This window comes from Mustela lutreola, chromosome 6, assembly GCF_030435805.1.
Source record: "Mustela lutreola isolate mMusLut2 chromosome 6, mMusLut2.pri, whole genome shotgun sequence".
Lineage (NCBI taxonomy): Eukaryota > Metazoa > Chordata > Mammalia > Carnivora > Mustelidae > Mustela > Mustela lutreola.
Window position 1 is genome coordinate 37,268,874 of NC_081295.1, and position 288,358 is coordinate 37,557,231.

General features: G+C 35.3%; 1 protein-coding gene across 6 annotated transcripts; it reads left to right on the plus strand.

Moving 5' to 3' along the window:
- Nucleotides 1–45,559: 45,559 nt before the first annotated feature.
- On the plus strand, nt 45,560–216,699 carry EPHA7 (EPH receptor A7). Of its 6 annotated transcripts, none has more exons than XM_059177055.1 (17): nt 45,560–45,893; nt 50,328–50,392; nt 54,063–54,732; nt 105,892–106,047; nt 106,903–107,238; nt 185,427–185,551; nt 188,167–188,350; nt 193,221–193,329; nt 194,031–194,086; nt 197,966–198,091; nt 198,952–199,137; nt 199,741–199,802; nt 201,410–201,619; nt 202,332–202,481; nt 209,656–209,849; nt 210,901–211,056; nt 213,106–216,699. In XM_059177055.1, exons 1-17 carry the CDS (start codon nt 45,797–45,799, stop codon nt 213,218–213,220), a joined length of 2,997 nt encoding a protein of 998 aa, XP_059033038.1. In that variant the 5' UTR covers nt 45,560–45,796; the 3' UTR covers nt 213,221–216,699. The 6 variants fall into 6 exon arrangements, with proteins under 6 accessions (XP_059033038.1, XP_059033039.1, XP_059033040.1 ...); XM_059177056.1 differs by having other exon boundaries at nt 197,978–198,091; XM_059177057.1 differs by having other exon boundaries at nt 188,167–188,335.
- The last annotated feature ends 71,659 nt before the right edge of the window (nt 216,700–288,358 follow it).

Genomic DNA, 288,358 nt, shown 5'->3' on the forward strand with positions numbered 1-288,358 from the left:
CATACTAAATATAAAACACTAATAAAATCAAGGAGGGAGGGACAAGAGTCTCCAGTAAAATTGCTATAATTTTTAATGCCTTTGGAAGTTCTATCCAATACAACTAATCAAAACTAGTAGTCATAAATCCATCAGAGAAAGACTAATTTCATATAATTTCACTCACATGTGGAATTTAAGAAACAAAACAAATGAACAAAGGGAAAAAGAGAGAGAGAGAGAAAAACCAAGAAAGAGACTCAACTATAAAGAACAAACTGATGGTGATCAGAGGAATGGTAGGGGGAGGATGGGTAAAACAGGTGACAGGGATTAAGGAGGGCACTTGTGATGAGTACTAGCTGGTATGTAGAATTGTTGAATGACCATATCATACATCTGAAATTAACATAACACTATATGTTAACTACCTGGAATTAAAATAAAAGCTTTAAAAATAGTACTTAAAAAAGAATAAAAGTGAAAATATGGGGAGAGAAACAAAATTATCATTTTTATGGGCAATATGATTATTTAGCAAGGAAATTCAAAAGAATGAAAAAGAACATTATAAAACTAAAAGAATTCAATAGGTAGCTGAAAACAAAATAAACAAAATGACATAGCTTCTTTTATATCAGTATTAAATAATTAAAAGTATAATTAAAAAATATATGCTACTATTAAGTATAAGGTACTCAGTAAGAAATGGACAAGAAATACCTGAGATTTATATCAAATAAACTACAAAGTTCCTGAAAACTATAAAATAATATTTGAATAAATTAAAAGTCATGAGTTACTTGTGGATATAAATGCAAAATCTATAAATATCTAATTGTTTCCAAACTACTTCAAACTGGTAAGACTATTTTAATTAAAACTCCAAAGAGATTGGGCACCTGGGTGGCTCAGTGGGTTAAGCCTCTGCCGCCTTCTCAGGTCATGATCTCAGGGTCCTGGGATCGAGTCCCGAATCAGGCTATTTGCTCATCAGAGAGCCTGCTTCCTCCCCTCTCTCTGCCTACTTGTGATTTCTCTCTCTGTCTGTCAAATAAATAAATAAAATCTTTAAAAAAAAATGCATGTATTTAAAAAAACAAAACATGACATGGGGCGCCTGGGTGGCTCAGTGGGTTAAGCCGCTGCCTTCGGCTCAGGTCATGATCTCGGAGTCCTGGGATCGAGTCCCGCATCGGGCTCTCTGCTCAGCGGGGAGCCTGCTTCCTCCTCTCTCTCTGCCTGCCTCTCTGCCTACTTGTGATCTCTCTCTCTCTGTCAAATAAATAAATAAATAAATAAATAAATAAATAAACATAACAAAAAACTCCAAAGAGATCTTACCTTAATTTAAAAAAATATATAAACATTCATGAACAGACAAGCAGAAATCAAACAATTTTTTGGAAATTTACATAAAGTGATTGGTTTACATAAAGGAATACCTGAGAAAGAAAACATGGAAAACAATTAGAGAAGAATAGATTAATTAACCAGTTGTCTTGAATAAATGGTCAGGTAAGAGAAAAATATCAACTAAAATCCCTTATTTATATGGCTTACCAAATATATTATAGATTAATTAAAAATTTAAATATAAAATATCAAGACATATAAAACAAAAAATATATAAATAAAACTTCATATGTTTAAAGTTATTGGAAAAAAACAGGGAGGATAAAATGAATATATTGGCAATATGAAATATAAAACTGAAAGTTGATGGTATCATAAACATTATTAAAAGATAAATTAAAGTTTGAGACAATATTGAGACAAAATATAAAGAATATAACAGATAATCTATTGAAAAAGAATTTCATGTAAATGTATAAAATGTATAACTGTATAAAAAAGTTTACTATCAAGAGTAATAAAAGACATTTTTTTAAAATTTTTTATTTTTTATAAACATCTATTTTTATCCCCAGGGGTACAGGTCTGTGAATCACCAGGTTTACACACTTCACAGCACTCACCAAAACATATACCCTCCCCAATGTCCATAATCCCACCCCCTTCTCCCAAACCCCCTCCCCCCAGCAACCCTCAGTTTGTTTTGTGAGATTAAGAGTCACTTATGGTTTGTCTCCTTCCCAATCCCATCTTGTTTCATTGATTCTTCTTCTACCCACTTAAGCCCCCATGTTGCATCACCACTTCCTCATATCAGGGAGATCATATGATAGTTGTCTTTCTCTGCTTGACTTATTTCGCTAAGGAAACAGTTAACAAAATCAAAAGACAATAAAAGACATTTTAATTAAGATAAAAATCAATTCTTCAATAAATAGTTATGCAAAAAAAAATTTAAGTTATAATTTTGCCAAAATAATTTTGTGAAGAGAAAAAGTCTCAGTCATAGGTGGAAGTTGTGTCCACAGTACAATGCTTATGGAAAGTGATATGAAAAATGTATTGATATACCTAGTAATTTCATTCTTATTAATCCAAAGCATAACAAAGACATAATCTGAAACACAATATTTATACACTAAATTCTTCCACACTGCATTAGAATAAAAACAGGATTAAATTGCATATGTAATATGATATTAACTATGTTCAACCAGACAGGAAAATAGTAGGAAGTTTTGTCAATTGTACTTCATGTTAATCGATTCTTATATTAATCAAAGTATCTGTAATAATTTGCATTTCCCTAATGATTAATGGTGCTGAGCATCATTTCATATGCTTATTTGGCACCAGTATATTTTCTTTAATGAAACATCTATTCAAACTTTTTCCATAATTTTTTTTTCCTTTTCCATAATTTTAAATATCTTTTCTACATATTTTTGGTTGCCTTTTTATTACTGAAGTTTGAATGTTTTATATATAATAAATAATAACTAAAATAAATGTTCAATAATTTTGAATAATAACTACAGAGTGATATACTACTCTTCATCTATTAGGATAATTGACTATACCAACTATTGGAATGTTGTGAAGGAAATGGAACTCTCATACCCTGCTGCTGCTAAAATGGTACAATCACTTTGGAAAACAGTTTGACAATTTCTTAAAATATTTACTACATGATCCAGCCATACCACTGCTAGTATTTACCCAAAATAAATTAAAGAATATGTCCGAACAAAGACTTGAATACAAATGTTCATAGCAACTTTATTTGTTATAGCCCAAAACGGGAAAAAAAAAAAATGTGTTCAATAGATCAACAGAAATACTAATAGTGGTACTTTCATTTAACAGAATACTATCCTGTCAATACCAGGAGTGAACTTACAGATACATGCAACAATATGGATAAAGTAAAAAAACAATATGCTGAGTGAAAAAAAGCTACACAAAATGCATTCTTATTCTATTTTTCCACTTATATGGGATTATAGAAAATGCAAGATAATCTATAGAGAAAGGTACCTAAGGACTGGGAGAAAGTGGGAGGAGTGTGGAGAGGGTGGAAAACAGGAATTATAAAGGGTTATGAGATTAGTTTAGGGAAGGAAAGGTAAGTTATCATGTCCTATTGATGGAATCACAGGTGTAGACACAAATTAAAACTTATTGAAATGTACATTTTATATATGTAAATTTGGTGTATGTCATTTATATCACAATAAAGCTGTTAAAAATTCACAATGACCATGTGTTATCTTTTACATTTAACTTATCTTCATTATTCTGTGATTACATAATTTTGTGGCCCGATTCAGACCTAGTGGGTGAAGAATTTCCCTCAAGGGGAAGGTTTATGGAGGGAAGGAAGTCACACAGGACTTTTGGGCAGAGAATGTTACACAGAAGTCTCTCCATAGAATCTACACATAGGAGAGAAGAGAGAGAAGCAATAGGAAGGAAAGACCAGAGGAATAAGAAAGGTGAACATGGGTTAGTGGGAGGAAATGGGTTTTGAAAGATCCAGGGGCATACGTAGGCCAGGGTCAATAGTTAAAGACACAAGAAATTTGCTCAGGCTGGTTGCCTAACAGGTATAGTCCAAAATGTCTAATTAGATTTGGAGAGCATAGCATACTTCACTGGACTAGAGAAAGAGAAGTGACACATTTATTCTAAGATCAGTAATGAATTTGCTAATTAAATGAAGAAGAGATCTCTCAGTGATGCCCCTTCGAAGGAACAGAAATCCCCATATTTGAGTAGGAAGAATATTATGCACATTGTGTTTAAAAAAACTCTGTTGATGAAGTTCAATTGTGGCTGGAAAGGAAGTTGGTGAGCACTTTCTTTTCCTTCTGTGTATATAAAATAATTGCTCTTTGAAAAAGTAAAATCTCAATTTAGTCATAATGCTTAGGGATTAAGATGTTCTTGTTAATTGAATTTTTTATTTATACAATCATCGATGACAATCATAGAATTTCACAGCTGGAAAGGACCTTGGGGATCATTTAGTCCAACCTCATTTTATAGATTAGGCAACAGAGGACCAAGAGGTTAAGTAAATGGCCCAAGGTGGCAGTCAATTAGTGACAGACCTGGGATTATAAGAGAAATTTAACTGGAACATGCTTTTTTTGTTTCAGTCGTTGCGATTCAAAAATTTTCTACTCCGGGATGTGTTCATCTAATTAAATGTTTTAATAAGAAAATATAGGAAATCTGAACCTATAAAGAGGTTGTGCCCACAATTTCTTCTTTTATTAATTTATTTAAAAAATATTTATTGAATGCTTACTGGGCACTGCTTAAGTTCTGAGAATTTACAAAAAAAAAAAAAAAAAAAAAAGGACAAGGAGCTCAGAGGCTAAGGAACTGACAGAAAGTAAATGTGATAAATGTTATGAGAGATGAAAGCATAGGTCTCTGAAACCATAACCAAGGGGTGTCTGCTGGATGGGAAAAAGTGGTGACAAACATTGCATTAATACACACAATATATTAATTAGGGACACTCACACACATACACACAAAACCATAAAGAAAAACAAAGACATGGTTATCACAAAATTTAGGATAGCAATTACCTTTAAGATGAAATGAAAGGAGGCAATTACCAGAAGCCTGTTCAGCTGTATTAGTATGAGTATTTCTCAGCTGGACGGGTATGTGTGTGCTCATTGTACCATTTTTAAAAATAATTATATGTACCTCTTTGTAAATAAAATATAAAATACTGTAAGCAACTGAGAGATAAAGAGAATAAGAGTAAGTGAAAACTGCAGTCCTTCCCATGGTAAAAGGAAGAAAGGAGATCTGGAAAAGTTCAAGAAGTATCAGGGACAAAGAAAGGAAATATTTCAAGTTTTCTGGTGACCAAGGTGAAATAGATTGAAAATTAAGAGCATAGGACTATATTAATAGATGTAATTATGGAAATTGGAGAATGTTAAAGAAGCTGTGTTAAAGAATGGTGGCAGGCATTTCTTTCTGTTAGACAAAAGAAAAATGGCAAAGAGTTCATGGTGAGAAGTATTAGGAGCAAAGACATTGTAGGGAGTACCCCTAGGGTGCCCACGGTTCTCTTCACAAAGAAGCTTGTTCTTTATTTTCTCTGAGAGTAAGGGCAAGAGGTGGCAAGCGAGGGATGGGGGGTGGAAGTGATGGGGATGGCAGAAATGTTCTTAGGAGCTGGAAGGAAATGAGTGAGCGTAAAACAGCTTCTAAGGGATACAGAAATTGCCAGTAAAGTTTATCTGAGGCATAACAGTAAGTCTGCAGTTGATTATATTGGTAGTCTTAGGACCTTTTTCTTTTTTTAAGCAATGATAAACAAGCTGGCTGCTGCAGTAGAGAGCTCAGAAAGCTGAGAATACCATAGAATATGCCGTGGAATTGACTGAGGGAGTGGGGAAGCACAGGGTGTTGGGACATGTCATACATTGGTCTGGGGGATGAGATGTGGAGCTCCAATCAGGCAAACAAAAGAGTGGAAAGGATGAAGCCATTTGGACCTTAATCTAAATCCACTGGGACAGAACAGGTGTGGAGATTATGCTTAGGATTCAATAGTTAGATTTACTGTGAGACTAACTACAAAGTGCAATTGAAAAGGGAAGGGGTGTAGGAGGTAGTATGAACCATGAACAATGTAAAAAGAATGTAATAAACTCAATTTGGATTCAGACAAAAGTCAAAAAGGGTTTTGCAAGAGCAGGTGTTAGATCCCAGCAGGAAGGCAGAGCAGGGCTATAATCTGGTTGATGGCCCAGGAAATTTAGTGAGAAGAAAAAAAAAAAAGTCATTATTCAGAAACAGGACTGTAGGTGGAAAATAAGGGCCCAATTAGTAGGTGGGTATTTAGAAGCAACAATTTTTTACATCTAGAAGGGGCAGAAAAGGAAGCTGGTTTATTTATTAGTCTTTTTTTCTGGGAACTGGATCCCCTAGGGATAAGAGTGAGAGTGACTTTAAGGTTTACATTCCAGAGCCTCTGGCTAGAAGAGTCAGTAAGTCACTAATTCTCTTCAGATTGGTGCTTTAAGCTGTTCACCAGTTCAGTAGTAGAGTCAAGAGACTCCACTGAACCAATAGAGTCAAGAAAACTGACTTGTTAAAAAAAAAAAAATGGTTTAAGTGAAAAAAAAAAAAAAAAGAAAATGAAAAAGATTAACATCAGGTCTCGGAGACTGGCAGAATTTGGGTCCAGCAGCCAATGAAATTCTCTAGTTGTGACTAATTCAATATGTTGGTTGTCTTCAGTTTTTCTATTTGTTCATATCTCTACCCAGACTATATCAAATGATTTATAGTCACCTTTGTTCCTTCTTATAGATGGACTTCAAGATCACATTCATCAGAATGTCAGATCAAGGGTTAGTGTTTTCAGACTCATGTTATTCTTAGGAAGGTTGAAGTATTACCCAAAACACATGAGTACCAGTGCTGTCAAAACTTCTATAGTATATGAAAGTGTCACAAAAACAAACAACCAAACAAAAAAACCCCACAAAAACAAATAACAACAACAAAAAAACCAGCAAAAACAAAAACAAAACAAAACAAAAAGCACACACCTGACTTCATGAACAGCTCAATCAATTTCACCTATTGGCCACATTTTGAAAAATAACAAGTCAGAGTCACCAACCTTGATTATGGAATGTGGTCTCTTGTTTCGGAAGGTTCAAAAAAGGGGGCAGGGGAGGAGTACAAGTTCTGAAAAAAGATATGATGTGTGAAAAATAGAAGAAATAAGGCTACAGAAACACAGGGACAATATTCATATAAAATAGAGAGTTTGAAGGTGTATTTTCACTTAAGAAAATTTTCCTTGTTAAAAGGTATTTTAAAGTTATCTTTTTAAGTATGAAGGATTTAGGATTTTTAAGTATGAAGTATGAAGGATTGACTCTTAAACAGCTGTGTGTGCAAACTCTGTGGTAGAAGCAACGTTCTTCACTATACAACACATAGAAGAAGCAAGTCTATTTGGTCATCACCTGGAGGAAGGGTATTCATTAAAATACCAGGAAGAGGGATGCCTGGGTGGCTAAGTCATGAAACGTCCACCTTTGGCTCAGGTCATGATCCTTGGGTGCTGGGATCAAGCCCCACACTGGGCTCCCAGCTCTATGGGAAGCCTGCTTCTCCCTCTCCCACTCCCCCTGCTTGTGTTCCCTCTCTTGCTGTATCTCTCTCTGTCAAATAAATAAGTAAAATATTTTTAAAAGACCAAATAAAATAATAAAATAACATACCAGGAAGATCTTATAATGCTTTCTCTAAAGACAGTTTCATAACAAGAGCCCTGAGTACAGTGTTTTAGCAAAGTCCAGGATATTTTTGTATTTTAACACTTTAGAATAAAAACTACAATTTGCTTAGAAATTAAAACAAACTATACTAAGAATCTATGACAAGAATGTTAAAAATTTTCCATTTCATTGTCTTAAAATTAATTTATTAATACCTTATAATTATGCTATTGGTGACATCTTTAATTTTCACCTTTTAAAATATATTAAAATGTTTGAAAATTATTTAAATTATGACTTATCTTCCTTGATTTTAATTATTATCTACAGAAAGTTAAAAATTAGGTTTTATTTGTTCTAAGCACAACACTTTCATGAAGGCTTTTCTTAACCTTACTTACCCTGAGAAATAATTTAAAGTATCTTAATTTGATTTATGCTCTTTAATAAATAATTCTGCCTGGTCAGAAATTTTCTTAAAATGCACATGCTATTCAACTTCAATCTGTATAATTTTGAACCATTGTTCTGTAATAAGGATACATTTTGCTAAAACATGCCATTGTTCGTTTTTAAGTTAGTCTTGCACACAGGTACAGCTGCCTAACGGTGATCAAAATTTATGGCTGTATAAAGTAGTAAAATAAAACACACACACACACACACAGAAAAAAAACATCCTTATTCGTTTTGAATTTTGTCTACGGAAAAAGCAATCATGAAACTAGAAGAGAATTATATCAGTCAGGTTCCCAATAAGAAACAGATGTCACACTCAAATCAGGATAACTCAACAAACTACCCAAATATGGACCTGTTTGCAGAGATGGGGGTGCAAGGCAACACAAAGAGCAATGTGGACTTTGCAGTAACTGCGTAGCTGCTGCACCTTGACCCAAGGGACAGGAGAGGGAGCAGGTACTGGGCCACCGGAGAAAGAGAGCCAAAAGAATAAATATCTGAGTTCATTCTCTTTCCTTCTTTCAGATCTTCCACAAGGCTCCGCAAAGGCCAGACCCAATCTAGAAGCTTCTGGGCACAAGAAGCCTGTAGGCCAAGTTGTTTAGTTTCCTCAGAGAACAGGATAGAGAAAGGTGAACAGAGGATCTAGAAGAGCAATCCAGCAATCTCAAAGCCAAAGATCACAGCCAGAGCAAAAGATTTTCTCCTAAATTAATATGTAAGGTGTTTAAATTATAACAATTGTTCAACAGAATTAGTAATTACAACCAAGAAGTATTTGAATTACTTTTGATTTCTATTACTGTTATTGATAGAGTTCAAAATCTGGCCTAACACAAATCTCATTACTAAATGAATTAGAGGAAACCACGTTCTGAGATTTTGTTCAAACACACACACACACACACACACACACATATTCAACAGCAAAGTTCATCATCCATTCTTTCTATCATTATCGTGCACTATGCTAGGCACTAGGGATTAAAAAGGAGATCTCTGGGGCGCCTGGGTGGCTCAGTGGGTTGGGCCGCTGCCTTCGGCTCAGGTCATGATCTCAGAGTCCTGGGATCGAGTCCCGCATCGGGCTCTCTGCTCGGCGGAGAGCCTGCTTCCCTCTCTCTCTCTGCCTGCCTCTCTATCTACTTGTGATTTCTCTCTGTCAAATAAATAAATAAAATCTTAAAAAAAAGAAAAGGAGATCTCTGTTTTCCAGAAAATCACACTGTAGTGAAAGAGACGAATTTAGCAAGCAATTAAAAGACAAAGTAAGTTTAAGTGGTTAAAGACCTCAGAATAGGAAAGCCTTCAGAAAAAGCTAACTTTTGACCTAAGACTTGAAGAGATACTGACTCTAGACAGAGAATAGAGTTTATACAAAAGCATGAGAGGATCTGGTATGTTTTCAGAATCACAAAAATTCAATGACATGAAGAATGAGTGAGGGTGAAAAATACAGATAAGATGAATTTAAAAAGATGAATTAGAACCAAACTATTGGTTCTATGCTATGCTATGAAAATAGCTTAAATTGTGTCCTTAAGATAAGTTTTTCAAACTTTTTGTCATAATAATACAGATAGAAAGCACTGAACTTATACACTCACAGGTCTGTTGGCAACATCTATAGGAGTTTTCTACTACAAGCAAAAATAATACTAATAATAAGTCTTATAACTTACTGTGAAAACTAATCACAATTTTGCATTCTACTCTTTTGCTTGTAATAACATGAAAGGGATATTTTGACCTACTTACAAATACATAAAATTGGTACTACAATAAGCACAACCATGGTCAGTTTGGGGAGGGCCTCTAAAATTCCATGCATAAAATCTGAAAAAGCACCCTCTCTGGGAGTTTAAAAAGCAGATTTGGAAAACCTCACAAGGCAGTGGAAAGGCAATGGAGGTATGTATGTATATATGTACACATACATATACATGTATGTATGTATGTACACACATATATATATGTATGTGTGTGTGTGTATACCAGAAGAGGAAGTACTTTGATGTTAGAGTGGATTTGTAAATGGTGTTGAAAATGTACAGAGTCATAATAGAGTGATAACAGAGAAAAGAGAACTAATTTGAGAAATGCAGAACTAGTGTCTAGGAAAATTGAGAGATAAAGAAGAAGATAAGGTTTCCTTTTTGGGTAGTTGGTCTCAGTGGGGATGATATTTTTGAGAATCACTTATAAAGAGAGGAACATTTGTGAATAAACATAGTTGACCAGAGCTTGGGAACATATTGCCTGAGTTTCAAGAGGAAGCCATGTAGATAGGTAGAGCTTTCCAGAGGAATGATGTAAAATCAGGTCTAGAGTTCTAAAAATAAAATTGGGATCAAACATCAAAAATTAGCCACCCTTAAATCAAATCTAGTCTATACAAGGATTTTGCTTGTCTATACAAGGATAGTGTTGAAATATGTTTCTGAAATAACATGAAAACATTTAGAGACTAATTTCAGCTCTTAAAATACTACAAGTTCAGGGATCCCTGATCTAAACTACCACATGACAATTCTCCCACTTACTAAATCAAGTCTGGCCCTTCAGAAGGGGTACACAATATCCTCTACTTCATTACTCTTTAAGGAAGCACAAACACTTACCTCCATCTGCCTCACTAATTATGAGACCATGAAGATGTTTGTGGTCTCTCATCTAGGTCAAAGCTAAAGCTGATAGCTTTAATGAAATCACTTATAAGAGAAAGGAGGAGAGTAAAAGACATGAGAGAGAGAGAGAGAGAGAAAGAGAGAAAAGGGGGGAAGAAGAGAGGAGAGATGCGGGGGAAAGGAGAAGAAAGTTTTCCTTGAGAAACAATTGATAATTTGGCAAAAGAAGCACCAAGAAAACAACTGTCAGAATGGCCAAACCAGTAAGAAAACTGAGATTTGCTGTCATGAAATTCAAAAGAGGAACAGTTTCCAATGAAGAGATGGGAATCCCATGCAGTGAAGAAGTTCAGTCCAAATGAATTTGGAATTTTGTAGATTATTGTTTCAACAGGGGTCAGATTGCAGTACCTTTTAACAGAATAGGAAGAGATATAAGAGATACAAGTAGTCTAAAACAGTATTTTAGTAAGTAATTTTTTGGTGTGTGTTCTGGGAAAAATTTAATACATTTCATAGAGCATAAATGTATTCTAAAATGAGTTTTTGAATTATATTTAAAAGTTTGTGAGACAGATTAGAAATTATAAATTTTTCTTAAACTTAAATTTAAATAAATTTATTTTCAGGATACACTGATCACAAAAGAGATCAGTAAGGAGAACAATGATTCCTATTTTATTCTAGAACACTGCTTGATGAGGAGGACTTAAAATAATTTGACTTCAAGATAAAGCTGTGGTGATTTTTTTGAATTGAACTTGATACTGATTCATCCTTATTTTTTAGAGGATGAAAGAATACTAATAAAAGCATGTATTATGCCCAAGATTTATACAGATTATTCTTTCACCCAAATAGTAACAACACATTTCCAGAGCAGAGTAAGTCCATTCACAGCTCATAATATATCCCATAGCTCACCTGTCTCAGCCAGGTTTGGAAGGAAACCAGACATACCCAAAAGGAGTATGCGATTGAAGAGAATTCACAGAAGGGAGTATTCTACCGAGTTTTCAAACCAGTGAAAGGAAAACAATAAAGAATGATATAGCATCCTTGGATATTCAAGATAGGGGGAAGGGGGCTTAGCCCCAGACCTGAATACAGAGAGAATACTTTTACTAGAACCCAAGTAAACATGTAACTGTAGGAAAAGGAGAACAGGAACTGCGGCCTTCAACAGAGCAAAAGCTACAGCCCACTTGAATTCAGTCTGACAGGAAAGGAGCTGGGGAATGAATATCTCAAGCTCATTGTCCTCCTGATTTCTGGCTTTGTCTACCATTCTAAACCTAATCAGAAGGTAAGGGAGACCAGTTGATATGTCCATAAAAGCTAGCCTTTACTAGAGCAGAATAGAGAAGTAACCCCCCATCCATTCATCCATCCTTCCTTCCTTCTTTCTTTCTCTCTTACTCTCTCTTTCTTTTTCTCTATCATCTATTTATCTGTCTATCTGATATCTATCAATCACATGCTACAGGATAAATAGATAAATATATATATATATATATATTTTTTTTTTCCTTCAGGAAGTTGCCCAGACCCTGTATTATATCATTTTCTTCAAGCAAAAATGAAATGGAACTCCCTTTCCAAGAGTAGCGAAGTTTCAATTTCTCTCCCATTGTTTGGAAGACTCACACATATGGAAGGTACTATACTGTACTGTTTTTTTCTTTGTTTACTTTCAACAACATCCAACCCCATTTCTTATTTTGAGGGAATTTGTCACTGTTCATTGTTTCCATGGGCAAGTTGGGAAAAGTGCTCCTGCCTTGGACTGTGAAAGCTACACAGACAGTTCTTTCCTCTTGCCCACAAAGGTGAGTCTTTGGAGATAAGAGCATTGGATAAGATGCATCCTCCCAAGATTCTAAATTTGAAGGAAGTAAAAAGTATTACCCAAGGAATTAGGTTATATTCCAAGCAGAAGAAGATCTGTTCATTTCCTTAGCAGCAGCTGTAGCAGCCTGGCCAAGTCATTCCTCCTAATTAACACTTGTAGTACCTTCTGTACATTACTACTGGAAGCACTTAGTTCAATCCATTCTACTAACCTAGCCTTCCAACTTCTCTGCAACTTTATAAACTCCAAAAATTCTTCCTATAAATGCTTTTATAAATCTTTTTATTCTGTTTTTGTTGTTGTTGTTGTTGTTGTTTTAAGGTTTTGCTTGAGAGAGAGAGGGAGGAAGATAAAATGAGAGGGAGAAGCAGACTCCCCACTGAGGGGAGAGCCCAGTGTGGGACTCGATCCCAGGACCCTGAGATCGTGACCTGAGCTGAAGGCAGATCCCCCTCAACAACTGCTTTTGTTGGCTTCTGTTATGAGTGCCCAAGATCATTTAAGATGTATGATTCCTCTTTGTAGTGTTGAGTCGCCTCTTGGATGACACCAGTTTTCCCATGGAACCAGTGGAGTTTATCCTTTGCATCTGTAACCGAATCTGACCATATTTGTCCCATCATCTGTATTCAGTCAGAGTCCCCTTCTTAGTGTCTTACCAAGTCCTCTCTTCATGTTGACTCTGTCCTCATCTGGGCCCTTTCTCTTCCCATCTCTACCTATCGTATTAAATTTTTGGTATTTTTTCATCTCAATATCATCTTTGGACATGCTGTAATTCCAATATTTGAATTCACTTAGGTGTGTATCACTGATAGAAGCTTGATAAGATAGCCAGTAAATTGTTAGGTGTCAGAGGCACACAGTTGAGATGTTGGGAGAACAGGAAGATCATCCTATTAGTCTTAAGAAATTTCAGCATTTAGAATGCTGACCTCTCTGCCTAGAAACCTAGATGCAAGGACATGAGGGAAAATACCATTTTGTACTTGCCCCTGTCAGCCAACCACACTGTACTTTTAAAAATCATTACCTCCTTTAATTTTACCATAAGGAAGTTTAAGTAACTTCCCGACTCACAGCTCTTGAGTGGCACTGCTGGGCTTGGAACCTATAACGCCCACCCTTAGCTCTTGCTACACTACCGCTCTGCCGAAAAATGACAGCTCCCTCTTGGAAGATCCTGGCACTCAAATAGGAGTGTGAGAAAATCAGTGGCAGCAGTCAGTTTAGTGATAAAGGTGCAATAGCCTATATAGTACCTTAAATTTTGAGAAGAATTTTTGACAGCACGGGAGGCATTTTATTAAGAAGTCATGAATTTGATTGGGTTATACGTAAACCATCTACTGGAAAACCATTTTTTAAATTGACATTTTATTTTTTTTATAATACTGACAGAAAGGAAACTGTATAATTTGCTCATGTGTCAGAGATAGTCTGCTTGTTTACTGTTAATGATAATCAAAGTATCTGACATGTAATAATGTTCTGGTAACACTTAAATCAACCTGATTATCCTGGAAACCTAGTAAACAGTAACTACAGAGTTTTTAATATGCTTCTGGCTGCTGAAGTACTGCCAACCTGTAAAATATTTGAATTCCAAACCGCAAATGGATGTGTATTCAATAGCATAATCAAAATAGAGGAAATAAAAACAAAGCTTTGATCGACTAGCCTTTTAACATTAATTTTTAAAGAATAACTGAAAATCATAAAAAATAGACTTCATTTTGAATGTTAATTTTAGGGAGTTAATATTATTTTGTGGCCAAGATGAGTTTCTTCAGTGTATTTGAATTCATTTTGGTAATTGGGTTTCATAGGTGTGACCGGAAGCAGCTGCAAAAGCAAATCAAGTTTGCTCAGAAAGAATATTAATGGCACTCTGAAATTCCTGATTCCCAAGAGAAGAGTAAAACTTTAAGCTGAATACTTGAAAGAATACACATTTTACATGTTTCTTTTATTAGTGATGAGAGTTGCTTATTAATCAATGTTTAACAATGTAATTACAGCTGTTTTAGTCCCACCAGATAACACAGATTAATAAATGACCTGCAACTAGTGAAGTGTGCAGAAAGGGTAATGAATTGTTTCCATCAGCACACTAATTTATTAGTAATAAACAAAGACCATGATGAATTAGGAGAATTGTAGAGTTTCTGAATATTGAAATCAAATTTCCAGATGAAAGCATTTAATCATTCAGTTTTCCTTCATTTATTTCTCTTCATGTCTGATAATGGTTTGGGATTTTCCTTTCTGGACTGCATTAAATAGTTCATTTAAAGCTCATCTCTTATACTGTTTGCAAGTTTACACTGATTCAACTCTTATTATATATTTAATTTCACCTAACACGAAAAGTAGGATAATTTTAATTTCAATTGGATTATTACGTTTAGAAGAGCAACTTGCTCCAGCTCAGCAAAGCACTACTGGATCAGCCTTCCTTCTCCAAACCTGTCTTTTACTATGCAGAATTACATGTGAAACTTTCTGTTAACTCATAGGAGATAGATACAAATGCATGTCACAAGCACATCAAAAACTAGCATTGTACAATGTTTAAGACTCATAAATATATTTTTTTAATTTTAAATCTAACCTTCTTTGGAACCTGGGGCATACAGTTGTTCAGATATGAACTTTAGTTGGTGGCACATATTACAGTAAATGTTCTTTCAATTACCACCAATTGGGAGAGTGAGAGAATGGGAAGAGGGCAATCTAAATCTGAATTTAAAATGTAATGCTGTTTTGAAGAAAAAGAATTAGAAGTATGAGATACCTACTTAAGGTTTAAATAAGATATTATTTAAGAAAATTATGATATTATTGTCCTTAAAATCTCTATAACTCTCAGATGGCAGTTACATTTGTGGTGAGCATAGCATAGCAATAGACATAACAACAGTCAAATCACTGTGTTGTATGCTTGAAACTAATGTAACATAGTGTGTTAACTATATCTTAATTTAAAAACTATATATATCAGGGCGCCTGGGTGGCTCAGTGGGTTAAGCCGCTGCCTTTGGCTCAGGTCATGATCTCAGGGTCCTGGGATCGAGTCCCGCATCGGGCTCTCTGCTCAGCGGGGATCCTGCTTCCTCCTCTCTCTCTCTGCCTGCCTCTCTGCCTACTTGTAATCTCTCTCTGTCAAATAAATAAATAAAATCTTAAAAAAAAAACTATATATATCATTTATTGAAGAGACTGTCTTTTTTTCCACTGGGTATTTTTTCCTGCTTCGTTGAAGATTAGTTGACCATAGAGTTGAGGGTCCATATCTGGGCTCTCTACTCTGATCCCCTGGTCTATGTATCTGTTTTTGTGCCAGTACCATGCTGTCTTGGTGATCACAGCTTTGTGGTAAAGCTTGAAATCAGGCAGCGTGATGCCCTCAGTTTTGTTTTTCTTTCTCAACATTTCCTTTGCAATTCTCTTCTGGTTCCATACAAATTTCAGGATTGTTTGTTCCAGCTCTTTGAAAAATACTGGTGGAATTTTGATCAGAATGGCATTGAAAATATAGATGGCTCTAGGGAGTACAGACATTTTAACAATGTTTATTCTTCCGATCCATGAGCATGGGATGCTCTTCCATCTTTTTGTGTCTTCTTCAATTTCTTTCATGAGTGTCCTGTAGTTTCTCAGGTAGAGATCCTTTATCTCTTTGGTTAGGTTTATTCCCAGGTATCTTATGGTTCTCGGTGCTTATAGTAAGTGGAATCAATTCTCTAACTGCCCTTTCTGTATTTTCATTGTTAGTGTATAAGAAAGCAACTGATTTCTGTACATTGATTTTGTATCCTGCTAAATTACTGAATTGCTATATGAGTTCTAGTAGTTTAGGGGTGGAGTCTTTTGGGTTTTCCATATAAAGTATCATCTCATCTGTGAAGAGAGTTTGACTTCTTCTTTGCCAATCTGAATACCTCTTATTTCTTTTTGTTGTCTGATTGCTATTCTAGGGCTTCTAGGACTATGTTGAACAACAGTGGTGAGAGTGGACATCCTTGTCATGTTCCTGATCTCAAAGGGAAGGATTCAGCTTTTCTCCATTGAGGATGATATTCACTGTGGGTTTTTTAAAGATAGATTTTATGAACTTGAGGAATGTTCCCTCTATCTCTATACTTATATTGAACTGTTTTAATCAGGAATGGATGCTGTACCTTGTCAAATGCTTTTGCTGCATCAATTGAGAGGACCATGTGATTCTTCTCTCTTCTCCTATTGATTTGTTTTATCACATTGATTGATTTGCAAATATTGAACCACCCTTGCATCCCATGGATAAATCCCACCTGGTCATGGTGATTAATCTTTTTATTGTACTGATGGATCCTATTAGCTAGGATCTTGTTGAGAATCTTGGCATCCATATTCATCAGGGATATTGGTCTGAAATTCTCCTTTTTGGTGGGTTCTTTGCCTGGTTTGGGGATCAGGGTGATGCTGGCTTCATAAAAAGGGTCTGGAGGTTTTCCTTTCTGTTTCTATCTTTTGAAACAGCTTCAAGCGAATAGGTATTATTTCTTCTTTGAATGTTTGGTAGAATTCTCCAAGGAATCTGTCAGGTCCTGGGCTCTTGTTTTTTGGGAGGTTTTTGATCACTGCTTCAATCTCATTACTAGATATTGGTCTATTCAGGTTGTCAATTTTTCCTGATTCAGTTTTGGAAGTTTATAGGTTTCTAGGAATGCATCTATTTCATCTAGGTTGCTTAACTTACTGGCATATAACTGTTGAAAATAATTTCTAATAATTATTTCTATTTCCTTAGTGTTAGTATGATCTCTCCCCTTTCATTCGTATTTTATTAATTTGGGTCGTCTCTCTTTTCTTTTGGATTAGTTTCGCCAATGGTTTATTGAGCTTATTGATTCTTTCAAAAAACCAGCTTCTAGTTTTGTTGATGTGTTCTACTGTATCCCTAGTTTCTATCTCATTGATCTCTGCTCTAATCTTGATTACTTCTCTTCTTATGTGTGAGGTTGGCTTAAGTTGTTGTTGATTTGTTGATTTTCCTGTTCTTTAAGGTGTAAACAGAGCTGATGCATTTTATACTTTTTTTTTTTTTTTTTGAGGGATGCTTGGATGGCTATGTGTTTCCCCCCTCAGAACCGCCTTTGCCATATCCCATACGTTTTGGATTGAAGTGTCCTCATTCTCATTGGTATCCATGAATTGTTTAAGTTCTTCTTTGATTTCCTGGTTGATCCAAACATTCTTAAGCTAAACATTCTTTAGCTTCCAAGTGTTTCAATTCCTTCCAAACTTTTTCTTGTAGTTGAGTTCCAGTTTCAAAGAATTTTGGTCTGAGAATATGCAGGGAATAATCTCAATCTTTTGGTATCAGTTGAGTCCTGATTTGTGACCCAGTTTGTGGTCTATTCCAGAGAAAGTTCCATGTGCACTCAAAAAGAATGAGTATTCTGTTGTTTTAGGGTAGAATGTTCTGTATAGATATATGAGGTCCATCTGGTCCAATTTGTCATTCAATGCTCTTTTTTTTAAATTGATTTTCTGCTTGGATGACCCGTCTATTACTGAAAGTAGTGTGTTGAGATCCCCAACTATTATTGTATTCATATCAATATGACTCTTTATCTTGATTAACAGTTGTCTAGTGTAGTTGGCTGCTCCCATATTGGGGGCTTCTATGTGTAGAAGAATGAAACTCAAACATTCTCTTACACCACACACAAAGATAAACGGTGTATTTTATCAAAATGCATAAACAAGGGAGGAGTCAAGATGGCGGAGAAGTAGCAGACTGAGACTACTTCAGCTAGCAGGAGATCAGCTGGATAGCTTATCTAAAGATTGCAAACACCTGCAAATCCATCAGCAGATCGAAGAGAAGAAGAACAGCAATTCTGGAAACAGAGAAACAACCACTTTCTGAAAGGTAGAACTGGCGGAAACGTGAATCCAAAGCGATGGGAAGATAGACCCTGGGGGGGAGGGGCCGGCTCCCGGCAGTGGCGGAGCAACGGAGCACAAAATCAGGACTTTTAAAAGTCTGTTCTGCTGGGGCGCCTGGGTGGCTCCGTGGTTAAGCCTCTGCCTTTGGCTCAGGTCATGATCTCAGTGTCCTGGGATTGAGCCCCGCATTGGGCTCTCTGCTCGGTGGGGAGCCTGCTTCCTCCCTTCTCTCTGCCTGCCTCTCTGCCTACTTGTGATCTCTGTCTGTCAAATAAATAAATAAAATCTTTAAAAAAAAAAAGTCTGTTCCGCTGAGGGACATCGCTCCAGAGGCTAAATCGGAAGGAAGCCTACACAGGGTCAGCATGGTCTCAGGTCCCGCAGGGTCACAGAAGGATCGGGGGTGTCTGAGTCTCGCAGAGTTTGCGGATCGGGGGTGTCTGAGTCTCCGCAGAGCTTGCGGCTACAGAGACAGTAAGCTCACAGCTCGGTGTTATCTTGAACCAGCCACAGGCTCGGTGAGCTTGGAGCGCGGCCGGAGGTCAGGCAGACGGGAGTAACTGGGCACTGTTCTCTGAGGGTGCACTGAAGAGTGGGGCCCCGGGCTCTCGGCTCCTCCGGGCCGGAGACCAGGAGGCCGCCATTTGTATTCCCATCCTCCAGAACTCTACGGAAAGCGCTCAGGGAACAAAAGCTCCTGAAAGCAATCCCGAGCGGATTACTCAGCCCGGCCCCTGGTAAAGGCGGTGCAATTCCGCCTGGGGCAAAGACACTTGAGAATCATTACACCAGGACCCTCCCCCAGAAGATAAACAAGAAATCCAGCCAAGACCAAGTTCACCTACCAAGGAATGCGGTTTCAATACCAAGGAGAGCAGCAGAATTCCAGAGGAGGAGAAAGCAAAGCACGGAACTCATGGCTTTCTCCCTGTGATTTTTTTTAGTCTTGCAGTTAATTTACTTTTTTTCTTTTTCATTTTTTTTTTCTCGCCTTCTGGTAAATTTTTTTTTTAACTTTTAGCCTTTTCTTTTTTAACGTTTTTTAACTAGTTTATCTAATATATATATTTTTTCTTTTTTATATTTTTCTTTATTTGTTTTCTTTTTTAAAATTCTTTTTTTTTTCTTTCTTCCTTTTTGAACCTCTTTTTCTCCCCTTTCTCTCCCCTCACGATTTGGGATCCCTTATGATTTGGTTAAAGCATATTTTCCTGGGGTTGTTGCCACCCTTTTAGTATTTTACTTGCTCCTTCATATACTCTTATCTGGACAAAATGACAAGACGGAAAAATTCACCACAAAAAAAAGAACAAGAAGCAGTACCGAAGGCTAGGGACCTAATCAATACAGACATTGGTAATATGTCAGATCTAGAGTTCAGAATGACAATTCTCAAAGTTCTAGCTGGGCTCGAAAAAGGCATGGAAGATATGAGAGAAACCCTCTTGGGAGATATAAAAGCCCTTTCTGGAGAAATAAAAGAACTAAAAGCTAACCAAGTTGAAATTAAAAAAGCTATTAATGAGGTGCAATCAAAAATGGAGGCTCTCACTGCTAGGATAAATGAGGAAGAAGAAAGAATTAGTGATATAGAAGACCAAATGACAGAGAATAAAGAAGCTGAGCAAAAGAGGAACAAACAGCTACTGGACCATGAGGGGAGAATTTGAGAGATAATTGACACCATAAGATGAAACAACATTGGAATAATTGGGATTCCAGAAGAAGAAGAGAGAGGGGAGCAGAAGGTATACTGGAGAGAATTATTGGGGAGAATTTCCCCAATATGGCAAAGGGAGCGAGCATCAAAATTCAGGAGGTTCAGAGAATGCCCCTCAAAATCAATAAGAATAGGCCCACACCCTGTCACCTAATAGTAAAATTTACAAGTCTCAGGAACAAAGAGAAAATCCTGAAAGCAGCCCGGGAAAAGAAGTCTGTAACATACAATGGTAAAAATATTAGATTGACAGCTGACTTATCCACAGAGACCTGGCAGGCCAGAAAGAGCTGGCATGATATTTTCAGAGCACTAAACGAGAAAATCATGCAGCCAAAAATACTATATCCAGCTAGGCTATCATTGAAAATAGAAGGAGAGATTAAAAGCTTCCAGGACAAACAAAAACTGAAAGAATTTTCAAACACCGAATCAGCTCTACAGGAAATATTGAAAGGGGTCCTCTAAGCAAAGAGAGAGCCTACAAGTGGTAGATCAGAAAGGAACAGAGACCATATACAGTAACAGTCATCTTACAGGCAATACAATGGCACTAAATTCATATCTCTCAATAATTACCCTGAATGTTAATGGGCTAAATGCCCCTGTGAAAAGATACAGGGTATCAGAATGGATAAAAAAATGAAACCCATCTATATGTTGCCTCCAAGAAACTCATTTTAAGCCTGAAGACACCTCCAGATTTAAAGTGAGGGGGTGGAAAAGAATTTACCATGCTAATGGACATCAGAAGAAAGCAGGAGTGGCAATCCTTATATCAGATCAATTAGAGTTTAAGCCAAAGACTATAATAAGAGATGAGGAAGGACACTATATCATACTCAAAGGATCTGTCCAACAAGAAGATCTAACAATTTTAAATATCTATGCCCCCAACATGGGAGCAGTCAACTATATAAACCAATTAATAACAAAATCAAAGAAACACATCAACAATAATATAATAATAGTAGGGGACTTTAACACTCCCCTCACTGAAATGGACAGATCATCCAAGCAAAAGATCAGCAAGGAAATAAAGGCCTTAAACAACACACTGGACCAGATGGACATCACAGATATATTCAGAACATTTCATCCCAAAGCAACAGAATACACATTCTTCTCTAGTGCACATGGAACATTCTCCAGAATAGATCACATCCTCGGTCCTAAATCAGGACTCAACCGGTATCAAAAGATTGGGATCATTCCCTGCATATTTTCAGACCACAATGCTCTAAAGCTAGAACTCAACCACAAGTGGAAGTTTGGAAAGAACCCAAATACATGGAGACTAAACAGCATCCTTCTAAAGAATGAATGTGCGAAAGGAATCCATCAAAATCCTTGAGGAGAACACAGGCAGCAACCTCTTTGACCTCTGCCGCAGCAACATCTTCCTAGGAACATCGCCAAAGGCAAGGGAAGCAAGGGCAAAAATGAACTCTTGGGATTTCATCAAGATCAAAAGCTTTTGCACAGCAAAGGAAACAGTTAACAAAATCAAAAGACAACTGACAGAATGGGAGAAGATATTTGCAAATGACATATCAGGTAAAGGACTAGTGTCCAAAATCTATAAAGAACTTAGCAAACTTAACACCCAAAGAACAAATAATCCAATCAAGAAATGGGCAGAGGACATGAACAGACATTTCTGCAAAGAAGACATCCAGATGGCCAACAGACACATGAAAAAGTGCTCCATATCACTCGGCATCAGGGAAATACAAATCAAAACCACAATGAGATATCACCTCACACCAGTCAGAATGGCTAAAATCAACAAGTCAGGAAATGACAGATGCTGGCGAGGATGCGGAGAAAGGGGAACCCTCCTCCACTGTTGGTGGGAATGCAAGCTGGTGCAGCCACTTTGGAAAACAGCATGGAGGTTCCTCAAAATGTTGAAAATAGAACTGCCCTATGACCCAGCAATTGCACTACTAGGTATTTACCCTAAAGATACAAACGTAGTGATCCAAAGGGTCACGTGCACCCGAATGTTTATAGCAGCAATGTCCACAATAGCCAAACTATGGAAAGAACCTAGATGTCCATCAACAGATGAATGGATCAAGAAGATGTGGTATATATACACAATGGAATACTATGCAGCCATCAAAAGAAATGAAATCTTGCCATTTGCAACAACATGGATGGAACTAGAGCGTATCATGCTTAGCGAAATAAGTCAAGCAGAGAAAGACAACTATCATATGATCTCCCTGATATGAGGAAGTGGTGATGCAACATGGGGGCTTAAGTGGGTAGAAGAAGAATCAATGAAACAAGATGGAATTGGGAGGGAGACAAACCATAAGTGACTCTTTTTTTTTTTTTTTTTTTTTTTAAAGATTTATTTATTTATTTATTTGACAGAGAGAAATCACAAGCAGATGGAGAGGCAGGCAGAGAGAGAGAGAGAGGGAAGCAGGCTCCCTGCCGAGCAGAGAGCCCGATGCGGGACTTGATCCCAGGACCCTGAGATCATGACCCGAGCCGAAGGCAGCGGCTTAACCCACTGAGCCACCCAGGCGCCCCCATAAGTGACTCTTAATCTCACAAAACAAACTGAGGGTTGCTGGGGGGAGGGGGGTTGGGAGAATGGTGTCGGATTATGGACATTGGGGAGGGTGTGTGCTTTGGTGAGTGCTGTGAAATGTGTAAACCTGGTGATTCACAGACCTGTACCCCTGGGGATAAAAATATATCTTTATAAAAAGTAAAAAATTAAAAAAAAATGCATAAACAACCTCAACGTGAGGCAGGAATCTCAGAAATCCTAGAGGAGAACATAGGCAGTAACCTCTTCAACATCGGCCACAGAAACTTCTTTCAAGATGTGACTCCAAAGGCAAAAAAATAAAAATAAAAAAATAAAGCAAAAATGAACTTTAGGGACTTCATCAAGATCAAAAGCTTCTGCATAGCAAAGGAAACAGTCAACAAAACAGAGGCAACTCATGGAATGGGAGAAGATATTAGCAAATGACACTACAGACAAAGGTCTGATATCCAAGATCTATAAAGAACTCCTCAAACTCAACACACACAAAACGATAATCATGTCAAAACCTGGGCAAAAGACAGGAACAGACACTTCTCCAACGACAAAGAAATGGCAACAGACACATGAAAAAATATTCATCATCATTAGCCATCAGGGAGATTCAAATCAAAACCACATTAAGATACCAGTTTATACCAGTTATAATGGCCAAAATTAACAAGACAGTAGACAACAAGTGTTGGAGAGGATGTGGAGAAAGGGGAACCCTCTTACACTATTGGTGGGAATGCAAGTTTGTGCAGCCATTTTGGAAAACAGTGTGGAGATCCTTAAGAAATTAAAAGTAGAGCTATCCTATGGCTCTGCAATTGCACTACTGGGTATTTAACCCAAAGATACTGATGTAGTAAAAGGAAGGGCCATCTGTACCCCAATGTTCATAGCAGCAATGATCACAGTCGCCAAACTGGAAAGAACCAAGATGCCCTTCAGCAGACAAATGGATAAAGAAGATATGGTCCATATATATAATGGAGTATTATGACTCCATCAGAAAGGATGAATATCCAACCTTTTTATCAACATGGATGGTTACTAGAAGAGATTATGCTGAGTGAAATAAGTCAAGCAGAGAGAGTCAATTATTATATGGTTTCACTTACTTGTGGAGCATAAGAAATAACACGGAAGACATTGGGAGATGGAAAAGAGAAGTAAGTTGGAAATTGGAAGGGAAGAGAAACCATGAGAAACTGTGGACTCTGAGAAACAAACTGAGGATTTTGGAGGGGGGTGGGGTGAGCCTGGTGTTGGGTATTATGGAGGGCATATATTGCATGGAGCACTGGGTGTGATGCATAAATAATGAATCTTGAAACAATGAAAAAAAATTAAATTAAATTAAATTTTAAAAAATTTAAAAAAGAAAATAAAATCACAAAAAGTAAAAAAAAAGTAAAAACTATATACCTACATATACATATACAAATACATATATATTCAGTTGAACTGCATTTTAAGATGTGAATTCTGAAAGGAAGAAATAAATACCTTTAAGAAACAGGATAAAAGGGGCACCTGGGTGGCTCAGTGGATAAAGCCGCTGCCTTCGGCTCAGGTCATGATCTCAGGGTCCTGGGATCAAGTCCCGCATCAGGCTCTCTGCTCAGCGGGGAGCCTGCTTCCTTCTCTCTCTCTCTTTCTCTCTCTGCCTGCCTCTCTGCTTACTTGTGATCTCTGTCTGTCAAATAAAATAAATAAAATCTTAAAAAAAAAAAAAAAGAAACAGGATAAAAGTAAGCTAGAAGTGGGAAGAGTCAAAGAACAAGGATTTGAAGCAAAATAAATTTTTGTACTAACTTCCCGACCATAATGAAAATAAGTATAGCATGAAAATTACTCTTCTGATGAGAAAGGGTAAATCATAGAATTTTTCAAGGACCCTCAGGGGTAACATCTCCTTCTGTCTGTATTCACATACAATTGGAGGTATCCTCTCTTCTTCTAGTCAAGTCTTGCCTCATGGAGCAGGACGTTTTTTCCTTCATGCAAAAGAGGCAATTAAGCAGAGGGAGAATTACTCATGCAGAAGTGGGAGGTAACTTAGTGTTTTTAATTTGCAGTACCAGGTTGCCAGGAGACTGGGACAGAGTGGCACAGATCAACACTGTGTCCATTCTGCAGAAGCGCTCAGGGATTGGGGCTCTTCAAACCTACTCCAGATACATGACGGCTCCACTATGGCAGAGATCTGTAACTTGTTCCAAGTAAGAGACAGAGTAGACTGGAGAGAATGAAGCATTCAGTAGGAATGTTGGGATGGAGTCAGAATGTGCAAAGGAACCAGGGCCATTTAGCAACTTTCTCCATGTCATTTAGGCAGCTAAGTAGTCCACAATAAATTATATATATAGTTAAAAACTAGTAATAGTGTCTTTGCTTAAAAGGTAGCTTTTGTAAAATTTGACTGCAAAGCACTGTGTTAAGTGAGTTACATTCCTAATTTTGAGTTCTTAAAATTGCTCTGGGTTATATGTATTTTCATCTCTGTTAGACAGATGAGAAAATTGATATGCAACAGCTTGAAGAGACCTACCCTAAATCACTAAACAAATAAGAATAGGGACTTGGTGGGGAGGGGCACTTAGGTAGCTCAGTCCTTAAGCCTCTGCCTTTGGCTCAGGTCATGATTCCAGGGTCCTGGGATCCAGCCCAAGCCTGCTTCTCCCTCTTCCACTTCCCCTGCTTGTGTTCCCTCTCTGGCTGTATCTCTGTCAAATAAATAAATAAAATCTTAAAAAAAAATAAATAATACGGACTGGGATTTGACCCTAGATGTACATGTGTGTATCATTATGTATAATTTAACAATGCACCCCAGAGTAAGACCGTAATAGCCTTTTTGATAGTGTTCTCTGGATAGTATTTATTTCCAAGATATATGTCTGGAACTAAGAGCTGGACTTATTACAAAAATCACATTCAATTAGTGAATAGGTACCATCAATTCTTTTCCTTTCATACAATTTTTCTAACAGTGCAGTCTTAGAACTTAGTCAGGCCTGAGTTATTGAAGCTATAGTTATTGAAAAACCTTTGAGAAAAATGGATGAAAGCAAATGGTGAGATGGAATAGAGAATTCATTATCAACTTTTGTATGATGGAAACACAGGGAATAGAGCAGGTGCTCAGAAAATTTAATGAGCACTATTTGAGGTTATGTGATGCTAGAGCTTATACCTCAAGAAGAGACAAAAAGAGAGCTCTTATATGGAAACCTTTGAATTGAGAAAACCATCACACATAATACCAAGAAATTTACACTGATAACGTATTTGTTTCTCCAGTCTATCCCTATATAGCACACCTGGTAGATCATAAGTTGCTTTAATAATTCCTCTTCTCCCAAATAAAAGTAGTTTTGTCTTTGAAAGACAATGATATATGGATAGATTTTGCAACTATATTTCCTCTTCCCAACTGAGTTGATGATGTCATTAAAAATGACTAATCAATTGTAGGATCTGCAAGGTGCAGAGGGAATTTGTTTATGGGCAGCTCTTTGGATATAAAGAACAAGTTAACCTGTTACAGGCATGTAGAGTATGTTTCTCCGATCAACTGATACACACACACACACGTGTGTGTGTGTGCATATACATGTGTACACACACACACACACACACACACACACACACGGCTTCTGTCAGGGCATAAGCCTCTGTACTAAGCTAAAAGGATCTTATTCCATCAAGCTCTGACAGGGAACTCTGTTGGGAACTCCAGTTTCATATTCTTCCTTTTAAGATGTTTTCCTTGCAAGGAACTTCTGCCTTGTTACAGCGGATGCAAAGGAAGTGTGCCAGTGACATTGATCATTTTACATCTCAAGAATGGCTGAAATAGGACCTAGGAGTTGGGCTTAATGCAATTTAAAGTAATAATATGTTTTCCCTTTTTAATCTACTTTTCTTTTAGAGGGTTATCTTTTGACGTCTTTTGTTTTTTAATTTGTTCTATATATTGAAAATAGTGATCAAGTACATGCTATACATAATACAGTCTATTTGAGGTTAGTTTGAGCATTAAAGATTAAAGCAAGATTTATATCACAAAGATATGCACTCTCCTTAAACAGGTCCAGATTATGGACTTGGATATATGTCCATAATTACTTCATATTAAAAAAAAAAATCATTGCCCAGTCCTTTTCAGAGGCAGTACGGGAAACTACTGGAACAATATGACTACCTGCTTTTCAGAAACACCATATTTCAATTAAAAAAAAAAGGGGAAAACATAAGTCATTTATTTGTGTGTGCATGTATATAAATATGTATTATACACACATACACACACAGAGATATGTATTCATATGTCACAAATAATGTGTGAACCTACATATGAACGTTTTTATGTACATGATAAGGATACAGTCAACTCCTCAAAACACTTTTTCATAGATGGAAGTGGGGAAATAGTTGAAAACATGTGTTTGTTGAATTAATTGCAACCTACATAATCCTAACTAGTGTCCCCATCTACGCCTCCTAGAGAGCACCTACTTCCCTGCAGTGTCCTCTCCCAATCCTATGTCCTAGAACCTCCAGAGAATGTACCCCTCTCAGAAACAGCTTCATCCAATAAAGCCGGGGGTGGCGGGGGGGAGGGGGGGCAGTGGGTAGTGGAGAATTAAAGGCACAGGCAGAAAGAGATCCTGGGAAATTATTGATTCCCTGGCTTTGGTTAGTCCTAAAACCAGCCTGAACTCTTCAATTCCTTATATGAATCAGTAAGTTTTCAGCTAGTTCATTTTGCTAACCCTTTTCAATCCTGTATGTGCCACAATATTGCAAAAACTTACCATGTCTTAAACTTTGCTTCTATCCTTTCTTTAGACTGTAGGACCAGAGAAATAGAAAGTTCTGCCATCATATTTCCATCACCATAAAGAACATATGCATACAGCCTATGATCACTTCTCTGTCTTATTCAAATCCTCATTATGCTTGACCTCTTGTCAGTATTTGGCAGAGCTGACCATTCCTTGGAAAACATTTCCATATTGTGTTCTAATTTAGACACTTTCCTTTGCTTTCTTTGATGAGGGATAGAAGCAGAAAATGGTTCACCTTTAGCTCATAAGGCTGACCCATAGCCTGCATAGTTTCAATAAGGATTAAATAGGTGCAGTTGTTACTTTCTTGAAGGATCTCATGACTGCCTGTAAATCTCACTGATAGTTAATATCAAACTGAATAAGCATCATAGAAATCTCGTAGTTTTAGGAGTAGAAATTAGAAGAAAACATTTATGATTTAATACTTCCTGCTTGTTCCCTCCCCCTCGAACACTAAGCATATAACCACCAGCTTCATAAAGCAAAAATGCAGCTCTTTCTGCACAGGGGTCTTGTCCCTGTGCTATTTAAATAAACTTACTAAGTTGCACTGTAAAACATCTCAAGAATTCCTTCTTCACCAATGCACTTAACTACAACAGTCCTCACTTTCTCTTCTACTCCTTGACAAGCCCTATATGTTGGGATCGTTGTATGTCCTCTTGTCTATTTACATTCTCACTTTGTGTGATTTCAAAAGATCTAAGGCTTTAATCACTGTATGACAAATGCATGTGTTTGTATGTGACCTTTCCCTTGATCTCCAAATTTGTATGTCCATTTTACTACTTAACATCTCAACTTGGATATATTGTAATCATTTCAGAACTAACCAAGTACAAAACAGACCCAGGATATTTACCAATTCACAAATCCATTTTCTGCTAGTTTTATCCATGTAGGTAAATTATAACATTATTTCATCTTTCATATCAGTGAATTTATCTTTGACTCCTCCCTTATGTTCACTCCGTACATCTACTACATGTACAAGTCCAAAATGTAGTTGGAATCCAAGTACTCCACGTCCACTGGTATTACTCTGGTCCACAACACCACCATCTCTCACTGAGAATTCTCCAAGAGTCTTCTAACTATTTTGGCCCGTTTTGTTTTGGTTTTCCCAATAACGACTTTTTGCACATATAAGTCAAGATGATCATTTTAAAATGTAAATCACATTACTTCCTTTTTTAGAACACACCAACACTGAACCATGGAATGACAATAAATTAAAAACTTCTTACCTCTGCCTAGAAGGACACATAAGATCTACCAACCAACTCCAAAAAAGAATGAAACCATCCTCTCCAACTTGAGCCACACTGACCTGCTGTGTCTTTAAAAGGGATCGATCTCAATGACAATTTAAGGCCTTTGCTACAACTGTTCCTTCAACCTGAAAAATCCTTTCCCCAGATTTTAGCCCAACTGCCTTCTTTCATGTCATTAATTCAAGATTCGGCTTAAATATCACTTATTGAAAAAGGATTTTGCTTACATCTTGATTTACAGTAGTCTTTTCTTCTAATAAACTTTATTATATTACTAACATTTACTAGTCTCTAAATACTTAGAGAGTACTCTGAAATTGCATTCTTTTTACTTGTTCACATTTCGTCTCCTTGGTGGACAGTATAAGTTCCATAAAGACAAATATGATCTGTTCATGGCTAAATCCCTGGTATCTGCAACCTAATTTTCTACAAGAAGGAGAAAGAGGAGGAAAAATGGAGGCAGAATAAAAAGGAAGGGCAGAGGAAGAGTATAAGAGGGATGGGGGAAGAAGTGGAGGAGAAAGTGAAGAAACGTATTAATAAAACTGAACCTCAACTAAGCTGAGGTTCAGTTTTATTAATTTCTTAGTACATTGTATTAATAAAACTGAACCTCAACTAGGAATTAGCCAAACTCAAGATGTATTTGTAAATTTGGAACCTGAGACACTTGAAACATACTTCTAAATAACTTACTGGATGCACCAGAACAGGAGTGAGAGATGCAGGGGTATTAATCTGCCAGTTTACAGTAGTTTTCAGACTTTGTTGGGCAAGTGTTATCAACAAATGGTGTTGCAGCAATTGGAGCATAGGCCCCTAAAATGAACATTTACCTAAACCTTACACCTTAAAAAGGAGCATTAAGTCCAAAGGATCACAGTTTTAAACATAATAGGTAAAACTATCAAATTTTTAGTTAAAAAAAATAGGGGAAAGTCTTAAGTCTCTAGGGCAAGCAAAGAGAATTTAGCCTTGAAAACAAACACACAATTCATAAAAGAACAAAAATCAATAGATTAGACCTCACCAAATTTAAAACCTTTTCCCTATTAAAGACCTTGTAAAGAGGATGGAAAAACAAGCCACAGACTGAGAGATAATAGTGGTAAAGCACATATCCATAAAAAGTTTGGCATCTAGAATATATAAAAAAAAAACTCTAAAAACCTAACAATATAAAGATGAAAACAAAAACAAACAAAAAAAAACAGTATAATTGTAAAATAAGCAAAAGACATAAAGTCACTTCACCAAAGAGGTTATACAGATGGCAAAAAAGCACATGGGAGAATATTCAGTGTCATTATCTGTTAGTGAAATGCAAATTAAAACCACAGTCAGCTAACACTACATATCTCAATGAATAACTATTTTTTTGAAATGATAATACCAAATGCTGGCAGTGATATAGAAAATCTGACCATTCACACATGTTAATCAAAATGTAAAATGTAGAACTACTCTGAAAAGGATCATAGCAGTTCAGTTTCTTAGGAAACTTGTGCTCACCATATGATCCAGTAGTTGTACTTTTGGGTATTTATTCCAGAGAAATGGAAACTTATGATCATACAAAAGCCTACACATGAACATTCATAGCCTTATTTGTAGTGATCCAAACCTGGAAATAATCCAAATGTCCTCTAGTAGATGAATGGGTAAATAAACTGTGGTACCTTCATATAATTGAAAGATACTCATCAAAAAGAGAATGAACCATTGAGACATTAGACAACTTGAATGAACCTCACACATGCTAAGTGAAAAGAGCCAATTTCAGAATGTCCCAGACTGTAAGATTCCATTTGTACAGTTATTGATATAACAAAATGATAGAGATGGGGGAGATATCTGTGCTTGCCGGGGTTAGAAATGCTGCGGGGAGGGGATGATTATGAATATAAAAGGGGATCATACAGAATTGTATGTGGATTATAGTGGTGGCTATGGGAAATCTACACATGAGCTAAAACTGCATACAACCACACACATACACATACACACATACATACACACATAAATGAGTATGTGTACCATGGGTGATGCCTGAATATGCTCCATGTATTGTACTAGTGTCAACTTCATGGCTTTGATCTTATACAGTAGTTGTGCAAAGTGTTATTACTGAAGGAAACTGGATGAATGAAATACATCTGTGAAGTTACAGTCATTAAAAAATAAAAAGTTTAAGAAAATCACCTAAGAATCTTTTTAGAACCCAAGACCAGGCCTTATCTCAGATCGACTAAGTCAGAATCTCTAGGTGTGGAATCCAGTAGTACATTAAAATAGCCTAAGGGATTGCAATAAACAGCTAACATTAAAAACCACCATTTCAAAGCAGTGGCTTTCAAGGTGTGATCCCAAAGTCAGAAGCAAAACCTTACTTGAAAATTTGTTAGTCATTTAAATTCTCAGGTCCAGGCCTACACCTACTGGTTCAGAAATTCTGCCCAAGCTATTTTAACAAAACTTCTAGGCCATTCTGACTTACACTGTACCCAATAGGATACCCACAAGCCACATACAGCTATCAAACACTTGAAATGTGGTTAGTGACACATGTTGAAATGATAATATTTTTGATACATTACATGAAATAAAAGGTATTAATAAAATAAATTTCAGTATTTAAAATTCTTTCCAGCTCTATTGAGGTGTATCTGACATATAACATTGTATAAGTTTAAGGTATAAAGATGATTTGATATACTTATTGCAAAAGGATTACCATAGGTTTAGTTAACATATTCATCACTTCACAAAATTATTATTATTATTATTATTTTGCTTTGTGTTGAGATCACTTAAGATGTACTCTCTTGGGGCACCTCGGTGGCTCAGTGGGTTAAGCCTCTGCCTTCTACTCAGGTCATGATCTCAGGGTCCTCTGATTAAGTCCCACGTTGGGCTCTCTGCTCAGCAGGGAGCCTGCTTCCCCCTCTCTCTCTGCCTGCCTCTCTGCATACTTGTGATCTCGCTCTGTCAAATAAATAAAATCTTAAAAAAAAAAAAGTATCTTATAAGATGTACTTTCTTAACAACTTCCAGGTATACAGTATAGTATTGTTAACTATAGTCATTATGCTATACATTAGCTCCCCAGAACATATTCATCTTATAACTGGAACTTTATTAACCTTTGAGCAACATCTTCGCTAGCCTATTTCCTTTTAATACTTTTAATGTGGCTACTACAAAATTTTAAATTACATATGGCTTACATTATATGTCTATTCAATAGCACTGCTCTAGAACAATTATTTTTTAGCTCCAGATATATAATAGAATCACCCAAAAAGCTTAAAAAAATACTAGTGTCTATACCTTACACTAAATTAGATCAAATTTCTTACAATAGGGCCCTGGTGTTGATGATTTTGGGGGAAAAAAAAAAACAAAACCTTCCTAGATGAAGCTTTTTGGATGAAGGTATAAAAATCATTGATCTAAATTTGGCTTCTGATTTTTTTTCAGTTTGGATTCCTTCAACAATTAGATTTGGGAAGCTAACCACCCTCTCCCACCCCAAGAAAATAAATATTTACACACAGTTTGCATACATCTTCAAGGTATTTCTGGTCATCACACACAGAATTGCTTTATAGCTCTTATATAACTTCCTTTTAAGAAACTTGTGTTTTAGGGAATAATGCTTTTTGATGTTCTTTGTCATCATATTTCATTTCTAAGTAGGTAAACCGGAGGATTTTTTAGATCTTCCTGAACTCTCAGAGATGATTTTTTTTTATATACTAAGCATGTATAAAGAAAGTTTATTTTGCCTAATTCTGCCTTATTTTCCTAATAATGGTTTGCTGTAGTTTAATAGTTATAGCTCTCTTTAAAAATGAATATATATCCTCTGATATGTTGTTCCCTCTCTTGAATTTTATATATAAGCTACTCTAATGCTCTTCACAGATTTGAATTGTTACTTCCAGTGGCATTGCCAAATATCTTGTCTCCAAGTAATCTAAACTGTAAGAAATGTCCTCATAAAATACATAGCTTTATAAAGCTAATTATAAAACACATGGTCAAACTAACTGAAAACCATTCATTTATTGGACAATTAAATGCCTGGCATAAATGTATAGGCACTGTTCTAGGCACCAGGGAAATGGAATTTTAAAATCCACTCTCTTTATGAATCCTTATTCTAGTTTAGAGAGAAGGACAATGTACAAGGTAAGTAAAGCTATGATATATTGAGACATGATAAAATCTGGAGATAGGAGTAAAGGGATAGAGAAACCCAAGGGAAATCTTTGTGAGAAGAGACAATGGAGTAAAACTGTAGGAAGTGAAGGAATGATTTAAGTAAATGTCTGGAGATATTACATACATTCCAGGAAGAGGACATAGGGAATTTGAATGTCCAGATGTTGAAGACTGTCTGACCTATTAGAAAAGCAAAAATTCAGTGTCATGGAAAAAATGAGAAGAGGGGAAAAGGGCAAGACAGGGGAATCAGATGGGTCCTAGTTTGGTGGGACCGTTAAGGCCATTAATGAACTTGATTTTTACCACTAAGTGACATGGGAGCCAGTGGAGAGTTTCCAGTGGAGGAGTGGTTTGTTCTGATACATGTTTTTAAGAGGATCCCACAGGGCACCTGGGTAGTTCAGTGGTTAAGCCTCCCACTCTTAGATTTCAGCTGAGGTCATAAGCTCAGAGTCGTGAGATAGAGCCCCACCGGCATGATCTGTGTGGAGTCTGCTTCAGATTCTCTCTCTCCCTCTGTCCCTTCCCTGCTCATGCTCTCTGTCTCTCAAAATAAAATGAATAGAATAGAATAGGATAGAATAGAATAGGATAAAATAAAATAAAAATTTTAAATAAATAAACAAAAGGATCCACAAACAGTTTTGGAACAGTGGGTTGATTACTTGCCCACCAAAAACAGTCCTGGCGCCAACTCCTGGAGTTCTCCTTGGCCTCTCCTTGCCATCCTAGAATCTGCCTGAAAGGAGTGCAGTCCTGAGGAGAGTGGCAGGGTTTGGGGGACTATGCTAAGTCTACCCCCCAAAACATACACAGAAGACTTTGATCTCATTAAAGAGCAATAGTAAACAAATAGACAGACAAATAAATAATAAAGTAAAAGGATCCTCTGGCAGGTGTTCTTTCAGTGAACGGACTGAGGGTATGAGCAAAATCAGAAGCACAGAGCTCAGTTAAAAGAATAATACAAAATTATAGGGGACAGGTAATGCATTTTAAACTTAAATGCTGTATTTTATATCTAAATTTCCAAGTTACCTTAATCACTTCATTTATAATCACTTTACACCTGTGCTATGTCCCAGGCTGGCTAACACAGGAAAGGGAAGAACTAAAAGCAGATGGAGTGCATGGCTCCTGGATCCTTTTTCTTTTGGAAAAAGCTGATGGACATGCCTTTAAAAGGTTTTCAATCTTTCTCATGATTCATAATATCATTCATGGCACTGCTTGCTACTTCTTAGCCAGTGAAATAGGAAGAAGAGTTTGGGCAGAAGAAACATTTGTGGGCTTGTCCAAAATGAGCAATATATTTTCCAAGAGTCAGAGTAAACTTAAAATGGATAATAACTATTGTCTCAAAATATAGAGAGAGTAAGATTTTTGAATTCCTATTAATAAAATTGGGATCTTCATAGAGCTATATGTGATGGCATCAGATTTTAAATAGCACATTTCCTTTCTTGCACAAAAACAGATAAATATGCAGATTCCGTACTAGCATGATTTCTTCGACAATACAATTTCCTTTAAAACTTAACAGGATCTTCTACACATATAGTTATAGACCGGATTTATGACCAAAGCTCTACTGCAATGCAATGCAGAAAAGTGGGTCTTCCGAAAAATGATGCTGGGTTCACTGGACAGTTTACTGGGGGAACAAAAAAAAATGCATCCTGATCCTTACCTCCCACCATAAACAAAATCAATTCCAGATGGATTGAAGATGCAAATGTAAAAAGTAAAACAATAGTTATTTTAGAGGAAAACAGAAATAAATCTTTGTGACCTTGGATTAGGCAAAGAGTTCTTGAACAGAATGTAAGATTACCAATCACAGAAGAAAATAATGAGTAATTAGACCATTAAAATAAAGAATTTCGGGGGATGCGTATTTGGCTCAGTTGGTAGATTATGTGACTCTTGGAATTGGGGTTATGAGTTCAAGCCCAACGTTGGGTGTAGAGCTAACTTAAAAAAAAAAAAAAGTATTCTTCCTTTCTGATTGCTGAATAATATACCATTGTATGTATGAACCACATCTTCTTTATTCATTCATCTGTTGAAGGCCATGTCATCTCCTTCCACAGTTTGGCTGTTGTGGACATTGCTGCCATGAATATTGGGGTGCAGGTGCCCCTTCTTTTCACTACATCTGTATCTTGGGGATAAATACCTAGTAGTGTAATTGTTCATATATACAATGGAATATTACTCAGCCATCAGAAAGGATGAATACCTACCATTTGCACTGACAAGAATGGAACTGGAGGGGATTATGATAAGTGAAATAAGTCAAGCAGAGACAGACAATTATCATATGATCTCACTCATATGTGGAACATAAGGAATAGCACAGAGGACCACAGGGGAAAGGAGGGAAAACTGAATGGGAAGAAATCAGAGAGGGAGACAATCCATGAGAGACTCTGGACTCTGGGAAAGAGACTGAGGGTTTCAGAAGGGAGGGTGGGGTAACCAGGTGATGGGTATTGAGGAGGGCACATATTGTGATGAGCATTGGGTATTATATGTAACTAATGAATTGCTGAACACATAAAAAACTAATGGTGTACTTTACGTTGGCTAACCGAACATAATTTTAAAAAAAAAAGTAAAATGAAAAACATTTTATCAAAAGATATCCTGAACTGAATGGAAGGCAAACCACAAAGTGTGACAAGGCTTATATATCTGACAAAGGAGGCCTATCTATATATGTGAAAAATTCCTACAATCTCTTACAAAAAGATAACTCAGAATAAAAGGACAGTTTTTAACAGACCCTTCACTAATTACGATATTCTGAAGGGCACTGAACATATAAAGGTGTACTCAACTTCATTAGTCATCAGATAAATTAATATTAAAAGCACAGATGATATCACTACATAGAAAATATGGAGGGAGGCCTGGGTGGCTCAGTCAGCTAAGCTACTGCCTTCAGTCCAGGTCATGATCCCAGGGTCCTAGGATCAAGTCCCACATCGGGCTCCTTACTCAGCAGGGAGCCTGCTTCTTTCTCTGCCTCTGTCTGCCACTCTGCCTGCTTGTGCACTCGCTCGCTCTCTCTCGCTCTCTCTCTCTCTCTGACAAATAAATAAATAAATAAATAAAATCTTTAAAAAATAAAAAAATAAAAATAAAAATAAAAATCTGGAAAATATTAAGTGTAGGTAATTACGTGGAGCAACTGAACCCTATTCCCTAGGTGATCTGATAGATGTACTGTAGAAAGAGAAATTACCCTAAGCATTTTAAGTTGAAGAAAATTAATTTGGAAATTAGGTGCCTACCACAATTTGTGAAAGTTCTTGCATTAGTTTTATATAATTGCATAATAAGTTAGCGTGAAAGTCATATGCTTACCACAACCAATATTTATTACCCCAGTTCCTATGGGTTAGGAATCCAGTGCCACTTGTTTAGATCCTCTGGCTGGGGTCTCTCATGGGCTGCAGCCCAAGTGTCAGCTGGGACTCTGGTCATCTTAAGTCACAATTAGGAAGAATGCGTTGCCTAACTCACACACAAGGCTATTTTTTGGCATCATGAGATCTATCTTCAAGATCATTTAAATCAAATTTCTTCAGCTTAAAATGTTTAGAGTAGTTTCTGTTTCCTCAGTAAACTATAACTTATACACATCCTGCTCTTTACATATCTCCACTGTGTGAAATTTCCTTTCCCATATCACCTTTGTTTATCTGACCAGGTCTTCTGTGCAACCTCAAATCAATCTAAAATGCCAGTCCCTTCTAGAATGCTCTGCCAGTCTGATTTACTGCTCTGCATACATCTCACAGACCACTTCTGTCATTAAAATGCACTATCTGTTAATAGTGTATATTTCTGTCATGTACCACCAGGGATACCATTTCCTATTTATTTTGCATACCAGTAACTAGCCAAAGGCTGACGGATAGAATGTGCTTTGTAAAGTGTGATGAATGAAGGGAAGAGACAAATTAAAGAAGGAAGGAGCTAAGGAGGGGTTAAGAAAAGACAAAAGGAGGAGATAGCAAAAGGAAGAGGTAACTCTAAAAACCAGGCCTTATTCTTCTAAATATAGTCGTTACAATATGATGTTTTATAATCTGAGGGATAGCACATTCTGTGGTATCTCATGATGTGGCAAAGACATTGCTGGCTAAATGTGGAAGAAAATAGTAGACTAGGTCAGGGTTAGGATAAGGTACACCCAGGCTTGCTAATGAAAATACCCAGATCTGCATGTGATGAAGAGGTCTAAAAAATACTTAGATCCGCATGTGATCAAGGGGTCTAGAAAGGCAGGTGGTATTTATTGGACAATCAATAAATATTTCATTTGATGGGAAAAATCTACATATAAATAGTTGAGATCAGGCAGATTCAGAAAACTATAGCAGATGGCAGGCAAAAACAAAACACACACACACATGCACACACAAAAACACACTAAAAAGTGGTCAGTATAGAGGCAAATAGCAGGTAGTTCACATTATGATAATTAAGGAAAAGGCCTAAGGTATAGCGCTAGGTTCCAGAATAGGAATCCCATTAGAAGGGTAGATAGTGGGAGCTTTACTTAAGAGACTCACATTTATGGGCCAAGACAGGGATTTGAATACCAGATTTAGAAAACCAGATATAGGCCTTGATTCAAGAATGAAACACTGGTTCTCTGAGTATATAATTCATTCTCCTTGAATTCTGCCTTCCTAAGGCTAGACTTAGTTTGAATAGAGACTAAGGTGAAAGCCTACTGGCTTCTTCTAGGTATAGAGAAATATACAAAGTCTATGAGCCAAGTAGATCTTAGAAATGATACATCATATGTATGTCTTAATAGGTAAGTATTTCTGAATCTGTGTTCATATTCCCATCAGTTATCTTTAAATAAGTAAATGTGATAGGAAAAGCATTTACTTTTAACAATAGGGATATATGCCTTATAAAAATAAACTTTGGAAGCATTTTAATTTGAATAACAGATACTGCTAGAGAATATATGTCATGCTAAAGTATAAAATATGAGATAATCAAAATTACATATTTTCACAATTGTACAAAAATATATACCATCGTAGTCAGATTTCATATATAACTTTGAAGATATTTATATACATATCTCTAACAGTAAAATTTATATAAAATTTATTCTTTCATTATCTGGTCAAAAATAGATCTTATTTTTTTAAGCCTTAAACTTTATTAAAGACATTTAAATGAATGGGGCACCTGGGTGGTTCAGTCAGTTAAGCATCCAACTCTTGATTTCTGCTTAGGTCATGATCTCAGGGTTGTGAGATCCAGCCCTGTGGTGGGCTCTGTGCTGAGCGTAGAGCCTGCTTAAGATTCTCTCTCTCTTCTCCATTCACCACCCCCCATAATAACAAATAAAATTAAATTAAAAAAATTTAAATGGGTGAATTTAAAAATATTCATTATATTTTGAGATATTTGAATACATAGAACTCTAACATCAATCCTAAGTTCGTAACTGCATTTTTTTTTTTTCTTTTTCATTCAGTATCTTTACCATCTTGTTGTATAGCCTTGGGAACAAGTATAACCAATTGAGTCATAGCTGTTATTTTGTAAAATGGATACAACTACTTTTTATCTAAAAGGTGATGATCTACTGGACAGTTTCCCAAAAGTACCTGGGGACATGCCTACTAATGTAGTATATCTTTATTCAAATTTAGAAGGTAATTATTTCCTCAAAAGTTTAATTCAAAAATGTTAGTAAATATAAATTGTTAAAATAAAGACAGAGATGTGTTAGTATAGAAACATTAAATCCAAGTTGAGATCTGAAAGTACTCTCATAAGGAGTCCTGTCCTTTTTATTGGAATGCAGGATAATTTATTCTGTGTTTGTACTTGTGAGGTAGATAAAGGAGGTTTTGTCTTTTGTGGTTCTAATCTAACCTTAAATGAGGGAACCTTCTGACATATTTTTCACATACTTAGTTTTACAGACTTTGCCACCAGAGCCTGACTGTTAAAAGACTGACAAGAGAGTGACTATCAGATATTAAAATACTTAATTAAACTGAGATTGACCTCAGTCATTTCATCAATCTAAAATCAACTGGAGAATGTGCCAGGTTAACTCTATAGCTTTAGCTAAAGCAATGCATCTATAAAACCAAACAGTGATAATCATAACCCCACAGAATCTGAGATGGAGTGTAAATTTTCATGAAAATTTTCTATCTAATCTGAGTGCAGAGAGGGGAAAATGAAACAACCTTGGTAAGTCAGATGATAATATTGTACTGTACATTGAATCATCTTACAGTTTATGGCCAATAATGTGATTATGAAGACATCATCACTGTTGACATGGCTGAAATAAACACTGAGAAAAACTGGCTAGTTATCTATTTCTCTAAACATATTTTCTTGATTCTAAAAGGAAATATCAGTCACAAAGGAATCCTGCTGATGATACTTGGTCTCTTCAGTACAGGACTAAGCCTTATTCACCTGCATGTGCTCCTTTGTGCTTTTCTAAATATTTAATAAATATTTGAAAATCCTATTATTTAAGCAAGCAAGAGGCCCAATGTGGAGCTTGAATTCACAACCCCAAGATCAGGAGTTCCATGCTCCACCAACAGGCCAGCCAGGTGCCCCCAAATCCCATTTTTTTTAATTGAGGTTTTTTGTTAGTATTCTCTTTCTGAGATATTATGCTACTTAGATTATGAATCTGTAATCAGTTCAATCCACGTCGTTAGGAAGAAATATAGTCACATATCCCTTTTAAGTTGGCTTATCCAACTGAAGAGGAAATCTAGCACCTCTTTCTTGAGGCTTTCTCATCTCCAGAACTGTCTAAGAACCCCTAGAGGTGCACTCAGTTCAAAGGGATCGGATTTTTTCTAAATGAATAGTATGTTCGGTACATTTTGTTTTTTATTTTCATCACTGCTATACTGTATAACTTTTGAAATCTGACTTTACAGAGAATAGCTAGTGATACCTTACTCTATAGATCCCTTCTCAGCTTGTTATCCCACATTTGAGCTACAGTGATATAGTAATTTTAGTTCATACTTACATAATTAGAACAAACACCGTATCTGGGTTACTGGGTTCAGAGGGCTTTTGAGCATCAGGAATATGTCTTCACCTAGCAAATATTAAGCCTAGAATTCTCTTTCCCTCACAATAAGTGCTTGTTTGAGGTACTCAGATCATTTCGTTTTTAGTTAGAACCATCCCAATATTTAAGAGCTTCTAATATTGTTGAAACTCAACAATTGGGATTGGGTTAGGGACTTATGATACCTCTCCTCCTAGGAGGATCATTGTCTCATACAAATCTGTCCACTTTCTCCACAGAACAAAATTGCATTTCAAGTCAAGGGGTTAGTATAAGGCACCACATTTGGCAGACTACAGAATTTCAACTTTAGTGTAAGAGTCCCACAGTTGCATGATTTAATAGGTTGGGGATACTATTCGTGTATTTTTTCTCTCTTAACATAAAAACTCCTATTTCTAAATTACTTTGATACATAAAAATTCCTACTGTTTGGACCTTTTCTTAGACCTCCTTGAGAGTAGCCAGGCAAATTTTGATAGAATTTCATTTTAGTATTAACCATGGCAGAAGGCTAAGGTAAGAAGTAGTCTCTAAAATTCTCCTCAAGATAGAGAGTTCTAAAAACTTCAGTACCATCAAGTTTGAGAGGATACTCAATCCCGGCCTGGTCCTATTTCCTAGGTAAAGAACTCTGGGGAGTTAAGTGGATGGAATATAAGAAAGAATATCTGAGGTTGATCTAGAGACTCAGAGTTCCTCAGATATTTAAAAAAACTGGGCAGAACCTTCCTGCAATATAATTCACTTTCTAAGGTACTTTTGGAGCCCCTTCAGTTAACTTGGTCTCTATAGACTGAAATAGGTCAGACCATCTCACAAATTTTTACGAAGGCCTTTAGTAGGCTGGCACAGGTACAAAGAGAGTAAGGAACTTAAAAGCGCCAGTGGGGCAAATATATATTAATTATATACTTCTATATAGTTATAGAAATAAAAGTACATATAATTATATTTTTAATTTCATAATTACCTCATCTTTATTCAGTGTAGACTTGATTGGCCCAACACCCAGAGATCCTGGTGCCCCCTGGTGGTCACTGAATCATCACAGCGCTCCTTGACATCTAAAATCCAAGGGTTTTAAGAGCTAAAACACTGCAAGATAAGAAACAATGAAAGCATGCAGAAGTACTTTGCATAATTTAAGCTAGTTCTTCCTATCAGTGCTAGTGACTTATGGCAAAATGAAATATAACTAATGGACAGGAAGAACCTCTGCAGGCAAAATCAAATTTAAAAATAATAAATTCTTCTTGAGAGTATTGTACAAGTGTTATGTGATTATGAGGATAATGTGCCATTTTCTCTGCTATATTTAGCAGTTCTTTCAATATTAGTCACATAATAAAAGTTATTTGACTCAACACTTTTGAATATTATAAATGATTAGAAAATTTCCATGACACTTTAGCAACATTCAACTGGACTCTTACAATTTTGATATAATTTTTTTCTATTTGTTAAGAGGTCTTAAATTAACTCAGTAATTGCAATTAGAGAATTAATTTGTTGTTTTCATAACAGTATCAATTTATCTGCTTACAAAAATAGGTAAACTTTCATAGTCACAAAATACAATCTTGACTTATAATTTGATTCTTGACCTTTGACTTCCTATATACTGTCGACTAAATCTGAGACTTAGAATAGGTGAAATTATAACTATGTATTTTATGAGCCTAGTTTATGTACATTTTTTACACTGGACTGCAAATAAATATTTTATGTACACCACATAAACCATGCTAATGTAAATATGTAAATGATTTTCTTGCACAGTGGAAAGATTGTTTACATTTTGACTGAAATCACAAATAGAGAACCCAATTTTCTGTAATATCTATTAACTGAGACATAATGTTTCTTTTCTGTTTATAATCAGTTTCTTTTGCACAGTACCTTTTCTAATTCAGTTTAAATTACCCCTTTTTCTGTGATGAACTTGCATTTTCACATTTACCAGCTGTGAATGCATTTAGACAGTAAGTGCAAAAGTAGTAGGTTCAGAAACGCCCTTTGATTTCATTGTTGTTAACTAGTTTGGCAGCCTTGGATTGGTAACATACTGCAGTCTCAGATTGTACTTTATCCTCTGAAGGCCTGTTTGCTATACGCGTGTACGCATGCACACACGCACACACACACATAATGGAACTTGAAAATTCATGGAATTTATTCCCTGAAGTCATAATTTACTCCTCAGTTACTATTTCTTCCTTAAAATTATAGAATATCTCCCAAAGATAAACAGTGAGGTGAATATTATTATTGAAGGATGTTAACGGGAGATGACAGCTGTACCCTCATTTGGAATGTGTCTTGAATTTTTACATTTATTTTCATATATGTAAAGTTATGTGTGATTATTAATAATTAAATAAAAATAACATGGTGCAGGAAAGTTGGGTATATCTTCTTTTCATCTGATCCTAGGTATTTTCCATCTTTCTACTATACCTTTATAAAAGATGTTTCAAAAGAGGGGATTTGAGCCTAGTTGGAAATGTTAAAGTTTATCTCTATTATTTTCATTTATTTAAAATTAGCTAAATATATGTAGGTTACTCTATCAACTGCACTGCACAATGAATACATAACAATTAAAAATAGTTTTCAGAATTTCTGCTTTGGCTCACACATGTCGGTTGTATACACCATTTGATATAGCTCTGGAAAATCATTTCTTTTCTAACTAATTTTATACACACACACACACGCACACACTTTACTTTTCTAGAAATTGTTATACCGATAATCATATATATGATTCAAAAATCATAGATATAAAAATGGAGACATGAAGCTAAAATAAACTATTTTTAAGGTGATAGAATGAAATTCATTATTAAATGTTATTTTAAAATATGAAAGTTTTGTGAACTGGTTATTCTTTTTAATTTCAAGGGCTTCATGTAAATAGGTTTATGTGTTTGTCTGTTAGCCAAATACCTTAACAATTTATATACTAAAATACGTGCCATATAATACTGCACAATGAATGTTCTTTTGTTGACTAAATCATTCACTTTGATTTAAATGTTGACTTCTTTACCAATATACCTAGATACAAAAGAAAGAAGGTTGGTAAATCTAAAAATGAGTATCACTATGCAGTTCTGCTGGGAAAACTGTCAGCAGCCTGGCACATGTGCATTTAATGTGAAGCCTCTTGTCTCTAAAAATAAAAGCAAGGCTGCACATGCCCCTGTGTCTGACAGACAGAAGGGACACAATAAGGGGACTCCCTATACCACCTACACTCATCAGAGTGAAGGATGTTACTTCTTTGGTTTCCTGGTTTAATGGAAAGTTATTCCTATTCACATCACTGAGTATTAGTCATTCAATAGATGAAAGGAATATTTTAAACTTTAAAGGCTAACTTGGTGTCATTGTAAGTAGTGGGGATGAGACCCTGGAGAAAGTGCTGAAATCCTGTAGAATTATTTTAACTATTAGAAGTGGTTTAATATTTGTGAGTTTGTGGTTCTGAGATTAATAGTTTTATAGTATATGTGTGGAGATTTATGTTTTTAATTATGTTTTACCTTACAATTTTTACTCTAAAACATCTGTTTGTGTAAATACCACTAGCTTTTCTCTGAACAAGTGCTCTCTACATTTTTTTGTTTCTTTTCAAGGTTAATCTATTAAGCAGTTTACATTTTCTATGCATGCTGTAAAGGGCACTTAAAATGCTTTTAGATATAATTTCTAAAATATTTAATAGGCATAATGTCTAGGAACAAGTAACATTAAAAAAAATAAACTACAGAAGCAAAGAGAGATTAGAGAAAGATTCCATTTCTTTCTTCTTTGTAATTGTGTTAAGCAAGTTAAAACTACAAGAGACAATTTATCATAAAATAAAACTTAAATATCTCGGAATCTGTCATCTCTGAGAAGTCTTTACTACAAATACCAGAAGCAACTCAATTTTTATTTCTATACAGAAATGATAGGAAAAAAGTTTGGAGTTTCAGGTGAGATCAAACTTTGTGCCTATTATAAATAAAGACAAATCAAATGACAGATTTTATTTTTTTAAGGGAGAAATATAGGACAAGAAGAACACGGAGCTCATCTTAAACATGTGATTAAGTTACTCTGCCCTAACCTTTGAAATTGGTGATTTCGCAATTAAGGTTTTAAAGTTCTTCCTCTTATTACATTACCCTCCTCTTGAATTGCAAAGTGTCCAAAACTGCCTAACGGTAAACGGATTTCTCTACGTTCTTGCTATTTTAGTTGGATGAATTCAACTGGAGATATTAGTTATACTTTTTATTCTCCGTTTCCTTTAAAAGCCTGAATAATAATAATTATACAATTGAGTAATTATTGGAATATATCAGTTTGCGAAAAAGGTCTTGCTTTATGAATTTAAGGCGCGGTAACATTCTTTAAAATTAAGTGTAATTCATGCAGCGAAATGGGAAACGTTCAAATTGGGGCAATCCAAGGAAAACCTCAAAAAATATTAAAACATATAATAAAAGTGATACGGAACCTTCTAAACGTTCTTTCTTCGTGTCCTACTTCACCCAACAAACTATTGTGAGATGATAGGGCGGGGGTGAGGAGGGCACCTAAAACAAAAGACTTCCTTTCTCCACTCCCTTTTCCTCTGTTTCTTTTGCCAGAGCTTGTTGCAAACTCTTGGAAACATTGTTTGAACATAATACATTTGGATACTTTTATTCTTCCAGAGACTGCGCTGGGTGGTGCCTAGAGCTGACTTCTGTTGAGTAATAGAAAAAAAAGAAAAGTAGAAATCTTTCAAGAAATGAAAAGAACAAAGTTACCCGACCCGCGGAGGTTTTGAGTAACAAAAAAGTAAAAGGCACTTTACTTAAAGATAGCTTATTTCACTTTCCTGGCTCCGTGTTCGGTAGCTGAGAGATGGCTTGCATTGCCTCTGGTTTCTAAAAGACCACGAGGAGTACCACTATATATACACAATACTCTAAGTTGGGAGCGTTATTCTCGGATTGATTCTGCTCCACGAAAGCTGCGGTTGCTAAAAGCCGAGTGTCCACAGCAGCACGCACCTCGGCTACCATCCGCGTCCTGCCTTTCCGAGCATCTAGCGAAAGCTGGGAGCTCGGAACCTGGAGGGAATCCTGGACCCGCAACCTGACTCCGCTCGCCGCCGATTGGCCCGCGCCCCGAAGCCCGCCCCCGCGGCCGGGGCGGCCTTTTCACCGGGACCCGCCCCTTGGCCCTGGGAATCGCCGCCTGGCAGGCCGGCTGTGCCTGCCAGTCAGCTCGAGTGGCGGAGGCTCTCTGCTCGGAGCCCCGCCCCTTCCACCCTAATTGATATTATTGGAGTGTGGAGCAAGCGGCCGGTCTGCAGTCGGAGACTTGCAGGCAGCAAACACGGTGCGAACGAACAGGAGGGGGAAAAAATAAAAAAGCTAAACGTGGAGCAGCCGGCCGGAGGTCGAGCAGGGGAATCGATGCGAAAAGCGCAATAAAAAAGAACCCACTTCGGAGCAAACAGCATTTAAAAAGCTACGACTCCACTGAAACCTAAAATAAAACCTGCTCATGCACCATGGTTTTTCAAACTCGGCACCCTTCATGGATTATTTTATGCTACATCTGGCTGCTCCGCTTTGCACACACCGGGGAGGCACAGGCTGCAAAGGAAGGTAAGGTGATGGGAACGCAAAGTTTGTTCTGAGTTATTTATTTAGCGGTCTACCTGCACAAGCCGGCTCGTCCGCGGGGCTGCCGGCCGCGCCTCCGGCGCGGGGCGACCCTCCCCCGTCGGCTCCCCGCCCCCTCACCGCTCTCGCTGCTCCCGGCAGGCTGGCGGCAAGCTGGGCTACTCCGAACCGCCTTCAGCCTGGTGCCCGGGGCCGTCCGCCCGACGGGAGCGGGGTTTCTGGCGCGGCCAGTCCGGAGGGCGTGAGCAGCAACGGAGAGCGGCGGGGCGGAGTGGGGTGGTGGGCGGGGGGGGTGATGACCAGCGAGCTCTTTCTCTAGGATAGCAGGCGGGTCAGATCTCTTCCTCCAGCCCTCTCCTCCTCCTCTCGGTGTTCGCCTCTGGTGGGGTAAGCTGCGGCCGGAGTTAGTCCGAGACTGGGGAGTGCAGCTTCTAGTGTCCTGGCCAGCCCGTCGGCGAGCGGCTGGTGTCCCGAGCCTTCCCAGAGGGGCCGTGACATGTGTGAGCTCCAAACGCTCGGGTTACTAATGAAGTGCTCACTGCGTCGGAGGAGGAGGCGCGGGCCTGCGGCTGGCGCTCGGCCGCGGGCGCGGAACAATAACGCCGCGGAGGTGAAGCGAGGAAGCGGTGCGCGCCCCGCGGCGGGGACATCTCCATTCAGCGCGCGCCGCGCGTGGGTCCCGCGGGCCGCGCGTGGGTCCCGCGGGCCGCGCGGACAGCGGGAGTCCAGCTGGCTTGGCCGGCCGGAGAGGCAGGGGGCGGGCTGGGGCTGTGGAAGTGGTAACGAGACGCCGCCTGGGCGAGTACAAGTCCCCAAACATCTGCCCGGCAGTTGAGTCCGAGTGGTCAGACCTTGCGAAAGGACCTGGATCCGGAAGGCTACCTCTGGATGAAGAGAAGAGGTTTCATTTGGGCGGCCAGATACGCCTGTATATGGTTATCATTATTATTATTTCTTCTCCTTTGAACCACTGACAAGGTAAAATACCTTTCGGTGCCTGTAGTTGGAGCTGGGGAAAAATAAATCCTCTCAATGGAAATGTCCTGCTTCTTGAGCAATGTCACAATCTCTCTTCCCACGTTGTCTTCCAGACTGTAAATCTAACGTTGATTTCCCGATACTTAAAAGCAGAATACCAATAATTAATTGTTCCTGAAGTATGGAGAACGGAGGAATCTGTTATCAGATTTAGGTCATGATGGTGATGTGGGGCGGGGGGGAGGGGTTGTGTTCGATACTGATTCTCGCTTCATGTCGCCCTGAAAACTTAAGTGATTTAGTATTTTGTTTTGTTTTTTTTCCATTCTCTTCGTGCACCCTTTGAGTCTTTCACTCAAACCACACCCCCCTACCCCAACGCCACGTCCTACTTCTTGAGCCAGCCTGACCTTCTGACCCCAGTTTCCACATCTGCAACCCGTATTGACGCTGAACCCATTCAGAGAAATTTTCAGAGAAAACCATGACTCCGAGCTGTCGGTTACGCGTTAGCATATGAACCAACGTCGGCCAGAAACACACATCCATACACACCAAAATGCACGTTTCTACGCGCATGACACTAGCGATTAGGAACATTCAATCCTGGAACCTTGTACTGATTGCTCCGGAATAGCGGGACCCGAGGAAAAGTTTGCACTGCTGCGGAGAAGCCGGGCGCGCAAGCTCACGCAGACCCGGCAGGAGTTTGAGCTATAAATAACTGCATCACTAGGGGGAGAGGTTCCTGCAGCCAGAATGTCTCGCTCGCTTGCTTTTCTCTTCTGGGTGCAAGATACGTGAAGAGGATTCTGATTCTAGGAGGCTGAATTCTATAAATGCAGAAGTGAGATGTTTAAAAGGTGGGCGGGAGGGCGAATGAGCCCCGCTTCTCAGCGGCGACGCTCCCAGCGCGCAGCGGCGATCAAGAGCTCGGTTCTAGGAGCTAGCAAGCCCCGAGGGGCACCCCGGCACCCAGGAGCGAGCGCTGGGTACCACCTTTCGCAGGTGCCAGGCCTCCCGGGGTGGCCGGGAGTGGATGGAGGGAAATGAGGGACCTTCTTCCCCCACTTTCCTCATACGTGTTCTCTCGGGAGGCCAGTTCCCGCTGCGGGGAGCGCCTGTATAAGTCAGAGTCTGACGCTTGGAGGCGAAGTACAGCTGCTGTTTTTCCTCTTCCTAAATGCCGCCACCGCCTCTCCCTCAAAGGAGACGCTTCCCGAAAGCCTCTCTCCTCCTCCCGGCTCCTTCTGAAGCTAGGGCGCCACTGGCTCCCTAGAGTGTCCAGGTCTGGCGGAGTGCGTAATGGATGCTCCGCGCGGCGGGCGCGCCCGTCTGGCAGCCCCTGCCCCGCCCCTCCCCGCCGAGGGCCCCGCCCCGGCCCCCGCCGCTGCCGCTGCTCCTGCGGCCTTTGGCTGGCTTGGCCCGGGAGCGCCCGGCATCTTGCCCCTGGCCTTTACCCCCGCGCGGCAGGGCGCGGAGTCCCGGAACCCCGGCCTGTGCGCCCCAGGTCCTAGTTGGCCTCGGGCTACGCCTCGGTGGTTGTGAAGGGAGGATGGCGCTCCGCGCTCTGAGCGGGAAGGCAAAAGCGCGCACTTGGGGGTTTATCCGGAGAGCGGACAAGGAGACACAGTGATCACTTTAGAGCTGCTTCTGATTAAAGCCCAGGAACTGGTTACTGTTTTTTTGTTAGTTTGTTTCTCTCTTAACTTGTTTGCCATCACCACCCCTCCGCGATACCCGGTTCCCACCGTAGGCAGTGCTAAGGGGTAACATGGCAGTAAACAATCATCACATTGCTTGTTTCACTCTCCAAAATGATTCGCAGGTCACCTAGATTTAAAATCTACTTGTCTCTTGTCAGTGCAGAAGACAAAAATGATAGTAATAATAAATCATCTCAAAAGGAACCTGGAACTCATCTTGTTTCTTTGTGCTTACTTTCTATTGTTGAGGACAAAACCAAAACAAACTTTAAACATTACTTTATATAAATTCACTAGTCCAACGATTTAGTGATGTTCCCAGTGCGAAATACAACTTGGTATTTTGAAAGTGTGCATTCCCCACCCCCCATAAGTCTGCAAGAGAATCAAGTGTTTGTGACCGAGGTTTGTGCTTTCATGGTCTTCCCAAGAGTCTTAAGTGTAAAACACTTCTGCAAAAAAGTGTCTCTTTATCTATGTGTTTTCAGTTGCAGGGAATAACCTTGACTAGAGCGAAGGAGTTGAACACATAATAAATGTGTTCCTTTGTTTTCTTAGCGTAACAAAATTTCATTACCTTTTAAATACACCTTTTTTTCTCTAGTGATTATTTTAACGTTCATATAAGCATATATTTTATTTAAGTCCAAATTTCAACATTTTGCTGAGGTTGATGTTATGCATATTTACAAGCTTGGAAATATATTCAGTATTATTTCTGGACAAACAGATGCATTTGTTAAAATGCTATAGAGTCAGACATATTTTTAAAGAATAAAAACTCGTAACTGAATCAGTTCTAGCAGGGTAAATGCTTTAGGAGAGCAATTGTCTTAAAAAGCAATACTATATATTGAATTGGAGGTATGATATATATTAATGTATAACATTTGAATACATTGTCTTATATTAATACTATCAAGAGCATTTGGTACATTTATATACATGTAAATGAATTGTTTATGCTTTTTGATAATATCAAAGTGGAATACAACTGTTTTTAAAAGTCAAGTCAGGAACAAAGTCAAGTCAGAGTTTAAATATATTATTTTGAGAATTAGCTAATGCCTTGAAATATTTGGAAATTTAAAAAAAATAGAAATATTGAAAACAGATGTTTGACTAACCCAGAAATATATCTTGGAAATAATGGGCAATTTATTTTTCTCATGATGACATTGCTTGATATAGTTTTCTACTGTATTCATTTTGGCTTAAGAGAAGACACTCTATGAAAAAGTTTTTTAAAAAATAAACTCCGATTCTCAAAAGAATCTAGGAGATACTTTTGGTGCAATATTACAAATTAATGACTAGAGGAAGATGAATATGGAATTATATTTTATTATGTTCATGCTATTATATCTGACAAAATTTGGAGTGCTCAATGGCTTATAAAATTCTTTAAAATATAAGCTACTATAGAATTAAGATACCACATACAATTTTTACCCTTTCATGATATTTTTAAGTTTTTAAATCTATTTAATGTTTCAATTAAATAATACCAAATATAATATGGTATTTTAGCATCTTTTCTCCTTAAGAAAGGGGAATATGCTTGTATCAGGTAGGTGCTTATTTCATCATCCATATACATAAATAACTTTATATATCTTAGATCATATCTTAGATCATGATAATTACATAGAAATTCGATCCATATTAATAACTTTTACAGATGTGGTTACATTTTTCATGTAAGATTTGAAAATGAAACTTTGTTTTTCAGTACTACTGCTGGATTCTAAAGCACAACAAACAGAGTTGGAATGGATTTCCTCTCCACCCAATGGGGTAAGTACTTCTCCTCATAAAATATCACCTTTTATTTTTTAAAGTAAGAAGCACAACCTTCCCCAAATCCCTGGAATTATTCACATTCTTCATATTTAAACTATTTTAATTCCAAATGTCTCATTCAAAATTTTGTTGTGTTATAATGAGACATTGAGTTCTTTGAGTAAGAGAAGGTATACTTTAGAACTTGGAAAAATGGATTTAAAAAAAAAAAACAAAACTCTATAACCATAATCTTTTGAGTTCTTATTGTGAGAGGAATCATACCTCAGGTTTCAGGCTATAAATGCTAACTAATTACAGGGAACATTTCCTTCACAAACTCACTTAAACCTCTTTAGTTGCTTTATACTGCTTAGTATAATCACTAGGTAGGTTGAATGTAGTTCTTTAAAACAGTATGTGATGTGTTTCTTCTTTTAAAAACAGTTTTAGCATCATTCAAAATACGCTTTAAAAGGTAGTTAAAAATATAATATACTCCATATTTTAGCATGGAATTTGCTATAAAATATTATTTGGATTCTCCAAATTTTGGTCATGTGCTATCTGCTGTTATTAATCAGAAACCATGGCAGAGCATGTATATATTATACTAAAAATCTGCTATAATAAATATGAGTAAAAGCTGTCCAATAAAAACCGATGAATATAAGTAAACCCTAAAAATAGTCTAACCATTACATTTCACATGTCTGAAAGGTATATTATTTACTTTGATTTAGTTAATTTAGTTCAACATCTTTGTCTTTAGGTCTTACTTTAATTGTGAGAGAGGGCACATACTTCATCCCTTATGAAGAAAGGGGCTCCAAGAAGGGAGAATATATCTCTCATTGTTATTTAAGTTAATCTTCCTTACAGTAAGAAGCCTAAGTGAGATTATAAAAAGTGTAACAAATTTAACAAAGAGAAGAATAAAAATCTGAAAAGGACTTCTGAGTTTAAGAACAGCATAAAATCAATATGTCATGAACTGAAAGTCAGCTTAATAATGCAGAATGTGAACAATGCAAATCTCCTTTAAATAGTCAGATTTTTTATTCAATTAATATTTGAAAGATTGTTTAAGATCATATTGTAGTTATCTGTATAGGTCAGATTAAATTATGAAAAAATGACAAGTATTTTACAGATTATAAAAAGTGCACTGAATTTAAATGCACTTAAGGTAAGAATGTCCTACTTTTCTCGTAAATGAAATAGTTTCCATGAGTAGAAATATACATTTTAGGAAGTCATTTACAATTAAAAAGAAACCTTTCTTACCAATGACAGATATAGCCCATTTTCTACCATCCATCAATTAAAACAAATAGAGATGGAGGATAGTTTTTATCTTTAAGGAGAAGTAAACTGATACAGGATTGTAGTGATTACAGTATTTCATCAATGTAATACACAAAAGGATAAATTATGCCTGTCTATGTTACCCTTGACTCAAATGGGCATTTTATCAGTCCAGATATCATGAGTTAACCTTAAGAATCTTGAGGAATCAACAGATAATGTTAGGAAATGGTGATTGACAATATTTTTTTAATATATGAAATGGATTGGCTTGCATGTGATTAAATATCTTACAGGAAATAAAGTGTTATTAAGATATATTTTTAGAAAATATTTTTATAAGTATAGTATAAAAGCTCAGTATCTGAATTAAGACTTCTTTCCTAATGGTGTCATTTGTAGAAATGATCATGATCTCTTGAGAAAGTGAAATAAAACAAGATTTGTGTTAAATGCATTTATGTAGTCTCACTATTTGTGATCTATACAATCGTTGTCTTGAAATTTTCCCCACAGGAATGAATTTTTAAATAAAAATTAAAATTAACTGGGTTTCATAAGTAGTGAAATTGATTTTTCGTACATAAAACAAATGTGATTTTTCTTAAAGTTAGAAAAAAGAAATATTGAGATATACCTTTATAATAATTAGCGTTGGTTTCTTCACGCTGGGGAATTGTTAAAAAGAGCACATTTATCTTTAGATCTTTTGATTTCTTGGTGTAGATATCATTAATAGTTTTACTTCTTTTAGTAATTTCAATCTAATTAAGAGACTAAAATATCCTTATCCAAATGGATGAATTTGGGTATATTTGGTTAAATGCCATTCAGACAGATGATAAACAGCTAACTGAAACAAAGAGAAATATACATACCATTAACTAGTCACAAACTCAAGTTGTGTTGAATAAAACCTGCACATGATAATGGGTTCTTTGCTGCATTGAGGAGTTTTCGTATGTCTGATAAAATTACAGCAAAAATATAAAGTCACACAAGAAATTTCTGAATAAGAGTATTTTGCTAATTTGTCAATTTTCTGAAAAATAGTTTTAAAAGTAGATATTAATGTTTTAAAATATTTTAACAAATTAATTCTCTAATCAAGTTTTACAAATAGGACTCTTTAACCACATGCTTATTAGTTTACTTTCTTTTCTGCTTTTATTGAAACAGTGGTTTAAATATTGCATGCTGTAAGATTTTGGATTTGAATACTAACATATTTTCATATTCGGCACTTTGGGGAAATTGAGAAATACTAACATATTTTCATATTCGGCACTATTGGGGAAATAAAAACACATAGATGATGATTTCACTATTAAGGCAGCCTAAATATAAAGTGGGAAATTTTGTTATAATAGTAAAAAAAGGACATAATCAACTGTTACATTAGACTTCAAGGATTATTTCAGGTGAATTGAAATTATTTGCTAATGGGCAATGTAGATATTATCATACATGGCTTAATAGTCCTTAAGATGTCACAAATTCTGCTAGACTTATTATTTTCCCTTTTCATGAAAATGTGTTTGCTGTAATATGTATTGCATCAGCATATGAATAGACATTTTTAAACATGTGATATTTTTCAAGTAAAAAAGCTTATTACTGAAATATGATCCAGCGTGCTGATTTGCCATGTACATTTGATTGTCTATTGAAAGCAATTTATTTATAAAGATGAATCATGCTTTTATAACTACTTATTTATAGTTATGTGGCTTATGTACAGTATTATATATATAATGCTGCAAGAAATAAATTGCTCTGTAAAATGTTACTCTCTTATATCTTATTTTGGAAAGAATATAAAAGATTTCGTATTGTGAATATCAACATGTTGTGGACTGCTTTTACATTTCAGAGCACTCTTGGCATTTTCTTCCCTGTGTTTTTTAGGTGCTCCAAGTTTAACATCAACACTTAAAATGTCAACCGAGTTATCAGAAATTCTGCCATATATCCATATGCATATGCATTAAATGGTAATTTAAGTGATTGTGTTGTGCGCTCAGTCTATAAAAATTACAGTCTCAGTGGAGACTATAGACATAAGCAAACATGTAAAAAGAAACACTAATACCCTAGCAAACAGACATTAAACAAAATGAAATATTTATTGTATGTACAAACGATGCAGGCAACATGAATGATGTTGCGTTACCAGGACGAAGCTGAACTAAGAGTCCTAAATTCTTAGATTACAGAGTTTTTGCCAGGGTAGGAATCTACCCAGCTCTTTCACAGATCATCATTTGTACTACGCTAAAGATGCCTCATGCACTTTCAAAGTAAAAATGTTATTTATTTATTTATTTATTTATTTATTTTTGCTGTATGACTGATAGCCTTTTAAAACATTTTACAGTGGGAAGAGATCAGTGGTTTGGATGAGAACTACACCCCGATCCGAACCTACCAGGTGTGCCAGGTCATGGAGCCCAACCAAAACAACTGGCTGCGGACTAACTGGATTTCGAAAGGCAATGCACAAAGGATTTTTGTAGAATTGAAATTTACCCTGAGGGATTGTAACAGTCTTCCTGGAGTACTGGGAACTTGCAAGGAAACCTTTAATTTGTACTATTATGAAACAGACTACGACACTGGCAGGAATATAAGAGAAAACCTCTATGTAAAAATAGACACCATTGCTGCAGATGAAAGTTTTACCCAAGGTGACCTTGGTGAAAGAAAGATGAAGCTTAACACTGAGGTGAGAGAGATTGGACCTTTGTCCAAAAAGGGATTCTATCTTGCCTTTCAGGATGTAGGGGCTTGCATAGCTTTGGTTTCTGTCAAAGTATACTACAAGAAGTGCTGGTCCATTATTGAGAATTTAGCTATCTTTCCAGATACAGTGACTGGTTCAGAATTTTCCTCTTTAGTCGAGGTTCGAGGGACATGTGTCAGCAGTGCAGAGGAAGAGGCGGAAAACTCCCCCAGGATGCACTGCAGTGCAGAAGGAGAATGGTTAGTGCCCATTGGAAAGTGTATCTGCAAAGCAGGCTACCAGCAAAAAGGGGACACTTGTGAACGTAAGTAATATGTGCTCTTAAAATTCCACTTTGTATTTCTTTTCTATTTCAGTATCAGAGATTTTGTGTGGTAATAGTTATTAAACAAGTGAGTCTGTGCTACACCAGCATTTCTGATTCGGCCGATCTTAAGTGAAGTCACTGTTGAGCTATCAATGATTCCCCACAGTGGTATCTACACTAATGGTAGGTAATAAATATTGGCCAATGACATTTGTTACTAAGATTTAATTTGCCCTCTGTTTGACCTAGAAGTCAACAGTTGCACATTGGTCTATGAGATTTAAGAGAGGAGAGTGAGCAGAGTGAGGTGTGACATTAACCAAGATTCCATGACAGGGGATTCTTCCGACTGTGAAATCTGTATTGTTTGGACTTATAAGTAGTGGAAAAAAGGAGGTTAAAGGGGCTGCTAACAAGAACTCAACTGACAGGACACATAAAAATATATTTCTAAACTTTTAGAATTGTTTTTTACAAATAATAAAACTTCGATATGAAAATCATCAAATGTTACTTGATAAATCTCTGAAGTGACTTCTACCAAAGCCATATTTCTTTTCTGGACTAAATAATAAAACAAATGCTTTTCTGATAAGCCATATTATTATAGTGGACCACGTTTTTTGTGGAAGTGGGCCAAAGCAAAGCTTTAGTTATTGTAATACATCAGTTAGATGTTGTCTATTTTTTGAAACAATAATAGCATACAAATTAGTGAACCTTTTCCTCTGTTTTGTAAAACGGATTTTCTCTTATATAGTGTTTTGTAGTCATTATAATTGGCCATTATTTTTCTGTTTAAAGCTATGTCACATGGATCTTCAAAACTGTAGATATTTTTCTATTTGTGCATATCCCAAAAATTCTATAATAAGGTTATATTATTTATATATTTTTAATTTAATTTATAACACATAATGCATTCTGAAAAATAACTTTTATATATTCTTTGTACTTTAAAGCCAGCAATGTAATTTTAATAACTGCAAATCCTAATTACTTTAGAAGGGACTGGAGTTAACAGTAGTAACTTACTATATGCAGATACTCTTCCATATGTTTTATATATACTAGTTCATTTAATGAAATTATCATGTCTCTTGTACAGAAAAAAAAAATTGGTGCTATCAAGGTTAAACTGCTTGCTTGTAGTTACTTTAGGGAGGTAATATCTGTCTTAGCTTAGAATCAGATTCGGGGCACTTTGACTCCTGAGCCTGGGCTTTTAGCAACAATATTGGCCTGGTTTCTGCACAAAGCAAGGAGAATCTTAGCAAATATCGTTCTGTTTCATTGCTGAATTCAAATGTCTTGCTCTTAGTAATTTGGTGTATAAGTAATGTTACTTCCCCATAAAATTCTCATTTTTAAAGTAATAATAGCTTAAAAGATATTTAGATCTGTGTTGTCGCACACAGTAACCAGGAGCCACATGTGTTTCTTAGGATATAAAAATTGGCTATTCTAAATTGATATGTGCTATAAGTATATTTTGTATATTGGATTTCAACGGATTCACCCACACAAAAATATGTAATATATCGTCAATAGTGTTTTTATGCTGCTTACATATTGAGAGAATCATACTTTAGTTATATTGACTTAAATAAAGTATAATGTTAAAATTAATTTTTATTGTTTCTCTTTTAATGTGGTTACTGGAAATTTAAAAATTATATAGCTTGTTCTATATTTCTATTGGAAAAACTATTTAGATGAAGTAATTGAGCAAATATATTTTTCTATCCCGATTAAAGAGTTAAATACTTCATGTGGATGGGTACTAGCATATAAAATACCAAGGACCCAGCACTCAGTTGACAGCCATGCTACAGCGAATGTTGTGAGTTCAACTCTGGGCAAAACAGATGCTATCGGTTTGGGTTCTATAGAGCAGTTTAGCAGCTTTCTTTGACACTCTCCTGAAGGAGTCAAACCTGTCTTACCCCTGTCCTCCTTCCCTATCCCTTCCACTGGTAGAATTTCTTACTAGGTGAATCATCCTGCAGGTTCCATACATGTGGAAATAAAACACTGATGAAAATTTATTATCAGTACTAGTAGGCAGAATGCTATATCACTGGGGAAGTGTAGAAATAGTCTTACTGAGCTAATCAATTCAGTGAAAGGCAATGTTCTTATTGATTGGAAGTTAACAACATTTACTTGAAAATAACTATAATAGGAAAATTTAAGAACGTACTATTACACTTTGGCTGTAAAAACAGCCAATTTGAGTAGAATTTTGGTTGATGTGAAAGTGGAATTTAGGCTTTTGCACAATTAAAAATGGGAAACATAGTAAATAAAGCAGGAGGATTTACAAAAGTGCCCAATTAAATGTCTAAGGAAAGTCTAGGAAGTAACATTAAAGTTTCTGCTCTTTGAAGGCCTAAAGATTTTTAAGAAAATTATTGTATTTTTAGTGTCATTTTGTGTAATTTAACCTAAATGATCTCTGCATTTATTTGTTAAAAACAAACAGGAACTGTTTGCCTTTTATACTTACAAAAGTAGAACTTAGTCAGAAAAAGTCTTTAACTGCAATAAAGACATTTACTGTGAAGAAAACACTTCCAATTTCTCCCAAATCAGCAAAATAATCTCATTAAATGTGATACTATTAAAATTATCCACATTTACTTGTTTTAGTTTCAAGAATTAGAACCACATTTGAGTACCAAAATTATTGTCACCTATAAACCACACTTAGGTAGTTAAAAATAAAGTAAAATGACTTCACTGTCATCTACATGAATCCTGCATTGAAATAGGTGGAATTAAGTATCAGAAAGTGTTCATTAAAAAAACTGTGATTAGTCAAGATGCCTCCTGATGTTCAGTTGAAGGAGTGTGTGCGCACTGTTTTAAGTCAAGTAAATGTTTATCACATAACTTTCTTAATTTTTAACCTTGGTGATGTTGACAAAGGAATTAAAGACCTTATACTTAACTATGGCACTATGTTCATTTACAAAAACATTTCTCTCCCTGGCATAATTCCAATGCATTGCTGTGAGAGTACTTGCCTCTGGAATCAATCCAGGCCTGCCTTTATAGTATTTCTCCTATTTCCTTCCAATGATCCTTTTAAGAGTTTGAAAACAAATTCCAGTCCCATATTGAGGAAAACTGAAGTGTTTGGGAGAGGAGGCTAGTGAGTCCCTAGCCAAATGAAGGCGGTTAGCCACTTAAAGGCAAGTTTATCAGAGTACTTTATAGAGTGAAGTCCACGGTAATATCTGTTAGAGTATAATTTGAAATATGAACAACTGAGAAAACTGATCACAGTTTTGATTAATTCATGTAAGAGCTTTTTTTTTTCTCCATAATTCTGAAACAAAACAAAACAAAACAAAACAACAACAACTCAATTTTGAGAACTAAATTAGTTTACTAATATATGGAAACTTTCTTAATTATAATGCATTAATGAAGATAACTCTTCAGTCATTTAAAAGTATGTAATTCCAGTTGGTTAGTAAGCTTTTATTGTCAAAAGGTCATTTAAAAAAAAAAAAATTAGCCATGAGTTGTCACAGCTTCTGTGCAAACCAGCAGATTATTTTCTATTTATATGTATATATATATGTATATATATATACACTCAGAAGACTAATAAAATTATATTCTGAAATATATTTTTGTAATTTTTGGAATTTCTGTATAATTTGACTTCATTTAAAAAGTAGAATAGTATTTGTCAAAGTGTGGAGCTTAGTATTATAACAGATTTGTATGGGAAATTTGCAGTTTACACTAGACAATCGTGTTAATTTTAGTGCGTAGTCCTTACCACATCACTAAGAGATTGAAAGTATTTTTTCTCTCTTAAACATATGAAGAAACTGAAGCTCAGGGATATTAATATGTAAGAAAACTGGGTAGGAATTCAGTATACTGTTTACGAAATCAAGTCTTTTTTCCCCACTGCACTACACTGCATCCTAAAATATGTTCTGGACTTCAACCAATGGATTCTAGTTACTGAAGAAATGGTGAAACTTTATTCTAAGTAAGGTGACCATATGCCTCCTTTATCTGGGATAATTGTTCTTTCAACACTGTCTCTCTTTGCTTTCCAAAGTGTTCCGGTTTAGATGATAAAATATATGGTCTCCTTAATTGTAAAAAATCCAAGGATGTTATGCAGTTTACATGTACTTAGACCGTAGAGAAGGGCTCTACTTGCTTTATTTATATTGCTTAATTTTGATTTTTTGAATTAAAACAAAAATTTAGGAATTCCTTTTTTGATAATTTTAATGTAAAAGGGAATTCCAATAATTTCAGATTTCTAATTTTTATCATAAGGAATTTTGTAATAGTTGCTTCTTAATATTTTATATTAATATGTTAATAGCCTTGTCATTATTTTATTAACATATAATTAATAGACATATAACATATTCAATTAAATAAAAATATTTATTCAATTTGAAAGCATTGATAATATTAAAACCTGTGTTGATTAGATTTTTTTGAAAACCATGTTGTTGTTTTTTGCAGTAAAGTAGTATGTAATTTGTACCACCACATTTTATGAAAACAAATGGGTCTTCATAATGTATTTGTTTATAATCAAACATAAACTGAAAAGTAAAATACACTGCAGGGTTTAAAGCTCAGATGTAGAGTCACAGAGTTCTCAAATTCTGGCTCTACAACATACCAGGAGTGTAAAATAAACTTGGGAAATTTCTCTAAGCCTTAATTTTCTTAAGTATAAAATGGGACTAATAAGATAGTACCTCCCGCATAGAGTTCTTGTTCGAATTGAATGAAACAATGCATGTAAAAACCCTAAGAGTAGTATCTGGGACATAGCAAATAATCAATGAATGCTTGCTATTATCTTGTTATTTATAATGTAACATGGAATTTGCCAAGTAAAGAAATCTCATGGTAATGAGTGAATGAGGATAGATCTCACAGGCCACAAATAGTTAAATATCTTTTAAGCCTGTAATTTTATCCCTGGTAACTTATTGGAGAAGATAAAAAAAAATTTTTTTTACATAACCTTTTCTTTCCCCAGTGATATACACAATTTAAATATTGGAAATAACCTAAATGTCCAAAGTTAAGTGCAACATCGTGGTTCAAATTTGGCCTTAAAATATCAGCAATGTGATATAGGAATTATAAATTGTCTCTACTAATAATTTTGAATGAAAAATTAAGAATTAAATATGCAGACACCAATATTTAGAATATGCAGGATATACATAGGGAAACAAATAGATGCAAAGCATAAATAACAAAATCGACGTGTCAGACTACTGGGATCGTGGGTGATCTTTTGTTCTCTGAGTTTTTAAATTACCTTGAGCATTGACTTTTTTTTCTTAAACAATTTTAAGTTATGTGTAATCTGCTATTTCATAAAACAACAACAGCTTGAGTTGTATCTTGAATATATACGGCTTCTCAAGTAAGTTAGCATCAGTGTAAAATATGGGGCTCAGGTTATAGAGCAGTAGTAAGTAGAAGACATAGTTTAAAAAATTAAAAAGGGAGAGATTCGAGGCCTTCAACAAAAACAGGTCATTGATTTTGTTTGCTTTCTAGTTATTCATACAGGGCAAGAGCTTATTTTAAGTGTTTTATATGTATTAATTCATTTAAATTCTCAAAGAGGAATGTTACTAACTTACTTAATCTAATAGGTAGACACTATCATCATACTGTTTGAAGGACAAAAAGTACTCCAACTAAAATATTACATTATTTACCCTTATTAAATCATGTATGTGATATATATACACACACAATATATGTATATATACATTTACATATACATATGATACATAGATGCAAATACACACACATGCGCACACGCACGCATGCACACACACACGCGCGCACACGCACGCATGCACACACACAGTTATATAAGGAAACCAAAGCACAGTGAGAAGTGTACCTACAATTGCATAGAATGGTAGACTGTTGTTTAGTCAAGGTGGTCTGGCCGGGAATCCTGGCCCCTAACCAATACAGTGCCCAAATCTTTACAATAAGCATTTTATCTATCACAGTCTTTTTATAAAAGAGGCAGAGGATCTTGAAAGGTGCTACAAATCTGAACATTTTTCTTATTTCTAATAATTTCAAAATACTTCTCTGTCTTTTCCTATATCCGAAGTATTTCGTCTGCTTTGCCATTATCTTTCCTATCCTGGTTCTTTTTTTCATGTGGCAGTCAGAATGCAGTTTTTGTCAAACACAACATTACTTCATTAATCAGGAAGTTTCAGGATCCTCATTACTAATAAAAAATTCCCTGTTTTCTAGGCTGGCATTTAAGTCTCTCCAACTTGATCCTAATCTTCTTTTCTTACATTCCATCGCATTATTTATCATACTCAAGGTCCCTGTTCCTCAGCCTGGTACTGATCTGTCATTCTACTGTTAAATATACCCATAGATATTTTTATGATGCCTTTTTACTTAACATTTGGCCCCAGATAAACAGAAAACAAGCAAACATCACTGCCTCTCACAGTTACCTATTGTATCTTAATCCTGCACATTCCTGAGCTCTTCAATGAGCTCTCTCTTCCAGATTCTCTTGGTACTTACCATGCCTTGCTTTTTTCAACCTACAGTGCCAGCTAGCCTGTGTCAGCTGATTGAACTTGTGTCTTTCCTTACAATTTCAAGTTAAAAGTCTCTTACTCTCTGTTAGATCATCTGTTCTTGTGGATACTTATACTTTGCTCTTTCCCAGTGGGAATCATCACATGCAATTTGATTTTTTAATTTAACTTAATTTTTTATTTATTTGTCAGAGTGAGAGAGAGCACAAGCAGGGGGAGTGGCAGGCAGAGGGAGAGGGAGAAATGGACTCCCTGCTGTGCAAGGAGCCTGATGAGGACTTGGATTCCATCCCAGGACCCTGGGATCATGACTTAAGACAGAGGCTTAACCAACTGAGCCACCCAGGCACCCTGCAATCAGATTTTAATCTTTATTTGTAATTCCTTTTACAGCTTATACAACCTATAGTTTCTCTACTACAGATCATGGTACCCACCTAGCACAGTTCTTGTTATCACTTTCATCTTCCAATAAATGTTTTTGAACTTTCTTAAAGACTTATTCATACACTGCCCACTGCCAAGGCAAATATTTTTTATTTCATATTCGTATCACTACTTAATTTCTTATGTATATGGCTATCCTCTATGATTAGCCTTAAACCTGATAAGTATGAGAACCTTTCATTATATTTTCTTGTCCTCATAGCATATAGCAAGATGATATGCTGATCATTAGAAAACCCGGACAGGAATCTGCTCCAGATATGGAATTTATTTCTATGAAAACAATGTAACTATATTTATTCATTGTCATATTTCCATTCTCTGTCACTGTCTTTGTGTCTTTCTTTTAATTTCTATGTCTCCCTCCTCTAATGAAATGAAAGCCATTTCACCTTTGTTACCAATACCTATGTCTTGGCAAAGAGAGAGTTCCAAGAGCCTGGTAACATTTTCTAAAATAAGAAGGTCTTGGGGTGCCTGGCTGGCTCAGTCAGATCATGCCACACCTGATCTCAAAGTTGTGAGTTTGAGACCCATGTTGGGTATAGAGATCACTAAAAGAAAATAAATAAACTTAAAAAAAGAAAGCCTTGGGAGTATATTTATGTTGATCTTACATGGGAAAGTGATTTTTATAAGATATTTTGCTTCCAAATTATATATTGTAAATACTAACTTGAATTTCAAAACAAAATGAAATAATAGAAAGAAACAAACATGAGCTGTATTTTAATCTATAAATCAGAAATTATGTAAATTCAGTATCATGTCCAAAAATATTTCTATTTGAGTTATAGCTAATTACACATTTTTATACTCTTCAATTATTCACTTTCATAAACTTGCACAAGGCATCTTTGAATAGGTAATGTGCATAGATCTGGAATTAGTGCCATTCTTATGCTCCTGTCCCACAGGGCCTTTTTATAGTGTAACTATAGTGTTACCAGTTTCTTCTGTCCTTTACAGAGATATCTGCTCACAATTCTTTAAAAACATGGATAATATCATGGTCAAACTTAAATTAGAATCATATTACAATATCCTACTAGGACACCATAGACTTCACATAACATTAGACTGCTTTTCACTCATCTTCAATCATCTTTGTATGTGCCCGCAGTGCAATGAACATGGTAACTATACAGTACAAAAAGGACAGGAAGAAGGAAGAGAAGAAGTGAGGAAAGAATAAGGAAGCAAGGAAATATGAAATTGATGTATAGGACTTAACCTTGCTACGATTTATATAACTTCAGAACATTTCTAATTATCCTAACTTTGGCAAAGATATGGTCAAACATATATTTCTAGTGACAGCTAAAATTGTCATTAATTTCTAGTAGGCAGTGTCGTAATACAAATCAATGATACCTGCTAATTTTGCCTTTGGTTTCTGTATCAAACTTCTAGACATTTCCTCTAAGAAGACACATTATAATGATAATCCACAAAAGATTTTATTTATGATGATATTATCCACAATATCGTTGTTTTATACAAATAACAACATTATTTTTATGGGAGAAATTAGAACCAGCTATACATTTGCTGTTTTCCTCTATGTGTAGAAAAATCTGATACTGATTCAGAGAGGAAAATTTCAGAAAGTCTCCATATTCTAATTTTCCTCACATTTAAGAGAATTTAAGTTATCCCATCCTCTGCAAAATATCTTCTTAATTAAGTTTATGGAGGCACATCTTTATTAGGATATTCATGTCATGTTATTATGTGAAAAGTAGAAGGCTACATGAATGTATAATATGAGTTTTTAAAGAATCTGGTAAAGCAGTTCAGCTTTGAGTTTAGGTCAAATTGATGAGTTATAGACATTATTTTTGGCTTTGATTATAACACCAACTTTTCTAAAGATGATAGAATCTATGAATATATATCATAGTATTTTTCCCATGTAACAGCATTTAATAGGAACACAGAAAAAGATACACCTTAGTTGAAGTAAATGTGTTTTTATTTCTCTCAGATTCTGTGGTTTTATGAAAAAGTATGGAAAGTTTATTATTCAGTTTACTTTGTTTAGTCTGAGGTCAATGAATGATATAGAAAACCAGGCAAAATACATTCTGGAGTAGAGGAATTTGTAAGTTGTTTCAAGGTTATAATTTTTGTCCTCTGGGTTTTGAATTTTTCCATTTGAAATGAAAAAGTTACTTACTGTTAATGATGATACAATCTTTTGTTTCTAAGAGAAAACCAGGAGGCTTTGAAAGGACACATACTGTGTCTTATATTTTGTTTCATGTGTTACCCAAGTAATACCTAGTTTAGTTTCTCATCTATGGTGATGTTAGCCTCTGGCCTGCACTGAAGCTATTAATGTTAAATTAGAACATTTTATAGAAAATCTTGATTTGGTAAAGGGAGCACCATGATGCTTTTATCAATAAAATAGATGATCAAATCAGATGTAATTATTACCTGTATATCTTCCATTTGTCATTTGCTAAAGCTAGTTAACAATCTATTATGTTAGTATTACCTACTTTACTTTTTAAGAAGAACATTCTTTCAAAAAGAAAGTAGGATAAAAGAGAGATTAAGGATGCGAGTGGTAGGTGTGGAGGGGTAGAATAGATCTACAGAATCACTAGGTATAATAAAAGTTTAGTCTAAGAAAAATAAACTGAGTATTAGTGACTTTACTATACTACTGTGTATTTCCCAGTGATTTATATCTTATTTTATTTGGTAGTTTACTATTAATAGCTATACCGGTTCCTATATAGTCAATGACATCTAATGACATTAACTTACCTAATGACATTAATTAATGGCCTTAATTTAAACTAGTAGATGGCTTAAATAAATAAACTTGATTGATTTAAAAAACATTCTTCATATCTATTTTTAACAGGCAAAATCACTTATACTACACAGTGTTCTTATTTAAGTTGACCTTTTCCTGTAAAGTAGTTTTATCCTTGAAAAGAGATGTGAGATAGGACAGGTACCTTACCTACCTAAATACATAAACTAATTATAATAAAACTATTCCATGGACATTCTTGTACTCCTCGAGGGTATAATATAGTCCCTTCCAAGACAATTAGAAAAATAAATTCTTGGAGTTTGAATGTACCTTAAATATTATAAAAAATAGAGTGTTTTTTTGGAGGGGGTCTCTTTTCAGTAAGTGGAACAGCTAAAGACCTCATTTATAGTTCTAAGAGTTCATTCATGACAAATCCCAAAGTAAAATCAGAACTTACTCTTTCCAGTTTTTTTTTTTTCCATTTTAACATTACATACACAATATAACACACATATATATCTATAGACACACACACATACATGTATAAGCACACACACACATTCACTGCCCACCTCTAACCTGCCCCAGGGGTAAAAAAAAATTAACTTTATTTTTTCCTTGACCCATTTTTAGATTTCTAAATTGCTCTGCACTAATATTTTAATTTGTAAGTGCTGAATAGTTAAGACTTCTTTCTCTGTAGAAATCTCAATTGACTTTTACAAGGAGGCTGAAAACTCTTAAAGGATATTCTTGGATTATTGCATATTTAAAAAAGAAAAAAAATAAAAGCTACTTCAGCAATGTCATTAAATTTTTCTTCATGAAGCAAAACATTGTAAACTAACTTTTACTTCTTTACTTTCAAGTAGATTGTTTTAGGTTTCCTCTACCCTAGAAGAAAGTAAAGTCCCTTTTCCCCTTCTTTTTCTCAGTTTCCTTCTCTTTCTTTCTTTCTTTCCTTTTTTTGTCATTTAATTTGCAATTCTTGTAGTATTTTACCAGCTCCTAGGAAGGTAAATTTTAGCAATTAGTGTGTTTTGGATATTGTGACAGTTGTATGTAAGTATGCTTTAAAATGAAGATAGTGGACACCTCTTACATTATCAGAAACCTAGAATTTGGAAGGGCACAGCAACTCTGCTGTTTAACCTTGTGATTTCTGGCTGGCTCTCCTACGAGAAACCCTTCAGACCTTGGCCCCCTCGGACCTTACAAGGGCAGAGGGACAGTCTTCTGCAAAATGTATTTCTCAAACTGATCTTTAACATTAACACATGGTAAGCTTAGCTCTTCAGATTGGGAGCTGGAGCTGGGAAAACATGTGGCTCCAAGTTTAATATGTTAAGACAGTATTTTAGTTTGCAAAGGAATCCTGAGAGAAACTTTTTAAAGTTGGCTATTTCAGCCATGCTTCTTGCTGTTTCTGATGTTTATTCTGCACAAACATTATGTAGAAGAGTACTGTGCTTTTTCAAGGCTAAACATAACGGTTCAATCATTTGCTGCTTTTTAACTTTTTCCAATATAACAACATTGCTATTCACTTCATTTCAAGCAGCTCTCTCGTTGATTTTCAAGCTTATTCACCAGGCCGTCACTGAATGTATAGCCAACCTTTCTTCTAACATCTTTCATCCTTCAGTGTGTTAAAAGTGGGTGTAAAGTGGGTGTTCTCTTCCATCCCCACGGCCTCTAGTTCCTTCTCCCCCAACCCCCATCTTTTCCTATAGTGTTGTAGGCTTTCATTTACTTTTCAGAAAATTCTACGTTATTCCCTGGTTTGAAACTTTTCAGAACATACCTTCCCATCTACTAAGTGGATTAAAATAGTGAGAATACATCTTCCTTACTCACTCTGTGTTTTCACTTATTGAAATCTAAGTATATAGTTGGCAACATTGTGTCTTTTTGCCTTCCTAACATGACAGTGATTTCATGTTTATAATTTGGGGCTATGCATATCAATTAAAAAAGATTGAACCTTATTAATAACTATTACTCATTATTATTGCAAAATTTGATGGCATATCTTTGTGTTTTGAACTACTCTCCATCTTTTTATGTTTTTGGTAGAAGTCTTAATTAGATCTAACAGGAAATCTAGTTTTTACCTCTTCAAGTCATTGATAATATTAACTTTTTACAATAGTTTATAAAATTAAACTTTTAATATAAAATTGAGAAGAGACTTTCATAATTAGAAGGTAAAATGGTAAATTTAAAAATAAAAATCACAACACATGATATGGGCAAAACTTTTATAATTTGAATCCTAACTTGTTTTTCTTGAGTTAAGAGAATAAACCATACTTTGATCAATACTGGAGGTTATAGTCCCTTTTGTAATGGTTGGATTGTGACTATATAATTCTAGAATTACCACTGTCAGTCAGTATCATAAAGGGACTTTTCAAGATGCATATGTAAATGCTTAAGTAGTTGAAGTTCTTAAATTCTTATTTTTCAAAAAACTAACAGTTTTGTTATGGTATGAGAAGGGGAGATGGGGACTTAACTACAAAGAAGAGTGTAATAATAATTTAAATAGTTTTTTTTTTTTTTTCCACCAGGAAGGCAGATTAAGGGTGACTACAAAAGAGAGGCAAGGTTAGAATACTGCCACAACTTCTGATCTTTAGTTTTTTAAGGATTTTCTGTCATTGTATACTCTATTGCAGAGACAACAAACTATGTGTTAGGTCCGTAAAAGACAGCATAAATATTCAGGGGGCTGTGAATACAACTCATTTAAGTTTATATGACACAAGCTGAGACAAGGTTGACTTGTGGAAAAGCAAAACAATAATGTATACCAGAGTTCACATTAAGCACATCTTTTATTGCATCCACTTGCTTTTGTTTTTGCCTTTGCTTTTTTTTTTTTATCATATCCTAATGTATGAGATGAAAAACAACCAAGCACCCCCCCAAAAAACAAATCTGCTTTGCATATAGACTAATCTATACTGACAAAAATATACATTGTATTCGCATAAACCTAAAGGGCATGCTTATTTATTATTCATTAATGTCAATAGATAACCGACTGTCACTTGCAATCAGAGTGGTGTCTGACAAAAAGCTGACAGTGATTGACGGACATGCTCCTGAGAATCTGCATAGACAGAATGCTTAGGTCAGTTGAACATATAAAACCATTCTGAACCCAGATTGAGCATGAGGAATCTTACTGGTATTTTTATTTTTAAAAGCATTGCATAGCCCTAAGAACTCATTTGATCTTAAGAATAATTTTAGATCTTTAATACCATAATTATCAAATTAAAGTAGTAACCAATTTGATTTTTTAAAAATATCAGGTTCCTTATATTTCTGGCTCAGATCCTAGAGTCAGAATGTTGATTTTAGTTACCCTGTCTTATAGAAAGAGGGGAAAAAAGGGTGATCGTTGCCTTGTACATACATACCTGAAGTGAGTTAGAATTGATATATCCTTATCTTCATTTTGTATAATTTATTTTTATTTTTCTCTCTTTTTTTATGGAGATCAGTATATTTTACATACATATATATTTAGTAGCTAACTCTGCAAATCCAGATATGCCAATATGTTAAATTGTATTTTGCATAGAATAAATAATGTTGACAGTTACATATTATAATATTATAGACTGTCTGAATTAGAAATCCATACATACTCAAAATTGTCATTTCTCATAAAATGTGTTACCTGTAAATCTGTTTGTAAGACCTTTTTATCATTTTAGCATATGTGTTTTTAAACATTTAAATTTGAGTTTAGGTAATTTCTTTCAGATTATTCAAATATCAATAACAAATCTCCAACATATTAAAATAGTTCACAGCCAGGATCTCAAAGTCACATGTAATTTATTCCATTGTTATAACATCTTTGTTATGTATTATATATTTTCATGTATTTTTTTTTAGTCAGAGAAGGCCATATTTCACAGTGTCAGCCAGTAGTATAAAGCAAAATGGAAAAATGTATATAGACTAGAATTTTATAGAATAAAAATTATATAGAACACTCTCTCAGGTACATTTGTTTTATAGTATGGTTGTCAGTAACTGCTTATATAAAATGAGAAGTACTTTTTCCTACCTACTGAATAGTTCTGCGTAATGTATTTTACATATATTAGTCATTAAATAGACATGAGATTTTGACTTTCCATTTAGAAGGATACTATGAGATTATCTAAGGGTTAATTTCTACAGACAGATGACATACCACTGTCATTAAAATGACATTGGGCAACTGGGATAAATAGCTCAACATTTTCTATGCTGACATGGTGTTTGCCTGTCTGACTGTGTCCTTTCCAATAGACAGCAGAGAGGCAATTACAAAAAAAGACATCTGTGCCAAGGTTTAGCTAGCCAAAAAGGGCAAACTCTTGTGTTTAAAAGGTAGAGAATCCAATCGATGAAAATGTCTGGACCTGTTAGCACTAATAAAGCTGAAGGCCACTGGGAAGCTCAGAGAGGGTCTTTTGTTGTGGAGATAGAAAGAGATCCAAACTATGACACTTTAGGGGAGCAGGGTCAGCAGAGAAGATCATCCATCTTCTTCAGTGGCAGCTTTCTGTCAGATTCTAACCCTGCTCAGTAGAGGAACTAAGCCTCTCCTGTTGACACCAACGGATTCTCAGCCAAGTGTAAATGAAGCTAATATTCACTGACCTTATGCATAGCAAATGAAGCCCTGTGTGTCATTTGAGAAATAATGTTTTCTGACACTTCAAAAAGTGAATGATGGACAGAATGTATGTGTGTGTGTGTGCGTGCGTGTGTGTTGGCCAAGTAAGCAAATATAGATCTTTTAGCTACTCCGTATTTTTAGTTGATTTTCATAATAGCCACAGATTTACCATGTAGACACCAATTTAGCTTTGAATTATTTTCCTGTACATGTCATGACATTTTACATGAAGAACTTGCCTGTGTTGTAGAACAGGCTCCCATTTGGCTTCTGTTAATCTTTATAACAGTGCCTCGTCACAGGAAGAGAAGATTGACTTCTCACTAATAAAAGATCTAAGTTTCAAGAAAATTCCGAGTTACTAGTTTGCATTCAAAACATCATGAAACAATAGATTTCTTTGTGATTATAAAAAGTGGAATGGTCTCATTAAAGACAAAGTCAGAAAGGCTATATTTTATTTACCAATTTTTACAGCATTGTCTAAAAGTACTTTTCTTTCTAGTTAGCGATGTATGTTACAACCTAGTAGCCTCCTTTGTCTATAATTCAAGATTTCATATATTTTGCTTACTGAGGATTACACTTTAAATTGTATATTGTGCATTTCTCACTCTGAAGGGTTTTTCATCATACCTAAAAAAAAAAAAAAAAAACCTCTCACGAAAATGGTTAACATGTACCAGTGATCATAAATGTCCAACACATCAACAACACAAAGTATCCTCTGTACTCTGTAAGTAAAATATTACCACTGACAAAAACGAAAAAATAGCTGGGAAAATTTATAAAAGAATTTTTTTTAAAATTCTGGAATTTAAGGATTTAGGGAAAAGATAACTTAAAGTACAACATTGACTTTTCAAAAAGAGTTCCATGGAAGGTGATTATCTGACATGGTGGATTCATGAGAATCACCAGGACAGATCTGCATCTAATTGACATCAATCATGTTTGAACTGAAAATAAACAGTTGTAAAATTTTTGGAATCTGTGTATTGATTTTTGTTCACTACATCAGTCTTGTTTATTTGGACTTATTAAAGGAATGAGCATGTTTTTTGTTCCACCAAACTCAAAAAGACATCATCTGATGATTAAGGTATTTTCTTCTTCTTTTTTGACAAGTAACTAAGCTCAGATGAGATCATACACAAAGTTTTCTCCTGGCAATATTCCTGAACCTAATCATACAAAGACACTAAACATGTGTTTTGTCAATTCTTATTTTTCCCCACATTTGTCTAAATCTGAGCGCCCATCTACGTAAAGTGATGTTCCAACACTGAAGAGAATTTATCGTGTTGATAGTATCTTCTCTTCTGACAGCTCTCTCCTATTAGTTGGTTATCTTCTGTAGGATTTAACAATGATGTACATGAAAAGTTCTGCTTTGTTGCTTTGTTTATGAATTATATGCCGTATCTGCACGTACAGGTGTTAATTTTTTTTTTCTTTAAGATTTTATTTATTTGACAGAGAGAGATCACAAGTAGGCAGAGAGGCAAGCAGAGAGAGAGAGAGGGGAAAGCAGGCTCCCCGCTGAGCAGAGAGCCCGATGCGGGACTCGATCCCAAAACCCTGAGATCATGACCAGAGCTGAAGGCAGAGGCCTAAGCCACTGAGCCACCCAGGCGCCCCCAGGTGTTAAATTCAGTCAGTGAATAGATGATTTTCCAAGCAGTACTCTGACAAAGCTGCTTCCTTAGTTATGTTCTTGTGCTTAATGGTAGTGGAGACAGTGGTGGTTGTAAGGGTGGTGGACTCAATTGGACTGATTCACATCTGTTGAATTACCTTAGTTTGTCCAAAGGGTCTTTGAATTGAATCCAGTGACATAAATACACACAAATGTATTCCAGAAATGACAGGAGCCTCCTATCCTGGATATAAGTTTGCTCTTAGTGATCTTGATAGTCTGTTCTCTTAAAAATTTGTGAAAAGCTGTCTGGAATACAGATGCAATTTTGCTCAAGGTTGTTTATTTTTGTTTTTTTGTTTTTTTTAACGTTGGTTGTAAATTTTCTTGATTTCTTCAAAAACAAAGAACTTCCAAAATGGAAGAACTGGTTAAATGGCAGTAGATCTTGCTTCATGGGATCACTGGCTAATGGAGTTAGCCAGGTGTTTGAATCTAAATTGAAAGGCCAATTGTACTTTATGATCTGCAGAAGTCAGTTTGGATTAGTAACACTGAAGTTTAGAAGCCTGTGTCATTTTATGCTGCTAAGTATCAGCCCCTTTGCCCTGAGAGCTTACAGAGTTCAGTTCAGTTCAGTTCTGCAAGCCCAGCAGAGGGTGTTTTATATGCGAATCAGTGTGTTATGGTGTCATAAAGGTTTCTGGTAACTTTCCAGAATCATTCCTTGTTGAATCATTTGAACCAGTGGAGTCATCTCACAGTACTTCTTGGCTTATTCTTAGAGACATTGCTTTGGATTGGAAATTTTGAGACTAGGAAGTTACTGAACATCTTTCATGTATGTATATAGCAATCACTCATTGAGATATCACATTCAACATTATATTGGATTCTGTATTCACATACAATATTGGTTTATATTTCAGATTTCTAGGCATGGAATAATGCCTGAAATAATTGGACTTCCTAGATTTTGGTTTGAAAGCCATAATGGCTGTGGGCTATGGTTTGAGAAGAGATACCAGTAGAGGGTTATTAGTGATGCTAAATTAATCATGGCACATCTGTATGAATTGTGATTTGTTAGAACAGGTTGTAAATGAATTTCAGAGAGTTTTACTTTCAATCAATCTGCAATATCAAAGCATCCTTTTCCAGAGTTTTTTTTTGTTTTTGTTTTTGTTTTGTAATTATTACCATTTATTATTAAATGAAATGAGGTATTTTGCCTCAACTAATGATGTTCTTTAAAGTTAGGCATTGCTATAATTTACTTAATAAGTTCACAAGTGTATTAAACAATCATTCCCAACAAAATTTTGTTTCTATTTATTTAAAAAGATGAAATACCTCAAAAAATATTTTTAAGATTTTATTTATTCATTAGAGAGAGAGAGAGCGCATGCGTGCCTGAGCTTGCCTTGCAAGAACACGTAGAGGCAGAGGGAGAGGGTGAAGCAGACTCCCAGCTGAGCAGGGAGCCCCACAAGGAGCTAGATCCTAAGGTTCTGGGATCATGAATGGCCTTAGCCAAAAGCAGATGCTTAAGTGACTGAGCCACCTAGGCTCCCTTCAAGTAAAATTCTTAATTTTGTATTTTATGCTTCATTTTTAAGATCTTGCCTGGGAGATACTTGATATTGAAATAGGCATTATGTTTATTTTTAAATAATAAGTGGTGCTTTATTGTGTGAACAATAGACTTCACATACTTATTATTATTATTTTTTTAATGTGGAAGAAATCACTTTGCATTTAAGTGCCCTTCCCCAAAAGTCAGTCTTTTCCTTGGTAGTAACTTTACATACTGTGTTACAGTGCGCTAAATGTTGCTTTCATATCTTCAAGGAGCAATTTATGGAAAAATCGGGTAAATGAATAGTAGTATTTAGTTTTAAATGCCTTTTTGTTTTTCCCGTTTAAAAATGTAAAGAAAAAAATGAGACTGGTTATTTGCAGTCTAATCACTGGAGGAGAATCATTAGATGAATAGTGACATCTCTGACCGAGAGCCATGGAAGTTGTTTTAATTCCTTTGTGTCATTCTGGAAGGAAAAATAAACCGGCAGTTCCAATACCTGGTCTGACATTTCCCATCTTTTCCTATTGAGGCAGCCAGGCAAAAGCACACACTACGACTGAAAAGGTAACCTTCCCTTGGAGGACATGGTTGATTTTACTTCTGATTCTTACTGCGCTATAGGGGTCAAGGATTTCTGGAGAAACATGACCTATGTTTGCTGTCAGGAAAAATGGGTGATTTTCACTTTCTATGCCTGCAGGTCTCTGAAGTTATGTGTAGATTGGAGTTTACTCCACACTGCTTTGTCAGCAGAGCTGTGGTCGTTTTCATTTATTTATTTATTTATTTATTTATTTATTTATTTTTTGACAGTTGTAAAAGAATCTTGCGATGGAAGGAATTGAGTCTAAAAATTGCTTTCCTTTGTAAAGCAGGAGAATTCTATATAATTTTTCAAATTTTAGATTGTACCATAACTTTTTTTTTTTTTAATTTTAGGTTGTGCCATTTCATATTTCAGGAAATGATGCTGCATGCTGACCGATAGATTACTCCAAAGTATAAACATTAAAATGAGATGACATCCAACTACAATTCTGGTGTTAGGTTTTCAGATGTAGATTTTCTTTCTCCTAAACCATGAAGAGTTTAACCTCTGTTTTATTTTTAAATACCTGGAAGTTACAGGAAGAAGTAATTGTTTAGAAAAGTCAATTATTTTATACTGTCCCCTTTATCTCTTAGTTGATTAAATAACCAGCTTCTCTCCCTCCATTTTTTTTTAAAATTTAATTTATTTATTTGTAGAGAGAGAGAAAGAGAGCACACAAGCAGGGGGAGACGCAGAGGGAGAGGGAGAAACAGGCCTCTTGTAGAGCAGGGGAAGCCTGATACGGAACTCGATCCCAGCGCTCGGGATCAGGACCTGAGATGAAGGCAGTGGCTTAACCAGATGAACCATCCAGGCGCCCCTCTCCCTCCATTCTTTCCCTCTCATCCTTCTTCCTTCCTTTCTGCCATTTATGTTCATAAGTATAATACAGATAACTCATACCTATTAGACATTTCATACTTTTCTGAGGTCAAGAGGCTCTGCAGTATTTCCTTGCTTATCTGCATCCTTTCCTTTGTGACTGAGGAAATTACTCCTGTTCATGTCACTTCTCTTAGGCCCATCTCGGTCCTGTTCCACCAGGGCATAAACATCGACATGAGGACGTCAAGATGCTCTATTTTGTTCTTGGTCAAACCAAATAATTATGCTTCATCATTGGTATGTTATAACGATTTTCTAGTTTTCTTTTCCTCTACTGCCCTTTGTTTCTGTTTATTTCTTGGACAGTGGTATCATATTAGTTTATCCAGTGAAGGTGACACTGAAGTTTCCATTTACACTTTTAGACCTATAATGACCTTTCTTGCCCTTGAGGCGGAGATGTGTGTTTTGGAATCTCTATGAACCTCTGGAGGGTTAGTATCTGGTATAAAATTCCAGAGGGACTGCTCTCATTAGAGTATACTCAAAGCAAGGCTACATATTAAGCTAGATTTAAATATTTGTTGACAATTTTAATTGTTGGCAAAATCTAATGCATTTTACTGAGAAAATTATGAAACTGACAGGCATGTAATATACAGGGGGAGTAGGGATTCTTCAGTGTTGCTTGGCGAGTAGAAGATCAAACAAAATGAAAATATCGAAGTTAACAAAAATTCAGTACAAAGAAGACTTTTGGGGAAAGACGTTTGGGATATGAAACCAATTCACTTTAGTCCCACAAACATTTCTTGAGTGATTTTGTTTATAGATAACTATGATAAATTTTGTCAGGGAGAGAGAAAATTACAGGAGTTTATAGATGGCTAAAAACAGTTAAAATTAATAATGGTAACAATCCAGTGATGGATTTTAACTCTATTTGAGAAATTTTTACCTTATAATTTTTCCCTTTTCAATTGTTTAATAGAAAAGTAGAAAGAATAGAACAATAAACACCCTAGTTGTTTTCAGGTGCTCCAGTTTTTAAAATACTACCAAACGTGTGTGTGCTTACCTCTCCCCACCCTTGTGTGTGTGTGTATGTACATTGTGTGATTTTTTTTTTTTCCTGGCTGAACCATTTGTAAATAAGTTGCTGACATCATTATACTTAACTCCTACTAAATTACTCTAGCATATTTCCCCAAAACAAAGACATTCTGCTACATAAACATAATACTATATTTCAAACCCAAGAAATTTAATATTCATTAAAAAGTTTATCTAATAAATAATACATATTCCAATTTTCCAGTTGCCTCAAACAGTTCTTTATTGTTGATTTTTTTTTAAATCCACAAGCTGATTAAGGATCCTATATTTATTTGGTTTCATATGTCTTCTCTTCTCTTTTAATCTAGAAATTTCCCTTAACTTTTGTTTTACTGGCTTTCTTTTTCTTTTCTTCTTCTTCTTTTTTTTTTTTTAAGAATCCAAACAATTACCTCTTAGAATGTTGCCACATTCTATGTTTGCCTGTCTATCTCCTCATTATTTGATTCAAGTTAAATTTTTGGTGGGGATACAATATCATTGATGTGATTTACTTTCCGTTGCATCACATCATGTCACTTTGGTCCCCTTTTGTAAGGCCAAGTTTGATGGCTTGGTTAAGGTTATGTATGCCAGATTCTTCTATTGTAAATTTACTGCTTTCTATTTGTAGTCAATTAGCAAATATGCAATGATACCCGGAATCATTGTAATTCCATTGTAATTTCCAGTTCCCTGACAGTCATTCACCGAGTAAACATTGATGGTGTCAAATGGAATCATTTATTAACCTTGGTCATTGCAAAGTGTTGATTTTTAAATTTTTTATTTCCTTTTACATTTAGTAGTTTTATTCTGTAAGAAAAAGTTTCCTTGGGACGCCTGGGTGGCTCAGTGGGTAAAGCCGCTGACTTCAGCTCAGGTCATGATCCCAGGGTCCTGGGATCGAGCCCCACATCGGGCTGTCCGCTCTGCAGGGAGCCTGCTTCCTTTTCTCTCTCTCTCTGCCTGCCTCTCTGCCTATTTGTGATCTCTGTCAAATAAATAAATAAAATCTTAAAAAAGAAAAAAAAAGAAAAAGTTTCCTTTTTCTAGTCCCAATTTGTTTGTATAATTCTATAGACTCAGATTCTAATAAAATAGCATTAAAAAAAAAAAAAACCTCATATCTACTGAGTTTTTACTTAAGAAGAATAATTTTTACTTAAGAAGAATATTCAATTAAAATTGAATATTAATTGTATTTACTTTGAAGTCAGGTTATAATTTTTAGGATTTAAATCCTAATCCAATTCTTCCAACGTTTGTTCTACTATTTTTTACTTTTTTATTCTTAAGCCTCTGAAGATAAGTTTAATGGTCTTTTTTGTAATGTATCCTTTGTAATGAGTGAATGAGCACTTTATTTTCAGGAGACTTTTTTGAGACATCTTTCAGATCGGCAGCTTTATCTTATTAAAGTAATTAAATAATGGTTAAAAATATCTCTTCTGACTACATATACATATGATCGATTAGCTGTGTGTATGGGCAAGCTACTTAATCTCTCTAGATCTCGGTTCCTTACATTCAAAGTGGGAAATATTAACAGTATCTAACTCCAGAGTTTGTTTGTGGACCGAATGAGCTAATATACAGAAAGCACTTGCGCATGGAAAGTGGATAATAAATATGCATAAAAATGGGATGGGGCTCGTAGAGCATTTAGCATACTGTCTAACACATGGTAAGTAATCAATAAATGTTTGCTGCATTTGTTACTATTCTAAGAATTGCTCTCTGTGTTTCTATTTTTGTAAATGTGGCTGGAAAAGATCCAGAAATCTTATTGATTCTACTTCCATAAAATCTCTCCAATATATCCCAACGATTTTTCCCATCTTACTGACACCATCTTCGTTTAAGTCTGTGTCATACCTACCTTAGAGGAGAATGTGGGTAGCCTCCCAATTTATCTGTTTGAGTTTGTTCTTACTCCTTTCCATTTTTTTGTTTACTCATCCTCTGGAGTCGTTTTTAAAATGCACATTCAGTCATGCTATGGCTTCTTTAAAATACATAATTTCTTCATGTAGTTTCCAAGATACATATATTTTTTAAAATTTTATTTATTTATTTGAAAGAGAGAGAGTGGGAAGAGGGAAAGGGAGTGGCAGGCTCCCCATGAGCAGGGAGCCTTATATGAGGCTCTATCCCAGGACCCTGAGATCAGGACCTAAGCTGAAGACAGACATTTAACTAACTAAGTGACCCAGGCACTGTCCAAGATCTATTTTAACATCTTATTCAAAATCCTTCTAACTTGCCTCTACTTATCCTTTTACCTGTTACACAACCATACTGAATAATTTGAAGTATTCTAACTGCTGAATTCCCCCGTATGATTTTCATGTATTATAATTTTCTGTCTAAATTTCCATCTTTTGGGGGAAGACTTACAATCTCTTCATCTTGTCTTCCCATTGCTGCCCCTTCCTTACCAGGCCACAGCCATGTTGGTCAGGCAGATATCAGTGTGCATCAGCTTTACTGTAATAGCCTCCATTAGATTATAGTTTACTACAGAACAATGGCATTTCGTTATGGCCTGTTAGCACCTTCATATTACAACTAGCACCCTACATAGCTCACCTTTCCTACCAGTAAATAGGTGAGGAATGATTAACCATATAAATGAAGTTATTTGGTTAACTCCAAAGGCAAAATACAAAGATTATAAATGTCTAATATTCATTTAATTGCCAACAAGTATTTTGAGGGTGATGATGATGATTATAATTGGGATTCTTTTCTAGGGAAAGAGAAAGACTGTTGACTCTTGAAAAGGAGGTATCACCCTAAATCGCTGAGAATAGGAGATTAAGATTATCATGAAACTCCGTAAGATGAGATGTCATACAGACTCTGAACTCATGTCATTAAATTATGTATGTTTCCATGGGAAAATGTTCACAATATTAGGCCAAATAAAAAAGCAGAGCACAAGTAGTGTCATTTAATTTTTAGGAAAAGAATGCAAAAATGTGCATGAAACTATTGAGATGGTCAGTGAGATATAAGCTATATTCAGTTTTCTTTGGGTTATTCTGTAATTTTTATGTTTTCTGCATTAATCACTTATGATGTTACGTGTGTCTATGCATATGTATACACACATGAATCTAGCTATCAGATCTATCTCTAACTTTACAATGAAAAAAAGGAGCATAGAAGTAGAACATGACAGTATTAACCCATCCTTGCTTTGTTCTTCACTTTCATTAATGTGTAGGGAGGAAGTACTATTTTTGATTGTTGTTTAAAAATATGGGCTAGCATTCTATTTAACCAATACAGGGTTCCTTATTTTCAGGAATATTTTATTATTAATTTAATATACAATCTAGACCAATTTAGTGACTGTACCATTATAAACAAAGTAGGAAAACAGGGACTTCATGAAGTTTAAAAAATTATGAAATGTTTTAATTTTTATGATTTATTTCTAATTGCTGGATGACACAGGCTAAACACATTGTGATATATAAAATTCATCAAAATGAATTATGTGTATATTTTTTAAAGCTCTTATAGATGTGTAGCTCTTGGCTCTTGCTGTTACTCTTAAGCAGTTATGCTTTTGCAGTCAATTGCATTGTTTTCTGGCAATGAATATCACTTTTAGAATAAGCTGCAAATGGGTAGCATCAGCTCTAATATGTTTTATATATTAATTCCCCAAAGGTGTCTTTTTGTGTGAGGAAGAAATTGGTATATACTTGCATATTAATCCTAGAAAAGAAACCAAAATAAAATCTAACTACTAAAAGGAAGTAAATGTATTATAATAATTTTCTTCAACACATACTGAATCTTGCTGTATTATATGTATGACATACACATTTGTATTTGTAGTGCAAATAATTTTTTATTGTCTGATAAAGCATATTCAAATTCTCTGGGTTTCTTAGTTCTGCCAAAATACAGATTTTTTTTAAAAAGATTTATTTATTTATTTGAGAGGGAGAGCATGAACTGGGTAGGGGCAGAGGGAGAGGAAAAAGGAGAGAAATTCTGAAGCAGACCCTGTTGGGCGTGGAGCTTGATGTGGGTTTTGATCCCAGGACCCTGAGATCGTGTCCTGAGCTGAAATAAAGAGTTGGCCAATCAACCAACTGAGCTCCTGAGTCACTCCTCAAAAATAAAGTTTTTAAACTTCATGCCATTCAATAGGTTTCTTTTAAGGACTTGACACTCTTTTTCCTGTTAGACTACAGAAAATATTTTTGGGAGATACAACATCTGTGAATCATGTGTAGTGTATAATTTAGCAAGTGTTTTTGTTTTTGTTTTTTGTGGTTTATTATATTTTTTTCATTTTATTCACTTTATTTTTCATTTATTCACTTTTTTTTTCATTTTATTTTATTTTATTTCTTTTCAGTATTCCAACATTCATTGTGTCTGCAACACACCCAGTGCTCCATGCAATATGTGCCCTCCAAAATACCTGCCACTAGGCTAAACCTCCCAAATCCCTGTTTGTTTGTTTGTTTGTTTGTTTTTTAAGTTACACAAACTTATGGCCTTTAGCTCTGCTTAGTTCTATGTAATTTTTGATAGATCACTCCCTTCTCTACGCCGATGTTCAGGAGATAGATATCACTTCAGGATCTCAAACTCCGAAGCTTCTTTAGCACCAGGAACCTTGTGATTAGTAAAGTGGATGGAAAGGCTGTCCATGCTTGTGTTCTCCCATTCTAAGAGCTGTTGCCCAGTTTAAGTCTTGCATCAGGAAAACGTGCTTCTGCTGACAGTTTCTTCTCAAATTTATCTCCCCATCCATTTGTTGAAAAATAAACCAGAAAAATAAAATTGTATTGAGCATCTATTCTGTGCACCTTAAGTAGACAATATTTTCATCAAAGACTAAATGTTTAAGTAATTAGTTACAATACAAGCCAGGAAGTGCTAATTGCATACAAATTCTGATTAAGTGAGTAAATAATTGTCAACTGGAGAGAAGATAAAGTCTTGCAGGAAATGGTTTGCACATTGAGTATTATTAGATGTGAGATCATGCAAAAGTACTTAAGCCCCAGTGAACGCTATGAGCAAATGTGAGGGATGTGTGAAATTGTAGGTCATATTTGGTGATCAGATAGTTGGGTTTGTGTGAAAAGAACTTCAGTAGTAAAGCTGGAAAAATAGAAGATAAATTGGATGAAATCCTGAGGAGAGGTGTCTTTCTATGTTGAATGAAGAGATTTGTAGTACTTTTTGTAGTTATGAGGAAATCATCAATAACTTTTAGGGAGGACATATAATGAAAGTTGTGCTATGGTAATAACTGATGTGGAAGTCGGAGACTGGATTAGAGGTGGGAGAAGCTGAAAGCAACAACTCCTTTTGGAGTGACTCTAGGCAAAGATTATGAGCTTAGACCCTCTTTTGGAGAATGGGAAAGAAAGGATGTAGTAGGGACCTATTACAGAGGTAGAACTAATGCTTAGAAAAACAACATCTAAAGGGGGACGCATGACATTAAAATTTTGAGCTTATCTTTTACTACTATCCTTTTTTTTGATCTATCTATTTAACAGATAGAGATCACAATCAGGCAGAGAGGCAGGCAGAGAGTGAGGGGGAAGCAGACTCCCTGCCCAACAGAGAGCCCGACGCAGGGCTCGATCCCAGGACCCTGGGATCATGACCTGAGCTGAAGGCAGAGGCTCAACCCACTGAGCCACCCAGGCGCCCCACTACTATCCTTTAAAAAAAAAATTATTTACTTGAGAGAGAGCTGGGGGACTAGCAGAGGGTGAATGGAATGGGAGAAGAAGAGGGAAGCAGCAGTGGGGGAGATAGTGAGAATCTTAAGCAGACTCCATGCCCAGCATGAAGTCCCCCTGCCCAGTGTGAAGACTCCCACTGGGGTCGATCTCGTGAAGATGATCTGATCTGACATAAGCCAAAATCAAAAGTCTGAGAAGTCTGAGGCTTAACTGACTATACCACCTACGTGCCATTACTACTATCCTTTTTTTTTTTTTTTAAGATTTTATTTATTCATTTGACAGAGGTAAAGCACAAGTAGGCAGAGAGGCAGGTAGAGGGAGAAGGAGAAGCAGTCTCTCCACTGAGCAGGGAGCCCGATCCGGGGCTTAAACCTAGGACCTTGGGATCATGACCTGAGCCAAAGGCAGCTACTTAACTGACTGAGCCCCCAAGGCACCCCTACTACTATCCTTTTAAAGCCCATTTTACTTAAGCCAGACTGATTTGGTTTGTCAGTAGTTTCTAAGCGTATCCCTTACTTTTTGGTTTCAATGATTTCTATTGTGCTTGTTTCACATTCTTGGCATGGCTTTTCTTCCATATGCTCACAAAATATTCATACATTGTATGTCCTTCAGAAGCTCAAGTATTATTTCCTTCAGGTACTCCTCTCTGAATTTCAAGGTCAAAATTAATCTTCCTTGTTCTAGAAGTCCCAGAATATTTGATTTTTCAAGTTCTTATGAAAAGTAAGTTATTTCCTAAGATACTACAATTTAGTTGGCATCAAATTTTTATTTTACTTACTAATTGTGATTGATTTTATGCAAATTACTTAATCTCATATAATCTCAGAATCTCCATTTTAAATTGAGTATCATGACAGAATCTATGGATTCTGAGTGGTATCTGCTATTGTTATTAACATTATATAATGCATGTGTATTACCAAGTGACATCTCAGGAACAGAAAGTGCATGGTAAATGTTAGTTTAACTGTTTAGGTTATGTGTAAGATGATGTAAATTACCTCAAAGATTTGAGGCAATGGGGAATGAGACTCTCCTATCAAAGAATGGGCCAGTCAAATTGAACTCTGAAAGCTGGGCTCTTAAAATAAGATAACGACTTTGATTTTGTGCATTGAACAAAGAAAGGGAGAGTAGTTTCAAATACCTGCATTTGTTAGTCTCATTCTCACGCAGGTCAGAAAACCTGACAGGGTGGGCTTTTCCTTTCAAAATGATTGTGGCTGCAGCTGGTGGCTTTATGTAGACGGTGGGTTGCAGAGGTATCTGTGAAAATAGTAGTAGTAGAGAGTAGTGGGGAAAGCTGGAGAGTTTTCAGGGGGGTTCTCATTCCATCTTTGGTGAGGGCAGTGGTGAGGGCAGAAACCAAATTCATATGAACCAATAATGAATGGTAACTTGAGAAAGTGACTGGGGTGAGAATAAACAGTTGTCATGAAGAAAAGAGGGCAGTAACAAAGTAAACTTGTAGCAGAGTGGCTAAGAGTTTAATTATTTGGGTGGTGCACAAATGGGATCCGTTCCCATTTGGAGAGTTCATAATAAGAACAAAGCTCTGCGAGGTTGTATTAAAAAAGATTTTTTCTGTCCAGAGTTTGCTAAACTTACTTGATTGATAGAATGTGGATAGTTAACTTTAAGATAAATCCTTTTGATGTAGTTCTTAATAAGATTTGGAGCGGTGTTTGCAAACACAGTTGGGGAAATGATCATCTAGGGTCCTTGAAAGAGAAGGGCAGAGAAACCAAGATTATAGTGAGAAAGGAACAAGATTCAGGACCGAGATCAAAGTGAGGCATTTCAGCTTGTGAGTGAAAGAAAAAAAAAACAAAAAAAACTCTGATTGATGATGATGGCTTAAGTATGGCTGGGCTTGTTGACAGATGGGGATGATATCAATTCATCTCTCCAAAAGATGAAGCTAAAGAATTGGGATGAAGGGATTGTAGGGTGTGAGATAAAGGCATTGGGGCTGGGGGGAGGGGAGGACTCTCATAGAATTCCAGACTGTAATAATTTTTTATCCTAGCTTATTAGCTCATTGGTTCCAACAATCTTTGATACAGTTTTTAAGCTTTTTAATTTGTGAAATAATTTGTGATTAATTTGACTTAATTTATGATTAATTTGATAATGTTTATTAATTATCCAGTTTTTGGAATTATTAACTACATGTGTTAACAATCACAATATCAAAAGAAGCAGCTTATTTGCCCAACAGACTCAATCAAAAACCAGAAAGCTTCTGTTTTTTAAGGACATAGGTTGAAACGAAAATGATTTTTTTTTTTTAACAGAAATCTTTACTTAGTTTTGGGGAAGGCAGTAAAACACAGTATGATCTTTTAAAGGCATATTGCATTAGATCTTTCTTGTGCTTCTTCAGTTCTCAATTTATGAAAATATTTATCACTTCAAAATCTACTAACTTAAAATAATGGCTTGCTTTTACAGCTTATTTTCCTTTTAACTTAAAATTTATCGCCTTAGAATTTTCTCTGTGCTTAATAATTGTGTTGTGGAGGACATATGTGCAGGGAGCTCTCAAAGTTGATGAATTTGTAAATAGCAAATGTGATCCTTTGAAATGAATCTACCTGATTCTAGAATAGCAAAAATTTTCAGAAAAATCTATTCTGTACTTTTTCTAAAGAAGGCTTCATTATTTTTAAAGAAGATGCTCTTTGAAAATGTTCAGTAGGCAATTTTTTTAATGGTAAGTGAAGCAAATGAAAAGCAAATGGAAACAGTCACCTTCTGCAGAGCTTTTAATAGTTACAGTGAAAAATTAAGGACCACCTGCCATGTTGAATTTTATAAGTATGAATGATGTCGAGGTACTTGCCAATACATTCATGACTATGTGAAAAAAGGAGTTTTATATAGTAACACAAACCTTCAAATGGAGTTAATAAAAGACAAGGCTTTTCTTTACTGGGTGGAAAGTTATCTGCTATATAGAAAGCCCTACTGAATGAAACATTTGTCCTCAAATTCTTTTTAATCTGCTGTGAGGTTCTGCCTGTTACCTCACTTGGAATAATGTGCCAATTTTGTAAGGATAAAGAGAATTTTATCCTTTTTTCGTTCCTCTAGCTTCTTGATGCAGCATTTCCTTAAATTTCACAGTACCTGCCTGTTTTTAGCAGCTCTAATTTCAGACTATCACTTTCCTGGACTAACGTGTAAAAACTGATATTCTCATCTCCTTGATGGAGAATATTCAAGAAATGCAATCCCAGTGAGAATGCTGCTTACTAATGGATATTTCTTTCTCCAGGCATCTTAAAAAGTTCTGTTTCTGTTTCAACTCCTTAATTCCTCCCACTCTGTACAAAAACGGATTAAAATGTCTCGTATCCATGAAGGAATGCTTCTGTGGCAGCATATTGCTTTTGTATTATATATTGTAAGTGGATCTTGTCACAGCTCACACCGTAATGGTTCTGAGTTAAAGCATTTTTCTTTGCCCCTACCAAAACATTTACTTTGTCCTGTGACAGTTTAGACCTGACATACAAGAATTGTAGAGCAATAATAGGATTTGCCTTGTTTGGTGTTCGTGCTTTACTTTTCAAAGTTAATTGGGTATTACTCTTATAGATATAATAGAGTTAAGTGGAAATGATAATAAATTTTTAAAATGCTATTGGAGATTGATATCTGGTTTGTGACTGGGGCAAGGCACTCAAGGTCTAGCACTAAACAAGGTACTTCAGTTGGGGGGGGGGGGTTAAAAGCAAACAGCCACAAAACCTTCTCACAGTTTTAAACTCAGTTTTAAGCAAGTAGTTATTGTGAAGTATATTGGTTTTAACTTCTAAAAACATTCGTAGAGGAGCTGGCTGCTAAAACATCCTAAATCTTTAAGTTTCAGAATTTTGGTGTATATCCAGGTTATTTAGTTACTATAGATGTATACTAAAGTGAATTTTTTTTTCAGGGGCTCATCATTGGAATTTCAGGAACTCTTAGAAAAGCCATTTCCCCTTGTTGTTATCTCATTCTAGTGATTAAGGTGACACTCATTCTGTTGTTATTAATGGCTCTCCTTTCAGTTTTGAAAGGGTTCTGGCTGGGGAGATGAATTATATAGTTATCTTCCATATAAAGCATTTGGTCTCCTTACCACCCACTTTTTATATATTTCCAAAATAATCACTTTCTAAATTGCATTCTAGTATGTTTTAACTCTTTAAAATAGAAAGTTGTTATCTACCATATCCAAAATAAAATTTATGTTTGTGTGACTGGTAAGTCGATCCACTAACAGAAGTAATTATTTTACCCTAAACTTATTAAATTTAGGTATTCATATTTCAGAATAGCAAATTAATTATAGGGTTTTTTTGGAGTCAAATTTAGAGCTGAAAAGGTAAAGCACCTTATAGAATTACTTGTCAAATGCAACTAGATGGAAAGAAAAATTGTGTTTTAGAGGAGAAGCAATTCAACTTCTTTGCTTGTCTGGAATTAATGTGCATTTAGAGTGAACTTGCATGAAGGCAAATTTGATTTCCATAATTTATTAAATATTTATGTTCTGATCATACTGCCAACTAATCCATGTGAAACATAGTTTTAGCTTGGACAATGCTAATAGGTCTCTTTTTCCTGTATTACTTATATTGATAAAAATGTCTACTTGTGATTTTATTCATTCAGTTATAATCAGTATAATCAGAGTTTGTGCCTTTTCCCCCCATTTCTTTGTGGAATGGTTACTGAATATGCAAACACATTTATGAAGTGATTAGAAAATTATACTTGACAGTAATCAGGTGTAACAGTGCATAGTATACACCAAATAGCCCAGAACTTTGGCAAAGCTCTGTAGATGCAGAAGAAATGCACTACTAGAAACCAGACTGGATTCAGAAACTGCTGGCTGGGTTCTAAACCCATTTTTACCACCTAGTAACATTATAAATTGGTGTCAGTTGCTTAATGTCTCTAAGGTTCCACTTTATCTGTTGAATGAGGGAAATTCTCTTGCCTGGCCTATCTCATGTGATGCTGTGAGGACCCTCTCAGCTCTTGTAAATCAAACTGCATTTTAATTTCCAGTATTTTAAAACCAAAACTGCTGGCGTGAGCTGGATAATGAGAAAATGTGAGAGTAGAGCCTGGGGAATATCTAATAAAAATTCTTGATTCTACTTCCTAAAGATCTACTGAATGTCCAGCTCTCTACACACGAACCTATGTGTCCTGTCCCAGTCGACCATCATCTTCCACCTGTCATCACAGCCCCACCTTTCCCTGTTCTCTTTTTCTGTCTCCTGCTAGTCCCTTACAGCTACAGTGATGTTTCTAAATATGAGTCTTATCAAAATACTGTCTTCTGAAAATCCTTCCATGGCTTCCTATTCCTCTTAGAATGACATAAAAATTCCTTAACACTCGCCCTTGCCTCTTTCCAGCACCATCACTAACTCCTCTTCTATCTGTCGCCTACATTCGGGCACACCGACTTCTGCCCTTGCTTCCGATTGCCATGACCTTTTTCCTCTCTGCTCTTTCTTTGCCTGTGAGTAATCTCTTTCCATTCTCTTTTGCATATTTCTTACTTATTCTGCAAGTTTCACTTATACCAGAAGAGATGCCACTTATCTGTGTTCCTGAGCAGATCCTGTTCATGACACATCATGCTTTTTAGAACTTCTTGTTTAATTATTGGCCTTCTATGAGACCGAGCTCTGTGAGGGCAAGGACTATGTGTATCTTTCTTCCCACAGTGTCTCTAGTTCTTTGCATAGTGAGTACATAAGAAGCATTCATAATATTTCCTGGATGATGAATAAGTGAACAACTGTATAGGAAAATAGTACAGTAACTAAGATTAACTTTGTCACAGGTTACTGTATTGAGAGTGTCAAAAGAATAATGGATGAGAATTAACTTGATATGAGAGGTAGAGAGAAGTAGAACCACCATGTTTTCTGCTACTGAAGGAATAACAAGTTCAGTTTTAGTTTGTTCGTTTTAATTCTAGGTTGGGATGGATTTTATAACTCTGGAGACATACCTTACATGTAGATGGAAATTTAAAATAGTGGCACTGATAGGAGAGAAGGGATAGGGATAATAAGCATGTTCCTGTCAACTTTAATCTATATAACATTTTAAAAAATTTTCTCAGACCTTTTCTAAAAAAGATTTTATTTATTTATTTATCAGAGAGAGGGAAAGAGAAAACAAGCAGAGGAAGCTGCAGGCAGAGAGAGAATCAGGCTCCCTGCTGAGTAAAGAGACCAAAGAGGGAGTTGATCCCAGATCTCTGGGATCATGATCTGAGCTGAAAGCAGACACTCAACCCACCAAGCCACCCAGGCGCCCTTCAGACTTTTTTATGAAGAAGCTTCAAGTGAAGTTGATTTCTAAGCAAATCATCTAGAGCTTTAGCTGCAGAAATTCAGAGAAAAACTAAGTCTATAAAAGCTAAAACTAAGTTCTGTTACAAAATCATGTTCTACTCTGTTGAATATGAAAAAAACCTAGCTGTACTTTTTTTTTTTTTTTTTTTTTCTTCTTCCCTAGTTAGGACAGGACTTCATTAACAAAGAGATATCTAGGTCTCAGGAGTAAAACTGACAGATACCTGTTTGTTAGTAAAGCAAGGTTTCTCAACAATAGCACTATTGACAGTTGTGCCAGATAGTTTTTGTCATGGCAAGTCCTGTAGGATGTTTAACAGCACCTCTGATGTTTACCTACCAGATGCCAGTAAAATCACCCCCGTGAAAATAATCACAAGTGTCTGTAGGCATTGCAAAATGTCTCCTGGGGACAAAAATCACCCTCACTTGAGAAGTATTATACTGGAAAATTAAAAATTATATCCCTATGCCATATGGATAGGAAAATTTTATAATGTACTGGAGCCTTGTAATTCCCACATAAATTGCCCCTGGGTCTGTATTTGCTGATTATTGGCAAAATGTAAAAGATCAATGTGACTACTTTGAGATTTTGTGAGGAATGTGAAAGTGGTGAGGACTCTGGACACGGTGTCTCAGAAAACAAAGACATCTAAGGAATAGAATGGATGATAGAAATATAAGATAAGAAAGGGCAGTGAATTTGTGTTTTGAAGATCTGCCTCAAAGGTATAAAGATTGAACGCCTGAGTCTGTGTCACTCTTTGATTTTGGGACCCAGGACTGAAGAACTAAAGAGGGCTTACTTTCCCCCGCAAAGGCAAGGCTTCAGTTACAGCGTGTGCACTTATGTCTATAGTCTTTATTTTTGTTCAAATGCACTTGAATGGAAGACAGTGAATGTTTCTTATAATGGATGGATACGATTTCCAGAAAATCAACTGCATGTATATCCCTGAACATAGGAGAAACATCTTTGGGCTTCTGCTTTCATACATTACGATCAATTGTTTTTATGTCAGTTTGGCTGTAGACCACCAGTGTTGTATTAGTTTGTGAAAATGAAACCACAACATGTCACGTGGTCACTGTTCATGACAGTATGCCATGCTTTCTGGAGTGCATTCTCTCTCCCTCTTGATTATTACCGCCAGACTTGTTTTTAATTAGGAGTAGGACCCGCCTCCCGCTGCCTAACTTCTCTCACATCCTCATATCATAAATCTCTTATAATGAAGGTTTTGTGGGCATACCTGATAAGAGAAATAATGACAGAAGCCCTATAATACTGCGATTTTTCTTCTTTAGTTGTCATGAAGAAAGAGAATGGTCGCTTTCATTTTTCTTAGTTGTCTTTAGAAAAAAAAAATTGTCAGATTTAGAGATATGGATGGAAAGCAGATTGATATCAAGTGGTTTACGGGTGCTTACATCACTGTTAAGGGTAGCAAAGAAAACTCATGAATTGACTAGAAATCAAAGAAATCTATTCTTTCTTCATTACTTTTCCTTCCCTCTCTTTCTCTCTCTCTCCCTCCCTTTTTAGTGACTGTTTTAGCTGTAATCACTGTCTCCAGTGAACTGGAGCTTTTCTTGACCCTTTCAGTTCTCTGAGTTTTTATCAGTCTGTCTTATGTTGTTTTATTTTGGTGTTTCATGGCAACGTACACAGCTTGAAATGTGTGTTTGGCATATTTCCTTTCATTGTAGAATAGAGGAAAAAGTTGTACCTCTACCTAAATAATATACTAAAGAAAGTAGATTTATCCAGACCAAAACAACAGAAAGGAAAATAGGTTACATTTCAAATGAAGATTTTTTTTTAAATGATGTTATTTCAAAGAATTCTTTATACATGATTTCTTTAGCTGTCAAAACTATTAAATGAATTCCAAAATCAAAAGTTCCAGACATTTAGGCTACATAATTTATATAATGAAGCAATTAAACAGATTGCTTGTAAAAATGTTGGAGAATATTTCAGAAGGTTTCTTTTTTTTTTTTTTTTTTACATTTTAAAGGAAGCAAAATATGTTAATTAAAAATAATGTTCTTTACTGTGTTAACATAATGAAGAATTATAATATTAATGATATGTATAAGGTACTTAGTATGTTCTAGGCACTTTTATAAGTTCTTTAGTCCACAAAACAATCCTATTTGGAAAAAACTTACTTTTCCTAGGCAGTTTCCTATCGAATGGTCTAGTGATACATCTAGCATTTGAACCTAGGGTTTGAACTCAAGGTGTTTGATTCCATAGCCTGCATTCTTACAGACTGTCCTCTACTAATCTAATAACTTTTTCTTAACTATCAATATGTATTCATATATACATGTTTCTTCTATTTTGGCAAGTAAAATTATAATCTACATATGTTTACATGAAACATTAACATCCTGGGCACTATTAAAGATTAGCTTACTGAGGCATAACACTCAGAAAGAAGACATCAAAGGAACAAACTCTGGTGAAATATAAAGGAAACATAATTAACACCTTTACATTTGATTGAAAGAATATGATAACTCTCTTGGAAGACTATAGTGAGAGCGTAAGTACCCTGCGTGAACTAGCTAGCTAGAGATAGAGATGTAAATCTTAGCTATAGTGTTTAATTATAGGCAGGGCAAGAGACAGGAGGGACTCAGTTGCTTAAACCAGAGGTCAGATACGGCTTCAAAGATGTGATTTGGAATTGTAGCAAATGCATTTGTAATGAATCTTCTTCAGAAGGTTTAGCACTCCATAGCTTACTTCTTGATATAAATAGCTCTGAATTCGAGCCTGACTCTAAAAAAAAAAATGCTCTAGTTAAATACCTTTTGTGAGACTGTATGTTATTTTGGTACTTTCTGTTAGCTGGAAATTCAATATTCTACTATTTTCTTATTATTTCTTCTAACATCTGATAAATTAATTTTTATTTATTGTTATGCTTTTCTCCCTGAAAGTTAATAGGAGTATTTATGAAACACTGAGGTGCACTGTGAAAGGATTTATTCTTTCATATATTAATCAAATATGTAAAATGGGATTTGAAGTACAATTTATTTTTTCCTTTAGCAGGAAAGCATGCAATATATTTATCCATTAGTAAATGACATGCTTATGTTGAGTTCATGATCCTTCAGAAGGGAATGCATTTGAGGAAAAGAAAGGGTAATGAATATAACTTAAACCTTTGTCTTTCTAGAGATATAACTTGGGTGATGTTGGTGAATCTTTCCTGAATACTAAAAATACTGCTAATTTTGATACTATCATCAAATTCACTAATTAAATTACCTCCATAACACAATATAATAATCTTATGTGGTAAACAGCCAACAAACTAGTCATATATCAAATTCCAGAGAATCAAGAATATATATTGATTGTCAGATTGAAAAACTATTCCATAGTATTTCCAGAAGTTATACTGAATAAGGGAAATATGATTTTAAAGTATTTTGCTTGGGTTTCCTGTTCTACCAGAGTATTGATTGAAACAATTTAACTATAGGATCCTCTATTTCTAAAAAATTGGGGCTTCTGTTTCATACTTCATACAAATTCTTACAAATCATACAAATTCTTGAAGAGCTAGTTATATGGAGCATTTGGATTTTAAAAAAAGATAAACATTTTTTGCTGATAGAGTTTCCTGCTGAATTTATTTTTGATTTTGGATGTTAAAGCAACAAAGTATAATTTTAGGTTATGTTAATAAAATTAAATGTACTATAAACTGTAGAGAGAATGTGCTATCAGTCATTCTAAGTATAAGTTTTGATTATGTCAAAATATTTAGATCTTTATTGTATTATGTAACACAACCAAATATTTAAATAGAAAATATACAAACTCTTAGCTATTGTGACGATTCTTTTAAGAAATATTTAAGTCTGTATACACTAACATAAAGAGAGTAGTATGTTTTGAGAATTTTCTACTCCCTTTGCAATGTAGCTGTTTCCAAAGAATAATAGAAGAATTCGTTTAATAAAAAATGATTTTGTGATATAGACATTAAGACAATACCAACATATGAACCTACTCAACTCTAATATAGTCCATGTGAAAAGTAGAATGTTTAACCATATTAAATTACACTTAGGTTGTTAGGTTTTTGCAAGCATTGTACATTGTACAAATAGGTATTTAATGCATTTCATGAACAGAGAATTATAAAATTTAGACAAACTGCATGCCTTTTGAAGATATAACTTAGATGGAAAATTTCATAAAACAGATATAATGAAGATAATAGGTAAAGAGTGGTACACCTAATTTTGATAAAAAAATGTTCCCTCCAAATTGTATTTTTTTTAAATTTTTGAAAGATTTTATTGATTTATTTATTTGACACACAGACAGAGATCACAAGTAGGCAGAGGGGGAGAGGGGGAAGCAGGCTTCCCACTGAGCAGAGAGCCTGATGTAGGACTCTATCCCAGAACCCTGAGATCATGACCTGAGCTGAAAGCAGAGGCTTAACCCACTGAGCCACCCAGGTGCCCCTCCAGTTGTAATTTTGCAAAATATCTTATAGAATCAATACTTTTCTATTTCTTTGGTAAAAGAAGGATTTCATTTTGGGAAAATACAAGAACTTCACAAACCTTTACTGACATTGTGGCTACGCATACTCTTTTAACATCTGTAGCTTGAAAAGATCCACTCTTTAGGCTCCTTCTTAAAAGACTACTAATTTAAACTACAGAATAATCATATTGAAAAACTGCAAATGGAAAAGAGTGGCAAAAGTCATATTCTTGAAAAGTTAGGATTGTCTCCTCTTACCATTGTTGTCATTAATCTTGTCTTGCCATAGGTATTGTTTACTGTTTTCATTATGGTGTAATTAAAAGCATATGAAATTATCAATCATCAGATTCCTAATTTTGTCATTGGTATACATCCACTTACAAAGGGGTTTCACAAAGTCTTATCCAGTGCTTGATTATCCCTAAAAGTCGATTACACTGTAGCTTGTAGACGTTCCGTTTGTTTAGATATATACACACTGGTATTCTAATTACTCTTTTGCTGAACATTTACAAAAGAGTAATTCAACTAAAATGATGAAAAAATTTACTCTAAAAGTATTGTCTGGCCTATCCCAACGGGTTTCCATCTGTGACTGTATCTTCACAATGCATTTTCTGTTTTTCTCCTATATGTTCTTTACCATTAATTTTACATGCAATCTTGGAACTGCTTTTTTCCTTCATTATTATCTGTATTCTTGTGTAAATTGATATTTTCAAAAGTTTAGGTGGGTTTTGAGATGATTTGATTCTGATTAATTAGGAATATTTAATGCACTGCTAGCTTTCTGTGCATAATACTGTATTATAGTACCATTATATTCTAGTTTGTCCTTTTCTTTCTAAGAACTTCCAACACATTTTTCATTTGGAAATTTACACATTTACATTATTATCCTTTACCATGAGAAAACAATATTTCACTTATAACATTTTCATTTTTTTCAGATTTAAATATATTTTGTAGTGCTTGCTTTGGCAGCACATATACTAAATATATTTTGTAGTACTTGCATTACTTTCTCTGAGCTCTTTCTTTCTTTCTTTTTTCTTTTTAAGTATTATGGTATGTTAGTCACCATACAGTACATCATTAGTTTTTGGTGCTGTGTTCCATGATTCATTATTCACGTGTAACACCCAGTGCTACATACCGTACTTGCCTTCCATAATACCAATCACCAGGCTAACTTATTCCCCCACCTCCTTTCCCTCTAAAACTTCAGTTTGTTTCCTGGAGTCCATAGTGTCTCATGGTTCGTCTCCCCCTGTGATATCCCCCCTTCATTTTTCCCTTCCCTCTCTTAATGCCTTCCATTCTTTATGGTAGGGTACTTTATGTTCTTATCCAGTTTTCCCGTTCTTTTAGGTTTCAGTTTTTAACCTGAAGAAAGTAAAATATTATAGCTACGTATAAATAGGCTTTAACCCTTAATTTTGCTATGCCCCTTCCCATAGGTTGTATACAAAATGGATTTATATTAGATACATCTTAGATAAGATAAAATGAATTTATCTTAGAAATCGAATGCAAAAACATAAAGGTATAGAAGGGTGTGTGGATATATGTGTGTTTATGCTCATTATAAAAGAAAAGATGTAACAGCCCATTGTATTTAAATTAGTTTTTTGTTTACAATAATTGTTTTTAAAAGTTAGAAGAGAGCCAGTAAGAAATAAATTGAAATCATTTTTCATAATGTAAGGCATCAGTGATGTTTCTGTGTTTTCCAATAGAAATGTTAATTATAAGAATTTATTTTAATAGTGGCCTGTCTAGTTCCAAATTACTAACAGAAATGAAAGTATATGTTTACTTTTTCGATATGGCAATTCTGGACTACCCAGGACTAGAATATTCTTGTTTTTGAGTCTGGATAGGTCATTTATTTAAGGAAAAAATGGTCTTCTTTTTAAGAATGTAGAGCTATCACTTGATCTTTTTTGTCTTAGAAAAGAGCCTTACACTGACAGTGTTATTATGATTTACAATTCACAACTAGTAGTTTTCCCTTTCTTGGAAGTTTTCTTTCCCAGGTTCAAAGAAAGATGCTCTAATTATGTGCTTATAAAATATTTCACATCTCATTCATGTACTTATTCATATCACCATGTTAAGAATGCTCGTAGAATCATGTTAGAAGTTATCTAAAGCATTAATCTAAACATGGCCACGCAGTTGTCTTCTTGCACAGCCTAACAAGGCTCCTCAAGAGTGAGAGGCCATGAAATGTCTTTCCTTAGCTGATGTAGTCAGGACTCTACTACAATGTACTTAAGAATGTGCCATGCTGTTTCCATTGATCTGATTACTATAAAAAGTTTACTAAGTTGTGTTGGTGAATTAGCCTCTGGTAAGTAGGATAGTTATTACCAGATGCCTAATATTGCAAGATGAATAATGATTCTTTCATTCAGTAAATGCAGGTTAACTTCCTGCTATGTGCTAGACATTGTGTGAGGCTCTGGAATCTACAGACACATAAAATCTCTGCCCATGAGGGTCTCACGGGGAGGTGGAAGAGACACACATGGAGAAATAATCATGACACCGTTAATGCGATAATTGTGGTGTGTTGTGCAGACAGCATTGTACCGTCCTCCTTGGTAGCTTTAGGAGGAAGTAAAGCTTTTAACTGGTTCATGAAAGATGAATTAGTTATTCATAAGAACAGGAACTGAACTAGATGTCTTTTTACATGTCTAACGTAGCTACCGTTACCAAAAATATTTTTTATTAAAAATGTATTAAACAATAACCTAATCGTACCTACATTCACTTTTTGTAAAATGCTATGAGTGCAAAGTAGATCAGGTACAGATAGAGCTGTGTCCAATTATTTGCTTTGTGTGAAGATTAAAAATGAAAAATTGGTTTTCTGTTATTAAGTAGTAGGAAATATGGGAATCCAGTTACAGAATTCTTATTGTTTTATTTCTAACAGTTCTGATTATCTCAGAACTCTACATACATACATACATAATGTGTGTATGTATGTATAAGTCTGTTTGCTTGGGGGTGTATGTGTGTGTGTGTGTTTGTACATGTAGTGAGCTCCATTTTTTGAAAAAAGGATTGCGCTCGACAACATCATTTGTTGTGAGGATTTATTCTGCCTGTTACTTTCTTTTGTTTCTAAGAATTAAGGATTGAGTGAATATCCTCATTGTCCTGCTGCATCTTTTTAAAATGTCGTGCTTCAGGGCAAACTGATTTCTTTATGATCTTCAGAAAATTTTCCACTGACATAACAGAGATGATTATTTATCTCCCCACATGTTCAAACTGCCTTAAACTGCTTTAGGGTTATTTGCTTCACAAGACTTAGTATTGATCTACATTACATAACTGACTAAATAAGGAAAAAAATACTGGTCTTCATAATATAGCTAGAAAGATTGTTTTAACTGATGATTTTTGTTTTAATCATTTTTGAAATTTTTGCTGAAAACTAATGGTAAAAATTTGATGTTTTAAAAGACTGGTTGAAATGGAAGGATGCTTCTTTGTTTTAAGAAATTAAAGTGGAATTATTTCTTTTCATTTTGGCTATAGATCTTGAAAACTTTTTCTACGGATAGACAGATTTAAGTGTATTGTGGGAGAGAAACCAATTATTGATGAATCACTAACGTGATACTTTAATTTTCATTCTTTGAATTGAACTAAAAGTGCTCACTTTATTAAATATGATTAAATTTCAAACATTTGTATTTATATACACATTTCATACCCTGCTAAATTTTTTGAAACTGAAGTAACCTGCTTTTATGAAATATTCTAATGTTGCCAGATCCACTATTAGCTTCACTGAAAGACAAAGCAATAGCTGCCACAAATAACTCTCCAGTTTAAATATAATTGGTCAATAATGTCCCTTCCCACATTTCCTGCATGTCTACCTGTGCCGAGTAGTTTTCTCTCTTCACATTGATGAAATGCTACAGCTCTGGCAGGAAAGGTGACTTTAGAGTCTGTATTCACCACTGAAATAGGAGATAATTAAACACATTGCAAAAGATACAAGTTAAGGCACAATATATATAATTTACATAATGATTTCTTATGAAATACCAGAAATTTAATTAGCTTAAGCACATAAGCAACTGATTATCCATACCTTTTAATGCCAGATCAAAGGTAATATGTATTTAGAGATCATAATATTTGCTTTTTGGTGTACATAACTTTGGTCCACTGCCTTGCATGATGCAAAGAGTAGGCAAACAATAATTATTAAGTCAGGGCAGGAATGAGTAATTTGTCTAATAATTTGTGTTTTTTGTTTGCACACACATCTGATAATGGAGAATCGGCTTGTTGTTTATCACAGGTAGAAACTAGGGTGAAATCAAAACAGCATGGAGATTGGCATTAAGAAATAATTATAATGGTTATTTATTGAGTGCTTATTCTCCACCAGGCACTGTGCTAGATTTTTCACATGAATTATGCACTTTAATTCACAGTAGTCTCATGAGATAGTCTTATTATTAGGTTTCTCTACTTCTGATATGGAAAAACTGGGCGCAGAGAACTTAAGCAGATTTGCGAAGTTTACACAGCTAGGACAAGCTTGAGGGGAAGCCAGTGTCACAATTTGTATAACGGGCATGTTGTATTGTCTTTTCAGGATTGTTGAAGTGAGACTTTCTGTGGCGAAATTAACAATATCTGTCATTCAGAATGTGAATTTCATCCTTGAAGAGGTGTTGTTTTAAAATGATTATGTTAAAACCAGAGTATTGATCTTTTAAAAGAAGAATCCTCACTCATATATTTTGCATCACTTTTTGTCTATAAAGCCTCCATTGTCTGAACTTTCTTGGTATGTTTTCAAAACTGTGAGGAATGGCTTAGTGTAATGAGAATGAATAATAAAACTGAAATTATAAAACTTACAGTCTTATAATAAATATAAGAGAGATATTTGAGTTTAAACTTAACAGTGGCCTAAATGCTATAGTAAATTGTGCCTTCATCTAAAATCTTCCCAACACCAGCCAGTGTTTAAGAGCGCTTCTCTTTGCAGCCTCTTGCTCATAATCATAATGCCCTCAAGGAAATCTTTTAGTAAAATAAAATAATTCTGCATCACAAATAAGCCTTTTTTTTTTTTTTTTTTTTTTTTGGTCACCCTTAGCTTCCCCTAATTTAAGTGTTTTCAGTCATCCCTGAGGACCCAATAGTTACACTTGTTTTGCTATAGACTTGAATTAGGGTTAAAATTACTCTGTTTCAGTCCTTTTCCAGTAGGTTAATAAATCCTACGTTTGTGTAGGTAATTCAGTTGTTCTATCTGTGGGTTGATCTCTCAGAATGAACCTATGAGAACAATATTGAGCGAGATCCAGAAGGGTCTGATTTCATTATGTGTATTCCCTTTTAATGGGAGTCAGTTTTTAAGTTTTCATATAATTTAAGAACTCCACTTCTGGATTCATACCTGCATGAACCGAAGTGAATGTGCACATGTCTGGGAACACAGGCCATGTTTGACCACAATGGCACCAGCAGGGCCGGAGGTGAACTGCTAGGCAGATGCATCTTGACACAATATGTGCAATTGCCTATCAGGCATGGAATACAGAGGCAGGCCAGGTCTTTCATACTCTTGCTGAGGCACCACTCAAAGACGAAGTGAGTGTAATTATATGTGGGGTTTTGGGGATTTGGTGATGGGGGCTGAAGTATACATGTTTTTAAATATAACATTTCAACAAAAAACATTGTAGGGAGGTTTAATAGCTAGATAACTGATTACTGTGTTATTGTGAAGATGTTTTTATAAATAGAAATATATTTATATATACATAAGCTATATATAAATATAAAACTACTTTATATAGTTTTATATATTGTAAGTATGTATAAAATAGAAAACGATTTTCTATAGTTTTATGTAAATATATAGAATTAGTATGTCTATAATACTTAGTAAATAATAACAAGGAAACAAAGGCACTGAACTCCAGGAATGTGAAGTGATTTCATCCAAAGTGCATGTGAGTAAATGGTGGGGTAGATTTGAACACAGATTTTTTTTTAGTTAAAACCCAGTTCTCCTTTGTTCTATCACATTGCCTGTTTAACATAACTCATATTTGTAAAATAGAATAAGAAGATAAGACCAAAGAGATCTCAGTGTCCTAATTTGATATTTTTTACTCTTTTTTATCATTTTGGTGGTGACATCATTACAGCAATTTTCTGATAAAATAACAAGCATTTTAATGTCAAACCTCAGTAAAATTCCTAACGTATTCCAAACTGATAATAAAGGACAAAAACGCAGTCTTTACATAATGCGTTGTTTTCTTTTCTCTTACAGCCTTTTTAAAAAGTTTTAATGTAAAACTTTAAAAGGTTCTTATTTTACCTGTTTCTTTTCCACTGTATGGTATTAACAAAACATTAAGTACTCAATTAAATAACACACATATATATTTATAATGCCCTGAAATTAATTTTTCTTTTGTTAGTTTCAAAAATCCCCCAGTATTTTCAGCACTTGAGCACCTGTTATCACGAACTTTATATTCCTCATCATTTCTTCTCTAAACTCCTACAAGTTAGCTGTAGGGTAATATGGATGGTGCCTGGCAAGCTGTAATACACTCGTTACATCATGTTGTTTTTATCCTCTCTGCCCGCTGTTCATTCTCAATGTGAAAAATCATAGCATATCAGTGACAGGAGGTCTGGCTTTCAGGCAGACTTTTGTAATTATTCCCACTGAGGCCCTGTCAATAGGATTAAAAAACAGATTCTGGATCTGTCCATCCCAGATGAGGTCAGCACTTTGAGCAGTGGGAGTACTATTTCTGCAAGCTGTGCTTTCCCCTTTGCATTACAGAGCATAGACATTAATATGACACAAGTATTTGAAAGAGCCTATGGAAACAGACTAGCTTTGCTCTGAATTAGGCCCTGGATTAAGTACAGTGTCCATCTGCAATAAATAAAATAACAACAGTCATTAGAATCCCTAACTAAGTGTGTGTGTAGGTTCTACAACAATATTAAGGCCCAGAAAGTTCCAGTTACAGAACAATCCTCTTATAGTTCATAATTAATAAACTCTTTGCAGCTGCGTAACTGCGGCCGGAAACATCTGCAAAGCCTCATATTTTACACACAGACATATACACATAATTCCTTCAGAAAAAGTTCAATTGTGCTTCAAATCGCAGGTCTGGAAACAGAGTGTGAGACCTGAAGAAGCTGAATCTGTGGTATTTGCTTAGCTTATGGTAGGAGAAAGGTGGGGGGGGCTGGGGCTTCCCTTGTCTGACAAAGAGATGAGGATAAATCAAAATAATTTTTAAGGTCTATTCAGATATTCACATAAAACTAACTGTATAATTAAAAATCTCTCCTAATTATAAGTGTGATTTTGATAAGACTCTTTTTCTATTGTTAAAAAATTGTTCAAATAAAATTGCTACTCTTCAGATAAAAGAAAAATTGTTATTTATGAAACTAAAATTAACACATGGGTAAACAAATATATTGATTATAGAGTATAACCTGGATTATAGGTTTAAAATTTTCTAATATTTTTATAATTCATATTTAATTTGTTATGCCTCACTACAGCTTTAATTTTTTCTTAAAATTTATTTATTTATTTGGGAAGAGAGAGAGAAAGAGAGAAGGTGAAAGCCTGCAAGTGGGGAAGACGCAGGAGAGGGAGAGAAGCAGATTCCCCACTGAGCATGGAGCCCTTTTGTAGGGCTTGATCTCATGACCCCTGAGATCATGACTTTAGCTCCAATCAAGAGTCAGGCACTTAACCAACTAAGTCACCCAGGTGCCTCCTAACTATGGCTTTATAAAAATAGATGAATATAGAGTGTAAGTGTTAGAAAGACAAACTAGCACACTATCAACAGATGTAATTTGGCATTTTTTCTTAATGTTTGCTTACTCATATGTTCAATTTGAAGTTATATTATTAATGTATTTCTTTTTTTTTTTTTAAGATGTATTTATTTATTTATTTGACAGACAGAGGTTACAAGTAGGCAGAGAGACAGGCAGAGAGAGAGAGGAGGAAGCAGGCTCCCTGCTGAGCAGAGAGCCCGATGTGAGGCTCTATCCCAGGACCCTGGGATCATGACCTGAGCCGAAGGCAGAGGCTTTAACCCACTGAGCCACCCAGGCGCCCCTGGATTTCATTGTATATATCAGCTTTACTGAAACATAATTCACATACTGTACAATTCATCCATTAAAGTGAACAATTCAGTGGTTTTTCAGTATAGACATGAGTTGTATGACCGTCATTATAAATCACATTTAGAGCATTTCCGTCATCTCAAAAAGAAACCTTATATCCATTAATAGTCACTCTCCATTTCCCCTCACTGCCTCAGCTCCTCAAAGCCCCTAATCTATGCTTTGTCTCTATAGGTTTATCTATTCTGGGCATTTCATATAAGGGAAATGTTTTTGTGATTGTATTCTTTCACGTAGCCTCATGTTTTCAAGGTTCATCCATCCATGTTTGATCACTGAATAATATGCTATTGTGTTTATTCATTAGTTGACGCACATCTAGGTTTCTCCTTTTGGGGCTATTATGAATAATTTCACTGAGAACATTTATGTGTAAGTTTTTGTGTCGATACACATTTTTATTTCTCTTGGGTATATACATAGGAGTGGAATTGTTGGCTAATCTGGTAGCTAAGCACTTTTAACTTCTTTAGAAATTGCCAGTTTTTGTTTAAGTGGCTGTACAATTTTACATCCCTAACAGCAAGGTATGAGGCTTCTAACTCTTCCATGTTCTTGCTAACACTTGTTTTAGCTAACCCCCCCCTTTTTTTTTTCTCTTATAACCATCCTACTGGGTATAGGTAGTATCTCGTTATGGTTTTGATTTCTATTTCTGTGCTGAAAAATCATGTTGATCATTTTTGTGTGTTTTCATTGGCTGTTGTATGTCTTCCATATAGAACTATCTATTCACATTCTATGCCTATTTTTGATTGGCTTATTAATGAATTTTCATTCTTCCTTTTACTTTTCCTAAAATTCTGTTTTATTAGATTTCTTAATAGTATCTTATTTTTCCTCCCTCATCAATTTTATGGTGAAGATATCTTGTCATGCATTCTTTAGAAATTTTGATAGTTGGAGAAAATTTTGATAGTTGGAGCATCCGGGGACTTGCTGGAAGATGGTTCTAAACATGGAAAGCTTTTAAAATACAGAAAAGTCCAGACCCTAGTAATGATTCAATTATTTTGATAAGGCCAAGTCATTAGGGTTTTTTCAAAGCATCCCTAATGTGCAGTCATGGAGGACAGTTGACCAAGATATAGATCATCAGTGCCTGAAAGTCCCGGTTGCTGTCAGTTGTGTCTGAGATTAGAAGTCGAGTTTAAGATTTCCAAAGAGTCCATTAAGGACCAGAAGAATCTTCTTCTAGAGAATAACTCTACAAGTATGTGGATTTTCTGGGATAACCAGTTTATGGGAAAGGGTCTTTAGAAATATAACCAATAGGATATCTACCCCCCCCCACACACACACACAAGGTTACCCTTAAAGGTCATAAACTAAAGAACCAAAGAGTCTGAGTATCTGCGTACTCATTCAGAAGGAAGAGATATTCCATTTCACCTAATTGCTTAACCTACCCAGAAATTTGTCTACGGCTTCTAGGATGACCTTTAGAATTGTTGATCTGTGTTGAGCACAGATTTGTTCTACCAGTACGCTGATTGTTCCACAGACTGTGTGCATCACGCAAGTATATGCTCAAAGTCCTGGCCCCCTGTTGCTTAAACACTTGACATCCGTTGAACACAAGTTCGGAATCTGATTGTGAGGAGAGTTTAGCTGCGAAATCAGAATACAAGACTTTAGTAACAACTCTCATGTATTTAAATGTCCTCATGTTCCAAATTTGTTGCAGTATTATTACTTTTAAGTAATTCTTTTATAAATGGGAAACCCTATTGCCTTTTGTGTTCTTTTTTAAAAGAATTGAAATCTCAAACATTATTTGAACAAATGTAGTTACATAAGGGCGCTATTCTTATTGAAATATAGATGAAATTGAGCATAATAGATTATATTTATTTCATCACAGTAAATAGTATAACAGGTCTTGTAGTAGAGTGTATTGTACCATAATTTAGTGGATGTATTGCACTGTATTTTTAGTGCATGGTAAACAAGTTTCACTTGCTTCTTAGATTCCCTTTTTCTTTGATGGCTTTTCATTAGAATGGACTAAGTGAAAACTTGCTTGGTGTATGAAATCTGACAAGATTATGGTTCTCAGCTCTGGGGTAATGAACTTACATTATTTTATTCATTAGGGCCCCAAGGACCAAAAACAACAACAACAACAACAACAGCAATCAAAAGAATCAATCCAGGTCTTCATGGTAACACTGAAAAAATACTATTACTCAAATAATAGGTGAAAGATTATTTTTACAAAAATAATTAAATATGGAACACAAATTTTATACATATTCCCAGTCTTCATCAGTCTAGTGAACATTACCTAAAAATAATCTTTAATTTAAAAAAGCAAAAACATCAAGAGGCAGGAAATTAAAATTGTATGTTTCTTGTTGTAACTAACTTTACCATAGCACTCATATTATATGAATTAAAGTTTACCCTGAGAGTTCAAATGCTATTGAACAAATTGAGAAACAAAGCGAAGAAAGAAAAGTTTCAAAGCCACATTTGGACAATATCTAGCAAGTTATTCTTGCATACTTCATAGCTGTGTATAAAGGGAATGTATCCTTGAGGTTTCAGAAGACATTTACCTCTAAAAACTTTTGTACTAGTAATTTTTGGAAAGCCAGCTACATTTATAGAGAGGAGAGACTGCCTTGATTTCCACATAGCCTTTTCGGGAGCCTTTGCAGGGGTCCCCTTGTTCTTCCCTATGTGGCTGATTGTGGGGTGCCACTTCCCCCCATTTCTTGCATTGAGTATTTTACTCAAGCTATTTTGTATAGATATCTCATCTAAAATTGTAATTTTAAGAGCATCTGTTAACTTCCTCCCCAAACTTTTTTACCACCCAGTTGCTCACTATTATCCTAAGAGATACAGCTTATGCCTTTGCATGTTCTTGGCTTTGCTCTTAACACCATTGCTCCAAAGATTTTGTACTTATTTTTAATAACTCTAAATTAATAGTCTTCCTAGAGATTAGGTGAAAACTGTCTTGTCACAACTTATTATTTTCAATATTAACTGAACTGAAACAGAATATTACTTCAAAGAAAAAATGTTAAGACTTTGATGACCACATTTTTCCGGTACTGCCTCTATCATTATCTATTTAATGATACCCATGCATGTAGGCCACAATTTTTCAGGCATCTTCGATGCCAAAATTCACAGTGCAATTGAGAATACCTATTTAGTATCTCTTCTATGAGGTGTGTTAGGCTATTATTTCATAGCTTTCTAAATTAAAATAATAGCTTTAAATTAGTAAAAGGGTATAATGAAAGACAACAAGGACCCATCAAAAATTAATTTTTAGGGTAACTAGAGCCCTGGAGACCCAGTGAATAAGTGCCAGACTTTGGCTCATTGAGCAGTCAAGGCTGGTGGATAGCATATGGTTGAGTATCAGCAGTCCTGTGTTCTAAATCCAGTTTTAACCTAGACAAACAATTATTTGAAGAACTCAGGTTACTTTTGCTTCAAATCTGCTTTCCCATCTGTTAAAGTGGCAACGGAATTTAATGTAACTTTGAAAGTTGAGTGATAAGGATTTTAAATTTCTCCACATTAGGATCCATATATATTCTAGAAACCATGCAAATTGAGCAAGAAATGTCCCTCCTTATTTGTAAGAAAAATAAACTACGCCTTTATTAGAAGCTTTTATTTGCAATGGGAGAATGAGGATTCTGCGGGATTCCACTAGGTAGTGTGCTGCCTACTAATTCTGGAAGCTTTCCCTAGTAGATGGTAAATTACGTTACCATTGTGCTTCCCATTTCCCTGCTCCCTAGCCTCCACTCCTTGTAAAAACTAACACACGGGTCATTAAAGATGGTCAGCACATGTCTCTTCTAACTGGCTCTTTCTTTTTCTTTTTAAATTCTCTGGTCCTTAATGTTATCAAAGTGCAGGTTGTGAGTAAAACATGATCTTCTCTATCTTACGGATATCATATGTGATCACTTAATTATAGACAATACATAAAGCAAGGTACAGTGAATACTTAAAAGAGAGGAATTTCTATCCAAAGAAACCCTTGCCAAATCCTTTATTTTACTAGTTAACCATTTTTATGTGGCAAGATCGTATCTTTAGAAACATTTTATTTTATTTTATTTATTTTTTTAAGATTTTATTTATTTATTTGACAGACAGAGATCACAAATAGGCAGAGAGGCAGGCAGAGAGAGAAAGAGAGGAGGAAGCAGGCTCCCCGCAGAGCAGAGAGCCTGATGTGGGGCTCGATCCCATAACCCTGGGATCACAACCTGAGCTGAAAGCAGAGGCTTTAACCTAACCCACTGAGCCACCCAGGCGCCCCTAGAAACATTTTAAAGAGTTATATTTTTGTTATACTATTTTGCAATCAATCTCATTTTCTCTGTGCCTTAGATTTGTAGTAATTGCTACATGTGAAGTTGTATTAAGCTTCTTTTCCTAAGATGTTTGTGAATGCTTCCTCTTCTATGAATTGCGGTAGCCATAAAGGCAGACTGGCTTCTGAAGATAGTAGTGGATCGTATATTTACAAGGAGATGGTTGTAGTTCTGTTTACATATCTATCAATTACCTTTTGCAATATAACATGCCTTTAAGTTTTTAAGTATCTAAAACACTTGTCTCATTTGTGTGAAATAGCGTTATTTCTTGAAGCTCAAAAGATGATTTTGAACTCTCAATTGATCGTATTATGTATTAAATACTGAGCATGTGGACAAAAGTAGAGAAAGACTCAGTATACCATTTTGATAAGATACAATTGTTTATCCCACTTGAAAATGAAAATGCACTTACGTTCCTGATGCCCGAGTTGAGGACATTACATAAATGTGAATATAATAAGTTAAAAGTCATAATTGAATTTATGTTATTCACTAATCTTTCCTTATAGATAATGATTAATTTCTATTAAATTTGAAGTCACTAAAACCTAAGCATATATTCATTTGATAAAGTGAAGGGTAAATTAAACTTATTTAATATACTCAATGTATGAAACCATTAATTAAAAAAAATTGTTGAAATAATGAAAATTTAATTTGCTTAATTTTAATTAAAGATAAATATATAAAATGATCAATGATAAAAAATTGTTCAAGACTGCTTGGACTTAGTAGAAAATAGGATATAAATTAGTAAAAGCAGCCTCACTAGGAGGTGATAGAGACATTCTTTGTACACGTCTATTCATTCCTGAGAGCAGTTGCTAGGTTAGTGTGACTATTGTTAACCTCTCTTTGCAGAGGAGAAACAGTCATCATCTGTTTACAGTTGAAGGCGTTCTCCTTATTTCTGGTGGAATAGGTTTCTCCTTTTCATAGGATTTTGTTATTTTTAGTAACAGGAAACTTCACTTAATGGAATGCAGCCTGCCTTATAACTTAAAATTGGTTGAAATGATATCTTGACGTTTTCTGAAAATTTGGGAGGATATACATTTCTACCATTTTCCGATGAAATTTTTGTATCATTGATATTTCTAGTCAGGTAATTAAAACTATTTTAATATTTTTCAAAATGAACCAAGTAAACACATAAAGTCAATTTACTGCCACATTATATTAAGAGAACATAACTTTGAAGTATGTTAATTTGTATCAACAAATATAAATTATATTGAAAATGAACTCATTTGAATTAAATATCCTATATTTCTGTCCAATTAAGTTATGTTTCTGTTCAGTTTTGGGCTCTAGATTTTTTTTTTTTTCTTTTTTTTTTTTTTTTTTTTTTTTTTTTTTTATTTTTTATAAACATATATTTTTTATATACATATGGCTCTAGATTTTTAACTGATGCCAATTATAGGTGCAAGTTGACATATCATTTGATTTTTATTATTTCACTTTAAAATGCAGTATTAATAAAACTGGGTTATTGACATACATGGGAACAAAATTTTACCATAGAGAGCTTGTTTTTCGGAAATTAAATTTCCTATTTTATTCTTTGCTAAATATTACTGAAATTAAGAACATCTATTTGCTCTCATGTTTCTATTTTCACTTTCTTTTGCATACCCAGCCTGTGGCCGTGGGTTCTACAAATCTTCCTCTCAAGATCTTCAGTGCTCTCGTTGTCCAACTCACAGTTTTTCTGATAAAGAAGGCTCCTCAAGATGCGAATGTGAGGATGGGTATTACAGGGCTCCATCTGATCCGCCGTATGTTGCCTGCACAAGTAAGTTCATATTAGTAAAGTAGGGAAGGACTTTCAGAAGCCTTCAACTCGTTTATATTATTGTGACATTGTTGAGATAGGCTTCGGATCTGTGAGTGCCTTCTTCGTTATTAGTAAATGTTTACATTTTTTCATGTGCTGATAAGGCTAAATAATAATAGAAAATAGATACATCTTATGTCATCTTTAGTGAGACTTTCACATCTGCAAAATCAAGATGCATCTTAATGATATTTTTCACTTGCATCCAATAAGAATCACAAATAAATGTAAGAATTATTTGAGTCTTACTTAGATGCGAAATGTGATTAAATGTCATGGTTTACAAATTAAAATTCCATCACTAAATAGAGCAAATCTCACATCTTGGTGCTTCAGTTAATGAATGTTGGAGCGACCCAAATCCAAAGCCAATCCCAGACTTCCTGTAAATCATTCTTGAGCACATTAAGAATGAATAGATGTATTCTCTGTTATATGGTTAAAAGGGAGACTATTTTTAAACAACTGCACAACTGTTTTTTTTAGGTGCATTAACTGTTCTTTTTAATTGCTTGGAAGAAAAATAGCTAAAGACTGTGGCAAAAGTACAAAGACAGTTGTTATCCTGTTTTCATTTTGACATATTAAATGGAAAATAAATAAAGCCTCTTGCCAAGTGAATTCAAGGAGGCTTTTATGCAGCTTCTCTAGGAAAGGTAATGAAATGTTTATGTAAAAGAAAGCATTTCAACTAGTTTTCTGTATGGTAATTGAGCCACTAGCTTAATGGCCCATTCTGATCCTTTCATTCATGTCTTGGGTTTGTTTTTTTCTATTTTTGTTTATTTGTTTGTTTATTGTTGGTTTCCACAGGGCCTCCATCTGCACCACAGAACCTCATTTTCAACATCAACCAAACTACAGTGAGTTTGGAATGGAGTCCTCCTGCAGACAATGGGGGAAGAAATGATGTAACCTACAGAATATTGTGTAAGCGGTGCAGTTGGGAGCAGGGAGAATGTGTTCCCTGTGGGAGTAACATTGGATACATGCCGCAGCAGACTGGATTAGAGGACAACTATGTCACTGTCATGGACCTGCTAGCCCATGCCAACTATACTTTTGAAGTGGAAGCTGTAAATGGAGTTTCTGACTTAAGCCGATCCCAGAGGCTCTTCGCGGCTGTCAGCATCACCACTGGCCAAGCAGGTATGTTTTTGTGTTTGTCTTCACTAAGTGAATAATGCGACTACCTAAGTGAGGTGTCTTGCTTGGGCATTTAGTTAACTTGGCTACACAGAACTCGATTATTCTAGCATTTAGTTAACTTGGCTACACAGAACTCGATTATTCTAGCCTGTTGATTATTCACACCTTTAACTTTTCTTTGTTATTTCTCCTGTTGCCTATTAAACCATTGCTAGACTCATTAACATCTCCAGAGATCTGACAGGAGAACTAAAAAGGGATAAATTGTAAGGCAGTTAAGACTGTTCTACGACAAGCAGGTCTGCGGAAAGATCTTGAGGAAGGGAGTGAAAATTCTGGACAAAATGAGATGTAGGCTGGTTCTTGCAGTTTTACTTTTTTGTGTGGTATGCGCTTATGATCAAAATCTCCATGATAATTAAGAATGATGAAAGAGTTGAACGCCCTGTCTCACTTTCTGTTAGCCAATATTTTACCACATAGAATGGGATATTCGTAACATATAACAGGTTGGTGTCAAAATTTGCATGAGGGAATTTTAAGTTCATCAGTAGTAGATTGGTGATCCCATTACTGTTCATAATATTAGAGCACAGACTTGGGAGGTCTCATGAGGATTTCAAAAGAAATAGAATTAAGCAATAATAGCCATGATGATTGTGAACTCGTAACTTAGCATCAAAGCAGTTTTTGTTTACTTTTTTCTTGGCATGCGAGGTGCCCTGCTCAGTCATTCTTTGTTGTGGTATGTTTTGGAAAATACAAATTGGAAAGGAAGTTTCAGAAATTGGAGACAATCTAGATCTTCAGAAAATCTTACTACTGAAAGAAGTTTCAGAAATTGAGGGCTTTCTCAACGTCTTGCTGCTGAAAGAAGATGCTATGTAGTAGATGTAGCCAAGTGCCATGTCATCATCATTAATAAAATAGGACCTGCCCTGGAGTACTGAGTTGTGTGAGCATCATAATAAGCTTATAGCAAAGTCTTCTTGATCTTTGGTTGTCTGTCAGAAACCAGTATTATCCCAAATTTCTGGACATAAAATAATCTATTCTTCACTTCCATTTGAATTTTAACAAAATGTTACCTATTAAATTTTATCTGCAGAATGAAATCCATGCATTTGGTCTCATGCTTACCTTTTTGAAAAGATTAGTGGGCTCTTATTCTAAAGGTTTCATTTTGATGTTTATTTGAAAGCCAATTGCAAATCAGATCTCTTGTGTAAAAGCAGAAGTCTGGAGGAAAAGCAACTTAGAAAATGTTAAATTTTCAAAAATTGGACAAAAGAAATAACTAGTTGAACTTATTTGGTTTGATTCCTTGTATTTGCCTTGACCCTATTTACTGTTCTCTTCAAATCATTTGGTCAGATTTATTTGCTTGTGTTGCTTTATATTGAAATTTGTCACCATTAACTTTACAGTGAGTGAGTTCAAAACATTTTAGGATCATGATTGTGACACTATCGCTGTTAGTAGAAACTCTTAGGTCTACTGCGCTAGCATTGTTATTTTATCCCTGTGATATCAAGTATGGAAGGGACATTTGTATTTATTTTTAAATGACCCAAAGTTGCTGAACTGATGCCACAAATAGAGTTCACCAAACAGACTGCTTTGGGGATCTGTTTTGTTTTAGTTTTTGTTTTGGTTCTTGATTTTGTTTTTTGTTTTTGTTTTTTTTTGCTCCTATAATAAAGAAAATATTGAATTATACACTTAAAATGAGTAAATTTGGCATGTAAATATACCTCAATAAAGATTTTAAAAATTTTAAGAAGAATAAATATAAGCAAGTTAAGAAACAATGTTTATATTTTTATACTAAAATACTGATTCAGAACTGCTTAGTCTCTATTGCATCTCAAATGCTAAAACCCCATGAATTTTGAGTTAGTTTTTTTAAATTTTTACTTTCAGAAAGAAATGCATCTAAATAAGACAGGAATCTGTGGTAATTAAAGAAGTTTATAGAAGTTTTCTTATTTTTTATTATTTAAGATTTTATTTATTTATTTGAGAGAGAACACGGGTGCAAGTTCAAGGGAGAGCAGTGGTGGGTGTGGGACAGTGCAGAGAGGCAGAGGGAGAAACAGACTCCCTGCTGATCAGGGAGCCCCAATGCGGGGCAGAAGTTTTCCTTTATTTTATTTAATGGAGGAAATTTAGAATATATAAGTGACTATTCTATTGAATTTGTATACCATACCCACTTCCCGCTGCTTCCCGCCACCTGTATTTTTGTTCTTTCTAAAGGAGGAATGCTTTGAAATTTTGCCTGTGTTCATTACTATCTATGGAAACTGGCAGTGGTCCTTGAAATTCTCCTTCTCTATTAACCAAACAGCATCACCTCCCACCTAGTTTATGCTACAGTCATTTCAACGATGAGTTGAAATCAGGATCTCTGGTCAGTTATTCCCCTCATCAGCAATCTATCGATGCCTACTATAAGGAGATTTATTAGGAGAATCTGCCCTGTGTCTGGATAAGAATAGAGTGAAGATGGAAAATAATCAGCCAGTGTTTGAAAAGTAGTGTATACACTTTGTATCTTTTCTGTTAGCTTTGCAGTTTGGAACACAACACCCCTTCCCCACCAGTGCTTGTGGAAATGGAAGTACACTGACTACCCCTTATGCTTTGTTCGGGGTAAGCATAAGGTTTTTGTGTTAAAGGACCTATGCTCCAGCCCCAACCCTGCTGGTTAGGAGCTATGTGCTTTTCACTAGATCACTGGAGTTCTACGTGACTAAAATGGAGATAAAATGTTGGATGATAGATATTGGAAAAAACTTAAAAACTCTTTAGTGTCATAAAAATATTACTGTAGCAAGTAGCAAAATGAATGCTGAATTAATCCTCTCTTTATATAACTAGCTGTGAACCTGTCAAGGCAAAACAGAGTAAAATCTTAATCTTTCCCAGTGTGTGTGTGGGGAAGACATTAATGGGGACTTGGAATTGGCAATTAGTTTTATAATCTTAGAGGGGGAGGAGTTTAATTTTGTTTTGCCTGTGCAAAATATGACTGTAATCTAGTCACAAGTTATCTTAATACTGAGATTCTACTTTAAGCCAATAATCATCTTTAAGATGAAAAGTGTACAGAGAATAATATGTGATATTCATATTTCAATAATTTTTGTATTTGTCAGGAACATATGATCTACATAAACTGGCTGATATATATATATATATATATATATATATATATATATACACACACACACACACACTTTTCATTGTTGTTTTATTTTGTTAGGAATGATTTGACCTATTAAGGGCGAAGTCACACATGTCAAACATATGTATGTCAGAGGTACTTTAAAAATATATAAGTGAGGAGGAAAGCACATGCATTTAATTTATGACATTATGATCCTAACTTTCCTTTACATTGGAAGGTTATCTTGAACAAAAATGATCTTAAGAATCACGTAAGTGAAAAAAAAAAAAAGAATCACGTAAGTGTTCTTAAAAGCTGATTATTTAAATGTTATTAATAACAATTTATATATTAACAATTATAACAATTTAATATATAACAATTATAATATTAACCCAGCCAACTGTACTGAGTAGTGTGTATCAAACACTGTTGAAGACAATGTTCCTATCCTCAAGGCAGGTAAAAGTTTGTACCTACCCTAATGAAGAGCCCATACTGTAGCAGATAAATTTATTTACACATCTAATATGACAGAGCACTTGAATATAAGGTGAGGCATGTTGTAGACTTTCAGGAACAAAATACAGAAACCCCAAGAAGGAATGATCCATTCTATCTGTGGGAAAAGGGAGGTCCTCACAGAAAAGATACCCGTTAGTGTTGAACACGAGATTTGATTAGATTTGATTTTGCCAGGAGAACAAGGGAATCATATTGTACACCCTCAAGAGGAGCTCACTCATTAAGACATTGTAAGTGCCACTACATTCCTTCTCCAGATTAAGTGCATTAACACAAAAATGATCTGTAGAAGTATGAAAGTTCATAAAAACAGGTTACCCTAAAATTATTGTCTCTTTACAATACCTCTGTTCACTGTGGGATCTCTCAAAAAATTCAGGTCATTTTTAAAGCATACAGAATCAAAATATGTGGTCTTACCCCAAAGAAATTTAAATGACTCAGCAATTATTCTTCAGGTCAGTGAGTATGTTATGTTCATCTGTGCCTTTCTCGTATAACACAGTTCTTTCTATAATCAAGCTGAAATGAATGTTGTGCAATTAATTCCAATGAGGAAACTAGTCATACACAGGAAAAGTTAAATGATTTTACAAGAGTGGAAACATTGAGACATGAATGGAAAAGGCAAAGGATTTGATATTCGATGACATAATTACTTAATTTTAGATAAGTTATTTCAGCTCTTTGAACTTGAATTTTCTTCTGAAATGGTATCATGCTACTTGACTCCTCATATTATAGAAATTGAGCTTTTAGCTTAATACCAGTTACATTTATTAGAATAGAAGAGTGTGTTATAGTACTATAACAATTATAATAGTAGAAATAATAGAGTGAGTAGTTACTGAACACTCACTATGCTCTCGGTATTTTTCAAATGTAAAATGAACACAAAAAGAGTGTAAAGGGGTACCTGGGTGGTTCAGTGGGTTGGGGGAATGCCTTCGGCTCAGGTCACAGCCCTAGAGTCCTGGGATCAATCCCCATGTCGGACTCTCTTCTCCGTGGAGAGCTTGCTTCTCCCTCTCCCCTCTGCCTACTGCTCTGTCTGCTTGTGCTCTTTCTCTCACTCTGTCAAATAAGTAAGTAAAATCTTAAAAAAGAAAGAGTGTCAAAATTGAATATTTAACTTATTTGAATTCATGTAGCCCTCCTAAGTAAAGAGGAGGTTTTGGACAGAAGACCTCTAAGAGCCTTCTTAATGCCCATAGTAAAATGGGAAATTTTAATACAATGCAAACTATACATTGTGCATTGCATTATTGATTGGAATTTGAAGTAATTTATAATTGAATAAAACGTGTACAAATACTATAATTTTAATGGGATTGATAATTCTTAGAATTCTCTAGAAAGCATTGGGTAGGAATTAAAGATGAAAACTATAACCACTTGAAAGAAGACGTGATTTCCCAAGTTGAGCTCTTCAGGAAGCAGATATTTAGATGAGTATTTGGACATGCACTTGGGATCAGTGCCACAGGAAGAGAAAGGAAGGGGGCAAGACTGGAGCAAAGGGGAAGCTGAGCTCTGGTGCAGTCTCCTTGGAATCCTTAGCCAATTCCATGGGGAACTCTCCACCTGTAAGGGACCTCCATATTGCCCAGAGCTGAAGAAAGAGTGTGAGGCTTTCATACCTCTGTGTTGTCCAGACTCGGCTGCAAGAAAGAATCTAGGAAGGAGCAAGGTGTCATTTTTTAGACAAGGAAATTCTGAAATGGGGCAGGGAACAGAGGTCTGCTTTTTTAGCAGCCATCTTGGCATCTGGGAAAATAAATTCTTTAGTCCTTCACTGAGGAGAATGTGATGGCACAGCATCCCAGATTATTGCAGTAAAATACACTGCTTACCTACAATTATTCAGTGTTGTGTAATCTTATCATGGACTGCTGTCTTTTAAGATTTTCGCTCTACTGTCCTTTACATGGGAATTTGATGATTGATTCAATGGTCTGGTGATAAATTCCTCCTCAATGAAAAAGGGAACTACTAAGAAGAGTTATTTCTGGAGGATATTAATAACAAATAAAATATCTTGGACAGAATGTTGTTTACTGTAGCATTTGCCTGTTGGCTATGATTTTATTGCCCTTTTATGAGAAACTTCAAAAGTACCTCTGCATATCTTAATTTGACTAATTTCTCTTATGTTTTACAATGTCGAGACCTTATTTCTCCGTCCAAATTAACATTTGCTTCTCTGTTCTTTCTATCTAGATTTGTAATGTTTATAATGTTCCAAATGAAATATAATGATTGAGTTATATGATAAAATATTATACATAAACAAATTTATACAAAAAGGAAATAGTAACAAAAGTCATTTCCTGTATTAGTCAGAAATAACTTCACTCACATTTATTAGTGTGACTCAACTGTGACTATTTTTCTCATAAATTAACTCAGATCATCTCATCTCAGTGATTTAAAATGGTAGGCCATCAAGTTATGTGTCCTGTAACTAAAATACATTATTCCTATTTAAGCTTATAAATTTTGATATTTCTTTGGAATTTATAAGCTTGATTTATATTTTAAGGGAACATGATGTTAAGAAAATACATTTTCTTGTTTGAGAGCATTTACTGATTATATTGATTAATAAGAAACCCAGCAATTTCCATAAAGTGAAATAAGATTAATGTGAAAAAAAATCCTCCACCCACTTCCAGCAAAAAAACATTTTGCAGAAATAGTATTAGTTTTATTAAAACATATGTATATAAACACACATGTATGCTACAGCAGAAAAATCAACTGAGTAAAATTCCTTTAACAGTAAGCCATTCAAAACACACATTTCTGTCATGTTTCTAGTTATTTTATAAGCCTGATGTATCTGAAAGGCAGAACAGGATACAGTCATGCTAATTCATGCCTGAGGGCATGATATTTTAGAAATTTATACATATAGTTTTGTTTAGCAAGTAAGAGTCTTAGACTCTCTTAGTGAAATTTAATTCTTTAAAGTTTAAGTATTTGTGACACCATTAATTTAAAAATAAACATATAGATACATTACCAGTTTTTCTTTAGTGGCTATCAGTAATTAAAACATATATGTAAAGGAAGATTTTTTTTGGATACTATTTTAATAAAATTGGCCACTGTGTTGGCATTGATTACTGACAATTAGGACTTACTGAGTATTTAGTATGTGCTGACCACTTCACATGTAAAGACCGGGATGTCTACATAGTATCTTTACATCCCCAACTTACCATGGAAATTTGGTAGAAAATTATATCTTTCTGTGATATGGTCTTACAGTAAATATCTTGTGGATTTTTTTTATAACACTGGTGACATATTATCTGTGAAATACCTGCTTTTCCCATTAGACTTCACAGCGTAAACAAACAGTGACCTCTTTGGTCTTATTCTCTAGCCTCTGAAACCAGCTGGGGCCAGGGCCATGCTTATTAGTAAATTTTTTATATTAAATACATAAATTCTTTGTATATTGTAATATGAAAAGAGACTTTCTAAGATTATCAAGATTAATATAAAGGATTAGTTTAATTAGAATTCAATGTAATTTTACTTATATTATGCCATAAATATATAAGAAAATGATTTCAAGTATAAACATTTTGTTATTTGGTCTTAAAACTGTAGATATATTTAGAATTTCAAAGTGAGTTTTCACCATAATTTGATATTTAAGATTTTGAAAATCTACTAAAAATAAAATTATTTTGTTTTCTTTTAATATAGCACTGAATAGAGGGGCAGTCTGGGTGGCTCAGTTGGTTGGGCATCTGCCTCTTGATCTCAGCTCAGGTTTGATCTCTGGGTTGTGAGTTTGAGCCAACTGTTGGGCTCTACACCCAGCTTAAAATATATGTATATATAATTTTTATAACTTATTTTAGTATTTTCCTTGTTGTAGTTTTGTGACTTGTTAAGACTATATCACATAGCTATTCTATGAATTCTCTCAATTAAAATACATGTAAAGAAATGTCCCTAAGCAACCTGTGTTCTCAACCGCTCATCTTCACCTTCATGTGACCTCCATGTTTTGCAGTCCCAGTCTCTATGTGAGTTGCCACATCCACCCTTTTCTGCTTTTATAAATATTTGTAATGAACTATTTTGCTTATGTTGAAGTTAAGTTGAGATTATTAACAAGTCAATCTGCACGCTTTGGAATGGAAGGACTCTGAACATTTGAAAGAACGCTAGGTGTTTTAAGTAGCCTTTCATATTTTCAATTTAATATATTTTAATATTAAGGTCTTTGTTCTCAGCTTTGCTATTTTGTGAATAATTGTATTTAAAGAGCTGAGAAGAAAGAGTTAATTTTTGTAATAATTCAGTTATAACATTGCTATGGATTGAATTGTGTCCTCCTCTAAATTCATACATTGAAACCCTGACCCCCAGTGTGACTGTATTTGAAGACAGGGACTATAGGGAGGTATTTAAAATTCCTTTTTTTAAAAAAACATTTTATTTATTTATTTGACACAGAGAGAGAGATCACAAGCAGGCAGAGAGGCAGGCCTAGAAAGAGTGGGGGAAAGCAGGCTCCCTGCTGAGCAGAGAGCCCAATGTGGGGCTCGATTCCAGGACCCTTAGATCATGACCTAAGCCAAAGGCAAAGGCTTAACCCACTGAGCCACCCAGGCACCCCTATAGGGAGATAATTAAGGTAATTAAGGGTAAATGAGATCATGTGGTTGGGGCCCTGATCCTGTCAGGTTTAGTGTCCTTACAAAAAGAGACACCAGAGAGCTTGCTCTCTCTCCATGTACATTCACTAAAAGAAGATCATGTGAGGAGAGAGAAGGTGGCTATCTGCAAGCCAGGAAGAGAGGTCTCATCAAAATGTGAATCTTGCTGGGTCTTGATCTGGGACCTCTAGCCTCCAGAATTATGAGATATGAAATTTCTGTTTTTGTTTTTGTTTTGTTTTGTTTTGTTTCCTTTTACGGCATCCAGTCTGTGGTGTTACAGCTTTCTGAATGGGCTAATACATATATCCATCCCTCAGATAATTAAATTCCGTCCTATTATGTTGAAGGAAAGTATTTTCCCTATGCATAGGACAGACATAAATACTTTTATGGGTGCAAAGTGGTGGGAGTTGAAGGAATTTTAAGCATTTCTATGATTTCTCCCTTTCAAAAAGGTACCGAACTTATTTAGTGCAATGCATTGGTAAGTGCCAGAAAGACCAATAGTAATATTTTGCTTTTACTCCCAAGACAGTTTTTTTTTTTTTTAAACAGAGCCAATTTATTATCTCATAAATTATAGAAGGTGCTACTTTGATGGTAGCAGAACGTTCTATATAAAGTAAGTTATGTAGCTGGTCTCTGAATTTTCAAGCGTGAGCAAGTTTGTCAAATTCTTGGCAATTTTAAACTAGCAATTTCAACATGATTAAGAAATGAATGCTGTTTTAGGAATTTCTAGTGAAAAAGTTTTTATAACTGTATTTTGGAGATTTGAATTTGAAACTTGTTAAATTTAAGCTTCCTCTAAATAGGCTCTTCAACAAAATATATGACTGCCCATTAGGATCATTGTCCTGGAATAGTAGATAATGGTGGAATTATGTAAAGTAATTCTTATTATATGTCTTGCCCTTAATAGGAGGTCCTTCATTTTGCTACTGTTAAGTTTATTGAGTGGTGATTGTAGTGAATTGAAAATGTATGCACTAGAGTATTACTTATAAAGAAATAGCTACTTTACTTTTGAAGTCAAAAAGTTTGGTCAAGTGAGATATAGAAAATCTGTTTTAACAAAAATGTGACTAACAAGACCACCTATTATTTAATTTTAGCAAGAAATAAGGCAAAAAGCAAGTTAATACCAGAGATTTAAATAGAATATGCAAGAATTTTTCACAGTACAAACCCAGGTCAATATATATTGAATTCAGTCCTTTTTCTGGAAGTATTACACAATTATAAATAATGAAAGAGCAAAATATATACATAGGAGGATTACTATGCTAAGAATATAAATTAACACATTTGTAAAAGATTGTCAATATGAATTGAACCAGGAAGTGATTCCTGCTGAATTGTTAGTTGACCAAAACTGGACCTGATTTCCTTGATGCTCCTGTTCCATAGTACAGAAAGGTTTTGATCTCTGGGTTGTTTGCTTAGTTCGTAGAGAGCAGACTATCACAATTATTTCCCTGAAGTATTATTAAAAGAATAGTATTGTGAAGATAGACACAGTTTCAGAAAAAAAAAAAAAAAAAACCACTTAAGAGCAAGAAATCAATAAGCTGCATTTCAGAGAATGAAAAGCCAGTGGATGGTAATTTCATACATTATTCATAGATAGATGAATACACATAATGTGAAGGGGTGATGAGGAGGAGGGTGATGATGATGGTGATAAAAATTTGATGATAAACTAATATAATGTTGTATGTCAATTATACCTCAATTAAAAAAAATAAATTTGAAGTACATATTTTGGTTCCTCTCAGTTCCATTTCCTACATGCCGCTATACCCAACCACACATATCATTTTGAGCCCTTGGATAAACTAAGGGACATAGCTGCTTTGAAAAAGGTAAAAAAGAGTTCTTAAATTTACAAGCATCTCGTTGTTCTATTTTTGGTACCCATGTTAAGAGAACGTAGATGTTGATTATTTTATTCCTTGCTTCATTGGTGATGAATTGAAGCAAATTTGATTCAGACAAGCAATTTGGCGGAATGATGCAGAGCCATCCACAAAAACATCTGTACTAATCATCCAATGCAGTAAATTAGAGCTACAAGCAAAAGACATTGATCCAGGAGGATCATTAACAGTTTTAACCAAATGATCTAAGTAATAGGGTAAAGGAAAGAACACTATCGAGGTCTTGCCTTTCAGATGTGTCCATTACCACTGCAGAAGCCTGTTGGTACTTGTGTCAATTCCAGCTGCTTTATGACTTCACTTCCTTTATACTATGGTAAGCAAGAAACAAGGATCAGTTAAGAAGTAAAAACTAAGAAAAATTATCCAAATTTCTTGGATTTCATTTACAAAGAGGTCTGTCACATAGGGAGAGATAATTGCTGCAACTGAACAAAATTAATCAGGGAGAAGGCAGAGGAGATGATGTATGTCCTCTGACAAAGTAGGGGCAGAGATGTACTTGTAGTCCTGTAGCTGCTTGACTTGTTTAAGACACAGGCGCTAAAAAAGATCTGTGAAAAACAATTATCATAGCTAAGGACACACAGTTATTAATTATCCATGACGTGTTGACATCAGATAATTAGTGTCCCAATTTTTAATAATATTTAATCATTAACTTTAGCATATAGAAAGAAATCATTAAATTTAGCATTGTCTGAGCATAGCACTCATAATGGCAACCATATATGGTAATAAAATGCAGAGACCCTGGCTAAGCCATATCATTATTGTACAGTTTATTCAAATGTTACTAATACCCTTAAACATAACAAATTTACCTCCTGTGACATCACCTGGGATGTGATATATTTATGTGTATAGGCTTGTATATAGACAGTTTTAACTATGTGTACTTTTTAACCTCATGTGTTTTATGAACACATAAATATTCCTAGGAGGACAAGAATTAAAATGGTAGAGGAGCCTAAATGTTGCAGGTTTGGGTATCATGAACCTATAGATGACAAGTTAATGAATGGCCTTTTGCAAGATAAGAGGAGGCAGAGCTATAAGTTAAAAGTTTGAGAGAGGAGTTTTGAGCATACCAACAAGAGCTGACTAAATATAAAAACAAAGTGAAGAAGACCAAAAAACAGTACCCAGTCCAGTTGGATGGGTGGGCTGACATAGTAACCAAAGGAAGGGATAGTTTCCAAGTCAGTTAATCATAGAATGAAATGTCACAGGAGGTCAATAGAATGAAGAGGGAAGAAAGTCCATTGGATTTGACAATTTTGAGCCATGAGAAACAATTTTGAAAGACAGGTTGGAGCAAAAAATGTCATAATCATATTTGTCATGGTTGAAAACAAAGTGTAACACTATGGCATATGTGGTGTAAGTGCACAGTGTTGGCTGAATTGAATTGTAATAGATTACTTTTTATGCTGATTTCATACAACATTCATCAGACTGGTAAAAGCTCTAAGATAGATTATGAGTCGGAATTTTGTTTGGAAAAAAATTACTGCCTTTGTTCTTTTCTAATACATTATCATAACCTTGTTTTCTCCTTGTTTTGACATCTCATCCTATTTTCGCACGTCTCTGACATCACTAAGAACCCAAATTTAGCCTCACATAAATTTTACTGTTGAGAACCTGGTAATCTCAGTAGAGGTCATAAAAGGAAAGATGTTAATTCCATAAAGATAAACTATGCATTTATAACACTGTCTCCTCTAATATCTTTATTGTCATTCTTAATTTGAAATATTGTTATAAAATCAAGTGACTGCACTGACTCATAAAGACTATGTCTGTTAATATAAAATATATAAATGGTTCTATTTATAGTTACATTTTATGTTATGTTTCTGTTTTCACATTTCTTTCTCTTCCTAGTTTCTTTTCTTTCTGCCAGACTTTTTAAAATATACCCCCATCATGTACTTACCTATGGAAAAGTTGGAGACCCACCTAAAATTTTGAAACTTTATTCTTGCTATCTTCAGTCAGTATGTTAATACTAATACTTTACCTTTTATTTTTAACCACATTTCCTTTATCTTTGAAAATGACATAAACGAAGAAGAGAAAGTCATAAGGCTATTTCAGCCAACTCTGGATAGTAATATGATTTGTAAGTTACTTCTGATGTACCTGCTGCATTAAATGCTGGTGTTATGTTTGAAAAGATACTAACCGAACTTCTTTAGATTGCTGTCTGACTACTTTGATGTTTCATTATTTTCTTCAATACAGGGATGCAATGGATGAATGGATCTTAATTATAGTGTCCTGGTGACTCTTTTTTCAGACCATTTTTCTGGACAAGCATCAGCCAATCTGACAAATCATGAACAGTTTACTTTATAGTTTGCTTAGGATTAAGTTACTTACTGGAACCTGCAGGGAACATAAAAAGCAGTGTCTTCTGATAAAATATCTTGGGTGTTTGCCATGTCTATTTTCAAATTTAATCAGTAACCTTTAGGAATGGAGAACTGTAAACAGTTCTTTGACAGATGTATTTTTTATACATTTACCTATAGCACTTCAAACACAAGCAGACTCTGTGTGTCAAATTTACATACCTAAAATCTTATTGTGTATTTTCTTATGAATTTTCTTACTTCTGAGTTTTGACCATGTGGAAAGAGCTGCTATGTAAAGTTTATTTTTATTGAAAAAAATTTTAGATATACTACTTTATTATAAGGTTTGATTATTTGCAATGAGCCTTCTAATTGCCTATAGGTAATAGTGCAAGATCAGTTTTTATTATTTTGATTGTCTTTTAATTTGAAGGATTTTTATGTGATTTTGGAATGAATGGATTATTGAGGGGAATTTCAACCCAAATTTTGTCTTTTTTCAAGTTTAAATAAAATACGAAGTGGGAATTTTTCAAAGATGTGTAGTAAGTCAGTATCTATATTGTTATTAAAGACTTCCATAGAACAAAGATTTTTCAAGTTTTATGCTATTATGTTTTTTCTAACAGGGATTGTCCTCTTTTGTGAATTTCATATGCTGTCTACTAGATGACATAGTATTCCATTTAGCAATAAGTTTATTCTTACAGAAAAGAAAACTGCTATGTGTTTTCTTTATACAGGTCAATAAAAGCAAGATATATTCATTAGTTAGAGCAAGAAAATGAGTAACATATAAAGCCACATTTTCCAATAACTGTCATTTAATTGGACATTTTGTTTCATCTATCTTCTCTTAGGTGTATAATAAACACATCTAAAAGAACTCAAGGTGGAAATTAGATTTAGTGTCCCTCTGGGTAACTGAAATTACCCTGCCGTTGTTATAAAACACTGTTTTTTATTGTTCTAAGACTGTAAATAAATGTATTAACAGTAAAGAATTAACAACACATCCAGGAAGACTTTATTTAATAATGATGATGTAAAATACTTCTTATGGCATTCGATTTATCTAATTTATAACTCTGTTTGATTACCCCAGCATGACTTTCATCTATAAGGATTGCACCCTGGGGACTAGTCAACTTATTAATTCATCACTTGTTCTTTTATGGTTGCAATCCCCATTATAGTATGAACATAGAGTGATATTCTCTTCTGAAAGCTGCCAGCCAACTGGTTCCAGTCTAACTGACCTTTTGTTTGTAACTGTGATCCTAATGGTTATTCTATTGGCTTCTGTTTCTAACAGGTTACATTACAATCTCCTTTTTTTTGTCCCATGGTATCTTGATGAGGATAGGACAGCAAGAGTGAATTCCACACCTGCAATTACAGAGTTTCATAAAGAGGAAAGACCTGCTTCAAGTTAACCTGTAGTCTTTTTTTAAAATGCCTTTTGATTTATCTGTCACCTGATCCATCAGCAATGAATAATTTTCATGGAAGGTGCACTTTAATTACATTCCCATTTGACTTGCATTATCAAGCCCTATCTAGGTAATTAATCTCACCAAGTATCCAATTTCAGCCTTTATTGCTGGCAGGCAGGCCTCCTGAATTATGTGTGCTTGAATGGGTCTTAGGCCCTTTTAACCAGGCAGACCCTGAAAAAGATCTAGGGCCTTCAAAATCCTGGAACTGTGTCTCAGAAGATTTTTTTTATTCTTAGATATTGTAATTAAATTATATTTGACATCACAACCACACTTCCATGTTCAATGAAGTCTATAGGTAATTGTAATCATGAAAGGTTTCATTTCTAGGTGTAGCCAATCTGCATGTCATTTTGTTTGTGGATGTATGTGTTAAATTGTTAACTGTAGCTAACATCTGTATCAATCCGCTGATACAAATTTGCCACAGTTACCACCTAAACCTAAGCATGTTGCTTGACTTCAGGATTTGTTTGTGTGAATTTAGGTGAATATTTGGGTTAAAAGATGGCTAGATCAAAATTAGAATTATAATTATCCTGCTTTATATTCAGTCATATACTCCATTTTCCACAGTTTTCCTTATTCTGCTTTAATAGACAACTTGCCTTTTATGTTTTAACTATCTCTTGATTTTGATGATTCTCATTCCTTGATTCTTATACCGACTAGTGCCAAAGTTCAATGATCTTACCAACTTAGTTTACACACATACAAATGCAATAATCCTGAAGTATATAATTTGCCTTTTTGTTATAGTCTTGTTTAATAACCTAGTGCATAAATGCATAGTGTTTTATAATCACTGGAGAAGATGTTTATTATGTATAAGGTGTTTTACTTCTCTTCTCTGAAGACATTTTAAAAAGAACTCTGGGAGCTCCTTGAAAATCCAGTTGAAAAAAGGGATAAATAGATTAACTGTTTGAAAGTGATCTAAATATCTGACAATATTTTAAACCATATATTGCCGGATTAACAGAAGAGAAGGTGTCCAATCTTTAGTAGACTGAATAGGTCATAATGTTTACATAGTAAACAAAAAATAATTTTGGAAAATTTGAACTGATACTACTAGGGAAAAGGATGAGTACTCCTCCAGCTTCTGCTCTCACCTCTATACAGTTAAAACTATAAATCTGTACCTCTAACTCTCGCCTCACTTACAAATTCCTGCCTTGTATTTTTATAAGGCTATAGATTATGGTTGAATTTATAAGTATTTCACCATTAAACCAAACTCTACACAAATAAAATCTAACTTTATCTTTAGAAAAAAAAATCTCTTTCATGTAACTTTAATTTGACCCTTTGTTTTTATGCAAATAATTAAACTCATTTCAATGTAGTACATATTAAAAACAGATTCCTGAAATGTGTGCATTACTTTGTAAGAATTGCATATTTCTTTATCCAAGGATGAGTTTCTCTTGTCATACAGGAATGAATCTACTATTAATTTTTTTCATAGTGGCTTAATTACCAGAATATACAGAAATATTTTACCATCCATAATTTTTCTCAAATGAAGATACAATAATTTAAAACTATTTGATAGACATGTTCATAATAATTGCCTTAAGCTATAGTATAGCTTAACTCAGAATTTAAATTGTCCAGGAATATTCATTACTGAATGGTTCACTATTTTGAATGCCTCAGTAAAGTGCGTATGCACACACATACACACACACACACACACATATGCATATTCAGAATGTATATTTATTTTGTATGAATATAAATTCATATTTAAAGGAATTCTTTCATTTATGACTATACTACTGACATATACTGCCTCTAATAATTAGGTATGTTTTATCTCTTAAGTAGTTAGATATATTTCCCTTTAGATATTAATAGCCAAGCAGTTTATGGTGTTTTAATATCTCTCTCTACATTTAGTTTCTCTTTGGCACTTCTGAATCATAAGAGTTCTTATTTTCAGTAATTCTTAATTTTTGCTGTAATGCCATTTGATTTGTGAATATAACAAATGTAATTTATGTATTTATTTTTTAATAAATATAATTAAGGTTTTCAGATCAAGCAATTGAGGCTTAAAAAAAAAGACTATTTGTGTAGCATCATATAGTGAGCCAATAAGGTCAAATGGCTTGTTAACCAGAAACGTTCCATTTGAGTTATTTTGCTTTTCTCCTATATATTTTTAGATGTGGAGATTTTTCTGTGTATTGACTTGCCAAAAGTAGGCACTGCTTAAGCTACTTAGTCAATACATAGACTGAGATGAGCAGATTATTTACCTCTATCAAAATAAAATCTTTTTTTTTTATATATATAATAGTGCATGTATAGAAAAAATAGGCTTCAGAAGTATATTAGACAAGTTATGCTCAGAACACTAGATTTGTTTTTTAATTAATTAATTATTTAACCTTTTTAAAAAATTTAAATTCAAATTAGTTAATATATAGCGAATTATTGGCTTTAGGGGTAGAATTTAGTGATTCATCAGTAGCATATAACAGCAAGTGCTCATTATTTCAAGTGCCTCCTAATGCCCATCACCCAATTAACCCATCTGCCACCCATCTCTCCTCCAGAAACCTGTTTTTCCCCTATAAGTCTCTTATGGTTTGCCTCTGTTTTATATCTTATTTTATTTTCCCTTCCCTTCCCCTATGTTCATCTATTTTGTATCTTAAATTCCACATATGAGTGAAATTATACAGTATTTGTCTTTCTCTGACCAAATTATTTTCCTTGGACTAATAGACTCTAGTTCCATCCACATTGTTGCACATGGCACGATTTTATTCCTTTTGATGGTTGAGTAATACTCCATCGTGTATATATATCACATCTTTATCCATTCATCTTTTAGTGGACATCTGGGCTCCCTCCATGTTTTGGTTATTGTGGACATTGTTATTATTAACATTGGGGTATATGTGCCCCTTGAATCACTATTTAGAACACTGGATTTAAAACCAGAATATTTGAATCCAACTTGAACAGTTTGTTTTTTGACTTTGGACAATTAATGCAATCTTTATATCTAGCTAATTTTAGTATTACATGAAATAATACACGAAAAGGGGTTTATTAAATAAGAACACTTTGTTGTTGACTATTGGTGGTATTGATATAAAAGAACGCAGTTTTGAGGAGCTGTGCCATAAATTTAGCTGTGGCAAAGCACAGTCTTGGAAAAGTTAGCAAAACCATGCTGATTTTAATACAAATTAATGTTCTCTTCATTCTCACAATATGTAGCCCTCTCAATAGACAGACAAAAGTGAAGGCATTTATGAAAGCTTATTTCTGGTCAAAACCATCGTAATTCTTAGAATTCTGGGAATTAATAAGAGGTGTGTTAGATATAATCAATTTCTTAAAGTGAACCCTGAATTCTTAAGACACAAGAAATTTAAAACATATTTCTATTGCCAATTTTTATACTGTTACATGTTTAGAAAATGATGCTAAGTATCAATGTTATATTTTAATCCCTATTTTTCTAAAAATTAAGAAAATTAAGTAGTGTCAAAATATTTGACACATTATGGTACTATATGTGTAAGTCCATGTATTATATAAAGTTTAATGTTTAAGAAAATTTAATTCTCTAGGTATATAGATAGATCTTATAACTTATATAGATAGATCTTCTAATTTTCTTTACTGCTGTATCAGAATACAGCGCCACTTCCACTACTGAACCCAATTTATATTACATTTTGAGGGTAAGATAGTATAAAGTTGGAAGAGAATGATTTTATATAAACACATTGAAAAAATTCTAAAGACTTTAATTACATTTTAAAAGGTATTATGCTATCCACCTTTATTACATAAGAAGAAAAAATTTAAATGACTTTTTAAGGTTTTATTTATTTATTTGTCACAGATAGGGAGAGAGAGAAAGAGCATGCACAAGCAGAGGCAACTGCAGGCAGAGGGAGAAGCAGGCCCCCGCAGAGTAAGGAGCCTGATAGGGGACTGGATCATGCCCTGAGCCAAGGTTAGAGGCTTAATCAGCTGAGCCACCCAGGCATCCCTAAATGACTTTTTAAATTACGATTTAATATTCAGATATACAAACTTAGGAAATTTTAAATGTTGGAAACATGTACATTTAAAACATAAGCCCACTTTTGGCAGACTGGGAGCAAGAGAAATATGATTTATTGAAATACAAATTTTGAAAGAAAGTTGAATATCAGTGTTTCAGATGTGGTATAAGATTACCCTTTTATAACTCAGTAAGAGCTTACTAATACCTGAAAATTGTTCTCTCATTTAATATATTTGATTGGTTTCTACTTTTCCACTGGTTCTTTCTCTTGGATAGAAATTGAGCCCTTGAATACACATTCTCATACACAGACCCTGCTTAGATTACTTCATACTGTTGGGGTTGGGGAGCAAAAATTGGGAAGCCAAAAGATGTAAAATAAATTAAAAAAAAAAAAGGCAAGGACAAAGAAGAACATAATTTTGCACCTGAGTTTCCATTTGGGGTGAAATGATACATGGCGGCAGTTTCCAGACCAGCCTTTACCTCAAAAAGTTGTTTTCTTTGCTTTTTACATTTCTACACCTAGGGACTGTTGATGGGCAGTTTTGGAAACATGACAGTATTCTTGGACTTCTTGTCCTAGACCTTTATGTGGTTTTACTTGTCCTCTCTGTCTTCTCTCTTCTTTCTTTTTTCCTTTTCTTCCCTGTTCCCTTTCTTCCTTTCTTTTAACTTCCTCGCTCCTTCCCTATGCCCCCCCCCCCATCTCTATTTTTCTCTCCTTCCAGCCTTTCTTGCCCTCCCATTTGTTTTGGGGGTGAGAAGCCGGGTACAGGAAAAACCATGAAACAATAGGAAACCACTATTCCAGTGTCACAAAAGTCACATAAATGGTGAACAAAGAACAGGTTGTTACCTAAGAATTCATTTCTTTGCCTCCAGGTTGCTGCAGATTTTTACATCCTGTGATATTTACTTCTCTTTCGGAGCTACGTCTAACTTGAAGGCTGCAGGTTTGAGATCAGTAGTGAGAATAACAACAGACTTGTCTGAGATGCTGTACTGTTGGATATAGAAAAAAATTGGAATTTTTTCTTTTCCTGCTAGCTTTCTTTAAGATAAATCTTTCAATTTCTACCAAAAACATTTATATAAATCAGAATGAGTGTTTTTAAAAAAGTAGTTGTTTGAGGCCCTTTGGAAACATTTTCTTTCCCTCACATACTTAAGAACTCTCCTAAATAAAAAGCACCACTATGACCAAACAGATTTTATATTTGTAAGAGTAGCTTTTTCTAAGGGTAGAATTTGTCAAAGAACTTCCCACAGAAAAGTAGGTCTCATTTCTAATTTGTATTCCAAAGAATAAAAATGGAGTCTTTTGTTAAAGTCTTACTCAACCAGTCTGTAAATACAGTCACTTACCACAAGATCTTGTGATTCTGACCTTTTGGAAATGGTGTGCGGTCACTGGAACCTTGCTTTTGATCACTGGTAATCTTTGACATTATTGAGCAACCTTATCCTTGAGGATCTTTCTCTAGTGTTCTGGGTCAGTCTCCCATGGGAGAAAAGTGAGGTTTTGAATTGTGGATTTGAAAACAAAGCACTAATACACTCTTCTGTTGTTTAAGGTACTTTCTGTAAAGATTCTCACTGCAGTGAATGTGCCTTTGCCAAATACCCTAAAACAACACCATCAATCACTTTTAATTACTCGTTTGTATTTCACTCATGCCTCTTTCCTGACCATTCCCAACCCCCATCCCCATAGATGCCAAACAAAGGAACAGGTTGGCCGTACAAACTTCTTTGTGTTTTTTTTCTCTTCTACACTGTTTTATGAAGGGTATCCAACTTATATCACTTTAAACATTCTTCCAATTTATGGTGAAATTGTTATATTGGAAGAAAGATGCCATTGGAAGCAAGAGGTTACCTTGGCTGCCTGCTCAGTAGCTGCTATTGGAGTTGGTGTTGGGGAAGAGCTGTCTCCCTCTGCTCTTACAAGCTGTTTAAAAGGCTTTGTACATTGGTACATGTGACTGCCCACTAGGCTTTCAAAGCGATGGGCACACTATATCAAAGCAGTTTGTAACATATGGCATGTGAATAGAATCTGAAACTTTCATGTACACCATGCACTTGCTTGGTTTACTGATGTAAACTCATTGAAGAGAGTATAAAGAATTTCCGTCTGGGCAATCTTAAAAATCAACAACCATGCCATAGATACACTTATGCAATATTTTATATTATTTTTCTCTTTTATATTAAAAAGCCATAGTAATTGAAAGGCTCCAAAGTCTTTGGTATTCAACACACTGCATGAACTATTTAAGTTTTTTCCCTTTTATGACACTACATGTGCTTTATAGAAGTTAGAAATTATAATTAAATATCATCCAATTTCTATTGGGTAACAAGGATACTGATATTTGTACCTCTTTCCCAGGTTACGGAGAAAAAGATGCATTAACCATCTCTCATATCCTAAGTCCTCAGATCTCTAGCTCGTTGTTTCTTTAGAATCTTAAAAGAGATAAATAAGGGAGTTTCCCCAGGAACGATTTGAATCTTAATAATCCTTTTTTCATTATTATATTGCTAAGCCATTTCTCTCTAAGTTTTCACCAAATGCAAAGGAAAATGATGCAATTTATGGCTATTCATATGCTAGTAAGAAATTATTGTTAGGAGAATTCAGAACTATGCGTTGTTTCCAGGTCTCCATTTTAATTGGTATAGATAGCATGGGATTTAAAAATAAAAAACAAAAACTGTAGTTGATTACTGCAGGGTTACCATATTACAGGTTAATTTAGGGTCCAATAGGTTTTTCCCTCTTGCCTCTTTCTTTTTTCTTATCCTCTAAATCTTTTCTGGTGGTCTTACTCACAAAACACAGGTGCTTTTTAAAAAATATAGTTATTTCACTGCTTTAAAAAAAAAAAAAGTAATTCCTTATGTCTCTAATGACACCCAGAACTTTAACTAATCCTTTGGAATTATAATGTAAATACCAATGTAGTTGTAAAATTTTAAATAGAATTTATGTCCCAGGTTTGGTCAGGGCAAAAAGCTTATATTACAACCCTAGACAGATAATATAACACATATGTAGATGATTATGTTTTACACTGGATGAAAAGTCCCATTTCATTCTAATTCTAAAAACATAAGTGGAGAGAATTTTTATAATATTTCTTGAGTTCCCTGCCCCCATACTATTTGGAAGCAGAAAAAGCAAGACTGAAGTTACATAAAAGATATTTAGGGATTCAGCCCTGCCTGTTAGCAATTTATTGACTCTTTGGGTATCAAATTCTCAACAATTTTATGAAGAATATGTTATTATCCAGAAAGTGGGAGGAAGTTAACAAATGGCCCAAGGTGATAAGGCTGTAAAGTGGCTGGGTGAGACGACCAGTGACATCAGACAGTCCCTGTGGCCAATCCTCTTATTCCCTATGCTATACTATCTCTTTCTGCTCTTGATTTTTATAGCTGTGTTGTCCTATTTCTGGAGAAAATGTCAATTCTAATAAACATGTGATGCATACTCATACTGGAAAATTTCTAAATATGGTCGACATATCACAATATATGCTACTTTTGGATTAAGTGTAAAAGTGAAACATCGAATATATTCATGGTTATCAGGGAATTAAATGGATTTGCATCACACTTTTAACCTTGGTATTTGTGGATTTGATTCATAATATATCCTAGTTACAATGCATGGAAAAATACACAAGGATAAAGATTTCCAGAGTAGCAGCCATGATAACATCTAACATGCTCCTTTGGACATTTTTTCTAACATCATAGGTTAAATTTACTCTCTAGTAATTGGAAAGTATTTCAAATTGTAGGTATTGTATATTCAGGTTAGAGAATTATTGCTAGAAATGTAAAATTAATTTCTGTTATTTTAATAATTTGAACAGCGTTTTTCACATTTAAATTAACTCTTTGCACAATTTAATTGCTTAAATCTTTGCCAGATCATGTTGTTGATCATATCAGTTTATTTGAAAATTTGAAATTCAAAATATTCTGAATATTTTTTATTTGTTTTGAAAACTTAAAACATTTTTCTAAAACATCTCTTGCTTTTGCTTTCAGAATTTAAGGTGTATTAATAAGATGTGCACTGGGCTCCTGGGTGGCTCAGTTGGTTAAAGCTTCTGCCTTCAGCTCAGGTCATGATCCCAGGGTCCTGGGATTGAGCCCCACCTTGGCTCTCTGCTCAGTAGGGAGCCTGCTTCCTCCTCTCTCTCTGCCTGCCTCTCTGCCTACTTGTGATTTCTATCTGTCAAATAAATAAATAAAATCTTTAAAAAAAATAAGATGTGCACAAAACCAATACTAATGTTACTACAAATTTGCTAACTTTGCCATGAGCAAATACATTAAAGTGTAGCACAGAAATTAAACATGATTAAATATATGATTGGGTTCCTATGTAGCAACTGCATGTAATAAAAATGCAAGCCACTTAGCAGAGAGAAATAGAAATTGCAATTTTTATAAAAGTTCGTGTCACATTAAAGATGGCACATATTCCGTAAGTCCACATTCTGTAAGTAACTCATTGTTTAGAGTATGTTCTCTTTCAAGTTATTGCCAGAGTTAGCAGAGATGTAACTTGCCAGAGTGAGGGTGAGGGGAGTTAAAATTTCCATTATTGTATTGTATTTTATGAATATTATTATTCATTTATTAATTTTACAAGAAGACTCTTTATTTAATTTAATTTTTTGCTTGATTCATTTCCACTCCTCAGCTCCCACTAGGTTCACTGAGCTCTGCTGTAAACATACTTTAAATCCAATTCTGTGAGAATATTCTTAAATAAGTGCTCTTATTAAACATGTTTTCTAAAGCCAAGCACCTAAAAATGTCAGGTGCATAGCAGGTGCATAATACATATTTTTTGAGAAAATAGGTTAATACATTATTTCTATTGAATTGAACTATGTGAGTGAATGTGACTTAGAGTTGTCTGTGTTCCCCTTAAGGCAGAGTTGATGTAATGAAAGCCTATTCACTCAATATTGGCTTGTGGATACTATAGAACAGATAAAACAATGTAGTGGTTTACCCTACCAGCTAAAATGTGAAAAATACATACCATTAAAGAAATCACTGATAAACCAGACAATTTATAATGCAGTTGTTGCTGTTTGCCACACACACAGATTACATTGGAGACTCATTGGATAAGAGAGCATTAGCACCTCAACTGTTTGCATATTTAAAGTGAAAAAAATTTTTGTCCTCAGTTATGCAGATTATTTCTTTAACTCTCCTTGATCATGTCTTTGAGAACATAATGTGTATACATAATAAACCTAATATACATTCTAGAAGGAATCTCTTTTTCTAAGTTCTAAAAGAAAAACAAAAGAACTATGTCTATGTTTGATTTGAAGGAGCTCCAATATGTGCTTTTCATATTTGTTTTCTGCTAAAGATATAATCTGGATATTTCAGGAAGGCATGGATGTATTCAAGAGTTACTGATTTGAAAGGGTGAAGAAAATGAGAGAATACAGTTGGACTTAGCTGGAGGAAAATCAATAGAGACCTTGGAAGAAACACAGCTTTATTATAGTAATGTGACTATGTTATTTGGAATATAATACAACTAGAGAAAAAACTAATAGACCATCTCTCTTTACTTCTTTTCCTAAAATATAATGGCACACCGTATTTATTCTCATTTATACATTCTTTGCCAAAACTTGTACCCAAACATATACCTTTATTGCATTTCCATGTTGCTAATTTATATTCCAACACTTTTCCTTCAAATAGCCATTGCTTTAATGAGATGTGTGATCTATCTGCCCACTCCTGAATGTGAACTTGATCAGCAGATCTTCTAATGTAAAGCCACTTGAGAATTGCTCAGAGTTCAATATTGTGGTCAAATGTGTGTGTTCTCCATAAAGCCAAGTCCTAAGATCAGTTCCAGAGTAAGGACTCTAATAAATGCTTATCACCTTTTGAAATGCCTTCTTGGCTGATGCCTAAACTAACAATAAAGAGAGAGAATACAACATTTTTTGTCCTTAGAGAAAATGCTGTTGATTACCTTAGACGAAGAGTCATTTTCATTCTATGATTACCACTTTATGCCCTGTTTAAAAAAGAATTTAGTTACTATGTTTAATAATTGTATAATAAAGATCATTCCAATTTCCCATAGTGATGCCCTCCCCTCATCCCACTGACTATGACATTTTCTTCATTCCCCCCAAAATGTAGTTTATTTTAACCAGTGTAAAATAATAAGTCTGATTAGAATTTAGGTTAGAGTTTACAGTGCTAATAATTTAATTATCAGTATCCTTGTTCGGTGTCTTCTATTCCAAGCCTGATCTTTGTTCCTGGTTTCACTTCAGTTAGTATAGTGGAAAGAAGACGGGCCCTTGAGCAAGAGAGACATGGTTTTGCTTACTACTTCTGCCATATTTTTATTGTGGGAAGTAAACCATGCATAGAAAAAGGTTATTTTACACATAACATTATCAAAAATATTTGAGAAAATGGAAAGAATATTTGAGAATCTTCAGAATGTCCTAAATTTATTGAACCTCAACCATACTTTCGAATGGATATCCCCTTATTTTCAAAAGTACACAAAGAAGACCTATGCTGGGAAACTGCTTTCAAATTCAAATATATCAAGATTCATAGTTTGTAGTAATGCACACTTATTCTCTATTGTGTAGAGTGAAATTCTTGGAAGACCTCTTCTACCACATGCTGTTACTGGGTTTTATGTCTAAAAATGAAAATTTCACTTCCATATTTCTGTTAATATTGCTTATGGTCTGGCTTAGATGTTAATTAAGAAAATCTTTCATATTTTCATGCCTGAAATTAAAATTGCTGATTATTAGCAATCAAAAACTTTAGTTTTTTTCTGCTTAAAAGATACGGAGGTGTTCAATGGCCAATGTCTCATTCAGAACCTGAGGAACATGCTTGGAAATCATTTATCTCAAGCATTTTACTTATATCATTACAATGAATACCTTTCTGAAGAAAAAAGGTATTCATTCAGTCTAACTGATGCTAAAATATAAAATTTCTAAAGGAGACAATAGCTAAAAGTTAATGGTAATAAAACTGCATTATTTCATTAACAGCAATTCCATGAGAAGTTAGTTAATTGTGTGTGTGAAGTTGATGGGACTTAAAATAATGGTGTCATCGTTGCAAGTTTTTTTTTTTTTTTTTAAAGATTTTATTTATTTATTTGACAGACAGAAACCACAAGCAGGCAGAGAGGCAGGCGTGGTGGTTTGGAGGTAAAAGCAGGCTCCCTGCTAAGCCGAGAACCCAATGCGAGCTTGATGCCAGGACCCTGGGATCATGACCTGAGCCAAAGGCAGAGGCTTTAACCCACTGAAACACCCAGGTGCCCCTGCAAGTTGGTTTTGATCATGGAAGAAGAACATGGATTTTTAGAATATAGTTTTGATTAATTTATTCTATAATATATTCACTTTTTTCTCTTTCTTTTTTTTTTTTAAAGGTTTTGTTTATTTATCAGAGGGGAGGGAGAGCGAGCACAGGCAGACAGAATGGCAGGCAGAGGCAGAGGGAGAAGCAGACTCCCTGCTGAGCAAGGAGCCTGATGTGGGACTCGATCCCAGGACGCTGGGATCATGACCTGAGCCGAAGGCAGCTGCTTAACCAACTGAGCCACCCAGGCGTCCCACTTTTTTCTCTTTCTTAATGCTCTTATTATTAAATTAGTAACTTAGAACATTTCTTATTTTATTATTTATTTTATTTTGCTTATTTTATTATTTAATCAAAGTATTATTTTGACCCCATGGTTGTATATGGTTTGCTTAAGAGGCTATGCCATCTTTCACCTATCATTCCCCCAGCAGTTATTTAAGTTATGTTCTTTGAGGTGTTACATTGATTATGTAGGGCTTCCATGGGAATTCTGTAATGAGAATGTATAATTTCACAGAGTGTATGGTAATCATATCGTGCTTTAGAACTGCTGTAACTCAGGAACCAATGTCCTAGGAGAAATCTTGGTACCCAAAGATAATAAAATTGGGGAAGACCAGCTTTCCTCTATTTTGAGTTGGGGGCGGGAATCAATAGAGTATGACACATGGTGCACTTCTAAGAACGTATGGATTCTGTTACACCAAAACTCTCCCCAAATGGCTGATACTTGAAATTCACTAGTGAAATGTTTTTTCCTTGAGACATTCACTTATTCTTTTATCATTTAAAAATCTTTATTCAACAGGTGATAACATTCACACGTTATTCTAGATACTAGGAAAAAACAGTAGACACGCACAGACATACACACACAAATTTGCCCTTAAGAAGCTTCTAGTAGGAGTGGAGTGCAGGGTGCAACAGAAAAAAAAATATTAAATGTGGGAGATTTTTAAACATTAGATGATGTCCGTATAGCATAGGAAAGGCATGATAGAGTAGCAGAAAGGTTGCAGTTTTTAAAATGTTGTCAGGAAAGACTTCATAGAGAAGATGACTTTGAATAAAAGCCTGAATAAGATAGGAGAGCAAAACCAAAACAAGGAAGAAGGTTCCAGTCAGAGAGAATAACATGTGCAAAGTCCTGAGCAAAAAGCATGCTTGACATGTTCAGCTCGCAGGTGGGCATAACTCGTGTGGAGAAAGAGGAAAATAGAAGTGAATGTCAGAACATTAATGGAGTTGGAGGATGTTGTGTTGGTCCTTGCAGGTTATGAAAGTATTCCCTCTCTTATCAGTGGTTTCACTTACCCACGGTCAGCCATGGTCTGGAAATAGGTGAGATTCCTGACATATGGCCAAAATGTCAGTAGTAGCCTAACACTGTGTTACAATGCCTACCTCATTCACCAGACTTCAGTTCATCACATAGGCATCGTATCATCCCACAATATCATAAGAAGAATGCTGAGTATAGTACAGTAAGATATTTTGTGAGAGAGACCACATTCACATAACTTCTATTATAATATATTACATTTTTTCTAGTTTATTATTAGTTATTCTTGTTAACCTCTTACTATACCTAATTTATAAGTTAAACTTCATTGTGAGTACGTAGGTATGGGAAGAAACAGTATAGATAGTTTGGTGTAATTTGTGGCTCCAGGCATCTACTGGGAGTCTTAGAACATTATTCCCACTGACAAGGAGGGGCTACTGCCTAACCACTGGCTTTAGGTGGAGATGGAATGCCATTGGAATTTGAACAGAAGAGACATCAATCTTCTTCCATTTTTAACAATAACATTTGGGTGCTGTGTTAACAGACAAAAGAGGACAGGTTTGAAGTTTAGGAACTCAGTTTTGTTCATGGTAAGTTTAAAATCCCTGTAGTTGACTTCCAGTTGTATACATAAGTCTGGCATTTTATGTGTGAGATTTGAGTCTGTGATATAAATCTGGAGTTATCAGTGTAGACATGGAATTTAAAGTAATGAAAATCAATATATTAAGGAGAGTGCATATCAATAAAAATTTTGAAAAGTTTAGATCTGAGTGACATGAGACTGGATGATGAAGAACAATTAGAAAAGTGACAGACAATGAATGGGCAATGAAATAAGAGGAAAATTCAGAGTTCAATGCCTCGAAGTGCAAAGAAATGTTTCAAGAGATCTGTGTCAAATGTTAATAGCCCTTCAAGGTGAGGAGTAAAAGCTGAACTTTTGATAAAATCAACCCAGTATGGGTCTGATGGCCATCATAACATCTTATGTGTCTTAGATTGCACTAATCCATAGACAAAGGGTGGCTGATATTCAGCTCTGCTCTACACTTGTTGCCTCCAACTGGGACTGTTGTGTCCAATTATGAACTCCAAGTCCCAGTTGAAAGAATGGGTTTGGCTAACTTGGAGAAAACTGAGGAAGAAATGACAGTAATCTTTGAAGAAACTTAAAGCTTTATATCTTAGGAAGCTCTTTCTTACATTTACAATCTAAGTTGTTTCTGCCTATTCACTCATTTATTCAATACATATGAAATGCCTATGATGGGTCAAACCCTCTGCTAGCCATTAAAAATCAAGTAGTATGCAAAGGAGACAAGATTCCTGTGTTCATGGAGTACATTTTCTGAAGAATTTTAGTCCAAAACTGTGCTATGCAATGATGAGATCTGACGTCTCTGGATATTCCCACATTAGCAGGAAACTCACCCATTAAAATGGGTGAAGAAGAAAGGGAGAATATAATTTTACCTTAAAAATTCCAAGGACAAATAATTTCTGTTTTAAAAATTGCTTTCTATGCTTGTTTCTGCTTATAACTTTCATGTATTACTAGAAATCATCACATATAGAGGTTTTTAGATCACTGGCTAGTCAACATTTCTTCTAAGTGAGTTCTAGTTATGCTTTTCATTAGATATTTAACACTCAAATAATTTTGCTGAGGCCTGGGGACTCAGTGTTAAAAAAGTCATAGTGTTGGGGCACCTGGTGGCTCAGTGGGTTGAGCCTCTGCCTTGGGGTCAGGTCATGATCTCAGGGTCCTGCGATCGAGCCCCGCATGGGACTCTCTGATCAGCGGGGAGCCTGCTTTCTCCTCTCTCTCTCTCACTGCTTGCCTCTCTGCCTACTTGTGATCTCTGTCTGTCAAATACATAAAAAAAAATCTTTAAAAAAACAAAAGTCATAGTGTCTCATGGAACCAGATTATTGGGGGAAATAGATATCAATCTCTTTTCTTTTTGCTTCCACTATCACTACGGTGCTATTCTTGAGTGTTCTTAGGAGGTTTTCACGAATGAACATTAGCCTATGGATAAAATCATCTGCTATATGGCTAATTTTTGGTGAAGGCTTCAGACAGTATATAAATCTACAATTATTGTTCTTGAATTTTTTTTTAAAGATTTTATTTATTTATTTGACAGACAGAGATCACAAGTAGGCAGAGAGGCAGGCAGAGAGAGAGAGGAGAAAGCAGGCTCCCCGCTGAGCAGAGAGCCCGATGTGTGGCTCGATCCCAGGACTCTGGGATCACGACCTGAGCCGAAGGCAGAGGCTTTAACCCACTGAGCCACCCAGGCGCCCCATGTTCTTGAATCTTTGATGGATCTCACTGATGGCAAAGACGGATGTTATGTCATTGTTTTCAGTAAGCGTATGCATCAGCACTACAACTATCTTGAGCCAGCAAAGAAAACATAATTATTTAATCTTGTGTTTGATGATAACCATTTTTTCTTGGCAAATGCTTGAATTAAGCAAGTTTTCTTCATTGATATTTCTATGATTCAAAGTCCTTTCTTCAGCCAATTAAATAGACTTAGATTCTGCAAAGTGTGTCTGAGTAAATATAAAATATTAAGCATTACCAATGTGTTCAAAACAATTTTTTTTTTACTGCAATCAATGTTGGTTAAGTGTACACCTGTTTTCAATATTAAGAAAGTGGCAGTTCATTTACTTGGAATAGTTTTTAAGTTCCCTTTCTTATTTTATCTTTTATTTGTCACCCGGGTGCTCTAAGTGGATGTATTTTGGCAAGATGAGGAGTAGGTACGGAGGGTGAGAAGCAGTGTGGTACAGTAAGATGTTATATCCTAACTTTTACCATTTGAAACAAAGCTTGCAATTATGGGGAATTTTAGACCAATTGATCTTAGCAAATGTTTATTCTGAGTCCGTTACCCATCTCTGGTTTGGCCAGTGTTATCATGCAATTGAAAAGCCCTGACATTTGTTCTGATAAAGGGGAATGTTACCTCTTCTGGAAGGTTATTAAAGTGAAAAGGGTTTTGTTTTGTTTTGTTTTGTTTTGTTTTCTTAAAGAGTTTTGATTCTTAAGAGAATATAGAAGAGGATATAGAAGAAGCGAGGTAATGCTGAAATTTCTATGAAGTAAAAATCATTTAGAACCAATTATTTCCAAATTCACTGGTCTCTTGCTTTGAATTTAGCATTAGAATTGAGTTGTGTTTTTATAAGAATTTCCCTATGTACATACATTATTCTTTGCATTTATAATTTTTTTCTGCTGGTAGACTCTTAAAAAGAAATTTTGGCCTCCACCATAGGTATTTTTATGCATTGTGATTTGGATCTTTTCTTTGTCTCCCTAGGGGAAGTGTAAAGTTGAAGGCTGAAAGTTATTTTCTTATAAGATACTTACCTGAACAAAACCTCTCAATGTGCACTCCCTTCCTCTCAAATCACCCTCCTCCCATCCACACCCATTTTTTATCCTCTATAACCTCCATCCTGAAAAAGGTATATTCACCTGAGAGAATGCCTTTCTTTCTGAAATGTTATTAACATGTAGAGAATCAAATAGTGGATGGAAAACATATGGATGAAGGGCTTATGCACACCCCTTCTCCCTCTTAGAAAAAGAACCTCTCTTCTATTCTTGCATGAAAACACAATCATTTCCCTCTGCTTCCTGGCCAAGGACTTGATGTGTAAGAAATTGCAAAGTTCTGAATACTTTATGTTTGTTTGCCAAGGTGCTAAGAAATGCAGATTTGTGTTTCTCTGTCTATATCTTGAAGTCATTCTTAATTCTTTGTTTTCTTGACTATGGTTTTCAACTCTGAAAGAATGGACTCCTCCTACTTGCCCTAACATACCTGCACACATGTTTTTTAAAGCATGGCCATCGATATATTCTAAAGGTAATGTATACAGTTTTGAGAGTATGTAGTTTCCTGTTTCCAAACTTTTCCTAGTATTCAATTATATGTTGTATGAGTTCTGTGATCCTATTTTGCCTCAATGACAATATCACTATATTTTTTTTACTTCATACCTTTCATCTGCTCTTGGGTCTCCTAAAATCTAATAATATTTTATAGATGATTCTTCCCCAAGCTAGAAAATCTAATAGCCACTGAGGCTTTTGGAGTGTTCTTTAGAACCGTCTTAATTTAATTTATTAGGTTTTCAGGCAGAAACCTTTAAAAATTACTTGAGATTTTATTGGCCACGTTGTACAATGGAGGCCTAACTAAAAAGACTGATAACTATTATAAGAATTTAATTATAAACATATTTATTGATAATAAGTTCATATGTAGGCAAAGAAAGGTATCTCAGGATAAACTTAATGCGTATTTCTAAAAAATCATCCTGTCCATAAACATTTTATTTTTCAGGTTAACAGGTTAAACAGGTTATTTTTCTCTAAGCAAACCCATCCAAAGATGCAAGCAAAACTTCTGTGAAAAACCTTAAAAATATTTCTTGTGCCCAGAAGTCTGTCTGCCCCTTCATGGATGGTTTAAGATAACTATTGACAACAGAGAACAAGGACACCACCGATAATCCTTGGAGGTAGTTTTGTATTCATGCTTAAACGCATGTGAAATATGTGAGTGGAAGGACTCCTGGAGTTAAGATTTTAATATTTCAGTTGTAGATAACTGTCTTTGAAAACATAGCTTTTTATACAGATTTGGTGTGAAAATGTTTAGTTGAGCAGATGGAGATCCAGCTGGTAGAGTGTATGTTTGTCAGGGTATCTGGCATTTAGCTACATCCAAAAATGATATCAAGCTGAAGGATGCTAAGGAGCAGCCCTGTGTGAGAGCCAGTGGGATCAGTTAGGGGTAGCGTTCTTTCGCTTCTGATTTCCTAACCTTGTAGGGATATGTTTTAATCCAGATGGAATTTTCAATTTCAAAAATAAAATCTGAGAAAATGTAAATAAAATTGTCAAACAGCTGCCTTTCCCCAATCTTGATTACACTAGCCCAGGAAACACATGCTACTTTGTGTATTGAAATTTAGTACCTAATGAATGGTATATATCTGTAAGCATACAAAATCATGCACGTTTCTCAGAACTTTATATTCTATAGACTTTAAATCATTATTTTGTTTCAGGAGCTAAACTTTAAGGAATGGGGATGATGAGTGGGATTGTGAGAGAAAGGAGAGCATTTGGGGAAGAATGACAGGACTCCTAAATATATATGAAGACATTTTGCCCTAGTGGAGCCCACAGTGAGGGGGCAAGAGGCCAGTTGAGGAAGGAGGAATAATACATTTAGCACTAAGTTTTAAAGCACAAATATTTGTGCTTAATATAGTCTAGTCTACCTACTCATTCATCTACTAGAGAGATGAATATTTAGAAATAAACTGTTAAAATGCTTGTTACTACATGTACTCAAAAAGTTCTATATTACACATTTGAAATTGAAAACAATGAACAAAAGCTATAATTGTGGTTAATAAAAATTCTCACATATTTTCTGTTGGCTTCCTCTTTGGATACTGCATTAATAAAATCTAAATTCAAACTTATAAACTAATTTCACTGAAAATGACCAATTTGGTTGACTACTGTTTTATTTGAGCCATAAATAGCATTAATTAATATATTTATTCATATAACTGTTAAAACTCTCACACACACATACACACACACACACGTGCACACACACATACCCACATACATGCACACACAGAGTAGGGGATGGAATGTCCCTCTAAGTGCTTAGAACTGCTTATTATAATGAATAAAAGTATCTGCAGGTGACCTTTGGAAGTCTTGCCTTAGAGATTTATATGAACCACTGAAACCAAGATAATTTTTTTAAACTGATGATCCAATGACCTCATGAATTTGGGACCTCAAGTTTACAGGTATAAAGTCAGGATCAGATAGTCACTAAGATGCCTCCTTGATTCAGTCAGTGATAGAACCATAGCTAACTGCACTGCTTTATCCTCTTACCAAAAACTTGCGCTGGAAAAAGCATGATTCTTAGGATGAACTAGTGAGTTCAAATTCAGAAACTCTTTAAGGAAGAGTATCTTTTTACAAAAGTCTATCAGAAAAGTATCCCTCTATAAAATAAAAATATTTTTCCTTCTCCAGGGAGCTTCATGGTTTTATAAAACAAGACAAAAGAACTGTTATGCAAAGACTATAAAAGATACTTGTTCTGATAAATGTACAATTTTATTGGAATATTTTTACCTAAATTGTGAAAAGAATGTTAATAAATATTTTATTTCCTTTTTTCAAATATCCATCTTAAATTTACTTGTTTACTTCACCTTCCTACAGTATAAAATTACATACGAACTATTATAGATAGATAAATTACATGGAGTATAAACTATATATATATGTATATATGTATTACATATATAAAATGTGTGAGTGTATGCATCTGTGTGGTGTGAAAAACTGATTGCTTAATTTACTTTATGCGGGTTTCTGTATTAGGTTCTTTGCCTTCATTATTTCAATGAATCCTCATGTATAAGTGATGTTAACATACCTATTTTACAGATGAGGAAATAAAGGTATAGGGAAGGCTTGAGTAAGCCAAGGCTACACAGAAATCAAACCCCAAATCATGTTCTTATTCATTATGCCTTATGGATTTTCCTAATTTTCTAGCGTTTTTAAAAGCCAAGATTAAGACTTAAAAGCTGGAGCTTTGATATTTACCTGAGTAACTGACCAATTCATTTAAAACAAATTCTTAAACATGGACCTATCGATACTGAAGCCAGTGTGGGGTTGTGTGAACTAAAGGGACGAGGAGAGACAATGACTCTTCTCAAGGGAAACCGTGGCCTCCCAATTCTTGCTGAAAATGCATGCGTTCATATACAGTGGAGCCAGATATGGCAATTCCAGAAATCAGGATTTTTCAGTCAAATCCTCAGATTGCACATTTTCTGTTTAATAATTCAATTTTAAAGCAAACAACGCCTTCATTGTGTCAAACAAAACAGATATATAGGAAAGAACTAGAGAAGTGTTAATTTGCAAGCTCAGCTATAGCCAGGCATTGTTGGTTGAATTCCAAGGTTAAACAGATTCTGAGACAGAGATGCAGGAAATTTATTGGGGACTGCTTTTGAGATTAAAACCTCTTATGTGTACAATGGGGGCAGGATTGGGCAGAGGAAATCCTTGAACTTGAAGATACATCCACAACAATGATCTGAGTAATAGCACGGAGTTCTTTGGAGCTGGGAGGGCACTCTACACTTTATCCTGATTGGGGTAAGAACCCAGGTCTTTATGCCATCCCCACTCCTGCCATTTTGTAGCCGTTGGATATGCCCCTGCCTGAGGGTGTGAACCTGGACCAGGTTGCTCTTAGCCTAGAAGAGTTGTCAAAGGGATACTCAACTATATGCTGTCAGTCTCCAAAACAGTCAGTACCAAAGAGGAGGTACTAGGAGATCTGCTTGGTACAGCAGCTTGATATCCACAACCCAAAGCACTTTAACTGCCTGAGTCATACCACCCACTAACTGTTTTCTGACAATTCCCTAACAATCCAGTTCCCTCACCAGAAATGCCTTCCTCCGACCTCTGTGCATTCAAATTCTATCCATTTTTAAAGATCTGCTGCAGTCTCCCTTTTCTACTGATCTTTATAGACCATATTCTCAGCCACTGTGATTGATATATATATATACCATCAATTAATCATGTACTACTGTCGCCCATTCTTTGAGCCTCAAAATTTTATGTCCTTCAAATTCATGTCAGATGCACGTTACAAATGCAAATCCTGGGACGCACAGTCAAGAAGTCCTGATGCTGTACCTAACTGGGGTGGGACCTTGTTCAGTGCATTGTTTATATATATGCAGGTGAGTCGTAAGATTTTAATACCAATGCCAAATGTTTACATAGCCCTTTGTGATATGTTGATTTTAAAGACATACATTAAAGTACAAATTCAGGGGCGCCTGGATGGCTTAGTGGGTTAAAGCCTCTGCCTTTGGCTCAGGTCATGATCTCAGAGTCCTGGGATTGAGCCCCGCCCGCATGGGGAGCTCTGCTCAGTGGGGGAGCCTGCTTCCCTCTCTCTCTCTTTCTGCCTACCTCTCTATGTACTTGTGATCTCTGTCTGTCAAATAAATAAATAAAATCTTTAAAAAAAAAAAAAGTACAAAGACATGTATCTTCTTCAGGTCATGGGTTGTGTATTACAGATCTTTTTTTTTTTTTTTTAAGTCTTCTCCATAGCATTTATGATAAGTAGAACACTGCTATTTTTCTTTAGCAGTTTTATGTGAGAATAAAATATATAAAAATATACAGACTCTTGAGTAAACCATGGGTCATTTTATAAGTGAAATTATATTTTAACTAATCAAAATTATTTTGGAAAACTTCTGACTTGAGAGGCTTCTACAATCTTGTATTTCAGCATTTTAATGCTGCCTCAGGATTTGGCTAATTGTGTTGGGCCATCTTGTCTCTAAAGCATTAAATACTAGTAAAGCTGTGTAAGCTTTAAATATAATTTTCCAAATTACGTTTTCTGACTAATGCTTATGAAATTTCAAAATGCAGTATATTTCTTTATTATAAAATAGATCTATTTTCCTCAGTTTTAATTGTTCATCTGACCTAATGACATCTTTTTTAAAACCGTGTGAGAGAAAAGCATTATCAGAACCTGGGTTTTCTAGCTCCATTTCTTTTTTTCTAGCTACATTCTTAAATATATTTACTAAATATGAAAGGGAATTGTTTTCCTCCCAATTGAGGTAAAATTGCACTACAAATCATTTTGTGCTAATGATTGTATTCTTTTAAAATGGCCAAGCATATTCAGTATATAATCACCCTGCCTATCACTGTAATATAATGTTAATTTTAAAGAATTCTCTTTTGGAATGAAAGAACTAATATACTGAATCTTTACATGAATTTTACTTATATATCAAAATGCTTTGTTAAGCTTTTGTTAAACCTGCAGAATATTCCAACATGCAGCAGCTTCTTAGGATTAAAATATGACATTTACCAAAGCACTTCTGGATAAAATAGAACCAGGCATGAAAATATGGTATCGGTTCAAATTTCTACAGTTTCCAAAGGACATTAATTAATCAATGAAATGGATCAGTAATTTCTTTTCCTTAAACGAGTAACCCACTAATAATAGCACACAGTGCTTGCTACAGATTTTGACGCTGAGTCACAGCTTTCATTATTTACCAAATTTTCTTATGGCAACATCGTATCCAAATTAATACATAGTCCATCTTCTAAATATCTAGTAAATATATATAGTAGTAAGAGAGATCTTCAGGAGAGAAAATTTATCTTTTGGTTTCCTACAGAAATGAAAAAACAAAAAACAAAAACAAAAAACCTATAATGAACTGTCACTGATGTATAGGTATTATTTTCCATGTAAGTTTATAATTATCAGTTATTGGTTACTAAGTAAAGATTACTATAATACTTGATTATTAATATATGCAGTTTTTCAGGAAATTCTGTTGACTCTACTCTCAACATTTATATATTTATAAAATATATAGAGAGAGGATCTGACTACTTTTCCACATCCATGGCTGTCTCACTATTCCAGGCCACCAGCATTTTATACCTGGATGACTGCAAAACTTTAGTGTAAGTTTCTGTTGTCCTATACTTTTCCCCTTACAGTCTGTTTTCAACACAACAACTAGAACCTTTTAAAGTATAGACCACTTTATCTTTTGCTCAGAAGGCTGCTTTGGCCTCTCATCTCACTCAGAGCAAGAAGAAAATTCTACCAAGCCTTAAGTCCTCTGCCTCATGCCCCACCTCCTTAACCCCTGTGGCCTCATGTCCTACTATTGTCCCCTGTCCCCCTTTATTCCAACCAGATCAGTCTCTTACATGGTCCCGAAAACACAGCAGAAATGTGCCTAATTTTGTACCTTTTTTCTGGCTAATCTTACTATTTTAGAATTATCTTCATCTGGATATTCCTTTGGCTAAGTCCTCTCCTTCAAACCATCCTTCAACCCCTCTGTTTTCAGTTAGATCTATCCTGACAACCAACCTAATACGGCAGCTTGTAACTTCTCAACATCTTGACACCCTGACCCTGCCTTACTATTTCTTTTTTTCCAGATCACTTTTCACTTTCCATACCATACACCTTTCTTAGTTTTTAAGATTATTGTCTATCTTTCTTCTGAAGAATGTAAGCTTCATTAGAATAGAGATCTTTCTTTTCCTTGATCTTATTTCTGAAAACTTTGCAAGAATAGTGTGAACATAGTAAACCCTTAATAAATATTTGTAAAATCAAATTGTGATATTAGGAATGAATGAATATATATATATATATATATATATATATATATAATATTGAATATATATATATATGTTTAATTTAGAACTTAAGTTAAATTTAGTTAACAGCAAAGATTGAAAAGTTGAAACATCTGAAAAAATAGTTATAATACTTATCAGAAAAGTCCACCTTTTTTTGTTTGTTTGTTTGTTTTTGGTTAGCCGCAGCAATAATTTTCTGGTTCTAGAATTTTAGGTGATTTTAAAATAAAATTTAGAAAAAAAAAAAAAAAAGGAAAGCATGATAAATGAGGAAAACTGCATGAAGCTTGAACAACTAATCCTATTATGATCCCCTGCCACGGGGATAATAATAAAGCCAGCAAAGCAAAAACCCCAAAATACCCCCAAATGACAGTACACTTTTATCTCCACTATTTAGTAAAAGCAATTGTTGTTTAAAAACTGTATGGGCAGGGACACCTGGGTGGTTCAGTGGCATAAGCCTCTGCCTCCGGCTTGGGTCATGATCCCAGGGTTCTGGGATTGAGCCCCAGATCGGGCTCTCTGCTCAGCAGGGAGCCTGCTTCCCCCTCTCTCTTGCCTGCTGCTCTGCCTACTTGTGATCTCTCTCTCTGTCAAATAAATAAATAAAATCTTTTAAAAAATAAAATAAACATAAAAACTGTATGGACAGAAAATAAAATATATTTACCTTTATTAAATATGCACTAATTTATAGCATTGTTTTTCTCCTTTCTAGTGAAAACTACATTAAGGAGACTCACTAGTCCACGAATCTGCACTTAGATACCATAAATCAGTGAACTCATTGGCTTCAGAATGTCGGATTCCAAGTAGTTTCTTTCCACACGTTTCTTTCACTTTCTCACCAAGCAGATGGCAGCATCGTGGCGAGCTATGGAGACATGCAGGCCAATTTATTCTGCCATGCACTAAAAACTGTGTGAGAATTTGTAGGCAAAATAAAGGCAAGAGAAAGAAACTCACAGTTTTGAGAGCCATATTATATACCAAGCACTGTGTTAGTGTTTTCATATATATTATTTCATTTAAGAAATCCATGAATTAACAAGAGAGAGAGAGAGATGTTAACACATAGGAATGCAGTATGTCTTATAAGTACAACATTTTTCTTCTGAAGATAATGCCATAATTGGATTAGCTCTTCAAGCTTCATGCAGTGTAGTATTTTGATCAAAAAGAAATGATAGAGCATTCCAGGTACAGAAAATGGTACTGAAGAAGATATGGAGGTAAGAATGAGAGCTATGATTATTGGATGGCTGGCTTGAAGGAGGATGAAGAGTTCCAGCTCATATTGTAACCTCATTAGATAAGCTATTTCATCTCTTTCTGTAGCTAATGACTCTCCAAGGGATTCTTAAGCCAGCTGTGATGGCAGCAGGAGCCAGTTTCACATATTGGAGGTGCTAGACGAGGTCAAGGATTTCTGCTTTTATAACAGCTGAAGGGATTGGGGATGGGTAGGATTGATGTGGGGGAGTACACAACTGAGCTGTTTTTATTCCGGGAAAATTGGTTCTGCCCAAGCAGTTGATATTTAAACTTGTAATTATGTATAACTCTGTGATCAAGTATAAAGGCTGCTTAAGACTGGTTCTTCATTTGGCAAGGCGTTATTACAAGAAGGTTCATAGTCGGATTAATCACTTTGCTAGTCTTAAAATGGAATACCCCGAAAAATGTGTCAGAAAATCAATCATGGCCCATAATTCACATATAAAGGACCAAAAGCAACACAAAACGGGGTCTTATATAAATGTGTCTCCCAAATTTTAGCACCTTTCTGTTCTAAACTTTTTTTCCAAGGTAACCTCTATGGTGGGTCATACTGAGCATTCCTAGGACACACTTCTACCTACCATGCAGGAGCATGTGAATTTATTTTCACATTAGCTTATTTGAAACATAATTAAAATAGTAAGTCTTTAAAATTCCTCTGATAAATTCCAAAGCCAGAAGGTTATGGGGTTTCTGTAACATTGTTTTGTATCTACCCAGGCAAACATACCACATATACAGTAGAGAATAAAGCCCTCAAGATCATCTGCCCTTAAGCTTCCTTTCATCCTAGCAGAGAGATGAGAGGAAATCCAAAATGTCCCACATGTTATTATTTGTTTGGCAAAGAGCAGCTAGGGAGGAATGACCCTAGTAAACACAGCAGGTAGCTTTACTAAATGTGCAATATGAAATTACTACATTCCATCTTAAGGCTGTGGTTCAGTTTTCTCTTGTCAAGGCTAATTGTTATTTTCCATCCAACTTCTAAGTGTTTTCAATATTTGTTTTTATGTCTACATCACTTATCCATTTAGAAGCCATACATATAGGATATATATCCAGAGAATCTTGAAATGAACCCTTTAATTTATGTAATATAGAAACTCAATAATCAACAGGAAGTTCTTGAAAATACATCATTCTTCTCTAAAAATTTGTGCCTTAGGTTTACTTAGTCATTTTTAGCAACTGGCATAGAAAGTAATTACTTTATTCAATTGATATTTTATGTGTAAATGATTTATTACATATAAAATAAGCAACCTGAGACCTGATTGTTAGTAATTTAGAAGAACAGATATTGCCTAAAAAGTGTAGATGTCTGCAATGAAGTTGTATTATGCACAACCTAGAAATCCTATAAATGCAGTGTATAATCAAATAAAAACTATATCAAAATGAAAGCTTTCAGGATCTCTAAAAATATCTGTAGCTCCAGAGGAAGAAACCTTAAATATTTTCAGGTTGATTTTATATGAGTTAATTTTAATGTTATAAGCTGCTTGATATGTTCAGTTCAGCGGTTGCAAACTTTTAAGGATTTAGTTTTCAACATTAAATTACTTAGGAAGTTGGAAAGGGAATGTCATGCTCTTATTCTTAAACATAGATAATCTGTTACATATTTATGGTTAAATAGGAAAAAAAAATTAGAAATCAATTCCTGCCTGTGTTACCAGTTGTGATCTGAGAGAGTAAAGTAGGCTCATCTAATTATTTGTTGACTTCACTCTATTATGATCATAACTAGGGCAGGTTAGAACCTTCTAATGATAGCATAAACAAATCACATGCTTCCTTTTAAATCTAGTGTTCTCATCATAACCTCTAACCATTTTTTTTTAGTTAGTAGCTTAGCTCAGCCATTTCTCTTTGACCCTGATGAACTTTAAGTTCTATAACAGGACCAATGAAATTTACTTTTTCATAAACCATTAAAGATATATTTTAGGTTATCTATATCCAGGAGGCCTTCTCCTGCAATAGGGCTCTCATAAAACAAATGGTCTCTTTAAGGAAAGGATTAAAACCGAGAGTGAATTAATAGCGTTTTAATCATGAGTAAAAGAACACATTGTGAAAAGCTTAAACAGCTTCCCTGGCCATGAAATTGGTAAGGCAAAAGCATGGAACACCACAGGTAAAAAGTTGAACAAGGAAGGTGGGCAGATAGTGGAGGTGTTTATTTTAGAGTTCAGAGATTGGCATGTGTGTTCTTCAGAATAATGTCCATTAACATGGTTTTCAGGTGTGGTTCTAATAGTTGGTCATGGTTGTGGGTCATGTACGCAAGGTGTACTTGCCACTCCATTGGTTAAACTAAGGTATCCGTCAATGCTCAGTAGATGAATGTTCTCCTTAATGATGGTGAAGCAAGTCAGGAGCTATGTGGGGGCCAGAGAGGGTCTGGGAAAGTGCCTCTGCCGCTTTGCAGTTGGATGTTCTTATGCTACTTTGTTAAATGCTCATCCAAGTCTGAAGTTCTTTATCTCTGAAATTAGAATCACAATAATTGTTATTAGGTTGATTACCATGCCAGTTAAATAATAATTAATGTCAGATGATACAAGTTGTGGTAATGGGTAGGTTATGTAGGATTATTTCTTCATATAACACTTTTTAAAAAACAAACAATGTAACCAAAATGAAACTTCTCAAAATTTATTTTCTGATGTAATATATTTTGGCATATTGTATTTTGAAAATCAAATTATGTTGGCTATCTTCCTAAATAAAAAGCAGTATTTCCTATGGAATTTGGTTGTGTAGTCACGAGGCAAAAGATGTGAACACATTAAGATTGTTTCAATATCACTATTTTTCAAAACATTCTAAATAGTCTATATCGTGCATGTTGAGGCCACTGTTGGTAAATTAAATAAGATCTTATAGAAGCCAGACCATGGAATAAATGGATAAAGAGAGGGTAAGACAGTTGATGGAATAGACAAATAATGGAGAAAAAAGTATAAACTTTAACACAGAATTGGAAGGAATGAAAAGAGAGAAAAAGAGATGTTGGGAGTCAGAATATAAAATAATGTTTTACTATATGAGGATCTCTTACAACATTTATTTATTGTTTTCAGCTATAAAATAAATGTGTTTGCTATAAAAGAGGAAATTCAGATATGTACAAGGTACAAACAAGGAAGATATTCAACAACTGTTAAGATCCTCCTAAATTTTTATTAATAACATATATTCTACATGTTACTTTTTTCTCAATATCGTATAGTATCATTTTCTCACAAATGAAGTATTTCTTCATTTGTGAGAAATGTTACTGTGTAAGTTCATGTTACTTACATCATGTTACTTATGTAACATGATGTAAGTTACTCACTTTAGGTGGTTTTATAATAACATGTAGGATATTTTTATTGTTTTTCATTCTCCACCATTATTGATAATCGCTTCCTGTTTCTCTAAAGGAAGACTTTTTAAAAATCTATTTGGGATACATTTGCAGAAAAGAATTTCCCAAGACTTGGTGCTTATTGTTAGGTAAATAACAATTGGTGCTTTGTAAAGAGGTTATTTCAGTTTACACTATATCAAACAGTATAGGAGAGAACTTGCTGTGAGTTTTGAACTTTTTTGAGACTGTAAACTGAAACACTATGTCCAGAAAAAAATTGATGTCCTCTATTTGGAGAATTTTCCATTGTTTAATTTCACTCAATTTTTGATGTCTTCCTACAATGAAACTGAAAAAGTATGTGGGGGTTGGGGGTTACAATTTTCTTCACTGAGACCATAACCAAAATTTATATGAACCTGACTCATGTCATAGGCTAAGTAATTTATTCCAAAACTCAGCACCATGCAAACGTAAATGAATTATAATTCATCTTTATTGAAGGCTGTTCAAAAACATACTCCCCCGTTTTAGTCTTCTTAAATCAACTTGTTAGGTGCCTGATAATGCAGTAAAGCTGTTAGGGAATTGAGCACTGTGAACCAAATATAAAGGGACTGAAGTGGTTAAAATCCACCTCTTAAAACTTTGTTCTCCACGCTCTGATCTCCCTCTTCTGGTTTGCCTTTTATAAGGCAAAAACTGGAAAATGTTATTTTCTGATGTTAGTGAGGCCAACAGAACATTTATCTACATTGTACATTTAATTGTGCAACTACTCAAGTCCACTAGTAAGAGAAGCTATGTTAATGCTTTTAATTGCTGATCTCCACATGAACATTTATTTTGTTCTTTACTTAAATTGAATTGAAGAGTAAAATGACTTATGATAAAATATTTTAATAGTATTATATTTATGTAGCTATGTATTCATTTCATATACTTATGTTTAATTATATAAATTACATATGACTATAATTTAATGAAATTTAATTTATTGAAATTAATTTAATGAAACTTGAAAAACAGTTTTCATTTGAATGGTGTATGTAATAGAGATATCTTCGATTAACCATATTGGGCACCAAGGGTTTTTTGCATTATTTCAATTAAAGTGATATTTGGAGGGGAAATTGGAGTGGGAGAGGAACCATTAGAGACTCTGGACTCCAGGAAACACACTAAAGGTTTTAGATGGGAGGTGGGGTGAGGGGATGGGTGAGCCTGGTGATAGGTATTAAGAAGAGCACGTATTGCATGGAGCACTGGGTGTTATACACAAACAATGAATCATGGAACATTACATCAAAAATTAATGGTGTACTGTATGGTGACTACGTAGCAGAATAATAAAATTAATTAATTAATTTAAAAACATAAATTAATAACACATAATTAATAAAAAAAATTAAAAATAAAGTGATATTTGCCTTATGAGCCATTGTTTTTAAATTAAGATCAGCATTTCAATTAAAGTATTATTTTGGTAAATGCTGGAAAAAATGTATATTTTGGAAAAATTTAGAACATTGGTAACTACAGTGACTTCTTACTTTTAGCATTTCCGATGGTAAAGTCTTTAATACAGAACATTTTTAAAGTAGCTATCATATCATGAAATTTCAAAACTTAAGATAACTGTATATTACCTTTTCAAGGGGAAGAGATCTCTGAAATGGGTTAAAAATATTTGAATTGTTCATAAAAAAACTATATGAAATCTACATGCAGAGGTTCACCTATGAACTTTTAACTATTATCAGAATTAGTAGTGCCTTGATTGTACTAATTATAACAACAGAAATAATAGAATATTCTTGCCTTTTGTGTATTAATCTGTTGCATGGCAGCCAGAGCAGGTATGGAAGGGCCTGTGTGCTCAGCTCAGTGAGCCACAGAGAAAACTTTCTAATATCCTGAGCAGGAGGGAAAGGTGATGGCTAGCGCCTGAGACAGCATTTGAGTTATCATATAGCATATCACTCAATAGTGATTAAGCCTCAAAAGATTAAAAACAGCCAGCATTTCATGAGATAACAAAGAGTATACTTTCTCTTTGGTCATTGTCAGGTTTCTGGGACTGATACTGTCCGTCTGCTACTGTTCACTTACTCTGTTCCCCCACATCTCTCCCACTTGATACCCTCTACCAGGAACACTGCAAATGGAAGCATTGGGATAATGTTCTTCCTTTATTCTGATAGTGATGACATCTGAACAAAAATGCCCACATTCATATTCGCTGTAAAGAAATATTGATATTTGAGAACACTGAGTAGAGATTGTTTACTACTTTCACTAATTTCACATAACCAGGCAAGGTACTTTTGTTGTTAGTTACTAGTCCTGGTTTTATCCAGGTCTAAAGCATGGATGAGTGCTCTCCCCAGAATGAAAGGGACGGGATATAATCACACAATTGTCAGGGGATAAGGAACGCCGTCATAATGATTGGTCTATATTAATATCTATCACAAGTGCATACATATTTTAACATAATTGTTCTTATTTTTCCACCATCTGCTAATGGTTTGATCTCAATGCCATGAAATTCAATCTGTATTAATCAGCATAAGGCGAATATAAATAAACTTGACTTGAAAACTGTATACTCTTCAGTATAAAATTTAAAATTAAAACAATATATATGTATTTTATTGAATAGGTATTGAATGGAATATATAGCTTTGATTGAATAGATTCAGTGCCCTGGAAGTTTTCTGTGTCAGAAGGAAAAAGGCAGTGAGGATAAATAATTTTCTTTTCCATAATATGAATTGATGAAGTCTTGTGGGTATAATTTAATCTAGAGAAATCTGAAGATTATAGCAGAAAAGTTTATTCAAGATGTGTTATCAGAGTCAAAACAACTCAGTTCATTAGCTGAATAGATTTAAAGGTTTGTTATCTTTGATTTGTTTCTGCTATATTGTATACACAATATCTTCTCAACTAAAATTTTATGTTTGTCATCATGGTGAATTTTTCTCAGACCTCATATTATCACACTGGTTGGTTTTCTAACACGGAAAACACAGAGAACCTAATATTTAGTTGATAAAATGATGGCAACATTAAGCATTTCCTTTGTAAATAGATGCAATTTAGATAGGCTTGATAATTTATAGTCATTTCATTTTATTTTCAGTTATGTTTTCAATTATAATATTCATAATTATACTTCTTTTATATAGTAGTATCCTATTAAGATTAAATTGAGATAGGAATAATTCTAAATGTCCCTATTCACTATATTATTTTCTGTTAAAATAAATAATTTCTGCTAAAACAGCTAAATTATTCAGTTTATGTTCATGGAGAGATTTTTCTCTCTCAAGAAAGAGTTGATTTCTCTCATCTGACAAATCAAAATCTATTGTTTCTACTGTAGATTATAGAATTCAGTTCAAATTTTAACCTAGTTGGAAATATACTGAGGATTGATGGTCTTGTGCCTTAGAAAATTTAGTTAGGTTATCTGTAAAGAGTCTATATTACTTATATATTTTATAAATATATGAATTAATTTGAGTTGCACATGGAATTCAGCTTAGAAATTAGGGAAAGAAAAAAAACCCATGTATAGTGAGTTATATTAAACATTGGAACTAATGTCACATTAAAACAAACAAACAAACCTGTGTTCAGTTGAGTATAACAGACTATGTGAAATACTACCTAATTTTGGGTCTTTATTTTCCTCTAAATCTTCAGATTTTAGAATTTTTAAGTCCATAGTACTGTGTCATAGACACATTTAAGGGGTTGGCCATATCAAGAGAAACTACTATTTAATTAAATCCATTTGAGTAATTGAGAAATATATTCCTACAACTTTTTAGTCCTTCTTAGGAACCTAATACTTGATAAACTCTTTGAGGGCATTCTTTATATTTTCATTCCCACAGAAGCTAACATCATGGTTCCTTTATCCCATTAAAGGAGATAAAGTATAAAGTTCTCAATATAATCTCTGGCACATCAGCCAAATAAAGAGCCATCTAACTGGGATTCCTGGGAGGCTTTATTTATGAGAGAAGAAAAGGAATTATAGGCTGCTTCCCCAATTCTCCAGTCAAATCATATTTTTCGAAAGTTCTTTTAAAGTTAGAGACATGTTTGGACTTCTTTAGTTCAAATAAGTATGATTCTAGCATAAATAGAGATTTTCACACTAGCTTTTCTTTCATGTAAAAATATTAGCAAGTATTTTCACTTCCTAGACTAAAATAGATTTTATTCTCATATTTTATTGTAGCACTCATACAAATTGATTTATTTTAAAGCAAAAAAGTTCTGGGTATTAACTGAGTATCTGTAAATGAGTGACCGTATTAAATACCATTTTATCTGCATGAACATTCAGAGCACATAGCAGCAAATTTCTTTTTAATCTTACAAGTTTGTGAAGATGACACTAATGAAAGTATTGACAACAAAAGAAAAAAAAAATTACTCAGTTTCTAGTATCTATTCCTATAAGTAATACAGTAAGTTAAAGACTGTGATTTTCATTTGCTTGGCAGTTTCCAGGCTACGTTATTTTTCAGAGTAACCTTAATATGTCTAATAAATATAAATTAGCATTAATACTTAGAAAGAATTAGCAGGAAAGCCACTTTTGGAATCAGTAGTTATTGGTCACTTAATTGTGTAATTATATGTATTGTGTTTTTTTGTTACCAGACAAGCACTTCTGTCTTACACGGTCATTTGAAGTTAGAATTGCCCATGAGGCTTTCAATGGAGAAAGCAAAATTGTAGGAGGAAAGAGTCCTTAAAAAAGTGATTTGTAACCAGCAAAGGGCATTTGGGGATTCTTAAGAGATTTTAATCTAGTACATTCTGTATAGCAGAACTGCTTCAGCCTTTCATATAATTCCTTGGACTTTTTCTTGCATAATTTCTCTTTTTACTATCATCACCTTTTTACATTTCTTTCTCCCCGCTTAATCATATTTCCCCCTTATTTAAGGTTCGCTCATGCTTTTCTTCTGTGAACTCCCTATTGTTCATTAATTCTCTCTATATATGTATTTTGTATCAGGCGGTAGCAGAGAAGCCATCGAATTGTTGTGGGGAAAAAAAAACACAAAAAAATTGCAGCCCTCATTGGAGCTGCAACTTATTCTTTTAAATGAATTTTTTTAAGGATTTTATTTATTTATTTATTTACTTATTTATTTTTGACAGACAGAGATCACAAATAGGTAGAGAGGCAGGCAGAGAGAGAGGGGGAAGCAGGCTCCCCACTGAGCAGAGAGCCCGATGTGGGGCTCCATCCCAGGACCTTGAGATCATGACCTGAGCTAAAGGCACAGGCTCAACCCACTGAGCCACCCAGGCGCCCCTCTTTTAAATGAATTTTAAATAAAATTTTAGAATTTATTTTTTAAAGAAATATTAGAGAGATGATGGAGATAAGCCACAAAATAAATTAATGAACTATGTGGTTTTTAGAAAGCAATAAAGAATAGGGAGTAGGAATGGAGTGGTAAGGTAGAGGCTGACTTAACAATTTTAACAGTAAGAGGGTGACAGTAATGACAGAGAGGAAGAAAGGGAGTGACCATGTTCATGTCTAAGGGAAGAGTGTTCTAGACAGATGGAACACCATATGTGAAGCCATTAGGCTGGACGGCCTGGTGAGCTCTAATAATGTGGCAAGACGATCACTAAAATGCAACGCGAAGATGGTAGTAGGCAGGGAAGTCAGGTAACCACTCTAAGGACTTGGACTTTTTAACTGAGGTACCTGGGAAGTCTATGGGAGTGTCAGAGGAAGAGTGATGTAATCTGACTCTGGGTTGTAGAGATTCCTCCTGTAAAAATCCATGGCATTCTTTAAAGTGTGTGTCTTATTTTCTGCACTTACAACTTACTTTCTTAACCTGATTATATCCTCCTTTAAGTCAAGGACATAAGGTATAATCAATCATTTTCTATCCCCTAGAGCATCGAGAATAAAGTTGGTGGTGTGGCGGCATTCAGTAAATAATCATTGATTTGGTTTGGGAAACTGGAGCAGAACAGATAATGCAAACATAGCAGCCAGCATTAGCAACTCCAGACATCTTTTCTACACAAATTCATTAGTTTACCTTGTAAATACAAGCAGTCCGATAGACACTGCTTTTCTGTCTGCAATCTAGAACCAAGAATCAAGGGTGTCTTTTTAGTGCCCTTCAAAACACATAGTGTGAGTAAGTATCCGGAATTTAGAACTTAAGCATTAAACGTGCCTCTGTCCTAGAATGTCTATTAGTCCTTTATACTTTTTCTTTTTTTAGCAGATCCTGTGATTTAACCAGAATATTTTCCAATGTTCTCTTCGTTTGAGAGCAATGACGGCTGTCTTTAACAACAGATGCAGAATCATCTTTCTCCTATTCATTTCTCAGACATTTATGTCTTGCAGCATGTGAGAAGCATATTAAGTGGCAGTTAGGTAATAGTAGAAAGGTTTCCGCAGATAATGCTTGACAATTCAATCAAAGAAAATCAGGAGGAACAATTCATGGAAAAAGGTGACTGAGAAAAGATCGGCGAGGTTCCTGTAGACATTCACAGGATAAAAGGAGCGGTCCTTTGCCTTGCTTTCTTCTACTTCAAAAATACAACGTCACCTCCCATTTTTACAGGATCCTAAATCACCTATCTACTGATGAAATTACACAATTAAAAATCTCCAGTAAAATCCCATTTAATTTAATTTAAAAATGCAGAGTAGATAACTATGCCTATCGTGTGCATGCTTTTGTCTCCATTTATTTCATTTTATGTCTCAAAAAGGAATATATGGTAAGGTTGTACTACTTAAGGTGATCTGTATGTTTGATCTAAAATTGCACCCATCAGCAATATTTCCCATCTCTTTTCCCTGCCTAATTTTTCCTCGTTAGTACTTTTCGCTGTTAGCATAGTATTTATTCTACTTCATGTTACTTCCTAGATATCGCCTTCCTACCCCTATTAGGATGTAAGCATCTTAGAATCAGATATGTATTTTTAAGTCTGTTTTAGACATTGTTCAGCTCAGAACTTAAAAAGAGTGCTTAGGACAAGTTAGGCACTAAATAAATATTTGTTAACTGAACGAATTAAACAAATAAGATATATCTCAAATTACATATGACAGATGTTTCCAATTTGTTGTGTTTTCATTTTATATATGGTATCCCATGACACAGAGAAGTTTAAATTTTTTTGTCTATCATTTGCTTATTGTTCTGTAAGCATAGTATGCTTTGAAAAGCCTTATCCATAACAATGTTATAAAAAATAGTTACTCACATGTTCTTTTATTCAATGGCTTATGTTAAAATTTTAAGTTATCAAGAATATATTTTATATCCAGCATGGTGTTTCTATTTCCACTAATCTTTTCAGTTGTTTCGACATTATTTACTATAAAATATATCCTCCTCACAGTATTTTTAAAGACTTAAATTTTCTACCAAGCCATGTAGAGACTGGAGCCTCTTTCTGAAAATTCTAATATTAATTCTTCATTGTTTATTTTTTTGCCTAATATGACATATAACTTAATGCAGATTTAGATTTTTATATTTCAATTATAATTATTATTCTTAATTTCACTGAATCTTCTCAAGTATTTACTTGCCTAGCTAAATTATATTATCTTTTTGTTGAGTTTAAAAAAAAAAATTCCTCTGGAAGTTCTCAATGAATTGTCATTTTTATGTTAACTTATGTAATAATCTGAATAAAGCAGATTATCTGTCCAATGTTGAGTTTTCCTATCTCAGAAAACAATCTATACCTTTTTGAATTACATATGCCTTTCTGTAACTGAATAAATAATTATTATTTTCTTTATGTAAGTTCTCTTAATTTCTTAGGTTTATTCCTAGGTGATTATTCTTAAAGAGTTTTAATATCTGAGAGAAAATAAAGTAGCTGTTGACTTCAAGAGCTGTAATACTAAGTCTATATAGTAAGAAAAAAAACTTTCCCAATTCATAAAATTTACAATTATGTGCTGTAGTTTGAAGGTCATAAAATGGTTTACTATAAATAATTGATCATGTATTCTTTCTCAGCCAATTTACCCAACTGAAAATTTCTTGAAAGTGCTTCACGCCATGCTCAACAGTCTTTAACAAAAGACACCCATAAGTGGGATTTTTGTTTGTTTGTTTCTGTTCTTTGTACTTCTAATACATGGATCAGAAAAGGGTTGTCTTGTGCTGTCCAGTTAGGGGCAATTTGAAATACTGGAAAACCCACTGACCATAATACAAGTAAAACTGGATTCTATTCCAATCTCCTACTAAGTAAACACTTAGCTTTGACAAGTCATTTTGTTTTTCGAAATCTCAGTGCCCTAGCTATAAAATTCAAGATATTGAATTGGAGAGATATTTTACTTTATTCACTTTGTTCTCACTGTGTTCCTAATAACTGTTCTCCTTGCTGAATATATGACAGTGAATAAGGCAAAGTCCCTGTCCTCATGGAAATCAGATTCTAGTGCACTAAGAACTATTCTGGTTCTAACATTCTCTGTGCCTATTGTAAATTGTGATAAAGTATGGGGGAGAACTTAACCCTTAACCCTTAGGTTATAATCAAGAAAGTTACAGTCACTGGAATTCATGTACAGTAAATTGGTGACTAATACCCAAACCAAAAGCTAAAATAATAGTATCCTGTAATATTCTAGGCTTTGTAACCGGAGTACTTTTACTTAAATTCAGTTCAGCTAGTTTCTGCACGTGTCTGTGGACATGCTTCTTTACCTTTACCTTTCTCAGCTTCAAAATGTGCCTGCGTACAAAGACTCTAATCACAGCTACCTTATTGGTTTATTTTGTGGAGTGAATGAGATAATATATGTAAAGATTCTAATAAAAAACTGTGCCTTAAAAAAAAAAAAAAAAAAAAACCCTGCTCAATAAATGTTAATTTTTAGCCCTGTCCAATGTGCCCTATGATATAGTCCTAAAATTAGAACTTTTCTTCACCTGTGAGTCATATTCGGTTGAGGTCAACATAAAGATCACAATAGGTCAGAAATCAAGGAAGCCTAAGACACAGCAGCAGCCTCTCCATTTAACAGGCTACTGATCTACCAAAGCCCTCCTGGAAAGGCCATTTCTGAAATGCCACGTATCTGAAGGTAGGGCTTGTCTAGTTGAAGGCTAATTTTGTTCTCATCCAAACTAAGGATAATTCCAACTCTAATCAATGGGGAATTACATATGAAATATAATGGAAGTCGTGGTGACCTGGGGTATTTTGGGCAGAGACATATGCTGAAGTAGAAACTTTAGCGGCTTAAAAAGCATTTAGCTCAAGCCTTTGTAGTATGTTTTGGTGCAAGCTTGCAGAGACAGTATATAGGAGCCTCAATTACTGAGTTCCTGTTTTTAGTAAATAGCTGCCCTGTAGGTCACTAAGTGCTATTGCTGACAAGGTTGTATATGAGAAAGCTTTTATTTTAATAACCAGTGGCAACTTGCACTTATAAAGAAACTTGCATTTCTCAAAATCCTTCTTTGGTTCAGAATGGCTACGTGGAATTGCAGCCAGCTCTGAACTAGTGATCCTAAACCAATTATTAACACAGGACTAAGTGGGAAACAAAGAAAAGGAGATTCTGGAGTAGCGACAGAGCACCAGACCTTATTCTTATAAAATGTGGTTTGGGGTCTTTACAGCCACACTGAACAAAGAGAACTTCAGTTAAAAAAAAGTTTTTCTTAAGATTCATATGCAATAACCTGCAAATAATTAAACTCACTTTCCTCAAAAAGAAAAATAAGTTAGTTCTACTCCATGCAGACTCTATATTGTACTTGTCAGTTCTTAGTGTTACAGGTTTAGTGACCTTGGGAAAGTTACATAAATCTTTTTAATCTGTTTCCTATCAGTAAAATTGTGAAAACGTCTTCTCCAAGGACTGCTTTGACGATTAAATTAGGTGCTTATATAGGGCATCTTCCTAAGTGTGCAGCACACGGTGTTGGAAAATGAATGTTGTCCGAAGAGAAAACATAATTTTAAAAATGAAATTGGCAGTTGTAAAAATAAACACATAAAATCTATAAGGGACAATGTTATATGCATGATTTTATATAGAAAACTATAAAACATTCTTAAATGACATAATGAAAATCTCAAAATATAGAAAGGTAGACAATATTTATTATTTGGAATTCTTCATACCATAAATACATCAAACCTTCTTAAGGGGATTTATATATTCACTGTGATTGAAATCGGATTTCTAATACAGTGTGTGCATTTGTGTAAAACTCCATTCCTAAACTGAATGAAAAGGGAAAATGGCTAAGAATAGCTAAAACAATTTTGAAAAAAAAAAATGGTAGGAAGATGTAGTATGAAGCTATATAATTAAGAAAATAAGCTAATAACAAAAAACAGGTAAGTATTCTCATGCAAAAAGACAAATATCTTAAACACATGGAAATACGATTTATTACAGAGGTGGCAGATTTAAGTAAATAGTACTACAATACTATTTATTGTACTATGCATAATAAATAACTATTAGTTCCACAGAAAGAAGACAGTTGTGAAGAAAAAAACTGTAACTTAAACAATTTTGAAGAAAATATAGGTTATTTTTATGACCTTTGAAAAGAGAAGAAATTTACTGGAAACACAGTCTATAAAAAAACATTGATAAAATTGCCTGTGAAACTGAAAACATAAGCTACATGATTGGCAGTAGATGTTATATATATCTGACAAAGGAATAGGATCCGGTAGTTTATATTTTTTAAAAAATACAAAGAAGGAGAAAATCTGATATATGAAACTGAAGAAACAGAAATGGGCAATAAATCAATTAATAGGGAAATGCAAAAATGAACAGCAGTGAAAAACCACTTAGCGTATAAGAGAGTAAAACATTAATTAAAAACATAACAAAATAGCCAGTGTTGTGTCAAATGCACAAAAATGGAAAATTTTATAAATTCCTGATCATACTAAGAATTTATAAAACTGCTTAATGTGGCAGTATCTGTTAAACTGAAAAGAATATTACTAAGGAAACTGTAGTACACACACAGTCACAATGATTCACTGTATTTTCTGCATTCAATTCTTTACAAATAAAATTGGAGATTAACTTAATTATCTATAAGGCAATGTCTGTTGGATAACAATTTTCTTTCTATGTTTCAGATATATGGGAATTTTTTTAAATGTTCTTAACCTAATTTTGTCAAAAACTCCCTCCCTTCCAGGCTCCTCCTTTCTTTGTTCCTCTTTTTCTCTCCCTCTCTATTTCAAAAGTAATCACACTTCGTATGATTTGGAAGATTTTTTCAGAAAAAAAAAATTAATCCAAAACTGTTAAATCTGAAACTTTGAGAAGATGACTATCAAATAAGCCGATCTATTTTAAAATAGAAGTGTCACGTATTTCAGATGAATTCAGTAAAATATGAAAAAGCAAAACAAAGGTATTAATTGTATTACTTTCTGCAGACTTCCCAAGCTTTGACTTATTGTCATTGCCCCATGTGAATCTTTGCCTCTGAACAGATGCATTGGAAAGTTGGATTAAACTAAACATTAAGAAATAAGAGAGGTATAGATGTTTTTGAGAGCTGGTAAACTGTAATTAGTGCAGCTATAGTTTCCTATGAATATATGTATTATATTCATGTGTTCTTTGGTACAAAGCAACATTTAAAACTTCTTTTTTTAAACAAATGGGAAAACTGTTTAATGTTTAATGATTTTATAACACCTTAATCTTATTTTTAAAAAACCTATATATGTTAGCAAACATTCATCTTAATAAGGTTCAAACTAGTTACCCATCAAAAAATGTTCATTTCTCCAACATGTACTCTTCTTCAATTTTAGTATATCAGTAGTTATATATAAACCAATTTTTTGATACATCAGATTGGAGTTTATTTTTTTAACAATACTTGACAGTGAACTTAAAGTTAGACTGCCTTGACACATTTTCCCTGATTCAAGGCCTATTGCAGGGGTAAGGAAAATCCTTATTACATGAAAAAAAAAATTAATTTGGTATATTCTATTCAGAGTCCGGGGTTAAACTTGGCTATATTGTCATCTCTACATTCAAAATCATAGTGTATCAAGACTTTTTCCACAGCTAACATCCTTGAGGTTGACATCTTCTTGTGACTGAGTAGATAGCAGCAAGAAATTCAATTACAGCAAGCCGGCTCTGTCATTGCACCTGTCTGCTTGCGCAGGAAATGATTTGTAAATTGGGCTTTATCTTTCCCATCCCATAAATCTCCTGCCCATAATTGACACTTGTCACCACAGATGAATAGTGGGAGAAAGAAAACAGAAAGTAAATGAGTAGCCCACCTGGGAAAACTATGTCTTGTTGCCTTTGGGAGTCATTTACAAACAGCAATACCTACGGGCCAGAGTTTTTATCCACGAGCAGGTGGCAAACATTTTGCTATTGAAAAATACAGTGCCGGAGCAGAATCGCAACAAACACCAGACAATCAAGTGATAATTAATATATAATATTTTCCGGGGAATATAAACATGTCTTCCAAAGACATAGAAGCTTTCTTTCCTATTTTTGAAGCCTTCTTATTGCCACTGCACATTTGTAAGTATCAGGTTGGTTTCTGACCTGTCAAACGCATTCATGAAGCAAGCATTTTGCCTGTCTTGGGAGTTGATATTGTCACTTGTTACACAACTCAACATCAGTTCAAAGTTGTTTAATACCAGTGTCGACAGATTGGTTTAAAAAAGACATAAGAATGATGATGTTTCCTTTCAAATGTCAAAGAAAGGAACAAGGGATTTCATAAATATGATCTTGGGAGCAAGCACTAACCATAAACACATGACAGATAAACCTTCATATCTAATTCTCCTAAATGAGTTATTTAATTTTATACTTCCTTCTGACGCGTATTTCACATTGTGAGACATGCATATTTTAAAACAAGAAAAATATTTCAGAATGCCTTAATAATCTCATGATAGTGAAATAGCAAAGTATTCTAAAATATCCTTCTTAAGTTACAGCAAAATTGAGTGTTTTAAATAAAAAATAAAACCACATGTGCAAATGAATTTAAAAACAGATCAAATATTTTTAAAACTAAATTATGAAGAACAGAAATCATTGTGGGTGCATCATGTATGGCTTTGCATAGTGTTTTCTACATGTCATTTTTGAGTAATTTAATACTTAAGTGTGTCTATTTTATCAATATTTTAATAATCTCCAACTTATTAGGAAGAAACTATTTTTTAAAAGATTTTATTTATTTATTTGACAGAGATCACAAGTAGGCAGAGAGGCTGCGGGGGTGGGGGGAGAAGGCTCCCCTGCTGAGCAGAGAGCCCGATGCAGGGCTTGATCCCAGGACCCTGGGATCATGACCTGAGCCGAAGGCAGAGGCTTTAACCCACTGAGCCACCCAGGCACCCCAGGAAAAAAACGATTTACCATTCTTTTGCAATTTTGCAAGATCCAGGATTATTCCTTCACCTGTATGATTTACAAATAATTCTAACCAAAAAGATAACATCTTCATCAATCTCTTTGCTTCCATAGATCAGCAAATTATGAAGAGCTGATATTTGTCCTAAAATGGGAGCGAATGATTAGGAATGGAGCATTGGCAAGAGCATAGATTTTACTTAAATACCTCTACACTATTAACCCACTCCTGTACCTGGGGTTGCATGGACTGTTTGCCTGCCTACTTAGGGTTTACAGAAGTTGTAAGGATTTTGTTATTTTTACACTACAGAACGAAAGTTTGAGGAAGTTAAGTTGCTTCTCTGTAGGTTATTGTTAGTGTAAAATAAATGATTTATTTATGCCCACTTTAGTATGCTGGGCTTGTAAACACAGCAGGGAATTTCTGGGATATTGATCTAAAGCAATAGGCATTTATAACATAATACAGTTGTACTCCATAACCCTTTATCAGGGTCAGCTTTGTCATTTGGCAACTTAACTGAAGAACAAAGAAAAACCTTTCAGTACAAACAAGAGTCCAGCATTTTCCCCTGCCTTTTCTTAAATCAGCAGTTTTCAATAACAAGTATATCTGCTATTGTTATCTAATGAGTGCGTTCAGTCTAGACACAGATAACTTAAAATGCTCAGGTGATATCAACAATAGCATTGAAAATAGAGATGTGAATATTGTTGATTCACATGACAAATTGATTTAGAGCTACTTTAAGTAGATACTTTACTTGTCCAAATGTGAGGGGAAAAAAAACGTACAGTTTGTTCCACAAACATGTATGAAGTGGGTCCTTTATGTCTGGTACTGTACGGTGTCAGGGATGTTCCTACACCAGGGGAGCTCATTTTCTGTAAAGGAGGAAGCCGTATGAACAGGTAGTTACACTAGATGAAGTATACACCAAGTATGGAGAAGCTGAGCCTTTGGTTGTCTTGAAGTTGTGAGCAGGAGGCTGGCAACAGGCTAGGGTATGAGGATTTCCATGTAGAGGAAATCAGACAGCCATTAACTATGGAGGAATGAAATAGCATGAACTGTTCAAAAAAGAGAGAGAGAGATTTTTCCTTTTAAAGAAACTTGGAGGCATTTTCTAATTCTGACATATGAGAAGGAAATATTGGGGGAGTAAACAGAGGCCAACCATGACAGACCTTGGATGCTGTGCTAATGTTATGACAGCTACCATCGACTATACTTCTTACGTGAGGCACTTCCCATCTTTTCTCAGTTTATGCTTTCAGTAACTCAGTATTATCTTAAAGCTCCATATTATCTCCATTTGAGAGGTGAGAAAACTGAGGCACAATGTAATGAAATGTGTCCACAGTGACACAGCTTATGGTACCAAACATTGTGACTCTTTTTTTTTTTTTTTAAGATTTTATTTGATTTTTATTTGACAGACAGAGATCACAAGTAGGCAGAGAGGCAGGCAGAGAGAGAGGGGGAAGCAGGCTCCCCACTGAGCAGAGAACCCGATGTGGGACTCGATTCCAGGACCCTGGGATCATGACCTGAGCCGAAAGCAGAGGCTTTAACCCACTGAGCCACCCAGGTGCCCCTAAACATTGTGACTCTTAATTGGAATTTATTAAAAGCGCTTCAAATTATCAAAACAACATATCAAAATGTGTTTTAAAAGGTTATAATAATGTTATAAAGAAGTGTTAAGGTTATACTTCAAAATCAGTTACATTAACAAACCAACATTAGCAAAAAAAAAAATCCCTATAATCAGAAAATATTAAAGTTTATAATTAATATCCAGAGTTTAACATAATGTCATTCTTACATTAGAATAGATTTGGATGGATGATTTCAAATTTTGTAGAGCATTTACCAAGTCACGTTCAAAATAAAATAAATTAGATAGGACATAATAATTAAATAAGACAGTCCAGCTCTGCACTTCAGCAGATGCTGAAATATGATATATCCTTGTGGACTTGAAATGTTCAGGGTTCCAAATATATTGCATTTAAAATATTTGTTAAATTTTAAAATGCCAGTTTACATTAAAACAAATGCAAATAATGTAAATGAACTGAGTAAGAAATATTTCTTGATTTGTTGCTTTGTTAAACGTCATTTGACGTTTATTTCCCCTTTAATTGCTTTCCTACTAATACTAACATTTATTGAAACATTGTTAATTGCTAAGTACTGTCCTAAGCGACTTATATTCATTGTCTTTCTAAATCATTGCAATACTTTCTATTCCCATTTTGCAGATGAAAAGTGTGTGAATCAGAGCAATTTAGCAACTTGAGCAAGATGGTATAACTAGTAACTGGCAAATCTGGGACGGAATATTTTCTGTGTGACATCAATCTTATGAAATTAGAGGTGGCATCATTAGCAATGCTTTTTCCTTCTGTTTCCTCTAAGTATCCATATATACACATAAAAAATAAACAATTGTAGTTGTGGTGGTAGAGTGAATTTCAAGCATGGGAAATCAAATTTTACCTAAACTGATATGAAACTAGTTTTTCTTCTAACTTTGGGACATAATGGAATTATATTTTTTTGCATGCATGTGGACATAGGTATGTGTGTGTTTATGTGTGCACGTGTGTGTGTCCTCACCACTCCCAAACCATAAAAACACTAGACTTCTGTTCAAGTCAAAAATTTTTATTTTTATTTTTTAAAATTTTTACTTAAATTTATTAGTTAACATACAGTGTAAAATTGGTTTCAGGTGTACAGTATGCAATAACTGTACAGTATGCAATAACTGTACAGTATTCAGCGCCTCCATACAGCACCCTGTTCTCATCACAGTAAGTGCCCTCCTTAATGGGACGCCTGGGTGGCTCAGTTGGTTAAGCGGCTGCCTTCGGCTCAGGTCATGATCCCAGTGTCCTGGGATCGAGTCCCACATTGGGCTCCTTGCTCGGCAGGGAGCCTGCTTCTCCCTCTGCCTCTAGCCTGCCACTCTGTCTGCCTGTGCTTGTGCTCTATCTCTCTCTCTCTCTCTCTAACAAATAAATAAAATCTTTAAAAAAAAAAAAAAGTGCCCTCCTTAATCCCCATCACCTATTTCGCCCCTACCCCCATCCACCTCCCTTCTGGTGACCACTAACTTGGTTCTCTACAGTTAGGACACCGTTTCTTAAAGAGAGAGGCAGATCAAAAATTCTTATCTTAAAATACTATGGAAGGAACTTCTATTCAAAGTAATTTCTTAGTAAGTACAAACCATACAGAATCTGCCTTTCATTTTTCATTGATAAGTAGCATAAAATGTGTTACACAACTGCTTCTGTTTGCTACCCAGGGCAATTTAGAACAAAAATAAGTAATGTTTTCAGAGATGTATCTGATGAAGTTTTCCAGAGAAGTGTACCACTGGGCAAATTTTATTAGTGGACAAAATAGAAAATGTGCACATTTTAAAAAGGAATTAAACACTTGTGGTCCAGAGAATTGCAAATATTAAGTGAACATCAGCAGGGTACTATTTGCAACACAATTGTGATATATTTCAATGTCCTAGTCATTGCCTGCAGTTGTAGTTTTTGTTTTGTTTTGTTTGATGATAATGATGAATCAGATTTCTATTAACCAGGAAGTAGAATTATCTTTAATGAATCATTCATGTAACTTTCTGCCAAAACTCTAATTTTAAACTGCCTGGACAGTGGGGATCCTGAGGAGCCTCGCTGTGACACTGAGTGAGATAATATTGTTATGTGAATGTGTAACGGGAAGTGCTCAAGCCCCTTCACTAGTTTATGTCTCAAGAACAAAAGCGGTTTGTGAATAGTCTACTGATTTAAGGTGAAAGAGATATAAAAATGAATAATTAACCTAAAAATAAAACTGAGAGGGGAGAGAGGGAAGAAGGAGGAAAAGGAGGAGAAGAGGAAGGGGGGAGAAATTTTTTTCTATTCCAGAGCAAAATTCTAGATCAGAATTTTGTAACAAAATCGAACCATGGTGACAATAGTCCCTTAAAATTAAACCTGGAAGATTGACCCACAGAATTGAGGAACATCTACTGCTATTTCTCATGTATTAACTCTTTTTTGTACAGGGAATTGAAGTGTTATCAATTCCATACCTTTATTAAATATGGAGGTTATTTTTAGAAGATCTCAGCCAATAAAATTTCTGAGAATGTCTTACACAAATGAGAAATATCTTTAAGAATGTATAAATTTTTATTTCACAATACCTGTCACACATGAAGGAAATTAGCCATAGTATTATGTTGGACATAAATTGCTAACTACAAATATGAAGAAAAGTTTATATAAATATCAATATATGTATGTCTTTGTGTGTGTGTGTACATATTTGTACATATTCATGTATATAACATTTAAAAATCATTTTTATGATTTCATGTTTAGAAACTATAAATGAAGGACTGTAAGTATCCTATTACATGGAATATTCTTAGAATAAATATTAAGATCGGTTTTATAAATAAAAAATCATTTTTGATAAAAATAAGAGAATAGATATAAACTAAAATCCATCATTATAATAACCATTTAAATAAAAATTCAGGGAATTGAAACTAGCATTTTTTCTTATTACTATTTTTTAAATATTTTTTAATTTATTTGACAGAGATCACAAGTGGGCAGAGAGGCAGGCAGAGAGAGGGGCAGCAGGCTCCCTGCCTAGCAGAGAGCCCAATGTGGGGCTCAATCCCAGGACCCTAAGATCATGACCTGAGCCGAAGGCAGAGCCTTAACCCACTGAGCCACCCAGGCGCCCCTTATTACTATTTTTTTTTAAGATTTTATGTATTATTTGAGCAAGAGAGTGGGGGAAGGGGCAGAGGGAGAGAAGGAGAGAATCTTAAGCAGGTTCCCGCTGAACATGGAGCCCAACTTGGCATTGACCTCAGGACCCTGAAATCATGAACTGCACCAAAATCAAAAGTCAGATCCTTAACTAACTGAGCCATCCAGATGCCCCTTATTACTAATTATTTTTATTTTTATTTTTATTTTATTTATTTATCAGAGAGAGAGGGAGAGAGAGCGAGCACAGGCAGACAGAATGGCAGGCAGAGGCAGAGGGAGAAGCAGGCTCCCAGCCGAGCAAGGAGCCCTATGTGGGACTCGATCCCAGGATGCTGGTATCATGACCTGAGCTGAAGGCAGCTGCTTAACCAACTGAGCCACTCAGGCGTCCCCTTATTACTAATTTTTAAATTGACATATAGTTGACACACAATGTTATGTTAGTTTCATTTTGATGGGCTTTATTTTATTAACAAGTGTATTATATATAACCAATGATTTTATATGTCCTACTTGATCTCCAAAATCCCATTCAGGCACATAGAACAAGAGAAAATAAGAGAACTTGGTTGCATGTGGAAAATTTTTTTTAATAAAGAAAATAAAGCCCCAGATACTATAAGCAAAATTATGCTCAGTGATTTTAAAAGCTGTTGTTTAACTATTTGAATTAATAGTTTGAATTCATTGGTATCAAAATTTGTCATAGTGATACACTGAAAATTACTAAAAATTAATTGCTGTCTTTTAAGTTATCCTAATTAACATAGATTGGCATCACTAATTTATTCCTTTTTAAAAATCATTTGAAATTTTGTGATTTTTTTCCTTAAAGAATTGCAATACACATTGCAAGCAGTAGTCAAAAAAAAAAAAAGTCTGATCTTAAGGTATACATACCACACCACAAAGTTCTCTGAGATATTTTAGCACTATAATTTGAAAGAACTAATCTAGAAGTTAAAAAAAAATAATTTGCTTCCTAGAGGAAAATTTTAGATAATTTAGAATTGTTTCTTCATTAAACCAAAATTTAATGGATACCTAAAGACTGGAATAAATAGTGGAGACATACTGGTTAGCAAAACCAACCATGACCTCCCAACCTTATGGATTACAGTCTAATGGGGGAAACACATTCATCAAATAATACTACAAACATGTCAGTTTACAGCTCTAAAGTGATGTAATGGGGGATTTCCTAATACTAGGAGAACACATAATAGATTGGGTTGTATCAGAGAGGAAAGGAGAAGTTGGGAAAGGTACTCTAAGAGGAACAATCAGAATGATGTTTTAACTCAGTGCAAAAAGGAGTTTGAAGAAACTGAGGAATAAAGTGCAGTATCAGATGCAGAGAAGGAGGGGAGATTAAACATGGTGAGGCTGGAAAGATAGATGGAGAGTAAGTCATGTTGGGAATTTTGGTTCTTATTCTAGAAGTCATGAAAAGCCAGTTTTTAACAACTTTCATTAGATACAATTTGCATACAACAAAATTCACATACTTCAAGTGATGACATTCATTGATTTTTAGAAAATTTGTGGAGTTGTGTAACCATCACCATAATTCAGTATTAAAACTTTTCTGTTATCCCAAAAAGAGCCACCATGCCCATGTATAGCCTCTCTCCATTCCTATCCCGTAGACCTAACCAAATACTGAACTGTTTTTTTTTTTTGTCTATATAGTATCATCGTTCTAAACATTTCATGTGACAGAATGATACAATATGGATCTTATGCATCTTCAACAAATGGTGTTGGGAAAATTGGATTTTTTCATTAGCATATTGTTTTTTGAAGTTCATCCATGTTGTCCCATTTGGCAGGTCCTTTCAATTTTATAGATCAATACCGATTTCTTGAATATATTCTATTTTATCTGCTCATCAGTTGATGGACCTTTAGGTTGTTTCCTTTTTTCTTTTCTCTCTCTTTTTTTTAATTTCATGAATAATGCTGTTGTGGACAGTTAGGTTTAAGAATTGATGTAGAGGGGTGCCTGGGTGGCTCAGTGGGTTAAGCCTCTACCTTCAGCTCAGGTCATGGTCTCAGGGTTCTGGGATCAAGCCCCATATCTGGCTCTCTGCTCAGCGGGGAGTCTGCTTCCCCGCCCCCCCGCCTCTGCATACCTGCCTCTTTGACTACTTGTGACCTCTGTCTGTCAAATAAATAAGTAAAATCTTAAAAATCAAACTATCCTCAAAACTCAAAATTTAAAAAAAAAAAAAAAAAAAAGAATTCATGTAGACCTATGTATTCTCCTGGGTAGACAACTAAGAGTGGAATTACTGGGCCATAGGGTAACTTTATATTTAACTCTAAAAATTACCAAACTCCTTTTCCAAAGTAGCTGCTCCATTTTACATTTCCACCAACAATATATAAGATCTCATTTTCCCACATCCTTGTCAATACTTGTTATCATCTGTCTTTTGACTGTAGGTATTCCCATTGGTATTAAGTGATATCTTAATGTGGTTTTAATTTGCATTTCCATAATGACTAATGAAAATGAGCTTCATTCTATGTAACCTTGAGGAAATTTGAACTTTTTTGAGGAGAAGGGGCTTGCAAAGGATAAATAAAAGAATTGGCCACACAGAGAATCTAAAAGAGTATGTCATGGAAGCCAAGGAGAAAGGAGAGAAAGATTAGCAATATTAATGTTACCAAGAATCCAAGAAAAATGAGGACTGAGAACAGTTACTTTAGTGTGGTTAGATGGCCTTATCAGCAGCTCACTGGATCAAATGAGGTAGACTGAAACCAGTCTGGAGAAGACTGGAGCATGAATGGAAGTTGAAGAAATGGAGAAAAACAACCTAGACAACCTTTTTTTTTTTTTTTTTTTGACATGTTTGTGTGTAGTGGGAAGAAGAGAGACTCCTCAGCAGATGGAAAGGAAACATAAGCTTGAGAAACAATTATATTTTTGTGGGAGAACATTGAGTTGATATAAAATCTGTTAGAAAAATCTAATGGAGAGAAAGATTGGTTATATAAAAAAGAATGGGTCATTTGTAACATAATAAACTTATCTTTTTATTTGCATATAGTAACTGCCTAAAATAGGGATGGTGGAGTGTTTCCAGCTAGTACTATAAATCAGTGTGAGACCCTCTTTTTCACATAGGAATTTCTCAAGTATAAAAAGGTTAAGTGAAATAATGTCATTGGAAGATGTTTTTATAAAAGTTTCTATATTTATGTTAGTTAACATAAATATTCATGCTGTCTAGTAAATGTTTTAAAATCACCTGATACAACCTTTTCAGACCTTCTGTTGCTCTATTCATGTTTCCTACAACTTTCTAGTCCTACAGGGAAAAAAAACCGTACCTGAAATAACTCCCTGATGCAGCCAAATAAGGAAAAAATTTTTTCCTACCTTACTCTTTAATGTAACGGATAAGGACTTAGTAGTTTCGTAAATCTCTCTCCAAGTCCTAGTTTACATAACCTTACTTTTCGTACATGATCTGATGCCTTCATTTAGGAATCTGAATGACTTCCCTTGGTCCTTACTGCTCTATATTCAGAAGAGAAATCCATTGAGGAGGTTGGGGGGATGGGTGGGAATCAAGGGGATACTCTCCCTCTCCTCTGCTATGGGGAAGATGATGGTGGCAGACACTGTGAGTTTCCTCTTCAATATCCACTTCTTTCTTTATTATTACTATTATTATTTTTTAGGGCAACAGGACACCCAACTTGAATTTTAAAAATTCATTTCTAATCTAAGAAAGGAGATATAAACAGAAAATTCTTAGAGCTTGCTGGGAAAGTTGGCTTTCCTTATTTAGATCACGAGCATTCCACATTTCCTTTTTATTATGTGCCAGCATTGTCAATGTGAGAGCTGTAGTAGCAACAGCAGCAGCATATTGCAGTCATGAGGGAAAGACGACAAGCATTATCTTTAAATCCTGGAGCCACTGAATGAAATATAGCAACTGCCCACCTACGGAATTTTTTTTTTTTTTCAAGAGGAAAACAAAAACAAAAACCTTAAAGCACTGTTTATTTATTTATTTACTATTCCTACTTGCAGCTAAACAGACTCCAAGTCAGGGGTACACAAACTTTTTCTGAAAAGTCCTGGATAGATAATAAATATTTGGCATTTTACAGGCCATCCATATTTTCTCTGTTGCAATTCCTCATCTTTGATATTTTAGCACGAGAGAAACCAGAAACAATATATACACAGATAAATGCAGTTACGTTCCAATTATTTATTTGTAAAAACAGTTGACTAGCCAGATTTGGATCATGACCACTGACCCATCTTCCAACTGATCCAAGGGAAGAGTGGACATGTTTTCTTAATTGTATTTATGTTATTGTTAGTTACTGACATGGTAATTTCTTGGTAGCTGGATAGTATGTAGCAATGAAGTAAAAACTCCCTATGTGGCAAGAAGAGGGGAGAAGCAGAAAGCAAGCAGAAATTACCAGTCTCTGTCTGGCTAAGAGACATCAGGATTTTAGGAGGATTTGGGAAGATCTGAATTCTTGTATTGAGCACCTTGTTCAGTAGTAATTATAAACACCTTTTATTCATTGTATTGGTTTTCCTGTTTAATACGAGTTCCTAGTATTAAAGCAGGATTGTTAAACTTATTTTCTGAACCAGTATACAATATTTGGGGTCAAATATGAGTTTGTGCACCAACCTGGCAATCAAAATGCTACATATAGTATTGTTTCTAAGAGAAATAAAGTCCAAATTACAAACAACTAAACCTCAAATTAACGTTTGGAACCAAACATTCATGAATCGGTAACTCTCCCTGCATAGAACTATTCATTATAGGCTAGATTTTCCCAGTGCATAAAAGTGACTCCTTGGGTATTAATTGGCCACTATAGTAAACTGCATTAATTTTCTCTTGAAACTAAAATATTACTTAGTAAATTAGTGCCACATTGCACTATTGGCATCATATTAATTAGTAAATTAATGCCACATTGCACCACTGGCATCATACAGGTTTAGGGAATTTAATGAAGTTTTCAGTTATGCCTAACTTCCTAGGCGTAGCTTATACACTGTGAGACAGCCACTTTAAAATACAAGCTGCAGTGATAGTTGAAACGTATTTAGCAGGCTCTATTAAACAAAGTGCTTCACTTATGGTAAATTCTTGAAGCCAACTAATAAATCATGACTGCTACTGAGAACTTAGCATTAAGCAATATGAATTTAAGTTTATGCGCGTTGGAGAGAAAATATATTCAGAATACCTAGAGAAATTGAGATGATAATATTTTACATTTATACATTTTAAATGAAATAGTTTTAGTGAGTTTTGAGATACTTTAGATTAGATTCTTTTTGTTCTCTTCTTCCTTATCCTGAGCTGCTTCCTTCCTTTCCCTTTCATTCTTTTTTATCTTTCTTGAATAATTCAACTTATAGTAAAACGGGATTAAAATTAAAATAAAAATTAACTCTATTAACACCACCAAGAGTGATGATTTGGGGAAAAAGGTAAAAAATAAAAAGAACAAAGCCACACATGGGGAACAATTTCTGCAAAAAATTAAACTGTTAGATAGTATTCTAGAAAGTAGGATGGTTTGTATAGATAGGAGTTTTAGGTCTAGAGAAAAATAGAGTCAAAAACAATTCATACCAGATTAGAAGATGCAGAGGAAAGAGAGTAAAAAGAAAAAGTAGGAAAGTAGGAAATTGATAGCAGCCAGAATAAATTGGAATTGGTCATTCTCTTCAATCATTATCAAGAACCTTGAGATAGAGTAAAAAGAACGGTGTAATATGGAACTGTCAATCTTATATTTGCCACCTTAGGTTTTGTAATGTATGACTTTAAATAAATAAATAAATATATATATATATATTATTCTGTAAGTGGATATACCCTCAATTATATATTATATAATGAATTAACTTTCCAGAAAATTTAATATATTTACTGATAGTAATTCACAGAGGCACATTGTATATCTCTAATTTGGTACATTCACATGTACATATGAACACTCACATATGAAACATTTCTATGAAACTGTATTGTCATATGCGATGAACACTCACTTGATATTCTCTTTTCTTAATTTACTTAAAATTTTGGTAGCAATACATTATGTTGATTTTACAATAATGAAAAATAATGGTATCCTGGAAAAGGGTTTGGAAGATCTGAATCCAGTGAGTCACATAGTAAGAACACAGTGGCAGTCAGTAATGCAATTTTATTCTAATGGAAAATGTGATTTTTTTCTGAAAGTTTATAACTAACACACTGCTTTAAGGTAGAACTCATATCTCCTCTTTCTTTAATATTCTTCTTATTGATTCTGTTCCTATTAGTAAACATCTTACATGTTTAAATACATGCTTTGCTGCTTCTGAAAAATAAACCAAATATGTGGGGTTTCCAGAATATTGTTATAATATACTGAACAATATTTTAAACATTGTGTAGATATTTAGGAGAGGAGCTATTAAGTTTTCTTAGCCACAAATTTACACCTACGTGAATGTATATGAAATATTATTATATATTATTGCATAATTTAAGAATATTCATGTCATTTCATGATATGTAATAGTGTATAAATTAAATTTATCTAAAGAAGGGATTATAGTCATGTACATATTGTAAGGCAATATAGAGTAATTAAATGCGAATATCAAATACAAAATAACTTAGACATTCTTTAAAATCAATTAATAGAATATTCATGTTATAAGGAATTTAGATAGCTATGCATATTATAATTAAAGATATTCATAACATAAGCATTTGGACTAAATTAATATTTCAAAAACTGTCAACAGATATTACAACATTGTTGTGATTGAAATACAACACAATTCTTTCTTCATTTATAATAAAACATGTTCCAAGACCAAAGAAAATTGAAATGTTACTTTGATGACATATAAGGGAGGTTTTGGTCATTAACAAATGACAAATGTGTGTGTGTATATATTTATTAACAAATGTATACATATATACATAAATGTGTATATTTATACACACACACATATCTTCTATTTAAAGGTTCATTTTCATTATTAAGAATGTATGGTTGTAGACCATAGTCACTTTGTTGGCCTTATAAATAACGTAGTCTTTAGCTATCTGTGGATTCATGGAAAAGGTAGAAATGGAGCCAGATTATATGATAGACCACATGCAACAGTGGTTTTTAAACACTATCCTTCAAAATATTTGCTCTCTTACCACTCAAAATAGAAGAGGGTGGTTCACCTGTACTTTGCTCTCAATTCAATACATATTTCAATATTTTGAAAAAGATGCATGTTATTGGTTTCTTTTCTGTTTTAGTAGTTATTTCATTTTTTCCAAGGATATATTACTTCCAAATGACTTAACATTAATGTATTTCTGCTTAGCTGGTACATATAAAATAGTATAACTTATAGAAATTGGTCATTTCTAAATTTTAAAGATTGAATAAAAATTCTCAATATAATGTTTAAAAAAGTAACTGTTGTCAGCATTTATTATGGAGAGCCCTGGAACCCTACCTTAAAATGATGATTTTTGTTCCTCCCAAAGCTGCAAAAGAATTGTTCTCAAACTCAGCTGTACATTAGCTTCAACTGAGAAGCCTTTGAAAAATATGTATGCCTGACTTTGACCTTAGAGCATTCTGAAATGAGTCCCAGGCACCCATAAATCCAGTACAGACAAAATAATAATATATAATATATTGTTTTGAGCTCTTAGCATGTGCCAAGAATGGTTTTAAGTATTTAATATGTATTTATATATGAAATTTCTAGAACAACTCTATTTATGAAGCATGTGATCCAGTAATAGCTATTTTAAAGCTGAGAAAGCTGAGGCACCAGAAAGTTCAGTTCCTTGTTCAAGGTTGCACAATTTGCAAATAAACAATGGAACCCATGAACAAATCCAGTAGACTAGTTCACAGGGGCCATACCCTGCACTCCTACACTCGACTGCTTCTGTAACTTTCCTGCCTTTAAGGAACATCGGAGTAGGAGGATTTTCAAAAACTACAAAATAGCTAAATGTTACATCATGTAGTACTACCAACAAGGGAAATAGTATTTTAGGGGGAAAAAAAAAAGTAATAATCAGTATTAGCTGAAGCAGAGGAAGAATGATTCAGTAAGTTGTGAGTTATTGGTGGAGGCTACTAGAGAGAGATCATGGGTTCAGTCTTGAATCTGGCTCTGTAGTTATTCAGTTGATATAAAATTATCTCTTGCAGATTATAGACTTGGTGGCAACATTCCTGACAATTAGCTTAAATATGTAGTTATACCAAACACTGAATTAGAAATGATTTCTTTCTTTCTTTCTTTCTTTCTTTTTTGAAACAGGGAAAGTTTTTGTGTGGTTTGCTCTCAACTGCCTCCCAAGAATTTACTGGCACTTGGCTCACACCTCATCTAGCTATTACATTTACTTGTGCATTCAAAATGTGCATATTCACATTTTAACTCATTTTCTACATTTAAATCTCCATGAAAGTGAGAACTGAGAACTTCGGCCTCATCATCTTTGCGGTCCGTTCAACTCTTTGTTTATACTATATGCGGTCATGAAAAATTTTATGTTGAATTTATAAATGAATGAAACTCTCATCAGAAATCAATACCATTGTTGTTAGAGTGATCTTACCTTCTGGGCATTTAGTGTAACAGTGAAGGATACTTAAGACTAATGCTAGAGATAGCATTTTAAAAGACACTGCTACTCAGAATGCTAATATATGATAAGTAGCTTGCCCCAGAAAGAAAATCATCAAGAAGCCTGCAAAGAAAAAGAAACGCTTCTTTCATCAGGGAAGTTTCACTCAGAAAAAGAAGTCAGTTGAACAATAACAAAAAAGTACTTGCTGCCATAGATGTCCATTTGACACAGATTCCTCACCTCTTCATGGGCCTCTGACTTGTAGCTGCACTTGGAAGTAGTCTGCACTAAAGTGGTACTGTTTCAAACACTTAAGTGATAATAAATTTATTTATTACTCATTCCCTTTTATGAAGCAATGACTCTAAATGAGTTTTAACAATAGCCACATTTTGCCTATTCAGTCCAGATAACCTCATCCACCTTTTTTTAACCAGCAGGCACTAGACTGCTCTAAAATATTTTATTCTCCTTAGAGGATTCATACTAAATACTAGTTTACCAGCAGTTTCATTGTGGCTAATATACAAGAGAAACAGATGGGAAAGGCCCATGTTTATTGATAAAGGTCTGGTCAAATACTTCATCGTATTATAAACACAGTTGACGAAAGAGCTATGCGGATCCTCATGTGTTCAATAATGCAATTTTTAAAATGAAGTATAAGTGAAAACATCAAGGTTTTGAACTGTGCTATGAGAATAATGCCATTCATGTAAAAAATGCATATACTTGCACACACCTAGATATTTCTGAAAAGATTTCAAAGAAACTGGGGCACCTGGGTGGCTCAGTAGGTTAATCCCCTGCCTTCAGCTCACATCATGATCTCTGGGTTCTGGGATTGAGCCCTGCATCTGGCTCTCTGCTCAGCGGGGAGCCTGCAAATCTCAGCGGGGAGCCTGTGATCTCTGTCAAATAAATAAGTAAAATTTAAAAAAAAAAAGATATTTCAAAGAAACTGCTAAGAGCGATTGCTTTAGAGAAGGGTAACTGTGACATGGGACCAGACTAGGAGGGAGCCTTATACCTTGTGAATTTTGCTGCATATACATGAATTTACCCTTAAAAAAAAAAAAAAAGTAATTTAAAAAATCTCTACTCAGAAAAAAAAAAAAAATTCTACTCAGTTTGACCTCTTCTGGTACCTGCAGGTTCTAGGATTGTTGTCCTGAGCAGGTCCCTCAGGGTCCCCTCATCATTATGACACATCATGGATTCTCAATGAATGAATGAATGAATGACCACTTGGCTTTCCTCCTAGTGTCTGCTCTCACCTGGAATTATCATGCTGCAGCTGAAAACAGATAGGAAGTAGAATTTAAAAACATGGGATTCGATCTCAAATCTGCCCTTGAGTGGATGCTACTCAATTTCTGTAACCCTCAGCTTTTCCACCAATAAAATGGAACAGAACCTACTTCACAGGGCTATAGTATGGAAGGAAGAAGATCGTACACATATGTATTATTATACAAAGAATATTATGTGAATATTGTCAACTGTAAGGATTTATAGAAATGCTACAGTGCCTTGCATGTAATAAATGCCAAACACATACATGTTAAATAGAACTGAACTGCAGGCAGTCCCCAATTTGTAATGGTTCAACTTATAATTTTTTGACTTACGATTTTTTAACTTTACAAGGCTGCAAAAGTGATACATGGTTCCTAGAAATGGTACTTTGCATTCTGAATTTTGATGTTTTCCTGGTCTAGTGATATGTGGTATTATCCTTTCTGGTGAAGCTGGTCAGCAGCCCTGAACAGTTGCAAGGGTGAACAACTGATATGCCTACAAGCACTCTGTTTTCACTTTCAGTATAGTATTAAATAAATTGCATGAGATACTCAATACTTTGTTATAGGATAGGCTTTGTGTTAAGGTGATTTTGCTCAAGTATAGGTTAATTTAAGTATTCTGAGCACGTTTAAGGTGGCTAAGCTTAGCTATGGTGTTTGCTAGTTAGATGTATTTAATGCATTTTTAACTTAAGTATTTTCAACTTAGATGGGTTTATCTGGGCATAACCCCATCATAAGTTGAGAAAGATCTGTAGTAAAAAGTACTTATTGATTAAATAGTAAATAGTACCTATTGGTTACCTATTGATTAAAAAGATAGTTAAAATGTACAACTTCACATCAAGGGTCCTTAACCTTTCTGAATTGTTACATTAGGTGATCATTTATTAGTTACTCCTTTGTAGGTATGACTGATGTGAATGGTATAGTTAGTTCTGGGAAGGATCCTATTTTATACCTTCTGTTTATATAATATTTCATTTTTTACATATTGTAATTATATGAACATTACAAATTAGCCCTCATCAATTAGCATTTTGGAAGTTAGCAGGGGTCCCAATATATACTTAGAACCAATATCCACAGTAGCATTCTCCACCACCCTTACCTCCTTGCCCTTACAGCATTTTATTTTTTGTTTTGTTTTTTTTGTTTGTTTGTTTGTTTTTCCCCCTTACAGCATTTTAGATAGAGATTTTGTCAGGAAGTGCTACCTCCTATGGTAATTAATTAAACATGCAAACAATTGGCTCTTAATCATCTGATGATAACAGAGAAGAAAATTCTCATCTCAGCAAAATGTTTTGTCAGATCATTTTTATAAAGATACTGTGACTATTGCTTTAAAGGACAAGGCCATTCTTAGTTGTTCAAAGAGTGAAGAAGTGACTTTTGTTGTTCCGGTTATGCATTTTTTTCACTCTACTGGAAATATATTAAAATGACTTACATATATACTTGACTTGGATCTCAATCCAGGATGTTTTCTTTTCTTGTGCTGTTAGTTCGAGATCATATTCACTTTTTCAGAGAACTTTCAGATCTTATTTTTAGCTCTTACTGAATTTGCATTTTTAATAATTGTTTTTAGATTCATTTAGAAATCCATTCTGATGTATCTTATTTATTATATTGTATATCTTACATTTTGGGTAAACCATCATCTTCCTAATGGGTGCATTAAATAGGTAGCAACGCAAAGTATGTAATTTAATTTTGAAAAAGATCAATTCATTTTCCACTGTTTTTTTCAACTACTTACAGAATGAGACTTGTATGTTTTAGCCACAGATCATGCTTCTATCCAACAAAAGGAATTCGATAGACCTCTATTGCAAATGGATTGTTCATAATTGCTTCAGACTCAATTGCCCTTAGTTCCTGCACTTTTTCTTTCATATGAAATTTTATATTTATTGCTCATAATATTATTAGTGACCCTGTTTTTTTCACACCCAGGGAGTTGAAGTTGAGTGAAATCATAGGTTACAATTTTTTTGAAAGATTTATTTATTTATTTATTTATTTATTTATTTATTTGAGAGAGAGAGAGAGCACATACAAGTGGGGGGAGGGAATAGAGGGAGAGCATCCAAAAATGGGGACACTCTGCTGAGTGTGGAGCCCCACAGGGGCCCTCAATCTCAGGACCCTAAGATCATGACCTGAGCCAAAATCAAGAATTGGAAACTTAACTAGATGAGCCACCCAGGTGCCCCACATGTTAGAATTTTTGTGTATTCTAACATACTCTAAAAATGGAATTGATACATTATATGATACTCCATTGGATCGTGTGTACTTATGGCCTAGTGTTTGTTCTTGAAATAATTTTCTATATATTTTTACACATTTGTCCTGTATTGTAAAAATGAAACATCTGTGGGGGGGGCACCTAGGTGGCTCAGTGGGTTAAAGCCTCTGCCTTCGGCTCTGGTCATGATCCCAGGGTCATGGGATGGAGCCCCACATTGGGCTCTCTGCTCAGCAGGGATCCTGCTTCCCTTCCTCTCTCTGCCTGCCTCTCTGCCTACTTGTGATCTCTGTCTGTCAAATAAATAAATAAAATCTTAAAAAAAAAAAAGGAAAAGAAACATCTGAGGGGAAGAGTAAGAAAGTTAAATTTTGCATTATAAAATGCTAAACTCCTAAGAATACACGTTTGTCATTTCAAAGGATTGTAAAAAAAAAGAATTCCAAGGGCACCTGGGTAGCTCAGTGGGTTAATCTCTGCCTTTGGCTTAGGTCATAGTCCCAGGGTCCCGGGATCGAGCCCTATGTGGGGCTCTCTGCTCAGTGGGAAGCCTGCTTCTCCTTCTCCCACTTCCTGCAGCTCTGCTTGCTTGTGCTCCCCCTCTTTCCCTGTCAAATAAATAAACAAAATCTTTAAAAAGAATGATTTCTATGCTGGATAGCAAATAAAGCATTAAGTAAAGACTATTATTCTATTAGTGTCAGATCTGCATTTGACTGTGTTCTAAAAATTTCTTAATTTTCACTTTTTGTATTTACCTAATGGAAATCTAACAACCATCAATATAGATTTAACAACTTGAGATGCATGGTAAAAGTCATTTCATGCTTGTTGACCCATCTTACTTCACTGTATTGTTTAGAAATACAAGTATTTTTTTTTTTTTTTTGCCTACCGTTCTTTATTGAAATTCAGTGAGAACACTTAACTGTTATGAAAATAATAACTAGTATATATAAATCACTTTTTAAATCCAAAATCAAGTTCATGAGCTTTATTTGTGTTCTATTACACACACATGAAAATATTTCTTTTAAATGTATATTAGAGATTATTTCTTATAAGATTTTGCAGTTTGAGTCCTAATTAAGATAAAAATTCCTTGATTCCATGCTATTTCAATATTAAGTCTGACAGATCACATTACTAGAGTAGCCTAGTATCCTATTTTTTCAGAGATTTCATTAAAATTCCAGTAAGTCTATTTTCATTTTTTTTTTTGTTTTGCTTTGTTTTTACCATGTGTATTAGTTTTCTCTTGCTACCGTTAAAAAAAAAAAAGAAAAGAAAGAAAGAAAGAAAAGGAAAAAAAACCACCTACTGTAAAACTCTTAAAGCAACACTCATTTATTATCTTCTAGTTCTATGGGTCAGAAGTCTGGGTGCAGCAGGGTTGGCATCTTACCTGGAGGCTCTGGGGAAGTATGTCCCAAGTTCATTCATGTTGTTGTAAGAATGTGGGGCTTTTGTACTTGTAGAGTCATGGCCTCCATTTCCCTTCCTCTGTCAACTGGGGCCAGTCTTAGATCTTAAAATCTACTCCCATATCTTCTCATGTTTCCCATGTGGCCACTCCAGTAATAGCAGGTCAATTTCCTCTCATGTTTCAGATCTCCCTGGTTCCTCCTTCTATAACATCTCTTTGACCTTGGCTGGAGAAATTTCTCTGCTCCTAAGGGCTGATATGATTAGATTGGGCCCAATGGCAAAGATCCAGGATAATATCCTTATTGTAAAGTCTGTAACCTTAATTACATCTGCAGTGTCCGTTTTGCCATGTAATGCTCCATATTCACATGTTCCAGGAATTAGAGTATGGACATCTGTATAGGGCCCTTCACCTATTATACAATGTTTTTAAGTTGTTTTTTCCTCCACTTCATGTAGGGAATTTTTGTTTTCCATACCTGTAAGTAACTTTAATATTTTAGTAGGGAAAAATGGAGACTTATGAATATTCTCCATCTTGTAACTTAAATATATCTGCTATATTTAGATTTTAATTAGAAATTGATTAAGATAAAAAAATCTTACACGAGTGCTTGAAGCTCAAAATCTATAAAATGTTGATTGGTTCACATCTGTATACAAACCCACCATTCTTACTGATTATTTTTAAATTCAAAGCCTTTTAACTAATAATTGCAGCCCACAGATTTTTACCTTTTGACCTGTTATTAGACTTCTGATTTCCTTTCACATCAACTTCATTGACTTTGTTCTTATGCTGTTGAGATTTTCTACTTGAACCACAGAAACCATTTTCTCAATTTTCTAAGATGTTCTTTCACTGTCAATTGTAGAGACTCCATATATGTCCCCAATAAGTTGTGAGAATCTTCCATGTTTCTTTGGTTGAAATCAATTCTTGTATTTGAATATTGCTAGAAAGTTAGGTAAAAAATGAATCTGTTAATCATTTGTTTAAAAACCTACTAAAATTTTACATTTAAAACCTCTTCTCTATGTGGTATTTGTTTTCCTACATTTTCCAATTTAGGAAATTTATTTTTTTAAAAGATTTTGTTTATTTATTTGACAAAGAGAGTGAGAGAGCACAAGCAGGGGGAGCAGTAGAAGGAGAGGGAGAAGCAGGCTCCCAGCCAGGTAGGGAGCCCAATGTGTGGCTTGATCTCAGGACCCTGTGATCGTGACCTATGCCAAACACAAATGCTTAATCTTCTGAACCACCCATGCACCCCCAGGAAATTTATTATTATTGATTATTATTTATTAGCTTCCATTAATTCCGATTACAGTAGATTTTGTTTCACTTTGCTAATTATAAAAAATATAATTTAAATATCATAACACCTAATTGGTTGTTAAGTGTGTATGTAATTTAGTTGTAGACATTTCTTTTCAAAATTGACTTCAGATTGTAGTTAATTGGGTATTTTGGTGTAACAGTGAGTGTATTGGTGAAATCATTACAATGTGGTTAATTTAGATTGACTATATTAAGCATAGAAATCATTATGTCTTAAGATTAAAGAACTTCATGCCACTTCAATTTTACCTTTACATAGAAGTTTATCTGAAAATAATGACTCTGTTAGAATCCAACTCACTTACAGATTTTTGTTTATAAAGTATATATCCTTATGCCTAAGATATTGAAACTCAAGGGAAAATATCATCAATTCTCCTGTAAAAAAATGTTGCATCTGAAGGACATGAGACAGACAAAGATATTTCCTATCTTGCGTTTTGCCTATTCTCAAGGGCCATGTGCTAGTACTTCTAGCTTTGACCCTCTTAAATGTGTGACTCAAGATAGTATCAGCAAGGGACACATTTTTAAAGGGAATTTTCCAGAAAATCAGGAGTATAGCTATTTATAGATGTGGCTCCTTGTACAAAAGGGGAAAATCACTGTTAATGGTGTGATATGGGTTTCAAAATGCCATATATTACAAATGTATTTTTTGACATCTTTTTCTCCCAACCCCCAAACTTCCATAATTTTATTGATAAGAGTTCTTTTCCAGGATGAAATAATGAATATAATTTTAGTGTGTAACTTGCAGAAATCAAATCTTGTTCTATGCTTAGATTTTGCTGCGACGTGTCAGAAACTAAATGAGGTACATCTATACCCCACGTCTCCTCCATACCTTGGAGAATTCAGTGTCTCTTCACCTTACTATTTAGGATAGAGACTAAGCAAAGTCATATAATTTGCTTTACACTGAAAATCGCATTAAGCTACGTGTGTTGTTTGAAAGAGACCTAGACAGCGCCTCCTCTCTACCTGTTTCCAGCAAATATATTTCCAAATAGCACACATCATACATATCATAAAGCCAGATCAGAGATCAGCAACTTTACTAAGTAATTCCGGGTATTGTCTACTGCAGTATTCTTATGTGTGCTGCATTCTGTTTCTTACTAAAGTTTAAATATAGATTTTTCTGAATGATTTTAAGTAAATCAGACGATTGGAAATTGCGGCACCTGGGTGTCTCAGTCGTTAAGCGTCTGCCTGCCGCTCAAGTCATGATCTCTCGGGGGTGGGGTCCTCGGATAGTGCCCACATAGGGTTCCCTGCTCAGCAGGAAGCCTGCTTCTCCCTCTCTCAATCCCCCTGCTTGTGTGCCTTCTCTCGCTGTGTCTCTCTCTGTCAAATGAATAAAATCTTTAAAAAAAAAAAAAGAAGAAGAAGAAGAAGGACTACTGGAAATTATTTGCTAAATAGATTCACCTCAGAATTCGTTGGGGTTTCTGTTTCCCCAGGCTATGGCTTGAGGACGCAGCCTCTTGAACACCCCAGGTGGCTGAAATATGCTAAGCATGTTCTGGATGGAGAGACAAATCACTTTAGAAACAAATTCTTCTTCGCTGCATAGATTCAGGTTTTAAAAGTCATGGCAAAATAAGATTTCTTATTAGAAATTTGTTTCATTGGAAACATATCAGAAACACATTTAGTCTGTAAACACAGTCTGCTGAGTACTTCAGCTGCATCCCCCTAAAGGGAAAGTTGTTCCACTTAATCTGCCCTAGTTACGCTTCTGTTAGTAATCTGAGAGGAAATATGGGAATCATGCATCTTCCATGTCCTTCCCGCAAAATCGCCAAGCCAGAAAGCAGCGAAAAATGTTTTTCCTAGACATTGATACTAGAAAATATTAAGAAGTAGAAGTAACAAAATAAAGTCAAAGGTATAAACATCAGAAGCTTGCTTAAACAGCTTTCGCCCCATATAATTGCTTTTCTGTCAGCAGGATTATTAACAATTTTGGACATCTGAAAATTAAATTAACAGCCTGAAAATATTTTACAGAATGAGATAGAGCATGATACATGAAACATAATGACCCCACTGAAATTCAGCCAAACCAGTGCAGCTACTCATTTAGACAGAGAAGACAACTAGTTAATCATCACGGAGCAAATTAGACAGAGCAAATTAGTTTGCTACATTCCACAGTCTTAGCTACCAAAAAGAGTATATGCCACTAATTAGGATGAAAGGACTCTGAGCATATTATTATCTATATAGAAAGAGAGAGCAAAATTGTAGCTTGAATTGCTTCTATCAAAGCTTGAAACCTAGGTTACGTAGACAGAAATTACATGTGCAAGAGCCTAGCTGTGTGTGTGTGTGTGTGTGTGTGTGTGTGTGTGTGTATTCTCAAAGAATTCCAATTAACCTTGGGAAAAAGTTTTTACACTTCATTAGGTCAAGATGCGAGAATGCTAAAGCAGCCACCACTTATGTGTGTGCGAATACATACAAACACACACACACACACACACAAGCACACACACACACACACACAGTTAAAACATAAAAACATTTTTAAAAAGTGTGTTCCCTTTAATTGAAGACTAAAGTAGCCATTCCATATATTTTATTCTTACACAGCATTAAACTGTTTTTTTTTCTTTTAAAAAGTATATCTCCACCGCATGTGAAGTAAATATTTGGACTTAGTTTATCACTGGAGATTAATCTGAAATCATATTTTGTAGCCTTAATTAGCATTCATTTGCTTAATTGTCATTCTCAGCCCCATCATTTCCATTTTTCACTAACTTGAACAATGCTATCTTCTGCTGTTTGCACTTTAATTTAAATTTCTATTAAGGTTTATGAACAGTAATAAGGTCCTGTTTGAATATTCATTAGCTTCTGAATTGTGAGCTATGAAAAGGTGCTTTCTTTTACCTTAATGAAACTGGCACAGCATGGGACTGATCAGTTGTGACATTTGATTTGAGGCATCCAGTGAATTTTCTCATTGTTTATTGACATGTCTTGTCCAAACAGCTCCCTCGCAAGTGAGCGGAGTGATGAAGGAGAGGGTGCTGCAGCGGAGTGTCGAGCTTTCCTGGCAGGAACCAGAGCATCCCAATGGAGTCATCACCGAATATGAAATCAAGTATTACGAGAAAGTAAGTGCTAAGAACAGCTGAAATGTGCAGCCTAGGTGTCTCGTGTCATCCTCCTGCACTGTAGACTAAACTTGGTCATGATGCCAGCTATTTGGAGCTATTTTGAAATTCATAGTTAATTTTAGCCCTTTTTAATAACCATCTCAGGTTCATCATTATAATCATGATTTCTGTGTATTAAGTTTCTGGGTTATACAAAGGAGACTATTCCATTAGTGGGTATATTTGTTCAATTTTTGATATAATAATTAGATGTAGGATTTTTTGGTACCGTAGAGCCACGCAGCTCAATGCGTTTTTGAAGAATGATTCTTTTAGGATCTCTGCTTGGGCCCTTAATGATTTCTTTTATTTATGTGGTTTCATTAATGATGATGGTGGCCTCAAGTAGTTTAGTCATTTGAACAAATAAAAACATTTTCCATGATAAATAGTGTAGTTCCTCCAAAATTCAGAATCAGATGATGAGGTACCGCTCCTTTAAATTCCTCCAAATTTGTTCTACATATGGCATAATAATCATATCTAGCACTTCTTCACACTTCTTTCTCCATGAAAAATAGGATGGCTAAAACCCAAGTGCTGCCCTTTAATCTTCATAATGGCTGAGTTTTAGTAAATAGTGATATAATTGAGTGTATGAGTGCGTTTACTTCTGACCTATTTGGAGGGGCGTGGACACCCTGTTCACAAATTATTATATAGGCTCCACTTCACAGAAAGATTTGGTTCAAGGTTTGAAACACAGAAATGATTAGTATTACTAATATGAATATTGGTAATTGATATTAATGTTATTATTAATACAAGTGTTACTTACTGACTTCAGTATGTTAGCTGAAGTTCTATAATATGCATAGCCTTTAATCATTTAGACAGAATTTCAAAATAGGACCCAAGCTTTGGAAAATCTTAGGGGCAGAATTTACTTGACTGAACAATTTAAATGTATGCAGTGCATTGGCAATAAATACATTTTTCCCTTTGAAGAAAAAACAGTTTAAGATTAGTTTCAATGTTCAGATTAAATTTATAATATTTTTACATACTATTTTCATTACTAATTCATGACTTTCATGGCCAAAGTTACATTTTAAATACCTTATTTGTGTACCAGGAAATACAGTTCTTGCCCTGTCAACTGTGTTTCTGAGGAATCTTTGTTTTTACTATTGGTTTTGTTATGTCTGTTTTCCAGTGAGCTCTAAGAGTTTATAGTTGGTCCCTTCTGAAATTTCATCAGATTTCTAAAGCAATGAAATACATTTTAAAAATGTGTTAAGTAGTAAATGACAGTATAGTTTCTCACAGTGCAAGGAAATATTTTGCACATCCTTAGTCTGGAATAAATTTGTTCAGATAGTTTCTTTTCTATTTTGTATGACAAAAAAGAATGTATCTACATTTGCTGAACTTACAAAGTTGGCAATTATTAGAATAATATATTGCATTCTAACATATGAAAGCATGTGGTCTCTATATATCATTATGTCATCTAATATCAGTTATGCCTACTTCTTATATTTGAGATAAATATATATTTATAATACCAACAATCATTTTTATGAATGATTATAATTAAGACAATCAAATATCAACTTCACTAAATACAGTTTAAGCACAAATTTATTCAGACTTTTGCAAATAGCATGAAGGCAGATCAAACAACCCAACTGACATTTTCAAATTTCAATGAATAGTTTTATTGTCAGACATAGTTGAGCACCATTATTTATTATAGAACAAGTAAGAAACTATCTAAAATTGTATATTTTGATATGTAGTTTTTATAGCTTTTTAAATAAAAAGCCATTTGAGTCATTCCAATTAAGCTTTAAATATTTATTCATTTGGATATTGTTTTGATGGGGTTTTTTATATTCTTGGGTTTTTATAATTATTTCATTCTTAGTCTTATCATTTATGATAAATGCATTTTTAAACTCTACAGGCCTCAGTTTTCATGAAAAATGAGGAAAATTGAACCAAGCTATGTTTAAAATATTGCCAAATCATACAGTGCTTTAACTTTTATATTGATAGTTTTAATTTAAAATATTCCATTAAATATTGTTTTGTAAAAGTGGTTCTATTCTGTGAGAAATGTGGTTTTTAATGAAAGCAATTGATATGTCAGTATGGTGGTGGTATTAGCTAAATTTCTTGATTTAATACCTTTCCTCATTTTTCGCATATGGCCTTTTGCTTGCTGAATAACATTCAGGAAAAGTATTAAAAGACTACATTATGAAGGGAAGACCTCTATTAAACCATAGATTTTACAAGCATACCCAGGTTTTGGTTAACAGGACATTTGATTATATTTATGGCTAAATAGTTCTTGCCACTGTGCCCTCTACCAACAAAGCAAAAGCTCAAAACATATAAATGGTTTAACAAAATTATTTCTCTTTGAAATTTATAGAACAAAGGCATGTGTTCACATTTCCATTTTATATTATCTTAGAAACAACTCAATGTTACAATATTCCACAGGGTACAATGTAGCCCTTTATAAAAAACAATGCAGCAAATTGAAATAAATTGCAAGAATTGGCTGTCAGATTGCCTGGTTGCAATTACAATTAAATATTCCCTGAATATATTGTTTCTAGGATCAAAGGGAACGGACCTATTCGACAGTAAAAACCAAGTCCACTTCAGCTTCCATTAATAACCTGAAGCCAGGAACAGTGTATGTTTTCCAGATTCGGGCTTTTACTGCTGCTGGGTATGGAAATTACAGTCCCAGACTTGATGTTGCTACACTAGAGGAAGCTACAGGTAAAATGTTTGAAGGTAATTACCACCTCTGCTTTGGATTCTTATTCTCTATAACTGTCACATTTTTCCCCCCCAATATTGAGGGTGATGATTTGGTTCAAGATTATTTTTATATTTAAAGGTGAATATATATGCATAAATATGTACTTTGTAAATGTTATACAGAATAACAATTTAAAATTTGCTGTTTTGTTTTTCAATGTTAAAATCTCGTAATTTATATGTCTTTTTAATATGCACTGGGGATTTTCTGGAAAAGATGAAGTCAGAAACAGAAACGGGACTTATTCAATTGTATATTGACACAGGCTGTTTTTATAGAATCCAAAACAATATTACTCCGGTTGTGTCCATCAAAGGTGGAAACCCCAAAATGAAGCCAGGATATACACAGGATGGGCCAGGGAAAGATGATCTATAAAAATCTGTGTTAATTTAAGTCTCTTGATTTTTAGCCATGATTTCCAAAATTGGAGTTCAGAGAGAAGATCTTAAAAGTTATATTTATTTTTATCACCCATTTTCTTCTTTTATAAAATATTTCAAACGTACCAGAGAATATATTTAAAGTATACATGAAATATTAAGAATAATAATTAAATGAATATCTCTGTATCAACCACTCAGCCTAAACATTGAACAACATGGGGTGACTGAGCTAGTCACTGGGGTGACTAGCTCTAGCTCAGTATGTTAAGCGTCTGCCTTCAGCTCAGGTCATGATCCCACGGTTCTGGGATCAAGCCCCGCATCAGGCTCCCTGCTCAGTGGGGAGCCCACTTCTCCCTCTCCCTCTGCCTACAGCACTGCCTACTTGTGCTCTCTCTCCATCTCTCTGTCAAAAACTAAATAAAATCTTTAAATTAATTAATTGAACACCCCCAGTATCATGAATCCCCTTTATCATTTTTTTTTTGTTCTATAGTTCCACAGAATGTAACAAAAATGCATGTGTCTGTAGGGTACCACAAATAAGCAGAAGTATGTGGGAATGCGTGTCCCAGTTTACTGTCAGAGCTTAAGTTCAGGACAGCTTGAGTGCCATGTTGGTTTTTCTTCCATTACCTGAGGAATCAGTGTGTGTTTCTGTATTTCGGAGTTCTTGATTTCTTCAGATGTTACTGCTAGGCACGAGGTTTACCCAGCTGCTACCTCATTATCTTGCCAGTATAGTCCTCCCACAAAATTCTAAACAGATGAATTAAAAAATATATTATGTGATCTTCTTTCCTCAATTTTTAATTAAAATTTGTAAGTAATTTAAATCAGTATAATTTTTATCAGTTATTTTGACTTCAGAAAAATATTTTTATAGGTCTTTTAAAAGACAAATTGACAAATACTCTTTGATCAGCAAATGCTTGTAAGGTTTGCTGTGTTTTTAAGTTAAGCAGTAACTCTCAGAACCTCAAATATATTCAGTGGCCACAAAAATTTTAAAGTGTTTTACATTAAGATATCAACATGTGAAGATTTCAGTGGCCTTGTATCAGATATGTTCTAGTAGTTTTCAATTTAGACTGATCTCATGATATTACTTTGTGATTTCTCATATAATAAAACACCTTAAGGAATGATTTATCATATGATAATGAATTTCTTAAACTTGTTAGATACCTTAGTTATCTCACATTACCTAATCATTCCTTATCAGTTAAACCTCTGAGTTTGAAAACTTTAAAAATGAATCTGCGCATTGTTCTGACTTTGTATTGAGAACATTGGGCCAAACTATTTTTTATTGATTCCTGAGATCCGTAGATGTTATTTTCATTATTTAAAAAATTAAACAACTGATATTCAAAGAGAATAAGATGTAGTAGTAAACCCAAAAGATCACATGAAGTGATGTTAAAACTAGATTTTTGTATTAAAAAGAATTTATGGTTTTAGCAACTGAATATTCTCTCCCATGGGAATGTCAAGTTGATGAAGGAACAATCCATTTATCTTTTCCTTGCTATTGTCTTGCCAGTTCCTACCATCAGTGCTTGACACATAGAAGGCACTCAATAAATAAGCAAGGAATGAAGACCTCACAGTCATCAACATAGAACAGATTACCACTATCAATCAGTGCCAGGAGACATATTCTGGTTTCACATCTCAGTTCTTCCATGTCTAGTTGTGAGACTTTGCATGACCTCATGTACCTTAATTACTAGCATAGCAGTATCTAAGTCAATGGTATTCTAAATATTACCTAAGTTAATGTACATGGAGTACACACAGAAAGTCTCAAGTCAGCTTTTACTTATTATTTAGCATAGCCATCCCCAAGCTTTTGTTCTATTAAAAAATGCTAGGGCTATCCAAAGAGATTTTGATTATTTGGATTATATCTATCAATATTCACTATTAGAAAGTAAAACTAAAAAAAAATAAAACACACAAACACACATTTCATTAGCCATTAGAGTAATGGTGTTTTCACATGTCATGTAACTTCTAGAAAACTCAGCTGTGCACCTGTGAGCATATGAGAGTGAAAAAGGCAAATAACATCACATCATATTAAATAGTTTTGACCCTGCAGATAACCTGGAAAGTTCTTGAGGGACCCTTGGGTTTCCAGTCCACCCTTTGAGAACTGCTGGCTCAGCACAAAGTACTGCGCTAAGAATTAGGGATGCGGAGAGACACATGACACAATTATGCTGTTTAAAGGAGAGAGACTTGTACACAAATTCTGTCGTACAATTAAGCATTGGAGTGCATGACCCAATGCTATCAGAGTGTCAGGAAACAATGATTCACTGCTCTTGGAGGAAGGGAAAAAGTGAACATGCCACCCAAGAGAGGTCCCCTAAGCAGTGTTTGAAAAGGGAAATTAAACAGATTATTCCATTGCACATGTATCCTAAAATCCCCATCTCTTCAGAATCAATACTACTGGTTTTACAATTTTGAAATCATAATGTGACGATTATGGCACTTACAAATTACTTTTAAAATGCATTACCCATGAAGGAGATGAAAATATTAACTATAAATTTGACTGTGGAAAGATTAAAGTGTGACCCTGAGTACCTATAAAAATGTATAAATATTCACAAATTCTAATCATCATTCACCTGAATTCAGTTTTTCACTGCAGTTCTGTTTTTGAGGCTAAGGCAGAACTGAGCCTAAGACAAGCAAAGAATTAGACCCATGGGACACATCGATTGAATGGAAACAATTTCTACACATATGTGTATAATTTTTCCTCCCTCAGGAAAAAAACTACTCTGTTCTTTTTTGTCTCTCTCGATATCTAATATATACATATATATATATATGTATATATATATAGAGAGAGAGAGAGAGAAATATATATAGAAAGAGATTTATGCATATATATACACACATAAAGACAGATGAAAATTTAAAATAATCTAACTAAGCCAAAAAAACAAATATATTTGAAATCTTTTTTGTTGTTGAATAATAATAGGCTGTAATTCAGAAATTGAAGCCTAAAAGTTTCCTTTTTCTCAGCCTCCCTCCCTTGTATAATTCCCTCAGGGAGCAAATCAGCAGGGGTTGAATTAGGGAGAGTGTGTATGCCTTTGTTCAGAAACTGTCTATTACACAGGCGCTACTTCACTATTTTTTGATATAAGATCTATCTATAGTTAGCTTAGCATAGGTATACACAATTAAGAAATGTGTTGTCAAGAGGAGAACATAGATAAATAGAGAAGGGTCAATCAGAAAAACTTTATGCAAGACATACTCTTCCTACGTATAATTTACCGCCCTGGAGACCCAGTCCCTTGCCACCACCAAGAAGGAGTAGTATTTTCCATCCTGCTTTATATTAAAGATTACAGCTGTTGATTGTTTCAGCAATAAACAAACTATATTAGTTTGACATTATATATGAAATGATATTTGCAACTGGATCATTTGTTGGAATACATCTTCTCATTGTTTTTACACTCCTTTGATTATTTTATGAAGTCTGTACTGACATCAAAAATATAATACTCTGGGGAAAATATGACAATTATGAATTATCATATAAGTAGAACTTCACTAATTTGGAAAAATGGAAGTGAGAAGGCCATGTGACTTGATGAGGAATCGGAATCAGGGCTTGCTTTAAAGAACACATAAACACACACTGCTCCCAAGGAGACTCTCAGAAAGGTCCAGCTGGACTTGTCTTAATAAGCATAGAAGAATCACTTAGGCTTGTACAGGAAGTATCTGCAATTAGATAATGCTAAAATGTTTCTTTAAAGTACCTCCAAAAAGTTTGCTCTTTTGTAAAGAGCCTACCTCCTCTGTAATCTTAAACTCTCAAATGTGTGTGTAGCATACTTTGTCAAATTAGTACAAATACTTCCACTCATCTTTTTCCTGAATTATGGTACATTATAAAATCAGGATGATTTACTATAATTCCATGATGGTTTTTATTTTATATTAATAATATGAGAGACCACTTAAGATGCTTTGAAAAAATGCAGAGTTTGTGTTTTGTTTCTTTTTTCATATATCAAAAAAAGAGTCACAAAGATCGCGTACCTTGTTGGGATGGAAAATGGAGATTTTAATAATGATTATAGATCAAAGACTTCTCTCTGTTGATTCATAACTAAGTTTTCAGCAACTAAGCAGGAGTTAGCCATTCAATAAGGCATTTTATAGGCGTCTTTTATAGCTGAGTAATATAAAATAGATGAAAGTATTGTCCTTACCACGCCTTTAAAATGCAAAAGAAAAACCCCACAAAACAGCATTTATTTAATTTAATATTATTACAACATAATGCATTTATTTAAAATTAGAGGTGAATTAAAAGACATAGATATCTCTTATTCATAAGATTTTGTTTACCCTCTCAAGTTCTTACATGGTGTTGAGTATTTCTGAGCCTATTTTCCTCTCTTTCCAGCGACAGCCGTCTCCAGTGAACAGAATCCTGTTATTATAATTGCCGTGGTCGCAGTAGCAGGGACCATCATTTTGGTGTTCATGGTCTTTGGCTTCATCATTGGAAGAAGGTAGAACACAAATTTGTTCTAATCTTTAACACAAAATTTATTGACTTTTCAGAATTATGTCAGCCTATTAGTATTTAGTGTACAAATTGAAATATATATGAAATACTAGAACTTTATAAGTAAGTAACTTTGTAGGTAAGTAAGTAACTTTGTATTAGAACTTTGAAAGTAAATACGAAATATTAAAGGTCAATAAATTCCCTTCTCCCAAGGTCAAATACAGTATGAGCTTAATCATTCATTGCCTTTAGTTTAAGTGCAATGAGCATTGTAATTTCTATTGGGTGTGTTTTTATTGGTTACTTTTAGTTAGGTTTTCACCATAAATATAGGAGATAGCTGAGGAAGGATGTACACATTTAGTTCCTGGGTCAGTGGAGACCATTTAAAATCTTTTGTTATCGCTATTGTTTTTCAGAAAAAAGTATAAGCAAATATTCACTCACTGATAAATTTAAATTTATAAAGTATATTCTCTCTACATTATCTCACACAAGTACTTCATATTTTGTACTTCTTTTAATCATATGAGTTACTATATTATTATCAATGAGTTCAAACTATGGACAAGATTTTTTTTTTGTATTTTGTTTATTGCTCTAACTAGCATGTTGTCAAAGAATTAAAGCAGTTGTACTGAATTTTAAATATATAAAGTAAGATTATTGGCTGAGATCATCAAAAATCTGATTTTTTTCTAGGCACTGTGGTTATAGCAAAGCTGACCAAGAAGGGGATGAAGAGCTTTACTTTCATTGTAAGTGTTTGGTTTTTCTTTATTATTATGTACCCCAATTAATACAGACACCTGGTTGTTAGCATTGGCATGAAAAAAATTCCTAATGTCTCATGCTTGAAAGTACATAATGAGCTCAAAATGTTGCTTTAAAGCATTTGAACAGGATATTTAGAATGAAAATCATATGATGTGAATTTTAAAAACATGGAATAGCTTGAGAAATATAATCTCTCACAAGAAATTTTAATATTACTGCAAGATATTTAGCTGCTTTTATGTCACGATTTTTCGTTTTGCAAATTTTGCCCAAGTGTTTCATACCATTCTAACAAGAATCCATTACAAGTTGCATGGCCTGTATTCTAGCTAAGGAATTCATTTAGAAGTAGAAAGGCAGAACCTTGTTTTCCCACTCAATGAGCGATGCTACCATGAAAGGCCAAGCTATGGAGCCTCTTTTTCTTCAGCTACTATACATTGTCTGTTGTGTAGATATTGATATCAATTTCATAATAATAGGATTCAATCTTCCACTGTTTTTCTGGGGCCTTGGGTTACCTGATTTTTAAAAATTGATTTTAGAAGTCATATTTAGAAGAGATCTTTGGAAACCAAAGGAAGTAGATGCCCCTCTGCATTAATCTTATTCCTGTTGCAATGTGGATGACCAAGGAAAAAATGAGAGCTATGCAAATAAATATTATTACTTCACGTAGCCAAAGTAAAGATCTCATGATCCTATGATTTGAGTTCGGACACTTAATGATGTTCTTATCCAAACCCACTCTTTTATTGTTAATCCTTGAAAATATTAAAAGACAATTGTATTTATTATTTTTCTTGGTAGCATAATATTTACTAAAATTTCTCATGAATAGATGAATTTCCTAACTGGCCTAAGAATTATATCAATCATTGTGTTATTTATCAAATTACTTTGTCAGTATCTAAGAAGATATTGTCATGTACCCATCCTAAGGTCACAAAAATGTATAAACATCAATCAAGAAAATGTGTGGTTTAAAGTCATAAATTGTGAGCATTGTTATTACCGTTACTATTATTACCAATGATGAGTTTGCCATCGGCAGTTTATAGAGATACACAGAAAAAATGGAGGTTACATTTTTTTGTTTTTCCCAACATGAGAGAATATCTTCCCCCAGGGGAAAAAGTAAATCAAAACTTGAATACCTGAACTTTTATATCTAGTTTAATATGTATCTAGAAGAGTAACTTATAATTCCTACAATGCCCAATTCTACCCATTTTGTGAATAATTTGATAGCTGAATCATTTAATTTTACCTTCATCAGTATGTCACTTTTCTTTCCTTTACTCAATATATCTGACACATCCCCAAATTATCAAATACATTGTAGCTTATTTGCTTTTAGCTTTTAGGTTAATGCAGAAGGTAAATTGAAACATGGCTTATCTAAAACATGTTGTATAGCCTTATGCTAAATTGTCATCACTCAGTTTTAATATTTTGATGCCATTTGCTTTTTTTACATTTGACATCAAGTTTGTAATCAGACAAAAATAGAGCTGCATGTCTTCCTTGCTGACATAGACGAGATAAATGATATATAAAAACAGTTTTCATCCCCAGAACAAAATGTCAATGGTGGTTTTAAGATATTTAACACTCATGAGAAATGGAAATGAGATATTAAAACAAAAAAGCTCATACACTTAAATTGAGAGAAACAACAAACCAACCTATTCAGAAATTATGTTAATGTTTTTCTTAAAACATCCATTTTTAAATGAATAATGAAAAACTAAAGTGCACTTAACAATATCCTATCCTGGTAAATGCTTGATATTTTCTAGTCACCTTTTTTACAGGATATCTTTTTTTGTCATTTGATGAGTACCAGGCATTTTATTTGATTTTATAGCTGTATCTAAAATACGTAAAGTACAAAACTATGGTCACCAGCTATTTACAAGTTGGTGTCCTTTTATTTCGTTAGTATACAGACAATTTTCTTAGGTGCTAAGACACCAGATTGAATTTTTACAGAAACATGAAAGCAACCATTTAACTAGCTTTTAGAGCACTGAATTTAATAGAATGTCCAGTCATTTGTATCAGGCGCCCTCAACTCTCCATGGCCCCAAGTGCTACATTTAAAGACATAAACACAATGGAGAAGTTTAGTGAAGCAATTCCAATTTACATTTTGTTTCCTCCTACCATTTCTTCTAACAATGTCTTTGAATCCAAGCTGGGCCGTATTTCATGTTTTTATGCCAAAATTGCTCTGGCCTGTCAAAATGTTTTATGACAGCTTGAATAAAGAACCATCAGAGACCCATTTGAGATGCAGAAGGTTACCTCCAATCTAGCTCCCTTATCACAAAACAAAACCAAAAAAACAATGAAAGAAAGAAAGAAAGAGAATAAAAAGGGAGAAGATGGCTCATTCTCTATGTGCCTGCCAATCTAGGAGGTTAACCTATTGTTTTCTTCCCTTCTCTCTTTTTCTCTTCCCCCCCTCTTCCCTGTACTCCTTCTTCTCTCTTTTCTCTTTCTATACCCTCTCTCTTTTCTTCTTGTGTTGTTTTTTTTTTTTTCATGTTCAGCTTTAGTAACAAATGAGCATCTGTCAGTTTTATAAACTGCAACAATAATTGTTTAAGACAATCAATTTTGGATAAACAATCAACTACAGCAGAATAAATCAAGATTTTTTAAACCCATTTTCTTTAGACATTCTGCTTCTTTTTGTTTGTTATGTATTTTTAAAATATACTTTTAATTTAATGTGATGACATAAGCACAGTTAGGCTGTAGTGTAATACATAAAGAAATATATTGTTCTCAAAATAGTAAGATTTAATGAAAAGATTGTTCAGTGGCTTTGTTAAAAACAATAAAGTTTTTTTGAGGATATAGTGTAATTCTTTTTATTGCATTAATATAACCAAATATATGCCTATCTATCTTATCTTTGTCTTTAACCAAATGATTAGATTTGGAATACATTATTGTAATTGAATTTCATTTAAAGTTGACTTAGCATTATCTGTTACCTGCATGCTTCTGGGTGCATTTTAAGAAGATTTTAACTTTTAAGATGATTCTATGTTGTTTGAATTTTGACTACCTTTTCTGAGGCATATTGGCTACCTCCTTCCAGAGCCTTATAATTGAAAGTTCATATAAACCATTCCTCTTTCAAATTGCTGTCATACATGGTTAGCAGATCCCAGGAATATTGTAAATTTTCTAACTTTACTCTGCATTTTGTACATCTGGCCTCTACTGCCCTTCAAGGTGAAGATGAAACTGTGTCTTTAGTAGATTTCTCTCTGATTCTGTGATAGCGGTCCCTCATATCTTGTACTAATTTTATGTATATGTCAACAGTGGCTGGTCTTTAAGAAAATAAATCAAAAGAATAAGTAAGATGTCTAAATGTTTTTAATATTGCTGTCAGTGTAGTAGGCTACCTGTAAATGAAATGTCTTCTTTTCCCAGTGTATTAATTTGATTGATTGACTGACTGATAGATTTATAAATGTGTTGCCAAGTCCATTACAAACCTCAATATGGCTTGAACTATGCCATGATAGCAGTGAATTTAATTAAACCTCCAGTCTGATAAGAGTCATGTCAGAGAATTTTGGTGATGTCTTTTGTTGATTTACTGGAAAAGCAATTCAGTTCGTAACCTATGAGCTGGATCCTATGTTACCTATAGAAGCTTGCAGATAATACCTATACGCCAACAGACTGAAGTAGTCTGTTGAAACTGCTGTGACTCAGGTGATGTGGAAGCAAGTTCACTGTTCCAAGGAGCACTCTGCATAATGAAATTCCTGGGCTGACTGCACAATAAGTGCTTTGCTTCATCACAGTCATGCTTTCTTACATCATTACAGTTAAATTTCCAGGCACCAAAACCTACATTGACCCTGAAACCTATGAGGATCCAAATAGAGCTGTCCATCAATTCGCCAAGGAGCTAGATGCCTCCTGTATTAAAATTGAGCGTGTGATTGGTGCAGGTAAGGCTGTTGTAGCTTCCTTGTTCAGCTGTTCCATTTAGCTAGGATCGAAAGTCATATATCATAATGACAGGCAAATAATTATACCTCAAGTATAGAACTTTTGCATTTACCTGAACTGTTGGAAGCAATGAGGCTGTACTTGTTTATGAGAGCTCAAGAAAAAAAAAAGTGAAAAAGAAGCATATGCCACAGAGAATCTCTGTATCTTTTACCTTCTGTTGAATTTTTAAGATACTGTTCTACTGAAAGCTACTGCATAATAGTTCTGGCCTGTTGTTTAGGGAATGCCTCAGTATTTTTTTTTTTTTTTTAATTAGAATGTTCCTGAATTTTGGTGGAATATACATTTCCTCTTACTTGATCAACCGTCTTCCTGCTGGGCTTTCATTTTTATCTCTTTTTTCATGTATTTGTAGGTTATCAGTTAGCTGTTTAATTCCATGCAGAAAATTAATTTGTATAAATTATTTAAAAGGGATATTATTTCCTACATATACAACATATTTTCAGAGTAATTATGTGTATTGGATCCAACTCCCTTAGATTTAGCAGTCATGGTGCATATGAGTTCCAGACTTTTAAATCTTTAAAAAATATTTGCTTTTCAAACAGCAAAAGAAATAGCAATGTTCAGAATTTGCAAATGTGCCCTTATGCTTTAATCATCAGTGTACATTAAATATACTATTTCAAATCTGTGTTTTTTTCCTTAAAAAGTTTGCCTTGATCCAGTTAAAAAAACAGTTTGTATAACAGATAGTTTAGGGAGCTTAAAAGTGTTTTTAGAATTATGCATTTACTTTGCTAGAAGAAATATTTTTGAGATTAAAATACACTTGCCTGTTCTATTACTTCAGGAGAATTTGGAGAAGTCTGCAGTGGTCGTTTGAAACTTCCAGGGAAAAGAGATGTTGCAGTAGCCATAAAAACCCTCAAAGTTGGTTACACAGAAAAACAAAGGAGAGACTTTTTATGTGAAGCAAGCATCATGGGGCAGTTTGACCACCCAAATGTTGTCCATTTGGAAGGGGTGGTTACAAGAGGTAGATATTGATATCTTTCATTTATCACCCTGACTGTCAGAAAAAAAGTGTTATTTTGTACCTAATCAAAAAGCAAGTCATGAATATATTGCATATTCTAAATGAATTTTTTTTCTTGGTATATTATGGACTAACTTCTTCTTTTATGTGACTACCTCTGAAAAAATTCAGGATTAAATGAAGCAGAATGAGAATTAAAGAATAAATCTGATAGACGGAGTGACTGATATTTTCATTCAGCTTCAGTAGCCATAAAAGTGATACGTTTTAGTGTTTACATTTTATATCAAGTGTCATTTTTTCTGAGTTTTGTTCAGAGAGCAGAAGTCAGAAGAACACACTGACTTTGTTGTTTAATTGTGAATCATAACCGTCTTCCAAACAAACTTCCAGACTCTGAGTTTAACAGCAGCACTGGGGACGTTAGAAACACTCACAGCTCACCCATTCAGCCTTTCAGAAGAGCACCACATTTTTTATCAAGGGTGAGAATGGGAATAAGCCTGAAGTTTAGGTTATGGTTCCTGAAGCAATGCTTTTTTTTTTTTCTTATAGATATATATATGTATATATATGTGTGTGTGCATTTTTTTTTAATTTTAGGGAAACCAGTCATGATAGTAATAGAATTCATGGAAAATGGAGCCCTTGATGCATTTCTCAGGGTAGGTACCAAAATTATCCTCTCATTCTAAATATACTATACATACTACCACTATAATAACTTGATTTTTTTACAGTATAAAAATAAACATTATAAACTTTAACAGATCAGAAAATTGCTTTTAGAAAAACAGATGAGATTAAAAATCAGAATCCTAGTCTGGTTTGAACTAGAATCCTTTTGAGCCAGGAATTGCTACATTGTGATTTAAACAATAGCACTTATTAACACATTCCCTCAAGTACAGAGGTTACCTACCAGAAGCCCTTTAATTTGAATACATGTTCTAGAGTAACATTTTACTTTTTTAGTAGGAAGAGATAATACAGAGAAGAGCATTCATTATTAGCACGATGATCCCAGTTCTGCTGCGTGGAACCATTTCTATCTTATTGCTATATGAACACTGAATGTAGAAGATAGAATTACTAACATTTTGAAAATTAATAATATGTGATTATTTTGTAATAAATTCTAAATATATAAACATACACAATTTTGCTTTGAGACTTTTCACCTAAGAATAAACACATGTTAACATTTTTCTAAATGGCGAGGAGAAAATAGTCTAAAGAATAAGAGAACATGCAGTTTTATCATACATAATCTGGAATGATACATTCAACTTAAATTGTAAACAATCTGAAGATTTAGAGAAATTTTTATTTCTGCATCATTATGATATGCATAACTATCACTTCTTTGGAATAAAGCATCACCTAGCAAATTTATCAACTCAAACCAATATCCTCATGCAACATATTTACAACTCAGTTGGAGAAATCTGTGAATTAAAAAAGGCTTGGAGGAGTGCCTGGGTGGCTCAGTTGGTTAAGTGTCTGCCTTGGGCTGGTTCTGGGATCTGGCCCCATATAGGGCCCTCTGCTCAGCAGGGAGCCTGCTTCTCCCTCTCTTTCTGCCTCCCTCTCTCTTTGTCAAATAAATAAATAAAATCTTAAAATAATGGCTTAGAAATAGATGGTGGCCAGTCTGGTTGCAGTAGAGCTCTCAAATCCATTTGCTAGTGCATCTGTTTTAGAGAATCTTTGTTCCAAGTAGTGTTCCCACCAACAGCAAAATAAGGAAAAATATAGAATGAAAACAAAGTCAGCCAACATAACCACTTTCTACTTCTTAGTTTTTCTTCATCTTTAATCAAAAACTTTCTCCTTTCCCTTTTTTATTATTTGGAGAAAAACATATCTCAATATATGTGTCTTCATCGCTTTATGTATTTCTAGATTATTTACATAATTTTTAGCAGATAACAAAAAATAATTACTTGTCAGGGATAATATTTTCAGATATTCCATTCCCTAACTTTGACTCAAAAATCAGTGTATACTTTTGGATCTGCACAACCTGAAACTATTTTTAATCAGTAAGAGTAACTAAACGATTATTAAATCACTAAACGATTACCAAAGATTTTTTGTATTATCTGAAGGGCAGTTGAATCAACAACCACTTTATTTTTCACAGATGTCTGTATTATGTAGAAAATTGGTTAATAATTCCTATTATGCTGTAGTAAATGACTAGAATGCAGTTTTCACAACAATTGTCCTCCTTTGAAAGTAAAGGACTTTTATTCTTGTCTTCCTGTAGAAACACGATGGGCAATTTACCGTCATTCAGTTAGTAGGAATGCTGAGAGGAATTGCTGCTGGAATGAGATATTTGGCCGATATGGGATACGTTCACAGGGACCTGGCAGCTCGCAATACTCTTGTCAACAGCAATCTTGTTTGTAAAGTGTCCGATTTCGGCCTGTCCCGGGTTATAGAGGATGATCCAGAAGCTGTCTATACAACAACTGTAAGAAAAAGTCTCTTTCCGCACTTCTTTGTCTTCCTAAGGTTTTCCGACCGAGAAAGCAGGATGTAATATGAAACTCAACAGTAGAAAAGAGGCAAATTTATCTCAGATTTTTGTTGATGCTGTTTTCTCCTTTTAGAAGAATCACTGCTGCTTTTCCACTCTACATGTAGACTAAGAGAAGTAAGATCAGAATGGCAACATGCTTGTCTTATAATCAGGGTGTTCATGAACATAATATACAGTTTTATACAAAAACATCTAGTTGCTAGCTCTTGTAATTGTAGCAGAGAAATATAATCCTATTTGAAATAAAGATTTTAAAAGAATATTAAATATGCTACTAATTCTTACAACTTTCGTGAGATCAGGAAAGAAGAAAAGAAATGAAGATTTAGTTAAATTCCTTATATTTCATTCCCTTTTCATAGTTATGTTGCCTAATTTGTCATTGTCCTTTGACTAGACTCTTGCCCTAAGACAGCCTAAGGGGCCATTAAATTGAGTTGCCTTAAAAATGAAAACTTGTAATGACATTTTAAAAACAGATTAGTACGTTTAAATACACTTAGAGAGAATCAAGACGGATAGATGAGATGTTGCTGAATTGCTAACCAAATATACAAGTGTTTAACTGCAGCTTTATAGTTCTGCTATAAATGATTTATAAGTTATTATGCATATTTAAAATTTCAATTTCTTTTTATAACAGGGTGGAAAAATTCCAGTAAGGTGGACAGCACCCGAAGCCATCCAATACCGGAAATTCACATCAGCCAGTGATGTATGGAGCTATGGAATAGTCATGTGGGAAGTTATGTCTTATGGAGAAAGACCTTACTGGGACATGTCAAATCAAGATGTAGGTGTTACACTCGTTAAATGAAAAAGATTTCATACATTAATGTCCATTGTTATTGGAACATGTAGGTCATGGCTCCTAAGAAGAAACTTTTATAGAATTAGAAAAATATGATTGCTGAGTTGTCACAGTTATTTCCATAAAGATTACCATAAATTAATGGTTCAGTTAATTTCATTCTGAAGAATTGCTTCTTTTTTTTTTTTTTTTAAAATCTCTCGCCGTAGTAGAAGCATACAAAAGATATGTTGTCCTAATAAAGATAATGATGCTGTGCTTGCCCATCTCTAGTGGGAAAGTCACAGGAGTGGAAGAATCATTTGCAGAGAGGAGGGGAAGGAAGACAGTGCTTTATTTTGTCTTTGAAGCTTATCTTTCTTTTTCTGTTAAAGTCTTGAGAAAACGGGTTTAAATTATCTATTGTTGGTTGATCTGATTAAATTTTAATTTCATGAGACAAACTCGATGTTATGATCAGTATTGGTAAGTGTTTCGTAGTGATATTTTAGAATGTAATCACAATGGGAGTGCTCTTGGAAATTCCTAACAAGCTAGCACTTAACTAAATATGCATCGTGATATACACTAAGGTATAAAACATGCTGTTATCCTTTGACAAAAGAAGGTGATGGAGTTCTTGGGGGCATACATCTCACACCAAGAAACCATTTATAAAATAATATAGCATAAGTGCAAATGAATGTTTGCTTCTGTTAGGTTGGATTTTATGAAATTGGTATTCACATAAGTCAGAAATGTTCAAATACTAGCAGATTCATACAGTTCAACTTACTGAAAATGTGAGTGAAATTTGGATAGAAGTAGAGCAAGTGTGAAATCTAGGATTTGAACTGGAAATCTGAGAAGACTTTGGTTCATAGCTAATGAGAGAATTTTCCAAGAAGGTGTACTGAATAGACCAGAATCAAAAGCTTAGCAAAGTGTGCAGAGATGAACCAAATAGACTCCCTACCCTTGAACAGAGATGTGCACATTGGTAGTGACTTGATATGCAGATTAACTTGGGGCAAATTGGTGAAAGACTTTATGAAGGAGTGGCTCAGTGGGTTAAAGCCTCTGCCTTAGGCTCAGGTTGTGATCCTAGGGTCCTGGGATCAAGCCCGCATCAGGCTCTCTGCTCAGCAGGAAGCCTGCTTCCCTTCCTCTCTCTTTGCCTCTCTGCCTACCTGTGATTTCTGTCTGTCAAATAAATAAATGAAATCTTTAAAAAAAAAATACATGTTCTCAATGAGTAAAGAAGTAAGTGGTGCTTGAGGAAAGTCTGTATTGCCATTTAAAAGAAGGATGTGACTAGCAAACTGGAGTAGTGAATTCTTGAAGTATTATAGACATGGACAGCAACAGAAGCTGACTAAAGATAAAATTGAGTTATTTTTCATAAAGAGGTCTCAAACATTGTTATATCAAATCAGTATTGGGGGGGTTATTTTTAGAATTTACTGTGTCAAATTCCTAAAACTTCTAAATGGTTCTTTTTTGACAAATAAAGTCAGATCATTTGTTGGTAAGTTTGAAGTAGTTTCTGAATTAACTGAAAAGCTCACAGCCTGAAGAGGTGGAACTTTTAAATCATCTAGATGTTTTGGTGTTTTGAACTGAGAGAGGACATGAAACTTCTTTGTTTTTTTGGTTTTGGTTTCTGTTTTTTAAAGATAAAAGTCTAAATGATGAGTCCGTTTGGCAGAGGCAAAGTTGTTAATATTTGACAGGACTCAGTGTCAAAGATTTCATGGACTGTCAAAATGTGGGCAAACAAATCCTTGGGGCAGAGAAAGAGAAATATTTACATTCCCTAGACATTCGGTGGAGTTTCATTTCTTTTGACACCTTCCTTCTATACTAGATTCAAACATAAAAGAATGACAGGAATAGAAGATGACTTAAATTCAAAGTTCACTTAACTTCCAAAAAACAAATAAGAGAAATGGTTAAGAAGAAAAAAAAATCTTCAATTTTAATTTTTAGAATTCCTTAAATGTTCTTTGTTTTTTTCCTGAAAATGAAATTTCAAGAATATATAATTAGTGTATCAAGAATTAACAAATATTTTTACTGATCAAATGAAATTATGTCTACAGGGACATTTACTTCTGACCTAGAACATTTAGCACTACCTTTCTTCTTTTTTTGTAATTATGAAAGTCTGAAGTTTAAATTCAGACACATGTTTCTATAATAGTAAGAGATTACCTACACAGTTGTTTTTATAGTAAAATTTATATTAATATTTCTCTTATAGGATAATGCTCATTATTTATACTTACGTTTTGAAGTGCTATTTGAGCAATTACATGTTTAAGTTTCAAAATGCAGGGGCACCTGGGTGGCTCAGTTGGTTAAGTGACCGCCTTTGGGTTGGGTCATGATCCTGGAGTCCCGAGATTGAGTCCCGCATTGGGCTCTCTGCTTGGCAGGGAGACTACTTCTCCCTTTGACCCTCCCCCATCTCATGCTCTCTCTCTCTCTCTCAAATAAATAAATAAAATCTTTAAAAAATATAAGTTTCAAAATGCAAATGGTAAAAAAAATGAGTAATCAAAATAATGAACCTCATTCTGGCAAAAAATTCTCTAGATAAAATTTTTTTTATTTTAAGTCTCCGGTAGGAGTTCATGGAGAGACTTAAGAGATCTGACAACCACCGATGCATATGGAAATCTTGTGTATTTGCAAATAGATTGTGTTTTCTGGGAAGTTTACTTTCTAACCAAATATTATTATTTTTAATTAGTTTATATTGTTTTATCAAATGAATTCATTATCTTTACATTGTTCAAATTTAGTTGACAGGAATTTATCAGGGATTTTAGAAAGACTTCAAATTTCAAATGCCTTGGATTTAAGACTTTTGACACCGTGAGAAACAATATGTAAATTGATGGTTATGTTTGTAAGCCAGTCCACAAAATTCCAGGCTGAATGCTGAATAAAAATAGGTTTCTGTGATCACTCTGATCCAGGAGTACTGTAGAAGTCAGTAAGGTAGTATCCAAAAAGGTTTATTTGCATGCTGGGCAGGGCAGTGAGTAAGAAAAACTTGGTAAAAGATAATATGCATGTGTTTGATGATGACCACATCCAAACAGGTTATTGTTTGATTAACACTTGAACGGATTCTTATTGTATGTTCATGTATTTATAATTTTCTTGAATTTTCACTGCAATGGGAACAGTTAGAATTTAGTTATTTGCTATTAAATTTGAGAGTGAGCTTCCCAAATAAATTTCTAGTTTTATTTCTTTTTTTTTTTTTCTGAAAAAGATGTTTGGCCCTTTCTGTAATGGCCTTTCAAAGAAAGATCTTTCTGTGTGTAAATTCAGTCAAAGATAATAAATATTACAGAAATTGAAAATACTCTTAGCATTCACAGTAGCTATTTTTAATTAAATGTGTGTTAATTAGTTCAAATAAAACTTTTACCCTCAAATTTTGAAATTCTGAAATTCTTCATATAGATTATATTTTATATATATAGATTATATTATATAGATTACATATTTTCTGTTTATAGTACTCAACAAAGTCATTTCTTCTTGCTTTAAGTTAAACCAATAAATTGTTAGTTTAACTAGCAGTTAGTCATAAGATGATAAAAATAATTACATGTCCATAAATTATTAAAATGGTTCATTAGAAGACTTTTTACTTTTTTTAAAGATTTTATTTATTTATTTGACAGACAAGAGATCACAAGTAGGCAGAGAGAGGAGGAAGTAGGCTCCCCCCTGAGCAGAGAGCCCAATGCAGGGCTAGATTCCAGGACTCTGGGATCATGACCTGAGCTGAAGGAAGAGGCTTTAACCCACTGAGCAACCCAGGCTCAGAAGACGTTTTTTAAGAATTTCAAAAATATAATACACTTTAAACTTACTCTCGTTAAATTGTGAGCCCTGTTTTTTTTTCTTTTCCTTTTAAAAGTCACCACTGATTTATGACTTTTTATTTTTCATATTATGATAGAAACAAAATTTTGATCTTTTTTGGTAAAACTTTGCCATCATCCTATATGTGTGGTCCAGAATATTTAATTGCATAAAATGTGGGTCATATATTATTGTGAAGTTAATGGAATGGAAACGAGCATGAGCAAAGAGCAGAAATCAATCATGTTAGATCCCGTTTTGAGTTATTACAAGCCCAGTATCATAGGGTCTTTCTGTATTCCTTTTTCTCCTAATTACAATGACCATACTGTAATAATACTGAAACACTTTATAGCAAGAAACTTTTGTTTTTATTTCTAAGTATTTCTTTACAGTATATACCAAAGAAGTGCTCCCTATATACATGTCATTTACCAAAGTCACTTCCTATTAATCTCAGACCTATCTAGAATTAGAAATTGCTTAATATTTTTCTGTTTTCTTGGACTTCTATTAGAATATTAAGGCTAGATCTACCACAAAATCAGGGAGAAAAGCATCTCTTGGACAGGAGAATCCCTGTCCAACAGGTTTCTGGTCGTTTTAAGAAGATGTCTTAAATGAATTTTGTGAATAATTACATAATGCTCTAAGAAACGTAGGTTCAACCATTTTACCTGTGTGCCTTATTGTTTCCAAGAATGTATAACTATTTGCAGAAAGTACCTTTTACTCTTCCAACTGGGAATAAAATGCAGTTAACCAAATAAAAACTGTAGAACCTTTAGATTCAGTTTGTGCCTGAATCATCCCCTATCAGCAGGTTTCCCCTCAAAGGTTATATATATCTTGGATTATGCCAATGTGTGCGCCCTGAAGCTGAAGTTTCCCTGCAATTTTCTGTAGTGCTCCTAGAGATAGGTGCCTGTTTCCTAATGGGAAACTTAAGGTTCCAAAGTCCATTCCCAATCCAGAGAATCTCTTATTTTAAGTGCTGTCCTTAGCTGCTGTTCCTTTAAAAATTTGTAAAACACTGTATCTTTGAAAGCCGGAAGTTTCATTTTGTGCTGAAATTAATGTTTCCCTGCTGTAATAATAAGAATCATGAAATTCCTATATTGCAATAGGAGAAACCACAGAGGGTTCATTAACTCATTCCTGTAAGAGTCATTTAATGGTACTATGTTCATTGGCACAAAGACTTAAGAATATATTGGGTTCAGTGATGAAGAATTCTAAATGTTTTTATGAAGGCTTGGAGAGCTGCTGAAAAATATTAATGTCTGGAGAATCATGATAAATTTTAGATTAACATTTTATTATTTTTTATTTTAATTTTTAAGTAATTGCTACACCCAACATGGGGCCCGAATTTACAACCCTGAGATCAAGAGTCTTATGCTCCACCGAGTGAGCCAACCAGCCACCCCTAGATTTGCATTTTTAAAGATTATTCTCAAGGCAAAAAAAAAAAAAAAAAGGAAAGATCACTCTACATGCATTGCACAAGCAGGGACATTGGTTAGAAGATGATTCAAAATAGTAAGGGCTGCCCCAATGTTATAAGCATGGGAGTGGAGTCCTGTTAAATCAGGAAGATATTTCTTAGGTTCAAATACAAGCAACCTCCGACGTAAGGAAAGTCATTCTTTTCCCAATTAGGAAAAAAAAAAATGTCTCCCGATTGCTCATTATTGTTCATTTTGAATATATAAATTATTAGAAGTTGTCGATTTACTTATTTACAACTTAGTCACTGTTTAAATAACGTAACCTAGCTTTCCAAAGTACAAGTAAACGGATGTGCAGGACGTACAATGTAGTAATCAGGAAAGAATTTTAGCTGAGGATTTGTCTTACAGTACTTTTCAAAAATCACTATAATTAAGTTAATCTATTTACCTTTTAAATTTTATCAATTTACATATATAGATTTTTCTTAACGTTCCTTTTTTCTTTTTTATATGAAGGACTTTATGAAACAACTGTTGATGCCAGCTACTTCATTCATCCCAAAGGGCGACTTTTTATATTTTAATGTGCTATTCTTGAATGTCAACAAGCATCAGAGATATGTTTCCCTACAAATATTAAGTTAATCAACATTTCTTAAAACCAGCTTTCTGTCTGCCTACCTATGGCTTTATTTTCTTCAAAAACTCAAGGCTACCTCTGGTTTTTTTTCCCATCTTTTTTTTTTTTTTTTAAACATTTCTACTGCCATTATGTCAGTCAGTATCAAAAAGGATTTGTTAATCCCCCTTGACATGATGTTAATGTTTTACGAGTCCTTATTTGTGTTGCTTGCCTTCTTAAGTATTTTCTTGTGCTGCTCCAATTTCTAACAATTTCTAATGTTTAAGATCTATTTTTGCTTTCCATATAAACAAAAAGAAACAAGTCTGTATAAGTAGTTTTCAGACTTTTTTATTGCTATGTACCTGTGTCTTTGGAGACTTATTTTTCATGAACATTCAAAGCTTGATGCAGTGTTTCAGGCTGTTATTAGATATAAATAGAAAGCGATGTGCTGATAAAACTTGAACAACCAGCACTCTGGAGTGGGAAAGTCCTAATTTCTAACTTTTCCCAATTTCCTGGTGTAATCCATTCCCTTGCCCCTTTGCAAGGCTGATTTCATTCAGTCTGCCAGTGTGAGGTCACTAAACTTGGAATGTGGTACAGTCACCTTCAGGAACCACCTGTATACTCCTCGTTCAACACCCCACTCTATATTATAACCTTATACATTTCCTAAGTAGGTAGGCTCTATATTATTTAAAGTAATAGTGTGCTTGGTAATATTTTCTATCATAGCACATTCACATATTTTGAGATTTAGTTTGAAAATGTCATTTGAACCCTGAAACTTTGCAGGGGGTGATTCTGGGTAACTCAGATCTTCCTCTTACAACTTGAAGAATTCATACATCCATAGGCAAATATGTACATGTACAGCCAGATACATGTAAAATATTTCCATAAAATATTCCCTTTAAAAAACCTCTGGGATGACATGAAAATTTTTTGTCTATTGCACCTAGTTGAACTTAATCGCTGCTCCTAATTCCTAAATCAGCTAGAAGGGTCATGAGATCGTGCTCTTCATACACTCCTTAATAACACATTGAATGTTTATGGGTGTTCAGGAAAACAAAAACAGTTTTTTTGCAAAGCTTTGAAGGGTGCTTCAGTCTTATCTCAATAAATCTCTTCGCCTGCTAGACAATGCATGTTATTATAACTGAACCTCAATCAGTAATATTTTTAATGTCCCTTTGGCTATTAGGTTATAAAAGCAATAGAAGAAGGTTATCGTTTGCCAGCACCCATGGACTGCCCAGCTGGTCTTCACCAATTGATGCTGGACTGTTGGCAAAAGGAACGTGCAGAAAGGCCGAAGTTTGAGCAGATAGTTGGAATTCTAGACAAAATGATTCGAAACCCAAATAGTCTGAAAACACCCCTGGGAACTTGTAGTAGGTAAGAAATACCTAAGTGGATGGAATCTGGGAGACATTCGAATATTCACCTGATCCATTTATCTCCTCAGTCCTAACCCAGTGGCAAGCTGACACCTGGGTTAAACTAGAACCGGTGTGAAATTTATTGTGTTTTTCTTTTCAGATGGCTTACCTTAATTAAATTAGTGTTTAATGAGACCTATTATTATTGCCTTTTGGTTTTCTTAAAAGTTATGGGAGCTATCACTGGCTATCTGTTTTAGAAGACTTTCCAACTGGAATTTTGTGATTAGGGGGCATTTCACATTTTCAAGTCAGTACTCCGGTTACGTGGGTCTTTATTACTATCGCCTTACTTTTTTGCATGAGGCAATTTGCTTTGCTTTGAGTCTTTTAGTAAAACTAAAACTAGTTTCGTTTTATTACTTATTATTTATTTATTATTAGTAATACTCTGTGACGTTAAAGTTTATGACAGTAGCTCAGTGAGTGATGAAAGGGGCTTACCCGTCAAAAGGAGTCCAAAACACTGCATCCGTTCTCTGCACTTGCCCCCCAACCCACCCTTTGTGAGGCGCGCTAGAAATCATTCTGCTCCAGCCACTAGGTGAACCTGATGCTCAGTGTGCCCTTGCGTAGGTCGTAGGAACTCACTAGGCGCTCTCAAGGGTGCCATCAGTACAGCGAAGGCACGGAGTTCTCAGTAGCACCACATAGAACGAGTTAGTCCACAGTCAAACGTGCTTCCTTCCCTCACAGCTGCTTTTGGTGAAGCAAGTGAACAAATAAATATGGACTGATTACAAATACTGTTGGCTGGAATTTTAGAAATGTGTGGAAGATGCTTCCGGAGGTCGTAAAATCTAAATACAATGTCAATTTCAGAGTTTGTAGTTCCCGGGTAGCCTTTAGATTTGTATTAACTTGTCTGTTTATCCATTACTACAACACCCATTGGAATATGTAATTTTATTCTTTATAGCTTTTTTTTTGTTTGTTTAGGCAAAGACATTCTTTTTTGGTTCATGAAAAGAAAAATAATGTGCTTTTCTGTTTTCATTCGTATCTAGGCCAATAAGTCCTCTTTTGGATCAAAACACTCCCGACTTCACTACCTTTTGTTCAGTTGGAGAATGGCTACAAGCTATTAAGATGGAAAGGTATAAAGATAACTTCACAGCCGCTGGCTACAACTCCCTTGAATCAGTGGCCAGGATGACTATCGAGTAAGTTGAAGCTCTCAGAATTCTATTTAAGCATATATTATGTACAATCTGAGCTTTATACATCAGGTCATCTGCCATATATTAAAGAGAAGTAAACCACAAAATCAGGGAGAAAAGCATCTCTTTAATAAGTGTTTATTATGTGCCAGGCATTGTGCTAAATAGACCTTTGAAGTTGTAGTCCATTTTTAAACTCTCATAGCAATAATTTTAAGTCAATAGTGTTATACACAATGAGGCGCAGGCTCAGAGAATGTAAATGTTTTTCCAAACTGACTCAACTAGTAAGTGGTAATCCGTTTGTCTCTATAGACGGTGTTCTAAACACCACACCATGAGCCTTCCTCTTTCCTTAACCACTGTATCATCTTGGTGCCTATGCAGTAAAGAAAGAAACTTTCTCCATTGCAAAGGAGGATTTCTCTCACCACGTTTTTTTATGACATTAAAAACTCAAAGCTTCCTTCCCAATACCAAATGCATTTTGACATCCAATAGGATTACTTTCTGAAGAGATCCAAGGCAGCTTAATTCAATTAACTGTAACTGAGAGTTTAGCTTATGTTTTGGAAGGTGTGTGATTGACCCATTATTATTATTTTTTAACCTGATGAATGACCTCCTAAAACAACTTTTGAAGTTTGCTGTGAACTGGAAGTCAAAAAAACTAAATTTTCATCTCTGGCTCCCTCAATGATTATGTGATCTTAGGAAATCCACTTATCATCTCTGAACATCAGCTTCTTTGGCTGCAACATAACTCACGGGCAATGAAGCTCCTCTCGATCAGTGTGTTTGAAAATGGGAAACAGTCTTCAAGGTTCTATGAGCAGATCCATCTTATGTACTGTTGTGCGAAGGGTTTCACATGTTTCAGCTGAGAGAGCCAGAAATCAGCTTCTCTCTCCTGGCATGTCAGGAAGTAGCATCTATGTGAACTTAAGTGTGTGTGTGCTGTCTTGTTTGGTTTCCTTCTAGTTACCACATGGGAGAGCTGGCATAAGTATACCCCATCTCTCCAAAGCAATCTACTTCACTGAAAAACTAGGATCCTCAAAGTCTTTTTAGACCATGACTATGAAATACTATGCTACTGTACTGTTGCCATCTTTTAATCACTTGCAAATACCTAAGCTCAATCTTCCTGGCTATTAGGAAAAGTAAAACTACATATACAGACACAGTTAGTCGATGTCACATTTAAGCTACTAAACATATGTATTGCACATTTTAGAAAGTAATTTTTTTTCTAAAATGTAGTGAAATGATCGAACTGAATTGGAGTCAAGTATACAACGAATAATGTGCTCAGAATTACCCTACAATAATGAAACTCAATATAGATCTTTTGGTGATCATCGAAGATTCTTGATTTACTAGAACCCCAAATGCTTACATTTGCACCACTTCCCCTTATAACCATTATCATATGGTTTCACTTACTTGTGGAACATAAGGAATAACACAGAGGACATTGGAAGATGAAGAGAAGTGGGTGGGGGGAAATCGGAGAGGCAGACGGACCATGAGAGACTCTACTCTGAGAAACAAACTGAGGGTTTTGGGGGAGAGGAAGGTGGGGGTTTGGGTGAGCCTGGTGGTGGGTATTAAGGAGGGCACATATTGCATGGAGCACTGGTTGTAGTGCATAAACAATGAATTTTGGAACATTGGAAAAAATTTAAATTAAAAAAAATTTTAAACTTCACTTAGGTTCAAGAATACCATGCAAATAACATTTACTGATCTTACCTTAAGTTAAGAATACTTTTAAGACTTTGATTAATTTTTGTCTACAAAATTTCAGATCAGTTTAAAAAGAATTTACGGCAGATTGAGAGCCTGAGCAGTTAGGTTCTTGGGAAGGAGCACGCTGATGCAGCTCGCCAGTCTGACCCACTGTAGGAATGTGATCATAATACCCAAGACCACTTAGATAAGATCCGTTTGCCTCAGATAAACAGAAGATTGAATTAAAGAGCTGATGACAGTTGAGTACCAAGTACATTCTTTGTAAGATAACTAACAAAATGCATTTGTCTTTTCCAGAGATGTGATGAGTTTAGGGATCACACTGGTTGGCCATCAGAAGAAAATTATGAGCAGCGTTCAGACTATGAGAGCACAAATGCTACATTTACACGGAACTGGCATCCAAGTGTGATAAGCATTTCTCCCTTATCAGGGAGATTATGGATTGAGAGAGAACAGTACTGGCCTTCGGTATATGCATAAGAATGCTGCTAGAAGACAGTTGATGTCCTGGGTCCTTCCTACAGTGAAGAGAAGATTTAAGAAGCACCTATAGACTTGAACTCCTAAGTGCCACCAGAATATATAAAAAGGGAATTTAGGATCCACCACTGGTGGCCAGGAAAACAGCAGTGACAATAAACAAAGTACTACCTGAAAACATCCAAACACCTTGAGCTCTCTAACCTCCTTTTTATCGTATAGACTTTTTAAAATGTACATAAAGAATTTAAGAAAGAATATATTTGTCAAATAAAATCATGATCTTATTGTTAAAATCAATGAAATATTTTCCTTAAATATGTGATTTCAGACGATTCCTTTTTAAAATCATTTGTGTTTATTCTTCATAAGGACTTTGTTTTAGAAAGTTGTTTATAGCTTTGGACCTTTTTAGTGTTAATCTATGACACATTGCTACACTGGGTACCTTTGAAAGAATCTCAAATTAAAAAAAAAAAAAAAAAAGAAACAAAAAAAAACAAAAAAAACAACCACATAGCATGATTGAAGATATATCTCTGTCAGAACATTGGTATCCTTTTTGTGCCATTTTATTTTGTTTAATCAGTGCTGTTTTGATATCATTTGCTAATTGGCAGGTAATCACACAAATGTAAGTTGCCAAGAGCTCTGGTATTTTTTAAAAAGAAATTTTTTTGTAAAGATCAAACAACACACTATCTTTTCAATGAAAAAAGCAATAATGATCCATAAATACTATAAGGCACTTTTAACAGATTGTTTATAGAGTGATTTTACTAGACAGAATTTAATTTAAAAAAAACGCAAATTGTAGGTTTATGACTATAAAAAATTGAGGCACTTCATCTAAAGAGTGTTGGTGAAGGCAAGTGTCTGAGAGCAAGAACTATCCAGTGTTACCTAAAATTTAATCCGAGCACATCGAGGTTTTTTTCAATATTGAGACATTAGGAAATTTAGGAGAAATAGTTGATGTATATTTTATATCCTATTCTGTTTAATGCAGTCCAAACACGAATAGAAAGAAGTAAGTTTTATATTAGAACTCTGAAGCAGGAGAAAAGGGGCAGTTCACATTTTCACCTTTCAGAAACAAATCGGCTGCACAGAATATCACCACTGCAGTTTTTAAAAAGCCTTTTATTTGTGAACACTGATGTCAGAAGCTTATTAAATGAAAGAGCTCTTTTTACCGAGTAAGGAAAAGGTGAAGGATCTGGCTTTTTTTTTTTTTTTAAGCTTTATTTATTAAACCATATTATTTGATTACTGTGTTAGAATTTCATAAGCAATAATTAAATGTGTCTTTATAGATATTTCAGGAATGTATGCATATTATGAGTAATGCTTTCGAAGTTACGAAAATCATGAACTACCCCAGAATTGAACTGTTGTACTTCCAAAGAGAATTGGGCTGTTTATAATGATTTTAATAGAGAAAGATCCCAGGGATCGGTCATAATTGGTCTTGTTTGATAATGTGGGCATCCACAAACAAACAAATAACAGAAACAAAAACCTGTAAATGTTCCTTTGTAAAACTTGTAAATTTTATTTATACTGTCTTGTTTTGTACACACATTTCTCTGTAGTGGGCTCTGAATACATTGAAAATGCACTATATTTTTCTATTTTACTTGCAGAGCATCACAAAAGAACAGGTATTTTCAGTGCTACATAATGTGTTTTCCCACATTTAGGACCAAAGATGGCTATAGAAAAACTCAAATGGATTGCTTCCCAAACCCCTCCCCACCCTTTTTTTTTTTCTTTTAAATCACTGTACAGTGTTATTTGATATTTTAATTTATTTTTTGATTGACTAGAAAAATCATTTTAATTTCACTAAAATGTTTTTTGTCCCTAAGGAAAAATAATCTGTAAAATACTTTTAATTAGCATAATACAGTCACCTAGACACTTCCATTTGTAATCTTTGTAATAGACTGTAAATATATTTTTGGAACTATAACACAATGTGCTTGAGGGTTATTTTTCAGTGTCTGCAGTGTATACAAGTGTTTATACTAAGTACAGCACTTTACAATTCTAATCAGTAGCATTGGCCTTTGAGAGAATGAGTGAAAGAGTTTGAGTGAGTGTTCCTAATTCCGTTTGGATTCTAAACTCACTAATAATGAAGTTCTTTTCCTGTTCATAGCTTAAGGTGCTTATTTTTTCTATTAAAATTAAATTAACAAAAAGCCATTCTAGAAATAGAAGACATAGTATGGTACATGCAAACAGTCTCTTTCCTGCTTTTTTCTAGCACTAGATTTATAGTTGATTAGTCTTTCTTGAGTAGAAGGGCAGAATAAAAGTTTTTTTGAGTTTTTTTTCAAAAATAACTTTTTCTTCAGCAATATACCTCATCTGCCTTAAATTTTTTACAGCTCTTTACAGGGAAAGGGGAGAAGGGATGGGAAAAGACACACAGCACAATAGGAAGTGTATGAATACATCACTCTCTCGTTCGTAGGTTTCTTTTCCCAATCAACGTTATGATTTTGAAATACATGTATGTGAAACAAACATTCAGAGAAGAAGAATTAACATTGTAATGCTGATTGTAATACTCTCTTCCAGAAAGAGATGACATGGTATAACGATAAGAATGTACACCTTGCACCTTGAAATCTTTTTTTTTGATAAATTAGTGCTCAGGGGAGGAAAGGTACAGAAAGCGAACGTCAAAAATAGAACTCAAAAATTATAAAAATGCAAAAGGAAATGGCCTCCTTGCTTTAACAGAGCCACCTTTTTTAGAATGCTGTCTTCACACTTGACTTGTGTTTTGCATTCAGGACTGAAATAAAAGTAACTTTTATTACATCTGAATCTAACATTTTCTCAGCAATCGACCTGGGCCTTGTTTACGCGAACTGGTGGTTTATGCTTGTCAGAGCACTATTAGTTGAATCATATTGTATACTTATGTAATCTACATTAGCTAGCACTATTTAGGACTATATTTTAATTGCTCTTCTTATCCGTGTTTTTAAGACAATTAAAATGGTGTAATTCACCTCTTTTTTTTTCTTTCTTTCTTTTTTTTTTTTTCTTTCTTAAATTTAGGTAATGCTGATATTCTCCCTTTCGTTTCCTGAGTGGCCAGAACGGTGCTACTCGCTGATGTGCATGTTCAAATAAATTATTGATGTGTATTTTTTTGCTCTATGTGGAGAAATCATGGGGAACTTGGGGCGAGATGTGCTCTTTGTTGGTTGAATTTGTCCCTCCTTGCCTAACAATTACTACAGGGGTCATCCTTTTATAAGGACAAACTGCTTTTAAACAGTGTCTTCAATGTATCAAGCACAAATAACTCTTTCTTCAACACGAATCATAAGTCTCTTTTTACCAGCTTAAAATAATAAACAAGTCTATTAGACAATGGAAAGAAAATCCTGTCTCCAATCATTGGTGGGTTCCTTTATGTCCCTTACTCATTTATTTTCTTACACAATATCATGAAAGGAGATGTCTAGAGTAAAGGTTTCATTGAAATATTTCAGTGGACCAATTAGAATATGAAGAAAATTAATAGCCACTGATTCCCTTCATCCTTTTGCACAGTGACTTAATTCCACTCTAATTATTATAGAATAACAAGTTAAGACTGTATCTTCAAAGAGCCCTACTATCAGACATTTTAGTTAAAACCTTTATTGTTCCTCTTTTTTTTTTTTTCATTGAAACTGCAACTACATGGTACTAATAAGGATATCTGTATGTGAAAGTAAATATTTTGTCATCAGACCCTGACAAACATTTTAGACATCTAATATAAAATGGAAGCCTGGGGAGTTTTGGCATTTAGGATGTTGCAGGGTGTGAACAGGAGATCCAGAGCAAATGGAAAAGGTGATAAACCCGGTGGTCCTATTGGGTTGCTTGCCATCGACCCTGACTCAGTGATCCTTCTGACTTGCCCCTGCAACACAGAGAATGAAGTGCTCCCTATTTTGCAGCATCGCTGTCTTAAGCTCTTCAATGTTTCACAAATATTTTAACATGTTTTCAAAAATGAGAATAGACTAAGACCAGCTGAGATACTGTCACTGCTTATTACTTGTGATGCTGGTACTCAGGCTAGGCTGAGCTGAAACACAAGGTTTAATCTTGAAGTCTCGGCTACCCCTAACTAGTCTACAGGCAAAGCTCTTGTGAAGTTCACACGGAGATAATTACGTAGCTCAAAACACTGATGGGCAGTCACATGTGGTCTCTTAAAGGACTGGATTTGTAAGCAGTACAAAGATACTCTATCCTGCCAGCACGCGTTTCCCTGCACAAGTGTAAAGCTATTAAAGATACACACAAGGTCTATCACTAGGTAAGAAATAGATTTGAAACTCATGGTGATCATCAGTAACAATTTCGTTGTTGAAACAGTTTTAACTCCTACTCTTACCGTTTGTTTTACATTATTAGCTGCATGAAAACTCAGTCTCAGTTTTGAGGAAGGCTGCTGGAAAGAAGACATGTAAAGCAAAAAGGTGGTCAAATTCTTAAGTGCAAGAGATCTTTAACTAACTCCTGATACTAACAAATGAGAAAAGGCAGTGCATGGTGACTGGCAAAGATCCAAGCTGCCCTGAGGGGAACACCATCCTCTCGGTTTATTATTAATGTCCCCTCAATACTGCTTACCTCCCTCCTCTTTTCGCTCTGGCTAGTACATCTCAGCTTAAAGAATATGGGCAGAAGAATATAATATTTCAACAGGAGTGCTTCTGTGAGTCTCATCAGATTTAAGTGCTGTAAGGGGATATTTTTTTCAAGTTCAGTGATTGAATGTAATTAAATCTATAATTAAACAATAAAAGACCTCTTCTGATTGACCTTGAGGTTAAAATAAATTTAATTAATTGATCTAATTTAATTGGACCTATTGCACAAAGTTTGGTAGGTAGCAGTAAGTAGCTGTAGTGTTCTGTAGGTATGTAACAGCACGAGGAATTCTTGACATGCATAAAAGTAGTAGGGGTTTCTAAATTTCCAGCATTTGATGATTTGGAGATAGTAGCAAATGAGATGTCGTCTAGTCTCCATAAATAGCAAATAAAGCTCAATCAAATATAACCTGCGATATGTATATCATCATTTCAGATTTCCCGGGTTTCTACTGCTGAAAATTATCCTTGTTTCCCTTTTGAAATTCACAGCCTTTAATTAAGTATATTTGTGAATTTTATATCAAAATAAAGAATGCACAATATATATTTTTTAAATGAGTGGCTAGTCATGGATTTTAATTTAATGTGTTCATGTGCACCTTTGTTTTTTAAGTAATGTTGAGTCTAGCTTAGTAAAGAACTAACCTATACAGTTCAAATCTCACCATTCTACTATGTAACCAAAGCTAATTAAAGACCATGACTGAACAACAAACTCTAGTAAAACAAATGGAGAAAATTAGACTATATATGTAGAATGAGAGTTCAGATAAGTCACATGCTTTTAAAAATATTTTTCAATGCATAGAAATGAGGCAAACAACTCAGGGATGCTTTTTAAGGGGCACCTGGGTGGCTCAGTGGGTTAAGTGCCTGCCTTTGCCTCAAATCATGATCCCAGGGACCTGGAACCCAGTCCCATGTTGGGCTCCCTGCTCAGCAGAGAGCCTGCTTCTCCCTCTGCCTCTACCTGCCGCTCCCCCTGCTTATGCTCTCTCTCTTTCTGTCAAATAAATAAACAAAATCTTTTAAAAAACACAATGCTTTTTAAAAGTGATATGAATTTGCAGACTCTTACTACACTGCTCGGATAGATTCTGAAGAAAATTAAAAGAGAAAGTCGTAAGTTTAACCTGATGTCTCTCTGTCAATTTGCCATAGAGGCACACACGGCTAACAATGAAAACTGGACAGAATATGAGGCTAAAACGTGTTCTTTCCAAAGGAAAGAGACCCACACATTTCCTCAGCTCTGGCGTTTGCACAAGTGTTTTCAAGTCTCTACTGGGCATGGCATCTGGGGCCACGCATTACTGTAATTCTGTGTTTTCACTAGATCTTTGTGAGTTGCCCACCAAGCTTCTTGTGTATTCACCAGAACTCAACTTAACAGAAACCTGATGCCACAGACAGGCCTGGTGAGCGCTACCTGACCAAAGGAAGGGAATTACCACAGGGGCTGTTCTGCCAGTTCAATGACAGCAATCTTCCAAAAAAAAAAGTGCCACCTGTTAGGTCAGGTGTGGTGTGGGGCCAGCCAAACAAGGAGCAACTAAATCTCCCCTGATCTACTAACACAACAAAGCCAACAAACACCCAATAATGCTAGTCTTCAGATTTGGAAGTGTGTATCAAAGGCAGGGTTAAGTTACAGGAAACCGAGGGGCAGACAGGAGAAGCGGAGTTTGATGGGAGAGGCAATGCAGAGCTCTTGGCAATTCTGACCAGAAAAAGGATGTGGTGGAAATGAAGTCTGAGGGGCCACAGTCTGGCGGGGGTGCCTGACCTACGAATTAATTCCTCTTTATTTCTGGATCAGAGCCATAGACTGTCCTCTCTGCCTCCATATCTTTACTCCTTTTTCACGTTCCCTCTTACTTTTCCAAGTGGGGGATATTCCTCTCTTCAAGACGCATCTCAAAAGTTCCTTTCTCCAAGTCTTCACTTCCTGACACCAAGGAGCCAGAATCATCCTTCCTGGTGCTTTGCTTATGCTGTTGTGCTGTGGTTCTCCCACTGCGCTCTGTCAGATTATTTGTATGTGTGTCTCTCCCACTGGATCAAGTACTCGTGGAGGGCAGAAGCCAAATGGAAATCTTTGTTTTACGTCCTTTGGGACTGAGCCGTTTCTGGCACTCAGTAGACACTCTATAAATATTTTAGAATCCTTGAAGTGCAAATTAATTCAAATTGGTTTCTTCTTAAAAGGTAGTGAGGATCAGGTGCTCCGAAGGATGAATGGGGTGCAGTGGAGGTGGTAGTAAACCAGGTGCTGAGGGAGAAAACTAATTTCAGAGCATGGATGGCTGCTCCTGTGATAGGCTAGGGCAGCAGGGACAGCCCAAGGGACCCCGCAGAGGAGCATGGAGACACAGACCCGTGTGAGGAAGGGAGGCGGAAGAAGCTGATTAGTAAGCAAGACCAGGAGGTACCCAAGGCAGGCTCTTCCAGCTGTTGGAAAGGAGGAGGTATCACTGGTTATAAATAACAGAGCAAGAGTAAAGAGAGACTTGAAATCAAGCACAAGAAATTGGACTTGATGAGAGAAACAATGAAAGGCTATTTACCAATATCTTATTTGATGAGGCAAAGGCATGGCCCAAAAAAAAAAAAAAAAAAAAAAAAGTTAAGGAACAGTAATCTGCAAAAATAAATGAGATGTGATTATGACTAATTCAAAATCAGGCTTAGACAAGAGAAAAGAGTATTTTTCTTCTTCTATAATGAAAGCACCCCTTACTCCAGCTCTCAAACTCAAGACAGCGTCCGTAAATCTAGAGTTAAGTAAATATATTATAAAGTGGACCTTCGTAAGCCAGCCTGGAAGTCTTCTTACCATTTACGTTATGAAGAGGCAGCCATGGTAGGCGACAGCAGAGGGTTGGAAGACAGACCACTTGGGACTAATTCTTGCCACGACAGGTGTAACAAGGGTGAATGAGTTAATTTCTCTGTTTCCCTCTTCCTATCTTACCTGTAAAATAGATATAAAGAGTACCCACTCTAAGAGTTGTTGGGGGCGCCTGGGTGGCTCAGTGGGCTAAGCCTCTGCCTTCTGCTCAGGTCATGATTTTAGGGTCCAGGGATCAAGTCCAGCATCTGGCTCTCTGTTCTTTCCCCCGCCTCTTTCCCCCGCCTCTCTCAGCCTGCCTCTCTGCCTACTTGTGATCTCTGTCTGTCAAATAAATAAATAAAATCTTTTTTAAAAAGTTGTTAAATTTGTTAATTGATACTTGGAAAGTACTTATACAGTAAGTACTCAATACGTGTTAGCTCTTATCATTTCTTTGGGAGATATTTTTGTCTGTTTTTCGAATTATCTGTCTAACAAACACTTATCACATTTTTGTGAGTTCTGACCTAAAAGACAAATGTATTTTAGAATATAAATTTTATGTTTTCTTCCCAAATTTTGTCCTTATCCTTTTCTCAGTTTTTTCTTCTTTAAATCATCATTAACCATATCTCTTAAGTCAGTACTGAAAGAGTCAAACTTCACTCATCTGGCCATAAACAATCCTTCACTACATCCAACGGATTTTAACTCTTTGATATTTCTGGAATCTACCACCATTCTCCCAGCCACTGCCCTAAATTAGGTTTTCATCACCTCTCACCTAGACTAATGTCACATCCTCTACTCTGTTTCTCTTCCTCTAATCCTTCTTAATTACAACTTTCAGAGTCATTTCTCTAACACGTGTCTGATCATGTTTTCTCCCAGTTTAAAAGACTTTAATGGCCCCTCACTAATTGGAGAATTGCATTCAATTATGTAACATATCATCATCAGTTGGGATCATGCCTGTGTGATCTTCACATTATCACCTCCTGCTGGACTGAACAATTTGTGTCTTTGGCATACCAAGTTCTTTACCACGCCCTTGTCATTATGAGTTTTCTGAGGAGGGAAAGTGAATCTCTTATTCCTCCTAGTACCTACTGAACCCAACACAGATTTACAGGCCAAAATAGTTCCTATTCCTATACCTTAAAGCAAGAATATGTAATTGCCTTTAAAACAAATACTGAGGGATGCCTGGGTGACTCAGTTGGTTGAGCAGCTGCCTTTGGCTCAGGTCATGATCCCAGCATCCTGGGATCGAGTCCCACATCGGGCTCCTTGCTCCGCCGGGAGCCTGCTTCTCCCTTTGACTCTGCCTGCCACTCTGTCTGCCTGTGCTCGTGCTCTCTCTCTCTGACAAATAAATAAATAAATAAATAAATAACAAATACTGAACAAAAATTTAAGTTTGAGGAAAAACACATAATCCCCCTCAATTTATAATTGATATCAAGATATCATTTTTTCCACTTTTTATGCATCTTCAATGACTTAAATACCCCTCTGGAAACTATAACACAAAACAGATCATTTAGTTAATAAACATTGCATTCTGAGGTATAGTAGAAGATGATATCTATATGTTTACATGCTCATTTACATATTCTTTCATCTAAACATACATTTAAAAATTTTTCTTTGACTTCTATTTATTGAAGAAACTGTGGGTAGATTCCTGCATGGCTTTGCTCCACCATCGTGTCTGGAATTGGAAATCACCTCTAGGGCACCCGGGTGGCTCAGTTGGCTAACCGTCTGCTGTTGGATCAGGCCATGATCCCAGGGTCCTGGGACTGAATCCTGAGTGTGACTCCCTGCTCAGTAGGGAATCTACTTTACCTTCTATCCCTCTTCCCCCTGCTTGGGCTCACTCACTCTCACTCTCTCTCGAAAATAAATAAATAGAATCTTAAAAATAGGGGAGACTGGGTGGTTCAGTGGGTTAAGCCGCTGCCTTCGGCTCAGGTCATGATCTCAGAGTCCTGGGATCGAGCCCTGCATCAGGCTCTCTGCTCAGCAAGGAGCCTGCTTCCTCCTCTCTCTCTGACTGCCTCTCTGCCTGCTTATGATCTCTCTTTGTCAAATAAATAAATAAAATCTTAAAAAAAAAGAATCTTAAAAATAGAAAAAGGAAACCTTCTCTAATTTTTCTTTACACAGTTATATTATATAGTATTTTACATTGTTCCTTTATCTGTCAATTATGTTTCCTCACAGACAGGAAGTAGAAAGTTTATCCAACTCACATTTCTATTGCAAAGCGTGGCACAGTCCCCAGCATCTCAGATTGTTAAGACGTTTGTGTTGAGTGATTGAAAGTCATGTGACCCTCAATCCAGGGGCTCTGATGCTCCAGCAGTTGGTTCCAACCTAAGGCATGAAGACCAATCGTCTGACCTGAGCCCCTTAATCACTCTCATTCTACAAAAGTGTATCTCTTTTCAATGTCACAGAGATTTCCCAGAGGCTGCCCTGTGCCATTCCTCACACATCTTTATTGACCTTATTTCATCATTATTGACCTTAAAACTATGTATAATCCCATCAGGAGCCTCCAGAGCACAGTATCACACACTTTGTACCAACACTTAATTCCGAATGAAATCAGCAGTGGAGGGTCACTTAATTTTGGATTTGATAAAGCATCATATTTATATTTAATTAACTGATCACAAACTTTTTTCTTGGGAAACAGATATGCAATTTTAACTTCAACATTTCAAATCATCATCCCGGCTAGTGAAAATATGGCAAATGCCATAACTTCTGTATATTTTTTCTACCCATCCTTTACCAAATAATCAACCACTTTCGTATTTTCCTGGCCTTATAGCTTCTTTCTCTTAGCAAGAGGTCTGTGTGGCCTTTGCACAAAACAATATCATGCTCAGTATTTAGCCTGTTCTCTTGACTTTAATAATCTTAAAATGCATACCTTCATGCTTTATCACTTGTTTGTGTAAGTCCAGTTAAATAGGCTAAATCTGTGCTTCTAGGATTCTTACTCTATCTTTGTTATCTGCTCCCACTGCAGCAGTAGACCCTGTTACCTGCCCAAGCCATGAGTCTGGGAAGAAGGCTGATACGTCTTTGCATCTGATGCCTTTACACATTCAGTACGTTAATGATAAGAGCTGAAATCTGCTACTAGAAACGTGCATTCAATTACATGCTTTGGCCATCGTTTAAGAGTTAATATATTATTGCGTTTCTTATTTTCTTTCCTTCTTTTATAAATAGAGACTTAATTTACTATTATAGTGGTGCGAATTTTCTCTATGTGTGAGCTGTTGCCCTGGAGTTTCTGCAAGGGAGCTTCCTTCCCATATATTTCTCTCGCATTGCCTAGAGGCTGAATAAATAGTGTTTGCACATGGTAGGTACTAATCAATAATTTTGACTAAATGAACAACGATGTAGTTGCCATTGGGGCTAAAAAAAAAAATACATTTGAAGTTTAACTGAAATACAATCTTTTACCTGCTTGATAGTATCTCAATTTTGACTAAGTTTTAACTACTATTATGGGTAACTTCATATAAATGTAATATCAACAGAGAATCTTCACACTTGGAGAGGACAAATTGAGAACCAGTTTGGAGGGGAAATTGAGAAGCTCTCATTTGTAGAAATATTAGCCCCGGTTTCATCATTTATTGATTCCTTAACTTTCACAGAACAATTCAAATCTATGAAACTCCGTCTTCTTATTCGTCAGACTGGATATATCTGCCTTCTTTTTCCATAACAGCAGTTTTATGAAGACCATATAAAATTAGGCAGACAAATGAGATTTAAATAATATAAAGCAAGTTTTAAATTCCAATTATGATGATTTTATTTTTTTGAGTTGAATTGGAGATGCTATCATCTTGCCAACTTCTGTACAATTTTCGGTTAGCCTAGCAAGTTCTAAATAAATGTGCGTGGCAAAAGATATTGATAGTTTCTTATTTACTCATGATTTTGGTATATTTTCTTCTGATCTGGATTGGTAGTTCCTAATATCCTCATGACTTTTCAAGTGTCCTGATTTGGACATTATCTAAGAATCCCTCCACTTTGCTTTCACTTTGTGGCTTCCTGTCAAACAAAGGATCAAATCCAAGGTGTTTTCCTGTTTTTCGTTTTGTAGCTTCTAAAGCTCCCTACAATCTTGCAGCATGTTACCTAAAAGGTATCCTAATCCCATAAACTCTAAATCACACCCTCTACTCTCCAAACTACATACCATTTTTCTGTGCTTACAGCCCACCTGGAGTTTCTCAGTCATCAAGAATTCTGTATGTTGGCCCCTAGGTTATGGGACCTGCACACATGTAAGCTGCTTAACTTGAACAACTGTAACTTTGGCAGGAGTAAAGGATGTTTCCTTGTTCAGCAGTGCTCTGGGGTACAGTAAATTTTGATTTCTCTATTTTAATTTTGTTGGCTTAGCACTGTGTGGATAATGTTAGATAATGTTATTATCTCGGGTTTGCTCGACCTGAACTGTCAGCCACAGGACTAGAACCAAACATCTAGAGTTGAAACCATATGACTATGGTTGGGTCAACATTGCTCCTATGTTCTGTTTCATTTTCGAGATTCATAACTTGGATGTAAATATGCACATCGAACTCCATCATGGCAGGCCTTTTCAGGCCCTTCTCACTGTGTTTCAGGTGATCTCAAAGTCAAGTAAGAAGATTACTGGTATTTGGGGGACTGCTTTTTGCTTTGTTTTGTTTCTGGTTACTCTTTGAATTTTCAAACGGCTCATTCTATTTAAAATAAAATACATTGCACTGCTGCTTTTTTTATTTTAATGTATTTCAGACAGGTAGAAATGTGTGTGCATGGGTATAAATAGCAATGTTTTAAAGCTAACCATTTCAAGACTATTGGACTGAATAAGTGAATCCATAAATGTTATTGAGACCGAAGAAATACATTTCAAAGAATTATTGAGGTAAGCTCCGGTTTACTTGGTAGTTTCTCCATCTTTGACTATAAAATTATAATTATTATCATGGGCAGATCCATATACTTTTTTATAATATATGGCATATTGTGTCTTGATTTGCATTTTGCAGTTTCCTAAAAATTGCCTGCAATTCTGTTTCTCAAAACTCACACCTTTGGTTATCAAGTGTGCAGCATCTTTCTCTCAATTTAACATCTCAGAATCTGATGGCAAAAGGGGGCAGTAGTCCCTGCTTGTGTTTCCAAAGTAGATGTATGAAATTGTTACCTTCCTGGGATTCCAAGACAGGACAATTAAGTCTCTTCTGTTCTCAGTCAAATTATAACAAGTCTGAGCAAGGTAGACACCCGCACTTACTTGCACTTGGCTGGAGGAAAAGGTGAGTACTGTTTGTGACTGAAGAAGGTAAAAAACTCTTTTGTTTCTTCTTTCAGGTCCTGTCCACTAACGGTGATGTGACCTTGGGCTGGTTACAGAATCATGATTTGGCTCATTTTCTTTTCTGTTAAAATAAAAATGATAAATAACACCTGTTTTATAAATTTGCTCCTAAAATTAAATAAATGAATGTATGTGAAGACCTTAGAAGCATGCCTGGAGGTTACTATTTTAATCATTAAGCTTTGTGATTAAAGACCCTTCATTATTTATAAGTTAAGGGACAGGAATCCATCAGAGGATGGTTTGCCACATTTTAAATATCCAGAAAGTTTCTTTGAAAGCAACTTAAATGGTAAGCATTTCATTAGGCCTCATAGCCCTCTGTCTATGGAAGAGTTAATGACAAAAGATGTAGAGAACCCAGAAAGTAGCTGTAGAGAACTTTTCAAAGAAGGATCTATACCTGAGTATGTAGATTTCTAGAGTCAAGCTAAACTTTTGGAAGAAAACCTGTTTAGGCACTACCTTAGGGTAAACAATGTGAACTGAAGATTTCTTAAACCTCTTCCTAATCAGTTGCAGATGAGACAATTGCAAAGATATTGGAGCAAGACACACTTTGTTTATGGTATGGACTTGGCCACTCACTCACTGTGATTTTGAGGAATCCCCTCAAACTATTTGAGTCCTGGGATCAAGCCCCATGATGGGCTCCTTGCCCAGTGGGGAGTCCGCCTCCCTCTGCCTGCCTCTCCTCCTGCTTGTGCTTGCTCTTTCTCTCTCTGATGAATAAATTAATAAAACAATTTAAATAAAAAATATAATCAGGTTACCAAATTTTTAACGAGATAGCAAAATATTTTAATTACTCTGAATTGATGCTTAGCATTTTCTAAAATTCACCTAACATCACAGAGGGGAGAAAAAGTCAAGGTGAAAGAAATTAAAAGCCAATTATTTGTGGAAGGAGAGGTATATTGCTGCAATGCACACACGCACACACCCACACAGAAGTCAGCTCATTGAACAGGGTGTTTGTGAGTACATAGGATAAGCTGGTGTGTATAATGCAATCCAATACCGCTGGTTGTGTGGATAAGAGTTTAATTCTCTATCAGGACTTGATATTAATAGTGATGAAATGTAAGGCAAAGAATGTAAAATGCTTAATTACTATTTTTATATTTAATGTCCCCTTTTGCCCAAATTCCCTTTCCTTTTAATACTACTACTACCTATTGAAAGTTAATTTTCAAGAAAGTATAGCAACAGCCTGCCTTTCTAAAACTGCATAGGTTTACAAAACCCATTTCTTTCCTATTTTCTAAATAGCTGTAGGCAGAATCATGAAAATTACAGAAAAACACAATCTCCCTCTACTTTATCTTGATATGCATTCTATACTGTGTCACCAGCAGGAAAAATAATATCTTGCCTTCATGCACAGTTCAGCATATAAAAGGTAATCTATTTGAATAACTATGCAAAGAGCTTCAGCTAAGCAATAAAATGTAAGTCAAGAAAGTATCTACACCTCATCTTTCTAGGAATATTTCAAAATGGGAGCATGTAAACTTCTAGTTGGATGGCAGGGGGGTGATCAAACTTAAAGTTCTGGCCAGGCTAATGTGGTAGTGGACATAATCTACATTTGAATTATTGGGAAAAGTTTTTTAAAAAATGCTTTCAGTAGTTTAACTTTTCTGCTTTTCTTCAAAAATATGAATCAAAGTGTTGTCGTGATTTCTATATTGTAGGAATCCAATGGTGAAGTCCTGCATTTTTGGAAGCATTTCCACCTATTTATCAAGTTTTTTGGTGTAGAATGTTTTCTAATTTCTTTCTTTCATCTGCCGGACAGTAGTTGAGGCTTGCTTGAAATAATTTATTTTTTAAAACTTTCAGTGTCTTAACTATTTCTGAGGGAAAAGCCTTGTGAACTTACTTGTGGGGCTCTTAAAGAAGGAGAAGGACACAGAGTTGGCCTTATTTTTTATTTTTTAAAAAGATTTTATTTATTTGAGAGAGGGACCACAAGCAGGGGGAGTGAGAGAGGGAGAAGCAGACTCCCTGCTGAACAGGGGGCCCCATGTGGGGCTCGATCTCATGACCTGAGCAGAAGGCAGACGTTACTGACTAAGCCACCCAGGTGCTCCTGGCCTTATTTTTTAAATAACCAAAAATAATCACGTAAACAAATAAATTACATGGTATTAGGTTACCTAAGATCATCTTGACAGAAGTACAATTTCTGTGTTTACCTCATGTAATTTTCATAAAACTATCAGGAAACATTTACACATTGCTTAACTGTCTTTAGAGATGAAGCACAACTGATCAAAGCCCTTCCAATAACTAGCACTTCTCACACCATCACCAGATTGGGAATCATTTATCATAAACCTTGAGGGATCCTGGAATTAGAACAAACCAAAACAAAACAAAGAAAAAAAAAACAATTAATTTTACTTTTAAAAAGTGTAGGAGAATAGCCTTCTCATTTATATTTAGAAACAGAGTTCCCATTGCTTAATAAGCCATGCATTAAATATTTTCTATGATTACCTAAACCCAAGCATTCTAATTCTCTTGCCAGTCTCATAACTGCTTGCACCCAGTCATGCCTTCTGTAGCAGGCTTGGTTCTGTTGCTCACACAGTTTGAAATCTTGCCTGATAGAAATATCTTAATTTTAAATTTTGATTTGCCACTTCACTTGGATATTACTTCAAACAAATGCCGAAACTCATAGTCAGAAGGCAACCCCAAATAATTTAACCTAAATGTCTGCTTGAGTATGAATAACTTTAGTTTGCAAACTGGTGTTACATATCAAAGGAGAGCAGAGCCTAGGACTGAGTTCTCCCAGTTCACATTAAAGCTCATAATTTCCAAATTTGGACACACAGAAGAATTCCCTGGGGGTCTTTTAAAAATATCAGTGCCTAGCTCCCACCAGCAGCATTTTGATATAATTTGTTGGGGGTGCAATCTACATATGGGGATTTTTACTATTATTATTATTATTATTTTTAATTTTGATTCAGGTGATTTTATTATGCAGCAAAGTTTGGGAACCGCTGATGTGGAATGTGGATTTACAGGCTCTGGGATGGACCAGAATAGCACTCTCAGCTCTTTCCTCACTTAAAAGAAATCCTATAAATGATGATTGTTTGCAAGTTTCCTTTCCATTCCCACCCCTCATAACCTCAGGGAAAACGAAACAGTTGCCTCTGTCTCGTGATTTTTCATAAAGCTTTAGACATGTCTACAATGGGGGAATGTACAGGGAACGATATTCATCTTATTTATGTTAATCCTCCTTAGCCAAGAAATGGGAAGTTGAGATCATCCCTCTGGATCAGCAGAAATGTGTTTATCATTGCCATAAAATTGTTTGGAGGCAATTTGAATACATCCTTCAAGTTTGTAAAAGATTCACGAAATAGCACTGTATTTCCCTGTGGGTCATTCTATACCATGTAGAATACCAAAGGCTATGACCAAAAAAAGAAAAGAAAAGATTCCCAATGTTATTATTTCAGAAACCTAAGTGATTTTCTATAAGTACGCTAATTTAACTCTATAGTAGTCATCATGATTTTTGCCTCTTCATGGAAAATATTTTCAGCTCTATCTCATCAGTGGAATTTTCAAATAAATGGCAAATTTCAGATATGTAATAATAGGGCTTTGTAATAGCTTTACAAAATGCAGAAGTACTCATAAAGTTTGTCTGATTTTTATTAGACACTTAAGGTAAATATGCCTTTAGAACAATTTTAGAAGGACTAAAAATGACAAAGATATTTCCATAGATTTCATAGTACTGATATTAGTTTGTGATTTCTGATATTTTAAATATTAGAAGTGTTCTTTAGCTATATATAATCAATAGGACAAATTTTTTTCAGTCTCTAAAACTTTTGTTTTTATTTATTTACTTGAGTAGAGTTGACACACAATGCTACATTAGTTTCAGGTGTATAACATAGTGATTCAACAACTCTCTACGTTATGGTGTGCCCACCACAAGTGTGACTACCATGTGTTCACCATACAACGCTGTTACAGTATCATAGACTTTAATCCTTCTGCTGTGCTTTTTATTCCTGTCTTAATTGGAACCTTGTGTCTCCTCTTCTCCTTCACCCATTTTACCCATCCTGCTCCCTCCTTCCCTCTGGCAAATTTAATTTAGTAACTATATCAGGAGCTCTGGAGCTTACATGTTTTCCTTCTTTTCTTAAGTAGGATTAACTAGTATTAACCAAGCATAGTTTCCAAATATATTTAAATAATCAGTAATAAAAATAATAATGGTTAGTGGTCTACTAACAATAATAATAGTTAACATTTTGCCAGGAATATGCTAAACATGGTACATAAATTATTTCAATTATGTCTTCTAAAGTTCAGAAAAGCATGAATTTTATTATCTCTACTTCCTAGATGTGGAAATAAGATTAGGGAGATTAAGTGATGTTCCCTAGTTATACACAGAATAACCATAGGAGCCAGGATTCAAACCTAGGTAAATTACTCCAGAATCCATGCTCACTGTAACATAATACAATTAACACAAGAGCTTAAGGAAATGTGTAAACATCTAAACATCCTGATGGAAAACTTAAAAGCTAGTCACTATTTATTGGCCCAGTGATATGTTGTTCAGATATTTAGAAATATGAATATACATGGATTTTATTTTTTAATCAAATACTTGCTATCACTTACATGTGGTCTTTATTTTTATATAAATGGATTGATAGTTAACAAAATCCAAAAGTTTTTTTTTTTTTTTTTTCAGAATAAAAACATATACATTTTAAATACTAAACACTATGTGAATAGTCAGCATCTGGATATATATTAGTGAAATTCAAAAAACCAAAACTTATACATTAAATAGAAGAATACTTGTTGCCCATTTTGGGTCTAAACCTCACATCCCCCCTTCTCCCTCTTATTACCTGACAATCAAAGTTTATGAGGGGCCAAGCTCTTTAGAACATCAAATTCAAACAGCTTAACCCATAACTGATCACTTTCAAAGACTTTCAATTTAAAAAAAGCCAAACAATATTAGATTTCTCTTGTAGGTACATTCACAAGGTGATATGTGTTCTGATGTGCTAAGACAATGCCTAGAATTCAACAGTTGCTCTTGAATATTATTGCCATTCTATAATTGCAACTAGAAATTGGCATACATTTTAGATGGAATGTCTAATATGCTAATTGTCTATAAATTCTAAAAAAAAAGAGTTACCATTTAAAAATGAATTCATTTCAGGGCGCCTGGGTGGCTCAGTGGGTTTAGCCGCTGCCTTCGGCTCAGGTCATGATCTCAGGGTCCTGGGATCGAGTCCCGCATCGGGCTCTCTGCTCAGCAGGGAGCCTGCTTCCCTCTCTCTCTCTGCCTGCCTCTCTGCCTACTTGTGATCTCTCTCTGTCAAATAAATAAAATCTTAAAAAAAAAAAGAATTCATTTCATTTTGGATACGGATTGAAAAATAATATCAGGGGCGCCTGGGTGGCTCAGTGGGTCAAGCCTCTGCCTTCGGCTCAGGTTATGATCTCAGGGTCCTGGGATCGAGTCCCACATCGGGCTCTCTGCTCAGCAGGGAGCCTGCTTCCTCCTCTCTCTCTGCCTGCCTCTCCGCCTACTTGTGATCTCTATCAAATAAATAAATAAAATCTTTAAAAAAAAAAGAAAAATGATATCAGAAGTAGTGATAAACATAAACAGAGTTGCAAGAACAAAAATTATCCGTAATTCAGAGATCCGTAATGCTGGGGTGGTAAAGGCTGCTGAAAACACACACACACACACACACACACACACACACACTCATACATATTCAGAACAGGTAGGATTATGTAGTCTCTTGATGAGAGAATAAAGAGGCATATAAATCTAATAATTAAACGTTGATGGGTATTTATGGCTGACATCATTACATCAGAGCCATCTGTAGAGGAGTGCATTGTTAGACTCAATATGTTGGCATTTTTTATTTATCATAATTCCCTGAGACAGGTACTATCACCATTCTCAGGCCACAAATTGTTCTAGAGCAATTAAGCAACATATTTGGGATCCAATAGCCTTGATAGCTATATTTGTCTCTGAAACATCGTGCTCTTCCCTACATCCCACAGTAACTTAAATTACTATTTTTTGTCTGCTTTCCATGCTGAGCACGAGAGAAATACAGGTATATATCCCTCGAATTTTGTCACAAAAGTTTTCAAGAACCATAGAATGTAAATATCTTACACTCTCCATTAAATGATCAAAAAATGTAAATCAAGAAATGCTTTTACTAAAAATGTTTTTTATTGGGGCAACTGGGTGGCTCAGTGAGCCTCTGAGCCTCTACCTTCTGGTCAGGTCATGATCTCAGGTCCTGGGATTTGGGATGGGGCCCTGCATCAGGCTCTCAGCTCAGCGGGGAGCCTGCTTCCCCCTCCCCACTTTGCCTGCCTCTCTGCCTACTTGTGATCTCTCTCTCTCAATGTTTCAAATAAATAAATAAAATATTTTAAAAAATGATCTTTATTTCAGACTTGTTTAGTGATAGGTTTAGTCTTTCAAATAATTTCCAATTAGAAGCATAACAAAATTTGATATCTTGAGGATTCTAAATTAGAAGTATGGTTTTAAAATGTTGAAAGAAATACTTTAATAAACTTTAACAGGCAACAGGAAAACATTTTGAAAACTGAATAATCAACAAAACTGACTCCATCTTCCTGGTAGATTCTGGAAAAAGCCTAGACCTAGTCTTTCAGGTGCTGGGAGGAATGATGATTTATGTTATTTGGAGAAGAAAAAGTGGCATAAAATATGAGAAAAAAATCTAAGCAACTTAAAAAGGAAACAGCAGAAAAGACTATAGCAACTCTAGAATCATTAATGACGAACACCTAAAATTAATGACACTAGTGCCCTAAGTTGTAGCAGAATCTTGGGTCTCTGCTAATAATTCAAGACTGAAATCCTCAGAAAACACACGATCCTGCCACTTGGTTCTGCTTCCTTGCTTCTACCTTGCAGACTTCTTCACCTCTGAGTTCTCATGGCTTTTCTTTAAAGGAAGTAATTAGTTAATTCATAACTCAAGTTCAAAATGTAAGCAAGTGCTTAACTATGGAAAGAACCAATAGCACCAGCAAAAGAAACTTGGTTTCTAATCTCACTTTGCCCAAAATAATGAATCTGGCAACCCATCTGAGCCTCTGTTCCCTCATCAGTGCACTTACCCAGAGTTTCTGATTCTTTGGCTTTGAGGTCTGGTGGGTGAATTTACATGTCTAATAATTTCCTGAATGATGCTGATGCTGCCGGCCGAGGGAACACACTTTGAGAGTGACTGAATTAGATGCCAGCTAAGGTCCATCCTGGGTCTAGCATTCTGATTTTTTCTGTGTGAAGATTTCAAAAAAATTTCTCCTCCAACAATATTGTAATATGGGCCTTTTCACATTTTTATTACATGAAGAATAGAACAACCATATCCTTATGCTGGATGGTTAAGCATAGATAGGCATTAGTATTTTCTGGCATCGTTTTAGGAGAATGAAACCTGTAAGATATCTAACAAATTTTCTTTTGTCTGCTGTTCTTATTAATGTGAATAATAATATATGAAGACAGAGGAATTAACTTCCTCCGAAGCTTGCTAGTTTAAAAAAAAAAAAAAAGCTGTGTTTAATTCAAATTTTTTTTTTACCTCCTTGGTCACTAAATTATGCTTTAGTTCAATCTTGCTTTATAGAGATGTGCCTGATATCATATCTTCCACAGAGGAAAGATTTTGAAATTATTTTGGTATCTCTATATGCTCTAGACATGAATAGATTCAAATCTGAATCAACACGACAACCTCAAGGTGCAATTTTTCTGGGTTATATTGTTAGCACAATGATACTAATGGTCAGAATAATTATTATCACAGCCCAGTATAGTAGTTTGTATGTGTATCTGATGCATCAGCTTTGATATGAGTTCTGGGTATAAATATCAGTTCCATACTGGGTTTTGGCTTTTTTTTTTCTTTCCTTTCAAAGAGACAAGTTCAACAAGAGCTCTTTAGCAGTCATGAGACTGGGTCAAGTTTATATGATTTCTCAGGCGCTCTCCTGCCACCCAGCTGTGACTGCAATGCCTGGCAGAGAATTGTTTGCAGAGCGTGAGGAGGAATCCAAGGGCAGATTCCTATCCCAACAGGGCTATTCTTTCATAACAGCTACGGGGCTCTGGATGACTTAGTCAGTTTCCTCACAGCAGATCCAAAGTAGTTTTCCATCTATATAGGTTGATAGGAAAAGATTGCATGGCCTTTTATCCCTTTTATGCTCAATCCACACAATGTATCGGTGTTTGGATTTAGACCATGTCTTCTGTACATAGAAAACACAGGTGTAATTAACACACATTCTTAGCAGAGCAAGAGTTTTTCTTATTTCCCAGCATCCTGAGGCAGCTGGTCTTGAATCCTGAGCTGGCCAACTCATTAAGGCTGAGCGGTGAAGTGCACCCTCCACCCCAGAAGTCAGAGAGGAATAAAGCCTTGTTTGGCCAGCCAGTCTTCATGTTCTCCTTGTACTGGATTTGACATTTCTGAACTCTAGAGTGGCTCCTGAGCACCAGCTGGGACCTTCATTCTTACAGTTTGTTATCCAGGGTTTTTCATCTCAACTTGGTCATAAATTGTCCATTCTGGGCTATTTAGTATAACTCCTTATTGTAAATAATGTTATAATAAATAATGAAAAGATGAAAGAATTATATGATTGATAGTCATTGCAGACACTTAGATAAAGCCTGAAAGAGGTCTTTAAATGTTCCTAAATTACAAGTACGTCCTGAGCTGTGTATAGTGGCACAAATAGCAAAGAACCAAGACCAACGACAGTTCTACTCATGTTGCTGAGTATCAGAATATAGTCCCATCAGATTATCATTACATGAGAAAACACTAATTGCCTGGTATGGCAAAAGTGTTCAGTAAGTTGCCATGATTATCAAATTAGATATATAAACTGGCTTGTGATGTAAATCCTCTACAATCAGGCTCAATGTGGCGTTGATACACAACCAGCCAACACTTCAGGTAGCCATGTTTACCGCAAAGAGCCCTCAGGACTCTAACCTTTCCTCAGTGTCCGTCACATGCATCCTGCACACTCTGGTCCTGCAAATGCTACTTCTTACCCGGACATCTCTCTTCCTCCTGTGAAGATCCCCTTCCATTTTGTTCTTTTCTTACAAGCATTTAAATAATGTTTGTGGAGTTGAACAGTTCAAATATCAACTCTACTGTTCACTACAACTTTGGGAGATTATTTAACCCTCCGAGTCAAAGCCGTCTCAGGAAAAAAAAAAAAAAAAAACAAAACAGGAGATAATAACAACTGCTTCATAATTGTTGAGAGAAACAAAAATTAAAATTAAAGTTAAAATTTGTAAATATCTGCATAGAGCACAGTAAATAGATTTTTTGTTATAAAAAAACACTATATGGCTTGATTGTAAAGGTTGCTGTAGAGAATGTCAATTCTAAATAGAGTGAATCTTCTATTTTAAAACTTTTTCAGATTCCCCTCAATTTCTAGAAAGGACTAAAGAATTTTCATACATTTTAGTCAATAATATATGCCAAAAGGTAAGTCTACTCACATGTGTACATGTATGTGTACATATGTATGTTTTTAAAATAATTTTTACAGTGCTAAGAAAAAAAAATCCATATCTAAAACCCCCCCTCCCATACTTTTGTGAGTTTTCTTACATTTCACTTAAGAGAGTAGAGATAATCAGTCTAAAACTTTAAATAAAGTTATGAATCCAAGCACTTTGGGGAAGGTGAAACATTGAGTTAACAAGCACAAACATATTACGGCTCGTATTAGACCTCTCTCTGAGCAGCTTTTCACAGAGAGATGGCACAGGGTGACAGCAAGGTGACACAGATTATAAGCAGGCTTGGAGCAAGGAGGTAGGAGTGTCCAACATTAGCACACATCAGGTTTTATCCATAAGTGCTTTCCCTAGTGAGGAACACTTGACACTATGCTGCTATTGTAAGTATTTGCCAGTATTTGTTGAATGGCCATTCACTGCTTCATCCTCCTTTTACTCTATATCCAAGACTGAGGCCCTACAGAGTGAAACTTTGTAATTTAGTTTTATTATTTGAACTTTCGGTATGCAGTTTGGATTAATGATCCTTGACTTCTTTTTTTTTTTTTTTTTTTTTTTTTTTTTTTTTTTTTTTTTTTTTTTTTTTAAAGATTTATTTATTTATTTGACAGAGAGAGAGATCACAAGTAGGCAGAGAGGCAGGCAGAGAGAGAGGAAGGGAAGCAGGCTCCCTGCTGAGCAGAGAGCCTGATGTAGGGCTTGATCCCAGGACCCTGAGATCATGACCTGAGCCGAAGGCAGCGGCTTAACCCACTGAGCCACCCAGGCGCCCCAATGATCCTTGACTTCTGATGCACTTATTTTGCTGGTTTAAACCTGGCCCACTTTGTTATATTTATTTAATTTATTAAATAGTGAATTTAACATTGTAATAAGAACACATGGACTTGACATCTCAAAGGTTTAGCTATGATATTGTTATAATATTGATTGTTATTACTTGTATTGGTTTCATTAAAGGTCAAATAAAGAGAGGTATTACACTCTGACCATCTTCTAAAATAGGTTCTAATGGACAAATGGTTTTTGTTTTCTCACTGTCCACAACCCTTCTCTGGGGAACCACCTCTCCCTGCTTCATACGATTCTGGTGGTCTGCCAATGCAAAGACTCTAACTAGCCACAGGATGGGTATGCCAGGCCTGATCAATCATGGAAAACCACTTGGCTGCTGTGAGTGGGCCAAGGATGGCTATCTCACCAAAGAGAGACAATCAGAATGTTGCACACTAATGCTGAGAGATGGGGAGGTTCTCCTGTGTCAGGATTTGCTAAATGAGGATTTTAGGAGGTCTTATACACTTTTGCCAATCTCCTCTTGCCTTCTATCTTGTGAAGAATATTTATCTGAAAAAAACAAAAAACTAAAACTAAACAAGCAAACAAAAGGTCAAAACAAAAAAGGAAAGGAAATGTGCTCAGAAAAGCAAAAGTTGGGGCACCTGAGTGGCTCAGTCAGTTAAGCAACTGCCTTCAGCTCCGGTCATGATCCCGGGGTCCTGGGATCGAGCCCCACATCGGGCTCTCTGCTCAGCGGGGAGCCTGCTTCCTTCCTCTCTGCCTGCCTCTCTGCTACTTGTGCTCTTTCTGTCAAATAAATAAATAAAATCTTAAAAAAAAAAAGAAAAGCAAAAGTTATATAAAAAAAAGGAAAGTCCTAAAGATAAAATGTGAGTACCTTAAGTCACTGAGACCAGGTCTATTTTGGTAAAACATGGCAGTAAGTTCGTTTTGATCCATAAACTAATTTGGCTTGTATTTCTGTTACTAGAAATGAGTTCTCAATCATTAACATCATTAACTGAGGACAGTTAATAAGTTGTACTAAGAGCATAAACCCTAAACTAGATTATTCAGATATCCTGTGTATGTCATTTAGTAATTTGGAAACTTAGCACACTCAAGTTATCTGTCTCCTCCTCTGTAAAATGGGATGATAATGGCACCAGTCTTCATGGGCTTTTGTAAGAATGAAGTGAGTTAATTTATATAAATAACTTAGAATGTTCTTGGAATATATGTAGTAGTAAATAAGCTTAAAAATTAATTCTCCCTTTCAAACCATTATTACAGAGGGCTTTGGATAACCTAAATTTCCATCTGATGGAATTAGGTACAATAATAGTTATACTCACTATTTACATTTATTCAACACCTACTTTCTGAAAGCCTACTGTATGCAAGAAAGCACTCCTCTAGTCTGGGTTATAGCAGAGAATAAAAGTCCACAGGAACTTAAATACTTCACATTCTAGTCTCTAAAAAGGTAATGAACAAACAAAATGATTAAGTAAAATACATTGTTAGATGTTGATAATGCTATGAAGAAAAATATCCTCAAAAAGAGGCAAAGGACCGTAGGCTTTGCTGAAGGCCCAGGTCTGTGTGGAAGACCAGGAAGAAGGCATGGTTTAAACACTCTTAATGAAGAAGCCAGAACATACAGGGAGAGGGATTCCAGGAAGAGCAAGTGCAAAGCTCTGGGGTAGAAAAAAGTTGGGAAAGTTTGAGGAATGCTAAAAAGTAATAGGAAATCTGAAAGGTAATAAGGGGCAGAAAATATGCAGAACCTTCTGGACAGTTTCAGCTTTCATTTTGAGTGAGATAGCAAGACACTGGGAAGTTTTGACAGAGAAGTATGTACTGGCTTACTGTTTTAGGATTATTCCAGCTACTTCATGGAGAACAGAATCCAGAGAAGAGCGCACCAAGAGTAGTGTGAGGGAAGGATCCTAGAACAGGTAATGCCTACCTCTGTTCCTGAGAAGAACCTTGTGTTTTTTTACAGGAGGAGCTGGCAAGCTCACAATCACATTACATTGCAAGCAAAGAGCGCAGAGCACAGTCAGGACGTCCCTGTTTCCCCAGATCGGATGAATGCAGACTTTCCTTGGCTATGCCCATGTCAATGGCCCCATGTCAATAACCCTTAGACATGTTCCCAGCTCTCTGTATCTCAGACCTCACTGGATCAGGGTTGAGGTCCTTCCACTATAAACTGGAATTCATGCCCACCTCAGCTGGGAAATGCATCCACTGACCATGGGGGACCAACACATTGAAGGGGCTGGATTGTGTGTCTGCTCTCTCTTCTCTTGCTGTACCACTTGGGTCTGGTGTGCATGCTGTTTGTCTTGGTGACCTCAAGGCATACTTGGGTCTCCTCCCTGTGTGATACTTGCCTGTCTTTTGACCTTGGTTACATCCATGTTTTAGTCTGTGACACAGCCTGACCACTTGATGAAGCAATATCCAGGAGAGAGATTGTGACCTGGAGCTGGTGGCACTGTGGAGCTGGTAAGAAAAATTAGACTGTGGATCTATTTTGAGGGTGTGAGCAAATCAACACTGATCAAAGGTAAGGTGTGGGCTAAAGAAGCAAAGCACTAAAAGGTTACTGGAAGGACTGAACAACTGAAAAAGAGTAAGGCAGATGAGGGTCCTGGAAGAAGAGTCTATTTGAAGCTAGTAGAAATGAGTTTGGTTTTGGAAGTATTGATTTGGAGCAGAGTCTATTGGGTAAAGAAGTGGAGGTGGTGAACAGTAGTTTGACAAGAAGGTCTGGCTTTAGGGTAGGCATGAACCTGGGGTATAAATTCAGAAGTCATTAGCATGTGGATGGCAAGGAAAACTGTGAAACAGGATGAGATCATCAGGAATGAGTGTAGATAGAGAAGTAGGCCAAGGACAAATCTGGGACACTCCTGTGGCCGGAGAGGAGAAAAGGAACTACCAAAGGAGAGAAAGGAGAAAGGAAGAAACCCAGAAAAGAGTGTTATCCTTGGAGAAAGGGGAAAGAGGGCCTCACTCAGGAAGGAGTGGTCACAACTCTGTCAAATGTCACAGGTGAATCAAATAAAATGGGGACTGGATACCGACCCAGGGTGACCTTCATAATAGCAGTGTTTGCAGAGTCCTGGGACAAAATATTCACTGGAGTCCTTTTGAGGGAGAATGAGGGAAGAGAAGTTCAAGATTGTGAGTACTGACATTAAGCTTCCCCCTTGGAGTTTATATCTTAATCTTTTGGAAAGATTTACTTGCTATTAGACATTTTACTAAATGTAAAACTTACATGGCAATTAATTTAATAAATTTCTTCTTAACGTCTAATAAAACATCTGTGCCTTTTTGTCCACTGTGATGATTGAGATGTATGGCATGCAATAAAATTATTAATAATGTTATCCTTTTGAATGAGAATCTACTCTTTGATTCACACCATTAAATAACCTTCTAGTCTGTGAGCCAAAATGTCAACCAGTACCTTGGACAGGATCCTAGGGATATTAGTGGGTAAAAAAGAACATTCCTTAGCTGGTTTATTTTTCTTTAGTATTAGTGCAGTTTGGCTCATCTGAATGTCTGTAGTAAATTGCTTTTTACCCAGGAATTTGCAAATACTTTAGCTGGAGCATTTCTAACCACGTGTGTGTGTGTGTGTGTGTGTGTGTGTGTGTGTTTCTTTTAAAATTCTGTCTGGAATCCATCAGTTCTGGAGTTGCATTGTTTTACAGATTTTTGTGACTGATTTGTCACAAAAGTAGAACAAACTCAATCTTTTTCTTTGTTTCTGGATAAGAGTTTCATCTGGCAGTGGTGGTATTTCAATAGCATCTACTAGATGCCTGATACTGGGTCATGGCAGAGGCTGAGACACTGTTGAGTGTTTCTGATAACACACATTCATAATCCCAAGCTCAGTGTATCACCAGACAGACCAAAAAAGGTTGGCTCTTATAGGCAATGGGTTCCTAGCAATCTACTCAGTTTCAACTTCAGTAAAAACAGATGGATTTCAATAACATACACAAATCCCCTGCAATTTGGGGAAGAGTATTTATTTTTTTCCTACTAAAATATTCCATTTGAGCATTGAATTTTTCCACTTAGAATAATTAATAAGAATAGACAAATTTATAAATTATAAGGATCTTAACATAGATATACATGCATAGACATATATATGTATGTATATACATATATATATATAGAGAGAGAGAGAGAGAGTCATCTCAGACTATATGATAACTGTTATTTCTTTCTGGGGATTTCTAGATGCAGGCATAGGCAATTTAAATGGTTGTATCATTCATGTGGAATAATAATTTTAAAATATCAGATTTTAAATATCTATAACTAGCACACTTATGTGTATTAAAAAAGAAACCCCTGAATACTGACTGGGAAAGAGTAAGGACAAATTTATGTAGAATATTATAGAAATCTATATCATTTTCAGGACACTTGGCAGGCTCAGTTGGTAGAGCACGCAACTCTTGATCTCAGGGTCTTGAGTTCGACAACTGTGCTGTGCATGGAGCCTACTTAAAAAGAGAGAGAGAGAGAGAGAGAGAGAGAGAGAGATACGTATCATCTCTTGTATTAGTTTTCTATGACTACTAAGGCAAATACCATAGACTGGTGACTTAAACAACAGAAATTGATTTCCTCACAGTCCTAGAGGCTAAAAATCTGCCATCGAGGTGTTGGTAGTGTTGGTTTCTTCTGTCTCTTTCCTTGGATGGATAGCTGTCTTTTTCCTGTGTCTTCAGGCGGGTTTTTCTGTGTCTCTCTGTGTCCAAATTCCTTCTTTTTAAAAGGACACCAGTCATACTAGATGTGGCCCACACTAGTGACCTTATTTTCACTTACTTATCTCTTTAAGACTGTATGTCTTCTCCAAATACAGTCACATTCTTAAGTACTGGGGTTAAGACTTCAGGATAAGAATTTGAGGAGTGGGGCACAATTGAGCTATAACATTTTCTATGACATTAAACAATTTAAAACTCATATCTAGGGCAGTGGTTATCAACTGTATTTGAGTGTATTTCTTATTTAAAAAATTATTTTTAATACATACCCACAATATTTACACATTTATTTATCTATAAACTGGGACATCTACAACATACACAAATGTGGACAGTCTACAGAATGACCTGAAGATGGAACATTTTAAAAGTTTTGTTTTCGTCATAGCTTCATACTGTTACCTAATTTCTCAGGAGCAGTGTCCTTGTTTATTTAATTTTAAGGGGAGCAACTTCTAGTCACACTGTTATTGTTTTTACCTCTCTGTGTGGTTGAAGAGGAGCTCAGATAATTGGGGATCTGGACAAAGGCTCTGGCTTCACGGAGCTTGCCTGGCTTCAAAAAGATTGTCTTCTACTGGGGAAAACACCTAAAGAGATCAACAAATAACCACAGTCTATACAGCAAGCAGACAAGGAAGAAATAGTCAGCAAGACCAAGGGAAAATGCTATTTGAGTTGGAATGTCCCCTGAAGGCCTCTATCAGGTGACACAAATGCAGAATCTTGGCTGTCAGGCTAACTACTGCTACCTCAGTTCTTCAGCAGTGCCTGGCACAAAAATGCAATACATCTCTTATTAATTCATTGCAAAATTCCTTGCCTTTTGAAAAATTAGTTTGGTGGTAAGTTAACGGAGAATTGTAAAAATGCAGTGGGAAAATGTGTTTTAATAACAAATCTGCCAAGACTCCATGTGAACGATGATGTGAAAACAAATCCAATATAAGCAATGTGAGATATGCTGAAAATTGTGAGTGAAATGTTGATTATTATAGGTACAAGAAAACAAAGTAGAATAAGCAAAAGAAAAGGGAAACAACTTCCTATTAATTCACTTTCTGTGGGAACCCAATTTCCAGGTCCCAAGTTTCTGTTATTAAACATTTTCTGTTATTTGTTATGCTCCACAAATAAGTGAAACCATATGATAATTGGCTCTCTCTGCTTGACTTATTTCACTCAGCATAATCTCTTCCAGTCCCATCCATGTTGCTACAAAAGTTGGGTATTCATCCGTTCTGATGGAGGCATAATTATAGTGTATATGGACCACATCTTCCTTATCCATTAGTCTGTTGAAGGGCATCTTGGTTCTTTCCACAGTTTGGCCACCATGGCCATTGCTGCTATAAACATTGGGGTACAGATGGCCCTTCTTTTCACTACATCTGTATCTTTGGGGTAAATACCCAGTAGTGCAATTGCAGGGTCATAGGGAATTTTTTGATTCCCTGTGTCATTTAGGTTCTCTGGGAAGTGAGGCTGAGAGGCTAGTCCAAGAGTTTTGTTGGGTAGAATAAGAATGAAACCAGACAGTGAAGAAAGCCTTCAGACTGCAAGGCAGAAGGGCTGATAGGAGGGCAGGGCTGGGGGACAGAAGTAAGGAGGAGCAGGAGGTGACAGGGAAAGCCTCTGATGGAGTTGCAGATCAGACAGTGTCTCCACTACTCGTCAACAGGAAGCTCTAGAGCAAGGAAGGCCTGAGAGCAGTCCTTCATGGGGAAGAAATGGCCAGGCTCTCCCCTCCCCCAGGGCTCAGTCATTGCTGGGGGGTGCCAGGGTAGACAGAAACAAAGGATACAGCCTGAATACCCAGAGGCTGTCAGCTAACTATTCCTTGCAACCGCCCCCCTCCCCCCACAATCTCTTTCTCTGTGGAAGTTCAGAGAGGGGCACCTCATACCTACCTGTCTCACAAAAGAAGTGCTCACAATGTGGGTGCCTGTCTAGGGAACAAACATTTGAACTTTCCTCCTCATTCTACCTATTCTCTGGTAGTATTATTCATTTTATCAAGAGCCAGACTTACTTGGTAGAAATCTTTCTAAGCCCCTGTCTATTTTGTGAGTGTTGATTTTGTTAAATTTAAGAAATCATGCCATTAGCCACAAGTAAACTGGGAACACTGAAAATTGGTAAAAGCTAATGGAACAGTTAGGGTCCCATTACTCCTTACCACCTTCTCAAAGCATCTCCATCTTTGTGGTTGTTCCTCACTTGTGGAGTGAAAGGGCCAGCTTAGGTCTCTATTAATATCAGTGAAGATGAATTTCTTTATATTTGTCTTATTTATAGTCATCTATTCAAGCCCATTTGGAGAGTAGAAACAATCTATGACACGCTGACATCTCTGAGCAATGAGGACATCATGCATAAGGACGTGAACAGGTCTGGAGGCCTTCTGGAGGCAAAATTCTGTGAGGGATTTTGCTTACCACCCCTGCCAACTGCTAATATGAGGAACAATTCCCACAGCCCAGTCGGCTGTAACACGAGCCCCAGTGGCTTTTCCTATGGCCCCTTAACTATCATTTTTGAGAGCTTAACATATGTCAAGAGGCTTCTTATCTATTTTTTTGGACTGTGGAGTAATAAGATTATTTCTTTTATTTTGTAGATGGTAATATTGAGACATAATAAGTGATCAAATACCTCACTCAAAATCACACAGCTGGAATGTGGCAGAGTTGAGATTCAAATCTAGGTCTGATTCCAAATTTCAAATTCTAACCACTAATGATTTCTCAGAATGAGAACTTACATGGCTCATTAAATTACTGTTTAAAAAATTAGAAAGAAGAGTATCACTTTTGGCTCAAGTATAATATGAGGCTATATGCATTTATTTTTCTTTGTTTCATGATTTGTTTCTTCCTCATCACTTTAGATCTTGTTTCTTTTGGGAAGCTACCCTTCCTATGCCTATTTATATTTCAAAAACTCTCTTTTGCTGTGATATTGAGAACAGGTTTCTCATTAGTATTCAGGTGACAATGAGAGGAAGCTACCAAACAATGCACATGAAGGAGGCAAGGCTGTCATTATAAACTGAGCTTATGAGAAATGCCAGTCAATGCTGGTTGCTCATAGGCTTTTCTTTCTTTTCTTTTATTGTCTTTTTTTTTTTTTTTTAAACAAGGGAATCATTTAGAAGCAGCCTCTGCCTGCATGGTAACATGCCGAGAGCAATGGTAGTGTCTGGGTGGGTTGGAACCAGAGCAGAGAGCTTAAAAGAGATTTAGGAAGCGTGCCAGGTCCACAGAATGAGCCTCTGAATCAGGTGGGGGCATAGTTGACCTTTCACAGAGGGCAACAAGCTTTGCTCTCTTTGTTCTTGGCAAAATTACTCAGCATTGCCATGTTCATGTTCCTGCTCCATGTTCAGAAATTCCTGGGGCAGGTTCTGCTTTGACACCCTAATAAGAACAGCCATCTAAAACCGGCCCAGCATTCATTAGTTGGCAGAACCCAGGGCAGAAGTGACTCCCCGCCAGGGGTTGAGGACCCTCTTGTGCTGAGATGTGTGTGACTTCCCAAAGCTGTGCAGTGAGAGCTCTCATGGAGCAGCCTTCCTTGGTTGGACTCCACTGGCTCCTCAGTATGTTCTTGCCACAGTGAGTGAGGCCTCCAGTGCCATCCATTGGAATCATTTCCAGACAGGACAAAGACAGGTGGGATGACCCCCTGCCCCTGTATCAGGGAGGGGGAGAGAGGTGAGAAATACATTGCTGTCTCAAAAGAACTCCCTCTGCTCACCCTCTAGGGTTTGTGTAATGCTAGTGGGGCTGGTGATATGCACTGGGCTAAGTACTTCTGCTCTAATACATAAGTTCTCTGAAAGGAACAAATGGGTCTGTGTTTATATGTCTACATCCCCAGCACCCTGGCCCTGAGTTCATCATAGACAGTTGATGAGTGATGGGCTAAAAGAAAAGCCTTTTCTTTGAATTAGCTATGTGACTGTGTTACTCACCCAATAGAGTGCCTCCAGGCCTACCAAGGTGATCACTCACCTGGCTTTCATGGCCTGCCTGGCCAGTTCCCTTGCTGGCTTCTCCTTGTCCACCATGATTGGTTCGCTGTCTCCTCTAGCTCTGGCTCACTCTACAGGTTCTGGCTTCCTGCTCTCTCTAATGTCTCAGGGCTGCCCATTCCCTAATAATCCGACGTGAGTTCCCAGGATCTTCACTCTCCAGGGCCTCCCAAGCCGTTCCATGACACATCACGACTTTAAAGTTCAGTGATCAAACCAATCTTTCTCTCAAACAACCATCTTCCTGTCGTGTCTCCTTCCCTAACCTTCATGTGTGTTTTTTAGGTGGGACTATGTCACGAACATGGCAGATTTTTTTTTTTTTTTTTCCCAAGTAATGATGCGTGCTAATGTGAAATGCTTCTCTGGGAACAGAGTCTATGGTGAGCACAGCTAAAGAACCCTTGCCCAGGGTAGAAATGAAATGCAGCGTGGCTTTCCATTCTCTGCACTTTGAAGATACGCTCTCGTTCAGCAGCTATCTGAGCAGCTATTTTGAGCATATCACCAGGCCAGGTTCTGGGAGGAATACAAAAAAGCAGGTTTCTCACCATTCATTGGCCTGCAGGAAGAGCACTATAGTCAGGCCCACAAGACTAATACTGGGAAAGATAATGGGATGCGAGGTGTATGTGAGCACTGCTGATACAGCAGGGGTGTAAGGAGCGAGAGGATTGCAAAGAATCCCGAAGACCAAAAATAATGCTTTACCTCAGGCTGGATTGGTTCACTCCTAAAGAAGTGTAATCATCTTGGGAGAGTTCTCATATTCTGGAAATATCCAGTGGGACAGATTCTAAAACCTTTTATCTATCATATTTCAAAAAGAGATAATGGAAAATGTTTCTTTTAAAATGTGTGCATTAAAATATTTGCCCTTCCGACAATTATACTGAGAATGTTTTCCCCATGTGTTTTCCATACATATCTCACTTTAAAATAAAATCAAGGAAGGTCACCTGAAAATATATTATTGCTATTTTTAGAACTATTAAGTATACACATATTTGCACATCCCAGATCACAAGTCATGTGAAAAATTTACAATTTTTCTTTCTCTTTCTCTCTCTCTTTTTTTTTCTTTTTTGTCTACTGGAGAGGGTGTTATCCTCCACACTGCAAGGGATTTGGCTCCTTAATGAATGATGTTTAGCAAAGGAAATGGAGGAATGCAGAGTAATCTGTTGGGTCTGTTACAATTTGACATATGGACATGTTTCAACTGAAGTAACATCACTAAAGTAACAATTCCTTTCTTCCTTCTAAACAGGAGCCTTTTGTATAGGTTATAGGTCATCTACTGTTGTGTAACAACATATCTCAAACCTCAAAGTTAATATTTTTAAGATTTTTTTAAATTTATTTGACACAGAGAGAGATCACAAGCAGGCAGAAGGGCAGGCAGAGAGAGAGAGAAAGGGAAGCAGGCTCCCCGCGGAGAAGAGAGCCCAATGTGGGGCTTGATCCCAGGACTCTGAGATCATGACCTGAGCTGAAGGCAGAGGCTCAACCCCCTGAGCCACCCAGGTGTCCCAAACTTCACAGTTTAAAACTACAAGTTATTCTTACCTCTCACTTAGAGTCTCTCATGTTGGAGGCAGATGGTCGGGAGCCATGGGAGGTTCAAACTGGACAGAATATCCAAGATGGCTCACTCACATGACCGGCTGTTCGGACTGGCTGTTGGCTGAGAATTGTTCTGGGGTTGTTGACTGGAACACACATGTATAGACTTTGGATATGACAGTTGAGCTTTCAACAGCATGGCACCTAGGTTTGAGAGGGATCATAACAACCCTTAGATAACATATAGTTATAATATATGATATATAATGTATCACATCATATATAATGAAATATATACTATACATGTAGTATAATTATATTATATTAATATATTCTATATGGTGTTATTATATATTCCATGTTTTATACAACATATTATAACAACTATTTTGCTTTGCTCACTACTTTGTGCATTGGGAACTTGGGAAGAACTTTGTTGGGAGGTTTGTCTCTTATCCACATGATGTCTTATGAAACATATTCCAAGAGACTCAAGTTGAAGCTGAAAGCCTCTTATGATTTAGCCTCAGGAGTCCCTAACTCAGGAGTCAGTTAAGCCACTGGGATTAGTCTATCATATTCACAAAGAGAAGACATTAGATTCTACTTCTTAATATGAGAAGTTGTGTGTGTTTAGAGAACAGGACAGTTTGTGAGTCTGCCTCTGGCCATTACGATGGACTATTCTCCCACATGCAAAATACACTCAGTCGCATCTCGAGACCTTCATGTTCTCATTTCAGTATGATATTAACTGAAAGTCCAGGAGCTCACTATCAAAACAAGGTCCAGGTATGACTGAGGTTTCTCAAATATAATTATTCTCAATCTGAGACCTGTGAACTGAGAGACAACTGTCTCCCTGAGACTGAGAGTGAACTGTCTCCCGCACATCGAGCATATAATGCTGTTCCAAGAACGGGGCAATGTAAGAATTGGTCCAGTACCCAAAGCAGAGATAGTAAAATGGGATGTATCTAACAGTCACTGATAAAAGGCATTTTTGAAGTCTAGCCAGGCACATGTTGCCTTTTCCTTGAAACAGACCCTGATTCTGCTCCCTTGGGAGTGATTCTCTGTGGATTTAGGCCCTGTGCTCTGGGCTTTGACCTTTGATCTATGTATGTAGTTGGGAATCTTTCCCAGCCTACTTCCAGCCCCAGAAGATTGGGGGTCCAGAGGACTTTTTTTTTTTTTTCATTTTGAACTCTTTGTCTTTTTCAATCCAAGCTAGCAAGTAAAATTTTCTTACAAACTTTATGAGTTTTTTATAAATCATATTGGGGGTCCAGTCTATTAGGCAAAAGCCAAGTACGTTGATCTCATAGATACAGGTTCTCCTATTCTGAGAGTCAAGATGGCTGTAGGATAACATTCTTAGGATCCATAAATATCCTTTTATCTAGCCAAGTATCTAAATGGCATATCTTCAAGATTCTTAGAAGTCTCATTCTTTTATTCTTAGGATCTTTGATCAGACCCTTAAATCTTTCCCAGTTCTCAACGAAAGATCTAATCATTGTATCCTTGACTTAATCTTTACCCTGAGGTCATTTGTTACTTTGAGAAACTTTTCCTTGGCTGGAAAAACTGTCTCAGACCCTCAGGCCCTCTGTAAGTCCATTTTGAACTTGTTTCTTTCTTTTTACCATGCCACTAAAAAAAGATGTCATTTTCGCCATTCTGCGCAAAGGTCTCCTTAGTGAAACACACAAGGTAGGTACATTCTATCTTCCACGTTATCATAAGTGACAGTGTTGACAAATGTTCCCTTATAACATAACAGAAGGTGTCTCTTTAGCTCCAATAACAATATTCTCCTTCTTTCTTAATGGTCTTCTCAAGGCTTCTTTAGGTTCCACCTGCCTTCTAGCTCTAAAGCAAATGTTTTTGTTTCAGGTTTTTGTTGTAGCAGGATGTAATCTAATGATATAGCTTCTTTTCAATTATTTATTGCTGAGAAAAAGAAAAAAAAAAAAACATTGCTACAAAGCTTAGTGGCTTATAACAACCATGTTACTTAGCATCATTTTGTGTTCCAGGAACTTGGAAATAACTTGGTTGGGAGGTTTGTCTCTGATCTTTGTGATATTACCCAGGACAGTTGGGATTAAAGATGCACTTCCAAGATGGTTTCTTCACTCACAGATCTGGTATCTCTATGCTTATTGGCTTCTTTGTTTCTCTCACACGGTTTCTCACCCTTCAGGTCCTCTCTACCTGACTCGGGCTTTTTACAGCATGGTGCTTTCTGGTAGAGCCACTTATGACGTAGCATATGGCTTCAAAGGGGAAGGCAGTAGAAGCTCCCAGGGCAGAGAAGATGAGAGCTTGGAACTGGCACAGTGCTATTTCTGTGGTTATTTCTATTTACCCAAGAAGTCACAGGATCCACCAAGTTCTATGAAATGGAGAAATAAATTCTACTTTTTGAGGGGGAATGTCCTGGAGTCATTGCAGAAGAGCATATGGGTCAGTCGGTAGAGTTATGAGCATGTCTGAACCAAACATACAGTTTGCGACTCTTTCTTTGATCTTTCTGCCAAAACTTTCACTCCATAGACTTCATGGTCACATCCTCCCACATGTCTGCCCCACACAATGCCATGCTGAAAAACTGATGTTGTTTTACCCCAGTGAACATAAAAATTAGCTTTTAAAGTCAAATTGACATTTTATTGTACTTAGAATTTTTAAGAATAAAACTTAGATGTTAAAATGAAGCTCTGTACTCTATACTTGATTATCTGTAATTCCTCCCAAATATGATGAAACATTAGGATAGCACAAGGATGATCAGGTGAAATGAACTGAGTTTAGGTCTTCCCGGGCCTTCAGTGTATACAGTATTATTGTGAGATTTAAAGCAGTATTTACAAACTTCTGTATGAAAAGAGAAATGCACAAATTCTTTGATAAAATTTGGCCATCTGCATTTATTTCTGAAGAAACTTTAACTATCAGAAGATTGCCAAGTAATCTGTGAAATGCACAGTATTCAGCATATATCTACATATATTATTGTAACTTCACATCATGGTTTTTAATTTCTCTCAACTTGTGATTTTAAGAATAATTTTTTTAAAACAATGATATAAACTTGCCATAGAAACAAAACACAATTTTGGGTTTAAAGAAGATGTTACTATGAAATGGACACAAATAAGCTAACACTTTCCTCTGTTTAAATGATAATATTTTGATAACATTTTATAGCAACCAAAGAATTAAAGAAAATGTGTTCAAGCTTTTGTCTTTTGCCCATTGATTAAGATTCATTTATACTTGCCCTGATGTCTAAGTAGTATACACTGCTTTCCATTGTGGTTGGAAAAGAAGCTTGATATGATTTCAATGCTCTTAAACTTATTGACTTGCTTTGTAGCCTAATATATAATCTATCTTGGGAACTGTTCCATGTGCACTTGAGAAGAATAAGCATTTGGTTGCCTCTGAATGAAATGTTCTATAAACGTCTGTTAAATCCATTTGGTCTAATGTGTCATTTAAGGCCAATATTTCCTTATTGATTTTTCTATCTTGATGACTTATCCACTGATGTAAGTGGGTATTAAAGTTCTCTATTATTACTATATTGCTGTCTATTTCTCTCTTTGGGTTTGTTAATATTTGCTTTATTTGTTAAGGTGCTCCTATGTTTGGTTCATAAATATTTACAAATGTCATATCTTCTCATTAGATTGATTCCTTTATTTTTATGTAACACCTTTCTTTGTCTCCTATCATAGCCTTTTTTTTTTAAGTCTATTTTTTTCTTATGTAATTATAGCTATTTCAACTTTCTTTTGGTTTCCATTTACAGGAAACATAACTTTCCATCAGCTTCACTTTCAGTCTGTGTGTCTTTGGAATTAAAGTGAGTCTTTTGTAGGCAGCCTTTTTGTTTTTTCCCATTCAACCACTCTATATATTTTGATTAGAGAATGTAGTCCATTTACATTTAAAGTAATTCCTGATAGGTATGTGCATATTACCATTTTGTTGATTATTTTCTGGCAGTTATTGTAGTTCCTCTCAGTTCCTTTCTTCTCTTCTTCTCTTCTTTTACGATTTCATGACTTTCTTTTGCAGTATACTTATATTCCTTTCTCTATTTTTGTGTATTTACTATAGGTTTTTGCTTTGTTGGTACCATGAGTTTTACACATAACAATCTCTATTGCTAACAGTGTAACAGTCTTAAGTTGATACCAGGTTGGGTTTCTCAGGTGGCTCTTGGGTGGGCTTCCTGAGGGAATCTACAGAGCAGACAGTAGAATCTGTATCCCTTTGATGCTTCCTGAGAGCCCAACCTCTCCCATCCCTACTTCAGCAGCACATCTTAGTATCCTGGATGGGATGGGAAAAAATGGGCCTTTTCTGTAGCATCTCTCAGAGTTAGCGAAGGCTGGGGAAGTCAAGCACTCACTCAGGCACACTTACCTTCTCTGTAGGAAAATCACCGGCTGAGACAGTCTCTCTTGGCACTGGGGTGTGCTGTCTTGGGGGAGGGGAGAGGTGGATAAAATGAAACTGTTCCTTTATCATCTTCACTGCACCTGATCTTTTTTTTTCCCCTTCTCCTACATGTGTTGGAACTTTTTTTCTGGACTCCTAGACAAGATATTCTTATCTGTGAGTGATTATCAAAATCAATGCATGTGCATGTATGTTGGAGAAGATGTAGAAAACTCCTATTCCACTATCTTTAATGCCTTTTCTAATTCAGTATATTGGTATTTCTATTTTGTACTTTTCTATTTTAATATTTCTGAGCTTTGTTCTTGGACAAAATATGTTACTTGGAAATAGTCGATTAAGTTTTGATTAGAGGGACTGGGGCTGCATTTGATCCAGGTCTAAACTCTTCCTATTCCTGAAGCATAACCCTTCTGAGCACTATACCCAACATCCCATGAATAATGAGGATTTCTGGTCTGGTTGATAGAGGCAGATACTGTCCTTGTATGTATAAGTACTGGGTACTGTTCTCTCTAATCTTCTCAAGCGACCCCCCCCCCATTGGGTAATTTCCTTCCTCTGACGTGCTAATCAACACTATGCTGAATAATCAAGAAGGACTCTCTTTAGATCTTCTCACTGTGCAACACTCACTTATTTAATACTCTGTTCTACAAAGTCTAACACCTTGATCTCCCCAGACTCTCAGCTTTGTCTCTTGAACTCATAGAATCTGTGATACCATGTTCCATCTGGGTCCCCTGATCTGAACTGCAACCTGGGAAATTTCTAAAGAGGAAAGCTGGAGCAATTGTATGTTCACATGATAGCTTCCCTGTCCCTCAGAGATCACTGTCCAGACTCTTGAAGTCCATTGCTTTATATATATATATATATATTTTTTTTTTTTTCATTTATTTTTTTTGCTTCAATAGGAACACAAGTTTGTTCTCTGTTGTTCTATTTTGGTCAATAGTGGAAACCTTAACTTCTTCCTTTATATATTAGAATGTAACAACTATTCCTATCTAATTTAGGCAGTGTCATTCATCTGTTTTAGATTAAGAAAGCAAACAAATATAAACCTAAAAATCATCCAGTGTTTAAAAGAGAATTTAAAACCATTTTGAGCATTCTACAGAAGACAGGGGAGGTACCAGACCCCCAAAATTGAGCACTGATTCTGCCCAGAAAGGCTTTCCTGACCAAGCCTGAGTAGGAGTGTTTCTTTCTCTGACCTCCTATATTGTTTCTTGTATCTGCCTTTCTAATGTAGATCAATGCAGACTTTCCAATCCTCTTTCAAATCCTTTTCTACCCATCTCTTAGATTAAGGCTTGACTTCCAGAGAGGTAAAAACGGAAACCTCTTGACAAAGTGGTCTGTGTTTGCGTCTGTGTGTATGAGAGAAGGGTTAGGAATATATATCGTCTAATTTTTCTTTTGCATTTGTCACATACCTTAAGCTTAGAAAAGCAAAAGGCTGAATTAATCACTCTTATAATTAGACAAATCACATATGTGTCCGTTCCTAGTTTTCTGACTGTTAAGATCTTTTTTAGCTTTAAAAAATTTATGAATCCTCCTAGATTGGATGACTTCCAATCTTTCTGAGTGGTTCTGAAGGCATTTTTTAAGGGATTGAAAACCTGAGTGACAGAGAGTACTGCTGTGTGGCATGAGAGGAAGGCAGGGATCTTGAAGGACCACTGTATATTTGCCCCTAGGATCCTTACCTGGGAGAGGTGCACCTGTACTCACAGCCACCATCACCCTCTACAGGTAAGACAAAAGTCAGAAGGGCAGTTTAACTCTGCACTTTCCTGACAGCCTGTGAAATGAATGGCCCTGACGTGGTCTCTGACACTGACCTCAGAAGGCATAAAAGTCTACTTCGAATAAGCAATCCCATGTGGCTGTGGAGCTGAGAGCTTTTCCTGAGAGGAGCACCTGGGAAGGCAAACGGGTTGTCATCCTGGAAGCCCTCTCACATGATTTCATCTTGTCTTCATATCTGTGTCAAGTCTTCTGCAAAACAGAAGAGTGTTAAGTATGAATTTAGATTCAGAAGAGGAAAAAGAAAATATTGTGCATGATAGTAAGATAGCAATTAACTATTTTAAATTCATGTCTTTAGGCAGAAACAAATGAAAACCCAGCTCAGGATCAATTCCTTCATTGATTCAGTAAATAGTGAGTGCCTACCAAGTGCCATTACATTCCCAGTATACGCTTGTGCAGCAGGGAAAAAAAAAAGATCCTGTCCTCAAAGAGCTTTGATTTGTAACTGCGATTGCAAAGGTGTTATCACCACTCTGTGAAATGTCATAGGGAACAGGAAAGTGTCAGATGACAGGGAATGCCAAATTCCTAGTTTTCGTGTTCAAAGGAAAGGACAGAAACAGAATTTAGAAACTCTGTCATTGACATTGTTGGGTAAGATTACAGAACGGATTTGAATCCTTAACCCAAGGAAAAGGAACTTCCGTGTGCCCGAGTACGCTGTCATGTGAACAGCTTCTCTTTGCTCTGTGATTGTTTAATCAGACGGGGAAGTCAGGAGAGCTCTATGCACACAGCACATCTCGATTTCAGCAAGACATTTCATAGCGGCTCCATATCACGTTGAGGGTTGGTTTGAAGGGTATGGGCAGGCTGAATAAACACTCTGAGACTCTAGATTCAATGGATTGATACCAAGTTGGAAGGAGACTTAGAATTTCAACTGATAGAAATATGCTTTCCTGTAATATAATAGAGACTCTTGACAAAAAGAAAAAAAAAATAAGCAGAACATTTAATTGTGAACCATAAGCACAGGTAAAAAGTGAAATAAAAACATCTACCTCATAAAATTTATGCAAGATTATGACTTCACTTGCTTGCCACATAATAAACTCTGTAAATATCACTCTGACCCCTTGCTCCTTGGCTCAAAACATAAAGTTTACTTTTCATCCTATTCCTGGTGATATGTTTAAATATCACCATTACTAAAAGAGAATATATGCATGCTATGATTCAAACAAGATTTTGCACTTAAATGTTTGATAAAAACTTAAAAGAAAGAACCTAGAAACATTTAATAATTAATATTTGTGCTTTTTAATAAGAGTTGAGAATACATAAAAATTCACCCTCTTAAATATGCACATTTTCTTATAAAAGGAAAATGGAAAGCATACTTAACCATTTTCTTAATATAATGTACATCCTTGGTTTGTCTTTACTGTGAATGTTAACAGTTGAATGACAGCCTCATAAAGATAAATGCACAAGCATGCTTTTCGCAGCATTATTTGAAATTGGAAAAATAAAATAAAATTGTGCCTTTAGGGGAGTGGTCACGTAAGTTATAGTACATCTCTACAGTGGAATTATATGCAACAATAAATGATAAGGAAGTAGACCTATAAATAATGACATGGAAAGACTTCAAGAAAATTAAGAAAAAATGAAGTCTTGAAACTATACAGTATATTTTCAATAGTATAACAAGCCTAAGGACAAAAGATGTGTGTGTGTGTGTGTGTGTGTGTGAATACATAGGAATAGACCCTAGAAGATGATACTTAATCTCTGATAGTGGTGACTTTTGATGAAAGAAAAGGGAATCAGTACAGAAAACGTGAATGGGACATTTATATTTTGTTTTTGTTACTTCCATATTGATCAAATCTTTTAGACAAAAATGCATGCATATTTTTTAATTCAAAGTAAAATATTGATAAGTGCTCAGAATTATTGGTCAAGAGAAGAATTCTTCTTTAAGCTGTCTCTCAAACAGCACAGGAGAAAAATTAAGGTCTCAAATCCAAACTGTGATTTATTTGTTTAAATAGAAAAGTAAAATAATATTCTCATGATTCCATTTTTCTTTAAAAGTCTAATTTGTTATACAAAGAAGCAATTTCTCCATTTGCAATTAGTCTTCTCTAAATAATAAAAGCAAATAAAATTACCATACTTTCTTTTTTGCAATCATTACATGAAAAGACCTAAACCAACAATATAAGAGGGAGGTTCATTTACTAGATTTTATTTTATATTTTCATTTTAATTAACTTGTCCAGGTTGACCCCCAAATGGAGTAAGAGCGCATTTTCCATTTTGAAAATCACAAAAGGGATGCAGGCTCTGACATGGATTGTGATTGTGATGCTCTCCTCCTCCCCCTCCTGCTGCTCTTCTTTTTCCTTTTTTCTCTTCTCTTCCTCTCCTTCTACTTCCTCCTGCTTCTCTGTCTACTCCTTCCTCGTCAAATGGCACTTCTTTTGCTCATTGAGTTACCAGATCAGAATATAACAAATGGAATTTGTTGAACCAACATCAATAAAAATATTTCTAAATATTTTTCTCAAGGAAATCTTTGGAGAGATCGTTTTCAAGCTCAGTCTTCCCAGCAGTACCTCAACCACATAGTCTGACCTTTGCTTTTTTCCACTTTTGACCCCTAAGATTTCAGCGACTGCTGGGTATAAAATAAAAGTTCCAATGCCAATCAATCATCCCACTTGAATTTAGATATGTTCCAGAGAACTAATTGGTCTTTTCGTAGGGCAATGCCTTTGATGTTGCTGATGTCAAAAATGTCATCCCCTCCTGCTAGAGACCTGTATCCTTCTGCACAGGTCATAGCTTTTCTGTCTATCTTGGCAAGTTATATCTGCTTTTAAAGAGGCTGTCAGATTGGTCATAGGTTATTTAGAGCACTTATTTTGTAAATTGCGGGTGTTTTATTCTCTCAGAGGTGTCAGAGCCCTTTGTTCTTATTCCCTTCTAAATTTTGCCATGGAGAGAAAGAGCTGTCATAAATCACCTTCTTTGACTTTCTCTGGGTTGGAACTGTATCCTTCAGCTCCAAGAAACAGTTACTACCACAAAGATTATTTTGTCCTGCCTATTATAAAGAAATAGACAAATATAAAAAAAAAAAAAAAAACATTTGTAACCATTTGTTTGGTTGGAGAGCCCATTCTGGTACAGTCATTGGCTAGCCATCCATGCCAATCTACAGGGAGATGGCCTCTCTGTCCCACTGGATAAGGATAGGAACAAGACTTCCACCAGTGTTCTTAGTCTGCAACACTTTTTCTATGAACACAGAAGAGAGGAAGGAGAAATGGTCTAGTTTTAGAGCTTGACAAGTATGCATCTGTAACTGAGCCTCATTGTGAATATGTGTGGGTCTAAATTGTTTTCTTATCTTGGTTGAGCAAAACAAACACAAACAAATAACATTCCTCGGCTCAGCATAGATCTGCCTTGAATCAGCATGGATTCTGGTCCCCTGACACCAATTCAGTAAATAAGAAATGCTAACCATGACTGAGTTTAAATTTTCAGCCATTCCATTTGAAATCAGAATTTAGGTGGAGTTACAGAAAATAAAGTGATGCTTTATTCATTCAACAAATACTTACTGAGTATCTCCTCTGTCCTAAGCACTGTTCAAGGGCTTGGGAGCAGAGCTGAAGGGAAAACAGAAAAAAATCTTCGACCTGGGGAGGCAGACACTCCAGTGCATACACATGACTGTGGACTTAGGATCAACCTGCTACACGTTGGGATCAAGTTTGCTAACAATCTTCTTTGACGGCGTAGTTTTGCTAAAATCCAATTATTATCCCTGGACACTGGCTGTGATTGTCCCAAGACTCACAAGGCAAAGATAACAGCGGACTGTCAGAACTCATGGATTTTGAAAATATAATGATTCTAATAAGGACAGACATGAATAGGAAAGTGTACAAAATGTCTTAAAATACTTGGACATATATAGTGTAGTAAGAATATGGCTGAATAGAGACTCTTTAGAATTTTGCAACAAACTTTCCTTTTGTTCCTGAAGTACCCCCCAAAAGGAGTGGCAGGTGAAGCAATCTAGGGCCCATAATTCAGACTCAAAATTCCTCTTGAAAGCTATATGGAGACTCTGGAATGTTACATGATAATGTTGTCAGAGGTTTATTATAGATAAACATCCTCATTGCCTGGGCCAACACTCTGAGGTTTTCATCTCAGCTAAGGACTTGGGTTAGGATAATTCTGTAATGGGAATGATGAACCTTTGGGAAAAAAACATACATATATATATATATATAAAACTTGGAAATAGAAGCTGTATTCTGAAAGTGAACCTCGTGACATCAGAAAGATATATATGGAAGTTAGTAAGCATTTTAGGGATGCTGCAGCAAAGCAAATATGTTAAGCTTTCCCACATATTTAAATATGACCTGAGCAGTAGAGACTTAGTGACAGGGCTCATAAAATAGGTAACAATGTAATGATTGTGGATGAATAATTTTGCATTGTAAGATAATTTTGAGCATATCAAAAACAAAATAATTGCCTAGAAAAAAATTCAGAAAATTAAGATTAAGAACAAATATTAATAAGGTTCCTATACTTTTTGGAGGTTAGAAACTGTGGTCCAGAGGCCATATGCTTATACCAGATAATCTAGTTCTGTTGACCTCTAATAGTTTCGACAGGGTCTGGATCAAGTTCCATTCTGCTCTCAAGTTTTTCCTGACCATATACAAGGACTTCCATCCTCAATTTCTTCTGACTATGGAAGCCATTAAAGGAGGGAGAGGAGATGTAACACCTCATGTCTACTGGTCAGTCAGTGGCTCCAAGCTTTGATAAGTGGCACCTTAAACCCTGCTGAGGAGGGCAGAATGACATCTTCTATACCAAGTCAAGTCCCAGTCTGGTACTCTAAAGGCATTTGAGGCACCACAAATAAAGCACTTTCTGCAGGTTTCCTAAAAACTATGAGAGCAAAGGAACTCCAGGAGTCTAGAAAATGGGTATATCATTTATGTGTTGGCCAAAGGCCAGGATAAGGTAATGCTGTTGCAGAACGTTAGCCCATAATGAAGAATCATCAGCTTCACAAAGAAGGTCAATATCATGAAAAAGACAATAAAAATTCCATGGAATGCCCCATGAAATAGAGTTATAAAACAGACTTAATAGACCAAATATGAAATAAAAGAGAGAAATAACCTTAAGTGAACTAGATATACAAAACAAAGAATGTTATATACAGCTACATGTCAATAAACTTGAAAATATGGATAAACCTTGGGTAAATAAGAAAAATGCTCAAATTGGTGAAAAAAAAGATGACAAATGTGAACAGATTGATAACCAATAAAGAAATAAGAATGCAATAAACAGGCATGCTCTTCAAGTTCTAGACCTAGAGAATATTACAAGTAAATACTATCAGAATGTCAATGAACAGATTGTATTTCTCTTTCTCAATATGTTTCAGCAAATTAAATCCATATATTAAGTTGGGAAAAGTGTCCAATTAATTTAATTATGTAAGTGTAACTTACATAAAGTAATACTAAGAAATAAAACTATCTAAGAAAACAGAATTATAGACAAATCTCAAACAAATATAGATGTAAAATTCTAAATTAACATTAGCAGGTCAAAAAAGAGCAGGATAGCAACAGAATGATACATTATAATTGAGTAGATTTTATCCTGGAAATGCAAGGGTAGTTAAATAGCTGAGTATCTCCCTGTATTTTCCACCACATTAACGGGGGGATCACATACTTTTTCATACATGCAGAAAATCATTTCAGAAATTTCAGCACTTACTATAAAGGCTTATAGAAAGCATGAACAGTTAAGAAATTCCCTAACCTGATAAAGGCTGTTTTCCAAAAACCCAAAACAAATGGACAAGGAATTATAAGAATATTATTTTCAAGGTTTAGAAGGAAACATGGATTTTTGGTATTACTTCTATTGTACAATATATTATGGAAGGTCCTGGAAAAGGGAGTATGAAAAACTGTATGGAATTTAAAAAAAAAAAAACAAAGAAGTCATTATTTATGAATAATTTCATAATTTACCTAGAAACCAAAGGGAAAAAAAAAAAAAAGCCCCAGAAAATCTATTAAAACCAAGGAACGACTTCAGCAAGATTGTTGGATTAAAAAAGTAGCCAAAGTTAGCCGCATCCCCCTGCACCAGCAAGAACCCAGAAGATAAGATAACAGAGAGCATACAATAAATATGTGAGAGTTAATCTAACAAAAGTCTATTAAAACATACCATGTAAGTTCTGAATAAGTGGATATTTACATTTTGTTTGTAAATTGGCCAATATAACATCAGGAAGAAATGAATTTTCTTGGGAAATATGGAAGGCTTTTTAAAACAAGCCACAAGAGTACCAGCAATGAAAAATCTGCATTATTTTACAACACCACACAAGATGCCCTATTTAAAGTAAAACTCTAGGAGCACTTGACTACCTCAGTCTGTGGAGCATGAGACTTCTGATATCAGTATTGTGAGTTTGAGCCCCATGTTGAGTGTAGAGATAAACTAAAAATAAAATATTTGAAAAGGTAAAAATGAAGTAAAAATCTAAAGATCAGTGACAGCTAGGAAAAATTTGTAATACAGATAGGTAATAAGAAGACTCAGTATCAACAAAATATGAAATTTCTAATGCATCAGTAAGAGAAAGGAACCCATTAGAATTATAGCCAATCAAGAGCTATGAAGAGGTAATCACAGAGGACAGCATTAGAATAACCAATAAGCATAGGAAACGGTGGTCAACTGCACCAGTAATTAGAGATATCATTTTAGAAACACCAGCAGAATACTATTTCCCCATCTCAGAGCCACAAAAAATATAAATTTTGGCATTATGAATGTGTTAAGAGCAAGGGCTATAGGGCACTGATTCCCAATCATGGCTATACATCAGAGTTGTCTCAGTGGTAGTAGTGGTGGTGGTGTTTGGCGGGGGGAGGTTAGTTAGAAAGTTCTCCTGCCTGACAACCACACCATTTGATATAGACTTTCAAAACCATCCCTAGGATGTAGTCTCATAGAAATATCATGTGGGATGTGCTATTTAATTTCAAATATTCTAAGGGATGTCACATCCTAGATGAGATTGACTAATGTGAATCTAATGAGAAGAATAAGTACTAATAGATGGAAGTTGTAGAGCATTAGAATAACTTATAGTAATAGTTTCCAAAGAAAGGAGGATCTATTTTATGAGATGGAAAGCTGCTTGTTGAAAGAGATTGATAGAGTAAATGACCTTAAAATGACCTATAAAAATGTGATACTAGAAAAACTGGTTATAGTCCAACCTGAATCGTCCCCCCTCCTTTTTTTTTTTTTTTTCTTTTTGCCTCCAAGAATTCCTGACTTAAGTGTTTTTTCCCTAGGAGGGAGACATAACCCAGAAGGTGTGGTTGTTCATTCTCAACTCTTGTGTTCCTATGTGTTTGTTTCTTTTCCATTTTTGTCCTTTTTTTTTTTTTTTTTTTTTTTTTTGGTCCCTCTATTTAGAGAACATGATGGAGAATAGGAGTCTCAGACCTCTCATGGTACATTTAACAAAATATTTCCCACCTTAGAAGAGCATGGGAATTTTCCTTCACCTTTGTGGATTTTAATGGGCTCCTGCTTCAGACATCAGGCTTATGGTGATCACTTCACTGTCTAGAGGGTCAGGAATTTTGGAGCATATCCTTGTACAGGACCTGAGGTTTAGAACTATGGAGCTTAAAAAGCCCTGATTTCAATGCTGCAATTGCTTATTAAGAACAAAAGTGACTAAATTCTCTGTACTTATATACTGAAACTTTGACTTGCAGTCTGGCATCTTGAGTTCCTCATCTATTTGATTGCTCTTAATATCCAGATTTCTTAAATTCTCTGTATCCTCATTTTTAAGGAAATTACCTTCAAGTTCTTGAATGGGTAAAGATGAGAAGGAGCACTGATTGTAGGGGTAGCATTCAGTGTGGTTAGGGTGTGGTGGGCATTGTGCAAAATACTTCACAAGAATGGTTTTACTGGAGTCTTCTTCAGGCATAACTATTAGCATTCTTTTGCATGGGACAAAATGAAACTTAGATTAAATCATTTTTCTAGGAGCACACAGTGTGTAGCAGAACTGTGACTTGAACCCAGTGCATTTGACTTTGCCCATGGTATATTAGTCTATGGGAACTTCTTAAACATTGGAAGGAGAGGACTTTATAAAAAACCCTATATTAGAAAACAAAACAAAATCCCATGTTACATATAAACAGAGATAGGACCAGGTATCCATTAAATCAGTTCAGTTTTTACGAAAATACTTTATAAAGGAGTTTTTACTTAATTTTTATAAAACTCAGCAGTGATATAAAACTGCAGTCAAATGCTGAAAAGCATCATTGATTTATAATGCTTTAATTCAGACTTTGTGATTAATTAATACCTGAGCTAGATGAAACCTACCTGCGCATGTTTTTAAGAGAAGAACATTGTTTACAAAATTACCACAAGTGGTATTTTTTAACACAGTTAAAAATAAACTCTTACTGCATGTTTTAACACAGTCATTCTTTGTGACCAAATGGCACAGCTAAATTCAGGGCATCCCATTAAATTTAGACCTGACATGATCTCCTTTTAGAAATATGTAACAGCTAGCTCAAATTACTCTAAGTACTTTAAAGTAATAAAATATAGCTCGTTTAAAATATTTAATAGTTCAGATATTTCTCAAAATCAAACGAAACTTCTGTCCAGTAATTTTGGATTAATGAAGTTTTATTATGTCTATTTGAATCAATGCCTCTAATTCCCATTATTTTTGAAGAGATACGAGAGTTTGTTAAGACCTTCCAGTTGTAGGATGTGATAAACATTCATTTTCGTTTTAATAAGCATTTGCTTTTATTAGCTGAAGTTCATGCTACAATATTTCTTCCTTTTGAGTTTTATATTCAAATTGGTTTTAAGTCCAAGCACTGAGACCAAAGTTTCCTATGTTCTTAAACCCTGAATGATACAGAAGTCTCTAAATTTGGAACGCATTGTTCTTCCTTCCCAGTTTGCGGGTTCTGCTTGATAGGTAAGTAACAACTCACCACAGCCCTTGAACAAAATTACTAATGCCATTTCCAGTGCTGTTCTTATTGTGCTATACCCCTGACTCCAAAAGCAATAGGGCTCAGCACAGCATAGGTGCTTGTTCTCAGCCTGATCAAACAAGCTTAATTATGACCTCCAGATAAAGGTACTGCCATTAAGCCATTGAATTATCACAGATAAGGCCGAGTCTCCGTTACTGTCTGATGATAAATCACAGCTAACAACAGCGGAGAAGTCAGAGCTCACACAGCTAATCCTTCAGAGGTTTTGGATGGGCTGGTTCTCCTACTGTTTTGCATCTATTTACGTTGCACTCAGAACCCCCAAATGGCCTCTGCTTATCTCCAGCTTTAGATAATTTATGCTTTTTGCTGTGTCACCTCACGGCTGAAGCTGTTATCAGGAACAGAGGAGGTTTAGGAAATCGGATCCACTGAAATGCTAATCCTCCTGCCAATTACGACACAAAAACAAGTTTTCTTCACTGATTTGCTTTTGTTTATTTGATACTGCCAATGTGGATTTTATGATTACAGTTTAGGACAATTGTTTAGCTCCAAAACAAAATAAGCATTTAATTTGACGAGCTTCCTCTTTTCACAAGAGCGGTTGGGCAATTTGCACTGATTCAAATGGCCAGATGGTTTCCTCTCTGTTTGTCACTGACTAAATAGATGTGTAAATATTTTTATTTTCATAGAGGGCTGGTCTTGAGAAGAGAATTTGTTGAAACCCTTCTCAATGGTGGGCTTCTGCTCCAAGATGCACTCATCCTAATTTAGATTCTTCCATGTAAAGTGTCTTCTCTGTGGAACTATTTCACATAGAAATATGATGCCTGTCTTGGAATTTCATTATGATGAAATTTTTTTCATCCCTTACTGCTGTCCAAGTTTTATGAAATCTTATCTCTGAGAATTTTATGAGGTTGTTTGACTAGTAGTTAAATGTATTACTTTCCATGATATGAAACATTCCTAAATGAGTAGCTACCAAACCCATAAAATTCTCATGTGCTTATTAGCATAGTATAATGAAAATTGGAAATGCAAGGTTAGACTGTGCTTTCAAACAGGCAAATTAAACTCACACCTAACTGTAGCTGTTTTTCTATTTATTGTTTCTAAACAAGGTTTCTAAGGTTTTAAGGTTGGGAAGGACGAGGCCATCCGATTGTCATGATTGATCACCAATTATTCAAGTCTTCTTGTGTTGACTGTTGATGCCAGTTTTTGAGATAGTAATCTTTGGAGTGATAAGGGAAGCTACAAAATTAATTCAACCTTGAGATTCCATTACACTTAATGTCACCTAATAGAACATTTGATATTTTTAATCCTAGTTAAAGGCTTTCTCCCTAAGCTATTGCTGATGGCAGAAATGATGGAAAAGAAAAATATCTGACTTTATAACTTCTGCAATTCTTTTTCCTCTGGGTATATTTCAGTGTATAGCATTTATGTAGGTGGCTTCTCAAATGGATCCTTGGTTTTTTTATGGAAATGTAAGGTAGGTGTCTGTATTTTAAGTTGAGAATGAAATGATCATATTCCCTCATATATAAAAGCTGCTTCTCTTAAAGGACTTGTTTCTACACGGTATTCTAAAGGTGAATTTAGAAAACTTTCCTAACTTCCCCTAAAGGATCACAATTTTTATAAAATCTGGATTAGTAAAACCCATGCCATTCCAGGAACTACTTAAAATTGAATTTTAGGCAAGATCTAACTTATTAGCATATACCTTGAAGTTAAATATTAAGTCACTAGCCAAGTAATACACTTCATTGTTCTGGATTTATCAGTGAGCACATTATTTTTTCAAATTGTCGTTTCTGTTTTATTTTGTTTATTTCATTCCATTTAACCATGTTTTTGGATATCGATTTCAAATTCCTGAGGTTCCAACAGACTCTACTATGAACCTTCACCCTTGTTTTACTTGTATCCAGGTCTATAGTAATCAAACTCATTGCAAAGTTGCCAAATTGTTTGCTTCTGTATACATGGAATGACGTTTTCTAAGAGTGAAAGCATTCTTTGTGTAATGCCACAAATAAATTATGTTGTGAACAGGAAGTCGGTATTAGTGTGAATTTAGAAATAACCATGTCTGCTGCCTTATTTGGCTTTGATGTGCAAAAATCAGAAATTAAGTAACATTAAGAAGTGTGTGTGTGTGTCTGTGTGTGTTTATTCATTTCAATCTATTCAATTTTCTCCTACTATTACAAAAACCAGTAATCTCATGTGTCACGGAGTCCTGGTGGATAGAATGTCCTTCACTGAATATAGAACAAAACAAAACCCAAACAAAATACAAAGTAAACAAATGAAAACAATAATTTGCCTGCTTGCTAGTGATAATATTTTTTTTACAGGAATGGAAAACAATATGATAAAATTAATTAAGCATAAAGGAGCAATAAAGTCCTATTTTGTGCAACTTGGGAGATGGTCTTCAATTTTATTAGTCTATTTGTTTTGAAATGATAGTTCTCCTGTATTACCTATACTCTCCATCACCAGCTTTGCTCTCCTCTGATTCTTTTCTCTAAGAGAAGTCTAGGTTCTTTTGGCATAAACTTTCTTACTCTGCTACTGAAAGAGCTCTTCTTTGAGTTCTTTTCTACTCATCTAAAACCTTTGTTTTCCTTTTGATACCATTCCCCTGCCTTCTTCCTGTTCTCAGATACTGTGCTGTTTGCTTAACATTTTACACATGGTCCTCACAGTAGTGACACCTCAAATGATTTTACTATGAAATTTGTCTCTGTGATAGTAAAGCCTTAAGTAAATGAAAGAACACTTCTGACCTTAATATGAGAAACATTAAGCATTTAAAGTTTTAAAATTATTTTTCTGAAAAAATGTGCTATCCTTATGACTCAACCTAGCCAAGTTCAGGGAAATGCGCTTAGGCAAATCTCTGTCTGCTGATAGAATGTAGAAGAGAGAGAGAGAGAGGAAGGGAGAGAGAAGTGGAGAGAAAACGGAAGAGGAGGAGAAGGAGAGGAGAGGTGAAGAGAAGAGACGGGTCTGTAAGGGAAACTGCAGGATTTGAATATTTTATTCCTCAAGACCTAAATGGGTTAGTCAAAAAAGAAGTTACCATCAAATCATACACACAACTACTGACATTGCCATTTTTCTCTACCTCAAGCTGGGGTCCCTCAGGATCAGCGAGAAGACTATTAAAGGCTTTTTATTGATCTGTCACTCCTCCAAATTCTTAACATATTTATTGTCCAGACTACGTGATTTAGGACTTGGCTATAAATTATCTTGTACCAGTCTTTAGTTGTCCCATATATGTAAATTTTATCTTCCCAAACAGATTCTGATTTCCTTGAGAGTAGAAATGTCTCCTTATTCTTTGATATCATCTTAGCACTGAGATATAAGAGTGTGGCCCATAGATACTGGCTCTCAGTGTATATTTGGAGATGTACTGAGATAGAGAGATCATAGCTGATGATCAGTGGCCAGCTACCCAAAGGTGGGCTCCATGAGACCCTCTGAGGGGTAGGGTTCAAGAATGACATATGTTCACAAGAGGACTTTGAAGGAGATGGCCCTAAGAAGCATAAACTTTTATTTTTCTAAGAGGTCAAGTGACTACACAGCTGTAGTTGGAAAGACACCGTGGAATTGTTTAGGATACATAGTTTCTTCTGTAGCCTACCCAATTTAAGCCAGCTGCCACGGATACCTGAGATCATACAAAGAATTCTGCTTAGACACATTTTTAGTATTTCTCCATAGGTATTTTTGGCAATTTGATATAGTTCTGTTTTGTGTTATGCAAAAATACATAACTATTAGAGTAGGGATCTTTAAAACTATATTTAGACCAAGAGGAATGAGAAAAACAATTTTGGCATTGACTACAGAGAGTGAGGATTTTTGTCATAAGTGTTTATACCTAGTTCTATAGAGTTGCAATAATCATAAAGCCAAACAAAACCAAATGACCACATGTTGTGGTTTGAGCTAAGTAAACAACTAAGGAAAACATGGAAATCACTGGATATCTATGTAAACTTGCAGTTTGTTCCCTGGTTTATGCACGTGTATTCATCTGAGGTGTTGACTCTGTTTTATGAAAGCATGCTGAGAAAAAAAATATTGGCTTTAGGATTTTATTAGATTCTTTTTTTGGAGGAGAGAAGTCCAAACCTTTTATAAATCTTGCAAGCCTCTCTAAATCTGTGAAAAATATTAGAGTTCTCTAGAGCAAAGGTGAAAGTGCTTGTGTTTATTTATTTTTTTTTCCTCCTGTTTTTCAACAGGGAAATCTCAAAGGCAAAGACATTTCTTTGTATCTCCCATTAGTGTTTGGTACACTGGTATGGAGACAGGGCTGTTTCTCTGGAGATTCTGGTTCCCTTTTCCAATCTCTCCCATGTTTATTTGCAGGAGATATCAAGTTAAAGAGCAACCTTGAATGGAAGCAAGGATAAAAAAAGACTCTGAAGCTCAAGGGGCAACCAGGGAAAAAATGGGGTGAGGAAGATGCTGCTACCTTGATTGTAGGTTGGAGTGGAAAAGGACTTTAAAAATCTGATACCCTGATTCTACAACTAAAGAAATCAAGGTCCAAAGGCTGTAAGTAACTTAAACATACTCACACAAGTAATCAATTAGTGGCAGACAGGGATCTGGATCTCCTTTCCCTATTTCCTACTTCTAAGCCTTTCCCCCAAATCAAATAGTCTTTCCTGCTGCAAGTGAATTGTGAGGGAGAAGAGAAGTCACACAGTTTGAGCATCTTCTCTGCTTTTAAAATGTTTGCTGTCAGCAACCTGAGCTTTGCCTTTTCTTGTCACTGCTGAGGACAAATCTCCAGCCCAATGGTCAAGTCCCGTAATTTATTATAACCTAAAAAACACAGGCTACCAAGCTAAATATGGAATATTTATAACCGATTGAGTGACGGCAGATTGGCTTGGAAAGTAAACTAATGTTTGTTCATCCCTAATGAAATAGAAAACAGACTATGTTGTGTTGTGTAAATAGCCTTATAGTGGGTGCGTGTATTGTTCCTGACGAGTGAGCAGGTGTTTAGATCTGTTTTTGAGGTAGCCAAGGGAAAGCACTGGGCTATGGGGTGCGGGTGGGGAGGGGTTTGTTGGCAGCCAAGACCTGCCTGAGATCAAGAGCATAGTGGAAGACAATACCCAACTTTTGTAGCAACATGGATGGGACTCGAAGAGATTATGCTGAGTGAAATAAGTCAAGCAGAGAGAGTCAATTATCATATGGATTCACTTATTTGTGGAGCATAACAAATCGCATGGAGGACATGGGGAGTTAGAGAGGAGATGGGAGTTGGGGTAAATTGGAAGGGGAGGTGAACCATGAGAGACTATGGACTCTGAAAAACAATCTGAGGGGTTTGAAGCGGCGGGGGGGGGTGGGAGGTTGGGGTACCAGGTGGTGGGTATTATAGAGGGCACGGATTGCATGGAGCACTGGGTGTGGTGAAAAATAATGAATACTGTTACGCTGAAAATAAATAAATTATTTTTTTTAAAAAGAGCATAGTGCGTTGGATAGGCTGGCTCCACATGCTTTTGTATTCTAAAAGCTCATGGCAATGAACTGAAAAGAAATTTCTTGAACTAGAGAGCACAGAGAACGTATAAAAAATTGCACTGACAAGGTTGTGTGATCACTGGGGGAAGGAAGCATGCAGTATAGTCTTTGCACAGCATGCCTAGTCAACTTCGGAAGAGATGGAATGTTATAATGAGGATTCACCCCCTCTTCTGAACTGAGGGGCTGATAGCTGATTGTGTCACCAATATTTTAAACATTGACTACCTAAGGTGTGTGGTCTCAAAGGCAAGAGAAAGCCAAAAGCTCATAATCACTCATCTCTGTGCCATTAATGAACAATGTTGCTGCGTGCTTCTTTTTGATCTTTAAAGCAAATGGAGAGGAATGTGCAAACGAGAGCTGTCTCTCCTTGCCTCTGTGAGAACTCCAGCAACAAGGACATGGTTCCTGCTGTGTGGCATTGTCAGCTGGAAGCCCGCAAGTCCAGGCTGCCACGTAACCAGATAAACTTGCCCACAGCAGAAGGAAACACCAGCACTCTTAACATGCTGGTGTTTGTTTTCTTTTTTGGTTTGGGTTTGAGTCTTAACTTTGCAAAAGATTATGGTTAGCTATCAATATGGAGGAAGCCTCAACAGTTCTCAAATGAGAGCACATCATGAAAAGGAGGGTTTTCTTTTAACATTTGCCTAACATAATTTGAAATGGTTAGAAATAAAACACAGAAGCTACATGGAACCAGGAAAGCATTTACTCAGTCCCTCATTTGTTTATTCATCTATCTATTTGAGGGCCCACATGTTAGATCTTATTCTAAAACGAGATCTGTTAGGAGTCTAACATCAGTGTTTAGAGATGTGTAAAACGAGTTCATATGTTTTCTGTTCCTTAAAGAAAAAAAAAAGTACCTACAATAATGGGGATATATGTTATTTTTCTTATCACGAGCCCATTTAATCTATCTTTCTAAAACAAATCCCCTAAGCATTGTTTCATGATGGGTCACTGAAAATGACAATGCAGGAGGATTAAATGAACATTTTTAATGGATTCTGACTCAATTTTTGGTATGTCCTTTTCTTGTCTCACTTCTGGTAAAGTCACTCAGAAGGCTCTGGAGCTCTATATCTTGTGCTAGTGGGAAGGAAATTCAAGCTCCCAAACTACCCCACCTGCTGGTGCCTGGGAACCCTCACCCCAGACCTGCTCTCAGAACACAATCCCCAAGTTGATTGCTTCTCCTCCCTCTCTCAAGACATTTTTGAACTTGCATCGGAGCCACCTGTACTTCTCGTTGCATGAGTAATGAACATTTTCATACCTTCTTTGTCCATGCTTGGTGTCATCTCTTTCAGTATCTGAACAAAATATTAGAAGAGTTGGTCCTGTCACCCCTCTGGGTGACCAGATGGTAATATTTAATGTGTAGAGATTTTATGTAAACTATCAAATGTAACTTTAAAACAAACCAATGAAATAGGTAAATCACTAATGAAAGAGCAGACGATGTGATTAAATACATTGCAGAATATCCATTTACATCTGACACTAAGTCCATATATATATATATATATTTTTTTACAATATGTGTTAGAGAGATTGTTTTTATCTTCAAAGGTCAGAAGATCCATACAAATATTCAAATGATCAGCAGATAATTCACAAAAGAAGAGTAAAACCAAAACTGATAAATTCAGGAAGCAGTTGCTAGAGACACAATGATATCTAACAAGTAAGAGGGATATTTCTCATTCCAATCCATTTCTCATAGATTCAAATCTATTTTGATCAATAAGAAGAACTTCTAGAAGCCACCAAAAAAATTTCCTCCCCTACAACTAGATTCACATTGGCAAGCCTCAACCAGTCACTGGCAAAGGGATTGACACCACCTTGACTAGCCTGTATATTGGTTGTGCTTCATCCTGGAAGAGGAAGGGTCTGCTAGGCTGAGCCTATAAGAGGAATATCATTTGAGAAAATTAGGGGCTTTGGCCCCAATAAGAAAAAGTGATGCCTCTTGAGCAAACAATCACTAGTGTCCGCTAGTCTATCTTGTTCTATCTGTATTTAATACACTATTTTGCAGAGTAGTATTTACTAGCTCCTATCTCCTCAGGTCAAACACTAACAACAAAGAAGCCACCAAGAGACCACCCCTCACCCCCCACCTTTCCTCCTGCTCTCAATGGCAAGCAGTTTGTCATTGTGAGTCTGGTAGTTACTGAGACTTATATATGACCAGGGGTAGCTAGATTCCTGGCTCTGTTTGGGTCCTTCTCATGTGGGCTACTTGGTTGACTAAAGAATGGCATCAAAGCCCAGAGGAGTGGGCAAGGTGAGCAGCAGATGAAAGATGTCAGTGTTTGGGAATGTGTGCACTCTATCACCAGAAAAGGTTTATGTGACCCTGGTCAAATGAAACCCAAAGATCAGAACTAGAGTTTTGGCTGGTTTTTCCTGATCCTATACCTGTGGAAATGCAAGGAAAGCAGAAAACAGGTCACTTTGGGTGTCTCTGGAAGAAGCTGATAGCCTTCCATTGAAGACACAAGAAGATAAAAAAGAAAGGAAAAAGAAAACTCTTGGTCATTTTAACCTGTAGAGAATCCCTGCCCCACATACAATTCAGCCCCCAGAACTGAGCTTCAGTGAGCTGCTTGAGAAATAACCGAATATGGCCCAATTAAGGGGCCATAGCAGCCAGAGAGAAGAGGATCGGGGTGAAATACTGAATATACATCAGTGACATATGAGCAAATTAACAACCAAATTCAAAAAAAAAAATTAAGGAAAAGAAAGAAGGAAGAAAGGAGAGAAGGAAGTGTTGAAATACAAATACAACACACACACACACACACACACACACACACTCCAAATTCCTAATTTGGGAACTAAAAAATTAAACATACAATGAAAGGGGACAATGGTGATTATTGAGAATAGATGATCCAAGGAGAAGAAATTCTTCAAACTACAGAAAAAAAAAGTGATAGAGAAATCACAATGAAAAGAGAAATTGTGAGAATAGCCTTTAAACAACAAAATCAAAGATGATTTGGAAGGAGGGAAAAGTAGTGGATGGGAGTGAAGTAATTACTATACACCTTCTAGAAATAAATTTTCCTGAACTGAGAGAAGATTTGAATCTAGAAATTAAAAGGGCTGACTAAGCTCCAGGATAATTTAACAAGAAGAAATACATAGCCTGGTAAATTATTGGCAAAATATGCGAGCTCCAAGGATAAAGAAAAGTAAGGTATGTTTCCAACTTAAGAGAACAAGTTACCAAAAAAGGAAAAATAACCAATAATAAGGCATAGGCCTTATTATTTGATATCAGAAGTTAATAGACAATAGGAGATTATTTAGTACTTTCAAAAGGAAAAAAAAAAAAACTGCATGTAAAGAATCCTACTTAGTTTTCTGGTAAATATAAAAACTCAGTTTTCCACGTAAGCATGCTATCAAAGGAAAATACTTGAGAAAAGACCATAGTAAAAGATAATCATTAGACAAAAGAGAAAACACAGAATGTAGGAAGCAGATGTAGTGGTGAACAATGAACTTAAATTATGTGAATTCAGTAAATGAAGACATGAGGACTTTTAAAACTTAAGGGATGTAATGCAAAAACAATTCCAATAATCGCAGAATTATTCTGGCAAAACCTAAGGGTTGGAAGTGGGTATGAGTGAGAGAAGAGAGGTTGAAGACATTCTCGTGGTCTTGCTGGGGGACAGGGGAAAGAATCAGAGAAGAGGGAGAGAAGTTAATGTATTCTTCCTTTCACTAATGTTCTATGAGGAAGTGAAAAAAGGATTGAGGGCGAAAAGAAAGAATACATTTTGGAACAACTAACAGTAGAGTCAAAGAGGAAGAGACATAAGTTTTAAGATAGAGCATAGGTGCTGGGAGGGCCCTATTCTGCTTTCTCTGGGGGTTGAAATTCCACTGATGTCCACTGAAATTTCATATACCCCAGGGAAATTTGGGCAACCTGAAGAGCTGCTCTTTGGCTCCCATGCATCTAGCCTGGTTACTACTAAATCATGGACAAGTCCAACGAGGTGATTAAGTGACAGAGTAGCAGAGCCTGTGGGAGATGGGTTCTGGGACAATGTGGAGAGTTCCCAGGAGTGCTGGGTGAGAGTGTAGTGTAGGGCAGCAGGGTGTGCTGGGACATGCTTCTGCTTCAGCCAAGGCTGACAAGGAAATGACTCCTGCAACTCCAGTAGACACTTGTGCCAGACATCCCCATCATTTGCTGATATTTGGATCTCTACCCCTTTCGGACCACTGGAAAAAACTGTATTTTGAAGTTAAGCATGGCAGTTGGCTCTCTTTAGCCAGTGAAAGGTAACAATTGATAATACGTGTCACCATGGAAGAAGCATTTATTGCTAGTGTGTGTGAATCCTTCTCTCTCTTCCCTACTGTGGCAGTTGCAGAAACATGTTTAAATGTCACCATCATAAGGTGATGGAGTCTTCATCAACCTAGGTCATTAAGGGATAAAGTTAGTGGTAAGACACTTGGGCAAAGCCATCTGTTGACCCTCTTTGATCATGTAATGTGAGAAAGAAAGAAAGTTCTGCTGTTTTAAGCAGTGAGATTTTGGGCTGTCAGTATTATCTCATCTATTTTGATTGATTTATCCAGCCATCAAAGGGCAAGGCCATATTATGGCTCCCAGACAAGACTGTTGTCTCCTGATGCCAGGACAAAACAAAGTCCTGGTAAATTAGATCATCTCAATGAACAAGGGAAGAAAAAGAAAGGAGAAGAATCTGAAAGCAAACACATCTTGAAAGACTAGAGAAAGTTTTAAACTCAAGGCAATTTTGCTCATGAATTAGGAAAATTTAATTTATCAAAATTAACAGAGATAAAGTTCATTCAATTAGGGAAAAAAGGTCATCTACATATACACTATTTTAGGGATAATTGCTATCATTAAAAGTTATAAGGTACAGAAAATCATAATTTTAATGATATAATAAATTTAATTCAAGTACATATGCTGGTGAATAAGTCCAGTGAACTCTTAAGAACATAGTATTATAGAGTGATACTATGGTATCATGACAGCACAGGGTTACTATCTCTATCTCTCCTTGGATGATTTTTTTAAACAAAGAAACAATTTTTCACTTGGGCTCTCTTACTCGTACTCAGATTATTATACCTAGGGATATAAACTTTAAAACCAAAGAGTATATAAAGGACCTGATGGGTGGGGGTACGGAAGCTACCTTTTTTTTTTTTTTTTTAATTAGTGAATACAGAGGTCTAAGCTTTTTTTTTTTTTTTTTTAAGACTTTATTTGACAGAGAGCGAGAGATCACAAGTAGACCGGGGGGTGGGGGGGTGGGGAGTAGGTTCCCTGCCGAGCAGAGAGCCCAATGTGGGGCTCGATCCCAGGACCCTGAGATCATGACCTGAGCCTAAGGCAGAGGCTTAACCCACTGAGCCACCCAGGCACCCCAGAGGTCTAAGCTTTATAGATGTTGTCATTCATTTAAAATGTTTGGAAAGTGGCAAATAGTCAATGATGGGCTTACAGTAAGGAACTACCCCTACAGTGTTTGGCATAGAACTCCAGTGACTGTTCGAAGAACTCTGAAGATCTATATTTGTGGAAAGTACTGAGGTCACTAATCACATTCCTCTTGTCATCCTTTGCCAAATAAGTAGGTGCACTGTTGCCAGAATTACTAGCCTCAGTGGCTACACAGAATTCGGTCTCTCATTTTAAATTATAAATGCAAACCATCATTTTATGAAATTATTTATTATGACTACATGAATTTACAACACAATATAATTGATAAGTATCAATAAAATAAAAAATGCTCTTTATTATAGCTTATAAGTTAATTATACTTGATAATTATAACTTGACATTATAGATATGCTGAATGTTTTTTCATTTGAAACTGGCTTTACCATATACACATTAAAATTTTCAAGACAAATTTAAAGGAGATATTTTTAAAAATCTTAAAGTATAAACATTCCAAAAAGAAGGAATTCCTGCAATTTGTGACAACATGCATAGAATTTGAGGGCATTATTCTGAGTGAAATAAGTCAGGGATAGAGAAACACTCTATCATCTCACTGTATGCAGAATCCATAAAGGCCAAACTCAAAGAAACAGAGTAGACTAGTAGTTACCAGGAATTAGAGGATGGGGAAAATGAGGAAATGTTAATCAAAGAACATAAACTTCCAGTTATAGGATGAATGGGGACTATAGTTAATACTGTATCACATCCTTAAAAGTTGCTGAGAGTAGATCTTAAATCTTCTCACCACACACCCAAAAGAATAATTATATGAGTTAATAAAAGGGTTAACTAATTTTATTGTGGTAATCTGTTCACAGCTTACATATCTCAAATTATCACCTTGTACACCTTCATCTTACATAGTATCATATGGCAATTATATCTCAAAAAAGCTGGAAAAGATTTTGAAGTACACACACACACAGACACACACACACATACATCCACACACATGAAATGAATACTTCAAAATTGAACTGTCAAGCCATGGACGGTGAGAACATGAAGAACCTGCATTTAGTTTAATAAAAAACGTCATTGCTCACAGTCCTCAAATATTCACTATTGTGCAGTTTACTTGTTGCTTTGGATTGCAAGTGTCCCAAAGTCATCTGTCTTAATTTCCTCAACCTAGTACTTCATACCACACTGGGATACTGATATTCAAAGACTAAGAGAGAATTCATTTTAATAGTTAACAAGTATTTTGGTAACAAAATACTCATTAGGAACACTTGGGTGGCTCATTTGGTTGAGCCTCCAACTCTTGATTTTGGTTGGGGTCATGATCGCAGGGTCGCGAAATCAGACCCCACGTCAGACTTGGTGCTGGGCATGGAGTCTGCTTAAGGGTCTCTCTCTCTCCCTCCCCCCACCCTTCTCTCTTCCTCTCTAAAATCAATCAATCAATTAATTAATTAAAATATTCAGGCAATAAATACTATGTTATTAATTTTAAGGATTTATTCATTTTTACATAATTTTGAATGAGAGCTAAGTGTTTCTACCTGAGTGTGTGTGTTAGTTAACATTATGGAAAAGATAGAAAACATTTTCATAGGAGGTCAGCTGTCCTTATTACCTATTTCAGGGTTACTCAAATTGTGATCGATGAATAGCAGAGCCCTAATGACTGGTGAAAGAGTTACAAAAATTGAGAGTGAGAGTTTAGAAACTTTCGTGACCAGTTGGTATTGCTGATGACACACACACACAAAATCAGAGGACTCATCTCATTGACCAAGGAATTGATCAGTTCCTATTTTGTTTAACTTCTCTGTGAGGCACTTGTAGTTTGAGCAGCTGAATTATATTGGTCTAAGAGACTGGAGGAAAAAAATAAAAGCTGATGCTTTACCATGCCTAATTTGAGAAGCACTGGTCTGTGTCATGGAAGAGGGATGGTAATCTTAGGTCGAGATAGTTTACTTTTGGGCTTTTGTTATTGGCATTTGTTTAAATGATACTCTATATTAAATTGCAGCTGATTATCAATCAGAGTAAGTAGTTATACAAAACGCTATCTATTTTCCTTGTAAATAATTTGCATATACTTGAATATAGTTATCAGTGAATTTATGAAGTTACACATGAATGGATTTAATAACTAATAATAATAAATATGACAAAATGGATAGAGATTATGCAGTACTATGACATGCAGGTTAAACACTTTAGAATCATTGTGTCCTTTACTCTTCACAATAACCTTAGAAGTTAAGTACTGTATTATCACCTAATTATTTAGGAAGTCGAAGCACAGAACAGTTAAGTAAATTACCCAAGGTCAAATATTTAGGAAGTGGTATTCCAGGGACTTGAATTTTGGCTCAATATTATTTAGGCTCTGTACCTCATATTAGTGCTGCTTTAACAGAGCTTGTTAAAGAGCTTGCTAGTCCAACAAGTCCAGGAATAGCTGAAGAATTTGCATTTCTAACAAGCTCCTAAGAGATGCTTGACACTGCGGATAACACACTTTGAGGAAAATTCCGTCAGTCAGAGAGCATGACAGGGTCTTGGGCTATGAAGAAACTGGGCAGTCTGGGGGCCTTTCTCTTCTTACCAGGTATGCTATCCCTTGTCGAAAGATGATATGATTGCACAATACCTAAGATTAAAAGCAAAAAGCTGCATTTATTACAGGACAGCTATACTGGTCAGCATGGTTCCTCTGGGCAGAGCAGAGGACTGATCTCGCATAGGTTTTGGGAAGTGGGGAGTAGAGTACAGGCACAGACAAACATTCACAAATGCAAGTGGGTTGACATCATTCATAGATGCTTAGTGGTTCCTTGTTACCATGGCAACAGAACAACCTGCCTTTTCTTTTAGTTATGGAAACCTTTCTATTCTCACCCCCAAACCTGTATTTGTGTGCTACAAATATACTTCCACCAGAGTCCACCTTGATCTTCTTCATAGCACTGTCCCCAATATTTGCAAATGTATTTGATTAGTGAGTCTAGGTGAGCACTTAGCTAATTAACAAATTCTTTATCCATCTGCTGTTAGAGAGTTCCTCTTGAATTTGTAGTAGACGCTGAATGCATGTTTGTTGAAATAAAAAATGTGGTGGAGGTTTTGCAACAAAGTAGAATTCCTGAGGATCGAGTAGCAGGAATAAAAGAAACATCCATGGGGGAGCCTAGGTGGCTCAGTCAGTTGAGCACCTGACTCTTGATTTCAACTCAGGTCATAATCTTGGGGTCTTCAGATACGAGCCCCATGTGGGGCTCTGGCTCAGCTCGGCATCTGCTTGACATTCTATCTCCTTATGCCCCTCCCTCCATGCTCCTGTGTGCATGCTTTCTCTCTCTTTCTCTCTCAAATAAATACTCTTTTAAAAAAATAAAGGAACATCCATGGGCATACTTAGCAGATGTAGGAAAAGAAAGGCTCTTTCAGAAGCTCTTATTCATATATATCATAATTCCATATCTGGGATGAATAATTTTAAACATTTTTAGTCTTCTATTTTTTACCAACATAATCATCAATGTACTCATTCAGGATATTGTGTCTGTTTGAACATGTGTGTATGTATATAAATATAAGTATATCCATGCATATGTATGGATATGTGTGTATATATGTAAAATATATAAAATGATGGAGAACAATTTATCTCTTTTTTCCAGAATATGCCGATTTTATTCTTTTTGAAGTTAGACACTGAGAACTATGAATGAATTAACTCATTACTGCATACTTAAGTACTAACTGAAATATTAACCACAGCACAGAAATTCTGTGTACCATGTAGTTCAGGTTAATAAATAACATCACTAATTTGTTCTACTTTTTCTTATAAGTCTAACTGTATAATGGGACTCACTTTTAGAAACGTAACACCAATTTTTAAAGGTGACAAATAAGTTAACTCACAATTTAAATAACTATTTGTTTTGCTCTAGAACTAACAGTTTGCTCTATGAAATATAATTTTACCATTATTTTCTTACTAAGTGCTCTGTCACTGATGAAATGTTTTTACGTTTCTTCTCCAGGGATTACCCTGGAAATAGATATCCAGGTAAAAAGATTATTCTCAGTAATATTAATACTATGTAAGTAAAATACTGATTTATCAAAGGCCATTTAGGTAATACCACCATTTCACCCTCTTTGAAGAGGTAAAGAACAAAAGTTCAATGTAAAATGCTGAGCATCAGTATGCAATTATTGGTTGCAGAGCCCTGCTACCGAAGTATTAGCAAGGATGAACCATCAAATTTTTTTTTTTTTTTGTAGAAATAATGTGCTTTGTTTGCTTAAGGACCCTGGGATTTAAGCTCTATGGCTCCACTAAAGCAAGGATTTTTGTATTAAGAGGAGTTTAGAAGAGTGTCTGGTATACAGTAAGTGCCTATATCTTGATTGCGTTAATAAATGTATTTAGAAGTAGTCTTCAGGAGAACCTAAGCCACAGACGCAATAAACACAAAAGCAGGTCCATTAATAAAGGGACCAGCATGAGGTTGTATAGTCTAGTGTTTCTCTAGCTTTAATGTGACTTGTAAATAACCTGGTGATCTTGTTATAATGCAGATTTTTAGTTAGTAGGTCTGGGCCAGGCCTGAGAGTCTGCATATCTAACAAGCTCTCAGCCCAGGGCGATGTTACTGGAACCAGAGGGATAATTCAAATAGTGAAGGTTTATTCACTTGTGCTTGAAATTGGCCCTAACCTTTTCTTATACAGTAACTGTGGCAACTAATCACATGATTAAAAAAAAAAAAAAAGGGCAAACAAATTCTATTCAAAGTAAATAAAGTACGATGCCATGTTATTGTTCATAGTACTCTTTGTAAATTTGCCTGGTAGAACTTTGTAGTTCTAAGCAATTACAGCCATGGAGAAAGTGTGTTTTTTTCTTTTAACAAAAGGATCTAAGTCTTCAATAGGACACACACTGAAGTTGCTGTCAGTTAAGTTAATTGATGGTTCCTGCTGGAACCTGTGAACTTCCTCAGGTGAGCTCAGTGAAAAAGTCACTTTGTTTTGGTAGACCTAGTTGGTTCACGGTTTAGGTCCTCACTCACTCTTCCTTCCCAAACACTAGAAAGTGTTTTTACATGGCTTCTTCCCTTTATGTCTTTGAATGATTTTGCTATTGAGAGAGTGTGTAGAAAGTGTAGAAAGTTGGCAGAGTTGGCCACAATTTCTTTTGCATGAATGTTTTGTATTGAGAGAACTCTAACCCATTCCAAACTTATGGAACAGGCAAGAGTTGTAATAGAGTCATCTGGAATAAAGTAATCATTCTCAGAATATAATGGACAAAAGAAAGAAGAATCTCTGAGCCTGTTCTGTGCATGTTTGATCCTCTAAAAACAGGATATGAAAACAACACTATAACATCCTGTTGCTTTTAAAGTCTGGGTGGCTTGACAATACAGAGTTTATTGAACAATACACCAGATAATCCTAAAGCTACCTCTTTTTCAAGGTCAAGTCCGCACTAGCAATTACAGTGTTTGTTGAAATCATTTGAATGGCAGGTATAAAGGCTGCCACTTAACCAAACTGGTTGATCGGGTGACTTTGTGAATTTTGCTTCTGACTTTTGCTTTAAAAGAATCATTTGTGTGGAAAGAAAAACAAGTCACTGGCCTAGCCCAATTAACTGTGAAGCTAACAGTGACTTGTAGATAAACCTGTCAAGCATTCTTACAGAATTAAATAAAATCCATTCACATTTAATTGAACATAATCTCTAGATTCTTACTATATTGAGAGCCCAAGGTTTGGTAATAAAAATAGTCATTGGTGTTCTTTTTGTGATTGTGTTCACTGAAATAGGAACTGGTGAGAATAATCTCAATGCATGTGATTAGATTTTTAAATTTTGGGACAGGCAAGGGTTTTTGTGTGTGGGTTTGGGCCTCTAAGTCCCAATATCTTCTCATTTTTACCCTCTGCCACTTTTGGATACCTGTATCTATTAGATGATTTGGGAACAAAACTCATCCTGAATAGCACCTGGCATAAACAAAAAATATATATTTTTTAGAACCGTCTACTTTTTTCCCAACAAAGCAAGTATGCTTGGAAGAATGACGTTTTATTGGTGACCTAAAATGGGGAAAACAAATCTTTTAAATAAACTTGAAGTGTATTGTGAGTTACCATATTTATTTTAAAATAATTTATTATAAGAACTATAAAATAGGCTTTGATTAACAGTATTATCACAGATTATCATTTGATTGGGTAGATTTTATAGGATAGTTATAAACATTCATTACTAAATTAAGTATTTCTTCTGAGTGTTGACTGCTTATTACAAGCTTGGTTAATATTAAAGATATTAAATTTTCCTTGGGACAACCAAGAGATACTGTGTTTGTGGGGTGTGTGGGTGGTTCAGTCAGTTAAGCACCTGCCTTCAGCTCCGGTCATGACCCTGAGGTCTTGGGATGGAGCACTGAGTTGGGTACCTTGCTAGGTTGGGAGTCTGCTTCTCCACCTCCCTCTCTCAAATAAATAAAATCCTTTAAAAAAAGATATTGTGTTTGTGAAAGCAAAATGTAAGTTAGTGTTTATTCTATCACCTCAATGTTGAATAAATAAAAGTGAAAGTATTTCTATATACTCTTGTTTATCTCTCTATATGTAAGTATATACGCATAGGTATATTAGTCAGGATAAGAAAGGTTTTTCTTTTGGGGGTGCCTGGGTGGCTCAGAGGGTTAAGCCTCTGCCTTCGGCTTAGGTCATGATCTCAGGGTCCTGGGATCGAGCCCCACATTGGACTCTCTGCTCAGTGGGAAGCCTGTTTCCCCCTCTCTCTCTGCCTGCCTCTTTGCCTACTTGTGATCTCTCTGTCTGTTAAATAAAGAAATAAAAATCTTAAAAAAAAAAAAAAAGAAAGGTTTTTCTTTGGTAATATATAATCTTTAAATCTACGGGATTGAAGGCAGGGAGAGTTGATGGCTTACTGTTACGAGTTTGTTGTGAGTATACCCTGACTTTACAGGGTAGCTCTCCTCTCCAGTGACTCACGGACCTAGACCCTTCAGTCCTCTGCTCTGCTGCCTGAACCAAAGTGTGGTCAGTTGATCCAGTGGGAGAAGAAGGGCAATTGGAGAACCGGCTGGGACTTTGCACATTGTCTTTGTTTGGAAGGGATTTATATCCTTTCTATTCAAATGTTATAGACTAATTACTGAGGTGGAATTGCCAACCTGCAAGGAGGCTGAGAAATGTAGGGAAGTACACAGGATATTTGGTAACCTACATTTCCACGACAGGAAATAGCTAAAAAGAGACATGCCTAATCGTTAAGAGTAAAGAATTTGGGGGGGGGGGTGCTGGGTGGCTCAGTGGGTTAAAGCCTCTGCCTTCAGCTCAGGTCATGATCTCAGGATCCTGGGATCGAGCCCCGCATAGGGCTCTCTGCTCAGCAGGGAGCCCACTTTCCCCCTCTCTCTCTGTCTGTCTCTCTGCCTACTTGTGATCTCTGTCTGTTAAATAAATAAATAAAATCTTTTAAAAAGAAAAAAAGAGTAAAGAATTTGGGGGAGTGGAAGAGAAATAGGGAGGAATGGTCACTTTTCATTTTATTCAAATCTAAATTATTTGTCTTTTCAACAATACTGCATTTTATTTAAAATTAAAATATATTTTAAATTTTATAAACTCTGGTAATCACTCCTGTGGGAGCAGGGGAATCTTTTTTAGGCTAATTTGTGTGGAAAGTCTATGACTAGTTCAGTATCTTGTATGACATTTATACTCCTTTTCACTCATAATTGTCCTTGTGTGTGTGTGTGTGTGTGTTCCCTAGTTAACAGTTTTGTGATGTTATAAATTCTCTTTCTACAGTGAAAGTGTTCTGGGCTTTGTTTCTGTATGTCAATGACTTTTACTATCCAATTTGCTCCCAAGTCCTTAATAAAAGTACTAGAAGGTGGACTTGCTTAGTAAGTCCTCATGAATCTCAGTGGAGTTCCATCAGAGAAAGAGTAACCATGGGAAAGTGTTTCTAACAATAAAAACTTCAGTTGTATTTTACATGTAATGTTATTGAAAAAGTCAGAATCTAAAATTTTGTAAGTTGGATAAAACCCTAGGAAGTCACAGGCTTTTACCACTCACAGTAGGAAAGAGAAAACTCTTTAGTGAATTTGCTTGGGAAATGACTTCAGGGAAATCCCAATTTGTTTTTGGTTAGTTAATTTAAGAGTGTCTGACCTTTTCTAGGCTTTTATGTTCCCCAACTCACTTTGAAGGTATATAATTTGTTATTCTTTTAGACATATTTTGTATTCTTTAGATGTGAATGATGTCCTATGAATGTAATACTTAACAAGTGCTACATAACTTTGGTTATTTCAGGTATAATAAAATTATGAGACAATTGCAATGCGCAATTTGTAAAACATGTATATAAAGTCAGGTAAGATAGATAGACTGAAGGTAAAAAACAAAACAAAACAAAACAAAAAAACCAAAAAAAAACCATTAAGGGACTCTGAAAACTTAGTATTCTTCAAAGTGTTATTTGCATGAATAAAAGAAATATTAAGTTGAGGTAACCACAGGAAGCAATGTAGGATTAGTTCAAAAGAAAGTTGAGACCTGGACCCCTGGGTGGCTCAGTCTTAGTTAAGCGTCTGTCTTCAGTTCGGGTCATGGTCCTAGAATTCTGGGATGGAGCCCCACATCAAGCTCCCTGCTTAGCAAGGAGTCTTCTTCCTCTCCCTCTGTTCCTCCCCATTTGTGCGATTATGATCTCACTTATATGTGGAATTTAAGAAACCAAACAGAGGATCATAGGGGAAGAGAGGAAAAAATAAAACAAGAGGAAATCAAAGAAGGAGACAAACCATAAGAGATTCTAAATCATAGAAAATAAACTGAGCGTTGCTGGAGGGGGAGGAGGTGGGGGATGGGATAACCGGGCGATGGACATTAAGGAGAGTATATGATATAATGAGCACTGGGTGTTATATAAGACTGATGAATCACTCACCTCTACCTCGGAAACCAATAATGCATGTTAATTGAATTTAAGTAAAAATAAATTAATTAAAACAATAAAGTAAGAAAATTGAGACCTGGAAGTACAAGCAACATGTAGGCAAACACCTGTGGTACCAATAAGTCTGACTTAAGGTCAGAGGTCTACCTGATCAGTGAATAATATTTTCAGGGACAAATTCCCATGTGAAAGCCATATTAGTTGGACAAAACAAACTTCATTGTAGCTAATACAAGAAAAAAGGACTATGTAGTTCATAGACTCTTTGGAAGACTCAACCAATCAGGTTAAGACACTGTTATAACTCAAAGCCACACAGAAGAAAACGCAAGCAGGAGAAAGGTCTAACAGCCTAGGTGTTGCCACTTAAGGTGTAAGGTAGCACCAGCTGTCAATCCACAAACTATTCCTAGTCTGGAATGAGAAAAAGTGCTTGCCCCAGACTGCAAATGAGCTGCGTTGCTAGGGACACTATTTACTTTAGTTAACAATTATTTTCACAATAAGATTTTCCCAATGAGGAAGTTGTGTGGTAATTTACATTCAGCTGCAAGCAAAGATGGGCCCATTAAGCATAACTGTTGGAGGATACACTACTGCCTTCACTATCTGCCACTCGCCACCTGCAGTTCTGCAAGTGGAGACCAGAACACTCTGCCACATCAACCCCAGGGGAACCAAATGACTCCATCACCTCCTCACCAGAAGATTCAATGTGCTTTTGAGCTACAGATGCTCCCCAGGCTTCCATCTGCTTCTAGGTCTCCTGCGTGGGTTTGTCATCCTGAGAAAATTGGATGAGTTGCCAGCCCTTGAGCTGCAATGCAGTCTGGGAAGTTTGTTTTAAGCTGTTCAACATCTATAACATGATAAGTTAACAGGAGGTTGGAAGTGTGTAGGACCCTAACACACTACCTATGACAGTGAATCCTCTAAGGCAGGGGGATATTTGAAAAAAGAAAAGAGATATCAGTGAATATTGCTGATGTCTCAAATGTGGGAAAGGGAAGAGATGGGTAAAGGAACCAGTAAAGGTTAGATGATGGACAAATAAATGAACATATGGAGTCTCAACCCAGGATGGACTCATTTCATTGAAAAAAGCATATGGTATTATTTTTCGTAGATTTTGGTAGGAGCACATTTGTGATTTATTTGAGTTATAGTTTTTTTTAATAAAAAGTCTGAATTATTCACATGAATCAAGAAGTTAAATTATTACCATATTGGAAGGGACTTTTGAGGCCAGCTAGGTCAGCCTTCTTCATTAAAATATTTTTTGAAACATAAAATGATAATGTTTACCAAAATATATAGTACCCACTAACAAAGCATTGTCAAATACATTTCTTTGGGGCATGTCTTAATAGATAGTATGAGATGTAATTAACACATCTTTTTATGTGAATAGTGATTCTTGAAAATTAGTTGGCTTATTTTAGTGGAATAGGCATTTACTTTGAAAGTTATCATTGCTTAGCAGGTCAAGTAACATTATGACAAAATATGACTTTCAATAATTGGTGTCAAATTAATTAATTTTATCATATTTATGAAATGCAAATTAAAATGTGTTACTCATGTGATCTTAGCTTTGGACACTAGTTTTACACACAAGCTGATGGCAAGTAAATAATAATAAAAAATAAAGTGTACTGTTTAATCAAATGTTTTGGGTAATGAAAAACTATCATCTAGAACATTGCTTCATAACCTTTTTCAGGTCATAAATTATTCTGAGATCATGATAAAAGCCATGGATGCTGTTCCTGGCAAATTGCATATACACACAATTGCACATGGACTAATAGAAGATTTATGGACATTTCAAAGGCTATCTTCAGACTTTAGGTTAAAAAATCCTGATCCAAAGTAAAGCAGAAATAACCAATTTTACCAATAATTTGATTTTAATATATAACTCTATATTTTTCATAAAATGGTATTTCAATTTGGAGCTAAAAATTGCAATTTGATTTATAACTCTTTCTGGCAATATGATCTGGGCATATAAACTCTCCGAATCTCAATGATCTCACTTGTAAATTAGAGATGATAATCATTATGTCACAAGATTACTGTATTTCCTTTGATATATATCCAGCACAGTACCTGTCACAAAGATATTTAACAAATGTTCATTTACTCATTCATTCAATTCATTTATTCATTTTTTGGTGATTTAATAAGATTGCTCAAAATCTCTTGATTACTTTGTGCTGATGCAATTATGTTCAACAGAAATTTATGGAATGCTCACTTTGTACGAGGAGTTATGTTAAATGCACACATAGATAATTAAGGATGAATTCCAGAAGTATGTATAGTACAGTGACATGTCAGGTGGAAATTTCTATATACTGTACAAGATATTAAAACATGGGCATTAGTTTGTATGGGAGCCTATATGATAAAAGGAGCAGTGTAATGGATACTGAGGATTTGTGGAAGGACCCATGGTGGAGATAATACTTAAGTGAGACCAATAATATTAGTAAAATAAACTTTCTAATTACTGACTGTATGTTGACTATTTTTCTAACCACCATATGTGCTATCTTATTTGATCCTTAAAAAACTTTGATGACGTATATATCCATTTCCTTCTTAAAGCCACCCACTTAACGGATGGAGCTACCAGGCTGAAATAGATTGAACAAAATTTCAAGGGACATACGGCAAATCAGTGACTGAGTTTGAATTAACTTTGATTTCAACCCTGTGTTCCTTAACAATCAGGTGAAGAAAATTGGAAAAGCATTTTAGTTAGGGAAAGTGTCTCCACCAAGTGTATAGACACAGGACAACTTGTATAAGGAGAACTACACAGAATAATATTAATAATAATTATAAACACACATTTTAATACATTGCAAAGCACGAGCGAGAGATAATCCCACATAATATCAGGCCTGACTAGTTATTTAAAAAAAGGAAAAGAAAAGGTGCAAGAAGTCATAATTGAATTACAAATGTATAATTTGTGGATCATAAGTCTAATGGGGCAGGAGCTAGTTTTGGTGTGGGAAGATGATACATCCAGGGTAGGATAAGTTTGGACATCCAGGAAGCATTAGTCCAGAAATATAGTCAAAACTATATTTTTATCTAATGATAAAAATCATTAGAGTATTTTAAAATACCAAGTCATATAGAAGGAACATGGCATTGAACCATGTTTATTTTGACCAAAAAACACCTATACCCCAACAAAAGATACACATTTATAAATTAACAATTTTGTAAATTGATTAACAATTATTTTATATTGACTGCAAGCAAAATGTACTAAAAGTAGAATCTATAGCTAAAGAAAGTTAAAGAACTCTTTGGTTGAAAGTAAAATTAAAAGATTAACATGTTTACTCAGTGAGACTTAACAATTTATTTTATATTGACTGCAAGCAAAATGTACTAAAAGTAGAATCTATAGCTAAAGAAAGTTAAAGAACTCTTTGGTTGAAAGTAAAATTAAAAAATTAACATGTTTACTCAGTGAGACTATGCTCAATAGGGAATCTCTCTATAAATGAGTTACTGATGTTTATATTAGAATAAGTACTAACTAAAATAAATAAAACAAAACTAAATAAATAAAACAAAAACTACCAAAAACCTCCCTCTGTTTCAATTTTTTTTTTTTTTGAATGCAGTTGTCATACAATATTTCACTAAGTTTTAGGTGTACAACACAGTGACTCAACTTCTCTGTATGTTATGCTCTGCTCACCGCAAGAGGAGCTATCATCTGTCATCAAACACTTACACATTCCATTCCCTCTGCTGTGCCCTTTATTCCCATGACTTATTCATCCCATAACTGGAAGTCTGTGTCTCCCTCTTCCCTTCACCCATTTTGCCCATCCTCATTCCCCTTCGTTCTGGCAATCGTCGGTTTGTTCTCTGTGTTTTTAGGTCTGATTCAGCTTTTTAAATGTTTGTTTATTCATTTCCTTTGTTTTTTAGATTCTATCTATGAAACTCCCATATTTTTTGTTGGTAATTTAAGCTGGGGAGAGGTGATTGACAGGTTTTGTTCTTTGTTTTTGATCACTTGTGCCCAAATTTCTCCAGATGATCCCATTGATATTCTCACTTATAAGCCTTTTATGGTATTTCCTAAGTTCTAACTTGTTTTTTTTTTTTTTTAGAAAATTTGAAGGTAATATCTGGAGGCTGAAAAGATTTGGACTGTTTCCTAAAAAGATAGTCCCTTAGTAGAATGTTCTATTTATAAGACAGTTTTGTTAACAAGACTGCATTTCCCATCTTGATAGTTTAATTAAAGGTTAAAGGAGATCATGTGAATAGACAGTTTTGATTTTACCCTTGCATTTATTTTCAAACAATCTTAATATTATAGCAGTCAACATCGTCAAAACACAGAGACATAGATGACTTGTAAAAAAGGCATTTCCTGTAATTACAGGGTTAGTCTCATTCAGACTTACTGATCATTTCAGATACATGTGTGGGTCCATTGATCACGAACTTGCTGCGCTGGTAAATGAACAGATGTACAGTTATTAATCTTGGATAGGCTCCACATATAATTTCAATTGAGATCAAAGAAGGCAATGAGAACATGACACAGCATCCTGGATTTAAGACTTCAGAAATGTCAGGACAGGAAAGATGCGTACCTACAAGCACAAGGAAGGGAAATCTACACAATCAATTTTTTTTTCAATTAATTTTTGAGTTCTTAAAGCAGAATTATCATCTGATAAGTAGTTCAAATATAGGTGTACTGCCTTGAGTCCTGCATGTTTGTGAATATATGATTTTCATGTCTTCAAATGTAAGATTCTTCTTAGGCCTCTCAAAGTTTTACTTTCTACCTTTCAAGTGTTCTATGGTTTTCATTGTTTAAACACAGGGAATGGATGGGGTGCGGGGTTTCATGGGGAAAGATGGTTATTCCATTAGTGCATAAGAGAAGAAAGTTTGAAACCAGGTTAGAGAGATATTAAGCAAAGGCCAAGTGGAACTATTCATGAGGTTATTAAAAAGGATAAATAAAAAATGAAGACCACAACAACAGGAATAAAGCCACACTTATGAGAGATTAATATTTCAAATATGAGGTTGGCTGCAGAGGTAGTGTGGTAAGTAACAGTGCTATGTGCCAAGAAAACCCCAAATGCTAACTTATTGAAAACATGTTGGGTGTGTGTTTATAATAGAAATAAATTCAGCAATGTGGTTATGGGCAATGTTAAATATTCTAACTTGGAAACACTTTTAATAATGACACTCATTATCTTCTTGAGTCTTAATATAGCTAAGAGCTGGTCATAGGTTTAAATTATGAGCAAATAACCTATAGAATGTAACTTATTTGCAGCTTTGATTTTTTGGCTATTCAACAACCTGACTACCGCACAGTAAATTTGTGGTGGGACAAATGAATGGCAAAAACTGGAAGATAATTTGACGTCTTAAAAAGATGATTTGATGTTTTAGACACAAAGCTAATTCCACCTTTAACCATTTCTTTCATTTATGTGTTTTTAATCTTTCCACTAAAATAGTCCCCACTGAGATTCATGATTAGTGGGATCTAATTCTAAGGGAAGAGGTCACGGAGATTAATTTGTGTGGGACCATCTCACTGGGGATCTCAGGGGCAGAAATTCCAAGTTGAGAGATAAGTTGTTTATCCCCAAAGACTAAATGTTCTACTTCAGTTTTCTGGCTACTTAATAGACAAGGGGCTGTACGTAAAAAGAAGGAGGCAACATATGTCACACGTGTGAAT

Bases quoted from the DNA above. Each gene is read 5' to 3' on its own strand.
- EPHA7 (XM_059177055.1), top strand. From the start codon at position 45,797: ATGGTTTTTCAAACTCGGCACCCTTCATGGATTATTTTATGCTACATC. The intron at 45,894-50,327 runs GTAAGGTGATGG...TTTGTTTTTCAG, and splicing joins GGCACAGGCTGCAAAGGAAG to TACTACTGCTGGATTCTAAA. The intron at 211,057-213,105 runs GTAAGTTGAAGC...TGTCTTTTCCAG, and splicing joins GTGGCCAGGATGACTATCGA to AGATGTGATGAGTTTAGGGA.